At 45.6% G+C, this 277,233-nt stretch overlaps 3 protein-coding genes across 9 annotated transcripts; 1 reads left to right on the top strand and 2 right to left on the bottom strand.

Moving 5' to 3' along the window:
* Window positions 1–3,279: 3,279 nt before the first annotated feature.
* Window positions 3,280–28,974, bottom strand: WHAMM (WASP homolog associated with actin, golgi membranes and microtubules). Its single transcript, XM_079954248.1, has 11 exons — window positions 28,203–28,974; window positions 22,592–22,765; window positions 21,138–21,288; window positions 16,057–16,226; window positions 14,963–15,128; window positions 13,946–14,133; window positions 13,129–13,215; window positions 11,513–11,608; window positions 9,740–10,202; window positions 3,730–6,558; window positions 3,280–3,441 (listed from the first exon to the last, which is right to left on the bottom strand). The coding sequence occupies exons 1-10, from the start codon at window positions 28,782–28,784 to the stop codon at window positions 6,260–6,262; spliced, it is 2,376 nt and encodes a 791-aa protein (XP_079810374.1). The 5' UTR covers window positions 28,785–28,974; the 3' UTR covers window positions 3,280–3,441; window positions 3,730–6,259.
* A 4,152-nt stretch (window positions 28,975–33,126) lies between these two features.
* FSD2 (fibronectin type III and SPRY domain containing 2) lies at window positions 33,127–61,538 on the top strand. 3 transcript variants are annotated; one of them, XM_079954269.1, is made up of 14 exons: window positions 33,127–33,371; window positions 33,535–33,577; window positions 36,836–37,186; window positions 37,548–37,643; window positions 39,329–39,562; window positions 47,440–47,462; window positions 49,457–49,578; window positions 50,221–50,385; window positions 51,639–51,773; window positions 53,283–53,436; window positions 54,716–54,849; window positions 55,508–55,640; window positions 59,260–59,436; window positions 60,678–61,538. In XM_079954269.1, the coding sequence occupies exons 3-14, from the start codon at window positions 36,869–36,871 to the stop codon at window positions 60,925–60,927; spliced, it is 1,941 nt and encodes a 646-aa protein (XP_079810395.1). In that variant the 5' UTR covers window positions 33,127–33,371; window positions 33,535–33,577; window positions 36,836–36,868; the 3' UTR covers window positions 60,928–61,538. The 3 variants fall into 3 exon arrangements, with proteins under 3 accessions (XP_079810395.1, XP_079810394.1, XP_079810396.1); XM_079954268.1 differs by lacking the exon at window positions 33,535–33,577; XM_079954270.1 differs by lacking the exons at window positions 33,127–33,371; window positions 33,535–33,577 and having other exon boundaries at window positions 36,822–37,186.
* A 13,070-nt stretch (window positions 61,539–74,608) lies between these two features.
* PDE8A (phosphodiesterase 8A) lies at window positions 74,609–265,949 on the bottom strand. Of its 5 annotated transcripts, XR_013833214.1 has the most exons (25): window positions 231,077–231,924; window positions 126,375–126,431; window positions 122,372–122,562; window positions 119,885–119,941; window positions 117,085–117,142; window positions 114,988–115,076; window positions 110,650–110,728; window positions 109,951–110,088; window positions 104,845–104,933; window positions 104,101–104,152; window positions 103,553–103,595; window positions 100,506–100,583; window positions 98,635–98,705; window positions 97,114–97,278; window positions 94,450–94,498; window positions 93,028–93,163; window positions 91,262–91,460; window positions 85,495–85,712; window positions 84,225–84,357; window positions 80,534–80,701; window positions 79,642–79,771; window positions 78,903–79,427; window positions 76,538–76,672; window positions 75,540–75,602; window positions 74,609–74,696 (listed from the first exon to the last, which is right to left on the bottom strand). XR_013833214.1 is itself a non-coding variant. In XM_079954241.1 (22 exons), the coding sequence occupies exons 1-22, from the start codon at window positions 265,647–265,649 to the stop codon at window positions 79,321–79,323; spliced, it is 2,373 nt and encodes a 790-aa protein (XP_079810367.1). In that variant the 5' UTR covers window positions 265,650–265,949; the 3' UTR covers window positions 78,361–79,320. The 5 variants fall into 5 exon arrangements, 3 of the variants coding, with proteins under 3 accessions (XP_079810367.1, XP_079810366.1, XP_079810368.1); XR_013833215.1 differs by lacking the exon at window positions 75,540–75,602; XM_079954241.1 differs by lacking the exons at window positions 74,609–74,696; window positions 75,540–75,602; window positions 76,538–76,672; window positions 231,077–231,924 and adding an exon at window positions 265,584–265,949 and having other exon boundaries at window positions 78,361–79,427.
* Window positions 265,950–277,233: the final 11,284 nt, after the last annotated feature.

Genomic DNA, 277,233 nt, shown 5'->3' with positions numbered 1-277,233 from the left:
ATTACCAACTCCTTTCCTAGCAGTGAATTTTAATATGCTGCCTGGTTCTATTTTAATCTCTCAGCTTCTATAAATTCAGCATTATTAATCTTTGCTGCTGTTCTTCTAGGAAATTCTATTAGGCACTCTGTCTTTGCTTTATTTAATTTGCTTTTGTTCGTAAACTCTACCAGAGGAAAGGAGAAATCATGGAAGGCAGTAGCCACAAATTTGTAGGTACAGTGGTACCTCGGGTTACAGACACTTCAGGTTACAGACTCTGCTAACCCAGAAATAGTACCTCGGGTTAAGAACTTTGCTTCAGGATGAGAACAGAAATCGTGCTCTGGAGGTACGGCGGCAGTTTGAGGCCCCATTAGCTAAAGTGGTACCTCAGATTAAGAACAGTTTCTGGTTAAGAACAGACCTCCAGAACGAATTAAGTACTTAACCCGAGGTACCACTGTACAAGGATCGAGATCAGAAGTGGGGATTTTTTCCCCCAGCCTCAAGGGCGCATTCCCTTCTGGGGGCAACAAGTGAATGGTTGGCAGGGGCACAGAAACAAGGAGGCTAGTTTCAACATACACTCAGGGCAGTGCTATTTTTCTAGAAAAAGAAGTGCCAGAACTTTAAATGCCTCCCTTTTTCTGTCATAATGGCAATGTGGCCACCTCATGGGTGCCAGAACAGAGTTTCAGTGAGTTCCGGCTGAAAAAATGCCCTGATTGGACAAAGAGGAACACAAAAAAGGGAGGTGTGAGGAGGTCAAGAAAGTAAGCTTTTGTAAGTGTGAGTTTTGAAAACTGGAGCTTTGTTTTTTTCTTTTTTCCCAACTTTTTTGTTTAGTATCGGTTGTTTTTGTTGTTATGTGTCACTTCGATGTTTTTTTTTTGTTTTTTGGATAATAAATAAATATATTTAAAAAAAGAAAAAGAAAAAATGCCCTGACTCAGGGACACATTTGACACAGGCAGTAGCTGAAGGAAAAGGGTCACTGAGGGGAGATTCTTGAGAGCCAGATAAGTCATGAAGGGCCACATTCTGCCCTGCCTCTGAGCTTCTGTGCCCCTCCCTACTGTACAGGCTCAGAGTTCTTCTTCACAAGACTTTCCCCATTCACTTCAAAGGAGGGATCAGTTCTGTGAAGGAAGTGAACAGGAAGTCTGTACGTATAAAGACAGTGAGCTTGTTTCAGTTAATGGCCATGGGTTAGGAACTTCCTAGTTGTTTCAAGGTCACCTGTGGAATAAGCAGAGACGGTTTCAGGCAAGCCCTTCACACAGGGCCAGATTTAGGTTCGATGAGGACCTAAGCTACTGAAGGTAATGGGGCCCTTTATATGTCCAGCTGTCCTTTCTCAACAACAAATTGTCGCTGGTTTTTTGAGTTGAATGTATGTTATATTAAGGAACGTGGGTGGCGCTGTGGGTTAAACCACAGAGCCTAGGACTTGCCGATCAGAAGGTCAGCGGTTTGAATCCCTGCGACAGGGTGAGCTCCCATTGCTCAGTCCCAGCTCCTGCCAACCTAGCAGTTCGAAAGCACATCATAGTGCAAGTAGATAAATAGGTACTGCTCCAGCGGGAAGGTAAACAGTGTTTCCGTGCGCTGCTCTGGTTTGCCAGCAGCGGCTTAGTCATGCTGGCCACATGGCCCAGAAGCTGTACGCTGGCTTCCTTGGCCAATAAAGCGAGATGAGTGCCGCAACCCCAGAATCAGCCACAACTGGACCTAATGGTCAGAGGTCCCTTTACCTTTTTATATTATATGGTAATTTATGGATCTTATAGGTATCTAAAGCCATCTGCACATAACAAAATATGTATTTTATCGAAGTACATCCAGGTTTTTTTTCCCTTTAATTTTTTTGGGCCCCGCCAAGAGAATGGGGCCCGAAGCTATAGCTTGTTTAGCTTATACATAAATCCGGCACTGCCTTCACAGATATATTCTTCCAGAAAGGAAGAATATATCTGTCAACAGTCAGGAGCAAAGTCATGAGGTTGGAAGCAAGCAGGTACGCCCAAAATGAGGGGAGTGGCTTTTATGTGTACAAGGGCTATGATAGTATATAATAAATTGGTGTGTGTACTCAGTAAGTATCTTGGGAAATGAGATTATTAGGGTTGAGGAGTTGTGGGCTGTGACATTAGGTATCCCTCTACATAGGCACCAATGCTGCTGTATGTGGGAACGGGGCTGAGGGCCCCCACAAAAAAACTTGAGGGGCTGGGCCTCGCCAGGCTTCCCTGTAGTGATGGCGGACACCGCCAGGCCTCCCAGTAGTGGCAGTGGACCTTGGCGGGCACCACGGCTTCCTTTCAATGCCGTGACGAGGCCCCCCAATGTTGGGAGGAACTCGGCACCTCTGCTCTACAGTGATGTTTTAGGAAGAAGGAAAAAGTGAGTCATTTTACCTTTCTTCCCTTCTCAACACACATACAGACAAAAGCTGTGCAGTGGTACCTCAGGTTACATACGCTTCAGGTTACATATGCTTCAGCTTACAGACTCCGCTAACCCAGAAACAGTGCTTCAGGTTAAGAACGTTACCTCAGGATGAGAACAGAAATCGTGCTCCGTCGGCGCAGCAACAGCATGAGGCCCCATTAGCTAAAGTGGTGCTTCAGGTTAAGAACAGTTTCAGGTTAAGTACAGACCACCGGAACGAATTAAGTACTTAACCTGAGGTACCACTGTATAGCTAGAATGTGCCTTAAGTTCAGGCCTAGCAGCCAGTCCCAAACCTCACACGATTTCATTGCTGATTCCACTTTCCTCCTCTCTCAGTGGGCAAAGATCACACTATTTTGAAACGTTCAGCTGGAGTTAAATTGCTAGTTCTATCTACTACTGCTTTTTTGTGATCGCTTCCTCCACTCTTCCCATCCCAACTTCGGTGGAATTGTTGCTTTCTGTTTTCCGTGACTTAATACCAGATGTTGAAAAACAGCTTTAAAATAAAGGCTTATGCTTCAGAGAGGCAAACACACATGCCAAAAACCTACGTGACTCCAGCCCATGAAGCTAACAAGCAAGCGATAAAGCAGAACTGCAAGCCAAGGCTGTCCCCAAGCTGTGTCCATTGTCAACAAGTGGCTGCATTTCCCCCTCAAATTGCAAATGCAGCCAAACTCCAGCGGCTCTCGTCTCTCTTCTGGGAAGGTGTTTGGTCATCTCAGCTGAGAAGTAGAAGACGGATTCCTCCTTCCTCCAACTCTCGCTTGGCAGCAGCCTTGAAGCAGAACCCAACTGAGGCTGGCAAGAAAGGAGGCAGAGACCAAGGTTTCCCCAGGATCCTCCGAAAGCACACTTTATTATGGAGAATGTAAGACAAAACATCAAACGAATCGGGATGCAGCCACATTTTTAAAATATAAAGTGCTCACCTAAATACCATGTTAAGTTCCGAAAGGCGGGTTATTCAGCATTATGTTCTTGAATGGGAGAAATGTTTACCTTGCCTTCTAAAGAAGAAGAGGAGGAAGAGGAAGAGGAAGAGGAAGAGGAAGAAGAGGAGTTTGGATTTGATATCCCGCTTTATCACTACCCTAAGGAGTCTCAAAGCGGCTAACCTTCTCCTTTCCCTTCCTCCCCCACAACAAACACTCTGTGAGGTGAGTGGGGCTGAGAGACTTCAGAGAAGTGTGACTGGCCCAAGGTCACCCAGCAGCTGCATGTGGAGGAGCAGAGATGTGAGCCCGGTTCCCCAGATTACGAGACTACCGCTCTTAACCACTACACTACACTGGCTCTCTAAAAAGAAATGGAAGAATATCCCCCCTCCCTTTCAGGTTCAATGGCCAATATTACTTAATCACACACATTCACACTCATTATGAGGCCATTTAAGATCCCTGAGAAGGATGCATTGAATACTGCAGAGGTAGGGAACCTGCGGCCCTACAGCTGTTCAGGGGGCTCACAAATCCTGTCCATCTCAGCCAGCATGGCCAAGGGTCAGGGATGGGAGCGACAGCCCTGCAGATGTTGGAACTCCCCTCGTCCCTGGGCCACTGACCATGCTATATACTGGGGAAAATGGGAGTTCTAGTCCAAGAACATCTGGAAAGCTGCAGGTTCCCTATTCTTCATCTGTCACTAGCTATGCCAATGATGGAGAACCTGCAGCCCTCCAGATGTTTTTTGTTTTTGTTTTTTTGAGCAGGACTCACATTTATCCCTAACCTGTGATAAGATGATGGAAATGCAGAAGAGAAGATGCTGATGACTTACACATTATAAGATATAGTGATAAAAACAATCCAGGATATTAACAAAATACAGCTTAAATCTTGGCATATTTTAACAAGTGGGTTAGATTACATTAAAAACACTGTTGATTAGAAAGGGTGGTATTCAACTAAGTTATACTCTGCCAGGACCCACTGAAATGAGTCAGGTCTCTTAATTTCATTGGGTCTACCTTGAGTAAAGCTTAGTTGACTTCTACCCGATATGTTTTAAGCCTTCTGGTGACCACTAAAATTGAAAATTGCAAGCAGATGGGAAACTGCAGAGATACAAGAGAAAAACCTGGGTGTGGAGAGTTTGGAACATTTCAGAAAAATGAAGAATATGTGTGTGTGTGGGGGGGGGTTGTTTGTTTTTTTAATAGCAAAATCAATCAGATTTCTCCCTTGCTTGGCACACCAGATATGGCCAGAATACTTTGTTGGAGATCTTATGCTGCTTAGTGCAGAAGTGTGAAATATGGCAACATGCTTTTTATGTAGTTATACAAAGCCCACTTCGTTATAAGCTGAAGTTAATTTGGAAATCTCCAGTTCAGATCTCTGCCCAGCACTGAAAACAATGGCTGTGGGCAAGTCATTTGTCATCTTAACCCATTTTGATATGACATTATGACGGTTACCGAAATAACACTTGTAACTGAAAATTGCAATAAAACATGACACAAATGGGTGCCTGGTTGTCCTCATGGTTTGCGGCGCAAAGCCTCACCCTCTCCTGTAGGAGGACTGGAACCAAAACCAAATGCAAAAATAGGTAAGGAACCTTCAATGATGCATGATTAACTCCCCCTAGTGCATAGTGCAAGGTCCCTGAAGTGTTGGCAGAGTTTGGTAGCAACCCCAAGTACATTGTGGTCCAGATTTCATCTCCTTCCACAGGAGCAGCATCTTTGCCTCCTAGGTCACAAAGTTGCCATGACAACAGAGGAGGCAGTAGCCTAGGCCACGCATAGGCAAACTCGGCCCTCCAGATGTTTTGGGACTACAACTCCCATCATCCCTGACCACTGGTCCTAACCCTGTGATTTAAAGCGTCTCCTGCTCTACCAACTGAGCTATCCCGGGAGTGTATAAGGCAGCATGCACGTTCCAATAAAATGCACCAAACTGATGGGTACTTCTCTCCTAGTTAACTGGTGATGGCACTATTAAAAAGGAACCTTTGCATAAAACTTCACAAACATTAGCAGCATTTTGTCCAAGTGAGGTTCTACTAAATACTGCATGGAATACCCTTTTTAGCAAACAACAGTGGCACCCACATAAAATATTGGTTTAAGTATTAAGTCAAAGAAACCGTTGTGATTTTCACACTCACAAAATAATTATTCTACACTATCAGAATTTCAACGGGAGCCCTTATTGGCTCCCCACAAACACAGCCAATCCTCACAGTCTGTCTACTTCACTGCTGCAAGCCTGATTATTATCATTCTGAGAATTGGATTGTCTGACTGGATGGTTTCTGGCAAACGTACAGAAATGGGTTTGATAAAAGTTTTGCTGATTTCACTACAACAACAAAAATGACTTGGGGAAAAAAACGGGAGGGCAGCTTTTCTTCAAAAACAAACAAACAGACAAACAAACAGTTCTGAAGTGTTATTTTTTTGGTAGGCAAATCACAGGAAACACAGAGTCCTCCGTTTCCTAAAAAGAGGCCAATACATTTCCTTTAAAATGTGCAAAATTCAATAAAAGCATCATGTCCCATGTCAGTAAACTGGTTGACCTGAACAGAGTCAAACATGATGGTTTTTTAAACTTCCTAAATCCAGGGTGTGTGGGACACATTGACACATTACTATATAAACTTATCTGGCCCAGAACTCCAGTGTGCTTGCAAGGGATTCTGGGACAAGTTCCAGGGCGTTAATGCAGGACGCAGGCCAGATCAGGTGGACCTCATTGCTGCGCTGCGTGAACTGAGCTGGTTCACCAGTAGTTACCTTCTTCTCTAAGGGGAACCCTTTGTAACCTTCTGGGGAAACCCCAGAACGCAGTTCGAAAGCGCGCTGCCGTTAACTATTCCATTCGCCGCTGTTGTGGTCGTTTTCGTCGTCTTCCGAATCGGCAGACACTTTCTTGATCCTCTGCATGGCTGCCTTTATGCTCCTCTCCAGTTCGCTGCTGGAGTGCCCTTTCTCTGTGTCCAGCTTGGGCTCCTGCGTCACTTTCCTCAGCTTAACCCCCTGCCGTATGGCCGCGAGGATGCTGTCGTTGAGGGAGGAGTTAGAAGATGGCGCCTGGCGGGGCGGTTCCACTTTGCGGAGAAGGATTTCGCCACGCTTCAGCGATGCCAAAACCTCGTCCATGGATCCTGTGGCAGGAGGGAAAACAAAATTAAGACCATCAGCCGCAGTTCGACAGATCACTCTCCTTCCCCGGCTGAGAGGGGAAATGGCGAAAACAGGTTATTTACTGGGACAGTGTGATTTTTGCAGCTGCTGTTAAAGTTGTAAAACAATGAAGCACGGGACAGAGCAACGGAGGATTTCTGAAACAACAAGGCAATATTAGCTCCAACCAAGGCATAACAGAGAACAGCAACAACCAGAAAAAGATAGACAACACTTTACAAGGACAGGAAGAAACATCTCAGACAGAATAATTGCCACACACAGAAAGAACAAGGATATACCGTATTTTTCGCTCCGTAAAACGCACTTTTTTCCTCCTAAAAAGTAAGGGGAAATGTGTGTGCATCTTATGGAGTGAATGGCGCTGCACAGCTCTCCCTCTCTGCGCAGCACCTCTTCAGCAAAGCGTGAGGAGAAACGGAAGTGGCTCCGTTTCTCCTCCCACTTCGCTGGAGAGGCGCTGCGCAGAGAGGGCCACCTTAACCTCACTGGGTTGTTGTGAGGTTGTTGTGTGATAGCCCTTGTTTACCCCCCTGAGCAAATTGACAAACAGACAAGAGAACATTATTCTTGTTTTCCCTCTTCAGTCAGTTTGGATTCCATCACTGCCCAAACCATGTACCTCTGTCTCTCCAAACAGCCAGATGATCCCATTTTTTTTTCTGTGAGAGAATGAAATCCAAGCACTAATGCCTGTTAAAATGCTTCTCCTGTTCACTTGCAAAATCAAGCTTTTGAAAAGAGGCTCTACAGAAATAAAAGATTCAGAATATTTTTTTTCTTGTTTTCCTCCTCTAAAAACTAGGTGTGTCTTATGGTCGGGTGCGTCTTATAGAGCAAAAAATACTGTAGTTTGAGTGCCTCACCTGTAGCTTTATAAATCCTTTAATGTGTCAATATGAATGGAAGTTGTTAATATTGCAGTTGTTGTATAAGGGATTGTTATTTTGACCGGAGTTTAACTGAAATTTATAAGATTTTGGAAGGGAGAAATAAAGTATATCACCAAACCATTAATTCTAGCACGCGGGGGGCCACCTAAGTTATATAATTTGGTATCTGAATGATTGGTATTAGTAATTGCATTATAATTTGGCATTGTTTATAATGAGGCTATTATTGGAATTGAAAACTAATAAAAATTATTATATATAAAAAAGACCCTCAGCTGCGAGGATTCGGGGGCAGGGGAGAAAGAGAAAAGGGGAGAGGAGGGCAATGAATCTGGTTTCTCCAGACACACCAGGAACTCCGCAGCTACTTCTGCTGAGAATGGAAAACTGGACACGGGAGGAACGTTCGCAACCTGCCGCGCCACATCTGCACCCGTGCGTGACAATATTTGGCAGTTCTGCGCATGCGCAAAGCGAGATTTACTGCTTCTGCGCCAAAACCTGGAAGTACCGCAACGGATCGAATTGAGAAAGTGATTGGGCCAGATCCAGCCCTCGGGCCTTAGTTTGCCTACCCATGATTTAATGGATCTTCTCCAAGCAGGACCAGCACTGGAGACAAACCAGTGTTACATGCAAACTGGGTATACTGCCACCACCTGATTCCTTGCCCCCTGGAAACTGAACCTGGAATCTTCCCTGTACAAAGCAGGCAACCTCCCACTGGACCTATGGCTCCATCTCCAAAAGGAGAAGCCCCCCCTCGCCCACCCACAAAGTTCCTTTTCTGCAGGCTTCTGTTCCCATGCGCCCCCCTATACACCACAAAGCTACCCTTAAGATCTAAGCTTTTCACGTTTAATTAAAAACCACCGCAACCAAGCAAGAGAAGCAGAAAAATTTAGCAATAACTATCGACACGTTTAAAAAGCACATCGTTTTAGAGCTCATTTGTTAAGCTGCCATATGTGCCACCTATAAATTTAGCTGCGGATTGCCTGCTTCTTCCAGCTGATTACAACTCACATGTTTAAGAAGAAGAAGAAGAAGAGTTTGGATTTGATATCCCGCCTTTCACTCCCTTTAAGGACTCTCAAAGCGGCTAACATTCTGCTTTCCCTTCCTCCCCCACAACAAACACTCCGTGAGGTGAGTGGGGCTGAGAGACTTCAAAGTGTGACTAGCCCAAGGTGACCCAGCAGCTGCATGTGGAGGAGCGGAGACGCGAACCCGGTTCCCCAGATTACGAGACTACCGCTCTTAACCACTACACCATACTGGCTCGGACCAGTCCCTGCGCTATGCCAGGAGGGAGTGGGGGGGGGGGGGGAAGAGTTACTTTTGAATTTCAAGGTGGCAGTGAAGTTTCTAAATGTGGAAATGTCTGTTGCTCGATTACAAAGGCAAGGAGAGCCCTTCTGGGTCTGAACAAAAGCCTGTATCAGGGGTCAGCAAACTTTTTCCGTAGGGGACCGGTCCACTGTCCCTCAGATCTTGTGGGGGGCCTATATTTGGGGGGGGTGAACAAATTCCTATGCCCCACAAATAACCCAGAGATGCATTATTTTAAATAAAAGCACACATTCTACTCATGTAAAAACACGCAGATTCCCGGACCATCCGCTGGCCGGATTGAGAAGGCGATTGGCCCGGATCCAGACCCCGGACCTTAGTTTGCCTAGGTAAAGGAAAAGGGACCCCTGACCATTAGGTCCAGTCACAGACGACTCTGGGGTTGCGGCGCTCATCTCACTTTACTGGCCAACGGGGGCCAGCATACAGCTTCCGGGTCATGTGGCCAGCATGACTAAGCCACTTCTGGCGAAGCAGAGCAGTGCACGGAAACACCGTTTACCTTCCCACTGGAGCGGTACCTATTTATCTACTTGCACTCTGACGTGCTTTTGAACTGCTAGGTTGGCAGGAGCAGGGACCGAGCAACGGGAGCTCACCCCGTCGCGGGGATTCGAACCGCCAAACTTCTGATCGGCAAGCCCTAGGCTCTGTGGTTTAACCCACAGCGCCACCTGCGTCCCATGGCCTATATAGTTCAGCATCCTCTTCCCACAAGGACCAACCAGATGCCTGCAGGAAGCCAACCAGGATTGCTCCAGTCTGCAATATTAAGAAGTTCCTTCCTATATTTGATCAAAGGTTCCTCGATTAGCCAGGAACATTGGTGAGCCAGAGGCCACTCTGGGAAGCTACAAAGCAATGCACAGAAAAAGGAAACAACAGCCCTTCCTACCTGCATAATCGTTTGCCGTGCGCCTGGACGTCCCGTCTGCTTTCTCCAGAGAGCCACTTCTCCCAGGAGGGTCTTTGCACAAGAGGGGCAGAGGCTTCTCACCGATTTGCGATCCTGTCCTTAAGCAGAGAGTCTGGTTGTTTGATGGTGGGGGAAGCGGCGGTGGTGGCGGGGGAGGCGGTGGGGGAGGCAACAGTGGCGGCCCCCCGTTGCTCTTCCCTTGCTGCTCAGGGCCGGGTGGCGGAGGGGCAAAAATCTGGACGGGGATATCCTTCGAGGGCTTCTGCCGCAGCGCTTTGAAGCCTTTGGCTTGTGCTGGCCGGGAGGTCTTGGCCGAGGGCGTCTTGCTAGCCGAGGGCGTCTGAGGGGCACCGGCTGGAGTCCGACGGGAGGTGCCCTGGGGCTGCTTGGTGTTCAACGGCTGTGACCGGGAAGTCTTCAGCACAAACTGCGCTGGGCATTTCTGCAAGGGGAATGACGACAGAGCTGTCACGTTTCAGAAAGGTGCAATTCAACTGCCGGAGAGCAACGATGGGGGAAAGAGAGCCAGTGGGTGGTTGGAGGGTCAAACTAGGACCTGGGAAACCAGGGGTTACCGTATTTTTCGCTCTATAAGACGCACCTAGTTTTAGAGAAGGAGAACAAGAATAAAAATTTCTCTCCCTCTCAAGCGGGAGGAGAAATGGAAGGGGCTCCATTTCTCCTCCCATTTCGCTGAAGTGGCGCTGCGCAGAGAGGGAAAGCTGCACAGTGCCTCTCCTGGCTTCAGCAAAAGCTGTGCAGTCTGCATTCCCTCCATAAGACGCACACACATTTCCCCTTACTTTTTAGGAGGGGGAAAGTGCATCTTATAGAGCAAAAATATGGTATATGCCCACTCAAGCATGATCCTTAACCGGTTGGCTTTGGGGCAGTTGCCAGCCTTTAGCCAAACCTATTTCACAGGGTTGTTTGAGCCAGCTTGGTGTAGTGGTTAAGAGCGGTAGACTCGTAATCTGGTGAACCGGGTTCGCGTCCCCGCTCCCCCACATGCAGCTGCTGGGTGACCTTGGGCTAGTCACCCTTGTCTGAAGTCTCTCAGCCCCACTCACCTCACAGAGTGTTTGTTGTGGGGGATGAAGGGAAAGGAGAATGTTAACTGCTTTGAGACTCCTTAGGGTAGTGATAAGGCGAGATATCAAATCCAAACTCTTTTTTGTAGACTCATCCAGTCCAACACTCTGCAATAAAGGAATCTTTTGCCCAACATGGGGCTCGAACCCTCGGCCTTGAGATTAAGAGTCTCCTGCTCTACCGACTGAAGTTGTTTTGAGATTAAAATTGGTAGGGGGAGAGCCACGCCCTGGAGGAAAGGCAGGCTATAAATACAATAAACATATCATTTCCATCAGTGCACTTCAATGCGCTTTCCTTTGCTACTTCGGAAGGAAGGTATTATGATTATAACTGCGGTCGTGATTTCCTACCCAGCCTTCGTCACAGCGTCCAAGGTGAGTTATCGAGCCATTTAAAAATACAATATCAAAATCACTTCAAAGCAAGAGGGTGAGGTCCTACACCACATAAGCCTATGTTTAAGAAACAACAACAACCCATGCCAAACCAATTTATTATAACAATTTCTAAAAAGAACTTGTCTTTGTTGTTTCCTGCTGCCGCTGGCCAGTTGCAGGGGAACGAGGAAACAAGCACACCACCTTCGATTTGTCTTTTCTCCAGAAGGAAGATTTCCCAGTGGCAGGAAGATCGCTGGGAGTTCGAATTGAGACTCACCTCTTTGAACGTCTTGAGCCTCTCCAGGGTTTTCTCTCGCTCCTGCTTTATCCACGCTTTCTTCTTCTTCTCGTCCTCTTTCCTTTTGTCTCTTTTCTAAATTTGGACACCGGAAAAAAGTTAACACCCGCATATAGTGGTACCTTGGGTTGAGTACTTAATTTGTTCCGGAGGTCCATTCTTAACCTGAAACTCTTCTTAACCTGAAGCACCACTTTAGCTAATGGGGCCTCCCGCTGCTGCCGCGACACAATTTCTGTTCTCATCCTCAAGCAAAGTTCTTAACCCGAGGTAATATTTCTGGGTTAGTGGAGTCTGTAACCTGAAGTGTATGTAACCTGAGGTACCACTGTATAGAGATCTGCTACAATGACTGGGATAAATATACAGAAGATGGTGCAGTAAAAAAAAACAAAAAAAGGTTGAGTCCAGTCAAAGGTGACTATGGGGTAGTGGAGCCCATCTTGCTTTTAGTCCGAGGGAGCCCGTGTTTGTCCACGGACAGTTTTCCGGGTCATGTGGCCAGCATGACTAAACCAATTCTGGCGCAACGGAACACTGTGACGGAAACCAGGGCACACAGAAACGCCGTTTAGCTTCCCACTGCAGTGGTACCTATTTATCTGCTTGCACTGGTGCGTTTTCGAACTGCTAGGTTGGCAGGAGCTGGGGCAGAGCAACGGGAGCTCACCCAGTTGCAGGGATTCAAACCGCTGACCTTCTAATCGGCAAGCCCAAGAGGCTCAGTGGTTTAGACCATAGCACCACCCGTGTCCCTAGATAGTGCAGAAAAGTTACATGCACAGGGAATCCAAATCCTATAGCCCCCCAAAGTAGGATTCTTAGTCGCGAATATGTTACGCAAGTTGAGCAAGTTTGCATCCATCTCATTTCCCCACCACCACCATTAAAAAACTATTTTGCATGCTTTATTCTGGTTTCGCAATCCTCAGGTCAGCGAGGGCAGGGAAATATGTACACAGGACTCAGAATCATAGAGTTGGAAGGGAAACCAAGGGTCATCTAGTCCAACCCCCAATAGCATGTCCCTGGTTTCCGAGTTACCAGCAAGCACCGCCCATTCTGCTTCCAAGTGTACCTTCCCAACCACAAGGCCTAGAAACCTGGTATAAAGGCAAGAGTTCCCAGCACACAGAATGTTACTTTATTTCCCTGCGTTCCTGTGAATCGCTGCATGATGAAGCACTAACTACAGCTCAGCCAGAGTACCTTTGAAGTCGAACAGAATCCGTTCCGGAAGTCCGTTCCACTTCCAAAAAGTTCGGAAACCAAAGCACGGCTTCTGATTGGCTGAAGGAAGTTCCTGCAGCCAATCAGAAGCTGCGGAATCCCCGTTGGACGTTTGGGTTCTGAATCATGTTCGCAAACCGGAACACGCACTTCCGGGTTTGCAGCGTTCGGGAGCCAAAACAATCGACTCCCAGGGCGCTCGGGATCCAGGTTACGACTGTAATTCCATAAAGGAGAAGCGAGAACTTCACATCTCACCACTGGCCGTGCTGGCTGAGGCTTGGAACCCAATAACATTTGCTCATGGGGCCACACACTCCCCACCCCTGCCTTAGAGATTTCTCCCCCAATTCCTTGCTACTCACAATCTGGATGCTGTGATGTTGCTGGAAATGCCGTGAGCTCTCCTGAGCCTGCTGGAGCCGGGCGTGGCGGCTCTCTTCACATTGATCCTAATGGAAAAGAAACCAAACAGAAGCATGCCGGTCAGCTGTAAGTGCCGCCTGAGGTCCCCATTTTATTTTAAAATGCAACGTGTGTGTGTGTATCATGTTTATTAGAACAAGTGTCTCCGCCCAATGTCAACAGTGCAGAATTCAGCGACCAGGTTGCTCACCGGGACAAGATGGTTTGAGCATATTGCACCGATCCTGGTCCGACTGCACTGGCTACCAATTAGTTTCCGGGCCCAATTCAAAGGGCTGGTTTTGACCAGTAAAGCCTTAAGTGGCTCAGGACCTCAATACTTCAAGGACTGCCTCTTCCCATATGAACCCACCTGTACCCTGAGATCATCTTCTGAGGCCCTTCTTTGTGTGCCTCCTCCTTGAGAGGTGCAGAGGGTGGCAACACAAGAACGGGGCCTTCTCTGCAGTGGCCCCCGTCTGTGGAATGCTCTCCCCAGGGAAGTTCACCTGGCGCCTCCATTAGACACCTTTAGGCGCTAGGCAAAAACGTTCCTTTTCAACCAGGCCTTTGGGTGACTTGACATTCAATGCCCTTTCAAAATGTGTGGGTTTTTTTTGGGGGGGGGTATTGGGTTCTTCTTTTTATTTTATGTATGTTGTGTTTTTATACTGTGATTTTATCCTACGAACAGCCCCGAGACCTGCGGGTATAAGGCGATATACCAATTTAATAAACAAGAATAATAGGGCACCCAAACTTTTCTGGACCACTTGCCTTTTTGTTTCTGAGGTAAGCTCTCCTTGAGCAGATAATCCCACGCTTCGTCTCCAGCTGCTGGGTCTTCTGCCTCAGTTGAGCTATTTCAGAGGAAGGCACACGGGTTTCTTCCAGGACTTGCTCAGTGGCTTCTAACTCATCAGGATTTTCACATGTGTCATAATAAACTACTTCATCCTGGATCTCTAAAGGAAAGAGAAAATGTTTACTTATGTGAAATATGCAAATCTATCTATCTATCTATCTATCTATCTATCTATCTATCTATACCTATACAGTCGTACCTCAGAAGCCGAACGGAATCCATTCCGGATGTCCGTTCGACTTCCAAAACGTTTGGAAACCAAAATGAAACTCCTGCAGCCAATCAGAAGCTGCGAAGCCATGTCAGATGTTCGGCTTCCAAAAGAACATTCAAAAACCAGAACACTCCCAGGTTTTGATTGTTCGGGAGCCAAAACGTTCAAGACCAAGGCTGTTCGACTTCCAAGGTATGACTGTACACACACGTATATTAAATAAGCTCATGATAATAATATTTTTCAAGTTCCCCAAATTTCCAAAAGTTGGCTATCTGCTGCATCTCTGCATGATGCCCTGCTCTCTATACTTTCCTTCTTCCAGCCTCCATAAGGGGCATAGGCAAACTCGTTCAATCCAGCACCATGGCATAATTACAAGTTCTCAGAAAGGAGGCTGCCCGCTGCATCTCTGTGTGACTAACTGTTCTGGCCTTGCCCCTGGAGCGGCGATGTAAAAACAATGCTTTATTGTGGAGGCCGAAAACTTGGGAGGCCGGCGTGTAGAGTGGGAAAACTGACGAGTGTCAGAGGTGTCAGCCAATGGCCCATCATTCTGCTCCCCACACTACCCAAGCAGGACACAGAACACAATATCCTTTCCCCTGTTGCTGCTCTCTGACTGGAGGCTCCAAACTGCTGGCCCGGCTACTGCAGGAGAGCAGAGAAACAGCCGCCCAGTCCCTGACAGGTGTGGCTCATTTTGCTTGCTTACCTTTCATCCGCCTCCTTAAAGTCTCCAACTGTGTAATAAGCAGCATTTCTTCATTCTTCAGGATCTCAAACTGCACCTCGTACAGCTCCAGCTGAGTTTCATAATATTCTATTTCCAGCTCCTCGACTCGAGCCATGTCATTTTCTTCCTCGTGGAGGGTCTCCATCTGCAGGAAGCGTCATTAAGCCCACAAACTATTAGAAGCAAAACGACGTCACTCGGCCCTTTTCCCTTCCCTCATCATGCTTCCCTCCCATCAGAGGGGCATTTTCCGTGTGTGTGTGTGTGTGTACACACACACACACACACACACACACACACACACACACACGAGTGGTACCTCGGGTTCAGACTTAATTCGTTCCAGAGGTCCGTTCTTAACCTGAAACTGTTCTTAACCTGAAGCACCACTTTAGCTAATGGGGCCTCCCGCTGCCACCACACGATTTCTGTTCTCATCCTGAAGCAAAGTTCTTAACCTGAGGTAATATTTCTGGGATAGCGGAGTCTGTAACCTGAAACGTCTGTGACCTGAAGCATCTGTAACCCGAGGTATCACTGTATACGTATGTGGGTGGGTGGGTGGGTGTGTTGTAGAACATGCAAGTAAAAATAAAACACACATTTCCAGGGCATCTGTAAACAATGAAATAGACTAAGAACCTGTATATATTCACTCTCTTCCCCTCCATAAATCTCTGCTTGTCAATGGTGGCTGGAACAGGTGACCCAATCTGCTGTTGTACATGATGGAACAATGCAAACCTGTATCGAAACCATCCTTTCTGCCTTCTGCTTCCTTTAAGCATAGGCAAACCCGGCCCTCCCGATGTTTTGGGACTACAACTCCCATCATCCCTAGCTAACAGGACCAGTGGTCAGGGATGATGGGATACTGGCTCCCTCGGCCAGTAAAGCGAGATGAGCGCCGCAACCCCAGAGTCAGTCACGACTGGTCCTAATGGTCAGGGGTCCCTTTACCTTTTCCTTTAAGGCTGTTTCCTAGCTGCAATGTTCACTCTCCATCTCATGACTCCCACATCTGGGAGGCTCCTCTAGCGAGACGAGAGGAGAATGGGGGGCGATGCCCTTACCTGCTTCCGGATATCCGCTCTCTTGTGGTTCAGGCACAGCTCTTTGGCTCTCATGTGCTGCAGAGTCTCCTTCGCCAACAGGTACTTCAAGTTTTCTAACCTGGGAGAAGCCCTGGCCCAGGCAGCTTGGCCAAAGCGCTTCCGATCCTGCTCCATTTGCTTCTGCATTGCTGTCAAGAGGAGGGTCATGCTAATTAAATTGTCAAAGATGTATAAAACAGGAAATAAAAAATGTTGGAAGTGTGGGGTGAAAGAAGGCAGTTTCTGCCACATGTGGTGGACTTGTGACATAGTGAAAACGTATTGGGAAAATATATATAACGAATTAAAGAAGATTTTTAAGTATACGTTTTTGAAAAAACCAGAGTCATTCCTGTTAGGAATGGTGGGAGAAGACATTGACAAGAATGACCAGAAACTGTTCTTATACACAACAACAGCGGCGAGGTTATTGCTGCTCAGGTATGGAAACAGCAAAAATTGCCTACAATAGAAGAATGGCAGTACAAGGTTATGGAGCACGCAGAAATAGCCAAATTAACAGCAAAAAATTGACATCAGGGGGATGAAACATATCAAAAAGAATGAGAAAAATTTATGTTATATATAGAGAAGATGATGTGAAATAGGGAAGCCAGTAGAATTAAAATAATATCTCATAACGGGAAAATACAAGAAATTTACTGGATAATAATATCAAAATGAATTAAAAATGTATATTAGGATTATTATTGAACAATATTTGTAAATGAATATAGACAGCAAGAATTTGTACCTATAGAAAGATTTATTTGTTTACGGACATTTAATGGAAAAAATGAAGAAGAACAATCTTGTGGAAAATGGACAAAGACAATGCAAAAAGTCAAAGAGGACACAAAAAAGCCAGAAGAAGGAAGGAGGGAAGTCAGCTCAGGAGAGCAAGAACAAATGTGAAATATAATGTATGTGTATGTACAGTATGTAACTAAAAATTCAATTAAGATCATCTGAAAAAAACAAATCAAAATAAAAGTCCGTGCTTTTAGCATACATTTAGAGCGTGCAGCTTCCCCCCAAAGAATCCTGGGAACTGCAATTTACCTCTCACAGAGAGCTACAGTTCCTTGCACCCTTAACAAACTACAATTCCCAGGAATGCTTAGGGTGTCGTGTGCTTTAGATGTTTATGCAGGCTAAGAACAACCTCGAGCCTTTTCTCTGTCCCCCACACAAAGATGTAGGAACATATTAAAGCCAAGTGAAACTTTTTGCTATGACCTCATACAGCCAAGGGGTCTTGGGTTCGGATCTTACTCAATCCACTGAGTGGCCTTCAGCCAGACCGCTTTCTCTCAAGCCCAAACAGCCATAATGGTATCCCCCCAGTATAGGCTGGGCAAGGAATTGTGATGTGAGACAGACAAATCTGCGTGAAACCCTTTGAAATGCACTATTACATACTAAGAACGTTGACACTTGAAACAAATTGAGTCACTGAAGAACTAAAAATCTTGCTTATGACTATCACCTATTATTACTACTACTACTACTACTACTGTGGTACCTCTGGTTACATACTTGATTTGTTCCAGAGGTCCGTTCTTAACCTGAAACTGTTCTTAACCTGAAGCACCACTTTAGCTAATGGGGCCTCCTGCTGCTGCCGCGCCATCGGAGCACGATTTCTGTTCTCATCCTGAAGCAAAGTTCTTAACCCGAGGTACTATTTCTGGGTTAGCGGAGTCTGTAACCTGAAGCGTATGTAACCCAAGGTACCACTGTATTATTATTAATTTATTTACACCCTATCTTTTCCTCTTACGGGACTCAAGGCAACTTACAGATACAGTCAAACCTCAGAATTTGAACAACTCCATTGCCAAATGTTTTAACTCCTGAACGCCGAAAACCCGGAAGTGTGTGTTCCAGTTTTCAAACGTTTTTCGGAAGCCGAATGTCCAACACAGCTTCAGCTTGAGTGAGGGAAGCTGCGCCTCGGAATTCAAGCGTTTGGGAAGTTGAACAGTCTTCTGGAACGGATTACGTTCGAGTTTCAAAGTTCGACTGTAAAAACAAGTATTGCCAAAAACATTTTTTTTAATTATCCCCAAAACACTAACAGAATTAAAACTATATACAGTTGTACCTCCAGTTGCGGACGGGATCTGTTCCGGAGCTCTGGTTGGATCCCGAGGTTTCCGCAACCGGAGGGACCGCTTCTGCACATGCGCGTGACGCAGTAGAGCGCTTCTGTGCATGCGGCAAAACCTGGAAAAATACTTCTAGGTTTGCCGCATACGTATCCTGAAAGATACGTAACAGGAGCTGAATGTAAGTAGGGGTACCACCAGTGGCGTAGCGTGGGGGTGCAGGGGGGGCCGGCTGCACCGGGCGCAACATCTGGGGGTTAGGGGGCGCAAATCCATGGGTTAGGGGGCGCAAATTACTTGCCTTGCCCCGGGTGCTGACAACCCACGCTAAGCCACTGGGTACCACTGTACATGTATGAAATCTGTTTAAAACATACAAATAATTACAATAAAAACAGCATGGCACAAGCCCTTTCATTAAAAGCCGTCAATTCGCTAAAGTCTGTTGGGACAAAGAGGTCTTCAAGGACAACCAAGAGGGAGCCAGTCTAGTTTCTCTGGGAGGGGAGTTCCAGAGTCTGGGAGCAGCCACCGAGAAGGCACTGAAGGTCACCCCCAGGGATGGCCCAAGATATTTTGATGGAATCTCCCACTCAGCACAGACCCTCCCTCTCTAATTAAGATGGACCTCAATCTACTGGGAAACTCAAGATGGCCTGCCCAGGGGAACTCGTTGGAAGATTGCGCCTCACTCATGCCTGAGAAAGAAGGTATATTTTATCATATGTGGTGGTTGTGTGCAAGACAGTAAAAGCTTTCTGGGAAATGATTTATAATGAGTTGGGGGAAAAATGTCGAAAATAACCTTTGTTAAAAGACCAGAAGCTTTTCTTTTAGGTAGAATGGGATAAGAGGTACCCAAAGATCAGGGAAAAAACTATTTATGTACGCTACCACACAGTGGCGTAGCGTGGGGGTGCAGGGGGGCCCGGCCGCACCGGGCGCAACATCGGGGGGGGGGCGCTCGCCACCTCCGGAGTCGCCGAAGAGCCTCGGGCGCAGGCTGTAGCAGAGCCCCGTGTCTTGTGGAACCAACGAGCTGTGCGCGCGTCCGGGCTGAAGGCGTCCGGCAGGCAGCGGCTCTCTGCGCTCGCCGCGGAGGGCGCGCCAGGCAGCCCCTCCTCACAGCCCCGCCGCCGCCGCTGCTGCAGCTGCTGGGCCATGTTGCATTTTCCTCGCCTCTCTGCCCTCCTCCTCCTCCGGGCAAGCGGCGTCGTTTGGGCGGCAGCGCCAGCGGCAACTCGCCTCAGATCACCTGACATGGACCCGCCGCCGCCACTGTGGCTACCTTACCGTAAATACCCCAGCCCAGGCAGCAGCAAGAAGAAGCTGGCAGCGGCGGCAGGTTAGGGGTGCAAATTACTTGCCTTGGGTTAGAGGGCGCAAATTACTTGCCTTGCCCTGGTTTAGGGGGCGCAAATTACTTGCCTTACCCCGGGTGCTGACAACCCACGCTACGCCGCTGCTACCACAGCCGCCCAAATGATATACGCCCAAGGATGGAAAGAAGAAGCAGTTCCAACAAAAGAGGAGCGGCAACTAAAATTGATGGACTACGCAGAGATGGGGCGAAAGTTACCGGAAGAATATCAAGATGAGAGAGGGTTTTTTAAACAGAATAATAATAATAAAATTTTATATATATCCCGCCCTTCCCGGTTCAGAAAACCGGGCTCAGGGCGGCTAACAACAAATTTAAAACACTTAATTGAAGCCACAAAAAAACAGCATAAAATACAGTATAAAACGTGAATAACAATAAATTTAGAATTCAAAAATCAATTTAGGGGGAAAATCCATCCAATAAACATTAGATGATCACCAGGGCTAGGTGGCTAAGTTACTCCTATTTGGGCCAGCAAGGAGACCAGGGGAGAATTAGCTGTGAGATCCCAGCGCGGGTAATCTTCATAAAAAGGGGAGGGGGAGGGAAGGAAGGGGAATAAAAGATCAGGCTAAGTTCAAATTGAAAGCCAGGCAGAATAGCTCTGTCTTACAGGCCCTGCGGAAGGAAGTTAAATCCTCCAGGGCCCTAGTCTCATGGGATAGAGCATTCCACCAGGTCGGAGCCATCACTGAGAAGGCCCTGGCCCTGGTGGAGGATAATCTGACTTCCTTAGGGCCCGGGACCTCTAAACTATGATTATTCATGGACCTTAAGGTCCTCTGTGGGGCATACCAGGAGAGGCGGTCCCATAAATACAAGGGAACATTTGTTGAATATGTGAAGACAAATTGTAAACAATTAAAAACATTAGCAGGGTTGACATAAACATGAGCGGTGAGAAATAGCTTAAAAGAAGTAAAAAGGTTAGATTTGTAAATAGGTTTGAATTGGTTATGCAGTAAGAATACGGAATAAAATAAGAAACCACAGAGGGAAGTCACAGAAAAGGCAGGTGGAATTTGTTTAGACCTGTGGTCCCCACCGGGGGGCCATTTGATTTCTAAGGGGGCAATTTGAGAAGGAGTTATTAACAGTGAATGGCCTTTTAGGCTTCTTCCATGTGAATAGGAGTTCACTTTTTGAATAATAAGAATTATGTGTCATGGGGGGGGCGGGGCAGCAGGATTTTAGAGATGCTACTGGTTTAGACTTACAGTGGTACCTAGGGTTAAGTACTTAATTCGTTCCGGAGGTCCGTTCTTAACCTGAAACCGTTCTTAACCTGAAACACCACTTTAGCTAATGGGGCCTCCTGCTGCCGCCACGCCACCGGAGCACGATTTCTGTTCTTATCCTGAAGCAAAGTTCTTAACTTGAAGCACTATTTCTGGGTTAGTGGAGTCTTTAACCTGAAGCGTATGTAACCTGAAGCGTATGTAACCTGAAGCGTATGTAACCTGAGGTACCACTGCAATTTTTATTGCTGAAACATTGTAAAACGCAAAAATGGAAAATAATTTTAAAAGAAAGGGAAGGTTGCCCCTGCCTCCCTCTCTGCTCACCTGCTAGTGCCATCACTGTCTCCTTGAAGTAACCAACCATGATGTCTTGGATGGAGCAAACAGCTTCTTCAGCCTGATCCGTCCACTCCTCCGCCTCCTTCTTCAGGGCCTCAACCCTTTTCGGACCCAGCCTGTCAGCTTGCAAGGATTTCTGCAAAAAAAAAGGAGTATATTTTTAGAGTCAAAATGGACAAAAAGTGTTCTGTCTATATCAGAGTTCCATTTCTGAGCTAGTAGAATCCTAGCTGCCGTTGTAGCATACGTGAATAACTTCTTCCACTCTTTTGGCAATTCCTGTCCTATAAAGGTAAGGTAAAGGGACCCCCTGACCATTAGGTCCAGTCGTGACCGACTCTGGGGTTGCGGCGCTCATCTCGCTTTACTGGCCTAGGGAGCCGGCGTACAGCTTCCGGGACATGTGTGCAGCATGACTAAGCCACTTCTGGCAAACCAGAGCAGCACATGGAAACGGCGTTTACCTTCCCACCAGAGCGGTACCTATTTATCTACTTGCACTTTGACGTGCTTTCAAACTGCTAGGTTGGCAGGAGCTGGGACCGAGCAACGGGAGCTCACCCCGTCGTGGGGATTCGAACCGCCGACCTTCTGATCAGCAAGTCCTAGGCTGAACCAGAGCCAGGGCCTTTTTAACACTGGCTCCGGCCTGGTGGGACACTGTCTCATGAGACCAGGGCCCTGCAGGATCTGATTTCTTTCCGCAGGGCCTGTAAGACAGAGTTATTCTGCCTGGCCTTTGGCTTAGAATCAACTTGATCTCCTCCCCCTCTTTCCTTCTGTGATGGAACTCCTATTTGGGGACTTCCCTGGCTTTTTTCTGGCCCACCAGTCTGGATAGTTGGCCTTGGTGAAGATTTGACGTTTTCATCCCCAAAAAGTTTTTGATTTGAGTTTCTACTGAAATGAGGTTGCATTTTAATGTTTTATTTTAATCTTGTTTTTAAGTTGTATTTAAACTGTTTTTATACCTGATGTTAGCCGCCCTGAGCCTAGTCTTGGCTGGGTAGGGTGGGGTATAAATAAAATTTATTATTATTATTATTATTATTATTATTATTATTATTATTGACAGCTGCATATTCCTGCCTTGCAGGGGGCTGGACTAGATGATCCTCAGGTTCCCTTCCACCTCTATTATTCTAAGTTTGCCTGGTTTTTGACCTGCTTTAGTTGCACTGCAGCACAAGAGCGCCGACTGCAATAATGCAGTAACATTAGGGAAGAGCCCTGCGAAACAACGAATAAAGCAAAATAATGCCTGGATGTTTCAAAATAAATCCATCACAATGTGCTATGGTTGTGTCAACGACACCTACAACACAAAACAGCAGTCTGGAGCCAACAGATCCCATCTTTCTGACTCCACAGGGAGAAAGCATTCATCATACAGGATCTTATTTTACAGAGACTTTGAAACACTGGAAAGAGGAACCTACCAGGATCTCCAGTCTGTATAAAGTTGCCAGCTCACGCATATCCCTAAACGGCTGCAGCAAATATTGATAGAATTCGGTCGCCACGGTAACCAGCTCCCAATAAGCATCATCTTCCTCCTTGTAGAGCTCCATCAAAGCGACCAGCTTCTCAGCATCCTTGTGTTGGTAGAGAACCTACGGGGAAAAGAAGACTCCAAAATTAGCAGTGGAATCGTACCCTTTGCAAACAATTGAGCCATCCAGGGTGGTGGTGGGTGGACAGCAACCGTTTAAGAGCGCCGCAAATTTACGTAGATGTGGGTCCTACGGAGGCGCCGCACAAACCTCGCAAGACAAACACACCTGTTGTGTTTATATATTGTGATTTTATCCTGTGGACTGCCCTGAGAGCAGCAGGCATACGGCCGTGTACAAATTTAATAAATAATAACAATAACAGTGCTGCACCTATCAGGGCACATCCAGAACCTGCAGAACTGTCCGCCACAAGACATAGTCACAGCCGCTAGCTTAAATGGCTCTAAACAGGAGTGGGGAATGTTGCTGAACTACAACTCCCTCTTGCCTTAGAAAGCATGGCCAATGGCCAGAGAATAAGGGAGTTGCAGTTCAGAACATTTGGGGGGCTAAGGATTCCCCAAAATGGCTCTACAACTAGGATTAGACAAATTCGAACCCACAACAAAGGTTCGAATTCCAGTCACTCCATTTCCTCTTCCAACTTTCTCCCCCCGCACCCCACAACAGTCAGTGAGGGTTCTGCACCCCCCCTAAGCACGCTCAGTCCACCCTAGGGAGTTTTCAGGGGAGTCTTCCTTGTTTTACGACCCCTCCCCAATCCCCTTCCTGCAGCCAATCAGAAGCTGCGCTTTGGTTTCCGAATGTTTTGGAAGTCGAACGGACTTCCGGAACGGATTCTGTTCGACTTCCAAGGTACGACTGTACAGGAGGAAAGTCAAGGTTGCAGAGCAATGGAAAATGCTTAAGCAATTTATGTTAAGTAGGGGGGAAGTATTGCTATTGGTAGTGGCGCAGCAATAAAACTGCTAGCACATTAGCAAAGCTAAGCAGCGCCCAGTATGGTTTCAAATTGCATGGACTAGATGACCCCGCAGGGTTCCCTTTCAACTCTACAATTCTATGAGCTACACCTCCGGGTGCTAATTGCTTTATATCACAGTAGAATGGAACACAGCAGCAGCTAAATCATTACATATGGTGGTCCTAATAGATGTATAATGCTCACTATGTCATCAATTAAATAAGTTTGATTTTCTTACAAACAGGGAGCCACTCACGGGAATAAAGGCTGCACAGCAGGGTGGTAGATTGAACTGCATGGAAAACACAACAAAAGTGTTCCAGAATCCAAGAGCTCATCTCAGCTCAGACCAGTGTTAGCCAATTCCTACACCCACAGAGGCGAGTCAAGAGCCAGAGAATTTGCCTTTCCCCCTTAGCATCTGACAACACCTCTCTGTTTTGAGTTACTTGTGAATTGCTGCCGACACATCGCACTCTCTCTCCCAAGAGCTGTGCCAGCCAAACACACAAATCCCAGAGTCCCATGTTTCTAGAGGACTTTGCCAATGTACAGTGAAGCCAGAAGTATGTCTAAATGCTCCTCCAAGTTTTAAAAATTACCGTATTTTTCGCTCTATAGGACACACTTTTCCCCCTCCAAAAATTAAGGGGAAATGTGTGTGCGTCCTATGGAGCGAATGCAGGCTCCTTGGCTTCAGCGATAGCAACACGAAGCCTCCGAAGTGCAGAGGGAGCACTCCCTCCACGCTCCAGAGGCTTTGCGTTGCTTTCGCTGAAGCCTGGAGAGCGAGAGGGATCGGTGCGCACCGACCCCTCTTGCTCTCCAGGCTTTAGGGATAGCTGCCTGAAGCCTTTGGAGCGCAGCGGCAACTCACGCTGCGCTCCGCAGGCTTCAGGTTCCTTTTACTGAAGCCGGGAGAGCAAGACTCTCCTGGCTTCAGCAGAGAGGGAGAGCTGCACAGCGCCCCTTCAGTGAAGCAGGAGGAGAAATGGAAGGGGCTCTGTTTCTCCTGCCGCTTTGCTAAAGGGGTGCTGAGCAGAGAGGGGAAGATTTTTTTTTCTTGTACTCCCCCTCTAAAACAAGGTGCATCCTATGGTCGGGTGCGTCCTATAGAGCGAAAAACACAGTACTATCTCCGCACACAGCAAACTAGCACCTTTGGGAGAAAGCGAGCTTACAAGGGTGTTCCTGACATGCTAGCTTTCCACAGGCAGGAAGATCCTGAGGCAACATGGCAGGAACTACAACTCCCAGCAGCCCCAGCAAGCAAGGCCAATGGCCAGGGATGATGGGAGTCGTCGTTCAGTAACTTCCGGAGGGCCAAAGGGCCTGTAGTATACAGCCCTCCCCTTGCAACTCGGAAGTCTCAGAAACCAGGTCACAGGATTCAGCTGAATGTGTACATTAGCCCAGAACATGGTGGAAATGAGGCCTAGTCAGCAACAGGTTGAGAGGGTGGCTGACTTAGGCCTTACAGAAGGCAGAAAATTAAGATGCTGGATAGATGCATGCACACGAAAGCTCATACCAATAACTAACTTAGTTGGTCTCTAAGGTGCTACTGGAAGGAATTATTTTATTTATTTTGTTTCGGCCTTGTTACTGCCATTGTTTAGATGCAAGACCTTCTGCAGTGATCCCCAGCTTCAATCACTAACCTACCTCGCAAGTTTGTTGGGAGGATAAACTGTTTTAATGTAGATCATTTTCCTTTTTTAAAAAATAGAAAATACTTTGAAAGCCTCCTAGGGGAACAGTACAGTCGTATCTTGCATCCCGAACGCCTTGGTACTCGGACGTTTTGGCTCCTTAACGCCGCAAACCCGAAAGTGAGTATTCCGACTTGCACACGTTCTTTGGAACCCGAATGTCCGACGGGGCTTCCGATTGGCTGCAGGAGCCAATCAGAAGCTGCGCTTTGGTTTCCAAACGTTTTGGAAGTCGAACGGACTTCTGGAACGGATTCCGTTCGACTTCCAAGGTATGACTGTATATATTTTCAAAGAGGGGAGGGGCAACTCCCCAACTGGGGAGGCAGAGCATAGAAAATACTGGGTATAAATAATAAATTATTATTATAAAATTATTATAAAACCAGGGATCCCCTGCTTTATAGTGATCTGGAAACCCAGGACAGCTGTTATAAAAGAGAAACTCGCTCAGATTTCTGAGAAGGCATTTTTTGCAGGTCAAGGGGAATTTCCAGTTCGTTTAATGACTGCAATCAGATACCCTATCCAGTGCAACACTGCCTGCTCCTATAAACACAGGCCTCTCCCCTACACTTAAGCCTAAATATGCAGAAGACTTGTGAGGATTTTGACAGCCGATTTGTCATCCAAACAGCGTCTTCAACACACAGCTGGTGGGCCAGGGGGGTGTTTGGATTTTGGAGAGTTGCACGCAGCACCTTATAATAGACAGCACAAGGAAGGCTTTACAGTGGTACCTCGGTTTAAGAACGTAATTCATTCTGGAGGTCTGTTCTTAACCTGAAACTGTTCTTAACCTGAAGCATCACTTTAGCTAATGGGGCCGCTGTGCCGCCATAGCACGATTTCTCTTCTCATCCTGAAGCAAAGTTCTTAACCCGAGGTACTATTTCTGGGTTTGCGGAATCTGTAACCGGAAGCATCTGTAACCTGAAGCGTCTGTAACCCAAGGTACCACTGTATTTAGCTAAGCATCAACCTTCACAAAATCTGCGGCTCCTTGGCCTCGGGTTCCCATGGGGCTTTGAAAACTGGGGTGGAATTAAACAGCTCCAGCTCACTGCTGTGTGTCCATTGCATAGAGCTCAAAAATGCAGGGCACTCTTCCTTATGCCAAATCAGCCCATTAACCTCAATAGTGTCTACACTGACTGGCAGCGACCCTCCAGGGTTCCAGGCAAGAATCAGTGTTAGAAACTGAGATATCAAACAGCTCCTTAAACCAAGGTTGCAGTCGCCAATGTATGGAATGTCTAGTTGCCATTTGGGGGCAAGGCGACTCTGAAGTCTTATTTTTCGAACAATGGACTGACTTTGTGCAGCCGGTAAGCGGTCTACAAATGTAAGAAATGAAGACACACATATATCAAAGCAGCCTTGCCTGACCTAATGTTCCCAGGCATTGTTGTAACTACAGTTCCCACCCACTGGGCCATGCTGTGTGGGGCTGATGGGAGTAGTGGTCCAACAACATGTGGGGAACCCGAAACTTGCAAAAGCCTGGATTATTTGCTTATTTCTTGCATTTATATCCACACCTTTTTCTGCGAGAAACTCAAGGGGGCGTATACAGATGATTTGATCTCGCCTGGCACAACAGCCCTGTGAGCTAGGGGAGGCCCCGAGGCAGGTGGCTTGGAGAAAGGTCCCCTCTCCAAGCCACCTGCCTCGGCTTCACAGCCAAGTGGGGTACAGTGGTACCTCGGGTTAAGAACTTAATTTGCTAGACTGGTGACTGGGAGCAGCTGCCGAGACCATATAACACCGGTCTTGAAAGACCTACACTGGCTCTCAGTACGTTTCCGAGCACAATTAAAAGTGTTGGTGCTGACCTTTAAAGCCCTAAATGGCCTTGGTCCAGTATACATGAAGGAGCTTCTCCACCCCCATCGTTCAGCCTGGACACTGAGGTCCAAGGGCCTTCTGGCAGTTCCCTCATTGCAAGAAGTGAGGTTACAGGGAACCAGGCAGAGGGCCTTCTCAGTAGTGGCACCCGCCCTGTGGAACGCCCTCCCACCAGATGTCAAAGAGAACAACAACTACCAGATTTTAGGAGACATCTGAAGGCAGCCCTGTTTAGGGAAGCTTTTAATGTTTGATGTATTACGGTATCTTAATACAGTGGAACTTGGGGTTAAGTACTTAATTCGCTCTGGAGGTCCTTTCTTAACCTGAAACTGTTCTTAACCTGAGGTACCACTTTAGCTGCAAGGGACATGGGTGGCGCTGTGGGTTAAACCACTGAGCTTAGGGCCTGCCGATCAGAAGGTCGGCGGTTCGAATCTCCGCAACAGGGTGAGCTCCCGTTGTTCAGTCCCAGCTCCTGCCAACCTAGCAGTTTGAAAGCACCTCAAACTGCAAGTAGATAAATACTCCGGCGGGAAGGTAAACGGCGTTTCCGCGCGCTGCTCTGGTTCTCCAGAAGCTGCTTAGTCATGCTGGTCACATGACCCGGAAGCTGTACGCCGGCTCCCTCGGCCAATAAAGTGAGATGAGCGCCGCAACCCCAGAGTCGGCCATGCCTGGGACCTAATGGTTAGGGGGTCCTTACCAATTTAGCTAATGGGGCCTCCTGCTGCCGCGCAATTTCTGTTCTCATCCTGAAGCACAGTTCTTAACCCAAGGTACTATTTCTGGGTTAGCGGAGTCTGTAACCTGAAGCGTCCGTAACCCGAGGTACCACTGTATTCGAACCTGGATTCCCCCAGGTCCTCGTCCGACGCGCTAACCACTGCGCCGCACTGCCTCTCCTTAGGGAATCTGAACCCACTCCTCCCCGGTCCCTCTCTCGGGGTTTACCTGCCAGCGCCCCCCAGGCCCCCTTCCTTCCCCCCCCCCCGACGGCGCCCCGTACCCTCCGCAAGGCCTCCTTGGCGCCGCTGAGCCGCCCCTTGAGCGCTTTCCTGCGGAACTCCTGCAAGTTCTCGAAGTACTCGTCCTCCTCGTCCTGGTCGTGGGCGAAGAGCGAGTCGAGTAGCGCCTTGCGGCCGCACGCCTCCAAAGCCCAGCCCAGGTACCTCTCCAGGCGGCGACACAGCGCCTCCAGCTCGGCCTCGGCCAGCACCGGGCAGCCGGGGAAGAGCAGCGCCCACAGGCCGCTCTGGCCGGACAGCGCCGCGGGCAGCGCGGGCAGGCAGGGCTCCAGCTGCGGGGCCAAGGCCGACAGCTGGCGGTGGACGCCCTGCAGGGCCTGCGGGGAGAAGAGGCCGGCCCAGCTCATCTGCTGCGGGCCGCCAACGCCGCCGCCTCCGGCCTCGGCCGCCTGCTCCTGCAAGGTCCGGTTGTGGCAGGTCACCGCGAACTTGCTCTCGATGCCGTTCCAGGCCACCAGGAAGCGCAGCTTCTGCGGCGGCTCGGGCTGCCCGAAGGCGTCCTCCTTGATGGCCACCCAGCCGTCCAGGCTGTCCGGCTGCGGCTGCTCCTCTGCTTCGTCCATGGGGGCAGAGAGGAAGCCGGGCGCCCGCAGCCTCCCAGCCGCTTCCTTTCCAGCGGCGGCGGCGGCGGCGCCCCTTTGAACTTCAAAGGCTTGCCAACGTTCTAGAACCCCGATAAACTTTCTTTCCCCCCCCTCCTTTTAGTGAAAGTAGCAAAGCGGCCCGGGAGGACTTGTTGTGCCTCTTTCTGTGACGTCGCGAGTGGCGTCCCCGCTTCTGGTTGGCTGGTTGGCTCTCAAGTGGGAGGAGACTGAGCGTCTTCCCCCACCCCTTTTTTTGGTCCCAGGAAGTGGACTTCATAAAAGCAAACACGCTCCTTTAAAAAGAAAGGAGGGACTTTTTTTTTGCACCGTGGGAAGTGCGATCCCCTCCTAATCTGGAAGTTGTAAGCATCCGATGCCCGCGTTAGAAGCAGCTGCCAAGGGTCCAGAGGCGGCTCAAGGGTCACCCACCCTTCCGCTTTTCCCGCGCCAGAGAGGTTTTTGTTTCGTTCTGCCGCTTTCCCCGGAAAACACGCCGTTTTGGGAAAACACACTGTTTACCTCTGAATTGACGTTGGGGATTATCCACACTCGGATTCCCAGGCACGTCTGCGCTTTAAAGCTCTGTGTTTGAACGCTCTTTTTCTTCTCCGCGAAAAACCGCTCTTTGCCACTGAATCCAGATTATAATAAATAATAATAATAATTTTTTATTATTTATACCCCACCCTTCCCGTTTCAGAAAACCGGGCTCAGGGCGGCTAACAATAATTTAAAACACTTAATTGATGCAACAAAAAAACAGCATAAAATACCGTATAAAATGTGAATAACAATAAATTCAGAATTCAAAAATCAATTTAGGGGGGAAATCCATCCGATAAACATTAGATGATGCACCTGGACTTTAAAGCTTTCCAATTCAACAAAACTCAGGGGGAAAGAAAAACATTTTGGGCGTGTGCTTAGAAATCACGCGACAAAGGGAAGTGTGGAGATTCCCTCATTTCCAGGAGGAGGCAGGGGTAAAGATCTGCAGGAGTTTGGGAAAAAGCCAGAATGTTTTGCTTCAGGTCTTGAAATATACTCAGAGTTGAGAGTGGATTTCATGCTCTTTATTCAGCTCATAGTGGTGAGGAGGAATGAAAGTTTCCCCAAAGTATCTGCTTTATATACATTATTTACACAATGGGCTGCACGTGATTGGCTAATTCCGGGATTCTCCTGTAGGCCAATCAGGTTGTGGATTCACTTCCATCTGGAGCTGGAATGGGTGGCTCCTGCAGACCAATCATACTGCTGCATTGTTCTAGGACCAATCAGACTGCTGCATTCTGGATCCTATTGTTCTAGGACCAATCAGACTGAGGCATTTTGGATCCTTTTCAACTCAGTACATAACAGGTCTCTTTTCAAGCGCCCCAGATTTGTCCAGGTTCCTGCTGTACCACTGGGTGTTGCTGGGGACTCCGGCCCTGGAGAGAGTGCCTGCAGTGATCGAGACCTGCACTAGGAACTCTGAGGTCGTTTGAACTGTGGGATCTACAAATTGTTTTGGTTCTCCTTTTGTTGAGTGCAGTCTCAAGGCAGCTGAAGATGCTGTACACAGCAGTTGCTGCACATGGTGACGTGAGCAAAGATGTTGATCCAACCACAACACACTTACACACCGCAACAGAGTTGTAAGAGAAAGGGGGAGGCGCAAATCAAAACAGCCAGTGGTTCTGAGCCTACGTTATCTACATTAATAACAAAAATGTTTTGAATGCATTATGAACATGCAACACCAGATGGCACTGGCGAGCAAAATAAATTTCCATGCAATTTTTACATAGCGTTTTTTTTCTTTTGTTATAATGCTTTAATTTCTGACTCATTTATAGCAGGTTTTTCCCCCTGTGTGTAGATGCACCCCTAGACTGGCCAGGAAACCTAGCACTTCTGTAGACCTCACCCTCTACTTTTCCCTTCCCCAGGATCCTTTTCCTTTCCTCCAACCTTCCCAGCCCAATGGATCCTTCCATGGGGCAATCTGTCTGCCACTGCTCTGGCCTGGCCCAGTCATTCAGAGCCCATGATTGCTGCCCTCACCAGGGATACCACCTGCAGTCGCTTCCACATGCCCATAGTTTCAGCAGCCACACTGATGCCCTCCATTGGCTGGTGCTTCCTGGTGGATGACTCTCCTGCTTCCTTAACTCCTCTAATTGCATCAATCAAGGTTAAGGACCGCTCTGCCTAAGTCTTGTTTATGTAGGTTAGTGATGGCCAAACTCAGCCTTCCAGCTGTTTGGGGACTACAGTTCCCATCATCCCTGACCACTGGTCCTGTTAGCTAGGGATGATGGGAGTTGTAGTCCCAAAACAGAAGGCAGGCCAAGTTTGGTCATCACTGATATAAGTTCATAACAGATAGGATTTGGTAGCAGATGGCTCGTTTTATTTTAAGACTACTAAACACGGTTTTATCCTTTAAAATGAATTCAAGCACAAGTTTTGTTTTTTTGCAAGGATCTTTCCACATAAAAACTCTGCATATGTATTACTATAACGTTCCAATTATTTCACTAATAATATTTGTTCTTCCAGTATAAGACAAACATCAACCCTCGTCAGTGCAGTCCTATGTATTTGTTATTCACCAGGACATTTCTTTGAATTCAACAGAGCTTACTGTGTGTGTACAGGAATGCAGCCCAAAGTCTATATTTATTCTGTGCCTGCTTCTCTTCTCAGGTGTGTATAATAAGTTATTTTTGCCATAAAGGCAACAGATTCTAAAGAATCAGTCGTAACAACCACCATAAGATAATATGGATATTATTGCCGCTATAAATAATAGGTTGGTAACAATTTTGATGCTCACCTTGTCCACATATCCTTTTAAATAATTTAACACAACTACCGTTGGATCTGTTTTGGCCCTTTATACCTTGTCCTCTGATCTACTTCTGATAAAATTGTCTTCCAGACTAATTGATAGCACTACCAGTGAGGCTGACAACAGAATGCTGCAGTGTTCTTGTTCACTGCGCCAGCCAGCCAGCCAGCCAGCCATGCCTTCCTACACGGCATTTCCCCTCCGACTCAGTTTCCTTTCTGCCGGCTCCGTCCCTCCACAAACAACCAGCCAACAATCTGTGACCGCTGCACACACTCAGTAGAGGAACATCCCACACCCTGAGATTTCAGGGCCCAAATCTGAGGTTTAAGGGTGGTCCCTGGTGATGTCACAGAGGGGGCCAGGCCAGGGTGATGTCATTAAGCATGACTGAGCCCTGGAGATGGAGGTTAATTGGGAAAGGGGAGGAGGGGAGGAGAGCCACCGCCCCAGAGAGTCTGTGCTAGAATTTGAAACTGGCTACTGCAGGAGCCTGCAAGCTGCATGCGCAGTTCTCGTGATAATTTTGCCTTTTGTCAAAGGTACTCTCACCCACCTGGCGATTTGAGTTCTCCCCCTGCCACCTGAGGGACGTGGGTGGCGCTGTAGGTTAAAACACAAAGCCTAGGACTTGCCGATCAGAAGGTCGGCGGTTCGAATCCCCGCAACGGGGTGAGCTCCCGTTGCTCGGTCCCTGCTCCTGCCAACCTAGCAGTTTGAAAGCACCTCAAAGTGCAAGTAGATAAATAGGAACCGCTCTGGCGGGAAGGTAAACGGCGTTTCCGTGCGCTGCTCTGGTTCACCAGAAGCGGCTTAGTCATGCTGGCCACATGACCTGGAAGCTGTCCGCTGGCTCCCTCGGCCAATAAAGCGAGATGAGCGCTGCAACCCCAGAGTCTGCCACGACTGGACCTAATGGTCAGGGGTCCCTTTACCTTTACCTGCCACCTGGAGGGGCCATTGCCCTCACTACTGCCGCTGCATCCTCAGTGCTGATGTTCCCTTGTGGCAGCAACACAGGTGCAGCCACAGGTGAGGGTGCAGTTGTGATGGCAGGGCCAGGTATGGTGCTGGGGGCAGGGAGGGGGAGAGTGTATAGGTTGGGGGTGGGGGGAGCTTTTGTGGCAGCAAAATGTCTCAGCCTGGCTCTGATTCCACCATTGCCTCTTTCCTGGCTTATGCGCAAACATCAAAGGTTATTCTATTTTCATTGACTTCCGTCTTTGAATTAAACTCAGTTTTGGGTAATGTTATGGGGCCTCTTAAATCTGCCATAACTTAGGCTCTGAGCATGTCTTCATCGGGTCCTGGCTGAAACTTTCCTGATGTGCAAATGTGATGGCATTTTGACTCGCTGAGCAACAGTATTCATGCCTGAAAACTGGGAAAACAGGGAATTCAACGGTGGAGGGATGTTGTGAATGGGTTCCAAGGGGGTTTCAAACTTTTCCCGGCAGCTTCTGACATTCTCCTCCGTGACAGTTTAGGATCTTCCCCTGCAACGAGAGCTGGTGGTGGTCTATATTTGTCGCTTTTGCTCATCGCTGCTGACATCCCTCACAGAAAGAAGCAGCTGTCTCATGTTACAGCAAAAAGTCCGCAGTCGCCCGTCTAGAACCTGGCAGAGAATTGCCTTTGTATGAAAATCAAGGTTTGTCAGGAGAGACAAATGTGAAGTTTACTGCTATCTGGGCACCAGAAGAAATTGTGGAATCTTTACACAGAAGGCAAGTTTCAGAACAGCAAGATTCTCCTTTTTTAATTATGGTAGATTGAACTGGCACAGCTGTTCAATATAGGAGCGATTGTTTAAAAATGGATGCCTGAGTCTTGATTCTTATTTTCCATTTTCCTCCCTGTGCCCTTTCCCTTGTGCGTCTTTTCTTTAAGACTGTAAACCTGCACGGACGGACTTGTTTTGCTTTGATTCCAGGTAAGCTGCTCCATGACCCTTTTTGTTCCAGCTTAAAAAATGCTGCTCAATAAACTTAGACAAATGTGAGCAATTGGATTGCGGCATAAAAATATAATGAGAGCATATTTCTGCATGCAGTAGTTTTGAAAGGGCATTCATGCTTTGTAAATTGAAATTATATGTTTGTTAAAAAAAACAAACCACGAAACAAAATGTATGGCTTTGTAGTGTAAAGTTTATACTATCGTGAAATTCTCTTAATGACCTGAATTGGATCCTTGGTCAGCAAGGCCACTGGAAGGCCACTTGTGCTAGAGGGTGAAAAGGCAGAGCGACAAAACCCAGAGTTGGCACCTTGTTGGGGGACAGAGGTCCATGCTAGTCCTGGAGTCTTGAGGCTCTGTTGCTCATAAAGGTAAAGGTAAAGGTACCCCTGCCCGTACGGGCCAATCATGACCGACTCTAGGGTTGCGCGTCCATCTCGCTTAAGAGGCCGGGGGCCAGCGCTGTTCGCAGACACTTCCGGGTCACGTGGCCAGCGTGACGAAGCTGCTCTGGCGAGCTGGCACCAGCTCCGCACACGGAAACACCGTTTACCTTCCCGCTATAAAGCGGTACCTATTTATCTACTTGCACTTAAGTGTGCTTTCGAACTGCTAGGTGGGCAGGAGCTGGGACTGAACGACGGGAGCTCACCCCGCCGCGGGGATTCGAACCGCCGACCATACGATCGGCAAGTCCCTAGGCGCTGAGGTTTTACCCACAGCGCCACCCGCATCCCAACTGTTGCTCATACAGGCCTCTTTATAAGGTAATTGGGACTTTCCTCAGGCCAAACACCCTTTTGTTGTTTAGTCGTTTAGTCGTGTTGGACTCTTCATGACCACGTGAACCAGAGCACACCAGGCACTCCTGTTTTCCACTGCCTCCCGCAGTTCGGTCAAACTCATGCTAGTAGCTTTGAGAACACTGTCCAGCCATCTCGTCCTCTTTCGTCTCCTTCTCCTTGTGCCCTCAGTCTTTCCCAACATCAGGGTCTTTTCCAGGGAGTCTTCTCTTCTCATGAGGTGGCCAAAGTACTGGAGCCTCAGATTCACGATCTGTCCTTCTAGTGAGCACTCAGGGCTGATTTCCTTCAGAATGGACAGGTTTGATCTTCTTGCAGTCCATGGGACTCTCAAGAGTTTCCTCCAGCACCATAATTCAAAAGCATCAATTCTTCGGCGATCAGCCTTCTTTATGGTCCAGCTCTCACTTCCATACATCACTACTGGGAAAACCATAGCTTTAACGCCAAACACCCTACTGAGCCACATTTTCCATCAGTCCTGCTTCACTTCCTCTTTGAGTGTTCTTGTGTGGCTACTTGCATGATAGCGGTGGCATAGAAAAGGGGGTGCGGTGGGTGGGGGACGCCCTGGGTGTCATCACTGAAGGGGATGAAGGTGGGCCTAGCCTGCAGTGCGCCCGAGCCACACGCCTCTCCTGGGGAGTGACGCAGTGGCTCAGGCACCTGCAGGCTCCATGCTGCCCGAAACAGCAACGTGGGGCTTGCGGACTCTGTGGAAGTTCCGTGCAGCGTGTTCTGCCCCGGCTTGCCCCGCCCCATGGGCTTCTTGCCCCGCCCCCGGGTGCAAGGCATTTGTGCCACCACGGGCGCCCAAGCAACTAGCTACGCCACTGCATGATAGACAAGAATGTGTTCAAATGAGGAAACAAGCCCATTGCGTGCCAAGGCCCTGTGCCCTGTAGTTCCGCACTGCTTAATAAACACACCATCAGTGTTTTGGATTATGAACTTAAACAGGCCACGACTGTACATTGGTACCTCTGGTTACGTACTTAATTCATTCCAGAGGTCTGTTCTTAACCTGAAACTGTTCTTAACCTGAAGCACCACTTTAGCTAACAGGGCCTCTTGCTGCCGCCGCGCAATTTCTGTTCTCATCCTGAAGCAAAGTTCTTAACCCAAGGTAATATTTCTGGGGTAGTGGAGTCTGTAACCTGAAGTGTATGTAACCTGAAGCATATGTAACCCAAGGTACCACTGTATTGGTTACAGATGTGAGCGGTTTGGCTTAGGCATTGGGTGAAACCAGGCTATATCTTGACAGCCGCCCGTCTGCAGGGAGTCGAATTAAGGGCAAACCATCAGAAGGGGGAACCCTAAGACTTACATAAAATAGGGGCATCCGAGGGGGTCCCTGTTGAGGTAGTGGCATGGCCCTAGCCCACACCTGGGCTTCGGACAGACTCCACACCCCTGGATCCCTTTAACAGGATGCCCTTATCAAAACAGGATGCCCTTAAACAAAGGCTTACCCAATGCCTAACCTTGCAAAGTTGTGACGATGACTACAAGGCAGTCGAGAGCCAAATGGCTGGTGCCAATTCGCCAAGTGGAAAAATTCCTACCAACAACAAGGCGGCCGACATTTGTCCATAGCAAGGTCATGCCAAACCAAAACTTAAAAAGAGGGTGGATGGGTAAGGAGATCTGGCGTGGAGACTAGTGGGAAGCCCCCAGCCACACCGCGGTTTAAATTACCTGTGGCCACGCCCCCTGCCGGCATGGATTGGCCGGGGAGGGGTGACGTGGAGGGGGTTGGTGTGGAGGGGGCGTCAATCTCCCGCCCCCCAGCCGGGTCACTATGAGGGCACGGATGCTGGGCTGCAACACCACCTACCCCGGAAGGTGAGCGGACCTGTACAAAGGCAAGGTTTTGTTGTTGTTGCTCCGCCTATGTTTTCTTCTGGCCCCCCTGCCCACCACTGGTCATTAGGCCCCCGAAAAATTTCACAGAATGTCATGTGGCCCCCAGGCTAAGAACAACAACCAAAAAACCCCTGATTTAAATCTTTAAGATACGCCAGGGCTTTGGCTTTTTCACTACACAAAAGTAACTCCTCCTGCTTATTAAAAGTGCCAATACAGTGGTACCTCAGGTTACAGATGCTTCAGGTTACAGACTCTGCTAACCCAGAAATAGTACCTCGGGTTAAGAACTTTGCTTCAGATGAGAACAGAAATCGTGCTCTGGCGGTGCGGCAGCAGCAGGAGGCCCCATTAGCTAAAGTGGTGCCACAGGTTAAGAACAGTTTCAGGTTAAGAATGGACCGACCTCCAGAACGAATTAAGTTCTTAACCAGAGGTACCAATGTATTTTGTTCTTCCTTCGTGCCATTGTGGCCATGCAGCTCTCCCTCTGCCTGGTCTGAACATCTTGTGGCATTTTGTTCCTCAGCTGCTCATAACCCAAACAACTCTCTCTGCAGGATAGATTGGCATCCCGTCTTTCTGTTCCTGCAATGGACACGCGATCCGAAGAGAATGAGGCAGAACCCCCCAGATTCTACCACTTGGAGCTTTATGACTCAGCTGAAGATCTGGAGCTCTTTTCGGAAGAGCCCTTCCGGAGGCGAGATCTGGGCTTGTGCGAAACCAGTAAGACTCAAGGCGCAGAGGAGCAAAGGTTGCCTTCCGTGGACAACACGAGAGAGAGCGACAAAATGGAAGATACATACTGCATTACGTGCTGTGTCCCGATCAGAGCTGTTGGTCAGCAGAGTGGCGACCACAGCGAGCACGAGGTCATTCCTCTTAGCAGCGTGGTGGAAATTGCAAAGGTGAGTGTTATGTACTGAAGTTCTCACCCTGGGCCAGCAGGAGAATACTGTAGATAGTTCAGGTCCACATATGCAAATAAGGGATTGAAAGTGATGTTCAGTGATTGGATAGTTACAGAAAGTTGTTACAGTTATGTTGTACTGGAGCTCTATATAAGCAGGATGGCTGAACCCTTCAGTCCAGTTCTGTTCTGGCCTGTGAATAAACAAGAGCTGTTTGAAGAATCGCTGTGTCGTCTGATATGTTCACCCACAACTTAACAGTGAGGACAATGGAAAACCAGCCAATCCAGTCTGTAAGGAGGGGGGTTTCTCTTTCCACAACAATCCAGTATGCTAAACGCTGTCATTTCTTGAATAGGATGAGTTTCGGAAAAACGTATGCAGACTGGAAGATCAGATCACTCACCTGGAGAGCTTTTCTAGCCACTTGGAGGAAATTTTTATCACCATCGAGGTGAGACATCTTCATGCATTGGAAACCTCAAGAATGGGACCTCAATATTTGATTGTGGGGCTACCTTTGGGTTTTCCAAATGTTGCAGTTGGACGGTTGATTATTGCCAGCGCATAATTCTAGTGCTCAAAGGTCGGCACTGGCTGCTCACATGCTACAAGACCAGGTTCAAGGTTCTTGTATTAAGTTAGTAATTTGGACCCAAGATACCTCAAGGATGACCTGATCCCTTACATCCCTGCTCAGTCACAGAGGTCTTCAGGGGAGTCACTGTTAGAAGTCCCCCATGGTGCGTATCCACTAAAAACCACAGGTTGAGGATTGTGGGCCGAATTTTATGGGACTTCCTACCGTTGAGATCAGACAAGCCCCATCCATACTGAACTCCTCCCTAAACTGCCAAACCATGTTAAAATACCTTCTTCTTTGGGGCTGAAATCTGCTCTCCTCCTTCATCTTCAGGCAAGTAATGTTTGGGTTGTCTTTGTAAATACCCTTGAAGTTTTGCACCTCTGTTGGTTACTGAATTAATCTACAAAAATGCAAAAGCAACACGCTGGCTAATAACTTAATATATAATCAGTATGATGTCATTCAAAATATACGAATAAGCCACTTCAAAATAATATGTATATCATACAACACATCTCACAAAATATACAAGTAACTGCAAGTTGTTATATGTACAGTGGCGTAGTGTGGGGGTGCAGGGGGGGCCGGCCACACTGGGCGCAACATCGGGGGGGGGGCGCTCGCACTTGCAGCTCTCTGCCCCTACTAAAATCCACGGGTTAGGGGGCGCAAATTACTTGCCTTGCCCCGGGTGCTGACAACCCACGCTACGCCACTGTACAGTGGTGCCCCGCAAGACGAACGCCTTGCAAGACGGAAAACCCACTAGACGAAAGGGTTTTCCGTTTTGGAGGCGCTTCGCAAAACGAATTTCCCTATGGGCTTGCTTCGCAAGACAAAAATGTCTTGCGAGTTCCTGCGGGTTTTCCCCCCCCTTTTCCCCCTTTTCCTAAGCCCTAAGCCGCTTATCAGCTGATCCGCTGATAACAACCAATGAACACCAAACCATCTCTCAACAGAAGGCGTCTCACACAAGTCTCAAAGGAAAACATCTCTAAGCTATTCATTGGTTGTTTGAACCTTTATTATTTGACTCTGATACATATAACAACTTGCAATTACTTGTATTTTTTGTGAGATGTGTTGTATGATATATATATTATTTTGAAGTGGCTTATTCGTATATTTTGAATGACATCATACCGATTATATATTTACTAAGTTATTAGCCAGCGTGTTGTGTTTGCCTTTTTGTAGATTGTCCCATTTTGCAATGCAGGGGTTTATGTTTGTTCAGCTTACTGAATTAAGACAGACCCATAAATGAACCGTTGCTGCGTAGTAGATAACAACAACCGGCTCCTATAGAGAAACTGCCATTGATGCCAAGAGCAAAGCGCGCTTTGTGTTAACTCAGATTTCTCTCTTTTTAGTGTGGGGTGTCTGGCAGGAAATTTGTGCAGCTGGAAAATCTGCTTCTTTTAAAAAAAAACTATTATGGCTGAACCGGTATTATAAAACCAGGGCAGGTTTGTCGTGTAGGTCCTTTCGTGGATCTTTTGGGTGGCAACTGCTCAGCAAACCCATTCCAACCCTGAAATGCTTCCTTCCAGGAGAATTTTGCTAGGCAGGAGCAGAACTTGGAGAGGGGCTACAATGATCTCATGCTGACCCTCGAGCAAAGGTATGAGGAAGTCATGCAGGCTTTGGGGGAAGAAAAGAAGGAGAAGCTAGAAGGATTGTATGAGCAGCTGGTCAGCTGTGGAGGCAACCTGGACACATGTAAAGACCTGATGGAAACCATTGAGGATCTCAGCCAAGGTGAAAATAAAGTGAATGCGCTCAAGGTAAGGAGATGTATGTGATGGAAATAACCAGTGATGAAATACCGTATTTTTCGCTCTATAGGACGCACCTTTTCCCCTCCAAAATTAAGGGGAAATGTGTGTGCATCCTATGGAGCGAATGCAGGCTCCTTGGCTTCAGCGATAGCAACGCGAAGCCTCCGATGCGCAGAGGGAGCACTCCATGCTCCGGAGGCTTCGCATTGCTTTCGCTGAAGCCTGGAGAGCGAGAGGGGTCAGTGCGCACTGACCCCTCTCGCTCTCCAGGCTTCAGGGATAGCCGCCTGAAGCCTTTGGAGCGCAGCGCGAGTTCCCGCTGTGCTCCGCAAGCTTCAGGTTCCTTTCGCTGAAGCCAGGAGAGCAAGACTCTCCTGGCTTCAGCAGAGAGGGAGAGCTGCGCAGCGCCCCTTCAGCCAAGCGGGAGGAGAAATAGAAGGGGCTCCGTTTCTCCTGCCGCTTCGCTGAAGGGGCGCTGAGCAGAGAGGGGCAATTTTTTTTTTCTTGTTCTCCCCCTCTAAAACAAGGTGCGTCCTATGGTCAGGTGCGTCCTATAGAGTGAAAAATACGGTACTTATTTAGTCTTTAACCTCAAATCTGTTTTGTTTTGTTTTAAGAGTCAGTTGATAAATGCAAATGAGACAGTCTGTAAGCAAATAAAAATTAAATGAGATTTATTATTTTTATCCCACTTTCCTTAAAGAGTCCTGGAGACTGTAGTTTGTTAAGAGTGCTGGGAATTGTAGCTCTGTGAGGGGTCACCTAACAATCAGTACCCTTAAAAAATAGCAGTTCCCAGAATTCTTTAGAGGGAACTGTGATCATAGGTGCCAGGTCTAGGGGGCCCTGGGTGCCAGGGCACCCACCCCAAATTGTGGGTGCTTAGCACCCACAACATGGGGTTCTGATGTGATTTCTGGTTTCCACCGGAAGTTGTGTCGGAGCCCCAACGCAACGTCCCAGAGGACCTTCGGAGGTCTTGTGAAGACTCGGATATGACCTTCAAGACCCTGCAAGGTCTCAGAAGTGACGTCCGAGGCCCTGCCAGACCTCTGAATGTGACTTCTGGTAGAAACTGAGGTTCTGGCATAATCTCCGAGACCATGTTGTGGGAATGTTCAGGGATGCAGGAGAGGATATATTGTGTGATTATATCCTTATCCAACTTGTGTTAACAAGTTCCCAATATCAGCAGAGTAAAACATTCCCCTTTATTTTAAGTTTGCAACGGTAGCGTCTGCTCAGGTTCGTTAGAACCTCTATAATAATTACTCTGGTAGTTTCTGCTTTAGGTAAAGGTAAAGGTACCCCTGCCCGTACGGGCCAGTCTTGACAGACTCTGGGGTTGTGCGCCCATCTCAAGAGGCCAGGGGCCAGCGCTGTCCGGAGACACTTCCGGGTCACGTGGCCAGCGTGACATCGCTGCTCTGGCGAGCCAGAGCCGCACACGGAAACGCCGTTTACCTTCCCGCTGGTAAGCGGTCCCTATTTATCTACTTGCACCCGGAGGTGCTTTTGAACTGCTAGGTTGGCAGTTTCTGCTTTATTTCCTCTTAAAATAGAAGACATGACACAGTCCTTTACAAAAGTATAAAAAGAGTTTACTCACATTCTGTTCACAATTGGATCCCAGAAGGCAGACAGCTTAATAAAGTAATATACATTTGGATTCTATCTTATAAGAAGATAGTCCCTTTGTCCTCTCTTGGCTCGGAGCCAAGAGGGCATCTTTAGCTTAGCAGATGTTGCTTCTTCGAAGGAAGAGAAGAGAGAGAGATGGCTGCCCCTGCCCTGTGCTTTTGTCGTTACCTGCACAGGTGAGGCCACACCGACCTCTAGTCACATGGGGAGGAAGTCTGTCCCAGCCCAGAGGGAAACAGGAAGTTTACCTGCTGGCTGGACAAACATCCCTCCCCATGTCTAAACATGTACACTCTAGGAATGTTATAATTGACTGTTCCTGTGTTTCACATCCCATACCTGTGAGGCCTCGGAAGCGGCGCCACACAACTGACGCAACGTGACGTCATGATGTCATCATGTTACGTCACAGGCATCATTGGGCACCCATAAGCTGGGGCTCAAGTCAGCACCCTAGACTGTGTTGGTTAAATTGGTATGAGTGCTTTAAATGTGTGGTATGGATGCGACCCACATTTCTGAGGGAGTGTCTGTAAGGAACAAAAGAACTGCCACAGCAGAGTTGCGAAACTCCAAGCGATATTATGAGGATTATACAAATGGCCTACCTGACACATTTTATTCAGCAGTTACTAAAAAGCCTACTGCTTTTTGGTTCTTGAGTGTGTATTTTTTTTAATAGATGTACCGTATTTTTCCGTGTATAAGACTAGGTTGTTAGGTTTAAAATTGGGGCTCGTCTTATACACGGGTAGTGCTGAGGGGTGTTTTCTTAATTTGGAGTCCCCAAAAATTAGGGGGCGTCTTATACATGGGGGCGTCTTATACACGGAAAAATACGGTACTTGTTAATTGCCCTGGGAACACTGTAACATTTTATACATACAGATGCCAGAATTCTTTGGCGGAAGCCATGTGCTTTCAATATAGGGTACGTATTCGCAAGCCTCTGTCCCAAAGACCGGACCCACAAAGCGGCTTAAGAGAAACTGAAAGGGAAAAAAGCAGCTCTTCTGTAACAAGGACAATCAGAACTATTGTGAGACTGAACACTGACATTCTCTTAAATGCTGAATTAAAGGAGACACAACCGTTGGTTCAAAAACTGGTGAAGGCCAGGCTATTGCAGGGTAAATGAATTTCTCCAACACCGAATATTTTGAGGGTGGGGAGAGCTAAGCCCAGGGCTTTTTTTCAGCTGGAATTCAGCAGAACCCGGTCCTGGCACCCCTTAGGTGGGTGCCATTATAAGAGAGCAAGGAAAACATTCATGGTGAGGTCCAGCACCTGTTTCTCTAGAAAAACATCACTGGCTAAGCTCCATTGAATTTGATGGGGTGCTTCTGATTGAAGATAGGCACAATGCTTTTACTTGGCATTGTAGTGGAGGACATTAACAGACAGGACTGTAAATTATTTTTATGTGCAATAATGGCAGCAAGAATATTTTTGGCACAAAAATGGAAGCAAGAAGAATTACCGACGAAAGAAGAGCGGCAAATGAAATTAATGGACTATGCAGAATGAGGTAAATTAACAGGAAGGAGTCGAAACCTGCGGGACCAGAGATTCTTAGAAGACTGGAGTAAATATTTGAACTATTTGAAAAGCAATTGTAATAAACAGATCACGCTAGTAGGATTGCAAGAAGTTCTGTAAGGAGGATTAGGTGAAATATTGCAAGGAAGACTATGAAGAGAACTATTAGTTAACAATAATTAAAAGTAATAGAGAAATTAAGAAATGCGGAATAAGTGATAAAGAATGGGAAATCTTCAGAGGTTGTTGACGGAAGTCCAAAATATTGTATAAGACCAGAAATTATGCTAAATGACTGTTGGAAATGAAATGTTAAAATTAATAAAAATGTATAATAATTAAAAGAAGAAGATAGGCACGATGGGGTTGAATCCCTGCTTCCAGTCAGATCAGAGCAGCACAAAGTGTCACAAATTATACTGATGATAAACGTAGCACAACCGAAATGCATCAGCAAGTGGTTGTTGACACACACACACACAAACAGAGTGAATTGATTTGATGAATGGGTTTAATATTGACTTGCTGAAAGGTGACAGAAATCTCCTGCATTTTGATTCATGAATCCAGCCAGCAGACCACGTTTTGAGAAAAGCCCTTTTATAGACAGGTGCTTCAGTTGAGAACATAGCAGGGGATTTGCAATTCCTGTGAGTGATCACCGTAATTTTGCTCTGTCGTGTAGCCGGAGTGCAAGGGGGGGGGGGGGGGAGAGGGCTTTTCATAGAACAATTGCAGCAATCTTTGAGAAGGAGATAAAAGAAGAAATTGCATTTTTCCTAAGAGTCCTTCACAAGGGCTTTCTGTGCTATTTTTAGCAACAGCTTTATTCTTTTTAAATTTGAATTGGAGGGGAGGAAGGCAGTCTTCCAAATAATAACCCCCCCCCCAATAAATCTTTCCAAACTGTGCCAGGCCAGAAGAGAACCCCAAACATTATATCTAAATTTAGTCCCCCTTCTGCACTATACCTTTAAATCACTTTAAACTATTATGGCTTCCCCCAAAGAATGCTGGGAACTGCTGTTTCTTAAGTGTGCTGAGAGGTGTTAGAAGATGATGATGATGATGATGATGATGATGATGATGACGACGACGATGATAATAATAATAATAATAATAATAATAATAATAATAGGCAACCTCGGCCCTCCCGATGTTTTGGGACTACAACTCCCATCACCCCTGGCTAACAAGACCAGTGGTCAGGGATGATGGGAGTTGTAGTCCTAAAAACATCAGGAGGGCTGAGTTTGCCTATGCCTGCCATAGGTTAATAATAATAATAATAAATTATTATTTATACCCCGCCCATCTGGCTGGGTTTCCCCAGCCACTATGGGCGGCTTCCAACAAAAGAATAAAAATGCATTAAAACATCAGTCATTAAAAACTTCCCTAAACAGGGCTGCCTTCAGGTGTCTTCTAAAAGAAGAAGAAGAAGAAGAGTTTGGATTTGATATCCCGCCTTTCACTCCCCTTCAGGGGTCTCAAAGCGGCTAACATTCTCCTTTCCCTTCCTCCCCCACAACAAACACTCTGTGAGATGAGTGGGGCTGAGAGACTTCAAAGAAGTGTGACTGGCCCAAGGTCACCCAGCAGCTGCCTGTGGAGGAGCGGAGACGTGAACCCGGTTCCCCAGATTATGGGACTACTGCTCTTAACCACTACACCACACTGGCTCTCCAGTGTGCCAGATAGTTGTTTATTTCCTTGACATCTGGTGGGAGGGAGTTCCACAGGGCAGGCGCCACTACCAAGAAGGCCTTCTGCCTATTCCCCGCACGGCGCTACAAATCCCAGAGTTTCACAAGAAGAGGCATCGGTAGTTAAACCGCTCTGAGATTCATATCCTGTGAGGGGAATAAGCATCTCCTAACGACTCTCAGCACCCTTAACAAATGACATTCCCAGCATTCCTTGCAGGGAGCCAGGATTGTTTGAAATGGTATGATACTGCAGGGGGGTGTTGCCCACAGCAGTTCCTCAGGTTTCCAAATGTGTTCGAGGGCCCAAAAGGGTTGGCAGCTCCTGAACCACAGCTCAACATTGGCCGTAAGGTGGTGTTGTTGTTTAGTTGTTTAGTCATGACTGACTCTTCGTGACCCCATGGACCAGAGCACGCCAGGCACTCCTGTCTTCCACTGCCTCCCGCAGTTTGGTCAAACTCATGCTGGTAGCTTTGAGAACACTGTCCAACCATCTCGTCCTCTGTTGTCCCCTTCTCCTTGTGCCCTCCATCTTTCCCCACATCAGGGTCCTTTCCAGGGAGTCTTCTCTTCTCATGAGGTGGCCAAAGTATTGGAGCCTCAGCTTCAGGATCTGTCCTTCCAGAGAGCACTCAGGGCTGATTTCCTCAAGAATGGAGAGGTTTGATCTTCTTGCAGTCCATGGGACTCTCAAGAGTCTCCTCCAGCACCATAATTCAAAAGCATCAATTCTTCGGCGATCAGCCTTCTTTATGGTCCAGCTCTCACTTCCATACATCACTACTGGGGAAACCAGAGCTTGAAGTATACGAACCTTTGTTGGCAAGGTGATGTCTCTGCTTTTTAAGATGCTGTCTAGGTTTGTCATTGCTTTTCTGCCAAGGAGCAGGCGTCTTTTAATTTCGTGGCTGCTGTCACCATCTGTGGTGATCATGGAGCCCAAGAAAGTAAAATCTCTCACTGCCTCCATTTCTTCCCCTTCTATTTGCCAGGAGATGATGGGCCCAGTGGCCTTGATCTTTGGTTTTTTGATGTTGAGCTTCAGACCATATTTTGCGCTCTCCTCTTTCACCCTCATTAAAGGTTCTTTAATTCCTCTTCACTTTCTGCCATCAAGGTTGTGTCATCTGCATATCTGAGGTTTTTGATATTTCTTCCAGCAATATTAATTCCGGCTAGGGATTCATCCAGCCCAGCCATAAGGTGGTATATAAATGCAATTCTTGATGGCTACGATGATCCATAACTAAAGGAATAGGTATGGCACATGACATCCACTAGATGACTCCCTCTGCCAACATTGGCACACTGGCAGAATTCTCTCTGCAGTAGCAAACTGTGTATGCCCTGCATTAATTTGGATTGGATCGCTTTGATCAGTGGAATTGCCATTACTGCATTCCGCATCTGTAACAATCCAATTGTTTACTGTGGCAGCGCCTACACTTTGGAACTCCCTGCTGATTGATATTTAGCAGGAATCTTCACTGTACTCTTTCTGGCACCTGCTAAAAACATTCCTGTTTAGTTTTCTGGGAAAAAGACTTCTGGGAAAAAATTTATAATGTATTTTAAAAAATGATGAAATATACACTTATGAAGAAACCAGAAGCCTTTCTCCTTGGAATAACAGGTTCTGAACTGCCCCCAAAAGATGTAAAAGTATTTTTGTACGCCACAGCTGCTGCACGGATTTTACTAGCCAAAAAATGGAAATCACAAGAGCTACCAATGGTAGAAGAATGGCAGATGAAGATGATGGAGTTTATGGAGCTGGCTGATCTCACCGGGAGAATCCACGACCAGAAAGAAGGAACACCAAGAAGACTGGAAGAAATTCAAAGACTATTTGAATAAATATTGTAAGATATATAACCACTTGAAAGAATTAATTAGGCCTAGGCCTAAATTAGGATTAAATAAATAAATAAGAAAATGTACGATAAGAAAAGCTAGGAAATATGATTATGACTGTGATATGGTTTTAAGAAATAATGATATTGGAAACTGCTATATATAATTACTAAGAAATTCAGAGGGAAGAGATTAGAGGAAGTCAAGTAATATGTTTATGAAGATGAATTTTAATTAATTAACTAAGTTTTAGTTTATGCGGTGATTTGGTGTATTTTATGTTTCATATTCTTTTTTCTTTTTTTCTTTTTCTTTCCCCCCTTTTATTATTGTTTACTCTCTCTTTTGTTATGTTTTTTGTATGAAAAATAATAAATATTATTGTGTGTGGGGGGGGAACCATTCCTGTTTAGATCCAGACACTTAGAAAATTAAGGTAATTTTAATCTGTTTTAGTGTTTTAACTTTTGTATGTTTCTAAGTATGGTTGCAACAAACTCTTGATTTTATCGCTTTGCTTTTTTTGTTAACCACTTTGAGCGTGTGTGTTTTTTTTAAAACAAGCAGCATATAATTCCTTTATGAAATAAATAATAAATAAATTGTTTTGCCAGCAGTTGCTGCCATTTGCTTTAATGGCTCAGGAAAACCTTAAGAACAGTTGAACGGCTGCTCAGAACTCCAAAATTCCAAAATTCCAAAACTCCAAAATCCATGGAAGCATGCCTTCCTTGACAAGCCAAAATAAAGTACGGTAGTAGTTTTCACCAAGATTGGAAATAAATATATGATAAGTGGATTAGAAAGGAGAAATGTGTCACTTTTCAGCACTTTTTAACCTGCTGAACTTGTGGTAATTTTATTATATCTGTTTGAAATTCGGCATATCATAGACCTCTTCAGGTAAATCATGTATGTCAAGTTCCAAGTTACTAGATCAATAGGTGCCATTTTTATGAACAATAGTATTTTGTGGTTAAATGGCAAAACCTTTGTTGTTGCTGTTGCATACCTTAGCATTCCTGTGCCCCTTTAATTTTGATTATAATGTGTTCCTATCATTAAACCACCTTCTTTTCCTCTCTCTCTCTCTCTCTCTCTCTCTCTCTCTCTCTCTCTCTCTGCCTTTCTTGTCTACAGGCTGCAGTAGCTACAAGCCACAGGTAATATTAAGCCCTGAATTCGTAGTTCCTTACCCTCCTGCATACTTAAGATACTGAATATCTTTCTTATGCTTCAGAGCCTGTGTCCATCCCTCATGTTTATTACAAATGGATCAGGGTGAAAGACATGGTTTTCTCCCAGCTTTTATCCATGCAACAAGTTGTGAGATAGGTTGGGTTGAGAGTGGTCGTCACCATCCCATGGTCAAAAGTGAACTTGTAATGATTGTGTTTGCATGTCCTAACAACATTTCCCCGATGAAAATAGGGATGTCCCATTCCATAATGATAATTTTACTATTTATACCCCACACATCTTACTGGGTTGCCCCAGCCACTCTGGGCAGCTTCCAACACATATTAAAACAAACAACTTCCCTATAGAGGGTTGTCATCAGACGGCTCGGGGGTTGGATAACTCCATACCCTCTAACATTTCTCTGATGAAAATAGGGACTTCCTAAGGAAAAGTGAGGGACGCAGGTGGCGCTGTGGGTTAAAGCCTCAGCGCCTAGGACTTGCCGATCGAAAGGTCGGCGGTTCGAATCCCTGCGGCGGGGTGCGCTCCCGCTGCTCGGTCCCAGCGCCTGCCAACCTAGCAGTTCGAAAGCACCTCCGGGTGCAAGTAGATAAATAGGGACCGCTTACCAGCGGGAAGGTAAACGGCGTTTCCGTGTGCGGCTCTGGCTCGCCAGAGCAGCGATGTCACGCTGGCCACGTGACCCGGAAGTGTCTGCGGACAGCGCTGGCCCCTGGCCTCTTAAGTGAGATGGGCGCACAACCCCAGAGTCTGTCCTTACCTTTAAGGAAAAGTGACACGGGTGGCGCTGTGGGTTAAACCACAGAGCCTAGGACTTGCCGATCAGAAGGTCGGCGGTTTGAATCCCCGTGACGGGGTGAGCTCCCGTTGCTCGGTCCCTGCTCCTGCCAACCTAGCAGTTCGAAAGCACGTCCAAGTGCAAGTAGATAAATAGGTACCGCTCCAGCGGGTAGGTAAACGGCGTTTCTGTGCACTGCTCTGGTTCGCCAGAAGCGGTTTAGTCATGCTGGTCACATGACCCAGAAGCTGTATACTGGCTCCCTCGGCCAATAAAGCGAGATGAGCGACGCAACCCCAGAGTCGGCCACGACTGAACCTAATGGTCAGGGGTCCCTTTACCTTTACCTTTAAGGAAAAGTGGGGCATTCCGGGATCAAATCAGAAGCTGGGATGACTTCTCTAAATCAGGGATGTCCCTGAAAATAGGGACGCTTGGAGGGTCTGTGTTTGATTTGTGGCTCCAATATTGTCCAACTGCAGCCTTCTTCAACCTCCTGGTACCCTCCAGATGTTTTGAACTACAGTTCCCATCATCCCTGGCCATTGGCCATGCTGGGGCTAGCAGGAGGTGTAGGCCAAAATATCCGGAGGGCACCAAGTTTGGGGATACCATATTGTATTGCTCTTTCTTCTGTAATTTAAGTATTCATCTGACAGAAGAATGGGACAGAAGCATTAAATAGTAACTAAGAAACTCAACTTTCCAAATGTTGGTCCTTATGTAGCTTAGATTGCCACCATTCATGGGCATATCACCAGGTGTGAATAGCAGAAGTACAAAAATTATTTAGGAATAAAAATTACTAAAGGTGGCCGGGCGTGTGTGTGTGTGTGTGTGTGTGTGTGGAATGCCTCCCAGTAGTACCATGGGGACTGAGCATGCTCAGTGGACACAGAATGCTAACAGATCGCTGAGTGGAGAAGAGAAAACCATGTGAGATGGGGGGAAAGGAATGGAGTATTCTGAACAAGGGCAGTCCACGCTGCAACATTTTGTTGCAGATCCCACTTGTATACTGTACATAATAATAATGATGAGGATGATTTTGACGTAATGGATATATATATATATCTATATCTATCTAACACACACAAATGAGAAAATATGAGACATTAATATATAGCCAAGCTCTTAGAGTTGCTGTCTTACTCTCCATTTCTCTGGCACTTGCAGATTGGTCGACTTCTTGAAAAAGGACGTGGATATAGATCTTTCAGTGCCGACAAATTTTGAAGCCCGGGTCATAGATTTCTCAGACATTCAGCAACTAATGGACTCCATTAATTCAGTCCCTGGTATTTTCATTGTATTTATTTCTGGTTTCTATCTGACCCTCAGAATTGTCCCCCGTCCACACTCCTTACTGACTTTGCTTGTGCCCCAAAGATTTTTGCCTGGCTGAAAAGTGTCTTTAAACCTCAATGTTTAGGAAAGTTTTTAATGTCTGCTGTTTTATTGTGCTTTAAATTCTATTGGGAGCCACCCAGAGTGGCTGGGGAAACCCAGCCAGATGGGCGGGGTATAAATATATTATTATTATTATTATTATTATTATTATTATTATTATTATTATTATATCAATAATGCCTCTTTCTTGTCTGAATGGAAGAAATAGCTGGGGTTGGTGGGTACGTAGAAACTAATCTATTAAACAAAGCGAAAATTTACATATGTTGCTCTACCCACTTTTGTCTCTAGCCACCCCCACCACTATTATGTGGCCCTCGGGAGATTGCCCAGAAAGAAGTGTGGCCCTTGGTGGTTCTCCCCACCATCAGCTTGGTGTAGACTAAATACTAAACCAGGCAGACAACAAGCAAACAAGCATAAAATATAAAGCAATTTCTTCTGTTATGTGGCGTTGCTGATCTTTGAAATTCACCATGTGAATTCTGTTTAACAGATTATTTTTCCCCCTTCCGCCCTCCTTGTTCCAGCTCCTTTGCCTCCTTGTGCACCAGTAATGAACACCCAGGATCCCAATTCTGCTACTGGTACGTCCGTGAAAGTCTGCTGGAGCTTCTTTTCAGAAGATATTGTCGAAAGCTACCAGCTGTACTACAAACGAGTGAGCAATGAGACGTCGAAAGAGGAGCAGGACGGTAAGGCATAGCTGTCAAGCGTCCCTTATTTGGAGGGACAGTCCCTTATCCCAGCACCGTGTCCCGCTGCTGTTCCTTATTGATGGATGTCCCTTAAATTTCCCGGGTTTCAAAGGAAGCAGCTCCTCTCCCTCCCTCCCTGCCGGCCAGGGAGGAGGGAGGCTCCAACTGTGTTGCTTGGCTGCCCAGCCCGCCCCCCTCCGGCCTCCTCTCACCAGCCTCGGCCCCCGGGAGCCCCTCCCTGCCGGGACCGGCGGGAGCCTCAGGCCCTTCCGCCACCATCCTCCTTGTGGCCGCTGAACTGGGCGTCTCTGCCTGGGGCCTCCCCTCTGCCCGTCACCGCCGCTCCTGCTAGGCCATACTGCAGCTGTGCCGCCAAAGGACCCGAATGAGATGGGCAGCCTGGCATGGTCTATGAATTGATGAGGAGCCTTGAGAGGAGAGCGAGGGCAACCATTGAGAAAGCAGTTTAGAGAGAGGAGGAAGAGGAGGAGGCGGAGGCGCCGGCAGATGTTCCAAGGGCTACAAGGGAAGGACCGCAAGCGCTTCTCCCATAGATTTGCAGTGGTAGACTAGCATAGATGGTCTGATCTGCGGGTTTACTTCGGGCGCTATTTCCCCCCCCTCCCGCCCCACCTGATGGAATTGAGAGCTGCAGATGGAGCACGAGAGAAAAGATACAGAACTGCAGCAGCATCTTCATAGCTTGGACTTCGTTTTGCGAGAAAAGTGGTTGCTGCTTGTTGTTATTTAATTGCAGTGTTTCATCAGCTGGTGTCTTGAGCAGCAACCTCTGGAAACGAAGGGCTAAAAACCGGCGCTGCTCTCCAAAATTATCTGGTACCTTTTAACTGGTTGACTAAAATCCCTTATTTTGGCTGCTGGTCCCTTATTTTCAAATCTGTAAGTTGACAGCTATGTGGTAAGGCTATCTATACACCATGACTGCCCTCAAAGAATTCTGGGAACTGTAGTACCCCCCCCCCACAGAGCTATAATTTCAAGTACCTGTCAAGTAGGTTGTCTGGGGTCCTGAAACAACAGTCCTGAAACCTTTTTAAAAACTGGCGAGCCAGTAGGAAAATACAAAGCATTATCTTTGTTTTTATTTGAAAATTAAATCTGGCTGAGAGGCTCCCGCCACTGAACTATGAAATGGCGCAGCAGATTTTGAAAGGGTTCCTGCTTAGAAGCGTGTTTCGGAAAATGCCATTTAAAAATAACCTCCTAAATCTTCCGCTTTCTCACTGCAGCGTTTATGCTAAACGTGAAAGAAACATATTGCAGAGTTACTAACCTGGCGCCAAACGCGCAGTATGAGTTTTGGGTGAAAGCCCTCAACAGAGCTGGGGTCGGTTCAGCGAGTGAACGAGCTGTTTACATCACAGGTAAATGCATTTCAGATTTCGAATGGCTTTTGACATTCGCCTTTTCCTGAGTTTTGAACGAAGCAAAGTCTACAGAAGTGGGGCGTGAACCAGCTAAAGTTTGTTGAACTCTGCAAGTTTTTTTTTTATTTATCTCAAATACTTACATCCCAGCAGAGCTGCTTACAAAGACAAAACAACACTATAAAAGCCTTTTCTAGTAGATAATTTGGCAGGCAATCACACTGTTAACTTTCAAGGATCTGTTCAAGATCCTTTTATGCCAACAGGCCTAAAGGTAAAGGTAAAGGGACCCCTGACCATTAGGTCCAGTCGCAGACGACTCTGGGGTTGCGGCGCTCATCTCGCTTTACTGGCCGAGGGAGCCGGCGTACAGCTTCCGGGTCATGTGGCCAGCATGACTAAGCCGCTTCTAGCGAACCAGAGCAGCGCACGAAAACGATGTTTACCTTCCCGCCGGAGTGCAAGTTTGATGTGATCTACTTGCACTTTTGATGTGGTTTTGAACTGCTAGGTTGGCAGGAGCAGGGACCGAGCAACGGGAGCTCACCCCATTGTGGGGATTCGAACCGCCAACCTTCTAATCAGGAAGTCCTCGGCTCTGTGGTTTAACCCACAGCGGCACCTGCATCCCACAGGCCTACTCAGCTTAAATTTTCTCAAGATTAGCCAGACATTTTAATGATAATTTTGTACTGCAGGTATAGTATTTTATTTTTGTTTGTTTATATATTTATGTATATTAATAATTATATTATTTATTGGTTTGTTTTTGTTTTTATTATGTATTTTCTGGGGGGGGGTTATATTGTGATTTTATGTTGTGAGATCTACAGGTATAGGGCGGGCGGTATACAAATTTCATAAAGAAATAAAAATAAGAAATTCATAGATATTTTTAAAGATTATATCCTGCTTTTTAATCATCTGTGTCTCAAAGCAGCTTACGAAGATAAAATAAATATACAAAATGTAAAACATCAATTAAACTTCAAGCACTTTAAACCTGAGAAATTTAAAATCTCAAAAATGGAAACAAAAACATGAGGAGAGGAAATTTTAAAACATTAAATAGGAATTCATGGTGCAAAGACCATCTGAAACGATATTGTTTTAACCAGGAGCCTGAACTTTAGCAAGGATGGTGCCTGCCTGATTTCAAGTGGGAGGGAGTTCCAAATACTTCATCATATTTGCATAAATTGCTGAATACCGCCTTGATATTTTACATGAGATGGTGGAATATAAAAACTGCGATGAAATAAAGGAATAAATTAATGTAAATATTCAGCAGGGGAGGGGGGCAGGAAGAACTGATCATCTGAGTGGATGCTGAAAGCCCAACCACTGTGGAGGGGCTGATCTGTGTGTGTGTCTTTGATCTTTGTTTTCAAGTTAATCAATGAAAACCTTAATACTGTAATACTTTTAAAAGACAAACCTTCATAGTATATCTCATAACCAAATGGCTCAGGGGAAAAAATATTTATCTGCTTCTTTTTTTTAAAGCTCCTTTAGCACCTGTCCTCAAAAGGAAGGAGATCCAGAGTTGTGAACATGCAGCACTGGTGCGCTGGGAATCTGGGAACACAAATCCTGTTGACTCCTACACAGCTGAATTGTCCAAGCTGACAGATGGAGAGGACGGGAACATCATTACCGAGTGAGTTGCATAGTATTAGATGCATGCAATGCTCGGGCCATGTTTTTCAAAACACCCAAAGAGCCAAGCGGAAAGAGGGAGGCAGAAAGGGGAAGGTTGGCATTCTGAGCTAAGGGTTAGCAAACTTCATTCCCGATAAGGCCTGGGAGGCTGCATACAAGGCAAGAAGCTTCTCTATAGCAGGTCTCCTGGGTCATAGCTATTTCTCTTAAAAAGGCCACGTGCCTTTTTTATGGTATTTAGTTGATAATACATACATTACAGTAGATGCACAGGGATGTGGGTGGCGCTGTGGTCTAAACCATTGAGCCTCTTGGGCTTGCCAGTCAGAAGGTCGGCGGTTCGAATCCCCATGACGGTATGAGCTCCTGTTGCTCAGTTCTTGCCAACCTAGCAGTTTGAAAGCAAACCAGTGCAAGTAGATAAATTGGTACCGCTGCGGCAGGAAGGTACACAGCGTTTTCATGCGCTCTGGCTTCCATCACAGTGCCCCGTTGCACCAGAAGCGGTTTAGTCCTGCTGGCCACACCACCCGGAAAGCTGTCTGTGGACAAATGCCAGCTTCCTCGGCCTGAAAGCGAGATGAGCGCCACAACCCCATAGTCACCTTTGACTGGACTTAACCATCCAGGGGTCCTTTACCTTTACAGTGGTAACTCTGGATACAAATGGGATCCATTCTGGAGCCCCATTTGCATCCTGGGTAGAACATAACATGCGACTGTGCATGCACGGGTTGTGTTTCGCATGCGCGTGACGTCATTTTGAGAGTCTGCGCATGCATGAGCGGTGAAACCCAGAAGTAACGCGCTCCGTTACTTCCGGGTCACCGCAGAGCGCAACCTGAAGCTCAACCTGAAGCTACTTCAGCCCGAGGTATGACTGTACCCTTCTTTTACAGTAGGCACACCTGACCCACACTGAGACCATTGGGCCTTGGGGATTGCAAGGGGTGAAAGACCCTTTGCTATTTCTGCAGTAGGGATCCAGTCTCCACCCAAGAGCCACCAATCAGCATGAAAAGGGAGCTTTTAGCTACTCAGACGTCTGTCTTCTCGCTCTTTGTGCTGATTGGAGCTTCTGGTTCCTAGCTTACCTCAGACTGCTGCCTTTGTCCCGCCCCCAAGATTTTGATTTTGATCCCAATATCAAAACAGATGTGGAGGGGGGTGAGGGATGACTCTTTCTGCCTCATTTCTCCACTCTTCCTCAGATGCCTTTTGTGCTCCCTTGACAACAGTGATCCGTTAGGCTTCCTTCTGTTTTTCTCTCTCTCCAGGTCCATTGTTGGCATTCCAAATTGTGAAGCGCTGATTCAGCTGGAGCCAGGACACAACTACTTGCTCTCTGTGAAAGCCGTCAACATGGGAGGTTTCAGTGAGCGGAGCGAGCCTGTCTCCATCCTAAGCACAGGTATAATAATAATAATAATAATAATAATAATAATAATAATAATTTATTATTTAAACCCTGCCCATCTGGCTGGGTTTCCCCAGCCACTCTGGGCGGCTTCCAACACAACATTAAAATACAATAACCAATTAAACATTTAAATCTTCCCTAAATAGGGCTGCCTTCAGATGTCTTCTAAAAGTTTGTTAGTTGTTTTTCTCTTTGATATCTGGTGGGAGGGTGTTCCACAGGGCGGGTGCCACTACCGAGTAGGCTCTCTGCCTGGTTCCCTGTAACTTGGCTTCTCACAGCAAGGGAACCGCCAGAAGGCCCTTGGCACTGGACCTCAGTGTCTGGGCTGGACGATGGAGGTGGATACGCTCCTTCAGGCATACAGGACCGAGGCCGTTTAGGGCTTTAAAGGTCAGCACCAACACTTTGAGTTGTGCTCGGAAACGTACTGGGTAGTAATTACAAGAACAATTCTTCACACCTGTATGGGAAGAATGGTTGCTTACCTAGACCTGGGAAGGGGTGAGTGGGTTGTGGCGTGGCACGGTAGGCCCCAATTCCAGGGGAGAAACACTGGGCATGTGCCAATGGGGCCATCATACAGGAGTTGTTTGCATTTGCAAGATTCTGCAGTCCCTGCTGGCTACAATCTTCCATCCTTTCACAGGAACTTCCTTTACTCTGAATGAGGAGACGGCCCACCCCTCGCTGTCTGTGCTAGAAGACGGATTGACAATTGCATGTTGCAAAACTGAGAGTCCCAAATGTGACTGGCCCTTCCGTGAAAACAGCTTTACAAGGTATGGAATCTATAGGCCTGTTTCATAGGCTTACAAGCATACAATTTTACAGTATTTCACCGTTTCTTCTTTGGCAGGGATCAGCACTGAAATATACTCGGAGTTCTGTAGTGATTTCATGCTCTTTATTGCAGCTTGTGAAACAGTGATTCAATTGCCCCCCAAACCTTTTATATACATTATTTACACAATGAGTCCCGTCTAATTGGCTGATTCTGTTTCCCTCCTGGAGCCTGATTGGTCTTTTCCTGCAGGTTAATCAGTTGTTGCATCCTACCAGCCTAATTGGCTGATTAACTTCCTCCTGGAGCCTGATTGGTCTTTTCCTGCAGGCCAATCAGTTGTTGGATTCTAGGATCCTACTTGCCTATTGTTCTAGGATCCAAGCTTAGTACATAACATGCACCTTTCAAAAATGCCTTCTCAAAGGGTTAATATAATAGTAAAGGATGGTTTTCAGACACACTTTCGGGGCAAGCCAGCCATGAAGTGTGCTCAAATTCCGCTGGAAAACCGGTTATGTCCCTGTTGAGATGGCAGTACTGTATTGAGTCTGTGGCTCATGTACTTCCGGCTTACACTCTTTATAAAGATTTGAGGAGTGAGCTTTTCACCCCTCTATTATTGTCCATGCCGGGCCGCTCAAACATTGCTACTGAGCCCTATTTTCTAGCAGATCAAGATAATCAGGTGACAGCAAAAACTGCAAAATCTTTAGCAGGGGCAATTAGAATAAGATCTATTTTTTGATTATTGGTGTAAACCTCCAAAATGTATTTTGTATAGTTAAGTTTTTACCTCTATCTTCAGTACATTTTATTTTATTGCTATGGCTAGTGGCTGATGCAAAGATTCTTCCGATCAGTGCTCAAGCGCAGTAAAAAAAGGAAAAAAAATCAACAGGGAATGTCTGCCTCCTCTCTCAGACATTGGGACTGGTGGGGTAGAGATCAGGGAGCGTGAATGAAAAGTAGGTGGAGTCAGAACACGTGAGAGGCGGAGCCAACGCATTCTGGTTTTTCTGACAGGACAGTTTACACTGCAGGGAAACTTGTATTCCCTCAGCCATTTTATCACATTTATGTTGTGAATGAATTTCCTCTCCCCTCTGGCGTTCCTCTGGGGTTCCATAAAAGATGGGGGAAACCTGTAATTTTAGCAGCGTTTGTGCATGCTGGTCTGATGTTGCCTGCGAGCCCCGTTTGCCCCTCATCTTGGCTTCCAGACAGCCCAAAATGCAAAAAGAAAAGGACGAGCGCCTCTGGATTCCATCACAAATCTGTGCTCTTAATCGCACAGCTGTGAGGGTTTTAAAGTCATCCTAATTACATGATGCGGTCCTTGTAGCAATCTCTTGCTTTTTTGCACATTAATAGATTCTACAGGAAGCAGACAAGTGTCTTCCCTCCCACTTAATTCCAAAAGTTGCTGTGATTGCCATGGCAACGCTAGCTTATACACAAACTGATATGCAGATATCACACACACCCCCTCCCAAAAGATTCCTCCTTACAACACACAGCTGACAATTCTGGGTGATGTTTACCAGAGAGTAAATGAATGAATTCCACTTAAAACGAGGAGAAAGAGGGGTAAGGCTAGACCTCTACCCTGTTTGGTTGCTGTCCCTATGGGAGAACCCCATTAAACACTGGGTGGTATTCAAGGTTAGTCCTACTCAGAGTAGACCCAGTGAAGTTAATAAGCATGTCTAACTTAGGTTCATTAATTTCAGAGGGTCTGTTCTGAGTATGGCCAAGGTCACATTCATACCATACATTTAAAGCACTATGGTACCACAGAGTTATAATTTTCAGAGTGGCTGAACAGTCAATTGCTCTTCACAGGGAGCTCTGAAAATTGCAGCTCTGTGAGGGGAAAACTGGGTCTCCAAACAACTCTCAGCACACTTAACAAACTACAGCTCCCATAATCCTTTGGGGGAAGCCATGACTGTTTGAAGCGGTATGATACTGTTTTAAATATATGCCGTGAATGTGGCCTTAAGCGGGACTTAGTTCTGGGTAAGCATGCCTAGAATTGCACTGTAAGATTTCTTGTTATGATAAAAATGGCAATGTATTAAGTTTTGTATATATAATTCTCTTAATTTCTTTTTACGTTATGCGGATAAATTATAATCTTTGTGACGGAATTTTGTGCACTGCTAATCAGGTGCCTTATTGATCTAAGTCCTGTATTTGCTACGACAGTAAACTGCAACAGATGGACGCCGCAATCGTATGCTTATATACTTGGGAGAGAGTCCCATTAAACGCAGCAGGACTAATCTTTATTATTATTATTATTATTATTATTATTATTATTAATTAATTTAATCATTTTTTCAATACAAGCAGCAAACACAAAAAACACATACAACAAAAACCACAACAACACTAATAACACAATTTAACAATTCAGATTTGAGTACCTATAACTACACCTTTTAAACAATATTTCCCCACCTCTCCTCCCCCTACTTCCCACCATTTTCCACTCTATCGCTTAAGTATTCCTTCCAGATTTCTTCATATTTAGCCATTCTTAATTTGCATTGGTATGCAATTCATTTGTATGTAACTAGTCTGTCCATACTCTCAATCCATGTGCTCAGTGGGATCTTTTTGCAGCTCTTCCAATTCATCAAAACAAGTTTTTTTTTGCTTCTAATATGGCACGGTACATCCATTAATTTTTTTTTACCCCTTGCAGCAGGATTAATCTTCCAACAAGAATGCACATGAATTGCACTTTTTGCCTTCACCACTAGGATATTGTAGTCCCGTGTCCTCAGATTGTTGCAAATAGGCTCCCCACCAAACGTCATCACTTGCATCATTCAATGCAGCATTGTCCAAACAGCACCATTTTGCATTCTCTGTTCCAGTTAAAATGCAGCACGACTTCCAGCCAAGGATTCCAAATTCCTGGGCTTGTGAGCGTCATTATACTATGGAACGGGCATGCCACCAGGCAAATGGGCGCTGAAGAACTTTAAGCCACTGATTTCCTAGCAAACAAAATTGGTCTATAAACATGGTAGTAGTCAGGGTCACGTTGAATCAGATCTATGCTCCCTCATAAATCCAGTGGTCTTGTGATAAGGTTCAACAGCTGTCAACAGGACACATGGTGTTCTCCTGGTGCCAGTAAAGACTCTGAGAGCTCATCCATTCACTTGGGGTGAGGTGGTGAGAGCGGTTGCCCTTTCCTCCCTTGAAAAGTACACGGAGTTGAAGGAGGAAGTTGGAACGGTGCCACTCTTTCCCACTTCCTCTTTCAGCTCTATGTGTTTTTCAGGCTCAGGTTAACCCACCTGTACCTGACTCTTACCCTGATCCCTTGGAAAAGCAAAGTGTGTGTACACGCCCGTCTTTCTTTCTTTCTTTCTTTCTTTCTTTCTTTCTTTCTTTCTTTCTTTCTTTCTTTCTCTCAAGGAGGGAACTGATCCAGGGAGGGAGGAGGGGTGTGGCCACAAATGGTGTGCTCACAACACACCTTCAAATAGCCAAATATACTCACTAAAGGTTGGGAACCCTGTCACAGATGTTGGCTACCTTCAGATATTCTCTATAGCAAGGGAATATACAGTATTTCCCACATTTCCTTTTGCCAGATCCATCGCTATCTTGGGAAACCCAATACCGTTCCAAGGCAAACATTACTGGGAGGTGGACGTCAATGAAAATATGGAGTACCGTGTTGGTGTGGCTTTTGAAAATGTTTCTCGAGACAGCTACTTGGGAACAAGCCATGCCTCCTGGTGTATGAGGCACACAGTCAACTCTTCCAGGTACAAACGCTTCCAGGCCATAGAGGTAAAAGGTAAAGGTAAAGGACCCCTGGACGGTTAAGTCCAGTCAAAGGCGACTATGGGGTTGCGGTGCTCATCTCACTTTCAGGCCGAGGGAGCTGGCGTTTGTCCACAGACAGCTCTCCAGGTCATGTGGCCAGCAGGACTAAACCACTTCTGGCTCAACGGGACACTGTGACAAGTGTCAGATCGCACGGAAACACCATTAACCTTCCCACCACAGTGGTACCTGTTTATCTACTTGCACTGGCGTGCTTTCGGACTGCTAGGTTGGCAGGAGCTGGGACAGAGTGACAGGAGCTCACTCCATTGTGGGGATTCAAACTGCCGACCTTCTGATTGGCAAGCCCAAGAGGCTCAGTGGTTTAGACCAAAGCAATCATAGCGTTGGAAGGAACCCCATGGATCATCTAGTCCAACCCCTTGCAGTGCAGGAATATGCACCCATACAGGGCTCAGACCCATGACCCTGGCACTTTCAGCACCGTGATCTTCTGGTGCAACTGCCCAGTTGTAAACGATCTTGCTTTCAATACCGTCTGCACCTGCAAAAGCTTAGAGCTGGATGCGCTGCTTAATTTCCAATATATGCATGTTCTCATGCCTTCCTGCTGAAACTCTTGTCACTTTTTATATCACAAAAGTTCTGGTTAATTTTTTTCCCTCCTGCACTTTTTTTTAAAAAAAGAACATTTATAAAGCACTTGCTCAAACAAACAGACAAACAAACCAGGCCGGGGGCCTTCTCGGTAGTGGCGCCTGCCCTGTGGAACGCTCTCCCATCAGATGTCAAGGAAATAAACAACTATCTGATTTTTAGAAGACATCTGAAGGCAGCCCTGTTTAAGGAAGTTTTTAATGTTTGATGTTTTATCGTGTTTTTAATACTCTGTTGGGAGCCGCCCAGAGCAGCTGGGGAAACCCAGCCAGATAGGCGGGATATAAATAAATAAATTATTATTATTATTATTATTATTATTATTATTATTATTTGCATTAACAGTGCATGGGTGCCGCTCCAGGTGGCAAAAATGAAATAACAGTGGAGAAGCATAGGAAAACAGCTAATAGAACTAGAATAATGTCCAGTAAAAATCTACCACTAATGCACTATTATCGCATCAATGACACTTTGCAGAACACAGCCCCTACTAAAAAAACAAAATTCAGTCTGCTCTAAGAGCTTCTAATGGCATGCATTTTCTTTCTCTCTTGCACAGACATACCTACGAGTTTCTGAACAATGGGATGACTCCAGACATTACGATTACTCTCCCTCCCCGGAGGATTGGACTTTTGCTTGATTACGACAAAGGGAGCCTGTCGTTTTTTAACACGGATATTATGCAACACCTGTACACCTTCCACAACCACTTTCAGGACTTTGTGTGTCCTTGTTTTGCTCTAGAGGAGCCCGGCACACTCCGGATTCTGAATGGCGTTGCGATGCCCACCTACGCGATTTCGTGATTTGGGGGCAGCTGTTTGGCATGCATGCAATACCTGACTTGCATAACTATTAAAACCTACAGCTTCACAGTGTCACAACCATACTCTCTCCCTTAAAACACCATCTGCTTTATTCTTTTTAAAAATACACACACATTTATATCCCATTTTTCTTTGAAAGCAAAGCAGTTTTCATAGAAAATTTTAAGCAAAGCTGCCACATCAGATTACACAGCTGCAAAACTCAAAATGACAGAAAATAATAACTTGAAATATATGTTAACTTTTACTTACATTATAAGCTTGTTATGCTATGTATCTTTGGGTCATGATGAGCTGTCAGTGGTCCTTATTGCTGCAGCTTCCACGGAACATCTGCAAAGAGCAATTACGATTCCATGTAAGCGTCATTTGGATAAAGCTTTCTTTTCTTTTCTTTCTTTCTTTCTTTCTTTCTTTCTTTCTTTCTTTCTTTCTTTCTTTCTGCTTAGCCATCTCTGCACCAGTTTTCTAAAGAAGCAGTTTGGGAGGCAAGTCAAAGTTTGTGATATTGCTTGTGAATATCGATAGTACGAGGTGGGAGGCACTGAGCCACCTGCAGTAAAAACTGAAGAAATAATATAAAACCCAGATGCTTCTGTGTGTACTCTTTAAAGATGCTCCCTCCAGTTGCATTCTGCAGGGGTGAGAAATCTGTGGCTCGCCAGAGGCTGTTGGACTCCAACTCCCATAAGCGCCAGGCAGCATAGCAACTGGCCAGAGATGATGGGATTTGGAATACTGGCAACACCTGGAGGGCCACAGGTTGCCCAGCCTAGCATTATAGAGCGTGTTCTTTAAGCACCCCAAAGCTCCTCTAAGAAGTATTTCTCCAAATACTCAATCCTTCCTTTGTTTGAATTTTGCTAGCCTTGCCCCACCAGCCTTGATGTGTGCCATGCTTTACAGAAGGCAAAGTTTATAAATTGCAGCAGAGACTCTTTCTGTGTTTGCTTGCCGGTGGATATTGATGGCTGGTGGGGATTTCCAGAAGTAGGTGAAGAAGCTTATTCAATGGCTATTGATGGATGAATGATTCTTCATTGATCACAGGTGAGTGGTTAGGACACACCCCATAAGTAAAAGGATAAAAGGTAAGGAAAAGGACCCCTGGACTATGGGGTTGTGGCTCTCATCTCACTTTCAGGCCGAGGGAGCCGGTGTTTGTCCACTGGGGTGAGCTCCCGTTGCTCGGTCCCAGCTCCTGCCAACCTAGCAGTTCGAAAGCACGCCAGTGCAAGTAGATAAATAGGTACCACTGTGGCAGCAAGGTAAATGGTGTTTCCTTGTGCTCTGGTTTCCATCACGGTGTCCCGTTCCACCAGAAGTAGTTTAGTCATGCATGAAGTAGTTTAGTCATACATGACCCGGAAAGCTATTTGTGGACAAACACCGGCTCCCTTGGCCTGAAAGCGAGATGAGCGCTGCAACCCCATAGTCGCCTTTGGCTGGACTTAACCATCCAGGGGTCCTTTTTTTTTTACCCATGATACCTAAGAAAAAGGCTTCAGGTCTTTTGACTTGAGTCTTGTACTTTGGTGCAATCTGAATTTTGCCAAGCTTACTCAAGCCAACCGAACGAACAATGACATTTCATTGCCTCAGAGTTATCCAATATTTTGCAGGATTTGTTATTTAGCTTGTTTTCCAGCTTTTATTTGTAGTTTAAAGTGCCAAGGCTAAAATTCACCACTAGAGGGTAGTAGCGGAAGTGACATGAAAAGATTGCATCTTGTTGCTGTTGAACAAATTCAACACTAATAAAGCTGGCAGGCCTCAAAGAATGACCAAACTGTTGTGTAATTCTTCCCTTCTCCCCCAGATATGCTAGCTGCAGTCTAAAGCACTTGGAAGACTCCAGGTTGATGAAGCTTGTTCTAAGATTGATTTAAGGCCAAACTTGATGTTCACTAGGTACATAGTTTAATTGATTTATGGTCCTCCAGATGTTGCTTTATTTAGGCATGGGGAAAGAATCTATTAATTTTACGATTCAAGCTGAACCTACATAATTTGCACTTGGCAAAACAATTTGTGAACAGATGTACATCAAACTCCACACACCTCCGAATTTTGCAATGCAGGTCTCCAACCAAGTGTCATGAACAAAATTCCATATAAAGTGCGCATAAAAACCCATCTAGTCGTGAAAATAATGTACAGAAAAGCATCGTGTTAGGGAATGTTGCTTTGCAAAAATGAGCATATTATGCAGAAATATGTGCATTGGAGGAAAATCAGATGAACCTTCATGCTGTCTTAAAAATAATAATAAACTGATGTGGCCATGTGGAGAACTGAATTTAAGATTGGAAATGGGGAGAAATTGAAATTGATGGATGCTCCCCTTCCTAGCTGTACTACAGCACCCATTATCCCTGACTGTCAGGGAACTGCCATCGGCAAGAGGGGAAAGGCTGGGTGGATTACAGAGAGCCCCCAAAGATCGTGGGAAGCAGCACCTCCTCAGCGGAGGAAGGTAGCCACGCCTCCAGTGGAGAGGAGATGCATGGCTCGGAGGAGGTGAGGCGGTGCCAGGAGGAGAGAGGTCCTCCGTTACCCACGCCTTCCTTGCGCAGTAGGCTTCCACGCAGAGAGGGGAGGCGCAGACTGGGCATCAAGAAACGACTCTGCTGGGGAAGGTTTAAGGACCGCCCACTCTCAGATTGTGCCAGTGAATGAGCAAGACACGGAATAGAGGCGCTCTGCATTCCAAAGGTTTTATCACGAATAAGAAAGCCTTAGAAACACGCTTTGGAGGCATATTGCCTGATTGCTCTCGAGCAACCAACAAACCAATACTTCTAACACTGACCATTGGCTATGCTGGCGGGAGCTGATGGAGTTGGAGTCCCATGGCATCTGGAGGCCCAGGAGTCCCTCAGCATTATTTATTTCATATGTCATAAGAAAGAAAGAAAGAAAGAAAGAAAGAAAGAAAGAAAGAAAGAAAGAAAGAAAGAAAGAAAGAACCCAGAGCGGCTTACACAACAGAACATTAAAATGCAGGAAAAACAGCAAATTAACTGAAACGCACCAATATAATAGTTTGAAGGAGTAAAAAAGTTGAAGCGGTCAAATTAATCATCAGAAACTGATTTTACAATGACTCGGGGCAGGGGTTTCAATGCAGCTGCCCTCGTTCCTGTTGAGATACAATTGTCAACCACAATCTTCACTTTCCAGAGACAACTGGAGACCGTTTTGTTCAACGAGATCTTCCAGGTCTCTTCCTGAGGTGTTTGTTCTGTATTATTTTTAAACCCATCTTGGACTGATATTTTTGGTACCATTTGTAAACCTGTCTCTAGTTGTTTTTATGTATATTGCCCTGAGGCTGATGTGGAAGGTGGTTCGTCAATTAAGAAAACAACAGGGTCCTCCTAAATTAAATGGTAGAGGAACAGGGTCGTTCAGAGGTTATAGGCCAAGTGATGCCCTCAATATGGTGGACTACCATTAGCTCCAGCCAGCATGGCTGAAAGGGATGATGGGAGCTGTAGTCCAACAACATCAGGACGGCACCATGTTAGTACCCCTGTTCTAGGAGAGTTGGATCCTACTTAATTTGCCAAAAGGATCCTATTTTGGAAGGTCAGAACTGGGGCTTTAATCCTTTGTCCTCTACTGTTGTCCTAATCCAGATATTTTTGGGAGGCATATGTGCATTGCAATTAATAATAATAATAATAATAATAATAATAATAATAATAGTTTCCATTGGTTCAAATGGGAACTTTTATTGCAATAGTAGGATGTAGGAACCTTGAACTGGACTGAGATCCTCATTATTGTTATTATTGAGGGGGAGGGAGACGTCACTGCCTAGGCATATTTTTCCTTCTTCTGCATTTTTTTTTCTACTTCTACTGCAAAACCTGGGGTTCTCCATCAGATTTCATGGACTGAACTTCAAGTGAAGAGATGGCTGAACTTTTGCACCTTGATCCTGCCACAACTTGAACTTTGTTCTTGGAAAACACTCCATCCCTTCCATGCAGGAAAAGGTGGCAGCTCTCCCGTATCCATACACGGAAGTGTCCACCGCTTAAGAGAAACACCTTGGTGCTAGCCAATTCCACTAAGCCTCAAGCAATCCTTTGAGTATTCTCAGAAACAACCCTTCGGATGGGAAAAAGCTCTTGCAAGAAGCAGAGCTTAAATGCCTTCTTAGCTCATCTGTGACTTACAATCAACAGCACATGTTGTGCCCGCTCTTAGAGCACAGCCGACACCTACCAGATTTGACACTTATAACCTGTTGTCTGGGTTGGGAGTCATTTATTTAGCCTTAAACCTGAACCTTAAAGCTGGGCAGTGTATGAATGTAATTTGTTGTTGTTTAGTCATTTAGTCATGTCCGACTCTTTGTGACCCCATGGACCAGAGCACACCAGGCACTCCTGTCTTCCACTGCCTCCCGCAGTTTGGTCAAACTCATGCTGGTGGCTTTCAAGAACACTGTCCAACCATCTCGTCCTCTGTCGTCCCCTTCTCCTTGTGCCCTCCATCTTTCCCAACATCAGGGTCTTTTCCAGGGAGTCTTCTCTTCTAATGAGGTGGCCAAAGTATTGGAGCCTCAGCTGCATGATCTGTCCTTCCAGTGAGCACTCAGGGCTGATTTCCTTAAGAATGGATAGGTTTGATCTTCTTGCAGTCCATGGGACTCTCAAGAGTCTCCTCCATCACCATAATTCAAAAGCATCAATTCTTCAATTATGAATGTAATAAAAGTCAATAAATAAATAAAATAAGGCTAAATGATATGCAAGTAGTCAGATACATGTTTGAAATGTGTGTCGGTCATTGCAAGGCCAAGCCAAGCAAGTTAAAAAAAAAAAAGGAATACTCAGGCTCTTCTAGTCCAGCATTCTGTTCTCATAGTGGCCAACCTTATAGTGGCAAGCCATGGGCATCTGATTGGGCACCTGAGTGCAACAGAGCTCTTCCTGCTTGCAGTTCCCAGCAAATGGTATTCAAAGGTGCACTGCCTTCAATGCCACCCATTCAATTCTCCCTCCAGACAAGCAAGAGGAACTATCAGAGCTCAAGGTCACATACCAGCCAGGCAAAGGGTGGTGCTGTGCTCTAAACCACTGAGCCTCTTGGGCTTGCCGATCAGAAGGTCAGCGGTTCGAATCCCCGCAACGGGTTGAGCTCCCATTGCTCTGTCCCAGCCTCTGCCAACCTAGCAGTTTGAAAGCACACCAGTGCAAGTAGAGGAATAGGTATCACCAGTGCTTTTTTTCCTAAAAAAAAATGTTTAGGGGTACAGTGGTACCTCAGGTTACAGATGCTTCAGCTTACAGACGCTTCAGGTTACAGACTCCGCTAACCCAGAAATAGTACCTCGGGTTAAGAACTGTGCTTCAGGATGAGAACAAAAATCGCGTGGCGGCAGTAAGAGGCCCCATTAGCTAAAGTGGTGCCTCAGGTTAAGAACAGTTTCAGGTTAGGAATGGACCTCCAGAACAAATTAAGCTCTTAACCTGAGGTACCACTGTACTCTCATTTTCCTACTCATATTAAAATAACGCCCCTCAATGAGACCAAACTTACATTCACAGGATGTTTAGGGGTATGCGTACCCCTGCGTCCCCCCAAAAGGCAAACAGCGTTTCCATGCACTCTGGTTTCGATCACTGTGTCCCGTTGCACCAGAAGCAATTTAGTCTTGCTGGTCACATGACCTAGAAAGCTGTCTGTGGTCAAACGTCGGTTCCCTCGTCCTGAAAGCAAGATAAGTGGTGCAACCCCATAGTCGCCTTTGACTGGATTTAACCCTCCAGGGGTCCTTTACCTTTACCAGCCAGGCAAACACACTTGGGGTTCATAGGAAGGCCAGTGAGGAGTGTGGCCTGGAAAGTGTTCCAAGGGCCAGGTAGTAAGGCTCTGAGGGCCACATTTGGGCTTTGGGCCTGAGGTTTTTCCACCTGTGAGTTAAGCCATTGCAGTTTTTAATAAATCAAGAGTAGGTTTTTGGACTTTATTGAAAAGTTCACTCACATACCCGACAATATTTCTCCAATGAAAATAGGGATGTCCTAAAGAAAAGCAGGAGGAACGCAGGTGGCACTGTGGGTTAAACCATAGAGCCTAGGACTTGCCGATCAGAAGGTCGGCGGTTCGAATCCCTGCGACAGGGTGAGCTCCCGTTGCTCAGTCCCTGCTCCTGCTGACCTAGCAGTTCGAAAGCACGTCAAAGTGCAAGTAGATAAATAAGTACCGCTCCAGCGGGAAGGTAAACGGCGTTTCCGTGCACTGCTCTAGTTCGCCAGAAGTGGCTTAGTCATGCTAGTCACATGACCTGGAAGCTCCCTTGGCCAATAAAGCGAGCTGAGCGCTGCAACCCCAGAGTCGGCCATGATGGGACCTAATGGTCAGGGGTCCCTTTACCTTTAAAGCAGGGCATTCTGGGATCAGTTCAGAAACTGGAATGGCTTCTTTAAATCCAGGACTGTGTCTGGAAAACAAGGACACTTGGAGGGTCTGTGCTCAAGTTTCCTCACTTCCTATCTCCAAATTGAAATGTGACAGGGCATCTCTGTTTATGACGCTGCACTGATACTAGCCTGTCACCTCGTAAGTGCAGGGAATGCCATTTCAAGGGGTGTTTCCTCCCCTTCTGGGCATATTAATCAGATATTACTTACAAATGTCATGTAATAACCTGGCTAAGTGAACATCTGACACAGAACTGATAGCTTTATTATCACATGAATGCACGCCTCTTGTTAATGTGTGGCTCTGAAGGTTTTATGCCTGTCGTTTTGAAGCGACCCTTTTGTCTCGCTGGCTTTGTGAATCAGTCCTTGGGGTAATCAAAATACAAGCGTTAATTCAGTTTTGACATTTGCAAGCTCAGAACATCAGGAGGTAAATGCCAAGCACTGTATGTCTCTCTTCAGAGACCAACAGCAGGTGGAGAACCAGACCCATTGGACAAGCTTGCCCTCCACTAACTTGAGAAAATTAAAGCACAGCTTTGATCCAGAGCTTATCTGCCTGTATAAAAGAAAAGAAGTGTGAAACAACATTTTGCCCAGTGTGCCCAGTGATCTTAAATCAGACTTGGGGATCCCTTTGGGATGGAAAGGCAGAATATAAATTTAATAAATAAGACAATAAAATAAGGTTCCACACCATACCCGTCAACCGTCCCTTATTTGGCAGGAAAGTCCCTTATCCCAGCACCGTGTCCCGCTGCTGTCCCTTATTGATGATGTCCCTTAAATTTCCCGGGTTTCAAGGAAGCAGCTCTTCTCCCTCCCTGCCTGCCGGCCAGGGAGGAGGGAGGCTCCAACTGTGTTGCTTGGCTGTGTTGCTCACCCAATAAGGAGTCTAAGAATGACTGGGGGGTGGAGCTTGCATGCCTTGTGCCGATCAAGTCAGCCGCGTTGCCTGGGGACTGGACTTTGCTCAGCGCTTCCCAGTGGAGAGGTGACGGTGGTTTTCCTTGCTGCATCCCCTTTGCCAGGTTGCTGCGCTGTGGGAACCACCACTTGAGGCTTCATTTGGCTGCTGGCTGGGCTTTCTGCCTTTGGCTCGGGGGGGCTCAGAAGTTGAACATACCTGTGCTTGGAAAATCCCTTATTTTGGCTGCTGGTCCCTTATTTTCAAAACTGTAAGTTGACAGCTATGTTGCGCGCGCGCACACACACACACACACACACACACACTGTATCTCTCAAGCACTGGGCTCACCACCAAGAATCCTGGGAACTGCAGTTTACAAAGCTACAGTTCCCATGATTCTTTGGGATCACTTTTTCTAAATTTGCCCTTCTTTGAAGTTTGCAATGCTCCAGCCAAGTTATGTGTACAAAAATGCATATAAAGTTACAAAGATGAGTAAAAAATAAGTCTCAAAAATGCATTATGTTCGGGGGGTTCGTGTGTGTAAAAAATGTGCACATCAGTCAAAACTGCATATAAAAATTATCTGTGAAGAGGGATTGATAGTTAAGCCACTCTGGGAATTGCAGTTTGGTAAAAGGAACGGGGGGGGGGGGGTTCCTATTAACAACTATCAGCACCCATAACAAGCTACAGTTCCCAGGGTTTTTGGAGGAAGCTATCAACATGTAAATGTATAGGGCAAATGGGGCCAGTGTGCTTGTGTTGCAAGTGCTTAATGCACAGTGCTTGACCTTTCTGCTGTCTAAGCGGTACTGCAAAGTCTCATGAATACACTCCACACTGTCAATGTTTACTGAGTCGGTATTAAATATGTCACAGATGTTTAATTAGCTTAGGCTTGGACTCAGATGTGGTTCAAAGTATATATTTTTTTATCAAACAGTTTAGTTTGGACTGTATTCCTCTTTGCTCTCCTGTTTTCTCCCACCCACCCAAGATGATGAATCAGCTGGGATTATTTCATATTTGCTTGGAGATGCTCTCCAGTACAGTCCACAACTTGCGGCCTCCAATTCCCTGGGCTTTCCAAGTCCTTTTTTTCCGCTCATGCAAAAGTTCTTGTAAAAGTTCGACTCTGTGGTGTGGAAGGAATGTGCTTTTATTTCACAGGCAGCGAGATAGGAACTCACATGCAAACACTGTGAGCCTTTAGGAACATAAAAAGAGCATTCCTGGATCAGGCCAGTGACCCATCTAGCCTAGGATCCTGTTCACACAATGGCCAACCAGATGCCTACAGGAAGCCTGAAAGTTTAAACATGGGAACACAAGAAGCTGACTTATACCAAGTTGGACCAATTGCGCATCATCTGGGGCCTTACTTCCTGTGCCTCCTTCACTAGATGTCTGGATGGTGGCAACATGAAAATAGGCCTTTTCCGCAGTAGCTCTCCATTTGTGGAATGGCATCTGCAGAGAGAGGAGAGTGCAAAATATGGTCTGAAGCTCAACATAAAAAAAAAATGAAGATCATGGCCACTGGTCCCATCACCTCCTGGCAAATAGAAGGGGAAGAAATGGAGGCAGTGAGAGACTTTACTTTCTTGGGCTCCATGATCACTGCAGATGGTGACAGCAGTCATGAAATTAAAAGACGCCTGCTTCTTGGGAGAAAAGCAATGACAAACCTAGTCAGCATCTTAAAAAGCAGAGACATCCGTATAGTTAAAGCTATGGTTTTCCCAGTAGTGATGTATGGAAGTGAGAGCTGGACCATCAAGAAGGCTGATCGCCGAAGAATTGATGCTTTTGAATTATGGTGATGGAGGAGACTCTTGAGAGTCCCATGGACTGCAAGAAGATCAAACCTGTCCATTGTGAAGGAAATCAGCCCTGAGTGCTCACTGGAAGTACAGATCCTGAAGCTGAGGCTCCAATATTTTGGCCACCTCATGAGAAGAGAAGACACCCTGGAAAAGACCCTGATGTTGGGAAAGATGGAGGTCACAAGGAGAAGGGGACAACAGATGACGAGATGAGGTGGTTGGACAGTGTTCTCAAAGCTACCAGCATGAGTTTGGCCAAACTGCGGGAGGCAGTGGAAGACAGGAGTGCCTGGTGTGCTCTGGTCCATGGGGTCACGAGGAGTCGGACACGACTAAGCGACTAAACAACAACAATCCACAGAGAGGTTTGGCTGGCACCTTCATTATACAACTTTAGACATCAGGAGAGAATGTTCTTCTTCAACCAAGCCTTTGGCTGATTGACATCTGATGCCCTTTTAAATGTGTTGTGGGAGGCGAGTTCATTGGTTTGCTATTGTTCTTATTTTGTAGTTTTTATATTGCATTTTTATATTGTGAACTGCCTTGAGATCTATGGATGGAGGGCAGTATACAAATTTAAATCACTATCATCTGTTTAGGCTCAGTGTTGCCCGCACTAACTGACAGTAGCTCTCCAAGATATCCATCTCTGCGACCACAATGTCAGGGTGAATTCTCCTTGTACGTATAGTGCTTCCTACTTAACACACTTTTACAAGGAGTGTCTGCATTTCTCATCTGAATCAACTCTGCATTCATTATAAGCATAAGTTAAAGTTGCTCATTATATTTCCCCAGGCTACCTAAGCACTGTTTCCATCCCAGCTGGTTAAGAACTGGCTTCTGAGTTTGCGTTTCCCCTCCTTCCTCCCTGTCTGATCCTAAACTTCCACTGCCTCGCAGGACATCTTCGGGTGGCGCTGTGGTCTAAACCACTGAGCCTCTTGGGCTTGCCGATCGGAAGGTCGGTGGTTCGAATCCCCACAACTGGGTGAGCTCCCATTGCTCTGTCCCAGCTCCTGCCAACCTAGCAGTTCAAAAGCATGCCAGTGCAAGTAGATAAATAGGTACCACTGTGGTGGGAAGGCAAATGGCGTTTCCGTGCGCTCTGGCTTCTGTCACAGTGTTCTGTTGCGTCAGAAGCAGTTTAGTCCTGCTAGCCACATGACCCGGAAAGCTGTCTGTGGACTAACGCCGGCTCCCTCGGCCTGAAAGCGAGATGAGCGTCGCAACCATAATAAAGCAACCATAATAAAGCAACCATCCAGGGGTCCTTTACCTTACCTTCAGGAGAAGAAAAACCTAAGGAGCAAGACTCAAATAAATCCAGAGCAGAGCCCCTAAGATGGCTGGGTGGCTCCTTGTACGCCTCCTTCTAGCAACTCCTGCAGACAAGTTGGTCTTGCTTTGTTTTCTTTTGGACCACATCAGCGAGGCCTAGTCTGGGCAGCAGAGGACCTCCATACCGTCTGCCCAAACTTGTGTCCCAGTGAGGTCACTTCAGTGCTGCTAATGTAGCAGTTTGACTTCACCTCTAGAGATGCACCCCAGTGTCTCTCAAGACAGATGGGTGCCAATAACCCCTGCTATAAAAAGCTTCTCGCTTGCGTGTCACCATTAGGCTATTGGTGGTAGAGCACATGCTTTGCAAACAGAAAGTCACAGGTGTTATGTACTGAAGTTCTCACCCTGGGCCAGCAGGGGGATACTGTAGATAGTTTTCACTCAGGTCCACATATGCAAATAAGGGATTGAAAGTGACGTTCAGTGATTGGATAGTTACAGAAAGTGGTTACTGTTGCATTGGAGTGGAGCTCTATATAAGCAGGCTGGCTGAACCCTTCAGTTCAGTTCTGTTCTGCCCTGTGAATAAACAAGAACTGTTTGAAGAATCGCTGTGTCTTCTGATATGTTCACCCACAACTGAACAACAGGTTCAGTCCTCAGGCATCTCAGGTTAAAAGAATCTCAGGAATAAGAGTATGAAGAGATCCCATGCCTGATACTCTGCAGAACTCCTGCTAGAGAAGACACCAGTGTAAAAAGAAGGCACTTTTCATCATATGTGGTGGACGTGTAAGGTAATCAAAGCATTCTGGGAAATGATATATAATGAATTGAAAAAAAATGCTTAAAATAACTTTTATTAAAAAAAACAACCTCAGAGGCTTTTCTGTTAGGAGTTGTAGGTGCTGATATTCCAAGGGAGCAGAAAAGACTTTTTATGTATGCGACGAGAACTGCGCGGATGTTGTTAGCCCAGAGATGGAAAGAAGTTAATGTCCAGAGAAGAATGGCAAATTAAATTATTGGACTATGCTGAAATGGCAAAACTGACTGGAAAGCTCAGGAACCTGGAAACCAAAACTTAAATAAGGAATGGGGGAAATGTATAATTTACCTTGGAGACCACTGTAAGCAATTGAAAACATTAACAGGATTGCAATAACGCTTGTAATGTAGCGAGAGCTATGGATATAATGGAGTTATAAAAAAAACTTGGATTATTGAAAAAAGATGTCGTAGAGAAAGTTTAACAACAGTACTCATGGAAGAGAAGGTGGGAAGTCCAGAGATTCGGAAGAATCTTCTAATTGTGGATGTGTTGTGGTATTATTATAATTTTAAATTTGTAAAACCCAATAAAAATTATTTTTTTTGGGGGGGGGGAGAGAAGACACCAGTGGGTTAGACAAGCCAAGTTATATTCAAGGCTGTTTAAGCCCATTGATTCCAATGTATTTATAATCCTTTTAATGGATTTATAACTCTCTTGACTTTAAGCTAAAATAGGGAGTCTGTATAACTGTGATGGAGTACTCAAAGTTATAACAAAATGACTGCACATCAGTGTTGTTGAAAACCACACTGGTCACATGAGCTGGTCATCATTCAAATAAGGTAACAACAGTAAAGACGCAGTGAAAATATGAGGGAATTCAGTATATATCAGACCTACCTTTCCTATATCACAATATCATGAAAGTTGCATGCTTGCAACTAAGCCCCTTAGGGATTTGTACAAAGAAATAAACTTTTGATCCTTCAATATTAAAATATTAGCTATCTCTCCAATGACACACACACCCCGCCACCACCCAAAAAACCTGGGCTACCTTTAAATATACTTTTCTGAAGAAACCAGAGGCCTTTCTCCTGGGCATGGTCGGCCAATTGGTGTCAAAGAAGGATGGAACTTTCTTTATGTATGCTACAACAGCAGCAAGAATACTTATTGCAAAGTACTGGAAGACACAAGATCTACCCACCCGGGAAGAATGGCAGATGAAGGTGATGGACTTCATGGAACTGGCGGAAATGACTGGCAGAATCCGAGACCAGGGAGAAGAGTCGGTGGAAGAAGACTGGAAGAAATTTAAAGTTTATTTACAGAAACATTGTAAAATTAAGGAATGTTAGGAGGAGGCTGGAATGAAGTTATGTGGCTTTAGCGGAAATTTTATAAAGGATTAAGTAAAAATAGATTGTTAATGGATGAAAGGAGGAAAGGTAAAGTTACATTATATTAAGATAAATTATAGGATAAAAATTGGGAAAGATGGAAAGGATTTGCTGAAATAGCTAACCGAACTAGAATACAAAAAAAGGGAGGTGCGAGGAGGTCAAGGAAACAAGTAAATGAAAGATAAGTTATGGGAAGGTTCGTTGTGTTTTTTAATTGTTTCTATTTTTCTATTTTTCTGTTTTTTATTATTATTATTTTCTATTCTCTTCTTTTTTTATTGTGATGTGTTGTTATGTTTTTGTTTAATTTGGAATTATCTCTTTCTCTTTTTGTAACATTTAAAACTTTAATAAATATTATTTAAAAAAAAACAAAAACCTGTGCTACTTGTTCTTCTCCATGTTTTTCAATCCCATCTCATACTTTTTGATGTCAGGAGGGGGAGGACCAACAAGCAATCATTTGGCTAATGTAGAAATGACAGGATCCTTTCATTCCGTCGCCCAAATGAGCTCATGTGTCACAAAAAGGCTCTAACAGATTAATTTGCTCAGGGAAATGATGTCACATTGCCTGGAAAACAAATCATTTGCAAGCTTTATATAGCCACCTCACTGTCTCCAGGGGCAGATCAAGAAGACGGGGAGGTCATGCAGTTTCTAGTTTTCTCGGGGCTTTAGTCTCACACTGCACAGTCCAGGAAAGTCTGAGACAGAGCTCAGGAATGCCCAGTCTGCACACACTGCTTTTTCCAGGTTAAAGGGGGCCTGAGGTCCCTTAGCTTTTGGGGATGGGAAAATGTGTCAATTTCAGTTTGTCTCCCATTTTTATTTTTCCCGTCTTAAGTTCAGTCCTCATGTCCAAGAGTTTGTGATCTCTTTGTTTTAAAAAACGCCCTCGTTAAAATCCATCAGCATTTAAGCACTAATTTCTCCTAGCGTGCACGTTTTTGTATGAAATTTTGCATTTTTATTTTTTTTGCAAAGTCATTTTCCTTAATGTAATGCAGTTTTGCCTGTTGATTTCACTCATCCTTTAATGCACACTTTACCCTAGTTGATGCATGGTTGTGCCCATTACTTGGCTGGAGAATGGCACTGCAAAAACAACAACAACAATATTATTTATTTATTTATTTATTTATTTATTTATTTATTTATATATTTATTATTATTATTATTATTATTATTATTATTATTATTAGTGGTAATAGTAGTACCCTGTGTTGCCCCAGCCACTCCCAAAAGGTGGCTCAGTTTCCAGAGAGGGAGTTGCTCTCATGGGAACCTGTGTTGACCAATTTATAAGGTTAGATCAAAACAGTTAGATTTTTATATATCCATAAAAAAACAAACCCGTGGATTGTATAAGAAGATGCTCTGAATAATCAGGGTTATTAATTTTTTTAAAAATCAATTTAAAGGTGCAACATTTGGTTAATATAACCAATAAATTGGTTAAAATCTGTTTTAGCATCTCCCAAGCTAAAATATAGCCGTGGGGGAAGGGAAATAATGAGGAATGGAAATATATTCCCCCCAAAACCCCCTTCTATTTGGGTATCCATAAAACCCAGAGCTCCCTTTGCATTTGGGTGCTATTAATATACATTAACTTCTAGAGAGATGGGAAGTTTTTGGCTTTCTCACCACATTGGGCGCCTTGACGTAATCAAGCTGCATTTCCTGTATATTTTTCACCCAAGGAACGGAGATTAAGAATAAACAAACATTAGCAAAAAGTCAGGCTGGGTCAGAAGACACTTTGACATTTTGAGAACAAAGAAACAAGCATCTCCATGGTGTATTTTAACCCCCCCACCCAAAGAAAGGATTTAATTTCAGAGGTCTATGGAATGGCATAAAAATAAATAAAAGAAAATGTTTCAGAGGAATAGGCTAAAATGTTTGACACTCTGCAAGATATACGTTTAAACATACTTCTTCTGCCATCTTCCAGAATGCTTCCTCCAAATGTCAAAGGGATGGAAAGTTTACAAACCACTGGGGAATTAAAACATTTTTTTTTTAAATCGCTATTTTAGTTTTCTTCTCCAGCACAGTGGGTGGGAAAAAGACATACTGAAGCACATTCCACCTGGGAACGTTTTCCCTGCACCAGTGGCACCCAAATTATGGAGAATTGTGCTGAGTGCACCGGGATGTCCCGTTTATTCTTCTCAAATGAAACTTGGACAGGAAAAGTTATGGCAGATTGAAACTATATCTACTATACAGTTTGGAAAGTCTATCATCTGTTCACTGTGCATTTTATATACCTCTGAAGGTATTGATGGCAAATTTTACAGTCCTGGTCTCCTGCAAAAGGTATTTGCCATCACTGTGTCCATTTACCTGGCTTCACGAACTGGCAGGATAACAGGGAGGAAGAGGAATAAGATCCTGGCGAGGGGTGTAACTGGGACTGGGACACTGGAGCAAGCTGGGGTTTGGGAGAGGTTGGCGTCGGAGGTATTTACAGGGTGACGGAGGGTGACGAGGGGCTGGGGGCCAGGACACAGGAACCAGAGCACCAGGCCCCATCACCAGAGGGGTCCCTGTCTTCATGATCATGACAGGCTCTGAGGCAAAGGGAGCAGCAGGTGACGCAATCCAGAAGGCTGAAGCAGCCAAGGGCCTACAACCCAGTTCCTTAGCTGGCCAGGTGGGTCTCACTAGCTCTGTGATTCCTCAGCTGGAATAGGTTCAAAACAGGAGAAGGTGGTCAGATGTCTCCTCAACAACAGTTTAACAAGAAGGTACAGCAACTCGGGCTGTCAGTGGAACCTTTGCAGTCAATGTCCCTACCATCTGTCAAGGCTATAATAAAAACTAGGTTGTGGGATATTGAACGCCAAGCACTAACAGTAGCAGCAGAGAAAACATGTTCCCCTCTTTATTTCCAACTTTCCTGGGCACATGAAACTAACCACAATTACCTTGAATTTCTGCTTAACCCTCAAGAAAAAAGGGCATTTTCGCTGGCCAGGTTTAATTCAAATCCATCAAACCTCCTTTGGGGAAGGTTCTCAGGCAGGATGGAAGGAGAAAGAAGTTGCCCATGTGAAAACCACCTGGTGGAAACCCTTACACATATGGTTCTCAATTGTAAACTATATGCTGATCTCCGTCAGCAATTTCTAGATCAACTCTGTATCCCCAAATGGAAACCAGAGTCAGAAGTCATACATTTTCTATTACCGGGGAATGATCAGGAGCTCACCAAGTTAGTGGCTAAATATCTCTATTTGGTTTTTTGTCGTCAAAATACACTGCAGACGTCTGATCTCCCTGGAGACCTAGAGATGTGACGATAGACTGCTCTGCCTCCTTTCTTTTAGCAAATGTTTTGTGCCACTGGGGAAGTGGAAATTCTGTACTGATTTGTTTTGGATGTTTGTATGACAGGCCTAGACAGCATCTTGAGAAGTAGAGACATCACCTTGCCAACAAAGGTCCGTATAGTTAAAGCTATGGTTTTCCCAGTAGTGATGTATGGAAGTGAGAGCTGGACCATAAAGAAGGCTGATCGCCGAAGAATTGATGCTTTTGAATTATGGTGCTGGAGGAGACTCTTGAGAGTCCCATGGACTGCAAGAAGATCAAACCTCTCCATTCTGAAGGAAATCAGCCCTGAGTGCTCACTGGAAGGACAGATTGTGAAGCTGAGGCTCCAGTACTTTGGCCACCTCATGAGAAGAGAAGACTCCCTGGAGAAGACCCTGATGTTGGGAAAGATGGAGGGCACAAGGAGAAGGGGGCGACAGAGGACGAGATGGTTGGATAGTGTTTTCGAGGTTACCAGCATGAGTCTGACCAAGCTGCGGGGGGCAGTGGAGGACAGGAGTGCCTGGCGTTCTCTGGTCCATGGGGTCACGAAGAGTCGGACATGACTAAACGACTAAACAACAACAACATGCAATGCCAATAAAAGATTTGATGATGGTGATGTCTCCTTAAGCCCAGATGCTGCAATCATTCTGCAAAGTAGAAAAGGCAGCAGAGCTGAGGAGCTGTGTCTGCTCAACGGCCCATGTTGATAGGCCTTGACTTGGACGTTCCTGGACCGCCACAGGGCTGTGCTTTGGGTTTGACTTTGGATTGTATCCTGACTGCTGGACTTTGCTACTTGGATTGACCCTGAACCTCCTTTCCTGACCCAGACGTTGGGTTTTGGACTTCACTTGTGCGGATCAACCCTCGAACTTTGAACTTTGGACCTGGCCTACTGACTTGCTGCCAGGTAGACCAGGGGTTCCGAACACCTGGAGATAAGAGGGTTTGACCTATAATAATAATAATAATTATTTATACCTCGCCCATCTGGCTGGGTTCCCCCAGCCACTCTTGGCGGCTCCCAACAGAATATAAAAAACACGATGTCTGGGTGTTAAAACATTAAAAACTTCCCTAAACAGGGCTGCCTTCAGATGTCTTCTAAAAGTCAGATAATTGTTTATTTACTTGACATTTGGTGGGAGGACGTTCCACAGGGCAGGTGCCACCACCGAGAAGGCCCTTTGCCTGGTTCCCTGTAACCTCACTTCTTGCAGGGAGGAAACCACCAGAAGGCCCTTGGAGCTGGATCTCAGTGTCTGGGCTGAACGATGGGGGCGCTTTGAGACTGTTGCCCTTGGTTTTACTACTAAACCAGGGCTCTGAGGATCACTGTCCCAACTCCAGTGTTGGGGAGTTCCAGCTACGGTCACAGTACAAGTTATATGACCCACGTCATTTCGCTTGATGGCTCTCCAATGAGACCTTTGATAAAAACGTATTTTAATTAACATAAAATTGAACAATATTTCAACATACACATCTATCCTTACAGTGCAATAAAAATGTATCCTCATTGTACGGCGTTTTGCATTATGAAAATAAAATGCGTAACGAGTATGAATCATGTAAATCTGTAATGCATCTAAAGTTGGCTTTGGCTTTTAAAGTCTTTATAAATTCATAGAAAATATTGAACATCTAACAAAATAAATAAAACATATTTTAATCAAAGATGTCTAACGATCAGCTTCAAAAGATTTGCAGGTTGGGTGGGTGGGTTCGTTTGTTTACATTTGCTACTAAACTCATTTTAAAGATACCTGGCTCTCAGTAGTGCTCAGAAGTGAATGATTGCGCCTTCTGCAATGCGAAAAAATAGAGCTATGTCCATTTTTCAGAAGATTCCCCCCCTCCCAAAATCCTTCATAAAGGGTTTGCATGTCAAATATTGTTCAATGTAACTGGGGGTTTTTTCTTCCTTTAAGTGCTCATTAAAAAGTATCCTCATAACTGTTGAGACATTACCACCGATGGAGATGTCCGCCTTCACTTGTAGATCCGATTAATGTGTTAAAATTGTCTCTTTTATAAGGAGGCTATCTTCAAGCTTTGGAAATCTGGCATGAAGAGAATGCCAAAAATGTGAGACAAAACCAAAAAAAGGTTCGCTTTCAAACCCTCTTCAGTACAGACATCGCAGCAGTCCAGTGTAATTCAACTTGAAAGGCTCACTCAACACAGAGTCCCCAGGTGGGAGGTTGCCAAGAGTCCACTGCTGACCTCAAGACATTCTTAGAATGCTCAAGTTCTCCGAAGCTGTGTACAGGAAGGCCTTGCTGTAATACTGAAGAGACCAAAACAAATCTGAAAATGCATTCTCAAATGCAAGTTTGTAGGAACGCCTCCAGATGGGCAATGTTCACACCACCAAGAGGCCCAGTTGCTATTCGGGGGGAGGTCGGAGGGTCCGTAGCTTCCTGTCATCCAGCCCCTTCCAGTATTTGAAGTTGTTGTCTAGATGCTGCATCAGATTTGGAAGATCTGCAAAGGCTGGAAAAGAAAGGAAACAAAGTGCTTACGTTCCTGCGGAATAAGACAAGATGGGGAAGGTGCCTAATGGCTCTGAACACTGCATGCTAGAGGCCTGTTCTTTGGGTTCAATTAATTCGCAGATTTTCAACACAGTCTTGTTATTCTAAGAAAATCTTAACAATATTCTGGATTGCCTACTGAGCAGCTGTCAAGGGGATAAGAGGTTACTTACCATCCCAAGCGTCAAACATGTCGGTGATGAAATAATCAATGAAGGATATTTGAGATTTGGGGATGCTACAAGTATTCCGGTCAAAAACAGGCATCACAACAGGCAATCCTTGCCTTTTCTCGTCATCTGTCTGAAAAACATCCCCCCGCCCAAAAGAAACCCATTGTTACGACTGTTTTGTCTGTTATTGTTAATGAGCTCTCAACTTTTGATTATTTATTTATTTATTTGAGCATTTATAAGATGTTCTCTTGGCTAAAGAAATCAGTACGAGAAGCAGTATACCGAAGCATATGAAAAATCAAGATTATTGCATAATCTTAGAAAGTTGCAGAATCTTAAGATGGGTTGTGGTTGTGACCTGGTCTGAGAGCACACATAGGTTGACTGCTTTCATTTGGGGGTGATTTCAGAAGAAGGAGGATATTATACTGAGCTAGGGTCAGAAATGAAGGGGGAGAAAGACACACCCACCTCCACATACCCTTGTCCTCCTATGAAAATCATGTATCGTATATCAACATTCATTCATTCATTCAGTTTCTATGCCATTCACATGTGTCACAAAGAGGCTTTCATACAATAAATAATAACAGAGTAGAACATCACAATTGCAACACAAATTATATAAAACAATTAACAACTCATCCATAAAACAACCACCTTCTATAAAACACTATTAACCAAACAAATTAAAAATAGATTAAACAGCACAGCCACAAGAAAAGCGGTGATATAAAGTTGTTATAAAATTCACAAAGCATTACAGCACTCCTAATCCACAAAACGATATTAAAATTAACAAACTAACAACCCAAAACGAACTATGCACTGTTGATTTCTCTCTCTCTTTCTCAGCTGAAATTTCTCCAGCTGGCCGTATCTCACCCACCTGTGCAAAATATTCCTCAGAGATGCGGCCTGCCCACTCGACACACTGCTCCAGGGGCCGACATGGGTTGGAAACATCAGCACACTTAATTAGCATGCGCTTGATCAGGATCCGGTTTTCGGGAGACGTGAGGACGGTTTTGATGGAATCGCTGTCTCCGTTTGCACCCTTATCGAAAAGTTGACAAAAATGTACCATCAGCATCTGTGCAGGAACTTCAAAGGCATCACGTATAAACAAAGAATCTTGTGGGAACCTTAAACATGAACAGATTCATAGCGGCTTTAAAGGATCAAAGTCTGCTTCGGATGCATGAACACACTTTCACACACATGGGTATTGAGGGATGGGGAGAGGAACCTGCATGAACAGTAGGCTCAAGAAACTTTCAGGGAAGTTTTCAATGTTTGATGTATTGTGTTTTAATTTGTTGGACACCACCCAGAGCGGCTGGGGCAACCCAGTCTGATGGGTGGCATATAAATAAACTATTATTATTATTAGTTTTGATTTATTTATTTCACAAGCCTGATATACTGCTTGATTGTAATTAAGGTAAAGGACCCCTGGTTAAGTCCAGTCAAAGGCGACTATGGAGCTGTGGTGCTCATCTCGCTTTCAGGCTGAGGTAGCCGGCATTTGTCCACAGACAGCTTTCTGGGTCATGTGGCCAGCATGACTGAACCACTTCTGGTGCAAGAGAACACTGTGACAGAAACCAGAGTGCATGGAAACGCCATTTACCTTCCCCCTGCTGCGGTACCTATTTATCTACTTGCACTGGTGTGCTTTCAAACTGCTAGCTTGGCAGGAGCTGGGACAGAGAAACGGGAGCTCACCCTGTTGTGGGGATTCGGACTGCCAACCTTCTGACCAGCAAGCCCAAGAGGCTGAGTGGTTTAGACCACAGCGCCACCTGCATCCTTTGACTGTAATAAAACTCAAAGTGGCTTACATAATAAAATAGTCAGTAGAAAACAACTATCTGAAACATTAAAAAAGTAAAAACATATGTTAAGAGTTATGTCAATCACTATCTATCAAACACCTACTCCCCCCCAATCATCCAAACTTCATTCATCAACTACTCCCTCCCCCCCCCCCATATTTTCCCTCCCCTCTCATAAATTCAAATGCTTAAAGGATGGCTTTCACCCCTACTCTTATCCATGAAAGCTTATGGGGGGAAAGTGTGATTTCAAATGAAGCCAATGAGTATGGAATTAGGAAAGGCAGCTGTTTTTGGACAATTTAGCCACCGAAAAAGGCTTTGATCCTGCGTGGAAGAGCCCAGAGTCTGGCCCTCTGCGCGGCATTGCCATTTGATCAAGTTTCCAAATGGCGCTTCAATGGGACCCCCATTGTTCATCAAGGACCAACTGCTGAGATGACCAAAGGAACTGGGGCTTCAGTTCTCGTTGCGCTGACTTCAAAATACTTGGGCCTGATCCAACTTCTCGCTGAATGAATGGAAAGATTTCAAGGGAAGCTCAAAGGAGCCCTTTGTGAAGAAGCTAAAAACAGCCACCTCCTGCACAGTTGTGTACAAAGGGCAGCAGACTCGGAGGAAGCCTCCAACCCACAATGTAAAAGTAAACACATTAAGGGACGAGCAGAGTAGCCGGGGACCTCAGTTTCCAGCTTTTTCGTCCTTCAGCAGCATAGATGTCCTTTTTAACTGCAAGGGGAAAGTGCTTTCCTTGGGAGGGGGGGGTGCAAGGTGTTTGTGTGTGTGGGTTGTCAAACCACAACAAAACCAGCCCATCGGAACTGGCAAGTTATTTGTTGGGAGATGCCAAATCTCTGCTCTCAAAATCCCGAAACTGTTCCTCTCAGCCGCTTTGCAAGGAAGACAGGTCGAGGTGTGAATAAATGAAAAGGGCAAGCCAACTGCAACTAAAAAGCGAGGAGAGACCTAAAACGGCACTTATAAGAGAATGTGGTACAGAAAAGAAAATAAGACTTTTTTTTTTAAAAAAAAAGGCATGAAAAACCCAGCAGCAAATGTGATCTATTTGCCCTTATCCAACGGCTGCTTTGTACCCTTACCCTTTTAAAATGTGTGCATACAAAAAAAGTATTATATATGGAGGAAAGGTGAAACTTACAGCTCTCTCTAAAGGACAAGAGGCAACATGATGGAAGTGTGCAAAAATTATTCATGGCCCTGGAGGAAGAGAAATTTTTCTCCCTCTCCCGTGATACTAGAATTCAGGGATGTCCACCGAAGCTGAATATTGGAAAATTCAGGAGACATAAAATAAAGCACTTCTTTATAGGGTGCATAGCTAAAACGATGGAATTACTGTTAGCCACCAACTTGGATGGCTTTAAAAGAAGGTTAGGCAGATTCATGGAGGAAAAAGGCCATTGCTGGAGCTGTGGACTAAACCTCTAAGCCTCTTGGGCTTGCCGTTCGGAAGGTCGGCGGCTCGAATTCCCGCAACAGGGTGAGCTCCCGTTGCTCTGTCCCAGCTCCTGCCGACCTAGCGGTTTGAAGTCACACCAGTGCAAGTAGATAAATAGGTACCACTGCGGAGGGAAGGTAAACGGCGTTTCTGTGCGCTCTGGCTTCCGTCATGGTGTCCTGTTGTGCCAGAAGCGGTTTAATCCTGCTGGCCACATGACCCAGAAAGCTGTCTATGAACAAATGCCAGTTCCCTCGGCCTGAAAGCGAGATGAGTGCCGCAACCCCATAGTCGCCTTTGACTGGACTTAACCATCCTTGGGTCCTTTACCTTTACCTACTAACCACAATGGCTATATTCATCTCCACTGGCAGAGTATGCCTCTGAATCCCAGTTCTTGGGAATCTCAAGAAGAGGAAAAGCTGTTGCACTCAAGTCGTGCATCTTAGGCATCTGCTTGGCCACTGGGAGTAGAGGACGCCAGACCAGATGGGCCACCCAGCAGCCCCTTCTTTCTTAGGGAAAAGATCTCTGCTTACCAACAGGCTAGCTTTCCACAAGCTAATACATGGCCATTTAGATAAGGGCCATTCACAAACCTCCTTCCAGGATGCTGGACTAGATGGGTTGTTCAGCGGCAGTGTCCTTTTGCTCTCATGCCAAGAAGGATGGGACAGGGGCGAAGCAATGGTGGGGGCATAGCCCCAGGGGCATGGTATTGAGTGGGGCGCAAACCACCTTCATTCTAGGATGCAGTAAAGTCCCCTGGAAACTGTACCACATACCTCTCTCTCTCTCTCTTAAAAAACAACATTTGTTTTGCATCATAATAAGTGGTACCTCGGGTTAAGTACTTAATTCGTTCCGGAGGTCCGTTCTTAACCTGAAACTGTCCTTAACCTGAAGCACCACTTTAGCTAATGGGGCCTCCTGCTGCTACCATGCCGCCGGAGCACGATTTCTGTTCTCATCCTGAAGCAAAGTTCTTAACCCGAGGCACTATTTCTGGGTTAGCGGAGTCTGTAACCTGAAGCGTAACCCGAGGTACCACCATAATAATAATAATAATAATAATAATAATAATAATAATAATACACTGGCTCTTGGGCTAGAAATAGGGAAAATCCTGAAAGATGTATAGGAGAAAGGATTTGCCTAGATGTCATTCTGCTCCTCAGGAAGCAGCGTGAAATTTGCAGGCCAATTAGCTCCCAAATTAAGTAATAAATTAACATGCACTTGAAGCTTTCGCATCTCCTTGCCTTCCCCGGAGAGCCTCTTACCCCATTCTCTTCAAGCGCTGCCAGCGGCTTGTTGATGCTGTTGACAAACTTGTTGACATGCTCAAAGTGCTTGGTCATTTCTGTGGCCAGGACCATGTCGATAATGGCCTGTCGGAGGGTTCGGTATTCATTCCTGCGTAAAGAAGGGATGTGTGGGATATGCATGGGCTCAAGGCCATCTTGTTTAGATTCTGACTGAAAAGGTTTCTGATTGAAAACTTGGGAACAATCCGAACAACACGCAGAGCTTTATAGTTTACTAGAGCTGTCAGCCAATTAAAAAAATTTCAGTCTGTTAATCCTTTGCATTTTGAACCACTTAACCAACTGATTTGACTTTAAAAGGAACTGCATTCTAACTAATTCTCTGGATAGTTTTTTTTTTAAAAAAACCCTATTTCAACAACAGAACCAGAACAACAGCACCCGTAATTCAAATTTAAATGCTCCTGAAATTGACCCCTTTTGATCCATCCACTAGAATTTTAGTGGATGACTCGAAAACTATAAAGTAAGTTGATAAATCTAAAACTAAATTTTGCTGCTTAAATGTGCAGGCTATCAATGAAGGAGACTTCTCAAGGCTATAGTACAGTGGTACCTCGGGTTAAATACTTAATTTGTTCCGGGGGTCCGTACTTAACCTGAAACTGTTCTTAACCTGAAGCATCACTTTAGCTAATGGGGCCTCCTGCTGCTGCCACGCCACTGGAGCACAATTTCTGTTCTCATCCTGAAGCAAAGTTCTCAACCTGAAGCACTATTTCTGGGTTAGTGGAGTCTGTAACCTGAAGCGTCTGTAACCTGAAGCGTATGTCACCCGAGGTACCACTGTACTCCAGAATGCAGGTGGGGAATATGTGTGAATGCCTCTCTCGCCATATCAAAATTTCCTTGCATGTGGAAAGTTAGCACATGGGGAGAACCCTTTTCCTGAAGTTCTAGCTTTCCACATGCAGGGAAGGGTGGAAGTGTTTTTCACTGGGAGGCAGTTCAATATGTGGTCCTTAACTTCATTAGGGAGTGGCATAGTCCCTAAAAGTCTGTACCCAAGTGCTTTTTCCTGACCATCTGAATCAGCCCTTAGGTTTATGAGATCTTAGGGAGCTGTTTCGCAACCCTTCCTACCAGACCTCCAATATGTATATCACCCTCCAATGCCATTTTTTGCCTGGTGCGTTTCCTTGCCGTTTCCTTTTCGAAAACATCACTTCAAGGTATGTAGGGACTATGGCCTAAGCATGGCAGATCCCCCGTTTTGAAAACTCACCTCTCCATGTTTTTAAAAATATTGCATTTATCGTCCCGTGTGGTGATCTGGAAGGCCAAGGCGGCATGATGGCTCTCCAACACTGCTGTGTCGTTGTACAAAATGGCCAGCTCACTTCCTGCATTGCACAGGAAGGAATTTGTTCGGCCTGGATGATCCACGTCATGAACAGTGGCAGCAATCAGAGCAGCAACTTCATCAATGGGATCCAAGGTTTGCTGTGGGGGGGGGGGGGAGAGAACGATGAGAAGGATGCTTAGTAAGGTTCCCAAGACACCACTGGGCTTATCCTGCATCTAGAATGAATGTTTCTACTTTGAGGTCAAACTCTCCCAGCTTGCAGAAAGCTAAGTCGTAGGGGAAATGCTTGCTTCTAACCAACTTAGCCTCTCCACACAAGGCTGTTTAGAAGAAATTTAGTCATTGCTTCCCCCACAAAATCCTAGAAACTTTAGTTTGCTAAGGGTGCTGAGAGTTATCAGGAGACCGCTTTCCCCCCTCACAGAGCTAGAGTTCCCTGGGAAGAGGGGCTGATTGCTAAACCACTCTGAGAAATGTAGCTCTCAGATCTTCCACCTGTCCCTATTTTCCAGGGACAGTCCAGGATTTACAGAAGCTGTCCCAGTTTCTGATATGATCCCAGAATGTCCCATTTTTCTTTAGGATGTCCTATTTTCATCGGAGAAATGTTGGAAGGTATGGAGCTATGTGACCCCGAGCCAAGGAAATAACTAACTATACAACCTTTGGAAGACATCTGAAGGCAACCCTATATAGGGAAGATTTAAAACATTTCATGTTTTTATTATGCTTTTATATACAGCAAAACGAATGCCTCGCAAGACGGAAAACCCGCTAGACGAAAGGGTTTTCCGTTTTGGAGGTGCTTCGCAAAACGAATTTCCTATGGGCTTGCTTCGCAAGACGAAAATGTCTTGCGAGTTCCTGCGGGTTTTTTCCCCTCCCCCCTTTTTTCTAAGCCGCTAAGCCGCTTATCAGCTGATCCGCTAAGCCGCTTATCAGCTGATCCGCTAAGCCGCTAAGCCGCTTATCAGCTGATCCGCTAAGCCGATAATAGCGCTAATCCGCTAAGCCGCTAATGGGCTTGCTTCGCAAGATGAAAAAACCGCAAGATGAAGAGACTTGCTGAACGGATTCTTTTTGTCTTGTGAGGCACCACTGTATGTTGGAAGCCACCCAGTGTGGTTGGGGCTACCCAGTTAGATGGGCAGTGTATAAATAATAAAATTGTTATTATTTACTGTTGTTGTTGAATGAGATGTCCCTATTGGTCTCAACTAGGGCCAGGGCCTTTTCAGTACTGGCCCCAACTTGGTGGAACGCTCTGTCACAAGAGACCAGGGCCCTGTGGGACTTGAGATCTTTCTGCAGGGCCTGCAAGACAGAGCTGTTCCGCCTGGCCTTTGGCTTGGACTCAGTCTGACCCTTATGTTTCCCTCCCCTTATGGTTTTGGTTTTGATTTATGGGCTACTCTTAAAATGAGGCTGCATTTTAACCTGCATTTTAAATTGTTTTTTTCTTTTCCTATTATGTTTTTACTGTAATTTTACTGGTGTTAGCCGCCTTGAGCCCGGTTCTGGCCGGGGTATAAATATTTTTTTTAAAAAAAATTATTATTATTATTATTATTATTATTATTATTATTATTATTACTATTATTTTCATTGGAGAAATGCTGGAGGGTATGAGCTCTGTGAGGAGAATGGGGGTCTCCTAACAACTCTCAGCTCCCTTAACAAACTACAGCTCCCAGGATTCTTTGGGGGAAGCCATAACTGCTTGAAGCAGTATGATACTGCTTTAAATATATAATGAAGATGGGGCCTTAGATGAGGGGGCATTTTCAAACCAGTCCAGGATGAAATAAAATCCTCAGAAAACATTTCTAGCACATGCCCGCTTGCCTGCCTATCTAGATGATTTACTGAAAATATTTATTCCCCCTTCACAATGATTGAGGCAGCTTAACTGTCAGGAACCTTGAGCTCCATGGAAAAAGAGGAGGGATATAAATGCAACAAACAAAGAAATAAAAACATAAAAAATACAGGAATATAATATTGAAAGTGGCAACAGGAGGGAGGGAGGGAAGGAGGGGCCCCAAGTGGCTGCTGGAGTAGTTGTTAATGGTCCCCTCTAGCACATGGGGCCATTTGCATTCACTACCCTGGAGGAAGTATCCTGAAAAAGGCAGGCAGGCAGGCAGGCAAGCAGGCAAGATGACCATAGGCAACTTCTGGTTTGTCTCTTTCTTCGCCACAGGGAGGCAGGCGAATATGACCCTAGCAGGGGTTGGCAAACTTTTTCAGCAGGGGGCCGGTCCACTGTCCCTCAGACCTTGTGGGGGATCGGACTATATTTTGGGAAAAAACCACATGAACTAATTCCTATGCCCCAAAAATAACCCAGAGATGCATTTGAAATAAAAGCACACATTCTACTCATGTAAAAACACGCTGATTCCTGGACCGACTGCGGGCTGGATTGAGAAGGCGATTGGGCCGCATCCGGCCCCTGGGCCTTAGTTTGCCGACTTAGTTTGCCTAGACACTTGCTTCTGTCTGCACTGCCCTCTTCCCAACACAGGGGCGCCTACAAACAACTGCCTTGCAGGGAGGATTTCAAGAAAGTGGAACAAGCTAGCACCTGCTCCTGTTCCATCTGAGCTGCCCCGTGATTTATCTTCTCAAGAATAAACTAATCAGCTCCCCCCTCCAAGCTCAGTGCTTCTGATAAATGCAGTTACGAAATGGGAGGAAAACTTTTGTTTCTTATGATCTCACGCTTTCAGGGTGTGTCAAGAATCACTTGCCCTTTAAGGTAGCCCAAGCCCTGAGTTTCTACGTGAAGCAGCCAAATCAGAAGCAAAAGGGAAATGTTTTGTGCAGAGCTGCAACAGGCAGTCCCTGCACTGCCTCTCTGCATGGGGAGCCCCAGAGCAACCTAACCGAGTTCGGTGCAGAATTGTGGTTTGCAAGAATCACAACCCTGAGAAGAGGCTTCTTGGGAGGTGGCAAGGCCGGAAGTGCAACGAGTGGCCTCCTCCGTGACTACTTTCTGCTTCCTTGCAATGCACCAGCAGCTCCCTTGTGGTATGCAGTTCAGAGGGACCTTGTATCCCTGGCGCCCAGGAGACAGACTTCTTGCAGTCCATAGTTAAACTATGGAACTCCCTCCCACAGGAGGCAGTGATGCCCATGAGCTAAAGTTAAAGGTAAAGGGACCCCTGACCATTAGGTCCAGCCGTGGCCGACTCTGGGGTTGTGGCGCTCATCTTGCTTTATTGGCCGAGGGAGCCGGCGTACAGCTTCTGGGTCAAGTGGCCAGCATGACTAAGCTGCTTCTGGCGAACCAGAGCAGCACACGGAAATGCCGTTTACCTTCCCGCCGGAGTGGTACCTATTTATCTACTTGCACTTTGGCGTGCTTTCGAACTGCTAGGTTGGCAGGAGCAGGGACCGAGCAATGGGAGCTCACCCCGTCGCAGGGATTCGAACCGCCGAACTTCTGATTGGCAAGTCCTGGGATCTGTGGTTTAACCCACAGTGCCACCCGCATCCCTGCCCATGAGCTAGAATGGCATTAAAAGAGATTTGGACAAATTCATGGAAGATAGGGCTGTCTGTGGCTCCTATCTGCATAGCTATGCTCTTCCTCCACTGTCAGAGGCAGTATCCTTCTGTCTGCCTGTTGATGGAAACCACAAGAGGGGAGAGTTCTCATGTGCCCAGTTCCTGCTTGCAGGTTTCCCACAGGCATCCTGGTGGTTGCTGTGAGCACAGATTGCTGGATTAGATGGGCCAATGGCCTCCGCCAACATGCTGCTCTGTGTTCTTACAGTGTCGAAACCATGTCAAAAGCTATAACAAAGGCAGCATTTTTTCATCTCCGCCAAGCTAAGCAGTTGGCTCCTTACTTCTCTTGCCCTGACCTAGCCACTGTAATCCATGAGACTGTCACCTCCAGACTGGATTATTGTAACTCACTCTATGTGGGGCTGCCCTTGAGACTGACCCAGAAACTCCAGCGGGTGCAAAATGCCGCAGCGAGACTCCTTACGGGGTCCTCGCCACGGGATCACATTCACCCAGTGCTATACCAGCTGCACTGGCTCCTGGTGGAGTACAGGATCAGGTTTAAGATGCTGGTTTTAACCTTTAAAGCCCTATACGGCCTAGGACCCCCGTACCTACAGGACTGCCTCTCCTGGTATGCCCCACGGAGGACCTTATGGTCTTCAAATAAAAATATTTTGGAGGTCCCGGGCCACAGAGAGGTTAGGCTAGCCTCAACCAGAGCCAGGGCTTTTTCGGCTGTGGCTCCGATCTGGTGAAACGGTCTGTCACAAGAGACTAGGGCCCTGCGGGACTTGACATCTTTCCGCAGGGCCTGCAAGACAGAGCTCGTCCACCAGGCCTTTGGCCAAGGCACAGTCTGACCCCCTCCTTTGGTGATCCTCATAGAACTCTGGCCCAGTGACTGCCATTTGATTTTGAACTGGAATTTTAGAATATTGATTTTAGAATGCTGTGTTACTTTTATTGCTGTTAGCTGCTCTGAGCTTGGCTTTGGCTGGGGAGGGCGGAATATAAATAAATATTATTATTATTATTATTATTATTATTATTATTAATGCAAGCTGTCTAGTGTGCATGTGTGCATACGTATGTGAATTATGCAACACTGGGGCTTTGCATGTCAAAGTTGGTATCTCCAATCAGAAGAACCAAATAACAGGTGATGAGGAGGCCACTTCTCAGCCCGAGACCCTAGAGAGTCACTACGTCAATTCTGAGCTAGGTGGACAAACTGGTCTGGTCTGTTCTTGTAATGGACTGGCTGGGTGCAGAGCTGTGGAAGAAGGCACTAGCTGGGGAATCCCCAAGGGAAGAAGGCTTCGGGGACTGGTGGTAGGACCACAATGCGTGGTCCAAGGGAGAAGAGGGAGCAGTCTGGAAAGAGGAGGCGTCGGAAGCTGAAGATGCAACAGGGTTTAGTGAGCAGGAAGAGGCTGTGGCAGAGGGCAGCCCAGACTCAGAGGCAGGAGAGGAGCGGGGCTAGGAGACAGAGATAAGACAGGCCGCTGAAGAGTCCAGGGAGTCTTCCCCTCTTGCTGCAACCAACTCCCCTCCCTGCTGGTCTCCTAGAACATGCAGAGCAGAGAAAACGAAGAGAGCAGAGCAACAAGATACAAGACAAAGGAGCCTCAGGTTGCTGAGGAAGGACCTGGGAAAGGAGGAGTCTTACAAGAGCAGTGGGAAGGCAGTTCTCGCAACTGCCTCATTGGGGCAAGACCCACTGGGAAGGGTTGTTGTGACCAACAGGACTGAGCTGTTTTGTTTCTTTGAATAAGGAGTTAACTTTGCTGATATTGGATGCTTTATTGTTGACCTACCCCAGACTCCAGCTTCTGATGGTTTCCTATCAGTAAAGGCTGGCACATCAGGGCAAGTGGGGTGCTGCCCCACCAACCTCAATCTGCTAACCCACACCTGCTTGTCTTCTGACTTACATCCAGCCCAGGGGGGGGGGGTGCCACTGCCTGTCAGCTGCCTTCTCCCTAAGTCTTCCTTGTGGAAGTCAGAATGGAGGGGAAACTGGAATTAGATAGCTCTGCCTCTGTCTGCCGTTAGCTCTGGCTCCGCCTATGGGTGGGTTGCCTGCCTTCCGCCCCACGAGCCCCATGGGCACCAGCCACCACTGGTCCCCCTTCCTTCCACCTCTCTCCTGCGAAGCTGTCCTTACTTTAACCCTTTCCTTGGAAAGGAAATAGGCCGTGGCGTGCAGCACATCAGCAGAGTGAGTCGAGTTGTGGTAGGAGTTGGACGAATGATAGTTGGCTTCGATGACTTGCAGCCATGATCGCAGGGTCGACTCTGAGCAATTGAGGAACTCGCAGATCCGAAAGCGGGCAAACATTTTGAGACCAAGGTAAACTAAAGGCCTGAAGGGGTGGGGAGAGAAACAGAAAGAAAGAAGTTTAACGAAATTGCCCTGAAAGGAGAATCGCCGTCGGCATTATCAGAATGGTAAAAGCTTGTGGATGGTAACATAAAGAGTACCCTGCAGGATCAGGCTGATGGCCTGTCTACTCTCAAGGATCCTGTTCCCAAAGGGGCCAATGAGACACCTTAAAGCAGGATCTGAGCAAAAGAGCATTCTTCCGACTTGTGATTCCCCAACAGCTGGTATTCAGGCTGTGAGAAGTGAAATCAGAACACGAAACCAGCCTCTGTCCAGCTGTTGTCTAAAGGCAGAAACAGCCAGAGAAATATTGCTGTTCACGCACGATTTATTCAGACGTGGGGAATACTGTCTTAGTTTTCCTGACTGTAATATTAGGGCTTCTGTCTTGTTTTCTCACATTCCTTTCCCATTGCAGTATCTGTTCTGTTGTGGAACTGCAGCTTTTTGAATGAGATACCAGCATGATGTACTAAATTTCACTGATAGCAGTGGGTGCGCTGCAAAACAGCAATGGATGTCATTGGACAATGTCACTATTCTCCAGCGCTTTCTGCACATGTGTGTTTCTGTTCCTCCATGAAAACAGCAGGAAAAAACTACATGCTGGTATAATGCCCCAAATTTCATCACTTTACTCCTGTGATTTTCCAGGTTGAGAGGGCTACAAATGGATTGTGTTTTTTTCTGGAATCCAGTGATATGGAAATGAGCGCTAAACACGCACTACATTTCACAAGTTTTCCAGAAGTGGCTTTTACATCATGTGAAAACTGAAATATAATGCAGACATGAACAGTTAGGGAGGTGTTGGAGAAATGGAACAAGTTGCTGCATGAATACAGTCTTGGTCTCAAAAATAATGCAACAATCTTGAAATAAAACTCCCATTGCGCTACGACTGGCAAAGAGCTCATAAGTGAAACTTTAGGGTAGGCACTAACTACCAAGGTCCTGCAGGCTAAATCTGGCCTATAGGATGCTATCAGATAGCCCTGGGTCAAGGGCTGAGCTCCCATTAAGCAGAGTGAGATTGCCTGCCTCAAGTGGAAAATCTTAAACACTGTAAAAAAGTTTATTGTTGTATTCCTGCCACCAGGGTGAACTAGGGAGATGCCAGCTTGGATTTCTGCCCCAAGCGCCAAAGCATCGTGGGCAGCCTCAGCCTTTGACAACATGTCTCTAGCACATTAAATTAAGCCAAGGCAGGAAGTGTCTATTCTGGATGGAAAACAGAGGAAAAACAGGGTCTCAGCACAGCAAATGTCCCCCCCCCTTACTTCTTTGGGACTAGGTTGGCCAAGGTTTTAAAAGTCACATCGAGCATCACTTTTTTATGTTCCAGATTACTTATTTTCAGACTGCAACACAGTTTAGAACAGCGTTTCCCACACTTGGGTCCCCAGCTGTTTTTGGACTACAATACCCATCAATCCATGACCACTGGTCCTGCCAGCTAGGGATGATGGAAGTTGTAGTCCAAAAACAGCTGGAGACCCAAGTTTGGGAAACACTGTTCTTTTTGTTTTACTTGCTTGACAACAAACCTTTTATGGGTTGCTGCTTCCAATTCAAAGATGTTGAAGTCCCAGTATTCCTCGTTTTCCATCGCTTCTGCTATCCGTGGTGGTATGTCATTAAGGGAGATGGGCGAGATTAAACTACCTGGGACCTGATGAGTTTCTACGGGAGAAAATAGACAGTGGGAGGAAATTATAAAGCATGACCTGGCCTCTGGCATCAGCCTGGGGATCAAAGGCTGCACCTCCTACTTCCTATAAATAAATAAAAAAACCCTGAGAGAAAGAGGAAGGCAAACCTAACCCCATCCATCAAACAGAGAAGGCACATCTGCAGGGAACTATGCTCCCTCTACCCTCCAACTGCTGGCTGTCTTCAGACCACAGAGTTGACAGGAAGCAACCTCTGTATCTTTCTGTCAGCCAGAAGAACTCAGGACTGCAAGGTTTTCAGGGGCTGCCAACTATTTCTGGACCTCTGAGCACAATTGGTTTTTTGGAGTGAGTGTTGTGGGCTCCACCCCCTCTGAGAATTTCCCTCTGTGTTTCCCTAGATCAGCTCCCCGCAACCCCACCCTGCCAAGAGACAGAAACAGATAGTGCGCACAAACCCCACTTTTCCAAGGGGTCTGGGTAAAAATCACATAAGAGTTGAAAGAGGAAGTGGGAAAGAGGGTCCCTCTTGCAACTTCCTTCTTCATCTCTATGTATTTTTCAAGGGAGAGGGGGGAAGGGAGTGGAGAGCCCATAGCCCATGTGGGCAGCAGGGGAAGATTACAAGGCAGCCACAACATTCAGGGGCACCACGTTGGCAGCCCCTGGGGTATACTTTGCAAACGGCTGAGATTATGCAACCCTCAAAAATGGGTGCCTTTTAAGTTTTGTGTCCTATCTACAGATTGTGAGCCTGCAAATCACTTTTAATCTCAGCACAGGTGCTTCAGAAGTAATGAATGAATGAATAAAACCAATACAGATTTAACTGATAAAGCGTCCATAGGCTTTCTGGAATAAGCTCATTGTGTGCAACCACTTCCCTAATTGTTAGTTATAGCAGTAATTGCACAGTCATACCTCGAGTTGAATGTGCTTCAGGTTGAGCGCTTTTGGGTTGCGCTCTGCGGCAACCCGGAAATAACGGAGCGCGTTACTTCCGGGTTTCGCCGCTCGCGCAGACACTCAAAATGACGTCACGCGCATGCACAGAAGCGGCAAAACGCGACCGCGCACATGCTGTCGCGACTTACATTCCATTTAGGATGCAAACGGGGCTCTGGAACGGATCCCGTTTGCATCCCGAGGTACCACTGTACAATAAACTGTACACAAATTCTTTGTTTAAAATAATATTGGGTTGTATTTTACAAAAGTTTATAAAATGCATTTTATAAAAGTCACCAATTCTAAAACAGATAAAGAAAATGTATACTTTGCGATGAGAAGACTTACGTTTTGCTGATAATATATACTCATTCCCTGATAATCTTCGTAGGCCATCCTATTTAAGAAAGAGTTGAAAATAACAAATGGGGGGGGATTATTATATATAAATTTACTGTTCCAGATGCACATGGGGAAGAAAGTGCTTGGAGTACTAGGTTGTATTCCATCTTAGCCCTACTCAGAGTAGATCCAATGAAATTAGTAGACATGACCTCAAATTTAATGGAGCTACTTTGAGTAAACCTTTGTCGGATGCAACCCATGCAGTGGAGCAGTCATTCTGGCTGAATTGGTCATATTTCACTGGTCCTAAAAGAGGTATGCTCGTCATCAGTTGATTTATGGGTACAATATAAGATGCTGGGGAGGGAGGGGGGAGGAATTAAATATAGCTGGCATTTAAAGCTGAATTTATGAGATCTGCAATTTCTGAAACAATATGAGAGCCGAACTACAGCCATCTTTTGAAATTCAGACTTATCCAGATTTTGCAAGGAAGTTCTCCAACCAAACAATGTTTAGAAAAATGCATGTATTAGGGGAAAGTGTGCATAAAAAACGAACGTATTAGTGAAAATGATATACAAAAATGCTTTACATTAGGAGAAATTGCTTGCAAAGATGCAAAACTGCATACAAGAATGTGTCCATTAGGAGAAATTTGTGCTAAAATGCTGAAGGCATGAGGATTTTTTTTCCAAAAAGTGGCTGCGGAAATGTAGAGAACTAAATTGAAGACAGGGGAAAATGAGGAACCAAGAGAACCCAAATGGTCAGATCCTTCCATCCCTAATGTTGAATTTAACCTTTAAAGCTGCAAACGGACTTAGCCATGCTTAGGTAAAGGACCCAAGGATGGCGACTATGGGGTTGCAGCGCTCATTTCGCTTTCAGGCCGAGGGAGCCGGTGTTTGTCCACAGACAACTTTCCGTGTCATCTGGCCAGCAGGACTAAACCACTTCTGGCGCAACGGAACACCGTGACGGAAACTAGAGTGCACGCAAATGCCATTTTACCTTCCTGCCACAGTGGTACCTATTTATCTACTTGTACTGGTGTATTTTTGAACTGCTAGGTTGGCAGGAGCTGGGACAGACCAATGGGAGTTCACCCTGTGGTGGGGATTCAAACCGCCGACCTTCTGATCAGCAAGGCCAAGAGTGGTTTAGACCACAGTGCTGCCATGCTTACTGAAACGACACCTTCTCCCCAGAGTCACACTGTGGCTCAAGGAGCTCGTCCCTTGTGTGAGATTCTTGACAGCGGGACTGGGCAAGGGATGAGGCAGCCTAGAAACTAGCACTGTGGTTTGAACCCCACCAGGTGAGTTGCTTCTGCACTCCAGGCCCACTGAAATCACTGGGGCTTAGATGAGTCGTGACTACCACAAGCTAAGGGACCTTAACGACAAGTGCGCCCAACCTTCAGACTTCAAGCCGAGTGCAAAGGTAATACACTCAAGCTGCAGCTGGTCTGTGTCTGCATCTGGCTTCTATTTTAAGAACAATAATCAATTAGTCTGGAGCTTTGTGACTTAAGAGGGGACAGCTGCCTGGCTCTTAACAGCTGCTTGACACTTCCTCCAAAAGCACATAACTGCAAAACAAAGCTCTTGTGCACCTTCCAGAATCAACAAGAGGGGTAGACTTGATCCACCACCATGAAAAACAGTTTCTTGAGCACTTTTTATCCATTAACATGCTTAACATGAATGCACTCCTCACTGAAAGCCAGTCCTCTCTCGTATGAAGCCCTTGTTTCACTAGAGAAGCTTGCAAAATTCAATCTTAGCGTATTCTGGTGTGAGCTGACCTAATTCTTCACACACACCCCAAACACCCCAAGACAGTGCAGGTTGGAACCAAAGCTGCAAACGCAGCCACACTTGCTTGGGAGAAAGCCCCACTGAATTCAGTAGGTTTTACTTCTGAGTAGACATGCTTGACATTGTTACCCACCAGCTTTCACACTTCCCTAATCTTTGGACACAGTCCTCAGCTCAAATAACGTATCAAAACACATTTTAAAATGAATTTTTCCAGAGAAAATTCATTAAGAAATGTGTATTTTATGAGATGTGTTCAAAAACAAATCTTCAAATGCAACTTTACATGCATGTTGTTGTCTTTTTTATTAAAAAAATCAAAAATATCATGGATTAATGCAGAAATGGGACCCCATCAACTTACATGTGAACACATTTGAAAAGAACCCATGCTAAAAAAAGATTTATTCATTCCTACTAGAAACCCACACAATAAAGGATGCATCTGCCTTAGAAACTGAAACCCCATTTCACACCAGCTTAACTATCATTACCTCCCCCAGAGAATCCTGGGTACTGTAGTTTTGTGAGGTTGCTGGGTAATCTCCCCTAACTACGACCCGCTGAGCCACCTCCCCAAGGTTTCCTTGTGAGAAAGCCATGACAGTTAACCTGGTTAGGCTCTTCAGGCTTGTTGGGCCTCACTGTCATGTGATTTTTATCTGCCACAAATTTTATCTGTCATGACTGAGCGTCTTTGTTGAAGAAGTTCCAAAGGATTTCTGAGGCACCCCAGGGTTCCCCATAATATAGTGTGTTTTTTAAAATAAAAAAATACCATTTCTCACCACACTGGCTCACTTAAGGTTCAGACAACATTAATCAAGAAGCAGATTCTACTTACTGTCATCAAACCTCCAACAAGGTCACTCGTATGTGGGTCTTCATCTTTCGTCCCAAGTTGTGGAGAATACAATTCAGTGGTCCTCAAGATTTCAAGAACTCGATCTAAGGCTTCAGCAACCGGCATGGGACTACTTTCTTGTGCAGCATTGATAATATTTATTACCTAGGTTGAAGGAAAGATTCCAACAAGCAATTCAAGAAGTCAGGTTTGACTGTCAAAAGCACAGGAACATAGGAAGCTGTGTTAGAGTCAGAGACGATTGGTCATCTAGCTCCATATTGGCTATAGTGACCTCATTCAGACGTAATGCTAAACTATGGTTTAGACAAGCAGCTCTTCCCTCCAAAATGGAACCCTCTAGATGTTTTGGACTACAACTCCCATCAGCCCCAGTCAATATGGAAAATGGGCAGGGTTTATGAGAGTGGTAGTCCAAAATATATTGAGGTCATCACATTGGGGCATGCTGGTTTAGTTATTTGAATCAATCTCAGTGTTTTCCGCTCTCCTCTGATTCACCCACAAGATCAGAAGCTTTCCCTTCCATTTTTAAATAACAGCACTTTAGCGTTATGCCAAAACTCAGACAAAGTGTGTTTCATCTTAACGATTGTTTGTCGTAACTTTGAACTTTGGTTTTTGAAACTGACTTGTCTCATTAAACCAGTTAACCACATTGATCCCTGTTTGTATAAATATTACAGCCAAAGTCCTTGCTTGTGGTCAGAAAATATTAGCGGTCAGCACAACAGAAAATTGAGTTCTTACTAACTTGTGGTAACAAAAATATAACTGCAAAAGTAGTTCATTTTGCACTTGTAATAGAAGACATGACTGTGTGGCTCATGCAGGCTTGCTCTTGTCTGTAGCAAGAAACCATGTGTCCTGGTCCTGGTCTTGGAGCTGGAGGAGGAGGAGGAGGAGTTCCAAGGCCTTCCTTTGAATATCTGGATGAGGTACTTGGCTCTGAGGCTGGTGCTGATTATCAGGGTTCACTGAAGGCTGACCATGGCCCACAACCCCCTTCCCCAGAGTCTAAGGAACTGTGTGTCTCCTACGTTATGGCACTGGTCCAATGGTGAGGCAACACACCAGGCTAGAGAGTAAAGGAGAAATGTCCACTTTCAGGCCAAAGGGTTGGCCTGAGCCTGTAGTTCTCCAAGAGCACAGAGCATAAGAGAGATGGTTTGGAGACAGAGGCTCAAAAGGCCTTAGTTCGCCTCCAGCCCTCAGAGCACGTTGCTCATTTGGAGCTGTCCTTGGTGCTGCAACTACAGACCTGTCTTGCTCCATCATGCTACATGGGTTCATTGTCCGGACCAGGACAGGACACCATGGTTTCCTATTACTTCTATGTGGCCTTTGGCTGCATATAGCAGAACATTTCCCCCATGTAAACCCATGCTAATATGTGGGGGGCCTGTGTAGGAGCATGGTAGTTTTGTAAGGGGAAAAGGCAAATTCCTAGGGGAAAATGAAGCCATTGGATCTCAATGAACTCAAACGGTAGTGTCTCACCTTGGTAATGGGTGCTTCAATAGTCATGGAATGTATTCTGGCCATAGAGGAATGCCTTCTCTGTGAACTGCCTATGCAGAATAAAGTGGAATAAAATTAGTGGCCAATGTTAACCTATCACAAGCTGCTTCTTTTTTGAACCAGAAGGACTCCAAAGCAGCTTACATTTTAAACATGCAATAGAAATAATATTAACATTTAGCATCAAAGGCACATAAAGTACATAACACACACACACACACATCCAGCAACCTACAGCATAAAAGCTTGTATGTTTTACTGCCTTCCTCAAAGAGGCTGCATTGAGATTTCATGATAACCCAATTTTTCCATTTTCTTCAACACATATATATTATTATTTTTTCAAAATTAGACGATCATGTTTCACATGAGCTAAACAAATGAGGTTAGAGGGGGGAAATGAGAGAACTTGAAGCTCACAAACAGAATGTTTGTTTTGGGTATAAAGGTGCCAAATTCATAAAGCAATTAAAAATATTTTAAATATTTTAAATATCTGAAGGATAATATTCTGCCCAGACCCTTCTCTCTCTTTTTTTGTGATGGTTAAAACTTTATTTTTTAAAAAATAGTATTTATTCAAATTTTAAAGATTACAAAGAGAAACAATAAAAAACAAAAAATAAAGAAAAATAAAAAAGACATAACACAAACAAACAATTAAAAAAAACAGATCAGACCTTTACATAGCTTTCTTTCCTTTACTTATTTCCTTGACCACCTCACACCTCCCTTTTTTGTATTCTAGTTCAGTTAGATGTTTCAGCAAATCCTTTCCAGCTTTGTTTTTATCCTAATAATTTATCTTAATATACTGTAATTCTCTTCTTTCACCAATTAACTATCCATTTTTACTCAATCCTTTATATCATTTCTGCTAAAACCACATAACTTCATTCCAACATCCTTCTAACATTCCTTAATTTTACAATGTTTCTGTAAATAAACTTTAAATTTCTTCCAATCTTCTTCCACCAACTCTTCTCCTTGGTCTCGGATTCTGCCACCAGACCCTTCTCTCTTCCCAGGCACCTTTAAGGGGAATGGGGGAGAGGGCCTTCTCAGTGGCTCCTCCCAGATTTCGGAACTCCCTTCTCAGAGAGGCCAGACTGGCTCCCTCCTTGTTGTCCTTCCACCAAGAGGTGGAAGACTGCTTTATTCTGGCAGGCTTTGGGGGAACTGACTGCTTTTAAAGAAAGGGCTCTTTACTGTATTTTTTCTGCATGTTAACAGATATGGTCTTATGTTGTTTTCATTCCATAAACAGTTTAATCCCTTTAAAATATTTTTATAAGTTTTTTTTAAAGCTATGTCTGTTTTCTCTGTATTTGCTTCAATTTTTCTGAGCTGTCATGAATCCTGGTTTTGGGGTGGTTTGAGCATGGTGCTGGTAACGGCAAGGTTGCAGGTTCAATCCCCGTATGGGAAATCTGCGTATTCCTGCATTGCAAGGGGGTTGGACTAGATGATCCTCAGGGTCCCTTCGAACTCTACAATTCTATGATATAGTGGGATATAAACAAATAAAATGATATTAATACTAATAATGACAAATTGGACCTGCGATAAAAGGTTGCATTCGGTTCCACTTGCTCCATTCCATTTTGTGCCCCCCCCCCTGTTGTATTTCTTCCTGCAAGCAGCCAGGAAGCAGACTGAATTGGGCTGTTGTTGGGGTTTCTCTTACCCGAAAGATCCCCTCCCCAGATGTTACTGTACTTCTGAAAACCTTGGGGTTCTCCCAAGCTTGTTGAGACTCCTCTTTTCTACAGGGGTGGTTCAGTTTTGGCTACATAAGCAACGGCACAATCCTCCCGCACATTGGAAACAGATGGACTCATGTAACATACCATCACTGCCCCGAGAAGTGGTCGACCTGACATCTAAAGAGCCTTTCCGCCTGTCTTTGTGCCTGCAGCTCTGGATATCTGTAGAGGCAAGAAATTGCTGCTGTGAAAAAGGACATCCCCATTTAGGAAGGTGAGAGAGCCTTCTCAGATGATGATGATGATGATGATGATAATAATAATAATAATAATAATAATAATAATAATAATAATAATATTTATACCCTCCCCATCTGGCAGGGTTTCCCCAGCCACTCTGGGCGGCTTCCAACAGAATATTTAAAATACATTAAAACATCAGTCATTAAAAACTTCCCTAAACAGGGCTGCCTTGGGAAGGAGTTCCAGAGCCTCAGAGCAGTTCAAAGCACAATTCAAAGTGTTGGTGCTGACCTTTAAAGCCCTAAACGGCCTCAGCCCGGTATACCTGAAGGAGCGTCTCCACCCCCGTTGTTCTGTCCTAGACAAGTAAGATAGTTGTTTATTTCCTTGGCATCTGCTGGGGAAGGCGTTCCACAGGGCGGGCGCCACTACCAAGAAGGCCCTCTGCCTGGTTCCCTGCAACCTCACTTCTCACAGGGAGGGAACCGCCAAAAGGCCCTCGGCGCTGGACCTCAGTGTCTGGGCTGAACAATGGGGGTGGAGATGCTCCTTCAGGTATACTGGACCGAGGCTGTATAGGGCTTTAAAGGTCAGCACCAACACTTTGAATTGTGCTCGGAAATGTACTGCTCTCAGGCTCTGGAACTCCTTGCCAAGGAAGAACTGCCTAACCCCTACTTCAAACCATATTCTGGGATGCCTCAATGTTACTCCCAACAACGGTTAATGATAAATCAATAAATCCAATTGTTGACAACCAGCTGAACTTTGACAGGGAGCAAAATCTGCTGTTTTGTTCTACCTCAACGCTACAGCAAGTTGTGCCTTGTGGATTCCCAACACCTGTGGCCATTGAAGAGGAACCCATGTAAACATGTCCTTGGGAGATTTCCATCCCAGCCACGACAACACTCAAGACTCCGTCCTTGACACATTCAAATCTAGATTTAGGAAGCTGTATCAGCTACTGTTCCCAAGGAGTAGGAAATGAACTTGGAAACTCCTTCTCCTACAAGCCCACTAAACATTCAAGGTTGCCTTGATTCCTTGTTCGCTTTGAAACACAGCTGCCTGGCGCAGATTCCTTGTTCACTTTGAAACACAGCTGCCTGGCGCAGATAGTTGGCCTGTTATTTAGTCTCCTTCCCAGAGAACTGTTTCATTGCTCTGCAAATAATATGGATTGCCTAGTGTGGTGTACTCTGTGCTTGAGCTTGCCTAGCAGAGATGCTCAGTGCCCCCTTCACATGTGAAATACTAACCTCTGGGGAAGGACTCGCAGTTCAATGGCTTCTAATCTGCTTTGCTTGCAGATAGTCCCAGGTTCAATCCCTGCCATCTCCAAGCATTGCGCGGGGTTGGACTAGATGACTCTCAGGGTCCCTTCCAACTCTACAATTGTGTGATTCTAAGTAGGGCTTGGGGACGCGGGTGGTGCTGTGGGTAAAACCTCAGCGCCTAGGACTTGCCGATCGTCAGGTCGGCGGTTCGAATCCCCGTGGCGGGGTGCGTTCCTGTTGCTCGGTCCCAGCGCCTGCCCACCTCGCAGTTCGAAAGCACCCCGGGTGCAAGTAGATAAATAGGGACCGCTTACTAGCAGGAAGGTAAACGGCGTTTCTGTGTGCTGTGCTGGCTCGCCAGATGCAGCTTGTCACGCTGGCCACGTGACCCGGAAGTGCCTCTGGACAGCACTGGCCCCCGGCCTCTTAAGCGAGATGGGCGCGCAACCCCAGAGTGGGACACGACTGGCCCGTACGGGCAGGGGTACCTTTACCTTACGTAGGGCTTAGAAGTCTTTTAGAAAACATCTGAAGGCAGTCCTTTTTAGGAAAGCTTTTATTGATTAATAGATTATTATATTTTATCCTGGCTTTTCACACAAGGTGTTTATTTTTAGGACCCACCTTTTTCCTATTATTTCAAGTTATAATAATAATAAAATTTATTATTTATACCCTGCCCATCTGGCTGGGTCTCCCCAGCAACTCTGGGTGGCTCCCAACAGAATATTAAAAACATGATAAAACATCAAACATTAAAAACTTCCCTAAGCAGGGCAGCCTTCAGATGTCTTCTAAAAGTCAGATAGTTGTTTATTTCCTTGACATCGGGTGGGAGGGTGTTCCACAGGGTGGGCACCACCTCTGCCTGGTTCCCTGTAATCTCGCTTCTTGCAGGGAGGGAACTGCCAGAAGGCCCTTGGAGCTGGACCTCTGAGTTGTTTTAAACTGTTTTTATATTTTGTTTTGATGTTGGAACATGCCCTGGGGCCTTGAGGTGAGATTAGGTAAATAACAACAACAACAACAACAACAACAACACCAACATGGTAGCACATGGCCTTCTAGAGTAGGGGTAGAGCACCTCAGGCCTGGGAGCCAAATGTGGCCCCCAGAAGCCCCTATATGGCCCTTGGGAATCTCCCCAGGCCACGCCTCTCACCTCCACACCTGACTCAGCTGCTTTTGTCCTCTTACTTTTGCTCAGTTGAAGTGTAGGCAACTGTACACATCTGGGTCACATCTGTTGCTACATCTGCACTGCCCCCCCCAACCCCCACAGTGGGCTGATAGGAGAAAGAAGGGTCGCTCTGGTCAGACGTCTGAACTGATCACTTGTGGGAATTTTTGAAATTAGGTCTAGGGATGACGGTTGCCAATCCTGACACTATACAACTGCTAAGCCCTTACTTGTTTCAACAAGCATTTGACCTATGTTGGTGTCCTCACCAGCGCTGTGCAAATGTCTTAGGAGTTTTAGATCAGACAGTGTATTTTCTTTCTGTTTTTAATCATTCCTCTTAACCGCCTCAAGTAAACGCATTTCTAAAATGCATTTCAGGTTATGACTTTTTATTATGAAGAAATGTCTTGGTGGATAGCAATAGGCTGAGCTGTTGTTATTAAAATGCAAGAGATTTTCTCGTAACAAAACTTGCAGTGCCGTACCTGTCTGGGACTCAGCTTGGACACGTTCACAGACCCTTTCAGCCTGCAAGTAAAAAAAAAAAAAAAGGGGGGGGGGGAGAAATTAGCCAGAACAATAGGATCAACCTTTGGTGCAGGCGTTAGGAACCTCGAGCCTCTGGGCCAAATCTGGCCTGCCAAGGGTTCCCAGTTGGCTCATGGCTCCAGTTCAATCCTGTGAAGCAGACCCCTGCACCCAGCAGGATTGAACCCTTCGCTTATCAGCTGGTGAGAGGAGGGTTCAATCCTAGAGGGTGCTGCTTCACCTGTGGGGAACACACTGGAGACACAGACCCCCTCCCTCTGCCCCACAGATCACCTTTGACAGATGGGTGAGATTGCCCACCTCTAAGTCCCCAGTCATCATCATGAAATCAGAGGTGGGTGACTTTATACACCTGTTGAAGTTGGCCTGCAGGGATGGAGGAAGATAAAGAACTGGCCCACAGAGGGCTGAAACATTTCCTCACCCCTCCTATCACGCATCCCCTCCCCGCTTCTAGTTAAGCTGGAATACCTGTTCTGCTTACCTTACTGTTGTCATTGCATGGTCTACTAAGTGACACATAGTGTCTAATTTTTCTGGAAAAGAAAGACAAGCAACGGGACAAATTATATATTTTGGCTTCTAAGATTTCGATTCTCTTAAGAGCTGATTATTTATTTATTTTTAAAAATACATTTTAGCCTAAAATGTCTATCCTAGTTTGGTGGGTTGTAGCAGAGGTGGCTAGCCTGTGTTAAGCCAGATGTTGTTGGCCTCCAACTCCTATTAGCCCCAGCTGGAGTGGTCAAGGGTCAGGGATGATGGGAGGCGGAGTCTATGAAGCACCTGGAGAATTCCAGGTGAGCCACCCCAGGTTACAGGAACACTGCAGGAGCCTTGGGGAAGGACCATAGCTCAGTAGCAAAGTATTTGCCTCGGCTACACAAGGTCCCAGGTTCAAGTCCTGGTTTTTCCAAGTAGGGATGGGAAAAGACTGAGAGCCTGGAGAGTCGCTGCCAATCCAAGTGGACAAAACTGAGCCAGATGGACCAGTGGTCTGACTCTGCTTTTTGCGTTGGGAGAGAGATGAGAAACCTGACCAGAGGAAGTCTCATTCTATTGTCTGAGCCTTCACCATGAGGACTACAAACTTTATTTTAAAAAATGGCTAAAGTCCTCGGGATTCCTGATCATGCACTTCATAGCAAGCCATTCCCCACAATTATGAGTAGTTCGTTTTAAGACAACAACGACAATATCAATATTCAGTTTTGATTTTGAGGCTTACCCTCCCTGTCCAATGACAGGTATGATCTTCACATTTTGTTGTATACTCTCTCCATTTTTCTTCTTAGTGTAGTAGGTTCCTTGCCATTCCTGCAGATGGGAATCAAAGTCAAGTAAAGACGACATTTGACTTAGGAGCTCACGGACAAATCCCCCCAGCTTTCTCTCTCTTTCTCATTAAAACTATTTTCACATAAGACTTCAGATTTGTGCCTTTAGGCCCCATCTGCACAATACATTTAAAGCAGCTCTATACCACTTAAAAAGAATCTGGGAAGCTGTAGGCTGTTAGAGGTGCTGAGAGATGTTAGTAGAGCCCTGTTCCCCTCATGGAGCTATGATTCCGAGTTCCCTGAGAAGGGGGGTTGATTGTTTATCAACTCAACATCCTTATCAAACCACAGTTCCCATGATTTTGGGGGGAGGCCATGACGGTTTAAAGTGGTATGATACTGTTTTAAATGTACAGGGCAGATGGGTTATTATTTTTAATGCCTCTAAAAGGCAACTGTGCCTCCACCCCCATCGCTCAGCCCGGACACTGATGTCCAGCTCCAAGGGCCTTCTGGCAGTTCCCTCACTGCAAGAAGTGAGGTTACAGGGAACCAGGCAGAAGGCCTTCTCAGTAGTGGCACCCACCCTGTGGAACGCCCTCCCAGCAGATGACAAACAGATAAACAGCTATGTGATTTTTAAAAGACATCAGGGAAGTTTTTAGGGTTTGATGTTGGGTTGTGCTTTTGCTATTTCTTTGTTGGGAGTTACCTAGAGTGCCTGGGGCAAGCCAGTCAGATGGGCGGCGAGCAAATCAAGCAACAAATAACTAGCTCCACAGTGAGCAGCTCTTATGGGATGGGATAATCTGTAATTTTCAGTTCCTCTCCGTTTTCCATTCTGAAGTTCAGTTCCCCACATTTCCATCCCAGTTTGTCAGGAGATCAAGGGTTCTGAAGCAAGAGGGGAAGGAAGGCTTTTCTTGCCTTAAAGGTAAAGGTAAAGGGACCCCTGACCATTAGGTCCAGTCGTGGCCGACTCTGGGGTTGTGGCTCTCATCTCGCTTTATTGGCCGAAGGAGCCGGCGTACAGCTTCCAGGTCATGTGGCCAGCATGACTAAGCCGCTTCTGGCAACCAAAGCAGCGCACGGAAACGCCATTTACCTTCCCTATTTATCTACTTGCACTTTGGTTGCAACTGCTAGGTGGGCAGGAGCAGGGACCGAGCAACGGGAGCTCACCCCGTCGCGGGGATTCGAACCGCCGACCTTCTGATCAGCAAGTCCTAGGCTCTGTGGTTTAACCCACAGTGCCACCCGCGTCCTTTTCTTGCCTGCTGATATCAGACAAACCCACAGAGGCCTCCAGCCTGAGGATGTGGCACTGTCTTCCTTGGACTCGGAGAACTCCATTGCAGAAGGCCCACCGTGCAAGTCCAGTGGCTCCACAGGGCTAGTAATTCAGCTGATGTGACTTCTTGTGTATTGGGCTCAGTCTCTTTTCCTTGCTGAAGCAACGTCAGAGTTATGTGTTACTCTTCTAACACATCTTGAGCCCTGAACCCAGTCTGAGCTCTGCTGTACTTTGAATCTGCCACAACCAGCCTGAATCTCTTATTGCCTCACCTCACAAAGAGAATTTTTTTGTCTGAGACCCAGTCTGAGCCTCACAGCATGACGGAGGCGGGGGATGAGGAAAGGGTTAGCGTTAGGGTTGTCTCCCTGCCTGTCCTAGCTATTCCTTTTTTAAAAAAGCAAAGGAAGACTGCTAAAACACCAAGTGGCATGCTTAATTTGGCCCTAAGTCTGAATCGTGGCCCCACGAAAAAAGGTCCACATATATTTAAAGAAAGCTTGAACTCCTCATTTTATGACCAAGGAGAGGTCGCTACCATGACCCAATCTGAGCACGTCAAACAGCCATGCTCACCGATTTCGCATGCAGATTTGCCAATTTCACCCCAGATAATCGCATCCGAGCTTCGTGACAGGAGGCACAGGCAAAACAGCTGCCTGTGGAAGGATTCCGTGGGCAACCCGCCACATCAAAAAAGGCATTAATCATGAGTGCCACAATCCTACTAAGCATTCATAGACCTCTTTAGAGGGTTCTGGCCCCTTTATGTCCATAGAAGCACAACCACTCAAGCCCTTATTACAGTGGTGCCTCGCAAGACGAAAAGAATCCGTTCCGCGAGTGTCTTCGTCTAGCGGTTTTTTCGTCTTGCGAAGCAAGCACATTGACGGCTTAGCGGATTAGCGCTATTAGCGGTTTAGCGGCTTTTAGCAGCTTATCGGATAAGCGGCTTAGCGGCTTAGAAAAAGGGGGGGAAAGGGGGGAAAACCCGCAGGAACTCGCAAGACATTTTCGTCTTGCGAAGCAAGCCCATAGGAAATTCGTTTTGCGAAGCACCTCCAAAACGGAAAACCCTTTTGTCTAGCGAGTTTTCCGTCTTGCGAGGCATTCGTCTTGCGGGGCACCACTGTACTGGTGCGCTTTCGCAACAAGCACAAGGCCTGGCATGCATATTTATACCAGTCAGGCTACGCATCAGCAGTTGGAAACCTCCAGCCCTCCAGATGTTATTTAACTCCTACTCACATTGGCTCCTGTCAGCACAGCCAATGGTCAGGGCGTATGGATGTTGTAGTGCCAACTAATATTTGGAGTCCACAGGTGTGAATGTTCTTTTGCACCAGGCCAAGCCTCCCTCGGCCTTCGTCTGGGCCTTTTAAACTCAGCTTTTTGGCCTGCTTTAGCTTTCATGAGTTTTATTCTCTGCTTCCTCTACTTGGTTGGAGTTTTATTTCTCTCTCTGCTTGGTGTTTACCTGTGACAGGGCCTTTTCAGTGGCAGTTCCCCATTTGTGGAACTGGTGGTGTCTGCCTGCCTCCCTCATTATTGACTTTCAGGATAAATTTAAAAATACAGTCAAACCTCAGTTCCCAAACAGCTCCGTTTTGGAACGTTTCGACTCCTGAATGCCAAAAACTCGGAAGTAAATGTTCCGGCTTTCAAAAGTTTTTTGGAAGTTGAACATCCAACGCGGCTTCCACTTGAGTGCAGGAAGCTCTTGCAACTGAGCAGAAGCTGCACCTCAGTTGTTGAACGTTTCGGAAGCCAAACGGGCTTCTGGAACAGATTACATTCAATAACTGAGGTTTGACTGTATTCTTGCTTTATACAGGCATTTGATACCTGAAAAACATTGTTCATGGCACTTCTGAGATCACTTTTTAGAATGTATAAAACTGTTTTTATTTTTTAAAAACCCTCTACTGTTGATGTATTTGCCACGAGCGGTAGACTCGTAATCTGGTGAAGTGGGTTCGCTTCCCCGCTCCTCCACATGCAGCTGCTGGGTGACCTTGGGCTAGTCACACTTCTCTGAAGTCTCTCAGCCCCACTCACCTCACAGAGTGTTTGTTGTGGGGGAGGAAGGGAAAGGAGGTTAGCCGCTTTGAGACTCCTTCGGGTAGTGATAAAGCGGGATATCAAATCCAAACTCTTCTTCTTCTTCCTTCTCCCCTCACAGAGCTACAATTCCCAGGGTTCCCGGGGAAGACGGGTTGATTCTGAAAGCACTCTGGAAATGTTGCTTTGTGAGGAGAAAATGGGTGACCTGACAATTCTCAGCACCATGAACGAAAGACAGCTCCCAGGATTCTATGGGGGGGGGCAGCCATGACTGATTAAAGTGGTATGCTACTGCTTTAAAGAAATAACGCAGATGGGGCCTAACGTAAGCTGAACAAACAAAGTTGCTTTAAGATCATGCTATATTTTTTCCTTGTTAGTTATTGTAACCTGAAAAGATAATTTCCTTTTTTTCTGGAGGCGGTGTATTAACAATGTAAACAAATAAAACGAGTTGTAATCAAATGCAATTTCAGTTGGTGCAAAAAACACCTGCCATTTTAGTTCTTCCCCCCCCACTTGACATATTTGAAAGTACTCCTGGGAACGCTGTGGCACACGTTCACGGCCAGATGCAAACGGCAACCACAGCATTTCCTTTCCAGATTGGGCTTTTGATGCAGGCGCACCATGACTCATTTCTCTCTTCCTTCCACTCCTGCATGCATTAATGTCCGTAGGGCCTCTGATTCACTGCAGCATCTTCATCGAATGCAACGTCAACGGCTTGGGACTTCTGAACGTGGCACCCACCGCCGCCCATTCATCTCACCTGACTCACACAGGGCAGCATGTAAGCTGTGACGTACGCATGTCTTTGAAGCGGCAACCCATCTGCCAGCCTTTCGTGCCCACACAGCAATGGCTTATCTTCCTCCTCCGTGGCTACTTAAACCTTGTTTGCTGCCCTAGGAGGGGCAAGGCTGTCTCTAAGGGAACGTGCCACATACCTATCTTTTCAGAGGATTCTGGCATGAATGCTCTGTTCGCATGTTGGAAGGCGCAGGAGAGGCCGGCGCAATCATTTGCACTTGGTTGAACCTGTTGAGTTGTCTAGGGCGCAATCTGTACCATGCATTTACAGCAACAATATACCACTTCAGTGTACCTGAAGGAGTGTCTCCACCCCCATCGTCCAGCTGAGGTCCAGCTCCAAGGGCCTTCTGGCAGTTCCCTCCCTGAGAGAAGTGATGTTAAAGGGAACCAGGAAGAGGAGGGCCTTCTCGGCAGTGGTGCCTGCCCTGTGGAATGCCCTCCCACCAGATATCAAGGAAATAAGCAACTATCCTACTTTTAAAAGACACCTGAAGGCAGCCCTGTTTAGGGAAGTTTTTAATGTTTAATGCTGTATTGGGTTTTTAATATTCAATTTGGAGCCGCCCAGAGTGGCTAGAGAAACCCAACCAGATGGGTGGGGTATAAATAATAGAGTATTATTATTATTATTATTATTATTACTTCAACAGGCATGTATGCTCATCCTATCTTATTTATTTATTGCATTTGCATGCGGTGCAGATCAGTTTCTGTGGGGCCATTGCATTTTATGTTCGGAGCAGCCTTGCCAAATAGATGGGGCTGAGAGACTGTGACATCCCAAAGGCCTCAGAGTTAGCTCCGTGACTGAGCAGCCCAGTCCTAAAACACCACCCCATCAGGTTCACCGCTCAGGTGCCAAACCAAGGCATGCGCTTACCTTTTCTATCTTGATGCAAGAATTAATAGTGTCAAGGAAATCAGCTTTTTTTTCATTTGTAGGCACTTCTGTTAGTTCCTTTCCTATTAATTCGCCTTTCTGATAGCCCATCACGGTTTCAAATGCAGGATTTACGTACTGCGAGATTTAAATAAAGCACTCCAGTCAAACCAAAAGGAAAGGCATGGTCATCGGCCTGCAGATTTTAAATTTTGCTGTGCATTTCTAAAGCAGTACTTCCTCTATACAAGGGGGGCCATATCAACCCAGCCTACTGCATCTGGTATCATATGCAATGTCAGGTCTACAGGGTGGGTACAGGCATGGCTTCAAAGGAACAATAAAAAAACAACCCTAAAGCAGGTCCATTAACTTAAATGGGTCTAATTAGCACTGGATACCAACCCCTGTCCAGTAGCTCTGCAACTTACGCACATTTAACTTGTGCACATTCAGTTTTATAACAAATTAAAAAGAGGTGGAAATGGCATTGACAATCCCATCCACCACTGAACCCAATGGGTTTTGAGTATACACTATTTTGGCTTTGGGCTCAATCTCCGAAATGTAACCCCCACATAAATGGTGAGTTTATCATATTTACAATACAATAACATGGCTATAACACCGTGAACCGGAACTGAGTCATATAAGGCAATGGAACAGCATTTGACACTTGTAAAAGTACCCAGAACAAACCTGTATTACATGGTCTTCACTTGTAATCTCAATGGCTTCTTGACTTTTCTCTAACGCTGTAAAGATTGAATTACAAGCCCTGCAAAGGAAAGAAAGGAGTGGACTCATTAGATTCGAATTTCACGGCTTGCAATTTTGAGGGCTATAAATGACCCAAAAAAACCCCACCACCACCTCAGAGCAATACATTCAAGAGAGATGATTCTGCTTTGAAGAACAGTAGTAGGAAGTTAGACAGGCCGCTTGGCCTTTTGCCTAGCCCAGCAAAAAGAGAAAGTTGGCCTGTGTAGAGGCTAACTTATTTATACAGAAAGACAGTGTGTGTAAACTCACTGCATTTCAAACTACCAGAGAGCAGGTCTTTGTCCCCAGGGGCTTACACTTTAAAATGTGACATCTGAGAGACAACAGGAAAAAGGGGAAGGAAACAGAGAGAGGGTAAAAGCCTGATGAGAACCATTCCCAAACTTTGCCCCTCACTGACCACTCGGAAACTGCTGAGGGTCTTGGCAGACCACGTCATGATCTTTTCTGCCTGCTGTAACAACCGTAACATGCTGTGCCAGCTGCTGTACGATTCCTAACTGAATCAAGATGGAACTTCTTAATTCTAGGCTCCCACTAACTTCGCTACGAATCCTGTCCTCCCAAGTGCCTTCTCCCCAACATCATTTCCGACCCATCCCGCTCGCCTTCCGAATGGACCTCGAGGTTCTAATACGGCAGGGCAGCAGATGCTGTGGCTGCTCCTGACATACCGTATTTTTCGCTCTATAAGACGCACTTCCCCCTCCTAAAATGTAAGGGGAAATGTGTGTGCGTCTTATGGAGCAAATGCAGGCTGCGCAGCTATCCCAGAAGCCAGAACAGCGAGAGAGATCACTGCGCAGAGCTCCCTCTTGCTGTTCTAGCTTCTGGCTTAGCCGCGCACAGCCTCTTCAGGGCATGGGGAGCCTTCATCCCACTGCCCTGAGGAGGCTTCGCATGGTGAAGCCAGAAGCCACAACAGCGAGAGGGGTCGCTGTGCAGTGCTCCCTCTTGCGGTTCTAGCTTCTGGCTTAGCTCCTCTGTCCCTTCCCCCACCTCCCGGAAAAGCCCACAAGAGCCGCGCTTCCTTTAAAGAGCCGTGCAGCGTGTGTGCAGCTCTTAGGGAAAAGCCCGCAAGCGCCACACACACGCTCCTTGCGACTCCTGAAAGGGAGCACTGAGCAGAGCCTGGGTTGCATACAGGCTCTGCTCAGCACTCCCTTTAAAGAATTTTTTTTTCTTGCATTCCCCCTCTAAAAACTAGGTGCGCCTTATGGTCAGGTGCGTCTTATGGAGTGAAAAATACGGCACTTCACAAACACCTTGTAGACTAACGCCACTTCTCCCACCCTAGAAGTCTCCAGAGGAGAGATCTCAGCAATAGCAGTTCTTCCTCTGTTGATGGGAATCGTAGATGGGAATCCACAGCCCTCCTGTGCTACTCAAAACTCTCACAAGACCCCGCCATGACACCTACAGTCCACCTCCTCTGTTGGAGGCAGTGAACCTCTGAACGCCAGTCGCTGGGAATCACAAGTGGGGTGACTGTTCTTACACTCCTGGCCTGCTTGTGGGCTTCCCATAAACATCTGCTTGGACATCATGAATACAGGATGCTAAGTAAAGGTAAAGAACCCTAGACCGTTAAGTCTAGTCAAAGGCGACTATGGGGTTGTGGCACTCATCTCGCTTTCAGGCCAAGGGAGCCAGCATTTGTCCACAGACAGCTTTCCAGGTCATGTGCCCAGCAGGACTAAACCACTTCTGGCGCAACGGGACACCGTGATGGAAATCAGAGCGCACAGATGCTAGACAACTTGGGTCACTGGCTGGACCCAAAAGCCTCTTCTTTCTTAGGGAAATTATCTCTTCTTACCAACAGGTTAGCTTCCACACACAAGGGTTTTTTTATTTTCGTTTTAATTATTGAATTTATATACAGCCCTATACCTGGAGGTCTCAGGGCGGTTCACAGAACAAAATCAAGGACCCTCAGAAACCGCAGGCGCTGAAGCCTGCGGACTTGGTGACTCGGCGGGCACCTGAAGCGCCCCCCCCCCGACCCACGAAGAGCCTTTTTAAAGGCTGCGGAGAGGGTACGGGGAGCGGCGTGGTGCTGTGAGTGGACCGCTACTGCAGTGGAGCGAAGCCGCGAGCCATGGCCGGAGACCGCTGACTTTCTTCCCTGAAATTCGGACTTTAATTAATCCGTGAGTAAAATGGAATTTGGACTTTAAAATTTCTACCTTTGAATTTGGTACGATCGGGGGATGTGCTAAAGGGAAGTCCGCACCCCCCTGCTTACAGAAGATTTAAAGCAAGGATCGGAGAACTAAGGTGGAGAGTTTTTTCTTTTTGGTGTTTTTTAAAGGATAATATTTTCATGAATTTGACAGAAGAAGATTTGTGCTGGAGAGTAAGAGTGGAATTTTAGAAGTCTTTGTCTAAACGCCCCCCAGACCCAGGAGTGTCCTGTATGTGAGCTGGAGAAAAAGGAACAAGGAGTTTGACAGCTGTCAAAGGAGCTGTCAAACGGGCAGTGAAAGTTAAAAATCTTATTATTTAACACCTTTCTGGACTAAATTTGTTATATTTGAATTAAACTGGTTGGGAACAAAGTAGTGAAATAACAAAGTAACGGACTGTTGGGGAAAAAACTATTAAGTAACCAGAATCCCCCTAGGGGAAACATTGAAACACCACAATGGCTGCAGATGGAAAACTACAGGCAGAGATAGAAAGAATGTTTTTTCTCGTGGGAAAGTTGCAGGAGCAGACTACGGCTATGAGTAAACAACTTATAACCTTGAACTCTAAAATAAGTGACTCTGCTGAATGCACAATGGATTTGACCGGGGAAAAATCTACAGCTGAATTAGAAGAGATAACTTCGGAACAGGAGGAGAGGGAACAAGGGCCAGTACAGATGGAGAGTACCAACCAGAAGCCTACATTGTCAGAACATAAAGAAGAAGACCTTTGGATTACAAATTTGCGAAAGATGCGAAAGAGGAGGGAGGAAGCCCCTGGAACACTTGGAATATTTGAATTTAAAAGAAGCAAGAAATATGATTGGGGCTTCCTCTTTGAGTATGGAAGATTAGCTGACCTTTCGCAGCAGCTGGTACCAAGCACTTTGGATGGAAGAAAATCTGACGAGACTGAGCTAGAACTCCTTCGAGACCCGATGACCAACAAAGAGGGCTACCAACAAAATCGGCAGAGAGAGACTGACAGAGATTTAAAGGCCTCAGATGTGAGGAATCCAGGCTAAAAACTGTTTTTGTGGACATGGGGACATTGGGAAGGGACAGAAACCGGGGTGGGGGGGGGAAAGAATTTTTCAAAAAAAAATAATGTTTATGACCTTTGTGTTTGATTATTATGACCTATTTTTAAGATAAAAGGGAAATTCGTGGAAGGAATTTGAGTCGACCTTAGAAAAGGATTTAATATTTATAAGAAAATTGGATAAGTAAAATTTGGCCAAGTAATAAGAATTAAGTATTTCTTTAAAAATATATATATATAATAATAATATGTAAAGGATGAGAGATATGAACTTGCTGAGCTAATTTAATTGAATTAGGATGTATGAAGGGGGGGTGGGGGGAGGTCAAGAACTGGGGTTAGGAAAGTAAGGATATGAAACTTTATATGTGTTGTCTTTGTCTGTGTGTGTGTGTTTGTGTTTATAAAATGTGAAAACTCAATAAAAAATTTTTTAAAAAAAACACAGAACAAAATCAAAATATAAAATCACAGAATATAATAAATAAAAAGAACAACCCAATAATGCCCCCCCCCCATTTTAAAAGGGCATAGGATGTCGGTCAAATCAACAAAAGGCTTGGTTAAAAAGGAATGTTTCTGCCTGGCGCCTAAAGGTGTATAATGAAGGCACCCGGCAAACTTCCCTGGGGAGAGCATTCCACACTGCAGAGAAGGCCCATTCTCATGTTGCCACCCTCCGGACCTCAGGTGGAGGAGGCACATGAAGAAGGGCCTCAGAAGATGATCTCAGGGTCCGGGTAGGTTCATATGGAAATAGGCAGTCCTTGAGGTATTGCGGTCCTGAGCCGTTTAAGCCTTTATAGGTCAAAACCAGCACTTTGAATTGGGCTTGGAAGCTAATTGGTAGCCAGCGCAGTTGGACTAGGATTGGGTTAATATGCTCAAATCATCTTTTCACTGGCTTTTTCCTGAGTTTGATCTTCTTTTCTCATGCCAAGAAGAATGGGACTTAGGAGTCTGGCAACATCTGGAATGACACCACTGTATGCTAATGATGTTTAGCTTAGGTAAAATTACCTTAGTTTGAATTGTGCCCGCACCTCTCCAAATTCCAGCTGAATGAGTTCGTTGTAACAGGCCATGATGTTGGGATTTTCTACATATCTCTGTTTAAAAAGAAAAAAGTGCAATGTCTGCATTGATTATTTATCTCTAAATAGAGATGTGATTTAGGTAGCAAATTACTTACAAATAGCAAATTATTTCCTGAGGAAAGACATTCTGCACCCCACACCTGCCCAGATGTCTGCTCAACTATGAACAGGTTCCTGACAAGGGCAGATATACAACACTTACTGGATATGGGATAGAATGTCATTGGGCACATGCGCACACTTGTCATGCTTGTTAATATATTTAGTGGTGCATCAGTCAATGCTGCCAGCAGTTACCTAACAAGGCAAGCGCGTCTACAGAGGAATAGGTCCCATTGATCCCAATGAGACTTCCACTTAGGTTCAATGAGCCTATATAGCAGCCGGGGGATAGAGAAATCTGCCAATTTTGGTTCCCAAAATTTCTCATTTTTCCAGTCTTAAATTCAGTTCTCCACATTTCTGCATAAATTTGTGCTTTAGGGGGAAAAAATTATCCCAATTAAAATCCAGAAGCATTTTAGTGCATATTTCTCCTAATAAACCTATTTTTGTTTGCAGCTCTGACTAACAGACACGCTTTTGCAAAGCAACCCCCTCCAATATATTGCATTTTTGTATGCAGCTTTTATGCATGCTGGCTGGAGCTCTAAGAGGAAGAACCACTTTTATGGGGAGGCGAATACACTGCAACTTTTTGCCGCATGCCCTACTTGTTATTTACTTGGCATATAGGACGGCATGGAAAAGTTGTCAGCATTCATTTGCTCCAGGTGTCAGCAAACTTTTTCAGCAAGGGGCCAGTCCACTGTCCCACAGACCTTGTGGGGGGCCGGACTATCTTTTGAAAAAAATAAAATAAAAAATGAATGAATTCCAATGCCCCACAAATAACCCAGAGATGAATTTTAAACAAAAGCACACATTCTACTCATGTAAAAACACGCTGATTCCCAGACCATCCGCGAGCCGGATTGAGAAGGCGATTGGACCGGATCCAGACGGTCTGGGAATCAGTGTGTTTTTACATGAGTAGAATGTGTGTTTTTATTTAAAATGCATCTCTGGGTTATTTGTGGGGCATAGGAATTCATTATCCCCCCCAAAAAATAATATAGCCCAGCCCCCCACAAGGTCTGGCCCCCTGCTGGAAAAGTTTGCTGACCTCTGTTTACTGCCTCACCTCACACAGACACTTCCTTTGTCCAAGACTAAGATTACCAGATTTTTTTCAATGAATCCGGCGACATTTTTTAACTTTAGTCGGAATGAGCTATCCAGGCATGACAAGGACTTTCTTATTCCAGCGGACATCTAGGGTGGCTTTTATTGTTTTACTCTCTGCATGGTTTGTTTTTATGTACACCACTTCGAAAGGTTAATGATAAAGCAGTATATAAGTGCCCTCAATAAGTGTGTGTGTGTGTGTGAGTGTGTGTGAGTGTGTACACACACACACACACCGTACTTTTCCGTGTATAAGACGAGGATTTTTTTACTGTAAAATAATGTTTTAAAAGGCAGGGGTGTCTTATACACGGACAGTGCGTTGTGGAAGATGGGTGATTGGTTGCAGCTCGAGCAGGAGCTTGTCAGTGGCGATTTCGTTGGTGATTGGTGATTGGTGGCTGTGTGAAGCGCTTGATTAGATTGGCTGCTGCTGCATTGGGTGGGTGGGTGATTGGTCACCGCGGCAATTGTTGCTTTGGAACGGCTGCAGCTTCTGCAATGTGAGCAATAGTCAGCGTTTGTCAGTCTGGTAAGTGATTTTATGACAACTCCCCCCCCCCCCCCGTAAAAAAGCTCAACAACTCTGGGCCCTCTCCCCCCATTTTCTTAAACTGGAGTCCCCAAAATTAGGGGGAGTGTTAGTACACGGAAAAGTATGGTTTGCCCCCAAAGTAGGAGCAAACAGGTATCTATTCCTGGGCGTTCGCAAAATGAATCTGAGACTATCGGTATTCAGAGGTGAACTAAATATAGATGGGCTACAAATATCAACTTCAAATGCCATACTTACCCTCGTGAAGCCAGCAGAAATGAAGGGTAATATTGAGGATTCTTCACGATCTGCATGCCTTAAAAGGAGAGGAAGAATGGACAGATGTTAGACTTTTATTTTTCTCCCAGACAAAAATGTTCGCATCTGCAGTCTGCTGTCAAAGGACACTTTGCAAATAAGGTGCATGAGATGTCTGTCACAGCCGTACTCCAGCAAAGGTCACATAGGCATAACTCCTACTGGATTCCATGGGAACTTCATGTTTTTTAAATCTACATATATATCTAAAAATGCACAACCTGCTTCCCAGTTATAGCTCCCTCCTGCAAGTCTGAAAGAACATTATTACAACCATAGCTGTAAAAAAACACATGTTACAAACAGTAAGTGTGATGCAACACCAGTGAAATCAGCCTCCATCTACTTTAAAACTTCCTCCATTCCATATAGAAAGGTCCGAACCAGGGCTGAGGAACTTGTGGCTCTTCAGATGTTGCTGGACTCAAACTCCCATCAGCCCCAGTCAGCATGGCCAGTGATCAAGGATGATGGGAGTTGTAGTCCACCAACATCCAGACGGCCATAAGTTCCCCATCCCTAGTTTGTATGTTTTAGTTACAGCTAGGAATGTAAGTAGGAATATTTTCTGGTTCCATTCTATATTAATCGCATGCGACATTGTTTCTCTTCTGCTGCGGCGTGTCTTCCGCCAAAAACTACATTATTCATCTTGCTGTCCGCTGTGGTGAAACTATGTAACTGTTGTTCTTTATGTAATTAACTACATAAATTATGTTGTCATTACATTAGCCGACTCCGTTATTCCAGTGCAAAAGAAATACAATGCAAACTTTGGGGCGGAGGGATGTAATTGATTACTTATCGTTTGCAGGTGGAAAGCAAAGACAGCAGCAAATACTAATTGTATTTTCTGGATTGATTTCTGTTCCGGACATGTGAGGCACAAGTCACACTGGCAATTTCCTCTCCTCTTTCCATCAGGAAACAGCCAAAATGAAGCTGCCTATTCCTTTTTTCCCTTAAGAAGTGTCGAATACCGTGTGTTCTTGTTTATTTATTTCAATTCGGGTTATTTAAAAGCAAATATAAACGATTTAATATTTGTAAAAGTGGTTTGCGTCAGTGACGGTTCCGGGTTTTTTAGGTGGGTCGGGGGTCAGTAGACTAAGGCATCTTCAACTGACCGCCAGGAATCTATCCCATCTCACTGCCATTGTTGCCAACTGCAGATGCTCCATCCCACTATGGCCAACCACATGCCCACAGGAAAGCTACAAGTAAGACATGGTGCCACAGTGCTCTCCCTGCTTGAGATTCCCAGTACTAAGGTAAAGGGACCCCTGACTGTTAGGTCCAGTCGTGGCCGACTCTGGGGTCGCAGCACTCATCTCGCTTTATTGGCTGAGGGAGCCAGCGTACAGCTTCCGGGTCATGTGGCCAGCATGACTAAGCCGCTTCTGGCGAACCAGAGCAGCACACGGAAACGCTGTTTACCTTCCCGCCGGAGTGGTACCTATTTATCTACTTGCACTTTGACGTGCTTTCGAACTGCTAGGTTGGCAGGAGCAGGGACCAAGCAACGGGAGCTCACCCTGTCGCGGGGATTCGAACCGCCGACCTTCTGATCGGCAAGTCCTAGGTTCTGTGGTTTAACCCACAGCGCCACCCGCGTCCCATTCCCAGTACTGCTTCCATTCATTTATTCACTGGCTTGTGGGACGAGGTCACCAGCATTACTCAAGCCAATGTTGAAGCCTAGAGGGCGCCCTTGGCCAAAACAGTGTTGCCTCCCTGTGGGACCAGAATCCTAGTGGTAAGGAACCAAGGGAGAGTTGCAGGCCCTTATTCAAAGGCCCCTCCCCCAGACTTTCAAGATTTTGAGGTACAGTGTTCAACCTCCCTCCCCAGTTAAAGAGGTGGCTCTGGTGCCATTATGTGTGGTTTTACACATGGCAGAATGGGCCGTTTTCTTGAAATCTCCTTTTTTGTGGGGCATCATTTGCCACAGAAATAACTACCTGCCCCCAAGTCCATGTTTAGTAGCTGCACAGCCAACTAACATCGCAAGGTAAGGTGGGAATGTGATAAGAGGTGCTCAAGGTTATGCAGTGTGGAGAAAGTGAATAGAGAGAGGAGCACATGGGTGCTCAACGGAGTTGGGAATGAGGCAGATGTAGAACTTACAATGGCATTATTCATAGCAGCAAGGCTAGTAACAGTCGGACATTGGAAATCCCCAGAGACACCAGATATCATGCAATGGTAAATGAAATTCTGGAATACAGGTAGGGTATTCTAGGCAGGGATACAACAGTCTCCTCGTGAAGCATGAGGACTCCTCACTTACATAAGGGTGCTACCCACTCATGCGCATTTCACTTACATGCGGGGGGGGGGGGCTGAACATAACCCCCACATAAGTGAGGAGTCCCCCATACAGCTTTTTGACAAAGTCAATATATTATAAGAGGTGCAAAGAAGATTGAGCTGGTCACAGATTAATTGAGAGATGGTGCTTGTTTATTAATTTCTGGAGCTGGAAATGTCATGACAACCTTCAACAGCCATGTTCAATTGAATTTAAAGTGATCTGAAGTGTCAATAACTTTGCGGTGCAATCCTAGCCACCCAAAAGTAGGTCCTATTGAATTCAATGGGGCTTACTCCCAGGTAAGTGAAATTAGGGTTGTAGGCCACACTGGTTTTCAGAACTATAGGCTTACAACCACAACCTTTCCATTCAAGTATTATTTTACATGTGAACAAAAAAACCCACATAATGGGAATTCTCATTTACCTCCTCACTACACCAATGATAACAGTGTTTTCGGACGGCTTTCTTGTTCTAATGGACCTTTAAAAACAAGGAGGGAAATCAGAACAATAAATTGCACAATACATCTTGAAGTAAGCACGGCAGTGTTTATTTTGTTTCCATGAACAGATGTTTAAATACCCCCCCCCCCGGAACTGAATCTTAACTATTGATTGGAAAAGCTTTCCTCAACTTGGTTTCCTCCAGATAACTTGGAAAGCAATTCCAATCAGCCCCAATTAGCACTGCTATCATAAAAGCCACTAATTCATAATAAAAAGATCAAATATCATCAAAACATAATCACATATTTGAAAATGAAGATTGCTAATTTAAATTTATTTCAACAACAGTTTTAGACTGCTTAACATTAATATACCCAAACAGCATAGGCAGAAAAAAAATCATAATATAAATATACATTATACTAAGGTAAAGGCAAAGGTAAAGTCTACATCCCAATCCCAAAGAAGGGAAGTGCCAAAGAATGCTCCAACTACCGCACAATTGCACTCATTTCACACACTAGCATGGTTATGCTTAAAATTCTACAAGGCGGGCTTAAGTAGTATGTGGACCGAGAACTCCCAGAAGTGCAAGCTGGATTTAGAAGAGGCAGAGGAACCAGAGACCAAATTGCAAACATGCGCTGGATTATGGAGAAAGCTAGAGAGTTCCAGAAAGACATCTACTTCTGCTTCATTGACTATGCAAAAGCCTTTGACTGTGTCGACCACAGCAAACTATGGCAAGTTCTTAAAGAAATGGGAGTGCCTGATCACCTCATCTGTCTCCTGAGAAATCTCTATGTGGGACAAGAAACTACAGTTAGAACTGGATATGGAACAACTGATTGGTTCAAAATTGGGAAAGGAGTACGACAAGGCTGTATATTGTCCCCCTGCTTATTTAACTTATGTGCAGAATTCATCATGCGAAAGGCTGGGCTGGATGAATCCCAAGCCGGAATTAAGATTGCTGGAAGAAATATCAACAACATCAGATATGCAGATGACACAACCTTGATGGCAGAAAGTGAGGAGGAATTAAAGAACCTTTTAATGAGGGTGAAAGAGGAGAGCGCAAAATATGGTCTGAAGCGCAACATCAAAAAAACGAAGATCATGGCCACTGGTCCCATCACCTCCTGGCAAATAGAAGGGGAAGAAATGGAGGCAGTGAGAGATTTTACTTTCTTGGGCTCCATGATCACTGCAGATGTTGACAGCAGCCACGAAATTAAAAGACGCCTGCTCCTTGGGAGAAAGGCGATGGCAAACCTAGACAGCATCTTAAAAAGCAGAGACATCACCTTACCAACAAAGGTCCGTATAATTAAAGCCATGGTTTTTCCAGTAGTGATGTATGGAAGTGAGAGCTGGACCATCAAGAAGGCTGATCGCCGAAGAATTGATGCTTTTGAATTATGGTGCTGGAGGAGACTCTTGAGAGTCCCATGGACTGCAAGAAGATCAAACGTATCCATTCTTAAGGAAATCGGCCCTGAGTGCTCACTGGAAGGACAGATCGTGAAGCTGAGGCTCCAGTACTTTGGCCACCTCATGAGAAGAGAAGACTCCCTGGAAAAGACCCTGATGCTGGGAAAGATGGAGGGCACAAGGAGAAGGGGACGACAGAGGACGAGATGGTTGGACAGTGTTCTCGAAGCTACAAACATGAGTCTGACCAAACTGCGGGAGGCAGTGGAAGACAGGAGTGCCTGGCGTGCTCTGGTCCATGGGGTCACGAAGAGTCGGACACGACTAAACGACTAAACAACAACAACAAAAGGCAAAGGACCACTGGATGGTTAAGTCCAGTCAAAGGCGACTATGGGGTTGCGGTGCTCATCTTGCTTTCTGCCCGAGGTAGCTGGCGTTTGTCCACAGACAGCTTTCCGGGTCATGTGGCCAGCAGGACTAAACCGCTTTTGGCACAACGGAACACTGTGATGGAAACCAGAGTGCATGGAAATGCCGTTTACCTTCCCGCCACAGAAGTACCTATTTATCTACTTGCACTGGTGTGCTTTCAAACTGCTAGGTTGGCAGGAGATGGGACAGAGCAATGGGAGCTCACTTGTCGCAGGGATTCGAACTGCTGACCTTCTGATTGGCAAGCCCAAGAGGCTCAGTGGTTTTGACCACAGCGCCACCCGTGTCCCTTATACTATACTATACTATACTATACTATACTATACTATACTATACTAGTAGTAACACCTCAAATTTAGACCAGTAGCAAATTGGCAACCATCGCAGATCTCTGAGCAGAGGTGTTACTATATGCTGACAAGGTCTCAGTCCTGTCAGGAATCATGTTGCAGCTTCTGGATCAAGCCCAAGGTAAGCCCCAAATAGAGTGCATTGCAGTAGTCCAGTCTTGAAGGTTATTAAACTTGGAGTTGAAATGTATCAATATATTCCCCCCCCCCACACACACACCAAGCGCCTAGGACAGAGCACTCACCTGCATAGAGCTTCTGCATCAAAATATCTTGAATGCCTATGATCAATAATGATGATTTCATGGTGTTTCTCCAGAAAGCACTCGAGGGCAGATTCCGGCGTCCTGGCAATGTTACACCGAAATCCAGCTTTCTCACATGCCCAGCAGAATCCATTACTCTGGTTGTCTTCTTTGGCAAACACTAGAAGTACCTAGGCTCAAGGAAAAGAGAAGGGGAGTGAGCGTTTTTCATTTCACACACACAAACACATATATACAGTCGTAACTTGGAAGTCGAATGGAATCCGTTCCGGAAGTCCGTTCGGCTTCGAAAATGTCCAAATACCAAAGCGTGGCTTCTGATTGGCTGCAGGAAGTTCCAGTAGCCAGTCAGAAGCTGCAGAAGCCCCATCGGATGTTTGGCTTCCAAAAATAGTTTGCAATCTGGAATAGTCACTTCCGGGTTTTCGACTTTCGGGAGCCAAAACCTTCGAGAACTAAGCTGTTTGACTTCCAAGGTATGGCTGTATATCACATCACACACACACACAGAGAGAGAGAGAGAGAGAGAGAGAGAGAGAGACAGAGAGAGAGAGAGAGAGAGAGAGAGAGAGAGAGAGAGAGAGAGAGAAGAAAAGAAAAGAGAGAGGAAAAGAGAGAGTTTAAGCAATTGGAAGAAAAAAGGTGCACAGGTTTAACTGACTCATTCACTGCTCCAGCATTTCATTGTAAAGTGAGCTACATTTCTTTCCCATCTTTCCTCCAAGGAGCTCAAGCTGGCAGAAATACCGTATTTTTTGCTCTATAAGACTCACTTTTTCCCTCCTAAAAAGTAAGGGGAAATGTGTGTGCATCTTATGGAGCGAATGCAGGCTGCGCAGCTATCCCAGAAGCCAGAACAGCAAGAGGGATTGCTGCTTTCACTGCGCAGCGATCCCTCTTGCTGTTCTGGCTTCTGGGATTCAGAATTTTTTTTTTCTTGTTTTATCCTCCAAAAACTAGGTGCGTCTTGTGGTCTGGTGCATCTTATAGAGCGAAAAATACGGTAGTTCTCTTCCCCATTTTATCTTCACAGCAACCCTGTGAAGTAGGTTGGGAAGACAGTGACTGGCCAAGGCTTCGTGGCTCAGTGGGGCCTTGAACCCTGGCCTTCCGGGTCTTAGTTTTTTCTTGTCTTTCCTTTTACAGTGGTGCCTCGCAAGACAAAATTAATCCGTTCCACGAGTCTCTTCGTCTAGCGGTTTTTTTTGTCTTGCGAAGCACGGCTATTAGCGGCTTAGCGGCTTAGCAGCTATTAACGGCTAATAGCGGCTTTAAGAAAAAGGAAAAAAAACTTGCAAGAACTTGCAAGCCCATAGGGAAATTCATCTTGCGGAATGACTCAAAAGACGGAAAACTCTTTCGTCTAGCGAGTTTTTCGTCTTGTGAGGCATTCGTCTTGCGGGGCACCACTGTATATATCATTTTGTTTCGTTTTATAAAGGTAAAGGGACCCCTGAACATTAGGTCCAGTCGTTGCCGACTCTGGGGTTGCGGCACTCATCTCGATTTATTGGCCGAGGGAGCCGGCGTACAGCTTCCGGGTCATGTGGCCAGCATGACTAAGCCACTTCTGGCGAACCAGAGCAGCGCACAGAAACACCGTTTACCTTCCCGCCAGAGTGGTACCTATTTATCTACTTGCACTTTGACATGCTTTCGAACTGCTAGGTTGGCAGGAGCAGGGACCGAGCAACAGGAGCTCACCCCCGTTGCGGGGATTCGAACCACCGACCTTCTGATCGGCAAGTCCTAGGCTCTGTGGTTTAACCCACAGCACCACCCGTGTCCCTTGTTTCATTTTATATATCGCCCTTTATCATAAGATCTCAGGGCAGTTCACAGAATAAAATACAGGATAAAAACAAGTAAATAATTAAAAACAAAACACTAACACACACACACCCTCCTCACAGACACATTGTAAAGGCTGTAGAATATTAATCAGCCATAGACCTGGTTTTTGCCTGGTACTTAAAAATATATAATGAAGGCAGTTGGCAAACCTCCCTGGAAAGAGCATTGTACAAACAGGGAGCCACTACAGAGAAGGCCCTGTTCTCATGTTTCCGCCCTCCAGACCTCACGTGGAGGAGGCACACGAAGAAGGGCCTCAGATGATGAAAGCAGAGTCCAGGATGGTTTATATAGTCCAACTGAGCTGCAAAATTCAGAGAAATGCAAATTCCGAAGGATGGCAGTGTTTTGGTTTGTGGGCTTTTTCTGAAAGTGCAGATGGGGAAGGTTCACCTTTAAATGTTAACTGAGCCGACCTTCTCCTGTGCCTATGGCTGCTCTCCACTTTCCCCATTATAAACCTTCGACATCTAGCAATTGTAATTAAATACGGTCCCTTGTAGCACTTCGGTTTACCCTTCTGAGCAATTCCAGGCATTCCAATGGCGCTTACCCTTTTGGATTAGGTTCAGAGGAATGCCTTTCACTAAATCTCTCCTTTTGTATTTAATGCATAATTTTATAAGAGAAAGACAGAGGGACTTCAAATTTATTTAAAGCCCGGCTTCCATTTATAGCTTCTGTGGGCAATTGGGGGGGGGGGACTCTTTGTTGAAAGAAAACCCCACCCGGAATCATGCTGCACTTTAAGCTATATTTAGTGAAGCAAATTTAGGACAAATCGGATGAAGGAAGAGCATTTTGGTACCCAACCAAATCCCTGCCGCCAAGCAGAAACATGGAAGTCTGGGGAGCGCTGCTCTGCAGCAGACTTTTGGCAAAGTTTCTGAATGAACATGCACAGCTCCAGAGCAGGTAACTTGGTAAAGGTAAAGGGTAAAGGGACCCCTGACTGTTAGGTCCAGTCATGGCCGACTCTGGGGTTGTGGCGCTCATCTCGCTTTATTGGCCGAGGGAGCCAGCGTACAGCTTCCGGGTCAGGTGGCCAGCATGACTAAGCCGCTTCTGGCGAACCAGAGAAGCACGGAAACACCGTTTACCTTCCTGCCGGAGTGGTACCTATTTATCTACTTGCACTTTGACGTGCTTTTGAACTGCTAGGTTGGCAGGAGCAGGGACCGAGCAACGGGAGCTCACCCCATCGCAGGGATTCGAACCGCCGACCTTCTGATCAGCAAGACCTAGGCTCTGTGGTTTAACCCACAGCACCACCCGCGTCCCAGGTAACTTGAGAGACTGCCTTATCCCTTTTCTTTGAGAGAGCTTCTCCTGAAAGTTTCAAAGATCTCAGAAGCTCACTCTGCAGTAACTCAGAGCAGGGGCTTTGCTATGGCTGCCCCTGTTTTGCAAAAAAGCATCCCTGTTGAAATATGGCAGGCAGCCATGACCGGCACTCACCAGAAACAATTCAAAACATTTTTGTTGTTTGTGTAACAACAACAGCTAGGATTCCCTACACACAAAAATGGAAGGAAGAAGTTCACACGAAAGAAGAATGGATAAATTGATGGATTATGCAGAACTGACAAAGTTCATAGTCAGAATAAGAGAATCCAACAAGGACTGTTCTGTGGAGGAATGGAAGCCCTTTTTGAACTATTTAAGGAAATATAGTCAAATGAATTCGCAAGGAGGATTTGAATTATAAGCAACAGAAGGAATTAGAGAATGCAGTATTGATGTGTTATACCAAGAAACAGAATGCCATGTACAGAAGAGGGGGAGAAATTAAAATACCATGAAAATGGGGCAGGAAATTGAGAAAATACAAATCTGAATCGTACTGAAGTCTATATGTTAAATTTTTGAGCAAGTGGTGAAGGGTAGTGTGTGGGAAATTGGAACCAAGGTCTCCTCAGTTTTAGTCTGCTGCTCTAACCACTAGCTGCTCTGACCACCTGGCCACAATAGCTCAACGTTTGGATAGTTTTCTGTTTTACTGTTCCATGCATTGCTATTTGGCCTTGGCCTGTTTGTTGTCATTGGGCCCTGCTATGAGCGCCCTTGGGCAGCATTTGCAGTTTATATATGTGGGAAATAAACAAGATTTTTGGTTGGCACGTCTTACCTGAAGTTGATCTTGGTGGAGTCTCATAGGCCCAAACTGCACATCTGTTCCCACTGCCTAGAAACAAGAAGATGGGCACTTTAAACAATTCTATACTGCATGCGGGCAGAGAAGAAAAATTTCCATATTTTCCTGGCAGGAAAAGGGGGGGGGGAACGCCCCCCATTTCAGAGAAACAGTGTAGGCATTATATGTCAGACTGCATATGGGAATTCACCACCAGCGTAGAAATGACAAGGTGACAAATGAACTGATGGATCTCCAAGGCATTTTTATTTGCCATTTCTTGTGGAAAGCTCATGCAAACGTGCTCTGCACTCTCAGCAACACCACTCGACTGTTTGGATAAGAGCTTTCTGAATACAGTGGTACCTCAGGTTAAGAACTTAATTCGTTCTGGAGGTCCGTTCTTAACCTGAAACTGTTCTTAACCTGAAGCACCACTTTAGCTAATGGGGCCTCCCGCTGCCTCCGTGCCGCCACCGCGTGATTTTTGTTCTCATCCTGAAGCAAAGTTCTTAACCCGAGGTACTATTTCTGGGTTAGCAAAGTCTGTAACCTGAAGCGTCTGTAACCTGAAGCGTCTGTAACCCGAGGTACCACTGTATAGTAAGAATTGTGCATGCAAAGGCATGCAAATTTTCATTCAGACTTAAAAACACACACCCCAGTTGCAAGCTGAAGCAGAAATAGTCTGTAACCCGAAGCGTCTGTAACCTGAAGCGTATGTAGCCTGAGGTACTACTGTAGTGACTTCTTTAAAAAAAAAAAAAAGTAAAGGATACACAACCACTTCCAAACAGAGCAAACAAAGGGTTTGATTTACAATTTGGATTTGCTCTTTGATGCTCTGGAGCAGGGCATTTTTTCAGGAGGGAACACGCTGGGGTTCAGTTCAGGCACCTCTCAGGTGGGTGCCATCGCCGTTCTAGGAGAAAGCCACTTCCGCCTTAGGAGGAGGTGGAGCTGCGGGCACTCACGACCCCTTCACGTGCGCAGGGGTGTGGTCAGCCCTGCACGATTGGGGGGGGGGATTCCCGGCTGCATCACTGCCCAGGCAACCAAGCCGATTGCTCTGGGGGTGTGGCCTGCTTGATTTAAGCAGGATGCAGCGGGAGAAGAGAGGAGGGGAGGTAGCGCCATCACCACCCCTGCACATTGAAGGGTATTCCGTTAAAGCAGCCTTTCTCAACCTGTGGGTTCCTAGATGTTGTTGAACTACAACTCCCATCACCCCTAGCTAGCAAGGCCAGAGCTCAGGGATGATGGGAGTTGTAGTCCAACAACATCTAGGAACCCACAGGTTGAGAACCACTGTGTTAAAGGATTCCGGGGGTGTGGCCCTGTCCGAAGCCTGGGGAGGCTAGGGCCTAAGGCACGACCCCTATCAGTGGCCCTGGGGGAGCTCCTAGTTAATGTGCATCAGCAGGACGCCCCCTACTGGTGGTTAACCCTTCCCGGACTCCGCGCAGACGGGTGGGAGTCAGATATAGTCGGATAGGACCAATGCCTAAGCCAATACCGCTCACAATCTGCAACCAATAAAGTTGTGGCCTTTTTTAGCCCATTAACCTAAAATACTGTTGTCAAGTGTCTTACTCTTTTTTAAAGATTTTTTAAATTAGGAATTTAGACAGAACATATTATCTTAAACCATATCATTCTTAATCCCCCCCCAATTTTCCCCCTCCCATAAAACAACCCCCCCTCCTCATCCTCATCTCCTCCGACTTCCCTCAGTTCCAATCTCTGGTTTCACTATAAATGCTATTCTCTGCATGTTACAAAATTGTATAAATCCTTAATTTGTCTAACTGGTTATTATCAATAAAAAGTTTGTGAGTGTTTATTCAAAGCATCAAGTGTCTTATTCAACCTCGTGGGGGGGGGGGTCGGGACCTTGCCACGCAAAGAAGGAGGCATTCATGGTGAGTTCCAGCACCTCTTTTTCTAGAAAAAGAGCACTGCTCTGAAGGGTACCACAATGGCCAACAGTGGACAACTTCAAGCCACTGCTCTCCCCACTCTCCCTTCTTTCCCTTTAAACCAGTGTCCCATCCCATTTTGCCGCCTGAGGGAAAACGGGAAAGTGCCACTCCCACACTGCCTTGCCTATCAGGGTCATGTGGCGGCAGTGATCATGGCTTCTTCTGGTGAGACATTATGGAGCGCCATGAGATCTCACAAGAGTTCTGCAAGATCTCGCCGGAAGAAAAAGCCACCACACAATCCCAGTGGTGGCCGAAGGTACGAGTGGAGTGCCAACCCACAGAATTACACTGCCTGAGGCAGCTGCTTCAGCTTGCCTCACAGGTGGGCCGGCCCTGCAGAAAGGTTACTCCTGTGCTTTTGACAGTCCTTCAAGAAGAGCCTGCTTAACCTGGGCAGGTTAAGAACTTTGCTTCAGGATGAGAACAGAAATCACACGGTGGCGGCACGGAGGCAGCAGGAGGCCCCATTAGCTAAAGTGCTGCTTCAGGTTAAGAACAGTTTCAGGTTAAGTACAGACCTCCGGAACGAATTAAGTACTTAACCCGAGGTACCACTGTATTTTCTTCCGACTCAAAACAATAATACAGTCATATCTCGGGTTGAAGTGGCTTCGGGTTGAGCGTTTTCGGGTTACGCTCTGCGGCGACCCGGAAGTAATGGAATGCGTTACTTCCGGGTTTTGCCACTCACACATGCGCAGACGCTCAAAATGACGTCACATGCATGCGCGGAAGCAGCGAATCTCAAGCCGCACATGCGCAGACGCGGGTTGCATTCGCTTCAGGATGTGAACGGGGCTCCGGAACGGTTCCCGTTCGCATCCAGAGATACCACTGTAGTTCAAAAGAAAAAGAAAAACTATTTGCAAGAGCTCCGTTAAAGTCTTGGCCCTTGGTAAACATTTTGCACCAAGATGGGATTCATGCTAAGAAAAGTTGGCTGCTAATAACATCACGGCTATAAATGGGTTTGTGGGGAAGGAAGGGCTGACAGAATATATGCAAAATGGTTTTATCAGGTAATGAGAACCTTTGGTGGCTTATCCCATGATGGGGTTCGAAAAAATAGCACAGTGTGATTTCCCCCCCCCCCCTAATAAATCATTCCATTCTGTTAAAAGAAAAAGAAAAAAGAGCCTGCTGGATCAGACCAGTGGCCCATCTAGTCCATTATCCTGTTCTCACAGTGGCCAACCAGATGACCGAGGAAACCTGCAAGCCGTACTTGATCACAGGAACATTTTCTTCTCCTGTGGTTTCTAGCAACTTGTATTCAGGAGCATTACTGCCTCTGACCATAGAGGCAGAACATAGCTATGAGGGTTAGCAGCCCCTGATCATCCACAAATCTGTCAAATTCTCTTTTTAAAGTCAGCCAAGTTGGTGACTATAGCTGCCTCCTGCGGGAGTTCCATAGTTTAACTGCCCTTTCTTTTATCTGCCCTGAATCTTTCAATGTTTCAACTTTGTTGGGTGTCCACAAGTTATAGCATTATAAGAGGGAGGGGAAAAAAACATTTTTTCGATCCAATTTCTTCACGCCACGGTTAATATTTTTTTTATTTTCGCGCACGATTTTATAAACTTCTTTCGTATCATGTCAATTCTTGCCTTTTCTCTAAACTAAAAAGTCACAACCATTGCAACCAGAGGACTGCTCTGTGTAAGAAAGGCAACATGCGGTGGATCTGCCCATCGGGGGCGGGCACGGACGGACGACCCTATAAATAAGTCAAAAATTAAATTGTTATAACGAAAGGGAGGGGGGAACCCGCTATGGAAAATCACATTGAATTTTCTTTTACTCTCCAGCGCCATCTGGTGTTGCATGTTTATAACACATTCAAAATGTTGCCTTTTGACTAAGGTAGCTGAGTCTATGGTCACCCTGAGGGAGCGCAATCTACCTCAGGCAGCAAACTGTCTTTTGCCTGGCCTAGGCTAGGAATATTTGCCTTTTAGCTCTGTTTGAAAACGAAACCGTAGAAAAGTATTTTGGCCTGGCTGTTAACAGATGTCTTTACACACACACACACACACACACACACACATACATAATGAACAGATTCTGATGACTATGAAAGTGGCATTTTTACAATGTTATTCTTCACAGTAAAACCACACTTTATGATCAGATTTAATCCTCAGCCATCCAGAATTTCTTCCAGTGAGTAATTTTAAAGAGCCAGCAGCCTATCCCACACGCCACATAAAGGCCTTTGAAAATTACATGGTTTCTCCATGGCTCTATTGCTTCGAAGCTCAGTCCTTAAGACTCCTCAGATGCCCTTTAATTTATTACTTTGGATATCACCCATTTAATTTTAAATTTAAACCAAAGCTCCAAAAGAGAAAGGGGAGTGGTAAGATGGGTAGAGAAGTCAGCAAAAGTAATGGGGAAGGAAAAAGGAGAATAGCATTCACGGGACTGTGCGTACTTCATATTTAAAATAAAAATCTGCACAAAGGTGACCTCAATTCTGTGGCAAAAGGAAAAAGCATGGATTCTGTTCCTTGTCTAAATTAAGGAAACTAAGCTATTTCTCCTGTTTGGGTGTAATTTACTTTCTTTCATGTGTAAAGCACAAAGTGGTTTGAAGGATGGTCAGGGCTAAGGACAGTGGAGAAATTAGATTCAAGTAGCACTGAAGGGAAATTCACAATTTCCGAAACAATATGAGAACCAAAAATTGGTTTGCACTTCTTTCACATTTACAATGCAATTCCTAGCCAAGTAACGTTTATGAGAATACATATGCAGGATTTCCATAGGTTTTTTCCCCCCATGAAAAATGTGGAGTGTCGAGAATTGACTTTAAGAGTGGAAAAATTAGTGAAACCGATACTGACATGTTCACTCATTCCTAGTCAGGATCAACCCTGCAGAATGATGCAGCCTATAGTTGTTGGTTTTTTTAAGGTGCTGGAAACTGTAGATTTGTGAGAGGGTGAACTATAGTTCCCAAGATCCTTTGGGGGAAGCTATGTGCTTTAAATGTAATTTAAATGTATGGTGTATGTACAGTGAGAGCTTCTTTAAGTGCCATGGTTGACAGATGTGGCGTCAGATATGTTGCCAACTGGACAATATAGCCGTGAACTGTAAGAGAAACGCAAAGATATAAAGAGAGACTATTACAGTTGTACCTTGGAAGTTGAACGGAATCCGTTCTGGAATTCTGTTCAACTTCCAAAACGTTCAGAAACCAAAGCACGGCTTCCAATTGGCTGTTGGAAACTCCTGCAGCCAATCGGAAGCCGCGGAGGCCCTGTTGGATGTTCGGGTTCCAAAAGAACGTTCGAATACCAGAACACTCACTTCTGGGTTTCGATCGTTCGGCAGTCGATTTGTTCAGGAGTCAGGGTGTTTGAGATCCAAGGTACGACTGTATTTGTGGCACGGAATCCCTTTTGCTTCTATTTATTTTTTATTCAGATTTGTCATGGCCAATGGCTAGCACAATAAAGTTATTTGGATTGAACTTAACTCTTTAATGAATTTCCTCTCAGTACTCTGACAAACCTTTTCTAGCTGCTACCTTTAAAATCGCAGTAATTGTCACCAGTTATGCTTAAAAAGTTATGCTTAAAAAGCTGGCTTCCAAACCCCTTGCTCCTCTACTCACACAACTATTGCTGAATTCACAGCAAGGCTTTGCAGGGTAACAAAAATCCCCAAAGCAGTTTTTGTTTAGACGACAACAAAACTCTCTATTTCTTTTATTCCTGCAGGAAGATGAGTTTGCTGCTGATCTAAAGGTTGTGAAATAAATGTTTTATTACCCCTGCCTAACACAAAGGGGGGCTGAGTTAGCCAATCACTTCCTGTGAAAGAGACCCGGAAACAGGTCAGAAGGTCAGCCGTTCGAATCCCCGTGACGGGGTGAGCTCTCGTTGCTCAGTCCCTGTTCCTGCCAACCTAGCAGTTCAAAAGCACGTCAAAGTGCAAGTAAATAGGTACCGCTCCAGCAGGAAGGTAAACAGAGTTTCCGTGTGCTGCTCTGGTTCGCCAGAAGCGGCTTAGCCATGCTGGCCACATGACCCGGAAGCTGTACGCCAGCTCCCTCGGCCAATAAAGTGAGATGAGTGCCACTACCCCAGAGTCGGCCATGACTGGACCTAATGGTCAGGGGTCCCTTTACCTTTACCTTATGTGATGCTTTAAAACAAAAACAAAAAAACCCCCAGCACAACTTGCGTTACCAAATTGGCAAAGTCAGCCAATTTGGCATAAGGATGCGCTTTTGATGCAACGTCCTTTCTGACCAGTGATTTTTTTTGAAATCTTTGTTGCTCTACAATATCAGCCCCCTATCTACAGCAGAACCTCCCCAAAATACTTACGTATCCGAGCTTATATTAGGTCTGTCTGACATTTAAATTCAACAGTGACTGGTTTTGCAGGCTTGCTCTGATTTTGCCTTGTTGCTAATTCTTTTCTAAGTTGCCAAGCTGAGCTGGCCTGGTCAATGGGTGCGCTTAGCCTGTTGTCTTGAGTCATCTCCAGACTGCCAGCATTATGTGGTAGGAATGCAATTGCATACCGGAAATTTTGGTTTGTGCAATCAAAGCGGATTAAAGCATTCTGGTGCAACAAATCTACTTTTATTTTTATTTTTAAAAACATGGTTTGTTTGTCTTTTGGGTTTTTTTAAAGTTAGGGAAAATGATGTGTAAACACACTAAACAGTGTGGGATAAATGGCTCATGGCAATACATGTAACCGTCCACCACACAAACAAATCAGATGAAATCAGGTTGAATGTTCATTGTTATATAACCTCCTCACAGGCAGATCAGAATGAATGGTCCATAAAGTCTGTGTATGCACCATACCAGGCGCCAGCAAACTTTTTCAGCAGGGGGCCAGTCCACTGTCCCTCAGACCTTGTGGGGGGCCGGACTATATTTTGAAGGGAAAAAATGAACGAATTCCTATGCCCCACAAATAACCCAGATGCATTTTAAATAAAAGGACACATTCTATTCATGTAAAAACGTGCTGATTCCTGGACCGGCTGCGGGCCGGATTGAGAAGGCGATTGGGCCGGATCTGGTCCACGGGCCTTAGTTTGCCTACCCATGCACCATACATTTAAAGCACATGGCTTCCTGTATAGAATCCTGGTAGCTGTAGTTTAACCCTCACACAGAGCGACAATTCCCAGCACCCTGAACAAAATACAGTTCCTAGGCTTCCTTGGGGGAAACAATATGCTTTAAAGGTGTATTAAATGTATGGTGTGTATGCAAAGGCTGGACACGGTCTAATTTCTGCATAAGCTTTGTGCAAGCAGAGGATGAATGGTCAATAAATCTGGAGGAGCCCTAGGATGCTCCTTGGCAGCTCATGCACCCAAGAGGAGCAACACAAGAAGATACAGAGTTCTGCCGCCCATAGAAGGGATCCCCAGCCCCATGCCAGCTCTAGTTCCTAGAGAAGAGGTGCCTTTGCGTTTCCAAAACTCAACAGTGCACCTTCCGACTTGTCCATGTTGCCAGTGGCCATTTTGAAATCCTCAGAATCACTCTACGTGGCACATTGTAGGGAATTCAAAATGGTGCCTCAGCAAACCAGTTTGGGGAAGAGACCAGTGAGCTGTTGTCAGCGTCGTCCCATCTCCCCAGCCCCCAGTTTTCAAAATTTGCCCCATGCAATGAGTGGAGTTTATTTTGCTCCTTACTTTAAAAGAGAACTTACTTTGGGGAACTTTTAGCCAGACCTAAACTGAGGAATATACCTTCTGCGTCTGAAGGTCCAGGTTTGATTCTTGGAATCTTCACCTAAAGGATTTCTGGTCTGGGAGGAGACTTTTCCAGAAGTGCTAGTAACATCAACCCTTTTGGTCTGTTCCCACTTCCTTACCATGTCACGTATTTTCCCCACAACAACGTTGACTTTTCCATCCTTCATGCACTCCCCCCCCCCCCATACTTATTAAGGATCCTGTGAGCAAGCTTGTTGAAGGCTTTTATTCTGTGGAAAGAGAAACCATTAGCTGAATTTTTCCTCCTCCAGGAGCTTGCACTCTGACTGAGTGACACGGAATGACTCATGGCACAGAGGAGAAACCTGAAGTGCTTTTGTGGGTTATGCCAGGTCAGTGTCTAGTTTGTTTGCCCTTTGATTCCGATCAGTCACACTCCTTTGGCCCTGTCTATTTTAGGATTCTTTCCAATGTGTGTGTGTTTTTAAACTTAGCAAATAACATATCTCCTGGTATTTGAAACTGTTGGAGGGGATATGGAATTCTGCAAATGTGATATATAAGCATGGATACGTTACAGAGAATACCTAGTGGAGTCCGCTGTTATACAAATATAGACCAAAGCTGCCTCCTCCAACTCAGAAACCATAACACCAAATGGTGTGACAATATCTTTTGAGGTGTTCCAGTCAGTAAACTCTGGAATGATTCAGTCTGCCATCTTGACTGAGGGGAAGTTTAGATTTTTTTGGAGCACGGGGGGGGGGGGAGATACAGAAGTCGACTTTTGATGGGACCCCCACGTATATTCATGTGCCCCAGGGGGCAGTGCTGGGGAACAACAAAGCTGCTGAGTTGGGACACCACCATTTACATTTCCCATAATGCCCCAAGACAGAGTCGCTCCAAGACACTGTGGGAGAGTAAAATGTCAGCCACTGCTCTCCTCCTTTCTTATGGTTCTTTATCTTTAAACCATCTTTAAACCAGGTAACCTTTCAAAGAGAGAACTGTCCTCTTACAACTGTCCCCTTCAAAGAATAGCAAGAATGGGGGATCAATGTCCCTCAAGATGTTGATGGACTCCCACTCCCAGCCACCCAAGCCAATATGGCCAAGTGGTCAGAGATGATGGGTGTTGAAGTTCAGCAACATCAGGCTCTCCATCCCTGAGACAGAGGGCTATCTTCTGTTAAGAGGAACATATGAGACCATACTACCTGGAGAAGCCATGGACCTTCTGCCTGCCTGCAATATATTTGCTCTAACAATGAACTATGAAGGAATGCTTAAAAGATACTGAAATCTGGGTTGTTATTTTTGTCATCGCAAACATTTAACAGAACCACCACCAAGCTCACAGGATAATCCTTGAGAGTATCTTATTTCATTATGGGTTTGTGTGTGTTTTTTATAGCCATACACAAAGCATCAGTCAAAGTAATACACTGTTTCTGGCTTGTTTTCAAATACTACTGCTGCTATACACTGAGCACTTTACAGTTCCTGATCTGGCTTCTCACCTCATTTACAACAGCGGGTAAACCACAGCAACGCAATTAACACTGATGGGTTTACAGCTTTCTGTTGATATAGTGTAGTGTAAAGAAGAGTACAAACCAGCTCCTTGCTCATACTCCTGCGGCAATTTGGAGCCAAGGGTAATCAGAAGTTGGAACAGCCAAGGAACAAAGAGTCCCTAAGATGTTTTGACTTTTACTCTCCAGATTAAAAAGGGACAAAGGTAAGAGCTCTCGAATAAATCATACTGAATGCTGTCGGTTATTTGTTAAAGACGGGTCTCTGAAAATCCAGCTCAGATTAACAGATCAATCCTAACTATAGAAAGCTGGTGCAATGTAGGCTGGCATAATTCATGCCAATCAAAATTACACCTATCCCAAACTCCATTTAGGAGCCTCTCGTGTGGCAGGTGAGTGTGGGCCCACCCTTTAATGACTGGGCCCAAGGTCACGTGCCCAAGATGAACAGGGTTTGGTTACAGGTGTCTCTCCTTTCCCCATCCCAACCTTTTTGGTGACTTACGCCAGCTTAAATTACACAAATTTAAATTTTGCTGGCTGAGCCCAGAATAAACCAGCAGTGTTCCAGATGAGCCAGGGTGCAGGATCAGAGTGCTGGTCCTCACCGAACCACAATTCTTAGAGAGTTTTAAGAATCACTCCTTCTCCCCAAGAAGCTCCAAGAATTGTAGCTCCATGAGAGGAATTGGGGTCTCATAGCAACCCGAAGAAGAAGAAGAGGAGGAGGAGGAGGAGTTTGGACTTGATATCTCGCCTTTCATTCCCCTTAAGGAGTCGCAAAGCGGCTAAGAGTCTCAGCACCCTTAATCTACAGTTTCCAGAAGGGAACTGTCCTGCCCATGAGGCGGACTATGGCAGCCGCTTTGGAAAGTGAAATATCAAGGGGTGGCACCCCCACCAACAGAGAATTGAGAAGTGGTGGCTTCTGGTGAGATCCTCTGTGGCAGGATTGCACCCCATAAGATCTCCCCAGAACCTGGAACTCACAGCTGCATGACCCAGGTAAGCAAAGCTTCTTTTGAGATGGTGGCAGCAGCAGCACATTCCAGTTTCATCTCAGGTAGTGAAGCAAGACAGGCTGCCCCGGTTCCCAGGACTGTTTGGGGGAAGCCATGACTGTTTAAAGTGGTATCGTAGTACTTTAAATGTACAGTTGCACCTTGAAAGCCAAACGCCTTGCGAGTCAAACGTTTTGGCTCCCGAACGCTGCAAACCCGGAAGTGAGTGTTCCGGTTTGCGAACGTTTTTTCTGGAAGCCAAACATCTGACGTGCTTCTGCGACTTCCGATTAGCTGCAGGAGCTGCCTACAGCTAATTGGAAGCCGCATCTTGGTTTCCAAACATTTTTGAAGTCAAACAGACATACGGAATGGGTTCTGTTTGACTTCCGAGGTACCATTGTACAGCCGTACCTCCGCTTACGTATCCCTCCGGTTACGTAAACTTCGGGATACATAAGCAGCAAACCCAGAAGTACCGGTATATTTCCGGGTTTTTACCACACGCGCATGCGCAGAAATGGTTCCTCCAGTTGTGGAAACCTCAGGATCCGACCAGAGCTCCGGAGTGGATCCCGTCCGCAACCGGAGGTACCACTGTACTGTGAAAACGAGGCTTTCTTAGGCTAAATACACACCATACGTTTACAGCAATATTATACCACTTGAACAGTCATGGGTTTCCCCAGATAATCGGCAAACTGTAGCTTGTTATGGGTGCTGTCCGGAGATCCCCATTGCCCCCGCTACAGAGGTACAATACCCAGAGTTCCCTGAGAAGAAGACTGACCGTTATGTAACTTTGCAAACTGTTAACTCTGCAAAGGGAATAACTGCAACACTCAGCATCCTTAAACTACACTTCCCAGGGTTCTTTGAGGGGGGGAGCCATGGCTGAAGAACAGCGCTTTCAATGTGGCCCTGCCACTACGTCAACAGGTTCTTTCTGACTACTAAGCTCTTTTCAGGAAAACTTCCAGCACCACCGATTCCTTTATAATGTAGTTATGCAAATGGTTCTTGCATCACCCAATCCATTTCTGCAGCAAGCAGGAAGGGGTGGGGTGGGAGAGAGCGAGCAAAACAGGAGACCTGGCACACAAACGGACGCACTGCAGCAGGCCAAGAGTTGCCAGCGAGCCAGACAAATACGTGTAGTCTTTGTTCTATATTAGAAAGCTGTCCTTGTCTCGAAAGGCAGGCAGCGACTCTCATGTCCAAATGTGCCTGCACACACACACACACAGGGCCAGGATTTCAAGGCCTGCTGCATCATTGCAACACTTCCAGAAGTCAGCAGTGGTGACGCAGGCGGATAATCATGTGTGACAGTCACCAGGCAGCATGCAGAAGGGAGAATTTGGATTATAATATTCTTGCCTGTATTGTGAAGTGAGAGCAAAAAGGAGACAGCAATCTGGCTGGGGCGGTCTCACCTTCACAATACACATTGAAAGAACTACAATACTGTTTTAAATAGTCACAGCTTCCCCCTAAAGAACCCAGGAGTTTGCTAACGGTGCTTAAAGTTGTGAGGAGACCCCTATTCCTCTTAAAGGTAAAGGTACCCCTGACCGTTAGGTCCAGTCGCAGACGACTCTGGGGTTGCGCACTCATCTCGCTCTATAGGCCAAGGGAGCCAGCGTTTGTCCGCAGACAGCTTCTGGGTCATGTGACCAGCATGACTTAAGCCGCTTCTGGCGAACCAGAGCAGCACATGGAAACGCCGTTTACCTTCCCCACCAGAGCGGTACCTATTTACCCACTTGAACTCTGACGTGCTTTCAAACTGCTAGGTGGGCAGGAGTTGGGACCGAGCAATGGGAGCTCACCCCGTCACGGGGATTTGAACCGCCGACCTTCCGATCAGCAAGCCCTAGGCTCTGTGGTTTAGACCACAGCGCCACCCTCTTACAGAGTTACAATTCCCCGAGTGGTTTAACGGTCAGTCCCTCTTCCCTGGGAACTTGGGGAACAGGAATCTCCTAACAAGCCTCAGCACCCTTAACAGCTAGCCAGATCCTTTGGTGGAAGGTTAAAGTGGTATCAAAGTGATTTAAATATCTGGTGTGGATGTGGCCTTAATCTTCCAGGAGATCTGGAATCTCCCCCACCTCTGCAAGGTTGAATGGGGGGGGGGAAGCCTTGCCTTTGGTTTAGACCAGTGGTGGCCAAACTCGGCCCTCCAGATGTTTTGAGACTACAACTCCCATTATCCCTAGCTAATAGGACCAGTGGTCAGGGATGATAGGAATTGTAGTCCCAAAACATATGGAGGGCTGAGTTTGGCCACCACTGGTTTAGACCCAACAGTTTTAGGGCCAATTAGTTTACAATCCCAAGCAGCTGGCAAACTCTCCTTCAAGAGAGGTATCTAAGCAGAGTCATAATGGCCAACTAGCAGAGATGTTGTAAAAGTGGGCTTTCTGCATCAGCTGGGGGAGGGGGTGGCTAGGTTATTTTTGAAGCCTATTGATTCCAGATTATGAAGACCAAGGTTGTGTACACTTTAAAGCACATCCAAAGCACATTCTTTCCCTCAAAGAATTCTGGGCGTGGTAGTTTATCCCTCAGAGAGTTCAAATTCCCAGCAGCCCTTAACAAGCTACAGAGCGCAGAATTCTTTGAGGAAAACCATGTACTTCAAATGTGCTTTAACGGCATAGTATCTATGCAGCACAACTATGATTCTAGATTATAAAGACATAAAGAAGGTGATTCTATCAGTCTTCCCCCTTTGACAGCGATATGGTCTTTCTGAAAGCCAAAAAAATATTATCTGGAATAATATAATTTTAAACAGCCACAAACACTGTTTATTGTGTTCTCAGAAACTTGCTCTTTTCAAATTCAATTTATGCATTATTTTAATTCATTGCTGAAGGAACAATTGCTCTCGCACACCTGTTATTTGACAGGTTGACCCTGAGGCTACGGTAGAGCAGAGTTGATAATCTTAAACCAATTTACCAGGGCTGCAGGTTTTAACTGATTTACATTTGACAAGTTACTTAAATAACACTGTAATTGACTAATCTGTTATTGTTCACCTGCTGTACTGTACTCTACAGTCGTACTTTGGAATTTGAACGGAATCCGTTACAGAAGTCTGTTCGACTTCCAAAACATTTGAAAACCAAATCGCGGCTTCTGATTGGCTGAAGGAAACTCCTGCAGCCAATCAGAAGCCGCAGAACCCCCATCAGACATTAGGGTTCCAAAAGAACATTAGGGTTCCAAAAGAACGTTCGCAAACCAAAACAACCACTTCTGGGTTTGCAGCGTTCAGGAGCCAAAACGTCTGAGTTCTTGGGCGTTCAGGATCCAAGGTACGACTATACAATGTTTTACAATGTTTTTAAGAAAAGTTATCATTTTTAAAGTGTATACTTTTGTGGGTAAAACTGTTCTGGGATAATATATGATGAAGTGTGGTTTAGAAATTGAATAAATAAATAGGCAGAGTCCATTTCAGTTAGCGAGGCCAGATTTGAATCAGCCAATCCGAATGTTAAGGGCACATTGGTTCATTTTTAAAAAACCTCTTTTGGTTCTTGTGCTTTATTATCCTAGGGAAGGACGGCAAAAAGATTAAAGGCGCAATTTTAACAAATAATGGCAAGGTTGGTTGGTTGGTTGATTAAATTGTAAATGATCTCAAGAAGAGAGCTAATGTCTCTTTAAAAGCAAAATAAGCAGAAATATATCCATAGCCTATACGCTGTCATCCTTATGAAGAAACTGCATCACAGAAGGAGCAGCATCTATGGCAACTGAGCTCTCGGAAGATCTGTATCCTCCTGGGAGTTCTCGTTTTGAGTAAACAAACCATGAGCAAGGAAAACATGTCATACAACAACCCCGCTGGCAGCAATCGTGCTTAATAAATAAACTCCGCTAAAGACCAAGAGTCCTCTAATGCGCTCCACTCCATGCTAAAGGTCCTTTTCCTTCAGGGATGGTCTTCCCAAGATGTTGCAGGGTTGCACCGCCCATCATCCCTAACCGCTAACCATGCTTAGCTGGGGCTGATGGTCTCCAGCAACATTGGAGAGCCACACATTTCTCTACGTCTTAAACTTAGATCATGTGGAAATGTTTCCATGTGGTAGCACACTTCAGCAGTGCGTTCTGCAGGGTCAGTGAATGTGTCCCCCGTCCTCGTCCGGGGGGATGGCTGCTTCTTAGCATCAGTTCCCACTGGCCACATGCGTCACTGGAATGGAAACTTCCCTATATATACATGAGGATATGTTTACCAGCACCACGTGCTCATGCTAGTGAGATGAAGGCCACACCGCAAGTAAAATGCATGAGAAAGGTCAGACTCCTATTTAAAACTTCATGCGCACTTAAAGCAGTCTCTCCTCACTTGGTGACTTCCAGATGTTACCAGTCCAATCGGTCCTAACCAGAAGGTCGTTCGTTGGGTCACAGATAATGGGGGTTGTGATCCCAAAAATACCCAGTTGGGTACCAGGTACCGAAGGCCCAATTTTTAAAATTTGAGGGTGCACAATTAAAAAAAACCGAGCGGCCACATTTACACTACACGACTTTAAAGAGCTGTGGCTTCCCAGAAATACCGTATTTTTCGCTCTATAAGATGCACCAGACCACAAGACGCACCTAGTTTTTGGAGGAGGAAAACCATATATATATATATATATATATATATATATATATATATATATTCTGAATCTCAGAAGCCAGAACAGCAAGAGGGATCGCTGCACAGTGAAAGCAGCAATCCCTCTTCTGTTCTGGCTTCTGGGATAGCTGCGCAGCCTGCATTCGCTCCATAAGACGCACACACATTTCCCCTTACTTTTTAGGAGGGAAAAAGTGAGTCTTATAGAGCAAAAAATACGGTTATTATGGGAACTGCAGCTTGTTAAGGGTTGCTGAGAGTTGCGAGGAGGTCCCATTCCCCTCCCAGAACTACGGTTCCCAGAGTGGTTGAACAGCCAGTCCCTTTTCACAAGGATGTCTGCAAATTGTAACTCTGGGAGGGGAAGAAAAAGGTAAAAGGTAACGGACCCCTGGACAGTTAAGTCCAGTCAAAGGCGACTATGGGGTTGCTCATCTCGCTTTCAAGATGAGGGAGCCGGCGTTTGTCCACAGACAGCTTGACTAAACTGCTTGTGGTGCAACAGAACACTGTGATGGAAGCCAGAGAGCATGGAAATGCCATTTACCTTCCTGCCGGAGCGGTACCTATTTATCTACTTGCACTGGTGTGCTTTCAAACTGCTAGGTTGGCAGGAGATGGGACAGAGCAATGGGAGCTCACCCCATTGTGGAGATTCGAACCACCAACATTCTGATCGGCAAGCCCAAGAGGCTCAGTGGTTTAGACCACAGTGCCACCCACATCCCTGGGAAGGGAACAGTGGTCTCCTCGCAACTCTCAGGACTTGTAATAAAGTATAGCTCCCTGAATCCTTTGGGGGAAGCCATGGCTGTTTAAAGTAGTAAAGGTAAAGATAAAGAGACCCCTGACCATTAGGTCCAGTTGTGGCCGACTCGGGGGTTGTGGCGCTCAACTCGCTTTATTGGCCGAGGGAGCCGGCGTACAGCTTCCGGGTCATGTGGCCAGCATGACTAAGCCACTTCTGGCAAACCAGAGCAGCACATGGAAACGCCATTTACCTTCCTGCCGGAGCAGTACCTATTTATCTACTTGCACTTTGACATGCTTTCGAACTGCTAGGTTGGCAGGAGCAGGGACCGAGCAACGGGAGCTCACCCCATCGCGGGGATTCGGACCACCTACCTTCTGATTGGCAAGTCCTAGGCTCTGTGGTTTAACCCACAGCGCCACCCGTGTCCCTGTTTAAAGCAGTACCATAGTGCTTTAAATTTATGGTCTGAATGTGGCTAGAGTCCAGTTGCTGTTATACTCTCCCAGTCTTGTCTACTCTGGCTGGTGCCCACTGGAAATGGAAGATGGCAGGGAGACTGACAGTAGGCGGAGCCAGAGCCAATGATAGGCAGCGTCAGAGCCAATGACAAACGGAGCCAACTAACTTCCGTCCTCTCACATCCTCCTCCTTGCTGAGTTGCACAAGGAGCAAAGGAGGACAAAAGCTGGCTGGCAGTTCTAGCCCAGAACATGTTGCAAGAAAGAATGTAGGCAGGTGGTAGCTGGCTGAGGGCAGGCTGAAGTCAGAGGGACATTGTCCTGTCTGCTCGAATAGACCAGCCTCCACTGGCTGGCAGGAAGTGGCTGTCCGGTGTCTTAAGCAGAGAAGGGTTTTCCTCCAGATTCTTTTACCTGGAGATCCCAGCGACTGATGCCAGGGGCCTTCTACATCCAAGTATATCCTGTGCTGCAGAGCCATGGTTCCCCCTCTCTACAAGGCATCTGAGGAGGAAAACCACAAGCTTCCGACACATTCAACACAGTACGCCAACCAAACAAGAGGTTGTTTCCTCCCTCAAACTACTATCTGATCCTCGCAGAGCATAATCAGTATGGCAGAAGAACCGTTTCCTTGTAGGAACTCATTCTGGTCTGTATCCAGGGAACAGCCGAATCGCAAGATGAGGGATGGAGCTGGACCCCAGAGGCTCACTGTGCAGTTGGCTCATCTCTGAGGAAGCTCCCCTCAGGGAAGAAGAGAAGCCTGAAAACAAGAGAGTTGTTCCATCTCCCTGATACGATCAACACAAACACACTCTTTTTAAAAAAAAAAGAAAGAAAGATACTACTGCCAGAATACCTTAAAGCACAACCCAACAGTCTGATTTTATTTATTTATTTGTGCATTCTGACATCGCATATATTGCAGAATTGCAATCATCTCTAAGTTGCATGGGAGAAGCTCAATACAACGCAATTAAAACTCAGTTAAAATTATAAAATCAGAATTCATCTACAGTGCCCGCTGGAAGAAAACAATTCTTTAGTAAGTACCTAAGTACCTAAGGGGACGCAGGTGGCGCTGTGGGTTAAAGCCTCAGTGCCTAGGGCTTGCCGATCGAAAGGTCGGCGGTTCGAATCCCTGCGGCGGGGTGCGCTCCCGCTGCTCGGTCCCAGCGCCTGCCAACCTAGCAGTTCGAAAGCACCTCCGGGTGCAAGTAGATAAATAGGGACCGCTTACCAGCGGGAAGGTAAACGGCGTTTCCGTGTGCGGCTCTGGCTCGCCAGAGCAGCGATGTCACGCTGGCCACGTGACCCGGAAGTGTCTCCGGACAGCGCTGGCCCCTGGCCTCTTAAGTGAGATGGGCGCACAACCCCAGAGTCTGTCAAGACTGGCCCGTACGGGCAGGGGTATCTTTACCTTTACCTTTAAGGTGACCTCAGCTGGAAGGGAGTTTCACAAAATTGGGCCTACAGTACTGAACACACAGCTCCTGTTGGATATCAGCCACGCATCTGAGCCATGGGAGACCACTAACAGCAACTTTCTCCAGTATTTCAGTGACTAGGCAGGGATGTAAAGGATCAGGTGGATTTGAAGGGCATTCTTACCCAACTGACAGCCTTCATCCTATACAAACAGCAGTGTAACAGCTACAGTAAGCAGGTGAACTTCAAAGCAAGTTCAAATCTTAACCAATGGGAGTTGTACTCTTAATGCATCTGCAAGGCACCAGGTCGTGGGCAGCATGGTGTAAATGCTAAGCAAAAAATAGCAAATTCAGGTGGCCAAGAGCCTGTCAGTTCAGAAGGAAAATGGGAACACCCAAAATTAAAAATAATGTTCAGATACTGAGGGACTTCCCCAGTACATACAGTGGTGCCTCGCAAGACGAAATTAATTCGTTCCGCGAGTTTTTTCGTCTTGCGATTTTTTCGTCTTGCGAAACACACACTTTGGGAAAGCTTCAAAAATCACCAAAGTCTTCAAAAACCTCAAAAAAGGCTACCACACCGCGTGCTATGAGTTGCTCCTCAAAGTGAATGCACGGTTTTAAGAAAAAGGAAACAAATTTGCAAGACAAAGGAAACAAACTTGCAAGACGTTTTCGTCTTGCGAAGCAAGCCCATAGGGAAATCCGTCTTGCGAAGCAACTCAAAAAACGAAAAACTCTTTCGTTTTGTGAGTTTTTCGTCTTTCGAGGCATTCGTCTTGCGAGGTACCACTGTATATGTTTCGGAGATAAAATTAATTGCCTCCCCACAACTGCCAAGCCCAGCCTTGTGATTAGTACCTACACAAAGGCAGTATTATTAGGAACTTCACAAAAATGCTAGAATGAACTCAGCTGCCATTTCATTGGAGAAGCAATTCAGACATCCATAGAAGAGCCATGGGACTTTATCGAGAAGTGAACGGTCTTGCTACCCAGGGAAGAAGTCCTTCTATTTTCTCCAGCATGCTTTCTGATCAAACACAGTCCTCCTATCACTTTGACAGATGGAATATCACACACCTCTTTTTAGTATTAAGAGATACTCGGCATGGGGGGAGGGGGAGGGAATTGAATACGTTTCCTTTTAAAGGCAAACGTACCTAATTTAAACTTTCCAAAATAAAATGCAAAACAAAAGCTGTCCTTTGAAACGTGCACTTCTCCAAATTTTGCAGTGCAGTTCTGCAGCCAAGTACAAAAATGCACGTACTAGGGTAAAAAAAAAAGAGTTAAAATGCATATAATACTGGAAATAACACAGAGCCTAGGGCTTGCCAATCAGAAGGTCGGTGGTTCGGATCCCCGTGATGGGGTGAGCTCCCGTTGCTCGGTCCCTGCTCCTGCCAACCTAGCAGTTCGAAAGCACGTCAAAGTGCAAGTAGATAAATAGGTACCGCTCCGGCGGGAAGGTAAACACCGTTCTGGCGCTGCTCTGGTTCGCCAGAAGCGGCTTAGTCATGCTGGTTACATGACCCGGAAGCTGTACGCCGGCTCCCTCGGCCAGCAAAGCAAGATGAATGCCGCAACCCCAGAGTCGGCCATGACTGGACCTAACGGTCAGGGGTCCTTTTACCTTTACCTTAAAAAATAAACATAAGTATTTTCACTGTACATTGCCCTGAGATGACTGTGTAGTAAAAGAAGACGAATTATTGGTAAGGCTGATAACATTATGCAATGTTTTCGGGGGCAAATCACTTCGTAAAAATGTATAGAATAGGCAAAAACGCATGCAAATGTGAATATCCAGAGAAACTCACTGAGGAATTTTCACAAGGATTTAAGAGAACCTGAGAGAAATAAAAATTGACATGTATGCCCATCCCTGGAGAGCACTGCATAGGATGTTACCATAACTACCCCAGAATTCTGTTTTCTTTTTTTAATCAATCACCTGCGAAATGTCTATTGTTCTGTTTCATTGGTCTGTACAACTTGCTCACCCAAGAGAAATGTTCTTCCCACATTCACAACGATGTGATTAGCTGTTCTGCTCTGCTCATTCTGTCCTCTGTTTCGGAGACCAAACAAACAGTGGAGCATTTTCGTTTCTTTTCCCAGGCTTTTATTGCTACAACAACAATAATATATTTTGGCTAAGTATTCAAATAAGCCGCTTGTATGGTCTACATCTGTTCTGGAAGAGCAGATGTGTCCGGCGGGGATCAAAGGTTTGAGATTAAGCCATTCTCTGCACCAAACTTCCATGTATACTGCATCTCTCTCTCAGGATTTTACTTACGATCAAATCTTGGCTTAATAAGACAAGACAGAAACAAGCCTTTTACCCATACATGGACCCCAGTGTTTATTCCTTTTTTTTGTGACCCAGCAAAGAATTCAGTTAAGTATTGATCAAACCAGGAAACCATGGTTACTAGCTTCAGTATAAGTCAGAATATTAAACCTTCAAGGCATGATTTAAGATGGTGGAATGTTCTGTAAAAGGTAAAGGTAAAGGGACCCCTGACCATTAGGTCCAGTCGTGCGGCGCTCATCTCACTTTATTGGCCGAGGGAGCCAGCATACAGCTTCCGGGTCATGTGGCCAGCATGACTAAGCCACTTCTGGCGAATCAGAGCAGCACACGGAAACGCCGTTTACCTTCCTGCCAGAGCAGTACCTATTTATCTACTTGCACTTTGATGTGCTTTCGAACTGCTAGGTGGGCAGGAGCAGGGATTGAGCAACGGGAGTTCACTCCATCGCGGGGATTCGAACCGCTGACCTTCTGATTGGCAAGTCCTAGGCTTTGTGGTTTAACCCACAGCACCACCCGTGTCCCTTGGAATGTTCTGAAGCAACTACGGTTTCCTGATTCAGCCAAAATGGGAAGCTATAGTTGATGGAAGGCTACCTGGTTTCTTCATCAGCACATGCAAAAAGACTACGTACATGGGCAAAATCAGCACGGCCGCTATGGAAGAGTTCAGGACGACATGATGTATGTATCTGAATATTGATATACTACATGGATAAGGCAGAAAAGTTGCATAATAGGGATGGGAAAACTGTAACCCTCCAGATGTATTTGATTTTATGTATACTTTCAAATTTTAAATATTACAATCTACTAATATAGAATATGAAACAAAATCTAAAAAGTGAAAAAGGAGAATGAGAAAAATTGAGAAACGAGACTCTCCATAATGATAGTGTGTCAAATTAATAAGCTATTTTATCTGTGTAACTCTGAATTGAACGAAAAAGGCTCCTCTTTCACATTAACGTTGGTTTGCTAGTTATATTTAATGGTGTGACAGATGTATGTCTGTTTTACCACCATAACATTCCCTAAAGTTTTCCTCAGCCATTCTGTAATTGTTGGGGGATCTTTACTTTTCCATTGCTGAACTATACAAACTTTTGCTGTTGTCAGGAGTTGCTAACCTTTGAAGACTGAACATTTAAAACTTCAGATTGAAGCACACAGAGAAGAATTGTTTTGGGGTTTCTGGATAATGTGCAACCTGTCATTTTCTGCATTTCATTCAAAACTGCAGCCCAGAAATGTTTTATTTTTATTTATTTATTTTTATGCAGTTCCATTATATATGCATAAAACCTGCTTTTACATCTCCAGAAATGCATATTTTGGCTGTTAATTTTGCTCAACCTATGAAGTGTTAGATAACACTCCAAGGTTACTTTAAAGACATTTTCTTTCTTAAAAATCTCTTTTTTTTAATGGAGCACATAAAATAGCAAAGCTATAATTGCAAAAGTATCATTGCAAAGGAACTATTTTGAGAATACTTTCCGCATGTTCAAAATCGGAGGAGGAAAAGGAAATCTCAGTGCCCTGTGTGTGTTTTTTTTCTATGAAAGAGAAACAGAAGAAAAAAAGGACAAGATTTTGTGTTTAAAAACAAAGCCAAACAACACAAGTGTGGATCTTTCTTTAAAAAAGAAAAAAAAACCTAACAGAAAAAGAAATGACTCCATTCAACATTTAAAGCTGTCAGTTTTCCCATGGTGAGCAGAGATTTAACCGTTCACCGCTGAACACCTACTTTATTTACTTAGCTATGCTGCATTTAACCACATGTTCTAATTTCTGAATGTATCTTGTTTTGAGCGCAGCTCCCTGAAACACTGCCCTAGCAGAAGATGGGGGACGCCCCCTCAAAAACAGGAAATTTGATGACATCGTAGGGTGAGCAGACGTCAGCATGATATAAACAGCTTCCTAAGAGCAACAGACTCGAGGAACCAGCATGGTTACTGTGGGGCATTTGCTGGGTTTGGTGTGAAAGTCAACTTCTGTCGCGGAGTGGGGCAACTTAGGTCCAGACAGCAAATGCAGCCATCTAGAGCTCTCTAGATGGGAATTTTCCCCACGTTACACACTCCTCATTAGTACCATATTTTTCGCTCTATAAGACGCACCAGACCATAAGACGCACCTAGTTTATGGAGGAGGAAAACAAGAAAAAAAATATTCTGAATCTCAGAAGCCAGAACAACAAGAGGGATCGCTGCGCAGCGAAAGCAGCGATCTCTCTTGCTGTTCTGGCTTCTGGGATAGCTGCGCAGCCTGCATTCGCTCCATAAGATGCACACACATTTCCCCTTACTTAAAAAGGAGGGGGAAAGTGAGTCTTATAGAGCAAAAAATACAGTATTTCAAAAAGTGAAAACCCGGACACAAAAGTTGCTGTCACAAAATCTCCCAAAAATGAAGTTTTTGAGCTAAATTCACCAAAAAATCAACAGTTCCGAAATGGGTTGCCATTGCCCGGGTTTCCCCAGACATTTTTGGAAATTCCAGCTGGGCGCTATTTCCGATGAACGAATCCTGGATATGTCCAAAAAATCAAGGAGGTATGGCAGCCCTACTCATTAGTCTTCTTTTGGAACACTTTGAATGCTTTCACATGGCTGGAATTGGTCCTCCAACTCCGATAGCACTGCTTGCCAGTGGCGGACCTACATTTTTGAGGCTCTGATGAAGCCTGAACTGCCATGGGAGGCCCTTCACAATCAGCAATGAGGTTTGCGTAACCATTGTTATCTTCTTCAGTAGTGTTGTTTACAACAGCCTTTACAACATCTGTGCTACTGAATCTCAAACTTTGGGAATGTTGAAATATATAGGGGGGAAATTAATCAATTTAAGACGTAATTGGATCTACTACAGGCACACCCCCCAAAAACCTGGCCCTCCAGATGTTTTGGGACTACAACCCCTGACCACTGGTTCTGTTAGCTAGGGATGATGGGAGTTGTAGTCCCAAAACATCTGGAGGGCTCAGCTTGAGGGTGCCTGGTCTACTAGATTCAAATTTTCAAAGCAATGTGGTCTAAAGTTGCTTCTGAAGCCCCTCCTGGATCTGGGAACCAGAAGCCAAACCTTCATTAGTTTCATAGTAGATCCACCTTCTTGCTGGCCTTGGATGGAGAAGGAAGAGGGATTCCTGAGTGTGGAAAAAAAGTCACCAACTATGCAAAAATGACCTCCAATGCTCTGCTCATCTTTGATTCTGGCTCTGCCCAACCCTGGCAGTGGTGAGACAACAGTGGTGAGTCCCTGAGCAAATGTGAGGAAGATCAGACTGCATATTTTCAACTCAACACTCAACCTTATGAGGTACAGTGGTACCTCAGGTTAAGTACTTGATTCGTTCCGGAGGTCCGTTCTTAACCTGAAACTGTTCTTAACCTGAAGCACCCCTTTAGCTAATGGGGCCTCCTGCTGATGCCGCGCCGCCAGAGCATGATTTCTGTTCTCATCTTGAAGCAAAGTTCTTAACCCGAGGTACTATTTCTGGGTTAGCAGAGTCTGTAACCTGAAGCGTATGTAACCTGAATAATAATAATAATAATAATAATAACAAATTTATTTATATCCCGCCCTCCCCAGCCGAAGCCGGGCTCAGGGCAGCTAACAACAATAAAATAGTACAGCATACCAAAACCATTCATTATAAAATTAACTCAAATCAAACTGATAGCAACCACTGGGCCAGAGCTCTGCGAAGATTGCCAAAGGAGGGCATCAGGCTGTGCCCTGACCAAAGGCCTGGTGGAACAGCTCTGTCTTGCAGGCACTGCGGAAAGATGTCAAGTCCCGCAGGGCCCTAGTCTCTTGTGACAGAGCGTTCCACAGCTGAAAAAGCCCTGGCTCTAGTTGAGGCCAGCCTAACCTCTCTGTGGCCTGGGACCTCCAAGATGTTTTTATTTGAAGACCGTAAGTTCCTCTGTGGGACATACCAGGAGAGGCGGTCCCGTAGGTACGAGGGTCCTAGGCCGTATAGGGCTTTAAAGGTATGTGAGCGTATGTAACCCGAGGTGCCACTGTAGAATATTATGCAGACATCTAAATGGAAAGAAAAACACTCAGAGAGAGGGCAAATACTTTCCCCAATGCTTCTACAATATGAGTTAGAGCTTTTGTGAGCTCTTCTGAGATCTGCTTATTCTCCACCATCACCACTAAAAACCCAAGGTCTACTCGCATTGCATGGAGTTGAACAAGATGACGCGTGGCGTCCCTTTCAACTCTATAATTCTGTGATTCTATGAACTCCAGCCAAGTTCATAATAGTGGTCCAGGAAGTGGGACCAATTAAGTATTGCATCCTTTGATGCACGTACAGTGGGATAACCTGCACATACCAATCTACAGTGGTACCTTGGGTTAAGTACTTAGTTCGTTCTGGAGGTCCGTACTTAACCTGAAACTGTTCTTAACCTGAAGCACCACTTTAGCTAATGGGGACTCCTGCTGCCGCTGTGCCACTGGAGCACGATTTCTGTTCTCATCCTGAAGCAAAGTTCTTAATCCGAAGCACTATTTCTAGACTAGTGGAGTGTGTAACCTGAAGCGTATGTAACCTGAGGTACCACTGTACATTTGAGTTTTTACAGGTTGAGGATTCTTTTCATGACTGCTGTTGCAAAACACTTGCCATCCTTGCTAATTTACTGCAAATTCAAGATTCAGATTCTAGACCCGAACATAAGAAGCTGCCTTATGCTGTCAGAAATGTGGTCCATCCACCTCAGTATTGTTTCCAAAACAAATTGCAGATGGCTGCAGAAATGTGGAGAACTGAATTTAAGAATGGAAAAACGAGAAATGGCGGGAAACCGAAACTGACAGGTTTGATCATCTTTACGGCCAGCCGCACAACCCATCAGCTGAAGTCCAACCTTTTAGAGCATGCTCCAAAATTTCCACTTCAGAAGCAAATGCATGTTGCAAAGAAATATTTTTCCAATGTGAAAAGAACGAGGGGTGGGAGAGAGCTCAGCCTGCTAGGATTAGCTGCACCTACCATATGTTTCCCCACAAAGAGGAGTGTGTTGCTCGTGCAATTTCATCACAGTGGCCATCTTTGTTTCCACAGAGATTGTGACATATGGCTGTAGACTCTTAAATTAGAAGACCTTTAAAAAACAACAACCCCAGCACTGATCTTTTTGTAGAAATGAATAGTGTATTCAAAGTGAATAAAGCTCCTGTTATGGACCTACCCATTTTTTATCTATATATGTCATTTCCTTTTATTGCTTTTGTATAATTTTAAAGAGGGTCATCCAGCGAGAATGTGTGTCTAAAATAGCTGAGGAATGATTTCCTTTTTTACAAAAAGGGATAGATCTTTCTATTAGATGATGTTGTTGTTGTTATTTATGATTATTATGGTAATATTAGCAATATGGTAGAATACATTAGTATTATTATTATTAATGGATGTCCAAATAAGCCACAGAGTGGACCCACTGTCTCTGATTGCAGCAAGTCTACTCTGAGGAAGATGAATATGGGATATCACCTAATTGACACATTTGCTGGAGTATTTCAGTGATTATGAAGTGTAAACTATTTCCTAGAGTGGTTTCCTTTTGTGACTCTGAGGATGATGAATATGGGATAGCACCTAATAACATAAACCAGTAATTCCCAGAAGTACTGGGAATTCTAGGGATAGAGCTACCCAAGTTGTATAGAAATTTATTTATGTACGCAACTACAGCGACAAGAATGTTACTTGCCCCATGTTACTACAGCGGCCGCGGGAGGCCCCATTAGCTAAAGTGGTGCTTCAGGTTAAGAACAGTTTCAGGTTAAGAATGGACCTCCGGAACAAATTAAGTACTTAACCCAAGGTACCACTGTATATATATTTGACTAAATCCCATGGAAAGCGATGAAGAGATTAAGTAGCAACCGCAAACTTCAGCCCATTGTTTTCAAAGGGACTAAATTCAGATTGATTAGATTAGATGGGGCAGAGGATGCGTGCAAAAAAAAGAAATGCTACTTATAACTGCAGGATTTGTTTTTAATCCACCTGGCAGATGTGCAAATGTAGGGTATTGTATAATCAATCAAGATAATAATGTATTTATTTAGGAACCCAGTTTTCCAGTACAGCAAGGAACATCTTCAATTTAATGAGAGTTTTTTAGATAATGTCATGGTCCTAGCCAGGATTTTTGTTAAGGGAGGGCAGGCTTTTGTTAGGGGGGCAGAACCTCAGATTTGTATTGATTTGAGGGGGGGGGCAGCTGCCCCTTCCTGCCCCCCCCCAGCTATGCCCATGTGTTGATTATAGTTTCCAAAGCGACTTAAAGTAGTATCGTAAACCTTGACTTAATAAAAGTAACAACACCACAACATTTTTTGCAGCTCAAAACCCAATCCTTTCCTAGCCCCCATGTATCTGTGTATTTTGACAGAAAACGTTGTGATTTATGCACAAAGGCATGCTCCTTGATAGACACCTGTTCCCCTCTCAGAGCTACAATTCCCAGAGTTCCCTGTAAAGAGCAAATGATTGTTAAAACCATTCAGGGAATTGTAGCTCTGTGAAGGGGACAAAGGTGTCCCAAAAGCTCTCAGCACCCTTAACAAACTACAGCTCCCAGAATTCTTTGGGGAAAGCCGTGGCTTTTAAAGTGGTCTCATGCAGTGACTGTGGCCTGGGAGTGGGGAGAAGAAACAAGAGATGTGAATTACATTGGCAGGGAAGGCAACACCAGGCGGAAGAAAGGGAGCACCCTGAAAAGGGAGCTCTGAAGGAGACGAAAAGGCAAGCAAGTGACAGTGTGGTGCAGTGGTTAGAGTGTCTGACCAGGACTTTGGAGACCTGGGTTCAAATCTCCACTCGGTCATGAAGCTCACTGGGTGACCTTGGACCAGTCGCTGCCTCTCAGCCTAACCTACCTCACAGGGTTGTCGCGGGGATTAAATGAGAAGGGGGAGAACCCCATAAGCTATGGAGAAAAAGGATAGGATATACAGTGGTGCCTCGGTTTACGGACTTAATCCGTTCCGGAAGTCCGTTCTTAAAACAAAACTGTTCTTAAACCGAGGCATGCTTTCCCTCATGAGGCTTCCCACCATTCGGCTTCCGTTCGTAGACCAAGGTAAGGTTCTCAAACCGGGACATTATTTCCGGTTTTGCAGAGTTTGTAAATTGAATCATTAAACTGGACTGTTCTTAAACCGAGGTACCACTGTAAATGCAACAATAAATAAATAAATATTACCAGCTGAAAGGAGGGAGAATAGAAATATTTGAGAACTTAAAGTACCAGGGAACAAATGGTAAGGTGTCATGCCAAGAGTGGAGGAGGAGTGTGGTTTGAAAAGGAAAGGGAAGGGGACAAAGGTAAAAGGCAAAGGACTCCTAGATGGTTAAGTCCAGTCAAAGACGACTATGGGGTTGCAGCACTCATCTCGCTTTCAGGCAGAGGGAGCTGGCGTTTGTCCACGGACAGCTTTCCGGGTCATGTGGCCAGCAGGACTAAACCACTTCTGGCGCAACAGAGCACCATGACGGAAACCAGAGCGCACAGAAACACCATTTACCTTCCCTCCACAGCAGTACCTATTTATCTATTTGCACTGGTGTGCTTTTGAATTGCTAGGTTGGCAGGCGCTGGGACAGAGCAACGGGAGCTCACCCCGTCGCAGGGATTCGAACCGCCGACCTTCTGATCGGCAAGCCCCAGCGTCACCGTGTCCCTTGGAAAGGGGGCAAAGGGGCCCACTGGCCCCTTGTGCCCAAGTGCTTCCTGAAACCAGAAGTCAGCCCTCCTACTTCTGTGCAATTCGTTCTCAGGAATTTAATCTGAGGTACAAAAATTGTGACCCGAGGTGGCAGACAAAGCTGTGCGCTTGTAGAATGCACCTCACCCCAAAATTAAAAAATTCTGGAAACCAAGGGTCCTTTCATCAAAAAGGCAGCAATCCTGCGTCAATCACCTTGAAGATCCATGATGACGCAAATTAAGCCTCAGCAGTGCTGAAAGTGCGCCTAAAATTAACACATCTAAATTAAGATAATACATTTCACTTTTGAAAAATGGATTGTCAAGGCTTTTGTATCACTCTTTGCTTGCATTCACCCCCCAATTCTACCCCTCCTTACACACACATACACCCAAAGGTTTATTATGGATCTATTCACATAATCTTTTTACAGCAGATTTGGAGGCTAATATATTTTTTCTACATTGACGTCATCTTGTGATAAAAGCTCTTATACCAAATGTGCTGGAATTCTCTTTTGTGAAGCAGACAAATCTCAAGGACACGGTAGAACTGAATGGGAACAGCTAAATGTAGCTTTTAGCCAGGCAAATCAGTTCCCAAAATAAAAATGCCTTTATTTTGGGAGTGTGGGGGGCGTGGACCTGTGGCCTTCATGTGACCTGTGGACTAACTCCATGTGGCCCTAACTCCGTACAGCCTGCAGGGATGGGGGGACAGAAAGAGAGAGAGATACAATCCTGCAGAACTGTAAAGTCCACCCATCACTGACAATGCCCCGAGGTTGACTTTCCCAATGGGTCAACAGCTCTCCACAGGCAAAAGTTTTCCTACACTGACTTTAGCCATTACAGTCATACCTTGGGTTGAAGTAGCTTCGGGATGAATATTTTCGGGTTGAGCTCCGCAGCGACCCGGAAGTAACGGAGCACGTTACTTCTGGGTTTTGTCGCATGCGCAGATGCTCAAAATGATGTAACATGCATGCGCGGAAGTGGCGAAACACGACCCGTGCACGCGCAGTCGCATTTTGCCTTTACTTCAGGATGCGAACGGGGCTCCGGAACGGATCCTGTTCGTATCCAGAGGTACCACTGTACTCATAAGGAAGATATCCTTTGGGGTAAATGTGAGAGACCCAAGCCTAATCTTCACCACATACAGTCGTACCTTGATTCTTAAACAGCTTAGTTGTCGAACAAATCGGCTCCCGAATGCCACAAACCCGGAAGTAAGTGTTCTGGTTTTTTAACGTTTTTCGGAAGCCAAACATCTGACATGGCTTCTGATTGAGTGCAGGAAGCTCCTGCAGCTAATCAGAAGCTGTGTCTTGGTTTCTGAACAGTTTCAGGAGTCGAACGGACTCCCGGAACGGATTAAGTTTGAGAACCAAGGTACCACTGTACAGTGAAACACAAATGGCAACGGCCAATCAACCAAGTGGGGAAAATTCCTGCCATGCCCCTGTCCCAACGACAGACTACACACGACGGCATAGCAAGGTCAAGCACACAGCCCTAAAAATAGGGAGAGGTGGACGGGTGTTCCGAATGCACGCGCCAAAAGAGGAAGCTCTGGGTCACGTGCATGGGTATAAATAGGTCCCTCGAACCGTTTGGACTGCGTCCCATTGGCCAGAATGTTCTCAGCTTCGAGAGCCCTACCAATTAGGTGTTGTGGCTGACCAATTGTACCCACCCACAACGTTCTCCAGGTCTCACAGCCCTCTTTAAGGAAGGACCCAATACAATACAATACAATACAATACAATACAATACAATACAATACAATACAATACAATACAATACACACAATGCTTTATCGACAGTGTTATATAAAAGTATAAAAGCAGGCCTCTCCCTCAAGGGTGGTAATGGATGAACGCGGAAGTATATTTAGGCATTTAGTATCTGCCATGCCTTGCTGTGGGACAATGTTCTGGCAGAGATGCGGCAGGCACCCTCACTTTTGACATCCACGTGTCTCTTGAAGACATTTTTTATGTTGACACGCCTTGGCAGCTGTTTAACTAGCCAGACACTTTAATGATCATTTGTATTGTATTTATGGTGTACACCGCCCCAATATTTGATGATATAAAAGACTTTTATAAATAGGTAAAAATAAATTTCAGTTGGCGAGGAGGATTAAGGGGGTTGTGACAAGAGGTTTCACAGAAAATGTCCGTTCTGGAGATGGATTTAAAGGAAGCACTTTTCCTTCCTTATTTATCTGCAAACATAAATCTTTTGAAAGCGTGAAACACATCTTTTTTTCTGAGGCCATTTCACAATTCCTTATCGCCATTACTCATCGCTCGCACTGTTTGTATTTTGTAATTGCCATAGTAACGAGACAGACGCTGAAAAAAGTAGTATGACAAAAACAATGCCATGAAACTGTATAGACCTAATTTGAAGCTAAGGATGGAAGGAAAACAGAGCAATAGAAAATGTATTTAGAAGTAGCAACTGTAAAGAGAGATGTCTGCCATGATGCATAAAAAAAAAACCCCTGAAATGTATGGAATAACCTGAACCAAGGAGGTTATTGGAAAATATTAATGTACTAAATATTAATTATGCAAAGTCCAGAAAAAGTAAAATTTTCAAGATGAGAACTCTCTCAGCGATCAAACTGCTCTAGTGTTTTTCAAACTTGTGACAGAAGACACCGGGGGTGTTCACATGATACAATCAATGTGTGTACAGCCCATGTACACACTAATTGAGCTATATAACCAAACATATGTACATTCTTTCCAATGAACACTTGTGTTCAGTGTGAGCAAGCTAAAGAGTTGAGCTGTACACTTGTACAGTTGTTCACATATGATCATCAACAAGTGTACACTCTGTGTACCTGGGCACACAAATAGTGGATCAGAACGAATCAACAGGTATACACTCTTTCACACAAAACCAGGGTGGATAAAAATCAATGATTTAAAAATAAATAAAAATTGGATTTTTTATATTTAAAACAATTTTTTTAAATTTAAATTGGATTTTTAAAATAAAATGCTTTTGGAGGGAAAATCTTTCTAAAGATAGTTTTCTATTTAAGTTACATTATAGTCCAAAGGCTACTCATCAGGAAATAAGGATTTGTTTTAAATTTTCCATGTATCCTAAAATTCAGTCTAAGGTTGTTGTTTTTTTAAAAAATTGTTTAACCACACCATTTAACAAACATGGATACATATGCTACAATGTTATTGTTTCAGTTAAATAAATTGTTTAAATTGTTATTAAGGAAATGATTGTTTTTCTCCTTCCAATAAAGCATAGCAGAAACGTTGTCCAAATATAAACAGTTAACTTATTAAACTTCACAATAATTTCATAATTATCTGTCAATGTATTTCTAATAGTATAACCAAATCAGCAATTTTTGATATAACTGTAAAAACTACTCTGAAAATGTATTATTCCAAAAACGAAACCTTCCTCTGGTTGTAAATATTAAGATTCTACCAGGAAGAATGAGTCTTTCTGTAAAAAAATAAAAATGATTTAAATCAAGTCTTACTAACTAGTGATTTAAATTGTGATTTAAATCAAATCCACCCTGCACAAAATCCCTTGTACATGTGTAGAGAACTTCTTGTACCTGTGTTCACTATGAAGACACTTGCCTTGTGAGCTGAAAGAGAAGTGCTTCCTTTTCTAAGAGTATGAAAGAGTAAGGATTGTCCTTACACCGTTTGTGCTTCTACCAGCCTAGCACTGACAGGCAGCCTCTCTAGGCAGCTGCTACAGTCTCAGTACCCCAGGAGGGTCCTACTCCCCATTTTCACCAATGCTCTGATCTGAGCAGCAGGCAGCTGTGCTAGGAAGCCATCACTGCAATTCCCAGAATGCCCTGCAGCATTTTGGTTTCCCACGATGCCCCAGAGTTTGCGCCACTGTGGTAAACTAAAACGCTGCTTCCGTAAGAGCTCTGCAGCCCACCTCTTCAGCCACAAGGGGGAGACACTGAAGGACCCTTTGCTGAGGTTCCCCCAGACCTAAAGCCAGCCCCATGTATCTTCACAAATCAGGCAGTGTTTCCTGAATTACTGCTCTGGGCTCTCATGCAGAGAGGCAACGGAAGCAGCCTCAGAAGGCAGGAGGCTGCCATTCTGCATTGTGAGCAATCCGTTCAGAGCCATGTGCAAAGATGTGCCAGGAAAAATACATGTGCACAAGCACCTCCTCCCAGGAGACAAGCAAAGGGGAGCAAGGCCAGAACACTCAATCATGCAGAGAGGCAGCGAGCACCCTCTTTTACGAATAAGACTCCCGGGATCCTGTGGTTATTTAATGAGTTTATCTTCACACAGTATATAATAATATAATAATAAAAAGTAAAGAGTAAAGGGAACACTGACCATTAGGTCCAATCATGACCGACTCTGGCGCTCATCACGCTCTAGCGCTCATCTAGCGCTCATCTCACTTTATTGGCTGAGGGAGCTGGCGTACAGCTTCCGGGTCATGTGGCCAGCATGACTAAGCCGCTTCTGGAAAACCAGAGCAGCGCATGGAAACGCCGTTTACCTTCCCACCAGAGCGGTACCTATTTATCTACTTGCAATTTGACGTGCTTTTAACTGCTAGGTTGGCAGGAGCAGGGACCAAGCAACGGGAGCTCACCCCGTCATGGGGATTCGAACCGCCGACCTTCTGATCGGCAAGTCCTAGGCTCTGTGGTTTAACCCACAGGCCACCCGCGTCCCTTAATATAATAAAATAATAATAATAATAATAATAATAATAATAATAATAATATAATTTATTATTTATACCCCACCCATCTGGCTGAGTCTCCCCAGCCACTCTGGGCGGCTCCCAATCAAATGTTAAAAACAGTACAGCATTTAAATATTAAAAACTTCCCTAAACTAGCAGCCATCACTCATTTTTGGCTTGAACAGGCTTGTTGGCTGCTGAAATATGCACAAAAATCAAACCGACATAAAATATTCACTTCCTGTTAAAAGAAACCCCGCTTTAATATATGCATAGAGCTTATTGGTTTGTCACAATTATCAGAAATAATAAGCCTTAGAAGACTTCACGGTGGAGGGGAAGGGGAATCTAATCTAGAAGGAGCAATGTGCCAAACCATACAGAGCAAGGCCTTATACTTTACCCTGGAGTAAAATTCGGTGAACTCAGCTGCTCGGAGCAAGACATGCATTGCCTTACAGTGCAGATGTGGTATACTGCGAGCAGCGCGGTCTTAATCTAAACCTCTGACTTGGAAGGAAATATGGAGCAGGGTTGGGGGATCAGGCCTCCTGGGCTGATGTTTGGCATTAAACAGGTCATAAAAAATATTGACTTTGGCTCTCGTCTTCCTTTTAGTACAGTTAGAAAATAAAAGACAGACACCCTGCAACTCGGCGCTGGCTTAACAAGGCAATTTGGAAAGTCAGCCTGTGAGTTTTGAGGGGAAAAAGAAAAAAACGGGGGGGGGGGTATTGTAGAGCTGGAAAAGGTCCAGAAACAGGGAACCAAAAAGGAGGGGGGCTGCAGCTGCTCCCTTGTGAGGAAAGATTACAACATTTGGAGATCTTTTGCTTAGAGGGGAAAAAACAAGTAAACAATGGCATGACAGAAGTATAAAAATTATGCATGGCATGAAGACCGTGGCTAGAGAGAAGTCCCCCCTCCTCAATGGTAAAAGGGGTGGATGCAGGTGACACTGTGGTCTAAACAACTGAGCCTCTTGAGCTTGCCGATCAGAAGGTCAGCGGTTTGAATCACTGCGACAGGGTGAGCTCCCATTCCTCTGTCCCAGCTCCTGCCAACCTAGCAGTTCGAAAGCACACCAGTGCAAGTAGATTAATAGGTACCACTGTGGCAGGAAGGTTAATGGTGTTTCCATGCGCTCTGATTTCCGTCACAGAAATCTGTTTGCATGCTTCTGTTGCACCAGAAGCGGTTTAGTCCTGTTGGCCACATGACCTGGAAAGCTGTCTGTGGACAAACGCCGGCTCCCTCGGCCTGAAAGCGAGATGAGCGCCGCAACTCCATAGTCGCCTTTCACTGGACTTAACCGTCCAGGGGTCCTTTACCTTTTCCTTTCTATCTCAACAGTAGAACGTGGAGCCATCCAAAGAGGCTGGATGTTGGAAGATTCAGACAAGATGAAAGAAAGTACTTATTCACACAGGGCATAACTAAGGAATTTAGCAGAAACAGGTGGCAAGGTAGAATTAAAGCACTTAAGGCAGAGCTTTCCAAACTTTTCATGTCGTCAACACACTTTTTAGATATGTATCACTTCGCGACACAGTAATTCAGTTCTACAGTGGTAATTCGTTCTGGAGGTCCGTTCTTAACCTGAAACTGTTCTTAACCTGAAGCACCACTTTAGCTAATGGGGCCTCCCGCTGCTGCTGCGCCGCCGCTGCACGATTTCTGTTGTCATCCTGAAGCAAAATTGTTAACCCGAGGTAATATTTCTGGGTTAGCGGAGTCTGTAACCTGAAGCCTCTGTAACCTGAAGCATATGTAACCCAAGGTACCACTGTACTAGCAAGCTGGTGGTTAAACTAACCCCTTTCCAGCCCCAGGAGGAGCACGGGGAGCGTTCGCGTGACACACTGCAACTGACACACAGTTTGGAAAGCTCTGACTTAAGGCAACAGCTGGGAGATACGATGTTTTAATATTCCGCCAGAGTGGCATAGTTCCTTGAAAGGAGAAAGCTAGCAGAACTCCCTGTTGTGCTAGTGTTCTCCTTGCAGGAAGGTGTTTGGTTTGATTTCCATGTTGCGGAGCATTCAAAAATGTGGTTCCACGCTGCCAGAATCTGAAGCAGTCCAGTCCGTTCTACAACTCTGCAGCGTGCCCAGATCCACCCCAACTTGCATTCTCTGTGCAAGAGCGCAATTAAACAGTTGTTGCATTTCTACTTCTGCCACTGCTCCTGACCTGATACATCTGCGATGCCACAACCACCAACACAAGCTTTCCAGTGTGGGTAAGGGAATTATGTAACACTGGAAGGTTTTTTTTTAACTCCAGGGATGATGATGATGAACTCACTGAACCCACCCTCACCACCCTCACCTGATCAAGATCTGCAAGATCCTAGATCAACACAACCAGCTCTGTGTTAAATGCTTCAGTTGGTGGAGGGGAGTGAGGAAGGATTCCTAGTTGAGCAGCCAAAAAACAAAAGAGCAAATTTTAACAGATTGCCAATGAATCTAATGCCCCAAAGCCTTTTTAATGTGTACCCTGCATTGGTTTTTTTAGGCAACGGCTTAAGTTGCTGATTTACCCTGGTTATACAAACGCGGCTGCCGTTCCCCTTTAACATAATTTGCTTGTTATTAAGGTGGCTCATTATCCCGATTATAAAATGCCAGAGAAAATGAAGCAATCGGCTTGGCAAGCGGGCTCAGTTCTCTGCAGAGTTATAAATGCAGCCCTTGCAAGACCTTTTTTTTTTTATTGCAGAATAGCTGCCCAATTGAAGCAATTTGTTTATCGAAAAGATTGAACCTGACCAAGCAGAGATGTAATCAGCCGCATCCTGATCAAGGCACTAAGGAGGCGGCTTTTGTTTTGCAGGATTGTTTGGTGGCCATCCAAAGAAGATGAAGGAGCCAGATTTTCCTGCACAGCTTTCTGATGCAAAATGGGGTGGGGGGTGGGGGGAGGCTGTGGATGCTGTTTCCAACACCTGTCCTCAGCTCTAGAAAATGCTGGAACCAACCCCAACAGAACTGACTTTTATCAAGTCTGCAGATCCTCTGACATTTCATGCACGTCCTCCACTTCCAACATCCCAATCTCATACGGAGAATCACTTAATGAGCCCCCAACACAAACACACACACCATATTGCTGAACTGCCTGGTCATCTGAAGTGCGATCTCAGAGGTCGGCAAGGCTTACTGGGCATGGGCTAGATCAGTGTTTCCCAACCTTGGGCCTCCAGCTGTTTTCGAACTACAACTCCCATCATCCCTGACTAGCAAGACCAGTGGCAAGGGATGATGGGAATTGTAGTCCAAAAACAGCTGGAGGCCCAAGGTTGGGAAACACTGGGCTAGATTACTCCCGCAGAGATCCTCCGTAGGCCGGGCCGGCGCAGCGTGACACCAGAAATCACGTCTGTGCATGTCCGTGGTGCCGGAAATTGCTTCTGCGCATGCCCAGATGCCAGAAATCGCGCCTGCACAGGTGCGATTTCCGGCGTCTGGGAATGCGCAGAAACAATTTCCGGCACCACGGACATGTGCAGCCACGATTTTGTGCCTTTGGGCATGTGCAGAAGCCATTTCCGGAGCCACGGAAGAGAGCCCCCATGAAGCGCTGCACTGGTTTAGCACAGTGCGCAGGGACTCGCTGAGCAGGCAGCTCAGTTCAGTGGCGGCTCATGGGCCAGTTAAGCGATCCTCATGGGCCACTTCCGGCCCATGGGCCTTAGGTTGCCGACCTCTGTGCTATCTGAATGTAGCACTTCCCACGGGGCCGTAGAATACAGTGGTACCTCGGGTTACATACGCTTCAGGTTAGACTTCGCTAACCCAGAAATTGTAGCTTGGGTTAAGAACTTTGCTTCAGGATGAAGCAAAGAAATCGTGCTCCGGCAGCGCGGCGGCAGCGGGAGACCCCATTGGCTAAAGTGGTGCTTCAGGTTAAAAACAGTTTCAGGTTAAGAACAGAACGAATTAAGTACTTAACCCGAGGTACCACTGTATAGCAGACCTCCATCTTCATAGGCAGACGTCCAGCACTGCTCATCCAGAGTCAGTGCTCCAACAGTGGGAAGTGCAAAAACGGTGTAGGAGCGGCGGAAATGTCAGATTCACCAGATCAAAAACCCATCTTCTTCGCTTAGCATGACCCCATAATTTTTGGAGGGCAGGCAAGCAATACACCATCATTGAAGCTAGCCTAGGGGTTTGTCCTCCTTATTGAAACTAATGGGAGGGAATACACATACACAAACACACAGGTGCCTATACATATTATGGGGCAGTAAAGGACTGCTAAAAATAAAAAAGTAAATAAGCAGGGGTGCAGCCTGAGATAAACCAGTCCATCCATCAAGGAGATGGAGAGGTCAGCTCAAGAATTTAAAGATACAGCAACAGCCTTGGAGTCTGGAGGTTCCCAATTCTATCTTTCTTAACCCATGAAGAACCCCTCTTAATAATAATAATAATAATAATAATAATAATAATTTATTATGTATACCCCGCCCACCTGGCTGGGTTTCCCCAGCCACTTTGAGCAGCTCCCAATAGAATATTAAAAACACCATAAAACATCAAACATTAAAAACTTCCCTAAACAAGGCTGCCTTCAGATACCTTCTAAAAGTCAGATAGTTGTTTATTTCCTTGACATCTGACAGGAGGGCGTTCCACAGGCGGGTGCCACTACCGAGAAGGCCCTCTGCCTGGTTCCCTGTAACCTCACTTCTCACAGGGAGGGAACCACCAGAAGGCCGTCGGCGCTTGACCTCAGTGTCCGGGCTGGATGATGGGGGTGGAGATGCTCCTTCAGGTATACTGTGCCAAGGCTGTTTAGGGCTTTAAAGGTCAGCACCAACACTTTGAATTGTGCTCGGACAGGTACTTCTGCGAGCGAGCTGCCCCCAAACTTCCAACAGCCCCTCCCAATTGTGTCAGTCTTAGGGCTATGGAATTCCCTTCCATTACCTCAAATTCTACATTGCAGACTTGTCAAAAGTCACTGAATACCTGTTTAAAGTGGTACCTCGGGTTACATACGCTTCAGGTTACAGACTCTGCTAACCCAGAAATAGTGCTTCAGGTTAAGAACTTTGCTTCAGGATAAGAACAGAAATCGTGCTCTGGCGGCGCGGTGGCAGCAGCAGGCCCATTAGCTAAAGTGGTGCTTCAGGTTAAGAACAGTTTCAGGTTAAGAACAGACCTCCGGAACGAATTAAGTACATAACCAGAGGTACCACTGTATATATATATTTTTAAAATGGCTTTCTAGGCATGACACTTTTTAGCTGGGCAGTGGTTTGACTGAAGCTGTACATGCACTCTGTATTTAAAGAATATTTCACACACACGGTAAAGAATCGTGGGAGCTGTTGTTTGGTAAGGGTGTTGGGAGGGCAAACTGTGGTTCCCAGGATATTTTTGGAGAAGAATGTGCTTTAAAGGTAAGAGGCTAGATTAATCAGCTATTTTTTTAAAAAAAATGTTGAGTGGTAGGTTTAAGTTTTAATTGTTTGCATTCTTTCTTTTCGCTGTTGTTGATCATAAACAGCTTTGTAGTATCCTAAAACGTTTCCATAATAATAAAAATACTCTGCAACCAACTTAAGCACAAATCCAGTTCTATAGTAGTCTCTGTTTTGTTTTTTAAAAGTATGCATTACGTTGGGGTGTTGGGGGCGTGGCTGAATTTGTAGCTGATTTTTTGTTTTGCTTCATTTGCTTAAAGGTAAAGGGACCCCTGACCATTAGGTCCAGTCGTGGCCGATTCTGAGGTTGTGGCGCTCATCTCGCTTTATTGGCAGAGGGAGCCGGCGTACAGCTTCCGGGTCATGTGGGCAGCATGACTAAGCCGCTTCTGGTGAACCAGAGCAGTGCACGGAAATGCCGTTTACCTTCCCACCAGAGAGGTACCTATTTATCTACTTGCACTTTGACGTGCTTTCGAACTGCTAGGTTGGCAGGAGCAGGGACCGAGCAACGGGAGCTCACCCCGTCATGGGGATTCAAACCGCTGACCTCCTGATCAGCAAGTCCTAGGCTCTGTGGTTTAACCCACAGCGCCACCCGTGTCCCTTCATTTGCTTAAGTGGATCCAATCTAAGGTCGGTTAAATAACATCAGAACATGGAGCAAGAGAAAAGTCGGGACTGAAAAAAAGGAAAGTACTTCGAAGTGGACATTTGTCTGAGATTTAAAGAGCTGGAGTTGCTTTTTCAAGCCTAACCACAGCTCCAGCAAACTTAGGCTGCCAGATACAATTGCATGTGCAAAGCAAACAGGCAGGAGAGGACCCAGATATAAATACACACAGATATAAGAAAGGGCTTCTGACTGCCCCACGATCTGGGCTAAGAAAGAAAATAAATTCCAGTCTGGCTGAACAGAGCTCTCCAGATCTCCACAAGTTCGGCGCTTGTTCCGGTAACCACCAGGCAGAGCAAAACAAAGGGAGCCTTGGATTGCAGCATAATGACAGCCTATACCCTGCAATGAACACAGCACACTAGCCCAAATCTTCAGCTCGTGGTGTATTTTGAAGGCCTGCACTGCAAAAGAAGGTATTGCTCACTCGTCGGTGCAAGGAATTTGTGAATACAATGCCCATGTATTGTCAGTACTAGAGCCCAGACTGGATCTTGAACCTGGGTGGGGTTTTGACCTGTGCGCTACTTTCCACATCTGGTCAAAGACGGGAACGGTAAGGATATCAGCCACACCTACAGAGGAAGCCTCTGAGCCAAAAGAGTTGACGTGATAACCAAGAGCTCTACATAGCAGTGGCAGAAAACCTACGACTCTTCTGATGTTGTTGGGTCAGACTCCAGCTCCCATCAGCTCCAGCCAGTGTGGCCCATAGCTGTCAACTTACAGATTTGAAAATAAGGGATCAGCAGCCAAAATAAGGGATTTTAGTCAACCACCTGAAATACGGAGTTAAAAGGGACCAGATAATTTTGGAGAGCAGCACCGGCTTTTAGCCCTTCGTTTCCAGAAGTTGCTGCTCAAGCTGATGAAATACTGCAATTAAATAACTACAAGCAGCAACCACTTTTCGCGCAAAACGAAGTCCAAGCTACGAAGATGCTACCCCAGGCAGAGACGCTCAGTTTGGCAGCCGCGAGGAGGATGGTGGCGGAAGGGCCCGAGGCTCCCACCAGTCCCGGCAGGGAGGGGCTCCCAGGGGCCGAGGCTGGTGAGAGGCAGCCGGAGGGGGGCGGGCCGGGCAACCAAGCAACACAGTTGGAGCCTCCCTCCTCCCTGGCCAGCAGGGAGGGAAGGAGAGGAGCTGCTTCCTTTGAAACCCGGGAAATTTAAGGGACATAATCAATAAGGGACAGCAGCGGGACACGGCACTGGGATAAGGGAGTTTCCCACCAAATTAGGGACGGTTGACAGCTATAGCATGGCCATTAGCCATAGGTTAGGCTAATTCATGGAGGAGGCAGAGGCTATCCATGGTTCCCTCTGCTGCTTGACCTCCACAGCTGGAAGCAGTAGGTCCCCGAATGCTGCTTGCTAGGAATCACTAGTAGGGCTTGCTAGGAATCACTAGTAGGGCATGTATGGTTGTGATCAAGTCCTGTTTGCAGACTTCCCATAGGTATGGGGTTGGTTACTATGAGAAACTGATGCTCTGGCTAGGTCACTGTCTCCCATACTTGGGTCTCTAGCTGTGGTTGGACTACAACTCCCATCATCCTTGACCACTGGTCCTGCTAGCTAGGGATGATGGGAGTTGTAGTCCAACAACAGCTGCAGATCTAGGTTTGGGAAACACAGAGCTAGATGGGTCATTAGACTGATCCAGCAGGAGTCTTATGATGTTCTTATAAGGGTTTCCAGGTTAAGCTTACTGCTTGTTTGAGCAACTAGGCCACTTTTGGAGCTTACAAACTGCCTTCTCCTCCCTGCCTTCTCACATTTAATTGCACCCAAGCCTAAGAAATGAATTAAGATGCTATAACGTCTATAGCCTTGGTCAGCAACTGGTTTTACAGAAGGTGCACTAGAGGTCTTAAGCATCTTCCATTCATTTCCCCATCATTCTCAGGGTAGACCCTACCATTAGGAGGCTGATTTGGGTGTCATAAAAGGGCAAGCAAATGATTATCTATTTGATTTATTATTGTTGCATAAATTTATGGCTTGGGAGGAGTTGCACAAATCCCTACCTGTGGGATGCTCAGCATGAGGTATCAAAATAACTTGGCTGGCCTTCGGGGCTTTTTTTTGGGGGGTGCTATTTGTCGCCCCACTTCAGACAGCAAAGTGGACCAGCCCAAACCTTTCCACAAAACATCTCTCCCTTCTTCTATCAACCACTGGAAGGAAAACTAGTGAATGCTCAGGGAACCAAGTTTGCCCCATGAGCCTTCAGTTGCTGATTCTCCCCCTATAGGCTCTCAACCGGGGGGGAAAACCATATTATTTTCCAGATGAGTGTTCCATTGATATCTTCTTCCATGGATATCTTTCACTGTTCTCTTGAAACCTGCAAGTCTGACTAGTGGAAATCTGGTTGCGTCTCTCCTGTTACCAATAACACAAGTGGGCCCTGGAGAGATTTTGTATCTAGAAGATGCTCTTTGGGTACCATTTCAACTGTCCTCCAATGGCCTACAGCATCAGCTGGAGCCCTGGGATGCATCCGCCCCAGAGACTCTCTGTTCTCCTCACTGCAATAAACACTGTTAACTCCTCGTTGGAAGGAAATAATGTAATTAATGAGAAGAGCAGCAGCAGCTTTAACAGGAAGAAAGCTAGTGTTCATTATGGCTGGACAGTCTAACACAATATTTTATGGACCACCCAGCTACTATCTATCCTACAGGTGGTAGACTCTCCTTCCTTGGAGGTTCTTAAGTAGAGGTTAGATGATGTCATATATGATATAGTTGAGATTTCTGCATTGCTGGGGGTTGGAATAGAAGACCCTTGAGGACCCTTCCAACCATGAAGGCAGGTATCTAAGTACAGATGATTTTATAATTAGGAAGTTAAGAAGCAAATCAATAAGGTCTAATGGTAATTAATTGCCCCTGATTATCCTACATAGCAGGGACGCGGGTGGCACTGTGGGTTAAACCACAGAGCCTAGGACTTGCCGATCAGAAGGTCAGCAGTTCGAATCCCCGCAACGGAGTAAGCTCCCGTTGCTCGGTCCCTGCTCCTGCCAACCTAGCAGTTTGAAAGTACATCAAAGTGCAAGTAGATAAACAGGTACCGCTCCAGCGGGAAGGTAAACGGCCTTTCTGTGCACTGCTCTGGTTCGCCAGAAGCGGCTTAGTCATGCTGGCCACATGACCCGGAAGCTGTACGCCGGCTCCCTTGGCCAATAAAACGAGATGAATGTGCAACCCCAGAGTCAGCCATGACTGGACCTAACAGTCAGGGGTCCCTTTACCTTTAAGCAAATGAAGTAAAACAAACAAACAAACAAAAACAGCTACAAATTCAGCCACGCCACCAACACCCCACCATAATGCATACTTTTAAAAGATGGTCAGGGGTCCCTTTACCCTTACCTTTTTATCCTACATAGCAGTTTAAGAGTGGGCCAAAATAAGGTTGCTCTGCATTATATTTATAAAAATGAGTTTACTCATTTGTGTGTGTGTGGTGGGGTAACATTGTAAAGGTTCATACTTCCTAGCAAATGTTTTTTTAAAAAACAAACACATGTATTCAAAGATTATGGTACAATCAAAATATCCCCTCCACAGACCCCTGTGTGATGACGGTGGCAGGATATTATAAAGACATAAAGCAGATGTAAGTTTATTTGGTGAGACGGTCCTCGTTTAGTGCAGATGTCCTAGCTGTGAGCTGGACAGCAAAACCTTCTCCCTACAAAAACAAACCCAAAACAGAACAAAACACCCTACCATGGATGTATACAAGCCAGGGAAACCTTTTCACCCACTTTCCAAATCATCACAAATTTGGTAATTGGGTGGGGGAGAAAAAACAGCGATTTAAAGAGAATTTTGGAATAACTGCTAATGAAACCCAAAATGTAAAGAAACCCAAAACATCAGGCTATGTACACACCATGCCTTTAACGTGCATCTAAAGTGAATGATTATTCCCCCAAAGAATCCTGGGGGCTGTAGCTTGGTAAAGGTGCTGCGAATTGTATCTCTGCAATGGATATAGTTCCCAGAATTCTTGGGAGAAAGCCATGTGCTTCAGGACTTCAGTACCTCAAGGACCACCTCTCCCCATCTGAACCGATCTGGATCCTGTAATCATCACCTGACACCCTTCTTGGTCCAGAGGGTGGCAAGACAAGAAAGGGCCTTTTCTGTGGTGGCTCCCCATTTCTGGAATGCTCTCCCCAGGGAAGCTCACCTGGTGCCTTCATTACCTGTATTTCAGCACCAGGCGAGAGCATTCCTCTTCTCCCAGGCCTTTGGCTAAGAAAGCAATCTAAAGCCTTTTAAGCTGTGGAGGGTATTACTGTTTTGTTTGCTACTACATTATGCATTTTTCCGTTTTTACACTGTAAATCACCCTGTGATCCTTGGATGAAGGACGGTATAGAAATTTAATAAACAAAGAAACAAATATAATTGGCTTTAAATCTGCTTTTAAATATATGGTGCATAAACAGCCTATGTCACTGGAGATGACTGTGTGTTATTCTTTGCCGGTTTTTTTTTAGAGAATACTGCGGGTTCTGTGCTTCTGGTGATATTTCCAGAGGACACAGCTCTTCCTGTGGTAATTCAGCTGGCATTGCCACAAGAACATTGCCCAATTGTTTTGACGAAAACATCATCCGTTAAAATTTTTGAAAGAAAGAAAGAAAAAAAAGGAAGAAAGAGGAATCCTTTCTATGATGTACGGAAAAACAATTCTCAGTGTTAAAGAGCAGGAGGTGGCATTAAACACTGAAGCGTCTAAAATGCATGCAAGAATACGGAGGGTGGTTTGTTAATTTGAAAATTACTTTCCTGTTCAGCTCCGAATTCTTATTCCTCTTTTTAGCTAGCGGCTTTGTGGCAAATACACAAGAGCTGTAAACTTTTATTGCAAGACTGATCAAGGGAAGTACAGTTGGGAGCCTGCCTCAAATGGATAAGCAGCTGCCACAATCTTCTTTCCTTTCTTGGCTCATGATTGTCTGAGGAGACCCCTATTCCCCTCACAGAGCTACAATTCTCAGTTAATCCCTCTTCCCAGGGAACCCTGGAATTGTAGCTCTGCGAGGGGAATAGGGACGTCCTAACCATAGGGACAGGAGACGCAGGTGGCGCTGTGGGTTAAAGCCTCAGCGCCTAGGGCTTGCCGATCGAAAGGTCGGCGGTTCGAATCCCTGCGGCGGGGTGCGCTCCCGCTGCTCGGTCCCAGCGCCTGCCAACCTAGCAGTTCGAAAGCACCTCCGGGTGCAAGTAGATAAATAGGGACCGCTTACCAGCGGGAAGGTAAATGGCGTTTCCGTGTGCGGCTCTGGCTCTGGCTCTGGCCAGAGCAGCGATGTCACGCTGGCCACGTGACCCGGAAGTGTCTCCGGACAGCGCTGGCCCCTGGCCTCTTAAGTGAGATGGGCGCACAACCCCAGAGTCTGTCAAGACTGGCCCGTACGGGCAGGGGTACCTTTACCTTTACCTTTAACCACAGCGGGTGGCGCTGTGGGTTAAACCAAAGAGCCTAGGACTTGCCAATCAGAAGGTTGGCGGTTCGAATCCCCACGACGGGGTGAGCTCCTGTTGCTTGGTCCCTGCTCCTGTCAACCTAGCAGTTCGAAAGCATGTCAAAGTGCAAGTAGATAAATAGGTACCACTCCGGCGGAAAGGTAAATGGTGTTTCCATGTGCTGCTCTGGTTCGCCAGAAGCGGCTTAGTCATGCTGGCCACATGACCCTGAAGCTGTACGCCGGCTCCCTCGGCCAATAAAGTGAGATGAGTGCCGCAACCCGAGTCGGTCACGACTGGACCTAATGGTGAGGGGTCCCTTTACCTTTACAACCATTCTTATTGACCTGGCAGGTCAGATCTCCCCACTCCATCCCCTGTGGGCCTACTGTGACAGGCAGGCCAAACCAACCACCTGCCGAAATTGGTCCCTGGTGAGGGCAGAGATGGTGACCAAGCAGGACTGAACACTCTTTCCCATCATCAAAGTAGGCTGTTAAATCCTACTTTCTAAAATTATCCACTGCGTATGCCAGTTCCCTGAGAGGAACTGACACAAGCGGCCAAACTGAGCAGGATCGAATTCCCTCACCCTTGCAGAAAGCTTTAGGTGGGAACCCTTGTTTGGCTCCAGAGGTGACTAACTTTCACAGGTGGGCGGGTCAAGCCAGACTATTGCATGATGTCATTAAGACATCACGTGACTGGCAGGTGGGCTGTCCTGCTTATCCGTCAAAATCTTTTGAGAGGAGTTTCCCAAGCTTGGGAACCTCAGTACAAGGGGGATTGGCAGCCCTATGCTTTGCTATTTCATTTTGCTATTTCTATTTCACTTTGCTATTTCTATTTCTTAGAATCGTAAAAGGTAAAGGTAGAGGTAAAGGCAAAGGACCCCTGGACAGTTAAGTCCAGTCAAAGGCGACTATGGGGTTGGGGCACTCATCTTGCTTTCAGACCGAGGAAGCCGACGTTTTTCGACAGACAGCTTTATGGGTCATGTGGCCAGCAGGACTAAACTGCTACTGGTGCATTGAGGACTGAGACAGAAGCCAGAGCGCACGGAAACGCCATTTACCTTCCCGTCGGAGTGGTACCTATTTATCTACTTGCACTGGTGTGCTTTCGAACTGCTAGGTTGGCAGGAGCTGGGACAGAGCAACAGGAGCTCACCCCGTCGTGGGGATTTGAACCGCTGACCTTCCGATCGGCAAGCCCAAGAGGCTCAGTGGTTTAGACCACAGCGCCACCTGCTTCCTGCGTAGAATCGTAGAACTTTAGAGGGACAACGAGGGTCATCTAATCCAACCATCGGCAATGCTGGAATCTTTTCACATGCAAGCTAGAGGTTCCCTACCCCGGTTTAAAGTTTAGGCAGATGGGTTCCGATTTATCAATTCACAAGCAAAAGCAATGCAGAAAAGTGGTATTTCTCTCTCTCTCTCTCTCTCTCTCTCTCTCTCTCTCTCTTTAAAATTCATTCTACAGTCTATTTCCAAAGTGGCAGCTAGAGAGGCAAATGCCAAATGAACAATGGTGATACACGTTCCCTGGTGCTGCCTTGACAACACGTTTATTCCTGTTCCAGGGAGATTCACCTACAGCAGGGGTCTGCAACCCACGGCTCCGGAGCCGCATGTGGCTCTTTTACACCTTTGCTGCGGCTCCGGGGCGGATACTAGCGAGGGGAGGAGGCGCATTGTGCGCCCCGACACTCCCCACTGTGGCGGGCACTGTACTGGCTGTGACGTCGCATGGGAGCGGTGCGTGCGTTAGTCGCGCACCGTCCCGACGTCACCTTCCCGCCCGCCCGCCACATTGTAAGGGGCATGTACGCTGGTCACTGCATTGAAAGGGGGCATGTACGCTGGTCACTGTTTTGAAGGGGAGTGAAGAACACACACACACAAAAAGGTAACTTGTTAATTTAACGTTTATTTCTATCAGGAGGAGTAATTCTGAGGGGTCAAACAAAGAAATAATTAAAAAGTGACAAAAGTTATTTTTATAATGACGAGTTTTGCGGCTCCCAGTTCCCCCCCCCCCCCTTCGGAAACGGGTCCAAGTGGCTCTTTTTGTCTTAAAGGTTGCAGACCCCTGACCTACAGGAATGCATATCAGCACCTAGAAACCAGGGTCCCTCAATGGTAGAGAAACCAGCTATGAATGGTTAGAGGTGGCTGAATGGTTTCATGGAAAATTAGCCTGGAAAATTAGCCAGATGTGAGCCACATAACCCACCAGTGAGCATCTCTATTCCATGAAGCCTATAGAAGCAGCAGAGATGTGCAGTGGTACCTTGGTTCTCAAACGCTGAAAACCTGGAAGTAAGTGTTCCAGTTTTAGAACGTTTTTCGGAAGCCGAATATCCGACGCGGCTGTTGGCTATTGTTTCAAGGGCGCCTGCACCAATCAGAAGCTGCTCCTTGGTTTTTGAACATTTTGGAAGTCTAACGGACTTCCGGAACAGATTGAGTTTGGCACTTTTGCTATTTATTTTGCATTTTTGAGGCTTTTTTGGTTAATTTGTTTTTGTGACTGTGTGGAACCCAGTTCAGCTACTGATTGATTGATTGATTGATTGATTGATTGATGGTGTGGCTGCGGAAATGGATAAAAGCCCCCCATCCAAACAATCATCAGTGCAGGTAAGAAAAAGAACCAATTTTGATTTTTATCATCTACAAAACTGTCTTATTTCTTTTATAGTACAGTGCATTGATTATTGCTTTCATTTTATGGATCAATGGTCTCGTTAGATAGTAAAATTCATGTTAAATTGCTGTTTTAGGGGTTGCTTTTAAAAGTCTGGAATGGATTAATCCGTTTTGCATTACTTTCTATGGGAAAGTGCGTTTTGTTTTTGGAACACTTTGGCTTTGGAACGGACTTTCAGATGGGATTAAGTTTGAGAACCAAAGTACCTCTGTACAGTATTGCTCAAACAGGCCTTTGGAATGTGAATTTTGTACCAAGCAACCTGTAGCCGTGTTATGTAATATTAGGTTTTTATGATGCGCCTTGGTCATACATATGTATGAAAGTGTGGTTTATAAATATTTAAAATAAATAGAAAGGGCACCATTAATGTGCAAGAGTAGAACTGGGGGAACCCCTATGTTTGCAGAAGTAACAAAATAGTCTTTATAACTAAAATCCTATAAGTGCGGAGGGGAGGCCTGAAAAAATAGTCCCACAGGAACTGTGCAGTTTGAGTGAGCATAGAATGCCGCCTGACTGTTAGTTGGGGGGGGGGGCAAGGTGGAAAACCAGAGAGGGAGAATGGAATGGAGTCTCCTGTGAGAGGGCAGAGCTGGCCGGCTGGCAACCTGAAAAAGGAGTGTTCTGTACCGCAGCATTCTGTTGCCCAGCTTAGCGCTATTGAAAAAGCTGAGTCATCCCTGGCAGAAAACATAATGCAATACTTGCCTTAAGCAGCAGGCAAAAATTCTCTCATCATTTAAAAAAAGGGGGGGGTTGAGAGTTTTGTGGTTTTTGCAGTTTGTTCATCTGCCAGTGAAACAAACCATAGTTTATTGCTGCTTAATTTGAATTTGCTAACCTAGCTAGCAAATCAAGATGCCTCAGATATCTGAAGGCTTTAATTCACTGTTTACTTCTGGTCATCCACATATCATAAGATAAGCTGTTAAATACAACAAGATAGGTTCCAAATAAGCACTTTGGCCAACATCATATGATATATGGAAATGTGGGACAACTATTTTTAAAAAGCCAAAACCCAACAGTATTTTTATATGGAGGTTGTTGTTGTCTCTGTTTCTCATTTTTCCAATCTTAAATTCAGACCCCACTATTTCTCCTTCAGCTTGCAACTGGTTTTGGGGTGTGTTTTTGAAGTCTGAATGAAAATTTGCACGTCTTTGCATGCACAGTTCTTACTATACAGTGGTACCTCGGGTTACATACGCTTCAGGTTACAGACGCTTCAGGTTACAGACTCCGCTAACGCAGAAATAGTACCTCAGGTTAAGAACTTTGCTTCAGGATAAGAACAGAAATTGTGCTCTGGCATCGCGGCGGCTGTGGGAGGCCCCTTTAGCTAAAGTGGTGCTTCAGGTTAAGAACAGTTTCAGGTTAAGAACGGACCTCCGGAACGAATTAAGTTCTTAACCCGTGGTACCACTGTATTAATATTTTTGTAATGCCTTCAATATAATGCATTTTTGTTTGTTAATTTCACTAATTTACACATTTTTTGTCCATACTTTCCTCTAATATCACCATTTTGATTGGAAAACCACATTGCAAAATCATTAACCTTGAAGGGTAGTTGAATTTCAGTTCACGTTTTGTTTCGAATAGAGTGAATTAAATAGGTTTACACTGAAGTGAGAACTGGGTGCGGTGAGGAAGGATAGTTCAGCAAATATGTGCAGTATTGGTAGCAAGTACTGCCATCATCCGTATATTAAGGTAAAGGTAAAGGTACCCCTGCCCGTACGGGCCAGTCTTGACAGACTCTGGGGTTGTGCGCCCATCTCACTTAAGAGGCCAGGGGCCAGCGCTGTCCGGAGACACTTCCGGGTCACGTGGCCAGCGTGACATCGCTGCTCTGGCGAGCCAGAGCCGCACACGGAAACGCCGTTTACCTTCCCGCTGGTAAGCGGTCCCTATTTATCTACTTGCACCCGGAGGTGCTTTCGAACTGCTAGGTTGGCAGGCGCTGGGACCGAGCAGCGGGAGCGCACCCCGCCGCAGGGATTCGAACCGCCGACCTTTCGATCGGCAAGCCCTAGGCGCTGAGGCTTTAACCCACAGTGCCACCTGCGTCCGTATATTACATTGGTTCAAAAAAACCTAAACATTTTATTATTCCCTAAATCAAGTTGAAGGAATACTCTTCAGGAAGATGATTTAGCATTGCAGTTCTTCAGTTAAGTTATGTATTATATTATACAAAATTGGTTTGCAAAAAAAGTGTACATTAGTCAAAATGGCCTTCATAAATGTGTCTATTAGGAGAAATTTGCGCTAAGGATGCTGAAAAATTTTCATCATTAAGTGATGCACAGGTATGGAGAACTTGCAGGGAGTACCCAGTGCTGCCTGGAAATTTGTAGAAACCATGAAATATTGTAATTTTTAAATGGATAGTGTAATTTGTGAGTTTGGGCCCATCACACCAAAATCAGGTGATGTCACACCAAATTCACATTTCGGTCCACCATCTTGGTGTCTGGTGTGCAAACATCAATGAAGGCTGCTGCCCCAACCTTGGGATGCTCAATGCCAATTTAGGCAACAATATCTCAAGAGGTGGCTGAACCTATGCCAAAAAATAAAAAATGGGCAAAGGCATGGCAAAGTGAAATATTGGTCCACCATCTCAATTCAGAATGTCAGTCTGTGTCCAAATATCAACGACAACCACCTAGGCAGCTGAACCTGCAGAGGACAGATGAACAGACAAACCACTTTCCAAAATATATAGCAGACTGAAGATTAGAAAAATGAGAAACTGGGAGATTCGCTCTTCCCTATCCTCAGCTCATGTGCACAGTGAAATCTCATGGAAAACTGAGGCAATGTGTTATTGGTCTAAGTACTAAGTTGCAGACGTGTGTGAAACTTCACTGTGAAATCAAGACAAAATCTTATTCACAAGCAAACCAGACTGCAAATGTTCTTTTTGGCGACTGACAAGCAATACTAATTATTCCGAGGTCAAGTTCACTCTACATTTGGAAGGAAATAATTTTATACAGCTTTCTCCTCTGTAAGAGAGAAGCTATTACAGATTATAACATCTCTCAGCGAGTTCTTTAAATAAGTCAGTCAAATATGAAATAAAGTCTGAAACAATTTGTTACATAATTACATTTTAAATTTCCAGCGCAGCTCTTCGCTGCAGTCAAGACAGACTAACTCTGCACAGTGACATTGTCCCTTCAAAAACTGAGTAAAAGGGCCAAATGGCAGCAAAAGCTGTTGAAATCCCATCTTCCACCAAACTATTAAATGGTCTGTCCTCTTCTGCATTTAGACACCCCAATTCAAGACAATGTGAGGGGTGATGTGCACAAGATCCAGTACATAAAGTCTGATCTCATTTCCAATTGCTGTCATTTATTAGACTCGTTAGTCACTTGTTTCATTAAGAACTCCAAGTGACTTACACATTGAAAATATAAATACCGTATTTTTCGCTCCATAAAGGCGCACCTGACCATAAGACGCACCTAGTTTTCAGAGGGAGAATGCAAGGGGAAAAAAATATTTAAAGGGAGCGCTGAGCAGAACCTGTATGCATCCCAGGCTCTGCTCAGCGCTCCCTTTCACGAGCCGCGCAGAGCATGTGTGTGGCACTTGCGGGCTTTTCCCCGAGGAGGGAGAAGGGCAGCCCATCACTGACATTTGCTCCGCACGGCTCGTGCAAGGGAGCGTGACTCTTGGGGGCTTTTCCAGGAGGAGGGGGAAGGGACAGAGGGGCTAAGCCAGAAGCTAGAACAGCATGAGGGAGTGCTGCGCAGTGATCCCTCTCGCTGTTCTGGCTTAGCCGTGCAGCCTGCATTCGCTCCAGAAGACGTACACACATTTCCCCTTACTTTTTAGGGGGGGAAAGGTGTGTCTTATAGAGTAAAAAATACAAATACTGTATCTGCAAAGCATTCATTTCTTCCATGGGCCTTAAGAGTTCTGGAAACACATCCAATCTGCATTCATCACTGTCTGATCTCATTCACTAACTCTTTTATAAAGAGAAACCAGACTCGAGCCAAGAAGCAGAAAATTCTTGGAAACAGTAGCGGCACAGATTGGACATGCATAATGCCACTTAGCAGAGGCTCACGCATTACGAACAAAGGCGTGAGAAATCCATTACTGTATCAATCTTCTCCTGCTAATATTAATAATTTACTATCGGATCTTTCAAAGCTCCTGCTCATCTCCAAATAACAGATTCTGCATCTTCAGACATTTTCCTCTCACTCTTTATGTGTGGGCTACAGCCGATCCCTTTACAGCACTCAAGAAAAAATGAATGGGAATGAAAATTCAAAACAATACAGAACTGTAGTAAAGGAAATGAGAACTATACTGAAATTTATGCGAACTCTCAGGAAATTAAGCCAAGAAGGACAAAGGAATATATAGCTGTTATGTCCATCTCTACCAGCTTGGTACACTTCCAGATGTTTTGGGACTCAGCCTCTGCCAGCAAAGCCATGGCAGCTGATGGGACCTGATGTTCAAGAACATCTAGATGGTTACAGGTTCCTCATCTCTGCCCGGGAGAGGGCAGGTTCAAGGAGACCATGGTCAGACAGAAACATTCATCTGGGATAGGGAAAGAAAGATCTTTCTATTTCCGTTCTGTTAGTTTCTCATTTTCCAACCTGAAATTCAGTTCTCCACGTTTTGCAGCAGTTTGTGGATTTTTAAAAATACACATTTGCATACTTTTTTTTTAACAAAGTGCAAACTTGTTCAGTTTGGCTTCAAACACACACAGAACCAAAGTTATCTTCCATCCCTAGTCTGGGAAGATGTAGTCCTTTAAATCTAAGGGTGAACCAACCTGATTGTTGTTTCCAAAAACAATACATGGGCAAAACATAAGGCATCCTTCAAAATTCAGACTTCTCCAAAGTTTGCAGTGCAGTTCTCCAGGCAAATAATAAGTAAAAAGATGCATATACTTGGGTAAATTATGTACAAAATGCATCTTTAAGTGGAGGACATATAAGGCAAAATTACATACAAAAATGTGTATATTAGGAGAAATTCCTATGAAACTTCTGATGAATTTTTGTGAGGACTTAAAAAAATAAATCCAAACTAATGTGGAAGTGTGGAGGACTGAAGAATGGGAAAATGAGGAACTGAGAAGAACTGAAATTGACAGATTTGCCCTTTTCTACTCTGAGGGCAACCATATCTCAGTTTAATAAACTTACTAAGGCATTTGCCTGAGTCTGCAGCCCCTACAGTCTGTCTTCTTGTGAGTCAGCGAACAAAATTGCAGGAAGTCCTCCATTAACTACAGCTTCCCATTGTGTCCAAACTGGGAAACTCCAGCTAAGAGCTTCAGGACAAGCCAGGATCGTAAAGCAACTTCAAACAGCAGGAAGACATAATGGGAAGGAAATTATATTAATGGAAGATTTCCCAGATTATTTCAGACTCACACAAAGAGGTTGTGAACGCAGCAAAAGAAGGGTTTTTCATGTCTCAGTTTATGCAGCTGGGGTAGAAATGCAGCAGAGTCTAAAGTACACCCCTCCCCGCAAAAAATAATCCTAGAAAATGCAAGATTCTAATACAGTCAGCAGATCCTTAAAGCACATTCAACACAATGAAGAATGGAAACTTTGGTTTCCCTAGCATCCATAACAAACTACAATTCCCATTTTCCCACTGTCCATGTTTCCAAACTGATAGAGTTTGGCGAGGGGTGAATTTTGTTGTTTCATTTTCCACAAAATAACGATTCAAGTCATTCCATGGTGAAGCACGATTCGAGTTTCGCTAGCCCTTTGACAGCTCTTGGCTGATGGGTAAACTTCTCAGCTGCTGCTATCTCCCACAGCTTAACGTACCAATAATTTATGGGTGGCGCTGTAGAGCTTTTTCAATTTTGCGAAGCCGCAGGAATACAAAGGAACACAGTCAGAACATTGATGCATCAAGCTCAGTATTGGCCACACTGGCTGGCAGTGATTTTCCAGAGTCATGGAGGTACCACTTTGATCAGTTATTCTTCCACACAAACCCAACAGGGGCTTCACAAACTGCTGCAGGCCAGCTTGAGAGTCTTGCCGCCTGGGCGCAGGACACAGGAGGCTGCCTTATACTGAATGGGTCAATTGGTCCATCTAGCTCAGTATTAGTTAGAACTGGATATGGAACAACTGACTGGTTCAAAATTGGGAAAGGAGTACGACAAGGCTGTATATTGTCTCCCTGCTTATTTAACTTATGTGCAGAATTCATCATGCGAAAGGCTGGGCTGGATGAATCCCTAGCCGGAATTAAGATTGCTGGAAGAAATATCAACATCCTCAGATATGCAGATGACACAACCTTGATGGCAGAAAGAGAGGAGGAATTAAAGAACCTTTTAATGAGGGTGAAAGAGGAGAGCGCAAAATATGGTCTGAAGCGCAACATCAAGAAAACTAAGATCATGGCCACTGGGCCCATCACCTCCTGGCAAACAGAAGGGGAAGAAATGGAGGCAGTGAGAGATTTTACTTTCTTGGGCTCCATGATCACTGCAGATGTTGACAGCAGCCACGAAATTAAAAGACGCCTGCTCCTTGGGAGAAAGGCGATGGCAAACCTAGACAGCATCTTAAAAAGCAGAGACATCACCTTGCCAACAAAGGTCCATATAGTCAAAGCTATGGTTTTCCCAGTAGTGATGTATGAAATGAGAGCTGGACCATAAAGAAGGCTGATCACCGAAGAATTGATGCTTCTGAATTATGATTCTGGAGGAAACTCTTGAGAGTCCCATGGACTGCAAGAAGATCAAACCTATCCATTCTTAAGGAAATCAGCCCTGAGTGCTCACTGGAAGTACAGATCCTGAAGCTGAGGCTCCAATACTTTGGCCACCTCATGAGAAGAGAAGACTCCCTGGAAAAGCCCCTGATGTTGGGAAAGATGGAGGGCACAAGGAGAAGGGGACATCAGAGGACGAGATGATTGGACAGTGTTCACGAAGCTACCAGCATGAGTTTGACCAAACTGTGGGAGGCAGTGGAAGACAGGAGTGCCTGGCGTGCTCTGGTCCATGGGGTCACGAAGAGTCGGACACGACTAAACAACTAAACAACAACAGTTCAGTGTCGCCTGCACTGACTGGAAGCAGCTCTGCTGGATATCAGACAGGAAGTCTCTCCCAGTCTCACCTAGAGATGCCAGGGACTGAACTCGCGACCTGCATGCAGATCAGATGCTCAGCCTTCCAACCCCAAATTATCTTGGACAGGATCTCAAACCAGTACACAGCCTCATTTTTTTCACCTCATTAACTTTTTGTTCTCATTCTTTCAGATTTCCAGCTAGATCATGCTAGTTTATCCAATGGACACAAATCCCTTTCCAGGAACCGAACATGAAGCATACATAATTTCCCCTTCGTATGAAAAGAAAACCTGGGAAGGGAAGGGGACGGACGGACAGGATCCCATTCTTGCATTTTACAGCTCCTTCTTGGATGCACAGAGCTAGTCTGGCAAAATCTGGGGTGAGGTGGGGTAGAGAATCAAAAGAACAGTTTGCCTTCCTTGTTTGCTCAAAGCCCGCTGAAGAAAATAAGAGAAAATGGAACTCTGACGCCAGCATTCGTTCTGACGTTGTCAGAGTTCATTGCACACTTAGAACTGCTTAACCCAATGCAGCGTGCGAAACTTTGAGACTAATTCTTTTAATTATTTCAATTACCACTGACTATTTTGCGGGGGAGGGATGCAGGTGGCGCTGTGGGTTAAAGCACAGAGCCTAGGACTTGCCGATCAGGAGGTTGGCAGTTCGAATCCCCGCAACGGGGTAAGCTCCAATTGCTCGGTCCCAGCTCCTGCCCACCTAGCAGTTTGAAAGCACGTCAAAGTGCAAGTAGATAAATAGGTACCGCTCCGGCGGAAAGGTAAACGGTGTTTGCATGCGCTGCTCTGGTTCACCGGAAGCGGCTTAGTCATGCTGGCCACATGACCCAGAAGCTGTACGCTGGCTCCCTCAGCCAATAAAGCGAGATGAGCACCGCAACCCCAGAGTCATCCATGACTGGACCTAATGGTCAGGGGTCCCTTTGCCTTTTACTAGAATTAAGAAGTTCCATCTTGATTCAGTTAGGAATTGTACAGCAGCTGGCACAGCATGTTACGGTTGTTACAGCAGGCGGAAAAGATCACGATGTGGTCCCTTTACCTTTACCTATTTTGTGGGGGAGGATGACTGCAACAGAATTCAGAACAGCATCATCAAGAAAACACACTTAGAACCTTGACCTGCACATGGGTCTGAGGAAGGACAACACAGAGGGGACCTGAGGGGACCGGCAGTTGACTTCCTGTGGGTTTGGCAGGTCACTGGCTGAACCTGTTCCTGAGGGTCTTGGAGAGACCCCAAGTGGGTTGGATTTCCCTCAAGCTGCTCTCATGCCCCACCAGTCACTGCAGTGAGAGCTCTGAGCCCCACAGATTTTATATGCAGAAGTGACCAAAGTGTGCTTGGAAACGCATGCTTAAATACAACTTAGATGCGCATCTCTATAGTTCTCGGCTTATTATGCAGAAACGAGATGGGGCAGATTTATGGGCGAACACACGCATGGGTGATCAAGGCTGGAGATAGACAGATTTATCTTCCCCATAGTGGAGAGAGCCTGAATTTGCACTCTTGCTCTGTACATCCAATTCACATCAGTAGACCACAGGAATCCTAGTAAAAATACAAACATGTCAGACTGCAGCCAATCCACCTCTGCCCTAGAGTCTACCAAAAGCCCTCCCCTAGCATTGCACATTGGAGAAGAACATTGGCAGCAATGTGACAGCTCAGACATGTCGCTCAGAGAAATTTGTCCAGCGTTACTGGTCTTCCAACCCACAAGGATCTCAAAGCCTTTTCTTCTTCACACTCATCTGGGTTAAGGCAACCTCAGCACACATTTGAACCCAAACCCATGTTTTGTTAAACTTACTTCTGTCTTCTACAGTTGCTCTGAGTGTTTTATTGGTCTAATATCCAACTGTCTGGACTGTTCTCGAGGTTCCAGGATAAAAGCTGAGGAATGCCATTCCGCTTATGAATTCCCTCCCATACAACATCTCAAAGTGATTACACAGTAAGAACAACAACTCGACAATAAGAGCAACTAAAAACAACCCCATTCGCAAGAACAACTAAAGATAATTCCATGTGTAACACAGACAAATATTTTTTTAAAAATCCATAGATAAAAGAGCACACCCCAGCGCCATGATAAATAGCAAGGGGTGATGGGAGTTGTAGTCCAACAACATTTGGAAGGCCACAGGTTCCCCAACCCTGCTCTAAAACTGCATGGATAACAGAATGGAAACAAGCATCTAAAAGACTGTTTTCCCCAATACAGTCATACCTTGGTTCTCGAACACCTTGCGACTCAAACATTTTGACTCCCCAACACTGCAAACCCGGAAATGAGTGTTCCAATTTGCGAACGTTTTTTGGAAGCCGAACATCCGACGCATCTTCCGACTGAGTGCAGGAAGCTCCTGCAGCCAATTGGAAGCCACGCCTTGGTTTTCAAACGTTTTTGGAAGCCCAACGGATTCCATTCGAGAACCAAGGTACGACTGTATAAACTATCTTGGCTGTCATGGAATGGTTGGAAGCAGAGGAATGGTGGGAGGAACCAGCTGGTGAACCACCAAGTGAAGAAGGCTCAGAGCCTGGGGATTGGTGGTGGGACAACGATGAGTGGTCAGAGGGAGAAGAGGGGGAAGAGGAGGTGTCAAAAGCTGAAGAGGGAACAGGGCTTAGTGAGCTGGGAGAGTCGGTGGCAGAGAGAAGTCCAGAATCAAAGACAGAAGCTGAAGCAGGAGGGGAGTGAGGTCAAGAGGCAGAATGGAGTCTCGCTAGTCAAGAGTCATGGGTGTCTCCTGCTTCTCCTGCTATAACAAGCTCCCCTATTCGCTGGTCTCCCAGAACCAGAAGAGGGCTGAAAAGGGCAGAGCAGGATCAAGCTGCACACAGAGGTTGTCTGAGGTTGCTTGGAAAAATCCCAGGAGAGGAAGGGACCAGTGGTGCCTCAAGTTAAGAACTTAATTCGTTCTGGAGGTCCGTTCTTAACCTGAAACTGTTCTTAACCTGAAGCACCACTTTAGCTAACGGGGCCTCCTGCTGCCGCCCTGCCGCCGCCACGCAATTTCTGTTCTCATCCTGAAGCAAAGTTCTTAACCCGAGGTACTATTTCTGGGTTAGTGGAGTCTGTAACCTGAAGGGTCTGTAACCCGAGGTACCACTGTACTCACACCAGAACATGGTTAACAGAAATAATGGTCATGATTGGGAAGAAATTAGCCTACCTAATTTTGCTTTCTGAAACACAACTATCCTTCTGAATCTTGTGATGGAGTTCTCCAACCTAAGAGCATGTACAAATATGTGTATATTATGGGATAGCATGCACAAAAGGCATATATTAGTAAAAACAACATATAGAATTATTACTATTATTTATTAAATGTCTGTACAGTGGTACCTCGGGTTAAGAACTTAATTTGTTCTAGAGGTCCATTCTTAACCTGAAACTGTTCTTAACCTGATGCACCACTTTAGCTAAAGGGGCCTCCCGCTGCCACCGTCACGCAATTTTTGTTCTCATCCTGAAGCAACGTTCTTAACCTGAGGTACTATTTCTGGGTTAGCGGAGTCTGTAACGTGAAGCATCTGTAACCTGAAGCGTCTGTAACCCAAGGTAACACTGTACCGCCCTTCATCCGAGGATCACGGGGTGGTTTACAAAAACCCACAAAACATCCCATAATAGCAAACAAAAACCCCACAAACACAGTTTAAAGGGTCAGTTGGTATAACTATCACCTTACTACGTGACAGTATCCATGCCACTATTAAACAGCTACAAACTCCCCGATTATAACTTGCTCATATTTAGAGCTTTAAGTAAACATCTCCTAAGATTTCAAAAATATTTTCCCCGAAGCATAGATCTTCTGGTTGGGCCAGTTCCAAGGTGGCATTTTTGCATTCATGGAACTGCTTCTGAAACTATTTGCTTGAATGCATACACATGCAAACACATGGCCTTGCCCAAAGGGGTCCTTTGCCTAATTTGTTCATAGAAAAATCCCATGATTTGGGGCAGATGCCATTCATGTGGCTGCCTGGAAAGAAGTTGCCCGCACTGAACTCTTAGAAGCCAAGAAACAAGCGTCCATGTCTGCAGAAATCCACAAACATCAGCCCATTTTGAGAGGGCCCACAGCTCAGTGGCAAAAGAAATGCAGGTGGTGTCCAGTTCAATTCCCAAAATGTCTACTTTTGGTGAGAAAGACTTTTACCTGAGACCACAGAGTGCCTCCATCAGGCACACAGAAGACAAGCCTGCGCTAGATGGACCAAAAGCCTGATCTGATATAAACAGCTTCATATTTTCCTTCTAGATTGGAGTGAGAATAGCCATCCAGATGTTGTTGAACTACAATTTTCACCATTCTAACCATTGCTCAACAATATCTGGAGGTTCAAAATATTATGTCAGAACTAGGTCTTCTCCAAATATCCCCAGGGCTGAATATATGCCTGTATACCTGAAGGAGCATCTCCACCTCTATCGTCCAGCTCAGACACTGAGGTCCAGCTCCCAGGGCCTTTTGGCGGTTCCCTCACTGCGAGATGTGACGCTACAGGGAACCAGGCCGAGGGCCTTCCCTGCCCTGTGAAATGCCCTCCCATCAGATGTCAAACAGATAAACAACTTTTTGACTTTCAGAAGACATCTGAAGGCAGCCCTGTTCAGGGAGTTTTTAACAGTTGATGTTTTATTGCGTTTTTAGCATTTTGTTGGGAGCCACCCAGAGTGGCTAAGGCAACCCCAGTCAGACGGGTAGCATATTAAATCAATCAATCAATCAATCAATCAATCAATCAATCAATCCAAGATTTCATGCAAGCACAGGTGGAAAAAAATACAGACTGTGGTACTTCAGGTTAAGAACTTAATTCATTCCGGAGGTCCGTTCTTAACCTGAAACTGTTTTTAACCTGAAGCACCACTTTAGCTAATGGGGCCTCCCACTGCCGCCACGCCGCCAGAGCACGATTTATGTTCTCATCCTGAAGCAAAGTTCTTAATCCGAGGTACCATTTCTGCGTTAGCAGAGTCTGTAACCTGAAGCATATGTAACCTGAAGCATATGTAACTCGAGGTACCACTGTATTGGGCATAGAATTCTGTTTCAGACAATGGTTCAGATGTTGGGGCAAACTATGGCTTGCCATAATGTGTACAAGCAGCAGTGTATACGCTCCCTTCTCCCCCTTCCTCTGTGCATGATGGGAGGAGATTAAAAACTTCTGCTGTGCTCAGGAGTTCTGGGTTGTAGGCAATTCCAAACTATGGTTTCTCAGGAATGAACCAGAAGCTTCTGTTCTCCTCTTGTGTCCCGGGGGAAAACAAGAGTCCGAGGCCTGCTCCTCCTCCTCCTCCTCCTCCTCCTGCTACTGCACGTAACACTAAATTGTGGTTTGCCATTACGTCTGAATGCAGCCAGTATCTGCTTACATAGTTTGTAGGGATTTCCCTCCCCAAGCAAGTTTCCAGGGCTTCATGAAGGTATGCTTGAAAGTGTGACAGCAATGCCTATGGAAACCACAGCAACCCAAGAGACTGCTAAATAAGATTTTCAGAAGGCAGGGCAATTCCCTCACTCCCCAGTGGCTAACAAAATCAGAATAAATTGTATCAAAAATTCTCATATAAAGTCATGCAAAATAATCAGGTTAAGCCAATGTGCATAAATGCACAGGGGTTGTGGAGTTCCATTCTGCTTGAATTTCCAAACACAACAGAACCGTTTTAGAGAAAGTACATTGCTGACGAAACTAAAATTTAAAAGCACCAAGATTAAAATGCAAGGAGACAGAAGTGCTGGGTCATACTATGCCCCATCCCCACCTCCCCTCCCAGTATAAGTCAGCCTGCCAGTGAACTAAGATAAAAAACCCTTCCAGGACTTGGACAGCTTTCAAAACCTCAAATATTTCCAACTGGACCTCACCCAGAGCATGGACTCTATTCATCAGCCAGTTGACACGATGTGCATCCACAGCTTGGCATCTGCAGGGAGGAATCCTCGATAAAAAAAGGCCTGTGTTTATCTAGCTAGCCTCCTTCCCAATTATTAAAATGTTGCAGTCAACATTTTAAAAGAATACTGGGAGTTTCAAATTAAAATATAAACAAACAAGCTTGGGAATAAACTCTGAACATGCTACTGCTATGTTTCCCTTTAAAGAACTAGCCTGCATTTGACACCACGGCTGCACGCCTTGATTATTGTAAGTTTCACATCCGTGTGACTGAGAATTAAGTGTGCATTTGTCCATTAAAAATAATAATAACGCTGTTTTGGTTATAGTATGTTACAGATTCCCCAGCCTTGCAGTGGGCCATTTTCTGGTAGGAACCACCGTGAACTGAGTCAGGCCCTCCCTCGGAGCATAGCTGTCAACCTTTCCCTTTTCTTGCGAGGAATCCTATTCGGAATAGGGGGATTTCCCTTTAAAAAGGGGAAGTTGACAGCTATGCCTCTGAGTTTTACCTTTCTTATAAAGCTCCATAATGAGGCCACATTGGGCAAAGCAAAAATGAGCATCCCCCACATCAAATGGGGGTGTTTTTTGTGTGGTCACACACAGCCCCCCCATATCCTATGCGGCTCCCTAAAATACAACCTGGCTTTGCCCAATCCCATGCCAAACCTCAGTTAACCAATCCCAGCGGAGGGGCGGCATTGCCAGGGGAGTTGGCCAACACAATAGAGGGTGGAACTTTCCTAGGAGTCCTCAGTCAGCTCCAGAGCTTCTCCCACCCTCCCCTCCCTCAGTTATGCCTTCCTTTGCAGGTTAACCTCTTCTCCACAGGTACGTGGGCACTGCTACGTCAAGGTCGCTGTTGAAGGGCAGGGAAGGAATTCTCCTGCATTGGCAGGTTTGCCTTCCCCGTAGCAAAACGTCACAACTTTGGCAGTTTCAGGCCTTGGGCAGAATCCTTTAGTCTATCTTCCCTAAATGGGGGAGGGGCTGTGAAGCGGTGACCCAGGCCCCCCCTGTGGCGGCGATCCCAGGGTTCCCCGTTAAAGGGGTTGTTTGAGGGGAGTCATTGGACATGCGCCGATAGCTTGTCAGTGGTCTCCCCTGCGTTGCAGCGAAATGGGGGGCGGTCTCTCTGCTTAAACATACATTTTTCAAAGTCAGCCCAATCCCCACACATTTTGGATAACCCTGATGTCCCCCAGATCCCTGGCTGGGGACTGGGAGGGATAAACACCCAATGCCTGAGCCAAGGTCTCCCTACATCTGAAACTTAATAAAGTTGTGGCCAATTTTAATCCCATAGCACGTTGTCTTGAGTCATTATTCCGCTTGGGGGTCGCCAGGGGCTGGGGGGGGGGGGCTCCGCCTGTCCACGTAATGTATGTTACAGATTCCCCAGCCTTGCAGTGGGCCCTTTTCTGGTAGGAACCACCGTGAATTGAGTCAGGCCCTGTTGTGCCTCCCTCTGAGTTTTACCTTTCTTAAAATGCTCCATGATGAGGCCACATTGGGCACAGCAGCCAAGTTAAGATGGCGGTTGGCTTCACTGTCCAAACAGGTGCTGGATGCTGATACTCGCTGATGCTTCTACACTCCACAAACCCACTCACCTTTTCATGTGCGGCGGCACTGTGGGACAGAGGCAGCTTTCCTGGGGCCCTGACAGGGGAATTCAACCTGGCTGAGCCCTCCCTGATGGGCGAAGGGGGCATTAGCAGGCCGGAAGTATTTAGATTGCCCCATGCCCAAGCCAAACCTCTTTCATCGGTATCCAATAAAGTTATGGCCTGTTTTGACCCAAAACCAGCCTCCTTGGTCTCTCAATACGGGTTGGGGCATGGGTCCTGCAAGTCACTGGTCCATATTAATCATAAATAATAAATTTTTATTTATACCCTGCCCTTCCCAGTTCAGAAAACCGTGCTCAGGGTGGCTAACAACAAATTTAAACACTTACTTGATGCAACAAAAAACAGCATAAAATACAGTATAAAACGTTAATAACTATAAATTCAGAAGTCAAAAATCAATTTAGGGGGGAAATCCATCCAATAAACATTAGATGATCACCAGGGCTAGCTGGCTAAGTTAGTCCTATTTGGGCAAGCGAGGAGACTAGGGGAGAATTAGCTGTGGGGTCCCAGAGCGGGTAATCTTCATAAAAACGGGAGGGGGAGGGAAGGAGGGGAGGGGAATAAAAGATCAGGCTAAGTTCAGATTGAAAGCCAGGCGAAATAGCTCTGTCTTACAGGCCCTGTGGAAGTAAGTTAAATCCTGCAGGGCCCTGGTCTCATGGGACAGAGCATTCCACCAGGTCGGAGCCATCTTCTCAAGTCTATAGGCACCAGGTTATTGTTCTTGCCAACATCTGATCCTTCCAACGGGTTCCCACATGCTCAGTGCTTCTCAAACGTGGGTCCTTGGTTGTTGTTGGACTACAACTCCCATCATCCCTAGATAGCAGGACCAGGCTGAAGCTAATGGGAGTTGGCGTCCCACCACAAGTTTTTCAGCACTCAACCCAGGAGGAGGGAGGCTTCCCGCCTTAGAATATATTGGACTGGGTTGTCAAAAAATGGTTTCGGACACTTTTCACCTTCCAGAAATTCCTAACTTAAGGAGGCCGCCTTCTCAATGAAAAAGAACCTTTCAAAGTAGGACGTATTTTCTTTTTTCATATATATATATATATATATATATATATATATATATATATATATATAAATTTTTAAACATAATTGCAGAAATAAAAAACAATGAAACATTTATCATAACATATTTTCTTAGCTTCATTGGACTCCCTCACGTCTCCCGCTCCCACTTGCATCATTGTCAATTCTTACCCGCAATTTATCATCTTGTTTACATTCTTGTGTCCCATTCATTTAAAATATAATCTAATAATTCTCCCAAAGGTTTATATTTTTTCCTCAATCTCACTTGTCATCCTAATTCCATCTAGTTTAGTGGTGCTCAATTATTTATGATCTAGCATCCTTCTTAACATTTAACCAAATTACAATGCTTTTTTAAATAAATCTTAAATTTCTTCCAGTCTTCTTCAACTTTCTCTTCTCCCAGGTCTCGGATTCTGCCGGTCATCTCGGCTAGTTCCATATAGTCTATCAGCTGCATCTGCCACTCTTCCAGTGTGGGTAGATCTTGGGTTTTCCAGTGCTTAGCGATAAGTATCCTTGCTGCTGTTGTTGCATACATAAAAAATGTTCGGTCCTTCCTTAACACCTTCTGGCCGACAATACCCAAAAGGAAGGCCTCTGGTTTCTTAGTGAAGGTATACTTAAATACCTTTTTCAGCTCATTATATATCATTTCCCAGAAAGCCTTCACTCTAGGGCAAGTCCACCAGAGGTGAAAGAATGTTCCTTCATTTTCTTTACATTTCCAACATTTATTATCAGACAAATGGTATATTTTGGCAAGTTTAACTGGGGTCATGTACCATCTATATATCATTTTCATTACATTTTCCTTCAAAGCATTACATGCAGTGAAGTTCAACCCAATGGTCCACAACCTTTCCCAGTCCTCAAACATAATGTTGTGCCCAATGTCTTGTGCCCACTTTATCATAGCCGATTTAACCATTTCATCTTGTGTATTCCATTTTAACAGCAAGTTATACATTCTTGAAAGTACCTTAATCTTAGGCTCTAACAGTTCTGTTTCCAACTTCGATTTCTCCACCTGGAACCCTAACTTTTTGTCATTTTTAAAGACTTCTTTAATCTGAGCGTAGTGTAACCAGTCTCGCACTTTATCCTAAAGTAAAATAATGTCACTGCTGTAAATCCCGAATCCTCTAGGGGGAGCTTAAAATGTCTTTAGGGAAGAGATCAATTCTGGTAAAATTGCTAAAATCAAGTTTAAAGTCCAGGAACCTTCAATAGCAGGTTTTAAGCAGAGTTAGTATTAACAGCCACATTGTTTCAAACAGTGCAAACTGGTATTTCAAATGATGCTTCAAAGTAGCAAGTCCAAACTCCCTCAGATTGTTGCAATTTTTAATTCAAAGTAACCAAATCTGCAGACTGACAGCTCAGTTACTCAGGCAGCTCCAGAACCTGGGTTTCTTACTCAAATTATATTTCCAATAGAAGAAAGGTATCACGATGCAAGTAAAGAACATAAAATCAAGTGCTTAAAGTCCTTGTTTTGCTTACAAGAAAGTTCAGCGGTTGCTCAGATCGATTAGGTTAAAAAATTCTTTCTTTGCCTCCACTCCTCCAGCTCTTTGCTTTGAAGTTCAGTGACAGCGGAAGACGGACTTCCTGTTTTACGTCGCTCCGCTTTCAGCCAAATTCAATAATTTTTAGTCTCAAATTTTGTAAAGTCCTCTTTACTCATGGATTGTTGCTTTTCCAAATCAGAAGTTTCAGGAAAAGAGGTCAGTGCTCACCGGCAGCAGCAGCGCGGCTTCACTCCGTAGCTTGCGAAACGACCCACAGCGCCGCTACCCCCTCCCCGCTCTGGAGCCCCTTACGGGTTTCCTTCAACGTTTCAGGGGTTGCTTCTGGCGCCCGCCGGGTCCCGAGACCACAGGCTTTTGCTGCCTGTGGGTTTCCGACGTGGGTCTCCGCTTCGCCGTAGCGGACGACCCGTTTCCCACGGAGCTTCCTCTTCACAGAAGGAAGAGGACCGCCATTGCCGTTCGCGCCGCCTCCGGAAGTAGGACGTATTTTCTCTCATGCTGCAGCTTTGAAGAATAATGACTGACTTATTGAGGTATCTCATTGGCATGGGCCTTACTCTATTTAAGGCCAAGGAAAGTCAAGGATTGCACCGTATATTTACAAAGGCTCCCAAATTGCAACACTTACTGTACATTGAGGGAAAGGTCCCTCCTCTTCTGCCACAAAATATCTGTGGCTTTTCATGTCGCTGAAGGGTACATATCTTGGCTTTCCACTCAGCCAAGTGACTCATCAGAAACCCGGGTCTGGCTACAGAATGCCATTTTTTGTTAGATGTGTGCGAGATTGACACAGAACACACAGTCTTGAGGTACACAGGCTCATACTAAAACCAGCCACATACACAAACAAGAGCATTCAGCTTGCAGCCATTTTATACATTTCACAAGGGACAGAAAACCTTGCATTTCTTGTCAGGATGGCTGACTTTCGAGGAGTAGCAGCTATTTCATCTTTGGGAGCCTGTCTGAAATCCCTACCTCCACGAAGGAAGCTTTCCGTTAACACAAACCAGCTTCTTCAAATGCCAAGAAGCCTCTGTTTGAGCCTGGGAAAACTTCAAACCTCTGGGGCAACTTGAATTTCAGATGAAACCTTTAAAAACCTTTAAGCTGCTGTCATTGAGTTGGATGGTGAACTGCTTGTAGGTTCGTAGGTGGAGACAGGGGAAGAAATTCTATTCAGTTTGCATTTATAGGTCAACCTACCAAACGCACACTTTCTGAAACAATACGCAAAACGAAACACGGTTGTCATTCAGCATTGACAGTTCTCTGAATTTTGCAGTGTGCTTTGCAGGTACAGTCATACCTTGTGTTACATTTGCTTCACGTTGCAGTTTTTCAGGTTACGAACGTGGTTCGCCGCGCATGCACACACAGATGCGATCTGAGCACTTTGCGCATGCTCCATCATGCTTCGTGCACGCGAATTAGCGGCACTCAACTTACAGACTTTTTGGGGTGCAAACAGCACCCCGAAATGGATCGCGTTCGTAAGTAGAGGTACCACTGTATATACCACAGTAAAGGATGCATTAAAATGCACACAGTGAAACTAACATACACAAATGCATTATGTTACGGGAAATGGCTTTGTAAAAATGTGTATGTTAGGAGAAATTCGCATAAGGTCTTTTATTTTATTTTTTAGGGATTTGGAAATGTGGAAAACAGGATTTGTAAAATGGGAAACAACAGAGAAACTGAGACTGACAGATTCACCCAGAGGCATGGGTCACCTTATCAATACCTAAAACTTCCTGAGCCAAGACTAGATCGTATTATACTCGATGTTGTGCTTAGTTCTCTTTCCTGCTTTCACCCTGCAGCCAGGAAGAATAACCTGTGGTCCTTTAGATATTGTTGGGCAACACTGATCTCTTCCTGACCATCAGCCATGGTGGCTGAGACAGTCACATTTCATTACAGGTCCAAAATGGAAATATATTCAGTGAATACAATGGATATTCACTTACAACGTTCTTGTTTTTTAAAAAATTTAAATTAATGTTTTCCCCCCTCCATTGGGTTGAGATTTCCTTTACGTTGAAATGAGTAGCATGGAAATAGTTACGTCATTAATTGCATTAAATTCACAACTCACATAAATTGCACATATAATTACATAAATTACACCATTAATAACATCAACGATTACATTAAATTTCTAACCTAACATCAGTTACAGAAATAATTGGATAGATTAAGTTAAATGCCAGACAGCAAGGTAAATTAGGTAGTACTGGATGTAGACTGAACTGCAGCAGAATGAAAACAGCGCTTATTCTGACAAAAGCAAATTGGAACAGAAACCACTGCCTTCTCACCTTCCTAATCCACAACCAAATAACTTTATTGTACCAGTCATTGGCCATGACAAAACCTCCCTTATCAGGAACCTAAATGGGGCAACAGATGCAACACTAAGCAAGATGGGAAGAAAAAGTGAGAGTGAAGATCACAAATCCACAATGGAGAACCCGTAAGTGCACTGGGATCTTAAGTGATGCTGGTTATATATGTTATGATTTAAACTATGATACATATTTTTATTTTGACATTGTTTTAATACCATTTTAGCTAACTTCATTACACATGTATATAAAACAACATGTTTTTAAACCATCCTGACCATTTTTTACCTTTTAAATGCGGTATAAAAATATATTAAATAACCAATTAATAGTAGAGCAATAGCTTTACTGGTAGCGCATGAGACTCTTAATCTCAAGGCCTGCCAAGGCTTTGGGAAGGCTATTCCTCCCCCGGTTGCAGCAAGAGCAGAGAAAACAAGGTAGAGTCCTTTCTCATGAGTTTATTCAATCATAATAGCGAGAGATAAAAGAACACAGCAAGCCCTAACAATGGCGTTCCTCCAAACTGGGCTCCTCCTCCCTCCTTTCGAGCAACAGAATCTCCCTTTACGGTAGCCACTTGTGGTCAAATGTCTCTGAGTCCGTTATTCCTGCACTCTTAACAAATGCTGAGTTCTGGGAGAAGGGGGATTAGAAAGACTCTCCAGATGATTGAATTTTTGGAGCTGGCAGACCTAACCGGAAGAATCCGCAATCAGAGGGAGGAGGAATATCAAGATGAATGGAAGAAATTTAAGGACTATTTAAATAAATATGTTAAGTTAATATAAGTAGAACTATTTGTGAGTAACTGAGTGGCCTAGGAGATTACTATGTTAAATGACATAATATTATGCATTGAAGTCAATATGAAAAGGAAGAAAGATGTTAAATGCCTAAGTAATTTACAGATAGGTAGCCGTGTTGGTCTGCCATAGTCAAAACAAAAAAAAATTCCTTCCAGTAGCACCTTAAAGACCAACTAAGTTAGTTCTTGGTATGAGCTTTCGTGTGCATGCACACTTCTTCAGATACAGTGTGTATCTGAAGAAGTGTGCATGCACACGAAAGCTCATACCAAGAACTAACTTAGTTGGTCTTTAAGGTGCTACTGGAAGGAATTTTTTTTGTTTTGCCTAAGTAATTATTATTGGAAAATAGTGTTGGAAAACTGCTACAATGAATAACTTGGAAAATCAGCTAGGGGGATTTGAGGAAGTCATATAACAATGGTAACAAAAATGGATACTTAACAGTTAGGATAAACGTTTGTTTGTTTGTCTGTTTTCTTGTTAATGTAATGTTTTCTTTTCTTATTTTTTTCTTTATTGTTGTTATATAAAATTGGAAACTCAATAAAATTTATGAAAAAAATAATAATAGAAAGACTCTCCAGTGACAACATGTCAGCTGGCTGCCCTGCCGCAGTCCCCCCCCCCCACTTCTAACAATTATCAACTCTTCTGTTCATCTATCTCTGAGCTGTGACTTTCCTCAAACCCCTGTTGTAATTCAATGTTGCATCCCTCTTTTCTTGCAGGGTCAGGAGAAGGGGGGTGATCTCCTGAAGGAGCGTCTCCACCCCATTGTTCAACTCAGAAACTGAGGTCCAGCTCTGAGGGCCTTCTGGTGGTTCCCTCACTGCGAGAAGCAAAGTTACAGGGAAGAGGCGCCCATCCTGTGGAACATCCTCCCACCAGATGTCAAGGAAATAAACAACTACAGTGGTACCTCGGAATGCGAACGGGATCCGTTCTGGAGCCCCGTTCGTGTCCTGAACAGAACGCAAGACACGTCTGTGCATCTGCCGTGTCGCGTTTCACTGCTTCCGCGCATGCACGTGACATCATTTTGACTGTCTCCACATGCGCGAGCGGCGCAACCCTAATGTAACGCGCTCCATTACTTCCGGGTCCCCGCGGAGCACAACCCGAAAATACTTATCCTGAAGCGTATTTACCCCGAGGTATGACTGTATCAGACTTTTAGAAGACATCTGAAGACAGCCCTGTTTAGGGAAGTTTTTAATGACTGATGTTTTAATGTATTTTTAATCTTTTGTTGGAAGCCACCCAGAGTGGCTGGGGAAACCCAGCAAGATGGGCGGGGTAGAAATAATAAGTTGTTGTTGTTGTTGTTGTTGTTGTCATCTCCACCATTCCGCCTCCTCCATCCCACCTTCTTGAGTCCAATCCCTGACAAGGCTGTGGGTTCGAGTCTACATTGGGCAAAGTGCTTCCAGCATTGCATAGGATTGGGCCTAATGACCTTCATGCTCCCTTCCAACTCTACAATTCTATGAAATATATAATTCCTTGCTGTATGAATGGAGCCAGCGCCTACCAGATAAAATCCCTCGAATCTGGCGTTAAGCAGATTAGAAAAAGGAAGCCGTTTCGCTGCAAAAAGCAAAACACAAAAGCTGGACTGTATGACTTCTTTATTCGTTAAGGAATATTGTTGTCAACCTATCCACTTGTAAAACTTCAAAACCTGTTATTTGAACAGAGCTGACCCCAAAAGCAGAATTTTCTCGAATTCTCTGCTTCTAAAAATTAAGAAACTCAAATGGGGGGGAAGAGGGAAACTGGAACTGTTGAACAGCTTCCATGATCTTTCTGCTTTGACCAAGTTTGTAGAAACTGCCAAATAAAGGAGGAGTCGCACGTTTATGATTGGCTAGACTCTGCTGCGACAACAGACTGTCCCCATTTACAGTTTGAGCCCAGGAGCCACAAAGGCTCCTAGAGAGTCGTGGGGAGGAGGCCTCAAACTCCCAGTATCTTATTTGAATATTATTTTGCTTACTCTTCTGTTCTCTCACGATTCCCACAGGGCTTCACAATCGGAGGCAAAGGCCGAGACGTCATGCAGTTCTTTTCCAAACAGGCACCTGGGCCAAAACTTAATCCCAGAGGGCAACACTGCCTTGCTCCAGAGAGAAAGTAGGAATAAAAGCTCTGCAGCTGGAAGCAGATTCCAAAGTCCATTCAGAACAAGTATCGGGCAGACAACTTGCTTGGTTTGATTCTTCCTTCAGAAAGACGAAAACATAACGGGGGGGGGGGGGGAATGTGGAAGCCAGTGAGGTGTGATCTTAAGTTTGCCGTTAAACCTGAATCAAACCATGTCTTAAGTTAAGGGGGGGTAACTTCCTGTTGGTCTCCCTGCCCTCCACCCTGCAAACAGTAGCAGCAGTGATGCAATTGGCCTGCCATTTTAATTACTCACAAGCGCCCTGGATCAACACTAGACCCATCCAGTCAGGGCTACTCCAGACAACACGTTTATCAAGCAATTGTCTTGATCTAGTTACCCCAAACGTACGCCAAGATTACACTATGCCGGGTCTTTTCTGAGCATATTTTCTAATTTGCTTGCAGGGAGGTTACACAGCACTGAGCATTCTTCCTGATTTGCTGATACGGTGTTTATGCATCTTCTTGTTAACCATTCATTCACTCGCTCCACATTTTTCTGGGCGTTTCCCCTCACTTTCCTAACCGCAAAACTTCTCTGTTGGTTGGTTGGTTGGTTGGTTTTTAAAGGCGATATATTGATGCGGGAGTTGCTGTGGGTTAAACCACAGAGCCTAGGACTTGCTGATCAGAAGGTTGGCGGTTCGAATCCCCGCGACGGGGTGAGCTCCCATTGCTCAGTCCCTGCTCCTGCCAACCTAACAGTTCGAAAGCACATCAAAGTGCAAGTAGATAAATAGGTACCACTCCAGCGGGAAGGTAAACGGCATTTCCGTGCGCTGCTCTGGTTTGCCAGAAGCGGATTAGTCATTCTAGCCACATGACCCGGAAGCTGTACGTCGGCTCCCTCGGCCAATAAAGCGAGATGAGCGCCGCAACACCAGAGTTGGTCACGACTGGACATAATGGTCAAGGGTCCCTTTAACTTTACCTATTGATCTCGGGCAACGAAGCGCTTTAATCCACTTTAATTGCGCAAACCTGCATTTCCAGTATGTACTGGAATCTCTCCTGCAAAATGCTGACAGCCTTGAAGTGGCCTCATTCTGACCTTATTTATTTCATAAATAAAATTTATACATTTCATACAATTTATACATTTGCTTGATTGCAAATTCTCCTTGTAAACCGCTTTGAGGGTTTATTTACAAAGACCTTCTAAATTGAACAGAAAGCTTCCATCTATCCCCCGTGCTTCCCACCCCAGACCAGGGAATGGGGGCCTGAGAGAGGGTGGAGAACCAGGAAATGCATCCCTGCTCTCCCTCTCTTCTGAACACTTGCGTACAACTACTACATGGCAGCCATCCTGAGAAATGAAAATTGCAAGCAGCTTACAGTCCTAGCCATTCATAATGATTTATAAGACTGTGGCAGTTCCAAGTAAAACGATAGGGGGCAAGCAGACAATACAGTGGTACCTCAGGTTACATACGCTTCAGGTTACATACGCTTCAGGTTACAGACTCCGCTAACCCAGAAATATTACCTCGGGTTAAGTGCTTCAGGATGAGAACAGAAATCGTGCTCTGGCGGCATGGCAGCAGCGGGAGGCCCCATTAGCTAAAGTGGTACTTCAGGTTAAGAACAGTTTCAGGTTAAGTATGGTCCTCCGGAACAAATTAAGTGCTTAACCTGAGGTACCACTGTACAAAAAGACAGCCCAGGCATGCTGTGATTCATGCTAGTATTAGACTTATAAAGGTAAAGGACCCCTGGACGGTTAAGTCCAGTCAAAGATGACTTTGGGGTTATGGTGATCATCTCGCTTTCAGGCCGAGGCAGCCAGCGTTTGTCCACAGACAGCTTTCCGGGACATGTGGCCAGCAGGACTAAACCACTTCTGGCACAACAGAACACTGTGACGGAAACCAGAGCGCACGCAAACGCCATTTACCTTCCCACCACAGCGGTACCTATTTATCTACTTGAACTGGTGTGCTTTCGAACTGCTAGGTTGGCAGGAGCTGGGACAGAGCAACGGGAGCTCACCCCACCGCGGGGATTCGAACCGCCGACCTTCTGATTGCCAAGCCCAAGAGGCTCAGTGGTTTAGACCACAGCGCCACCCGCGCTGCAGGTGAGGGTGGCTGAGGCTGAATGGAAGCTCCTTGCCTAAGAACATTGAGCAGATTCATGGTTAAGGCAGGATTGGAACCCAAAATGCCTCATGCGCCAGTAGCGCCTTAGCCACGATGCTATACCAGTTCAGTAAGCATCCAAGATGACTTTAAATTTAGTCTAAATGTGCTGTGGTTTTGCAACAAATCCATGGAGTCCTTGCACCGAAGCCTGTTATCGTTTACTAGGCAGACAACCCCCCAAGTGGCCTTGACTATTTTAGCATCATTCAAAAGTTAAACATTCTTGTAGTTTGTTATGTTTGTTTCTCTGAGCAGTGCTGGAGCACAAAAATCCAGTAAGGAGAGCACCACCACCGCTAGAGACAAAATGTTTCTACAGTCCTAAAATGCAGTTACCTGAGTTACTTTGAAATGAATATAATGCCCTAGGGGGTGGAGGAGAGCAAAGTCCACCTAAATCAGTCTTCTCCAATCTAGTGACCTCTAGATGTTGTTGGACTTCATCTTCTATCCCATTCAGCATGGCCAACGGTCAGGGTAGAATATCTCCAGCGCTCTTTTCCCTGTTAGGAAGCAGGCCCTATCCATGTACACAGCAACTTGGCCTGAAACTTCTCAACACCTTGGGAAGCTGGGAGAGCCTAACAGGTGTGACACATTCAGCCACAGTTGATGGAACATGATTCAGAAGGGACAATAGAGTTGCTGGAGAATTCCAGTGGAAAAGGAAACAGGGCAAAAATTGCCAATGTTCATTCATTCATCCTATGTCCACAATGGGAATCAATCCAGTGAACACAATCCGTATTCATGGTAGTTCCTTTCAGTTCACAAATGTTAGACAATTGATTACAATTGATTTGCAAAAAATATATATTATTTGATAGATATAATGTCATATAAAACTTTGGTCTTTTTTAAAAAATAATTTTTTTGTCTTTGTTTGAAAATTTTCCTTTCCCCCCCTTTCTTTTCTTTTCTTTTGTATTTAAATCTGGAATACTTACTTTTGTTATATGTTTGTATGCCTGTCTCTTTGTATTTTAAACCAATAAAGATTTAAGTTTACAAATGTTAGACAACTGATCACACACACCCCACATTACACAGTGCTTCATTTGCACTGAATGAAAGGGGTGGAATAACATGAGGATTTATGCAATAATTTTTGCCGCAGCAGACAGCAAGATGAATGAAGTCAGTTTTGGTGGAAGGTGAGCTGCAGGGAAATGGAAACAGGGCCACATGCAACAGAAAAAATGTTTGCTTACATCCCTAGGGATGAATCACAGTATTCTCAACAGAAAGAACATGCTGAATTGTCTTATATCAGGGATTTCCAAACTTCTCGTGTTGGTGACACACTTTTTAGACATGCATCATTTCACGACACAGTAATTCAGTTTTACTAGCAAACTGGAGGTTAAACTAACCCCTTTCCAGGCCCAGGAAGATCGTGGGGAGAGTTCACATGACACACCTACACAGCTGACACACTAACGTGTCGCAACACAGAGTTTGGAAAGATCTGGTCTGTATTCAACAACCCTAAAAATCAGAATTGTTGCAGGGGGGGGGGTGTGCAACACTACAGACTGTCCATTTCCACATCTATCAACAGATATTGGTAGAAATCAATAGTCAGAATAGCAGGCATTCATTCTACATTATTGTTACTAATGTGGCTGTTAAAAAATGTTTTGAAAAGCAAGCGTTACAAACACTCATTAAGAGATCCCTATGGAATCTGTCAAAAGCAGTTGTCTAAAAGAAAACAAGTGTCATGTTTGATGGCACTTATCTCAGCCTACATCTAAGGAAAGGCAGGCACAGGTGAGACACAAACGAAACACAATTCTAACCAGCAGTCTGAGTTTCATTCGAAGGAAGGAAGGAAGGAAGGAAGGAAGGAAGGAAGGAAGGAAGGAAGGAAGGAAGATGTCCTGTTTTAAGTCAGTGCCACAAGAAATGAGTAAAGGTAAAGGTAAAGGTACCCCTGCCCGTACGGGCCAGTCTTGACAGACTCTGGGGTTGTGCGCCCATCTCACTTAAGAGGCCAGGGGCCAGCGCTGGCCGGAGACACTTCCGGGTCACGTGGCCAGCGTGACATCGCTGCTCTGGTGAGCCAGAGCCGCACACGGAAACGCCGTTTACCTTCCCGCTGGTAAGCGGTCCCTATTTATCTACTTGCACCCGGAGGTGCTTTCGAGCTGCTAGGTTGGCAGGCGCTGGGACCGAGCAGCGGGAGCGCACCCCGCCGCAGGGATTCGAACCGCCGACCTTTCGATCGGCAAGCCCTAGGCGCTGAGGCTTTAACCCACAGCGCCACCTGCGTCCCGATGGTCTGAAGCTTAGGTAGCTTTAAAATGGGGAGGCTACAAATATGAAGAGGAGAAATATTATCCATGACACTCTCTCACCGACCTTAAGGCGGCCATTCTCAAATATAGGAATTTCAATGCAAGGAGCTTATCCAAGCGAGGATGTTTGTGTTATCCACTACTGTTATTTTTATGATATTATGGTAATCATCACTGTCTGAACTTTTCTGCATTTCCTTTCCTTTTGACCTCTTTTTTTTTTTTTACCATTCCTCTACACCCCATCACCTTAATTCAGCATGTATGCACCTGCAGTGCAGGATAACAGTTTGTGCATTTGATTAAGTGGACTGCAATCAGCCTTCGCCAACCTTGTGCCCTCCAGATGTTTTGGACAAGGCTTCTTCCTTGTGGTCCAGCAAATTGCATGATACACCACTGCTGCTGCAGGTCAACTTGGATGACTTAAAAAGAGGATTAGACAGAGGCATGGAGGATGAGGGTATATCCATGGCTTTCAATTCAGAACCAGTGAAGGCGGTGAAGGTCCTGTGTGAGTGCCTAGAGGCAGTTGGAGGATGGATGGCGGCTAATGGATTGAGGTTGAATCCTGACAAGACAGAAGTACTGTTTTGGGGGGACAGGGGGCGGGCAGGTGTGGAGGATTCCCTGGTCCTGAATGGGGTAACTGTGCCCCTGAAGGACCAGGTGCGCAGACTGGGAGTTATTTTGGACTCACAGCTGTCCATGGAGGCGCAGGTCAATTCTGTGTCCAGGGCAGCTGTCTACCATCTCCATCTGGTACGCAGGCTGAGACCCTACCTGCCCGCAGACTGCCTCGCCAGAGTGGTGCATGCTCTAGTTATCTCCCGCTTGGACTACTGCAATGTGCTCTACATGGGGCTACCTTTGAAGGTGACCCAGAAACTACAACGAATCCAGAATGCGGCATCTAGACTGGTGACTGGGGGCGGCTGCCGAGACCATATAACACCGGTCTTGAAAGACCTACATTGGCTCCCAGTACGTTTCTGAGCACAATTCAAAGTGTTGGTGTTGACCTTTAAAGCCCTAAACGGCCTCGGCCCAGTATACCTGAAGGAGCTTCTCCACCCCCATCGTTCTGCCCAGACGCTGAGGTCCAGCACCGAGGGCCTTCTGGCGGTTCCCACATTGCGAGAAGAAAAGCTACAGGGAACCAGGCAGAGGGCCTTCTTGGTAGTGGCACCCGCCCTGTGGAACGCCCTCCCATCAGATATCAAAGAGATAAACAACTACCTGACATTCAGAAGACATCTGAAGGCAGCCCTGTTCAGGGAAGTTTTTTATGTGTTACATCTTAGTGTATTTTTGGTCTTTGTGGAAGCTGCCCAGAGTGGCTGGGGAAACCCAGCCAGATGGGCGGGGTACAAATAATAAATTATTATTATTATTATTATTAGCCATGACTACCGTACTCTTCCTCCACAATCAGAGGGAGCAACGCTCCCAAACGCTGCTGTTGCTGAAAACAGCAGGAGGAAAGATCACTGTTGCACTTGAGTCCTGTTTGTGGGCTTCCCATAGTTGGCCACTCTGGGCATAGGATGCTGGACCTACGATGAGCTCTGGCACCTCTCAGGTGGGTGCCATTGTCATTCTAAGAGTGGTTCATGGTGAGCTTCGACACCTCTTTTTCTAGAAAAACAGCACTGACCACTGTGATGGTGTTTCGGGCATCACCTCAGGTTCAACATTGGAGCTGCTGCCGAAGATCTTGGTGGCTTCTTCCAGAATCTCCTGGTGTCAATATTTTGCAGAAATTCTTCCAAGTTTCTTCTTGGCATGCTGTTCCAGCATCATGGGATTCACATGGCTTAGCTCAACTCGGTGCCGTTCGCTTCTCTGCAGTTCCCTGCAGCCTGTTTGTCCGAACGCCACACCATAACAAGGGCACCTCACGTTGAAGAACTGAAACGTCCAGTCAAGTATCGCTATTGCTACTGTTAACCACTGGAAGTCAAAAATCCTCGCCTCAATCTGCTTCAAGTCACTCAGAGCTTTACCGTTAGATCTGCCCAATCTATTTGCTGTCCTCCCCTGAGATACGCCATTTGGATAAGGCTTGTGAAATGGGCACCAGCAACTTCAGAAGAGTAAACACACAACTCTGTTGAATGCACGGATGCTGTAAGGATTCCTGCATTCAATTAAATTTCACCACATATATCATATGTAGGGTATTAGTGCATGCGGTGTATTTTGGGGGAGGAAATCGATCTTGAAAAAAGCTAGGCTCTGAATAATACTGCATTCTTAATGAAAGAAAGAGGTAAGCTCCTGATATTTAATTATTCTTCTTATTGCTTCTTATTGCTTTTTAACACGTTCTAAAAATGACAGGAAAATGCAAGATTTTAAAACCTTCTGGCACAATGACATTTCTTAAAATGTTCTTTTTGTCTCTTTTGTGCCTCGTTTCGCATATCTGAGGAGACATTGTCATGAATTATCACTAGGGATGAAGGAGGGATCCATTTTAAATGGATTTATACATAGAATTTGGTGGTTCTACCCTGCTCAACCTTTGCTTGCATTAGGCTACCTTTTGCTTCTTGCCTCAAACATCCGTTTATGCCTAAGTTACTAATTTCTCGCATTTTTTTTAAAAAAAGCCTCACAAATAATGTGCAAAATTACATGTATAAAATACATATACAGTGGTACCACAGGTTACATACGCTTCAGGTTACAGACCCTGCTAACCCAGAAATAGTGCTTCAGGTTAAGAACTTTGCTTCAGGATGAGAACAGAAATCGTGTTCCGGCGGCGCAGCAGCAGCAGGAGGCCCCATTAGCTATAGTGGTGCTTCAGGTTAAGAACAGTTTCAGGTTAAGAACAGACCTCCGGAACGAATTAAGTACTTAACCTGAGGTACCACTGTAATACAAATATAAAAGATTCAAGCCCCATGTGGTCCTATATTTCAGCTGCATAATTTTGTAAGTGTTAATGCACAAGTATTTTTACACTGCCATATGCATTATATCTGTGAAACTGCTTCTGTACTGTTTACTTTTGGAAACCTAGAATATATGTGTGCATAATATGGGTCTAATATTATACATGCAATAATGCATGTAATATGATAGAATGGTCCTTCTAGCAGAACCAGTTATAGAAAGGAAGAAAAACTCGCTTCTTGTTGAGATCAAAGAGCAGGAAAGACATGAGAAAACATCTGTGCAGATCATCTCGACACAGACATTTTCAGAAAACTCCATCTCTAATTATCACCGGCACAAAGGAATGAGACAGAAAGCTGTACAAAATGCACAAGAGAGGGAAAGGCCATCTCTGGAGCAAGAACAATGGAGCCTCACGTTGGTTCTATTGCATCCCAGGAGGGAGTGAAAGGTCAATATTAAAGTGGGTGTAAAAGCAAAACAAAAAAAACGAACAGGATGTCATCTGTGTTTTCCTTGCCCAGAGTGGTTTCGGAAACTGCAATAACTAATTTCAAAATTAAGTGATGTCAAGGTTGAGACACTGCGTGCTCTTTCAACATGAGATGCTTGCCTGTTATTCTTTCATTACGTTACAGTATTTCACCAGCGTAAACATGCCCTTCTGTTATGGTTATTGGCTCAGCAGTATCACTCTGTCGTTGCAGCCAGGACAGGACCGTGGGTAGCTACAGCTGAATCTCACCGGAGAGGATGAATTCCTCAGCTCAGAATCTCCGCAAAGACAGTGGTTTGGACTGCAAACAGAAGTCTGAGGGGCAACAGGTAAAAAGACCCTGCTCTGTTGGACCGGGCAAATGTCAGGCCTCAGCCCTGTCCAGTCCTAGAATATGTGGTCTCTTCAAAGGAAGAGCAGGGGAAACCAGCAGATCACCACCTTCAGCAGATCAACAAAACTCTTGAATTCACCCTCACCTCCCACCACATCCAGGGTCACAAGCACAGAGATGTTGAGCCAGGCAAGAGCTTTACAGTAACCAACAAAATGCTTGGCTTGCCGCATGAGGAGAAAGCACATGTGAGCCTCTGCCTGGATCAGGGCCCGACGGAGAGCCAGGAAGGAGCGGATGAGGTGGAACTTCCAGCTCTCCTATGAACTTTCCTGACTCATGAAGTAACAACTTCCCTAGAGCTCCTGGCCTTCTTGAATCTGAGAAATGGACGCAGGAGCCAAAGGCCCACCTCCTATTTCTCCCAACAGGTCTGGCCAATCCAGAGGCGTTTTACTGCTTGTCAGGGGCGCTGGGTATAGGGGGCAAAAGGAGCTTCAGCCCCCTCAATATTTTGGCCCAGGGGGCTCAGGCCCCCCCCCCCAATATTGAGGGAGCCAACATCCCTTTGCATGCCCCGACCTCTGCCCAGGAGGGGGCTGGGACGAGCGAGGGTGAAGATTGCCCTCCGCACGCTGGGCAGTATCACGTGATGTGTCATGTGACACATCACATGGCCGGGGGGGCGTCAATGTGGGTGCCCCTGCTGCTTGCCCAGTGCAGGGGGCAATGTTGCCCATTTCTTTCATTCCAAATCAAAAGAACAATCCAAGATCAAAGCACACAGAGAGTTCTAACTCGGCTACGTCTTGATCTCAGATCATGACATTTCTGGTTTAGGGAGCAGACTCCACAATATAATATATCTGGTCTACTTCAGGGGAATAGTGAACACCCACTCCCTGGCCCATCATATCTTAAACAGGTTATATGAAGGACTGCCTTATTCCATATACAGTACTTCTGTCTGGCAATTGTGTCCCTCTGATGGGACATTGAGAAATATGCCCCAGAGGGATGTCTGACAAGCTAGAAAGTGCAATCCCAGCTCTAAGGAATAAGCTTCCAGGTGAAATTAGTGATGGGCTTATATTTTTTTAATGGCTTTGCCTGAAGAGTGACTCTGCCATTTTATATTGTACATTGTATGGAACCTTATAATTTCATTATCTGTTTATTTGTTTTTTACACCATTATAAATACCTTTTTTTAACTTTATATGTTGTTTTTATATTTGTATACACTGCTTCAGAAACATTTGTTGAGAAGTGGTTTGTAAATTCTGAAGTTAGCTATTTTTACACCTTCGGGGTGGAGGGAATAATGTTTACTAAGTTCAGCAGCTTTCAGTGTGCCTAAAATTGTGCTTACGGAGATAATATTTAAACCCCACTTTCAATACTTGTTCTCTGCTTTGAAACTCAAGAAAATACACCACTACCTGTCAGAAGAGACAGGGGGCCAGTTTGAATGTCACAATAAACCACGGTGTGCTGCTCTGGTTCGCCAGAAGCGGCTTAGTCATGCTGGCCACATGACCCAGAAGCTGTACGCCGGCTCCCTCGGCCAATAAAGCAAGATGAGTGCCACAACCCCAGAGTCGGCCACGACTGGACCTAATGGTCCACTTTACCCTTTACCTTTTATTGTGATGGGCACCATGGTCTATTGTGCAGTGAGCCTTCAACTTGCACACTGCCCCTCCCCTCTCTTCTTCCTGGCACAGCCAAATAATTAAAAGAAGACATTTAGTTCAGGTTTATTAAATAACCATTCACCTATGCTGAGCAAAGAATTGTATTCTGGCAACCAAGACAGGAAGTTTGATAAAAGTTGGCTCACTCATTCTCAGGCCACAAAGTAACTACATATGGGATGTTAGGCAGACAAGCTGCTGTTGTTTTCTAAAGGAGGCTAAAAAAAGTTTGCAAACTTATTTGCAAGGCAGATTTAGTTGTCAAAAGACTAAAATAAAACTCACATCCATCGATGAACTCAAATAAGAAGCAATGTTGTTAAACAGGTTTTTCCTTTTTTTTTCATTAGAAACAGAAGGGGCACATGCAAAAGCCAAAAATGTCTCATTTATAATAAAAAAACAACAACACAAAGCTTTCATATAACAGAGAGTGACACAGCTATGCAGATTTTTCCAAGGGAAAAAGAAAGGGGGGTGAGGAGAAGCCTGGGAGTTTTAATTTGAGACCAAAAGTTCAGCCCACAGCAGAGAAGGAAGATCTGGAAGAATGCACGCTTCAGATTTTGCTATTTAACTACGTCCTCTTCAGCAAATGTTCCCATCAGCCAGAATTTATGATGCGCCAAGGCTGCTTATTTCCCCAAAACTGAACAAGGAAAAGAGAGTCATAATAAATCAGTCAATTCCAGCCGCAACTGTCCAGGCAGCCTCACTCTCAACTGACACAGGAGAATACTGTGCCCTGCCCGTACCAGTTGCCAAGAATGTACATGATACATTGACCAAATCGCCATGTGTTCTCCCTTGGCAACTCGCCGCCTCCCCAACCCACACGGCAAATGACTACTGCTGGTTTCACCGGGGCACTCCTTCCAGTTATGCAGAGTTTCCACACCTGCATTGGAGTGCTGTGGTCAGGTAAAGGTAAAAAGGTAAAGGACCCCTGGACGGATACGTCCAGTCAAAGGCGACTATGGGGTTGCGGTGATCATCTCGCTTTCAGGCTGAGGGAGCCGGCGTTTGTCCACAGACAGCTTTCCGGATCATGTGGCGAGCAGGACTAAACCACTTCTGGCGCAACGGAACACCATGACGGAAACCAGAGCGCACGGAAACGCCATTTACTTTCCTGCCGCAGTGGTACCTTTTTATCTACTTGCACCGGTGTGCTTTCAAACTGCTAGGTTGGCAGGAGCTGGGACAGAGCAACGGGAGCTCACTCCATCGTGGGGATTCAAACCGCCGACCTTCCGATCGTCAAGCCCAAGAGGCGCCACCCGCATCCCATTACCTTGTTGTGGTCAAGGAAAGGTGCACACAACAAAGCTGTCCAGGCAGAAACGGCCACACAGCTCAGTGGCAGCGAAAGTCAGCTCCCAGATTAAATCCCTGCCCTCTCCAGTTTAAAATAAATATTCATATTTCAGAATTAACACAATGAGATGCACATAAAACACTCTGTTCCTATCTATCTCTATCTCTATGCAAGCAAAGAAAAGTTAAGAACTGTTATTAGCTCGCTGTCTTCGTTTCCTTTCTTCAAAATGGAATCTCCTCATAGCTGTCAAGTGTCCCTTATTTGAAGGGACAGTCCCTTATTCCAGCGCCATGTCCCACTGCTGTCCCTTATTGATGGATGTCCCTTAAATGTCCCTTAAATTTCAAAGGAAGCAGCTCCTCTCCCTCCCTCCCTGCCGGCCAGGGAGGAGGGAGGCTCCAACTGTGTTGCCTGGCTGTGTTGCTCACGCAATAAGAAGTCTAAGAACGACTGGGGGGTGGAACTTGCATGCCTTGTGTGTGGCTAGTTAATGCAAGCTGAGGGATTTTTTGAATGCTGGATGCCATTTTTTTGCACGTGCTGCTGAAAACTTTGCAGTGCAAAGCCAGGCCGGGGAGCCATCTTAAGTTGAGGCTGCATAGGCCTTGTGGTGCATGTGATTCAGATTCTATTCAATTGAACCTCTGGTTACAAAGCTGGTTGGACAGTGTTCTCGAAGCTACCAGCATGAGTTTGACCAGACTGCAGGAGGACAGGAAGACTGGAGTGCCTGGAACAGGTGAGGCTGCAGGTCCCTTATTTTGGCTGCTGGTCCCTTATTTTCAAGGCTGCTGGTCCCTTATTTTCAAGGCTGCTGGTCCCTTATTTTCAAGGCTGCTGGTCCCTTATTTTCAAATCTGTAAGTTGACAGCTATGAATCTCCTCTGTGGTGGCTTCCGGGTTATGGAATGAGTGTTCTACACAGTCATTATATGTTTTCTGACAACTGGTCAAAACTACACTTTTTTACCCAGGGCTCTGGCTGAGTGGATGTCTTCTCTTCTCCTGCACTGCTGTTCTGTGCTGTTGTTTTGTTACTTTCTGCCCGTGGGAGGTTTGTGGTTTTATCTTACGAATTTACTGTATACTGTACTTATTTCAATGGCGACGTTTCTGTAACCCACCCTGGGAATATTTGGTGAAGAAAGAAAGAAAGAGCATAAATAAATACCACCCATCACCAGAATTGGTTCCAGGACAGTTTGCACGATAATATACAGTCATACCTCATGTTACGTCCGCTTCATGTTACGTTCTTTCAGGTTACGTGCTGCGGCGACCCGGAAGTACCGGAAAGGGTTACTTCCGGGTTTCGCTGCTTGCGCATGCGCAGAAGTGCAAAATAACATCATGTGTGTGCGCAGAAGCAGTGAATCGCAACCCGCGCATGCGCAGACACACCACTGTGGGTTGCGTTCTTTTCATGTTGCGAACGGGCCTCCAGAACGGATCCTGTTCGCAACCAGAGGTACCACTGTATGCAAATAATTAACTATATAATAATCAGGGCTTTTTTCAGCTGTAACTCACTGGAACTCAGTTCCAGCACCTCTCAGGTGGGCACCATTGCCATTATAAGGGAGACGTTCATGGTGAGTTCCGGCACCTCTTTTTCTAGAAAAACAGCACTGAGAAGGATTATCAGGTGACAGGTGATGAAAGACCTCTGGGCAGCACCTGGAGAACTGCTGCCAGTCAGATGAGATAGGACAAGGATAGATGGACCAATAGCCTAGCCTGGTTTAGGGATGCTGGTGGAACCCACTGAAAATGGACTATCACACAGATTTCCTTTTGTCCAACCGTTTGACCCCCATCATGGCACAGGCTCCTATTATGAATGCTTTCCACATTAGTTCTCTACAATGCAAGAGCACGCTCTATATAAATAGATATGCAAATTGCTTTATGATGCACCTTATTTACATAACTTGCTCATTGTTAGAGCTTGCCTACATGCACTCAGACTAAGAAGCCCCACTGAATTCAAGTGGGGTTAGAAGACAAACAGAATGCATCCTTCAATATGCTCCTCCTCACATGGAAATAAGTGACCCAATAGTGAAGGGAGGGTATTTTCGTGTGTAAAATGAATAAAAGCTGCATTCATTCCTTCTAGTTACAGGAGCATCAGGGAATGCAAAAAAATCAACTTGCTGCTCATTTTCTTAATTTGAAGCGTGGCTGAGGCAAAAACATGTACAGGAGGCCTGTACAACCTGTTGGTCTGAAATTTGCCAGATCTGATGCCCTGAAGTAATCAAAGAATGAAAACCCTATTTTCCAGGGACAGTCCTGGATTTACAGAAGCCATCCCAGTTTCTGATTTGATCCCAGAATGTCCCGCTTTTCCTTAGGACAGGCATAGGCAAACTCGGCCCTCCATATGTTTTGGGCCTACAACTCCCATCATCCCTAGCTAACAGGACCAGTTGTCAGGGATGATGGGAACTGTAGTCCCAAAACATCTGGAGGGCCGAGTTTGCCTATGCCTGCCTTAAAGGTAAAGGTAAAGGGACCCCTGACCATTAGGTGCAGTCGTGGCCAACTCTGGGGTTGCGGTGCTCATCTCGCTTTACTGGCCAAGGGAGCCGGCATACAGCTTCCGGGTCATGTGGCCAGCATGACTAAGCCGCTTCTGGCGAACCAGAGCAGCGCATGGAAACACCGTTTACCTTCTCGCCAGAACGGTACCTATTTATCTACTTGCACTTTGACGTGCTTTCGAACTGCTAGGTTGGCAGGAGCAGGGACCGAGCAACGGGAGCTCACCCTGTCGCGGGGATTCAAACCGCTGACCTACTGATCAGCAAGTCCTAGGCTCTGTGGTTTAACCCACAGCGCCACCCGCGTCCTACTATGCCTGCCTTAGGACATCCCTATTTCCATTGGAGAAATGTTGCAGGGGATGGAGTTTGCGACCCTCGAGCCAAGGAGATAAGTAACTAGACAACCTTTATAAGAGATCTGAAAGCATCCTGGTATAGGGTAGTTTTTAAACTATGGCCCTTCCCCTCAAACAATCCTGGAGGAAGTTGTTGGCAAAGGAAAGGAAAGTAGCCTAAGCACAGCAACAAAGAAAAGACGGTAAGACTCGCAGCCACCCATCCACCAGACCAGGCCCATATTTACAACCACATTTCTATAGGTGCTGCCAACCACCTGGAAACCCATTAGGATAGGAGCAGTTGTTCTTTCCCATTAAAACTGAATCAATCCATATTAAATTAAATAATAAGCCGTTTTTTGCTTGACTTGGTTTTCCTTTGCAAAAAAGCAGCAAATCAAAGATACGTTTAACAATTCTTCACCAAGTACGTTTTATTACACCATATCACACAAACACACACACACACACAGAGAGAGAGAGAGAGAGAGAGAAGATATCACAGAGCAAAGTCTTTTCTGGCAGAAGTTCAACAAAGTTAATGGATAGTTTAGGCCTTGCAAGAACTGAAGGAAATACCTTCGGGAAGCGGTAACATGCGATCATAACTGGCAGATTTTCTACACAGCTTTGGAGAGAGTGGGGCAGAAATCACAGCTTGCTACAATATGTGTCTGTCCACACACAGAAGCAGCACTGGTCTCCAAACCAATACTTTTTTATAATAATAATAAAAACACTTTCGAATATTCTGATTGTCTATTATATTTTCATTCCACAAAAGACAGGAAACCTAAGGCAAACTTTCCCCCCCCAATAACTTTTTTCTTCTCCACAGCTATTCGCTTTTTTTCTAGAGAGCCAATCTCAATGTTAGTGGCAGGATTTGGGGTGTGTAAGTGAAAGGAAGATACAGCCCTTTTGGTTGTGTTGGGTATTGAGGGAAGTGGATTCAATCCTGTAGTGTTTACTTGTTACAAGTACCCTTAGCTCGTTAGGACAAAGTACAGCCAATTGCTTCATCGAAATAACTGCAGCTTAGATGAGGCTGAGAAATCAGCATTTAAAATGAACTTGGGAAGAAGTGGTTTCAAAGGAGCAAAACATTTAGCCCAATCAGATATGCTCCAAAGTATGCTTTACTAAGCTCAAGAGAAAAATCCCAAGGGAGTGTGCATACAATCCCAGCCTCATTTATTCGTTTTATTCATTCATTTATTAAATTTATAAGCCGCTCTCCATCAGAGAGTCACAAGGCAGTTTACAATATAAAAACATAAAAATACATACCACAGTAACAAGCAAACACACACACACACAGTTAAAAGGCCATAAAGGTAAAGGTAAAGGTACCCCTGCCCGTACGGGCCAGTCTTGACAGACTCTGGGGCTGTGCGCCCATCTCACTTAAGAGGCCAGGGGCCAGCGCTATCCGGAGACACTTCCGGGTCACGTGGCCAGCGTGACAAAGCTGCATCTGGCGAGCCAGAGCCGCACACGGAAACGCCGTTTACCTTCCCGCTGGTAAGCGGTCCCTATTTATCTACTTGCACCCGGAGGTGCTTTCGAACTGCTAGGTTGGCAGGCGCTGGGACCGAGCAGCGGGAGCGCACCCCGCCGCAGGGATTCGAACCGCCGACCTTTCGATCGGCAAGCCCTAGGCGCTGAGGCTTTAACCCACAGCGCCACCTGCGTCCCCTTAAAAGGCCATAGATTGTTTAATTAGCCAATGGCCTAGAAGAAGAGGAATGGTTTTGCTTGGCACCTAAAGCTCTGTAACGAAGGTGTCAGGCAAGCCTCCCCAGGGCGAGCATTCCACAAATCGGGAGCCACCACAGAAAAGGCCCTGCTCCTCTCTTTCTCTTATTTATGTCTCACAATGCTTAGTGCACATATACCGTATTTTTCGCCCTATAGGACGCACTTTTCCCCCTCCAAAAATGAAGGGGAAATGTGTGTGCGTCCTATGGGGCGAATGCAGGCTCTCGCTCTCCAGGCTTCAGGAGAGCCGCAGCGCCAGCCCCACAAGGTCGGGGGACAGCGGGGAGGTGGAACGCCGCCATCCCGCTGTCTTCCGATGTGGTTTGGAGGCTGACGGCGGGGAGATGCGTGCTTCTCCCCGCCGCCAGCCCCGCAAGCTCCGGGGACAGCAGGAAGGCGCAGCGCGTCTTCCCGCTGTCCCCGGACCTGGTCTGCCAGGACCTGGTCTGCGCGTCTTCCCGCTGTCCCCGGACCTGCGCTGCCGGCCCCACAAGCACTTGGGGGGGGGAAATAATTTTTTTTTCTTTATTTCCCCCCAAAAAAAACTTGGTGTGTCCTATGGGCCGGTGCATCCTATGGGGCGAAAAATACGGTAATTATGTACTTTTTGGAAAAAGAAAAGAAAAGGCCCGTTCTCATGTTGCCAGCCTCCAGACCTCTTGTGGAGAAGACACACGAAGAAGGGTCTCAGATGCTGATCTCAGGGTCTGTAACAATCATTTTATTACAATTTTATGATTGGAGCTAGAGGTGGGCGATTCTGTGCATTTTGGTTTGTCGTGTCTCCTTATTTTTCAAATCATGCCATTGCTATGACTTGGCTTCTTCTTTTTTACAGTCCTTGTAAAATTCAACATCATTTTAGTGCAATGCTCCTAATACGCACCTTTTTTTTTTTGCACAGCAATTTTCTACTTTTCAATTCATTTTTGTACAATAAGCAAACAACTGACATGGGGGTTACGTTTCTGAGGATAGCACCTAAAGCCTAAATCGTATATAGTCATTGGGGTTCAACGGCAGGTGGGATTGTCAAAATCTTTTTATCCCTGACAACCCCCCCCCCCCGAATGTGCAGAACTTCGATATGCATAAGTTGTGGGCTTGCTATACATTCTTTTCTCTAGCATAAACGTTTTTATGGACGTTTTACCCTCGTACACCTATTTCGGGGCATGTTACATTACTAGAGAAATACTGGCCTCGGTCCAGTATACCTGAAGGAGCGTCTCCACCCCCATCATTCTGCCCGGACGCTGAGGTCCAGTGCCGAGGGCCTTCTGGTGGTTCCCTCATTGCGAGAAGCAAAGCTACAGGGAACCAGGCAGAGGGCCTTCTCGGTAGTGGCGCCCGCCCTGTGGAATGCCCTTCCAGCAGATGTCAAAGCGATAAACAACTACCTGACATTCAGAAGACATCTGAAGGCAGCCCTGTTCAGGGAAGTTTTTAACATGTGATATTTTACTGTATTTTTGGTTTCTATGGAAGCCGCCCAGAGTGGCTGGGGAGGCCCAGCCAGATGGGCGGGGTATAAATAAATTATTATTATTATTATTATTATTATTATTATTATTATTGCAAAAGCACAAATTGTGAAGGATGGCTGTGTTTCTCATATTGTTTCAGAAAGTACAAATTAGGCAGGTTCACCTTGGAATAACTGAGTCAAAATTCTCCCCTATCACTAACTAGTTTAGAGCCATGAAATTAATTGCCTGACATTCAGTGTCAGGCAATACAGTCATACCTTGGTTCCCAAAGCTTAATCTGTTCCGGGGGTCTGTTAGACTCCTGAAACTGTTTGAAAACCAAGGCGCAGCTTCCGATTGGCTGCAAGAGCTTCCTGCACTCAAGCGGAAGCCGCGTCGGATGTTCAGCTTCCAAAAAAAGTTTGCAAACCGGAGACTTCCGGGTTAGCGCGATCCGGTTAATGGCGGATTCCCTCCGAGCTCCGGAGGGAATCGGCTCCATTGCAGACGGGTCTCACCGCGACGGCGACGCGGGGACCCTTACAAACCGCAGGCGCGGAAGCCTGCGGACCTGGTGACTCGGCGGGCACCTAAAGCGCCCCCCCCGACCCACGAAGAGCCTTTTTAAAGGCTTCGGAGAGGGTACGGGGAGTGGCGTGGTGCTGTGAGTAGACCGCTACTTCAGTGGAGCGAAGCCGCGAGCCATGGCCGGAGACCGCTGACTTTCTTCCCTGAAATTTGGACTTTAATTAATCCGTGAGTAGATTGGAATTTGGACTTTAAAAATTTTATCCTCGAATTCGGCACGATCGGGGGATGTGCTAAAGGGAAGTCCGCACCCCCCTGCCTACAGAAAATTTAAAGCAAAGATCGGAGAACTAAGGTGGAGAGTTCTTTCTTTGGTGTTTTGTAAAAGATAATATTTGCACGAATTTGACAGAAGAAGATTTGTGCTGGAGAGTAAGAGTGGAATTTTAGAAGTTTTCGTCTAAACCTCCCCAGACCCGGGGGCGTCCTCTATGTGAGCTGGAGAAAAAGGAACGAGGAGTTTGACAGCTGTCAAAGGAGCTGTCAAACGGGCAGTGAAAGTTAAAAACTTTATTATTTAACACTTTTTTGGACTTAATTGGTTACATTTGAACTAAAGTGGTTGGAAACAAAGTAGGGAAATAACAAGGGAAAGGACTATTGGGAAAAGACTATTAAGTAACCAGAATCCCCCTAGGGGAAACATTGAAACATTACAATGGCTGCAGATGGAAAATTACAGGCAGAGTTAGAAAGAATGTTTTTTCTTGTGGGAAAACTGCAGGAGCAGACTATGGTGATGAGTAAACAACTTATAACCTTGAACTCTAAAATAAGTGACTCTGCTGAAGGCACAATGGACTTGACTGGGGAAAAATCTGCAGCTGAATCAGAAGAGATAACTTTGGAACAGGGGGAGAGTGAGCAAGGGCTAGTACAGATGGAGACTACCAACCACAAGCCTACATTGTTAGAATATAAAGAAGAAGACCCTTGGATTACAAATCTGCGAAAGATGCGAAAGAGGAGGGAGGAAGCCCCTGGAACTTTTGGAATATTTGAATTTAAAAGAAACAAGAAATATGACTGGGGCTTCCTCTTCGAGTATGGATTGGTTGACTTTCTGCAGCAGCTGGTGTCAAGTACTTTGGATGGAAGAAATTCTGATGAGACCGAGCTGGAACTTCCTCGAAACCCGAGGATCAATGAGGAGGGCTACCAACAAGATTGGCAAAGAGAGACTGACAGGGACTTAAAGGCCTCAGATGTGAGGAATCCAGGCTAAAAACTATTTTTGTGGACGTGGGGACATTTGGAAGGGACAGAAACCGGGGCTGGGGGGGGGGAGGAGAATTTTTTTTTAAAAAAAAAATCTTTATGACTTTTGTGTTTGATTATTATGATTTATTTTTAAGATAAAAGGGAAATTCGTGGAAGGAATTCGAGTCGACCTTAGAAAAGGTTTTAATATTTATAAGAAAATTGTATAAGTAAAATCTGGCCAAGTAAAAGGTTTTTTTAAAATATATATATATATATATACAATAATAATATGTAAAGGATGAGAGATATGAATTTGCTGAGTTAATTTAATTGAACTAGGATGTATGAAGGGGGGGTGGGGGGAGGTCAAGAACTGGGGTTAGGAAAGTAAGGTTATGAAACTTCATACGTGTTGTCTTTGTTTATGTGTGTGTCTGTTTGTCTTGATAAAATGTGAAAATTTAATAAAAAAAATTATTAAAAAAAAAAAATACAAAAAAAGTTTGCAAACCGGAACACTTACTTCCGGGTTTGCGACATTCAGGAGCCAATTTGTTCGACAACTAAGCCGCTAAAGAACCAAGGTACTACTGTATGGTTATTCAGAAACAAGACCCATTAAGTTAAATGGGACTTAGTCTCTAAAAGTGTGTTCAGGCTTCTTCTACAATACTTCCTGGGGGGGGGGGGTTGTTATTTTTCAGACCTGAGGTTTCACATAAAATGAATATTTTCCCATCATAATATTTCCCTGAGCACGAAGCATAACATGCTGATTTTACATTTTAACGCTGCATGCAACAGAAGTAAGAAAGCACAGTTAGTAGCATAGTTTCTCGGTTGCTTCTCAGTTGTAAGAAGCGTTCCTGGCCTAATCACAAATTGCGCAAAGGGCTTGTGTGAGCAAGCTATCTCAGCTGACTTGATAGTCCAAGCCAGCCACTCTCTCTGGAATGGGGTAGTGATTCGGTGATTCCATCACACTCGGTACAACAAACGTAAAACTATGCACCACCAGCCCTCTGCCCTGTAATGTAGGCTTTCTGGAAACATTCCTTTAAAGTTATCCACTGACCTAAATCAACAGAGGGCAGATTTATCACCTTAGACTTACACGAAGCAAACAAAACTTCAAAAAGTATGTCGTGTTCATTTGACACACTGCATCAACATCTGGAACTGTTTCAATAGCCTAAAATTGTTGAAGTGACATTTGTGATTACCCCAAAAGCAATGAAGGGCACTTCCTGCGGTTTACATGTTCTACTCAAAACTAATTCAACTTTTTTTTTCAAGGATGAGAGACCCATGGTCCTCCAGATGTTGTTGAATTACAGTTCCCATCATCCCTAACCATAGTTCATGCTATCTGCTGCTGGAGCCTGGAGCCTGGAGTCCAGCAACATCTACAGCATCTGTTTCCCAAATTGGGTCTCCACCTGTTTTTGGACTACAATTCCCATCATCCCTGACCACTGGCCCTGCTAGCTAGGGATGATGGGAGTTGTAGTCCAAAAACAGCTGGAGGCCCAAGTTTGGGAAACACTGATTGGGAGGTTCACACACTCCTCATCCCTGTTTTATTGGAAATCAGTTTTATGGGAACACTCTTAAATATTATTGCATGTCACCCCAATTTCCAAGCAGTGCAAGATTCCAGGGGTTCCAGACACTTACCCAGAGTTTGGTTTGCTAAGACAGCGGAGACTGTGAGTTTTTAACAGTTGATGTTTTATTGTGTTTTTAATATTTTGTTGGGAGCCACGCAGAATGGCTGGGGCAACCCAGTCAGACAGGTGGCATATTAAATCCATCAGTCAATCAATCCAAGATTTCACGCAAGCACAGGTGGAAAAAAATACAGAGTGCAGTACAGTGGTATCTCCGGTTAAGTACTTAATTCGTTCCGGAGGTCCATTCTTAACCTGAAACTGTTCTTAACCTGAAGCACCACTTTAGCCAATGGGGCCTCCCGCTGCTGCCGCGCCACTAGAGCACAATTTCTATTCTTATCCTGAAGCAAAGTTCTTAACCTGAAGCACGATTTCTGGGTTAGTGGAGCGTGTAACCTGAAGTGTATGTAACTTGAAGCGTATGTAACCCGAGGTACCACTGTATATGGTTTATTTACTCATAAATCCAGAGGAGAGCAACCAAAATGGTCAAAGGCCTGGAAACGATGCCTTATGAAGAACGGCTAAGGGAGCTGGGCATGTTTAGCCTGGAGAAGAGGAGGTTAAGGGGTGATATGATAGCCATGTTCAAATATATAAAAGGATGTTACATAGAGGAGGGAGAAAGGTTGTTTTCTGCTGCTCCAGAGAAACGGACATGGAGCAATGGTTCCAAACTACAAGAAGGAAGATTCCACCTAAACATTAGGAAGAACTTCCTGACAGTAAGAGCTGTTCGACTGTGGAATTTGCTGCCAAGGAGTGTGGTGGAGTCTCCTTCTTTGGAGGTCTTTAAGTAGAGGCTTGACAACCATATGTCAGGAGTGCTCTGATGGTGTTTCCTGCTTGGCAGGGGGTTGGACTCGATGGCCCTTGTGCTCTCTTCCAACTCTGATTCTATATACAACCTGAGCCTACGATGGAAGAGCTCACAGCATTAACACCCCAGAAGAGGTCTTGACTCTCCCATAGCCACAGCCTTGGATTGAAACAGAAATCAAGCATTTTTCTCACTCTCGGGCTTCTGCCAGCTTCCAGCCCAGCTCACAGACTCTCAACTCAAGTACTCAGCCTCCATTCAGTCCAGAATAAAATGCTGTGTGTACACAACCTCAGCCATCCTTTAGATTTGGGGAGGGGAGAAATGAGGAAACTACGTACTTCGTCACAGTGAGCCTGAAGAGCCAGGCTCATAAATATACGCACTTGTTAAACAGCTAATTACAAAGTTGATTTTTAGATTTCGCCGCTGCCGCATTCATCCCGGTTTCCCAACTTGAATTATATTGTGCTCAATATAATGTTAATGTTTTTATTAAACAACGCATTTCTAAAAGCGGCACATTTTCCACATAAAAACACAGTAGTGGGGAAATGTTCCATTCCACAACACTTTTCCCAAACAGAGGGAGACAGGAAAGTCCAAATAGCCAAGACCGGTAGGAATAAATTTCGTCAACCTCAATGTTAGGCTTTTACTACGCGTCATCCGCAGTGTAATCTTATGCATACTTCCTTGGATGTAAGCCCCACAGATTTAAACGGGGCTTACTTGGATTGTAGCTACAGAGGTTTAAGGGAAGCCTTCTTAGCGGGAGAGTCCTATGGGTTCAAGAGGAGCTCTTCTATATTACAGGGATGGGAGACTGGTGGCCCTGCAGACGTTGCAATGGCTGTCTTGCCAGAGTGGTGCATGCTCTAGTTATCTCCCGCTTGGACTACTGCAATGCACTCTACATGGGGCTACCTTTGAAGGTGACCCGGAAACTGCAACTAATCCAGAATGTGGCAGCTAGACTGGTGAGTGGGAGCTGCCGCTGCGACCATATAACACCGGTCCTGAAAGACCTACATTGGCTCCTGGTATGTTTCTGAGCACAATTCAAAGTGTTGGTGCTGACCTTTAAAGCCCTAAACCAGAAGGAGTGTCTACACCCCATCATTCAGCCTGGACACTGAGGTTCAGCTCCGAAGGCCTTCTGGCGGTTCCCTCCCTGCGAGAAGTGAAGCTACAGGGAACCAGGCAGAGGGCCTTCTCGATGGTGGCGCCTGCCCTGTGGAACACCCTCCCATCAGATGTCAAGGAAATAAACAACTACCTGACTTTTAGAAGACATCTGAAGGCAGCTCTGTTTCGGGAAGTTTTTAATGTTTGATGTTTTATCGTGTTTTTAAAATTCTGTTAGGAGCCGCCCAGAGTGGCTGGGGAAACCCAGCCAGATGAGTGGGGTATAAATATTATTATTATTATTATTATTATTATTATTATTATTATTATTATTAGCAGCCACCAGGCTAAGTTCAACATGTAGGCACCTAAGGACAAAACCTTATAGGGCTTGGACCAGAATATCTAAATGATCATAACACCTCTTATACAGTGGTACCTCGGGTTAAGTACTTAATTCGTTCTGGAGGTCCGTTCTTAACCTGAAACTGTTCTTAACCTGAAGCACCACTTTAACTAATGGGGCCTCCTGCTGCCGCCACACCACTGGAGCACGATTTCTGTTCTCATCCTGAAGCAAAGTTCTTAACCTGAAGGACTATTTCTGGGTTAGTGGAGTCTGTAACCTGAAGCGTATGTAACCTGAGGTACCACTGTATATCCATCCAATCACTACACTCTGCAGGAGAGAGTGTCTAGCACATACCATCACATCTAGACATCCTGTACAAAGTAGGAATGGGGTCATTAGTGTGGCAGCCCCTAAGCTTTGAAACGCCTTCTCATTACTAGGCAGAAAAAAACTATCACTATCATCTTTTCTGGAACCTACTGAAAACCTTCCTTCTTCAACGCGCCCTTTGTCATGGACTGCATGGACGCAGAGGAATGGTAGGAGGAACCAGCAGGGGAATCACCAAAGGAGGAAAGCTCAGAGACAATGATTAGTGGTCAGAGGCAGAAGAGGGAGAAAACTGGGGGAAAGAGGTAACAGGGCTTAGTGAGCGGGGAGAGTCTAAGGCAGAGAGAAGTGCAGGATCAGAGGCAGAAGCTGAAGCAGGTGAAGGAGGAGGGAGGTCAAAAGGCAGAGATGAGTCAGGCTGATGAAGAGTCATGGGTGTCTCCTCCTCCTGCTACGACAAGCTCCCCTCCCCACTGGTCTCTCGGAACTAGAAGAGGCATGAAGAGGGCAGAGGAGAGGTTGGCTGCACACAGGTTCCAATTGTGTGGGGAGAGCCCTGGAGAGGGGGGGACTTAGACAGCTGTGGGTAAGTGTCTCAGGCTCTGGAACTGATGTTAATAATAATACAGTGGTACCTCGGGTTAAGTACTTAATTCGTTCCGGAGGTCCGTTCTTAACCTGAAACTGTTCTTAACCTGAAGCACCACTTTAGTTAATGGGGCCTCCTGCTGCTGCTGCGTCGTCGGAGCACGATTTCTGTTCTCATCCTGAAGCAAAGTTCTTAACCTGAAGCACTATTTCTGGGTTAGCGGAGTGTGTAACCTGAAGCGTCTGTAACCTGAGGTACCACTGTATCAGAAAGACACAACAGTCTCCGCTGTCTTAGCAAACCAAACTCTGTGTAAGTGTCTGGAACCCCTGAAATCTTGCCTGAAGCACTATTACTGGGTTAGCGGAGTCTGGAACCCAAAGCATATGTAACCTGAGGTAACACTGTAATAATAATTTATTATTTATACCACGCCCATCTGGCTGAGTTTGCCCAGCCACTCTGGGCAGCTCCCAATTGAGTGTTAAAAACAATACAGCATTAAATATGAAAAACTTCCCTAAACAGGGCTGCCTTCAGATGTCTTTTAAAAATAAGATAGCTGCTTATTTCCTTCACATCTGACAGGAGTGCGTTCCACAGGGCGGGTGCCACTACCGAGAAGGCCCTCTGTCTGGTTCCCTGTAACCTCACTTCTCGCAGTGAGGGAACCACCAGAAGGCCCTTGGCGCTGGACCTCAGTCTGGGCTGAACGATGAAGGAAGACCACTGGGAATGATCTGCTCCACTCCTTAGGCCTGACACTCGAGTCTTTGGAGCAGGAGTTGGCAACGTTTTTTGAGGCCGGTCCAGTCCAATCCTCGGCAGATCCCTTGATGGGCCAGAGCGTGTGCGCGCTCTCAAGCTATGCATGCGCGCATGTGCACAGGCACTTCTCCATCCTGGAAGTGAGCTGGAAGTAGCGTGAACGCATGCGTATGGGTGCTACTCTGGGTGAGGAGCGCCCATGCATATGCACACACGCTATTTCCAGCACTCTTCCGACCCAGAAGTCGGTCCCCGCAGTGAGAGAAAAAATGGCACCGCGGGGGGGGGGGGGAGCACAGAATCCCCACGCCAATCCACAGAACAGCTGTGGGGCGGTTCCAGGAAGCTTATGGGCCAGAACTGACCCATGGGCCTTAGGTTGACGACCTCTGCTTTGGAACTCATGTTTTTGCTAATAACTCCACCTTTGAACTGCGTGGTTATTGACCGGCGTGTTCCTGTGACACCTGTGGAGTCTCGTGGCCTGCACCTTTATCAGATTTGAAATACACATGCTTTTAATTGTTTTATTGTTGATCACTTTGGGACATTTCATGGGAAGCGATTCACAAATGAAACAAATGCTACTGAACTAAAACTCCCAGCATCCCTGGCTATTGGCAAATGCTCGCTGGGGCTGATGGGAGTTGGAGTCTAACAACATCTGGAAGGCCATGGGCAAAGACATACCACATATGAAAAAAACAATCTTTTTATATGCAACAACAGCTGCCAGGGTAGTGATTGCTACTAAATGGAAATCTCAGGACATACCAACAAAGGAAGAGTGGATTTGTAAATTAAGTGAGTATATAGAATTGGCAAAATTAACTTCACTTATAAGATATCAATCAAATCAAAAGTTAAGAATGGAGTGGAAGTATTTCGAAGATTGTATGTCAAAATCTTGTTCTAAAAATGACATGTTAATAGGCTTAAATAAAAAATGTAAGCAATAACAAAACAAATAAAGAAAAAGTAAAATCAGAATTTAACAAAAATAATGTATTATAGAATGCAAGGGGGGAAAGGTAGAAAGAAATATAAAGAAGCTGAATTGCTGTGTAGGAAAGTAGAGCGTGGGTGATGGGTTTTATAATTAGGTGTATAATTATGCAACTGTTGTAATTTCGATATTATATTTTATGTGAGGGAATCATTCGGAATTTTGGTTATTATGTATATATGTTAAGTTTCAATAAAGATATTTGGGAGGGAAACATCTGGAAGGCTGTGGGTTCCCCACCCTGATTTTCAGACATGGGTATTGTTATGTTAGTTTTCCTGGTTACACTCGCACTTCTGTCCTGGCTTCCAGCGTTCCTTTTACACTGCATTGCACTATGTTGCACTATGGTCAATATATCACCATGTCAAGCTAAATTTAATTCACACCAGTGGATGGGGTGTGACACAGCAGCTGATGCCATCGGACATGTCGCCCGCCCTTTATGCACCTGCGTGCTTCTGTTCCCCTCTGATTTACTCATGAAAAAGGCAGAATAGGACTGTATGAAGAATATCACCCCAGATTTCATCACATGGCACGATCCACGAAAACCATGGGGAAATCACAGCACAAAATCACCACCATTTCCCAGGTTAACATGGTTGTAAATGGATTTTCCCCAGAAGCAATCAACATGGACATGAGTGCTAAATTTCCAGAAGAGGGTTTTATATCCCATGAAAAATCACAGGTAACATTGAAATTATCAGGTAAGGAAAAGTCAGGGACAAGTGATGAAGTGTTATCTAAATGCAGCCCCTCGTCTAAAGCAACATCTCTGCCTTATAGCGTCGCATATTTCTTCGGTTAAATTTTAAAAAAATAAAATGTTTACTTCAGGTCAATATAAGTGGGGGGCGGGGAACTCTCTCTGCACTATGGTCAACCAAAAACGCAATAAAAAAAGCCGTCATCTCTCATAGCAAAACATTTTGGCCTTAGAGACAGGCAGCAGGAGCACTGGGGAAAATTTAGAATGTCTCATTGTGGGAAGCCAAATCTTTGTGCAAGATGATTGACGTCAATGGAAATGGGAGGGAAAGGCTGAGGAGGGTTCAGAGCAATGACATCGGCTGCAAGGACAAAACAACCACAGTCAAGAAAAGGGAGGGTGGCTGATGTGGAAATAGAAAGAGTCGAGTGTGTCATAGATTCTCCCGCCCCAAAGTGAACAGAAGGAGAGCCCCTTTTGGATCAGGCCAGTGGGCCCTCTAGCCCACCATGCTGTGGGAGGTCTGTGAGAAGCCTGCAATCAGGATTCGAACTCATGATCAACTCTCCTGTGGTTTCCTGCAACTGCCTCTCAGCTGTGCAGGCGGAGCCTAGCCATTGTTTATAGTGTCAGCTGAGAATTTCAAAGGAAGGACCTTATCAGTTCAAAGGACGGAATCTAGAGGTTCTACCCATCGCCAGAACCACCTGTTTGCAGTGTTAGAAACTGATATGAAAGCTAGGAGCTAAATGGCACCTTAAATCTAGGTGATGGGTGCAACAATGGAATGTCTAGGCGCTTTTTTTAAATAAGAAGAATACAAAGCTGAAAATGAATGGACTATAGGTAAAATATTATGTTCATTTTTTCATAGTCCTTCCCCTGCCCACCCCCCTAATATTCTTAAGAGGGTCTCTTCTCCAGTCTTCAGAGAGTACAGTGGTACCTCGGGTTACGTGCGCTTCAGGTTACATATGCTTCAGGTTACACACTCTGCTAACCCAGAAATAGTGCTTCTGGTTAAGAACTTTGCTTCAGGATAAGAACAGAATTCAGGCTCCAGCGGCCCAGCGGCAGCAGCAGGAGGCCCCTTTAGCTAAAGTGGTGCTTCAGGTTAAGAACAGTTTCAGGTTAAGTACAGACCTCCAGAACAAATTAAGTACTTAACACGAGGTACCACTGTAGCTGGAAGTGGGGAGGCAGAAAAAGGTCCTCCTTTCCTTCCACTCTGCAGTTTTAATCTGAAATCTTAGATGCAGCACTGCGCCCAGAGATTAGAAACGGCTCGTGCTAATGAAATTCCCTGTTGCAAAATCCACCTAGAACAATGGGAGTTTTGAACACTGCCTGTTTGATCCATTTTTCAAATAAGAGTGGCATATTTTGTGTGTAGGTGGGGGGTTTAATCTGAATGCTGCAAACCAGGCTTTGCCTTCCAGATGTTACTGGACTACAACTCCCATCAGCCCCCCAAAAAAACACCTGGAAGGCAACAGGTTGGCAAAAATTGGCCCTGGTTCATATCCTTGCTATGGACCGCTTCCATCAGCTGATGCTGACCTGGCAACCTCTAGATACTTTGACCTGCAAGTCCCATCCATCCCTGCCACAGCATTTCAGCCGACAAGGAAGGAATTTCAGCTAAGCATTAAGAGGAACTTTCTGATAGTATGAGCAGTTCAGTGAAAGAGCAGAGAGCCTCCAAAGGTTTTTAAACAGAGGCTGAACCGTCAACAATTATGTCCCATTGTCAGGAGGCGGAGCTAGATGAACACAGGGTTTAAAGGGATTTTAGAGTCTAACACTGAATCTCAGCAAAGTTTGCTACACTTTCATTGGTGCTAAATAAGGACAAGCACACCAATCCTTTTCATGTATCACCTTCACACTTGCAGTTCTGGAGACACTGGGATTTATTTTATTAGCGAAGCTGCCACCCATTTTTGTCACTTTTGTTGTCATGCCCAAGTAATTAACTCTGTGCCTGCCATGGCCAAAATCCCACAGTTTGAATTAAAATACAGTGGTACCTCAGGTTAAGTACTTAATTCGTTCCGGAGGTCCGTTCTTACCCTGAAACTGTTCTTAACCTGAAGCACCACTTTAGCTAATGGGGCCTCCTGCTGCTGCCGCACTGCTGGAGCCCGATTTCTGTTCTTATCCTGAAGCAAAGTTCTTAACCTGAAGCACTATTTCTGGGTTAGCGGAGTCTGTAACCTGAAACGTCTGCAACCTGAAGCGTATGTAACCCGAGGTACCACTGTAATCTGAAAGCAGCTTCCTCACATCTTTGCTAGATAGCTGTTCTTTGGTTTTACCACACTAGAGAGCCAGTAGCAGGACTGTTGGACTAGGAAACCAAATCCCCACTTGGCCACGAAGGTCACAGGGTGACTTTGGGCCAGCCGTTGCCTCTCAGCCTAACCTACTTCGCAGGCTTGTTGTGGGGATGAAACGAGGAGGGACAGAACCCAATCTGCCCCCTTGAGCTCCTTGGAGCAAAATGTGGGGAAAAGGTAAAGGGTAAAGGGACCCCTGACCGTTAGGTCCAATTTCGGCAGGTGGTTGGTTTGGCCTGCCTGTCACAGTAGGCCCATAGGAGATGGAGTGGGGAGATCTGACCTGCCAGGTCAATAAGAATGGTTGTAAAGGTAAAGGGACCCCTCAACATTAGGTCCAGTCGTGACCGACTCGGGTTGCGGCACTCATCTCACTTTATTGGCTGAGGGAGCCGGCATACAGGTTCCAGGTCATGTGGCCAGCATGCCTAAGCCACTTCTGGCGAACCAGAGCTGTGCACGGAAACGCGGTTTACCTTCCCGCCAGAGTGGTACCTATTTATCTACTTGCACTTTGACATGCTTTCAAACTGTCAGGTGGGCAGGAGCAGGGACCGAGCAATGGGAGCTCACCCCATTGCAGGGTTTCGAACTGCCAACTTTCTGAGTGGCAAGCGCTAGGCTCTGTGGTTTTGACCACAGCGCCACCCGCGTCCCTAAAATGTGGGATAGAAATGCAGTAATAATTCAATTCAATCTTTATAGGCAGCGCAAAGGTAAAATAAAAGTCTGCACTTTAGTGGGGAAATATATATTTGACTGGGGAGCCAGATCACATCGATCCAGTCTAACCTGGCTTTCACGATGCCAAGAACGACAGTGCCAAAGACATTTATACACCTGGCAGTCTAATGTGTGCCATTTGGATTTCACCATGTGTCAAAAGCACAGACGATTGCAGCAGGAAGGCTGCCGAAGTGGCAGAGTGCCTGCTTTATATATGCACAAGGTCCCAGGTTCAGTCCTTGACGCGAGTCAGGTAGCAAGTGAAAGGGGAAAAAGATGCAGCTTGAGACTCTTTTCTGTGTAATAAAATACAGTGGTACCTCGGGTTAAGAACTTAATTCGTTCCGGAAGTCTGTTCTTAACCTGAAACTATTCTTAACCTGAAGCACCACTTAAGCTAATAGGGCCTCCTGCTGCTACTGCGCCGCCAGAGCACGATTTCTGTTCTCATCCTAAAGCAAAGTTCTTAACCTGAAGCACTATTTCTGGGTTAGCGGAGGCTGCAACCTGAAGTGTATGTAACCTGAAGCGTATGTAACCTGAGTTACCAATGTAGCAACTTGACTGATGCATGGACCAAACCCAAATAAGCTGTTCCTTGCTAACCTTGAATGATTTTTTTTAAAAAAATTAAATAGGTTTGATATGGTCATGTTGGGGAGGGCCCTCCGCAGGCAGGTCTACGGACGAGCACTCAGACAGAGCGGACGCCTTCCTGACCCCACACTTGACATTTTGGTTCCCGACCGTTCACGGCGAAATAGTAATAATAGGCCTTGCTATTAGAGTATTAATATTATGAGCTTTTTAAAAATGAAATAAAATAAAGGTTATGAAGTTACATGGAGCAACATTCAGATTACAATGACAATGTGCATTTTAAAAACACAGCCACCCTTCCATCTGGTCTGGGATGGATTATCTGACAACAGACACATCAAATTAATAGATACAGAATAAATCACAATCCCTGGCTCACATATGTTATTTATGCACTCCTTCTATTTTTATGGCTCAAGTTATTGAACGCGTTCTGCCAGGTTTTAAAGCCAAATCATTGTGCTTGTTCCCCACGAAAGCTCATGGCATAATAAATCTGTCCTGTCTTTCAGGTGCCAGAAGACCCTTTGTTCTTTTTTACTTTTCAGCTGTCGATGACATGGCAAACAGCAGGAGATGCGGCTGCAACTCCTTTCACTGATGCACGCATTCAAGTTAGACACCGTCGTGTACATTATATGTCAACTGCAGAGAAAAGGAGCACAACGTGAACGCAGTACAGAATAAAGAGCAAACTCGTTTTATGCACCATTCATAAATAAATAAAGCCCACACTCTCCTATTTAGCTCATGAGTAAAACCCATTCTGTTTAAAGAGAGGAGAGGAAAGGAGTAGAGTATGTAAGCCTTGCTTGCTCTCGTCAAAGAACCGACATGAGGTATCATCTCTGGAGATTCAAGGTTTAATCAATTAACCAACCTTATTTAAAAGGTGCTCCCATCATCAGGCAGCAGATATAGATATAGACATACAGTGGTACCTCGGGTTAAGTACTTAATTTGTTCCGGAGGTCCGTTCTTAACCTGAAACTGTTCTTAACCTGAAGCACCACTTTAGCTAATGGGGCCTCCTGCTGCTGCCAGAGCACGATTTCTGTTCTCATCCTGAAGCAAAGTTCTTAACCCGAGGTAATATTTCTGGGTTAGCGGAGTCCGTAACCTGAAGCGTATGTAACCCAAGGTACCACTGTACCATAATTATTCGAATGTAATGCGCACCTTTTTTGGCCAAATCACGTTGCGAAAATTAGGGTGCGCATTAGATATGATGGCGCATCAGATTCGGTTGCAAACTTGAAAAACACCGCTGGCATGGCAAATACCTTCTTGGTTTCAAGGTTTTGAAAACTGAGGCACACATTAGATTTGATGGCGCATCAGATTCGCGTAAATACGGTAGTCATAGAATTGTAAAATTGCAGAGTGGATCATCTGGTCCAACCCCCTGCAATATAGGAGTATGTACGGTAAATTGTCCCATTCGGGGATCGAACCTGCAACCTCTGGTGAACTACATCCCCCATCATCCCTGACCAGGTTCCCTATCTCTGCCTTAAATCCATTAAGAAGTAGTATCTTGAATTCAGACTGAAATCAACCAGAGAGCCCCTTCTAAATTTTACTGCAAGATCCCGATAGTCTCTGCAAATGCACACCACACATTTAAAGCACATGACCGCCCCCCACCCACCCAAAGAATCATGGAGACTATAGTTTCAGGGAACTACAATTCCCAGTGAGATAGCAAACTACATTTCCCATGATACTTTAGAGGAAAGCCATTTGCTGTGGATGATATGCTTTAAATGTGTGGTCACATCTGCCCTGGTGATCTTTGTAATCTTTAAAATGGTTAAATCCTCAATCCTATACTGAACAGGAGAGATGGGAGTGGGGGTGGGAATTAAACACACATTTCAGAGTTTTGGGGTCGTATCGCTAATTTGAATTCATTTACCACAGTGGTTGCAATTTCACCATTCGACTTAGAAATAGTACAAGAGATAAAGATGTTTTATGCAACGTTTATAATATACCCCACCCCACCCATCGCTCACTCTCCGTCTGTCATATATCAATATTTGCTGTCTTTTCTTCTTTCTTCATATATTTGAAGGCTTCTAGGAAAAGCGAGTAAAAGTGAGACAAAAATACATTTCAAAAGTCACCTACACACAACTATATTACTTCTCCGTTAAGAGCTTCTTGTGATCATTCAGTGAGCATCCATGAAAAGCAAAAATATTAAGAGATGCCACACAAATCCTTAGCGATCTCGCAAGAAGCCTGGGAACTATTTTATCCCCTCAATAAATAAACAAATGAATAAGAAAAAAATATTGACCCTCTCACATGCCAAGATCAGAGTTTGCAACACATGAATCATAGGCTTAAGTTCTGGTCAACCTCATTGGCATAGAGGATTGCCGCTCCTGCCCTACACATTTACTCAGAAGCAAGTACAACTGTGTTTGATGGGGTTTACTCAGATGCAGCGGATCAGAGCCTTGCTTAAAAGTCACAACAAATCCACACTGATTTAATCGGAACTTAATTCCCTGAGACTGGATCACCTAATGTTTTTTGCTTTACATACTTTAAAGCTAGGGACGCAGGTGGCGCTGTGGGTTAAACCACAGAGCCTAGGGCTTGCCGATCAGAAGGTCGGCGGTTCGAATCCCCGCAACGGGGTGAGCTCCCGTTGCTCGGTCCCTGCTCCTGCCAACCTAGCAGTTCGAAAACACGCCCGTGCAAGTAGATAAATAGGTATCACTCCGGCGAGAAGGTAAACGGCGTTTCCGTGTGCTGCTCTGGTTCACCAGAAGCGGCTTAGTCATGCTGGCCCCATGACCTGGAAGCTATACACTGGCTCCCTCGGCCAATAAAGCAAGATGAGCGCCGCATCCCCAGAGTTGGCCACGACTAGACCTAACGGTCAGGGGTCCCTTTACCTTTACCGTAAAGCTGGTTTTGGCGGTGGAGGGGTGGGGCTTCAGTTTTGATTACGTACAGCAGAGCAGTCTTAGAAACTCAAGTTATATAAGCTAGGTGCCAAATAGCACCTTAAACCTAGGTTGCAAGAGCTGCAACGGAATGTCTACTCGCCAGGCGATTGGACTAGATGACAATATGTCCTTTCCAAGGCTACAGTTCTATGATCTCAACAACATTGCCTGACTGTGGCCAACAATCCACTTGGCCCGGTATGCAAGAGGGAGAAAAACACACAGTGGAAATCGAAAGGCAGAGGGTTTAAAACTGTGGTTGCCATAGGAGCCAACTCCTAGGGGCCTAGGTCCTTTAGTCCGTCCCCCCAATAAAATATTTGAGGGAGCTGTCTCTCCCACCCAGTTGATGAGCATTGCCGTTTAAATTGTGTCTTGTGATCGATTATGCACGGCGGGGCTTACCTAGGACATACACACACCTGTTTTATTCAAGTTGGCACCCCTAATGACCGCCAACTAAGTACCCAGAAATCTCCATGTAGTCACAACTAGACCCACACCAGTAGCAAAATGCACCTGGTGCCTGGGAAATTTTGAACACTGCAGGAGAGGAGCTGGGCGTGAGGATTTTAGCCATTCCACACACACACACACACACACACACACACACACACACTTTGCTCAACGTAAAACCAGCCACCTGGCTCTTCCTACATGGGAAAAGCAACAGGCATTACTTTTAGACGATGCTTTTTTTCCTGGGGGGACGCATACCCCTAAACATTTTGTGAATCTAAGTTTTGGCCTCATTGATGGGCAGTATTTCAATATGAGTAGGAAAATGAGAGCACCCCTTAAAAAAAAGAAAAAGAAAAAAAGCACTGCGTTTAGGTTTCATAATCTAATCTTACCACCTTCTTCCTCCCTTCCTAGTAAGCACACCTAGAATTAAAATCAGGACGTAATTTCATGGACATCTCTAGCTCTTGTTTGTTTTATTGCAACTGATCATTGCAACAGAATGCCCTAAAGTATGAAAACACACAAGGGGATGTTGACAGCAAATGGTCCCTACTGAATTGCCTGGTAAACAAACCACCTAGACTTCAGCCAACTGCTTGAAGCAGTTGAAATTAAGACAGTTTGCATCTTCGTTCACACGTTAAATCCAGTTCAATGCAGCACCCAGGCTGCTCAGTTTAGACCAAATACAACCAAGTTCAAATATCTGCTTAGTTTAGATCACCATTTCCCTTAGGCCTGAGTTTAGAACAGTTTCCTTACCTGATCTACCTGTCAGGGCTGTTGCAGGTATAAAAATGGGACAGAGCAGTATACACTACCCTGAGCACTTTGGCGAAAAGGTGAGATATGTATTAAATAAGCTTTTAAAAAGTGAATAATGAGGTTTCACTGAAATCAAGTACTCACTGAAATCAATATTTTCAAGCTATAGTATAATTCATTTTATTATTTTGAGCATAGCAGTTTAACTGGGTTGTAAACCTTGAACAGGGCAGGCATTAGTACGTCTATTTTGATCCTTAAAAATATTTATTTTCTTAGTTGAGTCAATATTCCTAGTGCCTTTTTGTCTTTCGGTTCTTGTGGGATGACCTTTGTGGTTTTGATTACCCTAATCCTAAACAAACTTGCTTGTAAATTCTACATAGTGAATTCACCTGGAACCTCTTACAATAGGCAACCACACATTTATTGCAAAAATCCAACTGGGTTTTTACATGTTTCCCCTTCTGACCACCTTTATCGTTAACCTTGATGAATTTTGTTCCTGGTCTGCACATGGACGCTCACAAATCCTTGCAAAAGTTCAGAAGGCCAGCGTCCTCTGTGTTCGTTTGCGTGTGAAAAAATCAGTGCCTTAAATCAACAGTTCTAATCCATTATGTTTCAGGTCGGGGAGGGGGGGGGGTTAAAACAAACTTTTGCTTAAATCCACAAAAACTTGGTAACTTAAAAGGGGCCAGGGGGCGGCAGGGGTAAAATAATAATTGCTTTGCTACTGTGACATTCTTACACTACTAGACACATGCAGGCCCAAGAAAGTTCAAACAATATGAAACTGGCACATATATAGATAGATAGATTTTCTGCACCTCTTGCTACAGGACATACAGTGGTACCTTTAAAACTTAATTCTGTTTGCAAAAGGATGAATGGGGGGGGGGATAAATAACTCCGCTGAAGTTGCCATTTTCAGATAAACAGGTCCCCAACCAACCTAAAACCAACTCAACAGACAGGGGCCAATATCCTGTTCGGTATATCTGTCAATAAGAGAAAAGTACAGGCGCCCCCCTTCAACCAAACGACTCGACTTTTTCCATTACCTTAACACTGGATCTGCTGGTGCGAGAGTCCCCCTCCATGTTGTCCTGTTTGTCTTTCTTGGAAGGATTAGTCCTCACCTTGTACGTGGAGGTGTTGGAAGATTTAATGAATAATCCAGAGACAGGGTTGCCTTGCTGCTGTTGCTGCTGCTGTTGCGACGACGAGTTCGAGTCCTCCGTCTCTTTGCTACTGTGATAAACCACCCTGCTGTCTGAGATGTGGATGCTGGGAGCGCAGCCCATGGTGGCGGTTTCAAGCCGCTAGTGCTCAAGATTACCTCGTCTCCTTTTTTTTTTTTCTTTCCCCCCTTTCCTCTTGGGAAAACGGGCTCCTTGGTGACTCCTTTCTCTTAATAGTTCGTATCTGGTTCCTGATCCACGGCTTCACTCCACATCGTCAGCTGTTCCTTAGGCAGAAACCCCAAACCCAAAGGCGCATGGCTGGTGGCGGGTGAGAAATTGGGGTGGGGGGGCGCGCGGAGGGGCTTTGTCCCCCCCCCCTCTTCCTTTTGACCCTACAAAACTGATTGTCTTGATGATCTCAACCTCAGAAAGTGGGTTAAAAAGAAGGACTGGAGGGAGCTGCGTTTAACTGGCAAACCCCACCACCACCACCACCACAAAAAAGTCAGTTGAAAGAGGGGGGCAGAGAGGAATAAAATTGGGGAAAATCCCCAGCCGCCCTCCTCAGTCTTCCTGTTTAATTAGAAGCCAGATCCATGCCAGAATGTACTTATTCTCGGCCCCCTCCTTAGCACCTCCAAAAAAAAAGTATTTCCCCCCACGTTTGTATTCCTAGTTTATTGCAAATTACATCGAAGTAGGTGGGGGCTCTCCCCCCCCCAGCCCTACCCTTTCACAGCCCAAGCCCCCCGCCTCCAAGCCCCCCACAAGTGGGTCGGATATTGCCAAAAGATTAAAATAAATCAGTTCCCAAGTGGGGCTTCCTGGACTGGGGGTGGGGGCGAATAAAGCCCCCTCTGGTGTTATCGTGGGAACCTCATGAAGCGCCCATCATATTTATATTCCTAGCCAAACGCTTCCCCCCTCCTCTTCCTCCACACCTCTTTCGCAACAGCTGCGCTTGAAAACCTGGAAACGCGTTACGGACATTCACACGTTACTTCCTCTCTTTTCTTCGAAAAGGGCTTCTCTTCCGGACTAACTCTTCTTCCTGGAAGGTTAGGGTTAAAAAAGGCGCTTCTTTCAAGCCAGCGACGGCCTTCCATTCAAGGGGCACCGAGAACCCCCTTTATCCCAAACACACACACCCCAAAAAGAGGCGAGAGGGAAGCTTGCAAGCGGAGCGCATCAACCCGAGGCACGAGCGCCGATGCAAAAGAAGACCCGTAGAAATAGAGAGCATCTTAATAACTGCACCCTTGGGAGAAGGCACGGGGACGGGGGGGGGGGTGGAGCAGGGGCAGGGTCAAGCCCAGGAGAGGAGCGAGGATTTCTCCGTCTTCCTCTTCTCTTCCCTTCCCCCAGAAGAGCAGCAGGAATTGTAACAAACACAGAGAAGGTTAAGTTTTTCACAAGGAAGAGGGAAAAAACGAGATTCTCCAGCCGGTAGCCGACGTCTCCTCCTCCGTTTCCATTTTGGTTGTGTTTTTTTTGTTTTTTTTTTAAATGTGGCTTTTATTCTGCGCCAAAACGGAGCGCGCGCTCCCCCCCCCCCCTTAAAAAAAAAAGGAGTGAAAAATGAAAGCAGAAAAGGAAGAGCGGGGAGTTCCGATCTGCGTGGAATGAATTAAAATGGCGAGAAAGGGGGGGAGCGGAGGGGGTTCTTTTTCTGATATATATTTTTTAAAAAATCCCAGGCGCGTAGGGGCGGCTCGCCTCTTCTTTTTTCCTCTTCTGCTGCTTCTCTTGGCGGCGCTCGCGGCGAAATCTTTGCAGCTGCCGCCGATTCCGCAGCCCAGCCGCGCACTCGCCTCGCCTTCTCCTCCCCAGTAGCGAGCGAGGCTTCCCGGCTTGCACGATCTCCCCCTTTCCAGCACCCTCCCTCCCGTAAGAACCCAACACCTCCAGGGGAAAAAAGAAGAAGAAGAAAAGGAGGGAGGAAAGAAGAAAAAAAAAGGAAGGGGGAGAAAAAAGAAGAAGATCTGCCCGGGAGTTTGACAGCCCCGGCAGGCTCCGCCGCGTCGCAGCCAATAAAAGCCCCCGCCAGCGCTGACCTCCAGCCTTTACTGGCGTCAATGCAAATGAACGGAGAGGGCCAATGTGGCGCGGCGCGCCCGGCTGGCGGCGAAGGAGCGAACTTCAAACCGGCTCCTTGCGCGGCTCCTCCTTCTGCACTCGCTCCTGCCCGCGCCTCCGCCGTTGCTGCTTCGGATCGGCTGCCCGCCTGCCCGGCCTGGGGGTGGGTGGGTGGGCTGGCTGGACGGCCGGCCCTCTCGCGCGCAAAGCAAGAGCGCAGGAAACGGAGGCGGAGCCGGCCCTGATGGAGAGGTTTTTACGCACGGCCTGTAAGAGGGCGGGGATCGGTTGCCCCCGGGGCAGGGCTGCTGGGGTAAACGCCCGGGGGTCCCCATCCCGACCCCGCTCAGAGGAGGGAGCTGCAGGCCCTGGCTGTTGAAATCCGCGCCTGAAATCAGTGCGGATCAAATGCGTCGCTTCCCAGGAGAGGTGACTGGTTGGCCAGGGGGAGCTCTTAACCCTTCCATACCCTCCAACATTTCTCCCATGAAAATAGGGCCGTCCTATTCCATAATTTTGGGTTCATTTATACCCCACCCATCTGACTGGGCTTCCCCAGCCCTCTGGGCATCTTTTAATATATATAAAAATATTTTTAAAATAACATAAGCATAAACTACTTCCCTATACAGTGGTACCTTGAGTTAAGAACTTAATTCGTTCTGGAGGTCCGTTCTTAACCTGAAACTGTTCTTAACCTGAAGCACCACTTTAGCTAATGGGACCTCCTGCTGCCGCCGTGCAATTTCTGTTCTCATCCTGAAGCAAAGTTCTTGACCCAAGGTACTATTTCTGAGTTAGTGGAGTTTATCCTGAAGCGTATGTAACCCGAGGTACCACTGTACAGTTCTGCCTTCAGATGGCTTCGAAAGGTTGTATACTCCTTCACTCTGGGGTCACATAACTCCATCCCCTCCAACATTTCGCCAGTGAAAATAGGGACGTCCTCAGCATAGCTGTCAACTTTCAGATTTGAAAATAAGGGATCAGCAACCTCGAAAATAAGGGATCAGCAGCCTCACCTGTCCCGGGGATAGTCTACGGGATATCTAACAATCCGGGATAGGAGTAGGAAATGGCGCTGGAATAAGGGAATTTCCCGCAAAAAAGGGAAGGTTGACAGCTATTGTCCTCAGGAAAAGTGGGACATTCCAGGATCAAATCAGGAACCGGGACAGCTTTTGCAAATCCGGGACTGCGCCTAGAAAATATGGACACTTGGAGGGTCTGCCTTTGCCTGACACAGAAAGTGGTGGACCCTCCCAACTCTCACCTGGCAACTTTCCTTTCTTCTCTCAGTCTGCAGACGTCTTTTCCCTTCCCTGCCTCTCACTCAGGGTCCTTCATCAACCATCGCTTTCCTCTGTGGACGCTCAAAATGGCCCAGAGCAAAGGACACCAAAGGAAAACAAAAGTTAAAGAGAGAGAAGAGAAAGAGAAAAAGAAGGAAGGGATAGAAATAAAGAAAATTGAAAGAAGACTGAGCTTGGATAGCTCAGTTGGTTAGAGCATGGTGCTGATAACCCCAAGGTTGCAGGTTCGATCCTGTATGGGAAAACTGCATTGCAGGGGGTTGGACCAGATGATCCTCAGGGTCCCTTCCAATGCTACAATTCTATGATTCTAAGGTTGTATAATTGTTTTAAACAGTTTCTAGTATTGTGCTTGGGTGTTGTAACCTGTCTTGGAGCTTAGGGTGAAGGGTGGGTAATAAAAAAATAAAAGAAACTTTTGTTGCATCGCTATCCTGTTCTTCCTCCCAAATGAGCCCCAGGCAGCGAGTACGTCTGTAATAAAAATACCATTAACAATAAAAACCCATCTGAAACACGTAACCACCATGAAATGCAGGAAAACATAGCCGGTCATAGGCCTGCGGAAGCAGAAATGTTCTTACATCTTAGCAGTTATTGCAGCAGGAGTTGGAGAAATTTATGTCTGTCTGGGGCCACATTCCCTTGAGGGGAACCTTCTGAAGGTTGTATGCCAGTGAGGAGGGGGCAGTGGGTGTCAATTTTGGCTTCTTATAATAGGCTGGTTTTGACACACATTTCCACAACCCTCTGGACACTCCAACCCAGGAAGCAAGAGGCATGATTGGAGTTCAAGGACAAATTCCAGCCAGGCAAAAAACACCCCCATTACAAAGCAAGGAAGGGCTGTGGCCTAGGAAGAGTTTCAAAAGACAGAGAAGTGGCCTTTGGCCCCCAGACCTGAGGTTCCCCACCCCTGATCAAAAGACGCCCCCTCCCCCCCCAAAAAAAAGAAATCCAGAGTTTAGAATTGTCTCGCTGCACTACTGGTTTCAATACTCTGAATACTTGGGAGCAAACCAGGTTAAATTCGCTGCAACTTATGGGATGTTGCTGTTTTGTAGTCTGCAGCAATAATATTTTTTTAAATATAATTTTCAGGGGTGTGGAATAGTATTGCCAGATTTTCATATATATCTACATGTGCTCCCTGGTCTTTTAAAACAGCTTAATTGGCAGAGATTGCTAAGTGTAAAAAGCTTTACTTAGGGATGGGGAACCTGACACCCTCCAAATGTTGTTGGACTCCAGGTCCCATCAATCTCAGCCAACCTGTCCAGTGGTCAGGGATGATGGGAACTGGAGTCCAAAATTGTCTGGAGGTTCCCTACTTGGTTGGTGGCAGTGATGACTACCAACTTGGTTTGGTTTGGGAGAGGATTCGACAAATTCATGTTGGATAAGACTTCTCAGTGGCTGCTAGCCACAGTGGCTGTGTTGTGCCTCCACTGTCAGTGGCACTATACCTCTGAAAACCAATTCCTGGGAATCGCAAGAGGGAAGAGTGCTGCTACACTCAGGGTCCTGTTTATGGGCTTCCCATAGACATCTGATTTGCCACTAGGAGAACACACTGCCTTTACGCTGAGCCAGCAGGCCTCTTACGTTCTGCTTTACTCGCTGATCTCTGCAGTTCAAGTTGCTCCTTAAAAGGCACTTGAGCAGATATGGGCATAGCCAGGGAGGGGAAAATCAATAAAATCAGTAAAAATACATAGCTGACTGAGGTTCTGTCCCCCCTAACAAAAGGCCTGACAAAAATCCTGGCTAGGCCCATGGGAGCAAACCAGGCTAGGTGTTGTTTGTTTGTGTTTCTGGCAAGTTGTCAACCACCATCCACCTCTTGGTCCCTTGATTTTGTAGGCTCTATTCCTTCATTCAACTATTCCAGATTATTTATTATTATTATTATTATTATTATTATTATTATTATTATCTATACCGCCCTTCATCCAAAGATCACAGGGTGATTTACAATATAAAAACACAAAAACGCGTACCATAATAAACAAAATACCACCTCTCCCGGTTTAAAAGGCTGCATATTGTTTAATTGCCCAGAGACCTGGGAGAAGAGGGATGTTTTTGCCTGGCCGTCTATAAAGCTATGTAAAGAAGGCGCCAGAAGAACTTCTTTGGGGAGAGTGTTCCTCAAGAAGGGAGCCACCACAGAAAAGGCCCAGAAAAGTTGTCACCTTCCAGGCCTCTAGTGGAGGAGGCACACAAAGAAGGGCCTCAGATGATGATCACAGGTTCCAGGTTGGTTCATATAGGGCAGTGGTGGCCAAACCTGGCCCTCCAGCTGTTTTGGTACTACAATTCCCATCATCCCTGACCACTGGTCCTGTTAGCTATATTATTATTGTTGTTGTTGTTGTTGTTGTTGTTGTAGTCCCAAAACAGCTGGAGGGCCAAGTTTGGCCACCACTGATATAGGGAGATGCGGTCTGTGAGGTTTTGCAGTCCTGAGCTGTTGAGGGCTTTATTATGTCAAAAGCAGCACTTTGTATTAAAAGCTAATTGGCAGCCAGTGCAGTCAGCCAGGATTGGAGTTATATGCTCAAACCATTTTGCCCCGGTGAGCAACCTGGCCACTAAATTCTGCACCAGCTGAAGTTTCCAAACGGTCTTCAGTGGCAGCCACACGTACGTCACATTGCAGTAATCTAACCTGGAGGTTAAGGTTAAACCACAGAGCCTAGGACTTGCCTATCAGAAGGTCGGTGGTTCGAATCCCCGCGACGGGGTGAGCTCCCATTGCTCGGTCCCTGCTCCTGCCAACCTAGCAGTTCAAAAACACGTCAAAGTGCAAGTAGATAAATAGGTACCACTCCAGAGGGAAGGTAAACAGCATTTCCATTCGCTGCTCTGGTTTGCCAGAAGCGGCTTAGTCATGCTGGCCACATGACCCGGAAGTTGTACGCCGGCTCCCTCGGCCAATAAAGCGAGATGAGCGCTGCAATCCCAGAGTCGGTCACGACTAGACCTAACGGTCAGGGGTCCCTTTACCTTTACCTTTAACCTGGAGGTTACCACAGTGACAGAAGTTAGGCTATCCCTGTCCAGAAAGGGGCCACCAACCAAAGCTGATGGAAGGCACTCCATGCCACTGAGGTCACCTGATCCTCAAGGAAGGGGCAACAAGGGATCCCAAAATAACCCCAAGCTATGGACTTGCTCCTTCAGAGGGAGTGTAAACCAATGAAGAGCAGGCCACCTCCCACCCATCTGGTCTAGGGAACCCCCTACTAACAGTACCTTTGCCTTAATCTGGATTGAGCTTCAGTTTGTTGGCTCTCATCCAGTCCATGACCGAGGCAAGAAAACGGTCCAGCACATCCCATGCCACACCTACAGATGTAAAGGAGAAGTGGAGCTATGTGTCATCACACCCCCATTTAGAAGCTCTCCTCCCTTCCGCACTCATGACTCCTCTTTGAAAGAGGCAGATGTGAAGCAAGATTGTATTAAAAGGGCTGGGTCCTTTTCTCTTAGCCACAGGCCAAAAGAAAACCCGTCATGTGATTAAAAACGAAAACAAGAAAATAAATACATAAGTAGTGGCAGCTAACACAAAGCACAAAGAAGACTCCTTTGGGGATCGGGAAGAAATATGATTCAGTCTGAATATGAATCTATCTAATTTATGCTTTCTGAAACGCTACGTGAACCAAAATACACCCTTCTTTAGAAATCCACGCATCTCTAGATTTTGCAGTGCAGTCCTCCATCCAGGTCATGTGATGTGCAAATGCAAAGGTGATAATGCACTTAATAAGGAGTATATAGAGTATAATACATGTTAAGGAGAATATACCGTAAATTTTAGGGGAGATGTACTTTGCAAATGTGTATATTAGGTGAAATGGCACACAAAAATGTGTAGACTGGGAGAAATCTGCACATCAAACATATATAAAAACCATAGAAATAAATCCAATACATAGACAGTTTGGATCTCTAGTTTAAAGGCTTCAGTTTTGTTTTGTTTTTAAAAGAAATCACTTTGTTTTGTTTTTAAAAGAATCACTTTTCTGACGGTATTCCAGAAGATAGGTGCTGGCACACTAAAGGCCTGATTCCTACACTATATGGAGCAGTTCTCTGCAATTTTGCTTAATATACACATTTTTGCACACACACACACAAACTACCCTAATAGAATGTATTTTTCCACGTTCGTTTCTGTAATATACCCATGCACACTTTTCCCTAGCATACACATTTCGCTTGAGAACTGCATTACAAAATTCAGAGAAGTGCAAATTTCAAGGGATAACTGTTGCGCTAGCTCACGTGCTTCGGGAACTGCGGACTTGGTGAGTTAAAACACAAAGTGAAATGCAAATTGGTCCTCTGCCCCTACCCTCCACACCTGAGGCCAACAGGTCAGCATGGAGAGCTCAGGGCAGGGCAGGCAACACACACTGTTCCGACAGCTCAGCAAGTGCCCAGCAGTCGACAGGAAAGTTGCCAATTTCATCCGGCATCTTCTGAAGTGGTTAGAAACGTCCTCTAAATTTAACCTTGCTGGGTTTACTGTTCTTTTCCCAGGGATAATTGCCACCTACCTGAATGTTTTGATTAGTGATAGCAATAGGTACTTGTGGTTATGTTCCCTGGGAAAGCCTGCATAATTATAGTGTACACAAACGCTGACGAAGTGGTCTTTGGGGCCACTTTGGATCGAAATCCAAAGCTGTAATAGGCTGCATTTAAGGAAAAGGAAGGTGGAACAAACAATGCAGAAAGAAGGGGTATTATCCAGGGCAAAGGAGAAGAGCTGCGCCAATCAGGATAGAGCAACCAGTGAAGAACGTGTGGCTCTCTACTTGCTGCTGGGCTACAGCTCCCATCAGCCCCAACAAAGCATGGCTGATGGCAAAGGATGATGGGCGTAGGAGATGATGGACTTTTCGGAGCTAGTTGACCTGACTGGAAGAATCCACGACCAGAAAGGAGTTTCAAGAGGACTGGAGGAAATTTAAGGACTATTTGAATAAAAATTGTAATATAAAAAATTAGAAATTACTTGAAAGAAACAAATAGGCCTAGGATTAAACTACGTTATAATTAAATAAATGGGATTTAGAATGTTAAGGAAAGTGAATAAGATGGACTATAACTGGAAATTGTTTTAGTTTAAGAATGATATTGGAAAGCTGTTACTTTTAGTTACAAGGAAACTCAGAAGGGAGGGATTTGAGGAAATCAACCAAGATGTTTAAAAGGTTGGATTTGTGAAGAATTAAGTTTGTTGTTATTGTTTATCTGTTTATTGTTCCCTTTTTTCTTCTGTTTTTGTGTATCATTTTGCTTTGTGGTTTGTGTTATCATTGTGGAAAATCTAATAACAAAATTATTATTTTTTAAAAAAGATGATGGGCATTGGAGTCCAACAGCCTCTGCAGAGTCCCAGATTCCCAGCCTCCTTCTGAAAGCATTGGAACCGGATCAGTTTAGATCACAGTTTGAGACGCTACCTCGGACAGGAAACTCATCAGGGTGGCCTTGTGCAAATCACTGTCCCACTGGTTTTCCAACAGAACCAACCCTCCCTCTCCTATGCATTATGTTGTTATACAGAACAGTCAAACTGTGAGCTTCCCAAGTGGTGTTTTTAATACTATAAAGGCAGGGTATGAATTCTTTAATGGGGGCATGGCCAAACTTGGCCCTCCAGCTGTTTTGGGACTACAATTCCCATCATCCCTGACCACTGGTCCTGTTAGCTAGGGATGATGGGAGTTGTTGTCCCAAAACAACTGGAGGGCTAAGTTTGGCCATGCCTGCTTTAATACATGCACACATAATTAATAACTTGAAATTAGGATTGATTCGATTTCCATCCTGCATTTCTTCTGTGGAACTCAAGGGGGCAGAGTTCCCAGGGAGTCTCCCTTCCAGGGCCCAGACCAGAGCCAGGCCTGCTTAGCTTCAACAAGGTTCCTGCGTCATGTGCCTCCATAGCCTGCTTTCTAACCAAATGAACAGGCATCACCTTAGAAAGAAAAGGCAAAAGACAACAGCGTAATATATTTTATTTTTGCACTGTTAAGTGGATTCTGTGTTGCAGGTTGGGGTTCAAGCTGGATCCTGGATCAGAAAAGGCTACCAATATAGTCTAGTTTGAAGGATAGTTGTGAGGATTATCTAAAAATAAAATAAAAAATGGGACAACCACCCTTTGGAATTCCTTTCACATATCAAATAGGAGTTGGCTCTATTATCTTTTGAAGATAATTCCCTTTTCAACAAGACTTTGAAGTGGAGCTTTTTCTCCCAGCCTGTATTGAAATTGTTTTTATATATGTTTTTGTTGTTAACTTGCTTTGGGATTATTTTTTTCTGGCAGCGATTCATTAATATACTGTGGTGCCCCGCAAGACGAATGAATGCCTTGCAAGACGAAAAACCCGCTAGACGAAAGGGTTTTCCGTTTTTCGAGGTGCTTCGCAAGACGAATTTCCCTATGGGCTTGCTTTGCAAGACGAAAACATCTTGCGAGTCTTGCGAGTTTTTTCCCTCCCCCCCCCTTTTCTAAGCCGCTAATAGCGCTAATCCGCTAAGCCGCTAATAGGGATGCTTCGCAAGACGAAAAAACCGCTAGACGAAGAGACTCGCGGAACGGATTATTTTCGTCTTGCGAGGCACCACTGTATAATGTATAATGTATAATGTATAATGTATAATGTATAATATATAATATATAATATATAATATATAATATATAATATATAATATATAATATATAATATATAATATATAAATAGGTATATGTCACCTTGAGCTCCTTAGAGGAGGGGCTAAACAAATAAATAAAAGCTCAAGGTCCCAGGACAGATCACAGCAATTTAAAAATACAATATTAAAAGCAGTTTAAAACAAAAAGCACATGAAGTTTTACGAGGAAATGCAATTCCTTAACATGGTCCTTAGTCACTTTAAGAGACGGGATTCCTGTATATTCCAACTTGCATCATATGAGGCCTGCAACAAAATGTTGCAGCATGGAGAGCTCCAGCAGTGCTTTTTTAAAAAGGAAGGAAGGAAGGAAGGAAGGGAGGAAGGAAGGGAGGAAGGAAGGAAGGAAGGATGGTGCCAGTAATCACCATTAAGTTGTTACCGTAAGTGCCACACTTTTGGGGAGGTGCCGGTACTGGGTACCTTTGAGTATCCCCAGAAAGACAGCAATGGGTACCAGCCCTTTTATTTATGTACACATTATTTATTTTATAGCCTGTGGAGGGTCACGATACTTAAAGCATTTCATCTGTGTGCATTTCCAGTATGGACTGACCTGACCTTCACTTCCTGGACTAACGTGAGGATTAGGATTCAGTTATCCAGCAGTTTTAGCTCTTCCTGAATGTTCTGAGCCAGCTCTTGGCTCTGAAACACTATCAAAATACGTTTTAGGAAAAATCAAGTTTTAAATGCAAAATCCGCTGCTTTAAAAAAAAACAAAACCACAGCTTGATGTTGGAAATAAGATGCAGTGAAATTTATACATACGAAAATGACAAGAATTGGAAATAGACTGATTTACTCATCCCTACAACATAGCAACGTTGTGCTGGGCTCAGCGATAGTTGAAGGCAGTGCTTTTCTTCTAGAAAAAAAGGTGTTGGTACTGTGTAGCCTTGAGAACCCCCAGGAAAAAGCAGTGGTTGAAGACCCCAAATCCTGGACTCACGTCTACAGAAATAATCATTTCTACACAGTTTCAGAAGAATGTATCCCATGCAATTAGTTTATATAAGCCGCATCCTGAAAATATATATTAAAACACACACACATTAATTCACTCTGGAGTCTCATAATTAAAGTATGCCATAAAGCTTTTGATTTCGTTGGTGCAAACTACTTTGTTTACTCCTGTCATCTACTTACTATAAACTCAAGCCGCCTCACTAATCCCCCTGCTTTGCTGCCTTTAATCATATATATAGAATCATATATACAACACATTTCTTTGCATGTTTACTCAGAAGTAAATCCTACTGTGTTCCATGACGCTCACTCCGTAGTAAGTGTGTTTAGGATTGCAGCCTTGGTGTACCCTAAATGCTTGCCAAAATTTCTTTGTTGTCCCTATCCAATAAAGTTGTAAAGGAAAGGGATAATTATTTACCTTCTTTATAGAAGGCAATGAAAATACTGGCATTGTAGGGCATGCAGGGCACCAGAAGATTTTAAGAAGGGGGTGGCAAACTTTTTAGGACTGTAAGCAAATTTGGATTTTTGAGAAAATGCCATGGGTTCTCCTCTGGACACTTTTCTCCCATTGCCCCCAAATTAGCCACACCCAGAGAGAGATAAAACATGCACACATTTTTTATTTCCCAAGGGAGAACGAAGCTGAGCCTTGAAAAGCACATAGAGCTGGGACAGGAAGTAGGAAAGAGTGGCATGCGTCCAACTTCCTCCTTCAGCTCGATGTCTGATTATCTCCTGCTTGGACCACTGCAATGTGGGGCTACCTTTGAAGGTGACTCAGACACTACAACTCACCCAGAATGCAGCAGCTAGACTGGTGACTGGGGGCGGTCGCAAGACCATATAACACCAGTCCCCCAAAAAACTACATCAGCTCCCAGTACGTTTCCGAGCACAATTCAAAGTGTTGGTGCTGACCTTTAAAGCCCTAAACAGCCTCGGCTCAGTATACCCGAAGGAGCATCTCCACCTCCATCATCAAGCTCGGACATTTGAGATCCAGCTCCAAGGATCTTCTGTCGGTTCCCTCATTGTTAGACATAAAACTACAGGGAACCAGGCAGAGGTCCTTCTCGGTAGTGGCACCCGCCCTGTGGAATGCCCTCCCATCAGATGTCAAAAAGATAAACAATGTTTTGATTTTTAGAACTTCAGGGAAGTTTTTGATGGCTGATGTTTTAATGTGGTTTTAATATTTTGTTAGGAGCCACCCAGTGTGGCTAGGGCAGGGGTAGGCACCCTAAGGCCCGGGGGCTGGATGAGGCCCAATCACCTTCTCAATCAGGCCCGCGGATGGTCTGGGAATAGTGTGTTTTACATGAGTAGAATGTGTGCTTTTATTGAATATGCATCTCTGGGTTATTTGTGGGGCATAGGAATTTGTTCATTCCCCCCCTCAAAAAAATATAGTCCAGCCTACCACATGGTCTGAGGGACGGTGGACTGGCCCATAGCTGAAAAAGTTTGCTGACCCCTAGGCTAGGGTAACCTAGTCAGATATTATTATTGATGATGATGGGCAGTATATTATTACTGATGATGATGACGACGACAACAACAACAACAACAACAACTCCTTTTCAAGGGATTAAAAGGTAGCCACCTTCCCCATCTCATGACCAAGGGAGCCGTGAGTGGTGAGGACCAGAGGAAGACCTCAAGAGCACCGCATGTGCTCACAAAAACCACATTGCGTTGAAGGAGGGGCGGAAACAGTTCTACTGCTTTAAACGGCTCCAGAAATGTATTATCATGCATAGACTTTTCCCCCAAGGACAGTAAGGAGGTTGTTTTTCCTACAGAGTTAAGAAGTTCAAAAGAATTCTGCCCGCTTTTGCTGGGGACAAAGTACAGGTATGCAAGAAAACGGGGAGGAGAAGGAGGGAGAAAGGACAGAAAGAGCAGAACATTAGTAAATACAGAGCAAATCAAACTTGTAAACCGAACAGAGGCTCGAGACATTATGTCTGAACTTTGTGCACATTTGAAGCTGAAAGTGGTGTCAATCCAAAGGCAAAGAAAACTCCCAGACTTTGTTAGCCCCATGTGCACTATTCATTTAAAGCAATTCCATACCATTTTAAACAGCTGTGGCTTCCCACAAAGAATCCTGGGAACTGTAGTATGTTAAGGGTTCTGGGAGAAATATTCCCCTCACAGAGGGTTGGTTGTTAAACCACTCTGGGAATTGTAGCTCTGTGAGGGGAACAAGGTCTCCTAACAATACTCCTAACAAGGGAAGCGGGTGGCACTGTGGGTTAAACCACAGAGCCTAGGACTTGCCAATCAGAAGGTCGGCGGTTCGAATCCCCGTGACGGGGTGAGCTCCCATTGCTCGGTCCCTGCTCCTGCCAACCTAGCAGTTCGAAAGCACGTCAAAGTGCAAGTAGATAAATAGGTACCACTCTGGCAGGAAGGTAAACGGCGTTTCCGTGTGCTGCTCTGGTTCACCAGAAGCGGCTTAGTCATGCTGGCCACATGACCTGGAAGCTGTATGCCGGCTCCCTCGGCCAGTAAAGTGAGATGAGCGCCACAACTCCAGAGTCGGCCACGACTGGACCTGATGGTCAGGGGTCCCTTTACCTTTACCTAACAATACTCAACGCCAGTGCTATTTTTCTAGAAAAAGAGGTGCCAGAACTCAGCGAAAAAACCTCCTTCATTCACTTAGAATGGCCATGGCACCCAACTGACAGGTGCCAGAATTGACTTCCAGCAAGTTCCGGCTGAAAAACAGCCCTGCTCAACACAAACTGCAGTCCCCAGGGCATGACTGTCTAAAGTGGTGTGGAACCGCTTTGAATGTGTAGTACAGATGGGGCCTCAGTCTAGAGCAGAAGCTACTGATTTGATTTCTCTCCTGCCTCCCGAAGGGATCACCAAGATAGCTTACCATAGAAATCAATAAAATGTGATCACTGCTTCTACACCTTCTGGAACGTGAGAACTACTTTGCCTTCCAGGCCACAGAGAAAACCCATTTAAGCTTTCATTGCACCCTGGTCACATTTTAAAAAATGCACAGCTTCTTGGGCTACTGATTGCTAGAGCGCCAAGGTCAGACACCTGCATAGCTGGGTGCCCACGTGCCTCAGTTTACAGAGTACAATGCTTTATTTTGAGATAGTCCTCCATCTGAAGGCATCCCCTGTCTGAAGGACTGCTTGGTTCAGAATGCAGTTTAAAGATAAAGAGTTATGAGAAGGGAGAGCCTTGAAGTTGCCCATCAACAGCTGGCATTGTTATCAAAGTCGCTTAAAGAATGCGGAATGAGCCCAGAGAGAAAAGAAATCCCGATAACGCTTGCCTGAGGAAAACTGAACAAAAGCAGTGTCTAGTCTGAGGAGAAAGTAACAAAGGGCTTTTTCTTGCTTGCTTCAGCCTTTGTAAATAGCAGGGAGACATTCAGCCAAACATACATTGGAAAAACTCCCTCATAAATGCACGGCCAATCAGGGTGCGTCCTGCCTCTGTGAAGATCAGGCTACTCTGCCTGGTTTCTGAGCAACATCTCTACTCCATAGCACTCTTGGCTAGCGGACATTAAGGGTAACAGAACTAACCCTTAAGCTATAAACCGAATGATGTCTGCTGTTGCACTTCCAGTAAGCATCTGGGTAAAATGTCTTGTGTTTATCTTTAAATTGAAATAATTATTCCTAAATTTGCATATATATATATATATATATGTGTGTGTGTGTGTAAATTTTATGCAAATCCGGACCTTCTTTTTCGGCGACTCATAAGTGGTCAGCCTACCTCATACGGGCCAGTGAACATAGCAAGTGCCTTGAAATGAGACCAAGCACAGATGGAAGGGTTTTGGAGGCAAGTACTTTCTCTGAGAACCATATAATTAAAGCTTAATTTGAAGGGAAGGGTGGGAGAGGCTGATGTTGCGACATGCGGCATGTTGAGTTAACCCCTTTAAGGCATTTGCTTCCTAGCCTTGAAGATGTTTAGTACAGTGGTACCTCGGGTTACAGACACTTCAGGTTACAGACGCTTCAGGTTACAGGCTCCGCTAATCCAGAAATATTACCTCGGGTTAAGAACTTTGCTTCAGGATGAGAACAGAAATTGTGTGGCGGCGGTGCGGTGGCAGTGGGAGACCCCATTAGCTAAAATGGTACCTCAGGTTAAGAACAGTTTCAGGTTAAGAACGGACCTCTGGAACGAATTAAGTTCTTAACCTGAGGTACCACTGTACTGTGTGTGATGTACTTCTTGGAATTAAAACTGGTGTTTCCTGAAGACAGCACTAGAAACAATGTTTATTTCCTCTTGGGTATCCAAGTTTTTCTCTCATAAGCAATGCAATTCAGCATCCACAACTTGAACGTAATGGCTAAGGGTGATCAAGTCTCTGGCTTAACCCAAGGTAGCACTGTAATGTGAATAGAATGTGGGATGGGCGCTGCTGGCATTACTGAGGACCCGCTGCTGCGTCTTCAAATTACCTTCTTAGGGAATCCTCGAGTCAGCTGTGAATCAGCGTACAAACAAAGGGACATAGAAAGCTGTTCCATCTAGCCCAGTTGTGCTTGCACTGACTGGCAGCAGCTCTCCAGGGTTACAGACAGGGGTCTTCTACAGCCCTGCCTGGAGATACCAGGGATCAAACTGCATGCAGAACAGGTGCTCTACCATGGAACAACCGCCATTCCTCATAAGGGAGAATCGGGCTCTCATTGCACTGTACCAAGGTGCCCTCTATTTCTATACGGTGGTACCTCAGGTTAAGTACTTAATTCGTTCTGGAGGTCTGTACTTAACCTGAAACTGTTCTTAACCTGAAGCACCACTTTAGCTAATGGGGCCTCCTGCTTCTGCCATGCCGCTGGAGCACGATTTCTGTTCTCATCCTGAGGCAAAGTTCTTAACCTGAGGTAATATTTCTGGGTTAGCGGAGTCTGTAACCTGAAGCGTATGTAACCTGAGGTACCACTGTACTTATTTTTTGCGAGGTTCTTTCTTTCTGAACGGCTTCTCCTTGTCATAGAGTATATGCGATGCACATCGGCTTCTGCTTCTGTAGCAAAGCTAAGCTTCTTGGGTTCTAACTATGCCGTTATTGTGATGCATTCATTTAGCACGTTTAAATTTCAGCCAGGGGCTACTGAGATTTACCACCACGGGTGATGTATATGTGTGAGGAGAGGCGAATAAAGTGTGAACTGTATCCACAAGGGTGGTGGGAGTGGAAATTGAGGCATCTAATCAGGTTTTCCCACCACCCTCCAAACACAGGCATGTCTAGTGACATGTCATTATCGAAGGCAGGACATAAAGCAGCTGCATATTTGACAATGTTTTCCGGCAAAGCCTAGAACACACTGAGCCGGTTTTCTTTTCATGGGCAGAAAAGCTGAACCCGTTGAATTCCTGCCAGGCTTTCCCTGACCCAGTGGCAGACTTATATTTTGGGGGACACTGAAGCTTGAACTGTGGTGGGGGCCCCTTCGCAAGTAGCAACAAGGTCTGGGTAAACCACTGTTAACTTCTTTAGTTGGATTGTTCCACAACAGATCACCACACCTTTGCTCTTGTGGTGACCCACCACGGATCAGGCCGCAACTCACTAGTGGATCCTGACCCATCCGTTGAAGACTTGTGGCCTCAAGAAGCAGAGTTCAGCACAGAGCGATCTCTAGGAACTGACACTAACCACCAGTTTTTAAAGAAACATTTGACATCTCCCCAAAAGAAAAAGAAAAAAAAAACTGGGACTAGTAGTGCTTTTTTTCCTAGAAAAAAGGGTTGCCAGTACTCACCATCTTGTAGTAAGAGCCAGACTTTTTAACAACAACAAAAAGAGGTGCTGGTAGTGTGTACCTTTGAGTACCTCTTGAAAAAGTAACCTACAGGGGGTGGAATACCAGAAATCAGGGGCCGTCCCTGCTAAATTGGAGCAAATGGAGCATGCATCTGCCCACTGTTCTTGTAACGGAACAAAGTTTAGTAGAACGGCAATCTTATTTTGTCAGCAAAAGCAAAATGACAGTTTTGGTTATGCCTCCTAAATCCAAAGGGTTATGCAACTAACACACTCGGCTTGCAACATAACCTCCCCAAAAGCCACAGAGCACAGATCTCTGCTGCCTAATAATCTACCAGAGAGAAAATTGCTAGGGGTGAAGCGGTTCATTCTGTTCCCTACTTCAAGGGACTCCTGCAGTGGGGCAAAGGGGTTACTTACACACACACACACACACACACACACAGAGTCATGAAGCACACACAAAACTAACACAGTCTGATGCCACATGGATCTGGAAAAGTTATCTGAATCTAGAGGGCCAAGGAGCGCAGGGAAACATGTTAACATCCACTGTGAAATCTGCCTTAAAAAAAACAAGATTTCTCACTTATTGAGAAACTCAGGTCTGACCTGAGAAAAGCTCCTGGATCTTAAAGGATAAGAACTCAGTGGGCTGTATCCAATGCAGCGCTAACTCACTTAGCGATATACTTGTTGTTGTTGTTGTTGTTGTTGTTGTTGTTGTTGTTGTTGTTGTTATTAGTTGAGTTTATATACCGCCTTATACCCGGAGGTCTCAGGGTGGTTCACAGAAAAGATCACAACATATATAATCAGAATAAAAACAACAACCCAGGAAACCTCCCCCCCCCCAAAAAAAAAACACCAGCCATATTTTAAAAGGTTAGAGGATGTCAAACAGATCAACCAAAGGCCTGGTTAAAAAGGAACATTTTTGCCTGGCGCCTAAAGCTGTATAATGAAGGCGCCAGGCAAACTTCCCTGGGGAGAGCATTCCACAGACGGGGAGCCGCTGCAGAGAAGGCCCGTTCTTGTGCTGCAAACCCGCTGCACCTCTCAAGGAGGGGGCACACAAAGGAAGGCCTCAGAAGATGATCTCAGGGTCCGGGTAGGTTCATATGGAAAGAGGCGGTTTGTTGCACAAGAGGATGCATAAACAGCCTGTTGCTAAGTCTGTGCAAAAAGTTTCTGCCAGCGCAACAGGTATGCTGGGTTCATCGGTTGCACAACACTAAAAGTCACCTGTCCGCTAGCGCACAAGACTTTGCACTAGAGAACATTGCAACGGTGCAAGGCTAACACTGGACACTGGCATCCACAGGCAGCTGCCCAGGCTCGCCACAGATGTCTGCCTTGGGCCTTCTTTCACAGCAGACAGACCCCAAAATAACCAGCCAGCTGCCATCTTTATTTTTGACAATGCCTCTGTCATGGACTGGTTGGAAACAGAGGAATGGTGGGAGGAACCAGCTGGGGAGCCACCAAGAGAAGAAGGCTCAGGACCCAGGGATGAAAGGAGAGAGGGAGAAGACTGGGGAAAGGAGGTGCCAGAAGATGAAGAGGTCACAGGGCTTAGTGAGCTGGGAGAGTCTGTGACAGAGAGAAGTTCAGAATCAGATGCAGAGGCGGAAGCCAAGAAGCAGAGGTGAGTCAGGCTGCTGAAGAGTCGCAGGTGTCTCCCCCTCCTGCTGCAACAATCTCCCCTCCCCTTGTCTCCCAGAACCAGAAGAGGCATGAAAAGGGCGGAGGGGAGATTGGCTTCATGTCAGCGCAGTCTCTGATTGCTCAGAAAAAGCCCTGGAGAAGAGGCAGGGGCTTTCATTCTCGGCAACTGATTATCATGGAGGGGGACGCGGGTAGCGCTGTGGTCTAAACCACTGAGCCCCTTGGGCTTGCCGATCAGAAAGTCGGCGGTTCAAATCCCTGCAACAGAGTGAGCTCCCTTTACTCTGTCCCAGCTCCTGCCAACCTAGCAGTTCGAAAGCACGCCAGTGCAAGTAGATAAACAGGCACCGCTGCAGTGGGAAGGTAAACAGCGTTTCCGTGAGCTCTGGTTTCCGTCACGGTGTTCCGTTCTGCCAGAAGTCCTGCTGGCCACATGACCCAGAAAGCTGTCTGTGGACAAACGCCAGCTCCTTCAGCCTGAAAGCGAGATGAGTGCCGCTACCCCATAGTCGCCATTGAATGGACTTAACTGTCCAGGGGTCCTTTGCCTTTTACCTTTACCTATCATGGAGGAGGGAAGCAGGTGGCTCTGTGGGCTAAACCACAGAGCCTAGGACTTGCTGATCAGAAGGTCGGCAGTTCGAATCCCCGCGATGGGGTGAGCTCCCATTGCTCGGTCCCTGCTCCTGCCAACCTAGCAGTTCGAAAGCACGTCAAAGTGCAAGTAGATAAATAGGTACCGCTCCGGCGGGAAGGTAAACGACGTTTCCGTGCGCTGCTTTGGTTCGCTAGAAGCGGTTTAGTCATGCTGGCCACATGACCCAGAAGCTGTATGCCAGCTCCCTCGGCCAATAAAGCGAGATGAGCGCCGCAACCCCAGAGTCGGTCATGACTGGACCTAACGGTCAGGGGTCCCTTTACCTTTACCTATTATGGAGGAAGACCACCAGGAATGAACTGCTCTGCCTATTAGGCCTGACGCTCAGCCAAGTATGTGAAGGTGGTGTTTCTGCTACTAAAGAGTTCACTCCATCTTTGAACTGCGTGATTACTGACGGGCGCGCTCCTATGACAGACCTGTGACAGCCTCCCAGAAAGTGAATCAATGCACGCAAACTGTGGTGAGTCAAGCATGGCAGCCATCCCATATTCTTTTGACAGCTATGTTTTCCCCACCATGATGACCCAGAACTCACTTCAACTTCTGGGACATTGTAGGGAGGAAATTGTGGTTGTTGCATGCAGGCAAGCTTCACTATGGGCCCTAAGGGAGGGTTGACCATGGTAGGGTCCCATAGGATAGCATTATGCTGTGGGGCAGGGACTGATCCTGCAACAACCTGATGTAGCCAGAGAGACTTCGTGCACTATTCTAAATACAGCAACAGGGAGCATGGGGCACAACTATTTCTGCTGTTGCTTCAGTTTTTAGGAACACATTAGCAAATTGGAAGAACAATTGTTATGTAACTAATAATCTACAAGCATGGGTAGGCTTTAAAAAAAACAAAAAAAGGTTGCCAGTTTTAAACGAGAAAGTGGAAATGCTTTGATGTTCGATCCAAAAAGTGACCCACAATTCCAGACCATTAAAGCTGATTATTCTCCCCTAACAGCTAGATCAGGGGTCAGCAAAGTTTTTCAGCAGGGGGCCGGTTCACTGTTCCTCACACCTTGTGGGGGGCCGGACTATTTTTTTTGGGGGGGAGGAACGAATTCCTATGCCCCACAAATAACCCAGAGATGCATTTTAAATAGAAGGATACATTCTACTCATGTAAAAACACTCCGATTCCTGGACCAGATTTAAAAGGCGATTGGGCCGGATCCGGCCCCTGGGCCTTAGTTTGCCTACCCATGAGCTAGATGATCAAATTTGACAGGCAGTGTGGTGTAGTGGTTAGAGTGTTGGACAAAGGAGGCCTGGGTTCGAGTCACCACTTTAGCCACAACGTTAACTGGGTAACCTGGGGCCAATCATAGTCTCCCTGCCTATCCTACCTCACAGGGCTGTTGTCAGGATAAAATGGGGAGGGGGGAGTCATCCACACCACCTTGAGCTTCTTGGCGGAAAGGTGGAATTACTGGGGGCGGGGGTGAGACTCTATCTCCCATCAGCCCCAGCCAGCATGGCCAATGATCAGAGACGAGGGGAGTTGCAGTCCAACATTTGGACTGCCACAGCTTCCCCATGCCTAGATTATGAATCACCACCAACCAGACAAACTGGAATGGCAGCAAAACCTGGGATTCGCACCATCAATTTTTGCAAGGATTCTGGGTTTACTGCAAGCTCTAAATCTCCCTTATGGATGTGTGTGTGTGTGTGTGTGTGTGTGTCCACTTCTGGTTCCCTGCGCTGACGGTTTCCCTAGACAAATTCCTTTTTCTTTTATTGGAAATTTCCATGCTTGATCTTGAGCCAAATGACATTCCTTGCGCTTTTTGTGTGTGAGAGCCAAATCTGTGCAGCTGATTAATTTTTTTAAACAATTTTTTTAAAGCACCTCAGCATTGTTGTTTTTATTTTAAACATGTTCTCATCAGGAAGAACTTTCTGACAGTAAGAGCTGTTCGACAGTGGAACAGCCTACCGCGGAAGATGATGGACTCTCCTTCGCAGGATTTTTTTAAACAGAGGTTGGATGGTCATCTGTCAAGGATTCTTCAGCTGTGAGTCTGCCTTTTAGGTGGTTGGACTCGATGACCCTTGTGGATCTCTTCCAACCATACAATTCTGTGATTTTATAATTCTAGCGAAGAGCACCCCAGGACATCTTGAGTGCTCTATAATTAGAGCTGAGCTGAAATTTCTTAGATGGCATTTTTCTGAGAGCATTTCTGGTGTTTTTCTTGTTTTCATCCCCTTAAAAAAAGGCCACTTTGAGATGTATAAATCAGAATCAGACGCATGTTGGAAATCTAAAGAGAAGGAAGGTACTTTCTATCATATGTGGTGGAAATGCAAAATGGCTAAGGGCTTCTGGGAGATGATATACAGTGGTACCTCAGGTTACATACGCTTCAGGTTACATACGCTTCAGGTTACAGAAATAGTACCTCGGCTTAAGAACTTTGCTACAGGATGAGAACAGAAATCGTGCTCCGGCAGTGCGGTGGCAGCAGGAGGCCCCATTAGCTAAAGTGGTGCTTCAGGTTAAGAACAGTTTCAGGTTAAGAACAGACCTCCAGAACGAATTAAGTACTTAACCCGAGGTAACGCTGTACAATGAGATGGAAAAAAATGTTCAGAAGGTCCTTTGTTAAAAGACTAGAAGCCTTTCTCATAGGAATATCTAATTTGCAAGTTCCTAGAGACCAGAAAATAGGATATTTAGAATATGCAGCAGTAAAGGATAAACAAACTGAACCATGGAAGGGGAGGGAAGTCGATATTAAATATATTGTTTGTATTTGGGTGACTGCGAAGGCGGAAAACTTGTAAAATTGAAAATCATAAAGGAAATTTGAAAGAAAAGAAAAAGAAGGCCACTTTGCAGGATTTTATTTGCAAAGCTGCAACTTCCTTGCAAATATTTTCCACCATTTTGGAGGGGGGTGACTGCCTCTCTCCCCACTATGCTCCAGAATTATCTTAAGTCCAGGGCATTGGAAAAGATGTAAACTGGTGTCCAGGCTGCCAAGATAGTTGTTGCTACTGCCACTATCAACAGAATTTTAAAGAAGTATAAGACCATTGTTTATGTATGCAATCACGGCAGCTAGAATAATAGTGGAAAACTGGAAAAATGAAACACTACTGTAATGGGATAACGGGTTGCTTGTGCGTAAGCGCCACACCGCTCCAAGCTGAGTAGTTGGCTAAAACTTTCCCTGCCCGGACAGCCCTTACTTAGTGGCTGTCTTAATCGCTGGCAGAATCCGTCAGTGGGCGTTTCCTGAATTTCTTCCAACATAAAAGCTCCTTAACCGAGAGTCTCCGCCTAGCTTCCCTGCGCGACAGCTTTCTGCGCAGAGTGGGCGTTCCAATGGGAGGTCCTGAGCTCTCTCCGCTGCCCTCGCTGGAAGCGTCTCTGAGCCTTCCCTCCGACGCTTCCCCCTCCTCTACTTCCTCAGCGGAAGTTCTCCCCCTGCTGGTTCCCTCTCCAGCATCTGAGAGCCTCACCACCTCCCTGGGCTCCGATGGCAGTTCCCTGACAACTACCAACAATAACAGAGTGGCAGACCCTCATGATAGAGTACCTACAACTAGCAAAACTGACGAGAAGAGTCAGAGGAGTTTCAAACCAGAAAGTATATGGAGAATGGAAAGTATTTAAGGAATATCTAAAATTGTATTGTACAAACAACAATATACTTGCAGAACTAGATTGATACTTGTAAGCAAAAAGTATATTAGATATATTATCAGACTATACAAAAATAATATGAAATAATATAAATGTGCAAGAAAACATAGACAATATAAGCAGTATAATGAGAATGATTGGAAGTTTTACATTCATAACTTTTTATTTAATTGTAATACACTGTATTTTCTTTTCTTTTTTCCCTTTCTTTCTTTGCTTTTGCTTTGTATGACTTGTTATCTATGTATATATGTTTATGTGTTAAACTAATAAAGATTATATTAAAAAAGGAAAAGATGTAAATTGATGTCCAGGCTACCAAGATAGTTGTTACTACTGCCACTTGAAGAAACAGAAAGGGGAAAAGAGAAGGGGGAAAACTTCAGGGAGAAGTGAAAAAATCGTGCCACTGCAAAGAGGCAGTCTGTACCCATCTCCAAGAAATTGTTGGAGAATTTCATCTTCTGGAGAACTTCAGGGATATGTTCCCACCAATTTCTCTGCTCAGGAATAGCTACAAATCCCAAAATTCCCTGGGAAGAGGGATTGACCATTAAGCCACTCTGGAATTGTAGCTCATAATCAACATTTCTCCGATGAAAATAGGGACATCGTGGCGCTGTGGGTTAAAGCCTCAGCGCTTAGGGCTTGCCGATCGAAAGGTCGGTGGTTCGAATCCCTGCGGCGGGGTGCGCTCCCGCTGCTCGGTCCCAGCGCCTGCCAACCTAGCAGTTCGAAAGCACCTCCGGGTGCAAGTAGATAAATAGGGACCGCTTACCAGCGGGAAGGTAAACAGCGTTTCCGTGTGCGGCTCTGGCTCTGGCTCTGGCTCTGGCCAGAGCAGCGATGTCACGCTGGCCACGTGACCCGGAAGTGTCTCCGGACAGCGCTGGCCCCTGGCCTCTTAAGTGAGATGGGCGCACAACCCCAGAGTCTGTCAAGACTGGCCCGTATGGGCAGGGGTACCTTTACCTTTACCTTTATTCTTTCACCATCATTTTACTATTTATACCCCATCCATCTGACCGGGTTGCCCCTGAGACTCTGGGCAGCTTCCAATATATATATATATATTTGCCTAAGGACAAAGTGTTGCCTTTTGGAAATCCCCACCCACCCATCGACGCCAATTCCGCCTTTGAAATCCTGGTAATGTCCGGGAAAATCCGGACGTATGTCAGCCCTAAGATAGCAACCTTACAATGCAAGGATTCATTGTGCATAGGGAATGAGGTAAGGCAATCTATGTGCCTTGGACACACACCCATTCCAAGCTGCCACATGGCTGTGTCCAAACAGATGAGCCATCTGTCTTAACGCTTTCAGAAGCTGCCAAGGCGTTTTGAGATCGGTGACACTCTCAAAAGGGAAAGCCACGCACAATTGCATCAGGACAATACAGTTGATGCAACCATTGCTTCCTGTAATTGTCCCCAGCAGCTTGCAACGGAGACAATCAGTGGACGACCATCAGTGGACGACAATCAGCCGTCGACCATCGTTCCTCTCCAGGCATGTCCAACAGGTAGATCACTGGATGTCTCTGGTAGATCATTGGCTCCCCCCAAAGAAGCTGAACAACTGTGACTCCTCTTAAAAAAAGCTCAACATTTTACCTCCTGCCTGAAAAAAACTCAACAACCTGAACCCCAAAAAAGGGACGCAGGTGGCGCTGTGGTCTAAACCACTGAGCCTTTGGGGCTTGCCGATCAGAAGGTCGGCGGTTCGAATCCCTGCGATGCAGTGAGCTCCCATTGCTCTGTCCCAGCTCCTGCCAACCTAGCATGCCAGTGCAAGTAGATAAATAGGTACCACTATGACGGGAAGGTTTCCGTGTGCTCTGGTTTCCGTCACAGTGTTCCATTGCGCCAAAAGCGATTTAGTCATGTTGGCCCCATGACCCAGAAAGCTGTCTGTGGACAAGCACTGGCTCCCTTGGCCTGAAACCCAGATGAGCGCCACAACCCCATAGTCACCTTTGACTGGACGTAACTATCCAGTTTACCTTTACTGGACGTAACTATCCAGTTTACCTTTACCAGACATCCCACTGCTAAGTTGTGACATGCCACACCATGCATCCCACAATCTAAGCAGCAAACCTGCAATATCTGAATATGCAATTCAGTGATGGCATAGTTTGTTGTCTTATCTGTATTTACTGATTTGTGGATAGTTGATGGATTAGCTATCTCCTCTTTGGGCAGCTGGGGGCGCTAGACTGGATGACGTTTCGTCTATTTATTTCATGCAACACTGAAGTACAATATTAGAAATTGTTTAAAACAACGATGCAACCTTAAAATCACAGAACTGTACAGCTGGAAGGGACCACAAGTGTCATCTAGTCAAACCCCCTGCCAGGCAGGAACAGGATAGCTGTCCCATACAGGGATCCAACCTGCAACCTTGGTGTTATCAGCACCACGCTCTAACCAACCGAGCTATACAGGCTCGGTTTGAGTTATACAGGCTATACAGGCTTTGATTTGAGTTTCTACTGAAATGAGGCTGCATTTTAATGTTGTATTTTAATCTTGTTTTTAAGTTGTATCAATTGTTTTATATCTGGTGTTAGCTGCCCTGAGCCCAGTCTTAGCTAGGGAGGGCGGGGTAAATAAAATGTTGTTGTTATTATTATTATTATTATTATTGGCTAGGGAGGGCGGGGTAAATAAAATGTTGTTGTTGTTGTTGTTGTTGTTATTATTATTATTATTATTATTATTATCATCATCATCATCATCATCATCATCATCATTATTAAAGATTTATACACTGCTTGATTGTACAAAAAAACAATTAAAGCAGTTCACAAAGAAATTGAAATGATACTTTTGTTGGTTTAAAAAAAACACAGTTAAAAACAACTATTTGAAACATTTTTTTTTTTCAAAGGCAGCAAACCAAAACCAGATTAAAACATACACCAGCATTCTACATGTCTGGGTCGCTAAACAGAAATGATTTTAGCAAGTGCTGAAGGTAGGATAGTGAAGACACCTGCCTAGTGTCAATAAGAAGGGACTTCCGAAGTACAGATGCTTTCACACTAAAAGACTGATTTCTTACAATGTGGCACTTGCAACAGTGTCCATTCGACAAATGAAAGCAGTTATGTGGGCGTATATGGGCAAAGGCGATCTCTCAGGTCAACTGGTCCAAAGTTGTTAAGGGCTTTATGTACTAATGGTAATATTTTGAATTTCGGCTGGTGGCAAGTCGGCAGTCAGCGGTGATCTCTGAGCGCAGCTACTGGATTAAGCGCAAGGGAAGCTGCTTTTGGAGCCTTCCTGCTTTGCTCTTAGACTAAATAGGACAAAGTAGCCATAAAAGGAGGAGGAGACTTTTGAGAGTCCCATGGACTGCAAGAAGATCAAACCTCTCCATTCTGAAGGAAATCATCCCTGAGTGCTCAGTGGAAGGACAGATCCTGAAGCTGAGGCTCCAATACTTTGGCCACCTCCTGAGAAGAGAAGACTCCCTGGAAAGGACCCTGATGTTGGGAAAGATGGAGGGCACAAGGAGAAGGGGACGACAGAGGACGAGATGGTGGGACAGTGTTCTTGAAGCTGCCAGCATGAGTCTGACAAACTGCGGGAGGCAGTGGAAGACAGGAGTGCCTGGCGTGCTCTGGTCCATGGGGTCACGAAGAGTTGGACACGACTAAAGAACAACAAGCCATCAAAGGCCCTTTAGGACAACACAGGCATAGTGGGGAAATTCCTTCTGTCATCTGAAGTCTCTGTTCAGGTTCTCCACCTGCCAGTGTAGCCTTGTGTATTCTTGGGTGAGATCACCTTGTTTGCTCTGGGCTCTGTTCTCAAGGGGCCAAGCTACCGCATTCTTCCAAACACAAAAAGCAGACGTTTCAAACAACTGCAGAACAAAACGCTAACATCAATTCAGTTCTTTTCTTTTTTTAAAGGCCCCACTGTGGATATTTTTGTGGGGGTTGGGGCATCATCTTTCAAATGCAAAGAAGATTCAGAGCCGCGAATCCTTGGCCGGCTGGATAGCAAAAGGAATGTGTGTGGAGAACGTTGTGTCAAGGCTATGCAGAGCTTGCATCCACCTGGAGCTGGTACCAGAATCTCTGGGGCACTGCTGGGTCAGACTCGTGGTTGTTACATCAAAGCCCATGGGTTATCAATCAGACCCTTCAGGTGTCCCTATTTTCCTGGGACAGTCCCGGATTTACAGAAACTGTCCTGGTTTCTGATTTGACCCCAGAATGTCCCACTTCTCCTTAGGATGTCCCTATTTCCACCAGAGAAATAGTGGAGGGTATGGAGTTATGCAACCCCCAAACCATCTGAAGGCAGCCCTGTATATGGAAATCTTTTCGATTTTTAATGCTTTATTATGTTTTTATACATGTTGGAAGACATCTAGAGTGGCGTAGTAAAATAAAATAAAGTAGTAGTAGTAGTAGTAGTAATAATAATAATAATAATAATAATGGAATAGTAAAGGTAAAGGGACCTCTGACCATTAGGTCCAGTTGTGGCTGACTCTGGGGTTGCGGTGCTCATCTCACTTTATTGGCCGAGGGAGCCGGCATACAGCTTCTGGGTCATGTGACCAGCATGACTAAGCCACTTCTGGCAAACCAGAGCAGCGCACGGAAACGCCGTTTACCTTCCCGCCGGAGCGGTACCTACCGTATTTTTGGCCCTATCGGAAAATGAAGGGGAAATGTGTGTGCATCCTATGGGGCGAATGCAGGATTTCGCTGAAGCCTGGAGAGTGAGAGGGGTCGGTGCGCACCGACCCCTCTCGCTCTCCAGGCTTCAGGAAGCTCTCTGCAAGCCTTGGGAGCCCGCAGGAGTTCCCATTGGGCTACCTAGGCTTGCGGATAGCAGCCTGCATCTCGAAGCCTGGGGCGCACTGCACAATGCGCCCTGGGCTTCAGTTCCCCGACCTGGTTTGGAGGCTGGTGGCGGGGAGAAATGCACTTCTCTCCGCCGTCAGTCCCACAAGCTCGGGGGACAGCGTGGAGGCAAAACGCCGCCATCCCGCTGTTCCCCGACCTGGTTTGGGCTTCAGGCAGATATCCGCAAGGCGTGGGAGCCCGGCGGGAAGTCGCGCTGGTCTCCCAAGGCTTGCGGAGAGCTGTCTGTTCTGGGGGCTGGGGTCGGGGGGAGCTCAGGCTTCCCCCGCCCCAGCCCCGTGCCTGGGGGGGAAATAAAAAGAAATTCTTTATTTCCCCCCTCCAAAACTAGCTGCCTCCTATGGGCCAGTGCGCCCTATGGGGCGAAAAATACGGTATTTATCTACTTGCACTTTGACGTGCTTTCGAACTGCTAGGTTGGCAGGAGCAGGGACCGAGCATTGGGAGCTCACCCCGTCGCGGGGATTTGAACCGCCGACCTTCTGATCGGCAAGTCCTAGGCTCTGTGGTTTAACCCACAGTACCACCCGCGTCCCCCAATAATGGAATAGGACGTCCCTATTTTCATTGAAGAAATGTTGGAGGGTATGCAACATGGCACGTATGAAGCTACAGAGGCTCACTGGCCCTTTCCCTTCGTGAAATTTGGCTTAAAAGCAACATTCTGTTTTATCCAATAGACTAGATTGCAGTGTGTGCTTGGTTACGGGTATATGCATGGATGGGCGTTCCCACAAAAGGCTTACCTAGTTTGAGAATGTTCCACCAGGCCCCAAAAGGTTGGTGACTTCTGGCATAGCTATTGGCAGAAACCCACCTGGAATTAGGTCACTATTAAGAGAAAATTACATCATCTAGCCAGGACGTATCAGCTGAAAATGTAACAAGTTAATAGATCAGGGTGGGGAGTTTTGTTCAGGTCAAGGGCCACCTTCTCTTGTAGCCCACCTTCCAGGGGTCACATGCCACTGGTAGGGAGGGCCAGAGGAAAAAGTGGGGGGCAGCCAGCAGCTAAAGAGGGCCAATTTATGCCTGGCACTGGTCCCAGTACAGTCATACCTCGGGTTAAAGTAGCTTTGGGATGAGTATTTTTGGGTTGCGCGCTGTGGCGTCCCAGAAGTAACTGAGGGCGTTACTTCCGGGTTTCGCCGTTCGTGCATGCGCAGACGGTCAAAATTACATTATGCGCATGCGCGGAAGCGGTGAATCGCAACCCGCACACGTGCAGACACGGGTTGTATTCGCTTCAGGATGCGAACAGGGCTCCAGAACGGATCCCGTTCGCATCCAGAGGTACCACTGTAGAGCTTGTGAAGACATTTGTCATTGTTATGTCTGACAAGGGCAAAGTGTGGTTCATTTAAACAATGCTCTAATGAAACAAGCCAAGATCAAACCATGGTTTCTGCTTTGGGTTTGTTTCAATAGACTGTAGTTTAGACTAACCACCGTTCTTGTGTTAGACATACTAGAAACTGTGATTAGTCGAAATGAGGAAGTGGATGTTTCCCATCTCCTCCTCGTTTTTGTGTGGGATTAAGGCAGGCATAGGAAACTCGGCCCTCCAGATGTTTTGGGACTACAACTCCCATCATCCCTAGCTAACAGGACCAGTGGTTAGGGATGATGGGAATTGTAGTCCCAAAACATCTGGAGGGCTGAGTTTGCCTATGGCTGGATTAAGGGAAGAGAGCCCTTGCATCTAGGGCTCAAGCAGGTTCGTTCCTGTAATGCTAAATGATGGTTTAACATTTTATCCAAACCAGGCCTAAGACGTTCAAGAGAAAACACGACCCTTACGGAAATGAGCAACGTACACAGCAAGCTATGAAAAGCTCTGTTTTGCAAGCTCTGTTTAATAGGTGCCTGTCAGCATTATCAAATTAAGAACCAAATCAATGAAAAAGATTGAAAACCTTGATAAAAGTACCTGAGGAGGAGTTGGGCATTAACCCGGATGAAAGGTGTTGTGAAACATTGTGGAGGTGAACTGTGTAAAATATTCCATTTTACTGTTGCGTGACCGAGAGAGGCAGAATATTGAATAGGGCTGTACAAAGAGGGATTGGCATTGTTTTCAATATTATTAACTGATTGATTGATTGATTGATAAATTTGTATACTGCCCTATACCCACAGGTCTCGGGGCGGTTCACAACATAAAATCACAATATAAAAACACAAAATGCACAATAAAAAGAAAAACAAGGGCAACCCAATATTCCACCCCACCCCCCAACACATTTGAAAAGGGCACTGGATGTCAATCAGCCACAGGCCTGGTTGAAGAGGAACATTTTTGCCTGGTGTCTAAAGGTGTCTAATGAAGGCGCCAGGCGAACTTCCCTGGGGAGAGCATTCCACAGATGGGGAGCTACTGCTGAGAAGGCCCTGTTCTCGTGTTGCCACCCTCCGGACCTCACATGGAGGAAGAGGTATACGAAGAAGGGCCTCAGAAGATGATCTCAGGGTTTATATGGAAAGAGGAGATCTTTGAGGTATTGCAGTCCCGAACTGTTCAGAACTGTTCAGTAGGCACCATTAAGTTCTAAGGCAGGGATAGCCAAGGGGGTGCTCTCTAGGTATTGTTGACTACAGTTCCCATCATCCCTAGATAGCACGGCCAAGGGTTAGGGATGCTGATAGCGGCAGTCCAGCAATATTGGAGAGCTCCACGTTGACTGTCCCTGTGCCAAGGTCTCAATCATGGGTGGGAGAGGATGTTGGGGGAGGTGTCTGCTTTGAAATCCATATCAAAACGTCGCAGTTTGACATCTAAACCATTAATTCTCCGGCAAGCCATGGAAATGGAACTGCATTTTGTTTATTATTCTTCAGGATCAGATATTTCAGGAGGTTAATCACTAACCCTCTTATCTAAACAATCTACAAGCGCCTTCAGTATTTATGAAGATGAAGTTCTGCTTCCACTAGTTTCAGCCAGCAGGGCAGAATATGTTAACAGCAGGCCTTTGAACCTTGAATTGTGCCTCCCCCAATCTGAAATCTCTCTCTTTCGCACATGTCCAAGCACACATGTGCAAAACCGCACCCTAATTTAAACCTCAATCAGAATCCCATTCACACACATCCCCACTGATATCTAAACTGTTGGCCCTCTATGCAGTAGTAATGGCTAGAAGAACAACGGCTTGTCCGAATCAACCGAGAGCCTATTGACACAGTAGCCCCAATGAATTCAGTGGGGATTATTTGAGACTAGGGGTGAAATTTGATTTGATTCTCATTTTAATGCAAACCAGCCTAACCTACGATTTCCAAAACAATGCAGACACCATCCTCCGAAATTTGCGCTTCTCCAGATTTGTCTCAATTCTCCAACTAAGTAATGGGTACAAAAATGCACAAATCGGGGGAAGCGTGCACTGAAGCGAAAATAGCATACAAAAAAATGGATTATATTTGGGGAAATTGCTTTTGAAAACATGTATGTTAAAGGGGAAATGTGGAATTAAATGCTAAGGAATTTTCCTGAGGACTTGGGGGTGAGGGGAATGCTAACTGATAGAGAGAACCAAACTAAAGATTGTAAAAATATAGAAAATGAGAGAAACTTAAATTATTACTTTAAAACGTATTTATAGCCCACCTTTCTCCCATGCTGGGATTCGAAGCGGCTGACAACATTTAAGAACAACATTATAAAATGCAAGGTAGTGGAAACAAACTAGTTAAAAAAAATAATTAAAATACGTCAAAGCTCATTTCGAAGCAGCAATTAACATAGTTTGGCCCGACAGCAGCCCAGTTGACAGCATCGTCTTCACATTTCATTTTCAAAGGCCAGTCTGAATAGGAAGGTCTTAGGCTGTCAGTGGGAGAACTGACAAATTCACCCTGTTGTCATTGTCCTCCCAGTTTAGGGTTCTTTAATACTTCCATTTGCCCTGCTGCTTTCCCCTGGGCAAGCCTGCAGTTTAGCACTGAATCGGAACAAATAGCAATCGGGTTTTCTGGGGGAAAGCAATGGGCAAAGTCAAAACCGCTCAGACCCATGCCTAGAAAGCATGGGGCAATAAGAAATGTGGAGTCCTAAATGTGCCTATAATTACAGACACTCACCAAGTTCATGGCTGAGGCGTCATCTGAAGCCAGAGATTTGATCACCCTTAGCCATTACGTACAAGTTGTGGATGCTGGATCGCATTGCTTTTGAGAGAAAAACTTGGTTACCCAAGGGGAAATAAACATTGTTTCTAGTGCAGTCTTCAGGAAACACCAGTTTTAATTCCAAGAAGTACAACACACACAGTACAGTGGTACCTCAGGTTAAGAACTTAATTCGTTCCGGAGGTCCGTTCTTAACCTGAAACTGTTCTTAACCTGAGGTACCACTTTAGTTAATGGGGCCTCCTGCTGCCACCACACTGCCGCCATGCAATTTCTGTTCTCATCCTGAAGCAAAGTTCTTAACCCGAGGTACTATTTCTGGGTTAGCGGAGTCCGTAACCTGAAGCGTATGTAACCCGAGGTACCACTGCATTATTGAACTGCTATACCTGGGGGATCAATGCATAACTAGCCCCACATCTTTGCAATTATAGCATTTCATTCAGCAATAAATAATTATTATTATTATTATTATTATTATTATTATTATTTTACAGGGGAACAAGAAATAAAACCCCTGGACAAGGCCATATGTTCTTGCAAGCTCAATCTTTTCAAGTCATGTAACAGGAGGAGATTAACAGAAACACTTTAACCTGTCCCAAACTGGCAATTTGTCAATTGTCTCTCACATAGGAAATAATTCGGGGAGGGGTTCTTTTCACACGCCACCTTTTGGCGTGTTTCTCTTTTTAACTAGCTGTCAAAATTGCCACCTCAGTTAGAGGTGAGCTGAGGACACGGCTGTTATAAGCAGCCGGATTAGATTAGGAGCACAGCCAAGCACAGAAAAAGGATTTGGCAGAAACACAGAACGCCAGGCTGACCATCTCTCCCAAAGGTGCAAGGAGGAGCCGGTCACTAATTCTTTTGAGATCCAACATCGCCGAACTCACATGCACACTTTAAACAACTACTTGCAGTTTTACAACCAGGCAGGTGGCAATTCTAGTTACACAACCCAGGGCGACGCACACACAGGTACAATCCAGCTGCCCTCCTGATGATGGTTCCTTAATCCGGTGTCTTCAAACCCTCTAACTCTGAAGTAGTTTTGCTGACGTCATAGGGATTACCCTCAGAGAAAGAGGTTTGCTAACACAGACTTTCAGGGATGAAATTATACGGAGAGAGAGAGACTCACAGGAAATTGTCGCTTGCACAAGAAGAGTAAACAGTGCCCCTTAGTTTCATCCACTTACACCAGGGGTAGGCAAACTAAGGTCCGTGGGCCGGATGCGGTCCAATCGCCTTCTCAATCCGGCCCGCGGATGGTCCGGGAATCAGCATGTTTTTACATGAATAGAATGTGTCCTTTTATTTAAAATGCATCTCTGGGTTATTTGTGGGGCCTGCCTGGTGTTTTTACATGAGTAGAATGTGTGCTTTTATTTTAAATGCATCTCTGGGTTATTTGTGGGGCATAATAATTTGTTCTCCCCCCCCAAAAAAAAAATGTATAGTCCAGCCCCTCACATGGTCTAAAAAAGGTTGCTGACCCCTGACTTACACAGAAACAAAATGTTCACAAAGAACCTGAGACAACAACAACACCCCAAGAAATCGATTCATTTTTACCACTAGGATGTTTTTTCTAGTCTGAACGAAGGTAAATGAGAGTAAACATGTGGTTATAAGAATTGCCCCATGGATCTGGGGAAGTACATGGTTTTTTTCCTGACACCACACCCTTTATTCGGTTCTTAGACTATTTTACTACCTTGAGATACAGTGGAACAAAGTTCGGGACTAAAGGAAAAACAACACCTAAAAACAGTTTTGTTAAAGTTTTGTTTAAGGTTTGGATTCGGGTGAATATCCCACTTCTCTGTCACAGTCTCCTCGTACAGTCAAACAATGAGATATAAATCTCAGTGTTACTTGAAGCTCCAAGGCATGTATTTGATCCTTAAAATTGACTGTGGGGTTAGAACTTCAGTTTTACATCAAATGATTTGGGGGGTGGTGCTGAAATGCAACAAAATAGTACATAAATTCTGAAGAAAATTCTAAAGAAATCACCCACACCCACAATTACAGAAATATTGCTCCTTCTTCCAAGATAACCCTGCCATAAATGTGACAGCAACTTCAGCATTCACTTTTACCGTTTTCCCTGCCTTCTAAAGTTTTATTACTCTGTGGGTTTATATTTTTATTTAAAATAGCACTGTTTACACCATTTTGTTCAGAGGCTGTATATACGCAGTCAGACTGCCCGGCTCTGATTGAACGGCTTGCTTCCAAAGTGTACGTTTTTTTTAATATATAGTTTAGAGTACAGCAAATAAAACAAAACTCTGCTGTTTACCTCTCTCTAAGTCACAGCATTCCCAACTCAAGATTCCTTGTTCCCCCTCTTTTGTTCCTCACCTCCCTGACTTTGTACACAATCTTGAGCAGGCAGGCTCCAGCCCCCCCCATGCCCCCTCCTGTCCTTATCTGGAGTCTTCTGCTGCCAAATTAAGAGAAATAAATGCATAATTTCCCCCACCTTGTACAGAGGGCCATTGAGAACGTTTCTGTTTTCCATAGCTCCGGTGTCTTCCTTTTCCTCCATGCTCTCTTGATTTTAAAAGCTTGGATTTCCAGTGTAAACATCAAAGTGGGCCCCCCAGGAGACAAAATAAGTGCTTCTCCAGCAGAGTAGGACAGTTGAACTGAGCTACTTCTGTTAAGTAGCTCAGAGGGTTGTTGTGGTGGTTTCTTTCCCTCCTCCTAAAGTCCTCTTGGTCTAATCCTAGATTTTCAAATCACGCTTCATAGGTTTGTTAAGGAGCACGCAACATGTGAGCAGGGGAGAGTATGTATTTCCCACTCAGAGATGGATTGATCTTGTTGCCTGCACAAACCCTCTCTGATCTTATTCTGCAGACTGGCTTTTTAAAAAACAAAACAACAATAAAAATCAGATTGTGTTGTTTTTTTCAACTTCCCAAATCAGAAGTAATTCAACAGGTTAGCTCCTCCTCTCTGCTCTCAGAGCTATTCTAGATTATATAGATATATGTCTAGGATAATAAAAAAAAACCAACTAGATTCAAGGTCACCCGGCAACCGATCCTTTCACGTCACTGAAGGTAATAAAGTCAACTTACATTGAAGCCTTATTATCTGCCTGAGTAAATATTGTTGTTGGGATAAGCAGAACCTTGGAATGGTAAGAGGGAGGAATGAATTACTAAATCTCTCTGTGTCGCTCTCACCATATGCATCTGAGTTATGTTTTAAATATGACTATCAACCGATGGAAATAATTTTTAACACAAGAATCCCCTGCTTTTTGAACTATTGATCAAGTTAGCAGTCACATTTCGGTATTTGCACACACAACCGAAACCTCAACGTGGAGCCGTTGGGTAAGATCTCTTATCTGAGCAAAGGAAGGAAGGAAATCGCTTTGGAGAAGGATTTTCTCTTTAATTTGCTTGCGCTGGTGAGACACTGGAACCAAAATAGTCTAAATAATAAATAATCAAGAGAGCGATCTTCCAGTAATAAAACCCTCCGCTGTTGTTAGGCAAAGTTTATACATCAAGACCAAAAGAAGGGGGGGATGTGCAGCCCATTCCAATAACTGGAGATGAATAATGTATCTAGAGAAACTGCAGTTCTGTTTGGGAGAAGCAAGAAGGGCTGGATGTAGGTACAACCAAAATAACAAGAGTGTTATTATCGCAGTCCCATAGATTAATTCATGGGGACAAGCCACAGTATGGGAGCCTCCCACATGGGCCAAAGCATCTCATAACAGAGCATTTATGTGGCCTGAGAACATAGACAAAATGCTTGCAGTGGTCCAACTGATTACAGCAGTGGTTTTCAACCCCTGTGCCGTGGCTCTCTGGGGTGCCTTGAATGACGGTCAGGGGTGCCATGGGCAACACTGGCCTCTGTCCCTCTTTCCTTCCCTCCCTCCCCTGATGCCCTATCACGTGTCGCCAGTGTTAAGTTGTGGGTGATCATATCAGACGACACAGCGATTCTTCAAACAGCTCTTGTTTATTCACAGGCGAGAACAGAGCTGAACTGAAAGGTTCAGCCAGCCTGTTTATATAGAGCTCCATTACAACGCAACAGTAACCACTTTCTGTAACTATCCAATCACTGAACGTCACTTTCAATTCCTTATTTGCATATGTGGACCTGAGTGAAAACTATCTGCAGTATCCCCCTGCTGGCAACAGGGTGAGAACTTCAGTACATAACAGCGTCTCTGTCTCCCAAAGGCTTGGACAGCTGTTTCTTGCAACAGCCCTGCTTGTTACAGACTCCCCAGGCGAATGCTGCCTCTGGGGCTGGCCAGGGGGTGCTGGTTGCCAGGAGCTGAGGCAGCCTTGGAATAAACAAGCAAGTGGGCAAGGGAGCCCAGCCAGCCAGCCCTTGCTGTTGGGAATGAACAGGCACCTGTGGGGCAGTGTGAGGAGGCACCTCTCTTGGGGGCGGGAGGGCAGACAGCTCAGAGACCAGGGACGGTAGCAGCAGCTGCCCAGAGGACTCCCAAGGAGAGGGGAGAGGAGGCTGAGGGAACACTCCACAAGGGAAGGTGTTTGAAAAAGGGTGAGAAGCTGCCAGCTCTGCAGGCAAGGGGTGACATAACTGGGCTCTGCCTGGTTCCCTGTAGCTTCACTTCTCGCAGGGAGGGAACCGCCAGAAGGCCCTCGGCGCTGGACCTCAGTGTCTGGGCTGAACAATGGGGGTGGAGATGCTCCTTCTGGTTTAGGGCTTCAAATGTCAGCACTAGCACTTTGAATTGTGCTCGGAAACGTACTGGGAGCCAATGTAGGTCTTCCAGGACTGGTGTTATATGGTCTCTGCGGCCACTCCCAGTCACCAGTCTAGCTGCTGCATTCTGGAATAGTTGTAGTTTCTGGGTCACCTTCAAGGGTAGCCCCACGTAGAGAGCATTGCAGTAGTCTAAGTGGGAGATAACTAGAGCATGCACCACTTTGGCGAGACAGTGTGTGGGCAGCTGGGTCTCAGCCTGCGTACCAGATGGAGCTGGTAGACAGCTGCCTTGAACACAGAATTGACCTGCACCTCCATGGACAGCTGTGAGTTCAGAATGATTCCCAGGCTGCCCACCTGGTCCTTCAGGGGCATAGTTCCCCCTTGCAGGACCAGGGAGCCCTGCACACCTGCCTGGCCCCCCAAAACCGTACTTCTGTCTTCTCAGGATTCAATCTCAATCAATTAGTCGCCATCCATCCTCCAGCCACCTCCAGACACTCACACAGGACCTTCACCGCCTTCACTGGTTGTGATTTAAAGGAGAGGTAGAGCTGGGTGTCATCTGCATACTGATGAATACCCAGCCCAAACCCCTTATTATCTCTCCCAGCAGCTTCATATAGATGTTAAAAAGCAAGGGAGAGGACAGAACCCTGAGGCACCCCACAAGTGAGATCCCAGGGGTCTGAACACTCAAGAAGTGATGCTGTTTCCACCCCTGGAAAAAAAGCCTCTCTTTTGATAAATAAGAATACTGTAGTGGTTTGAGAGAGTAATTCAGCCTCAAGCTTCTTGGAGTATACTGACTATCTAGATCCATTTCAGTTAGGGTTCAAACCCCAGTCGTTTTTGCCCCACCTTTACTGAGAGAGAAAGGGACAGGGCTAATACACTCCCTCCTGGTTGCCTAGCTACTATCTCAAAACTGTCCAACTCTTTCCCCGACTATACGGCCTCTGAATCTGCTGGTCTCTCTGCTTCTGGGAACGTTGAAGGAAGGAGGGGGGTCAAATCTTCCCCTTCTTCCTCTGTTAAAGGCTGCTCTGTCTGTGACTACATTCCTCCCTCTTCAGAGTCATACTAGTCTCTGACATCCGATCAGCCCCAGCCAACAATGTCTAGAAGGCCACAGGCCACAGGTCAACTCTGGGACAAACAAGCCATGGCTGCTTTCCCCTTAAAAACATGAGACCATAGAAGTCAAATCCTAGGGACTGAGTTCCCTCCCTCCCATAAAATATTTGAGGGGGCCAGCCCCCCACCCACAAAGCTAATGGGCATTGCCATTCAAATGGTGTATGTGCTCGGTTTTGTGGTGCAGGGCATACCTGGGGCCCCCTAATATTTTATTCAAGTTGGCACCCCCGCGTATGAGTCCACAGTTATCCAGATTTGGCTCTGTTAATTGAATTCTTTAATTTTATCTTCTTCACGGCCCACTAATTTCTGCTGTGAGGCTTAGTACTCGTCGTATCTCAGTTGCAGCTCTTTTATTATGGCTGAGGCAAAGGGACGCTTGCAACCAGGAAAGACAGAATATTATATTATTGCCTGAGTGAACTCCTGCCTTAGGCTATTTCGGGGGCCAACATCATGCCTCCCTCCAAGATCTTCAGGCGGCTGCAGATGAACAATGTCCCCCAAATAGGTGGCATTTTTCTTGGTTGCAAAACTCTCCTGCCCACCCCGGAAAAAGGTCAGGCCCCTTCTTTTGGCAACGGTCTTTGATTTTGAGATCCGTTTCCCCCGGACTGATCCTTTCAAGCTTTTAGGATTAATAAAATGATCAAATAGCTGAAAAGGTCAACCAGGTCTGTGAAGCATGCATTTCAAATCACTTTAATGAAGCAGCGTTTCATAGGGAGAAAGGAATCTTTCGAATTAACTCTCTGCTCCTCTGAGGCCCAGCGGAAGCGAAGAAAGAAAGGGGAAAGATATGGGGGTGTAGCCCGTGCTAGAACTCAGAGTAGACTCATTGAAGTTAACCAACTCAGCTTCATTATTTTCAATGGGTCTACTCTCATTTGGGAGAATCTTGTGACTTTGGACTTCCCACCTTCCCCTCTGTGGGTTCTGTTATTAAACCATTTCTACTGCATCTTTAAAAAAATAATACAGTGGTACCTCGAGTTAGGGGACATGGGTGACGCTGTGGGTTAAACCACAGAGCCTAGGACTTACCGATCAGAAGGTTGGCGGTTCGAATCCCCGCGATGGGGTGAGCTCCCGTTGCTCGTTCCCAGCTCCTGCCAACCTAGCAGTTCAAAAGCACATCAAATGCAAGTAGATAAATAGGAACCGATCCGGCGGGAAGGTAAACAACGTTTCTGTGCGCTGCTCTGGTTCACCAGAAGCAGCTTAGTCATGCTGGCCACATGACCCGGAAGCTGTACGCCAGCTCCCTCGGCCAATAAAGCGATATGAGCACCGCAACCCCAGAGTCGGTCACAACTGGACCTAATGGTCAGGGGTCCCTTTACCTTTACCTCGAGTTACATACGCTTCAGGTTACATACGCTTCAGGTTACAGACTCCGCTAACCCAGAAACAGTGCTTCAGGTTAAGAACTTTGCTTCAGGTCGAGAACAGAAATCGTGCTCCAGTGGCCCGGCGACAGCGGGAGGCCCCATTAGCTAAAGTGGTGCTTCAGGTTAAGAACATTTTCAGGTTAAGTACAGACCTCCGGAACGAATTAAGTACTTAACCCGAGGTACCACTGTAATCCAAGTGTGTGTTTTTTATAACTCCATTGTATCCATAGTTCTCGTTACATTACAGTGTCATTGCAATCACGCTAACGTATTCAACTGCTTACAGTGGTCTTTAAGGAAAATTGTAAATTTCCCCCATTCCTTATTAAAGTTTTGGTCTTTCTGGTTCTTGAGTTTTCCGGCCAGTTTTGCCATTTCGGCGTAGTCCAATAGTTTCATTCGCCATTCTTCTCTGGTAAGGGCCCTCGCTTTTTTCTATCCGGGTGCCCAAAAGACCTCAAAGTTCAAGGCCCATTTGCCTGAGGTGACTACTTCCTTCCACCCAATGGTAGAGCCGGCTTTTTGGAACCACCTCTGCTAACCCTGCCCTGTCTTTGTTCACTCTGACTTCCCTACATCGTCTTTAATAGCTAGATGGCTGAACAGGAAGCATTTCATTCCTTTTATCTTGTCCTTTTTTTCTGGCTCGCGAGAGGCAGTGGAACAAGATCAGAAATTGCTTGGACTAGACTCTACTCCCACCATCGCAACCTGTTTCTAAACCTCAGATGGGGAGTCTGTCGAGCCAATTAGATGACTTCCCTGTACAGTGGTACCTCGGGTTACAGACGCTTTAGGTTACAGACTCCGCCAACCGAGAAATAGTACCTCAGGTTAAGATCTTTGCTTCAGGATGAGAACAGAAATTGTGCAGTGGTGGCACGGTGGCAGCGGGAGGCACCCTTAGCTAAAGTGGTACCTCAGGTTAAGAACAGTTTCAGGTTAAGAACGGACCTCCAGAACGAATTAAGTTCTTAACCCGAGGTACCACTGTTTGTTGCTCCCGTGGGTTACCCGAGAGGCGAGGTCCAAGTCTGGTCCGTGGTCAAAGGTGCACCATGGAGGCAGTCTGTAGTAGCTGAAGGGCAGGGCGGGGAGTCGGGTGAAGTCAGGAACAGGCAAGCAAGCAGGGAGCCAGGGCGGGTCAGGAGCTCTGGCAGAAAAGCAGGACAGGGTTCAGGCAGGAACTAGCAACCAGCAATGTTGCTCCCGCAACCTGGGACTGGGCTGGCTGGCTTTTATCTGCCCCGAGGCATGGGGCGGCCCCGATCCTCTGGTGACTCGTGTCTCCTGGCCTGGAGGCGAGCACTCCTCCTGCGGGAACTTAGTTCCCTCCGCCTCTCTGCCCTGAGCCTCTGCAGCTCAGGAGAGGCTGGAGGGTTACCGGACCCAGAGGCAACCTCAGCTTCCTCTGATGGGGCTGAGGGTGGAGCACCTGCAGGCAATAGGTCCTCTATCGCCTCAGAGCTAGACTCAGCTGATGTCTGCACCTGAGGATCCAGCACAGGTGAGGACCTTTCAGGCTCATGCCCCAGCCCCGGCTCAGCTGGTTCTGGAGGCAGGGAATCCTGTGCAGGCTGGGATCCCTCAGGTTCAGCATCCGAGTCTGAATCCCAGGCCATCACACACTGTACTGTGTGACTGAGAGACTGATGGACTGACTGACGGACTGACAGGCTCTAATCCAAAGGGAAACAGATCGGAATGAGTCTGTCCAGCTCTCTGCTTCTCTTGCTTGTTAAGCAGATTCTCTTGCTTGTTAAGCCCTGCCTCTCTCCCGCCGTGGACTTTCTTTCTGCTCAGATAAGGTACTCGGAATACCAAGCTTGCAAGCAGGGAGGGAGAATGGTACAACGTGTTACCGGGTCCGTTCCACGTCAGCCCAAACAACCCCCCTCTGGAGAAATAAAACTGATAACCGCTCCGAAAGAAAGAGGTTGCGAAGAGATGCGGGCTGCCGCTTAGAAGGGCTGGGTACAAAGGGGGAACAGGATTCCTGCATTTTGAGAAGTGACGTCGAAATATTTGGAGGGTGCTTTCCGAGGGTGTGAAGGTTTATCAAGCCATAATCCTTCCAACCCGAAAGCCACTGGCCTGCTGGACTTTATTGGGCTCACATCCAGAGTCAATACTCAGGTGGTTGTAGGACAGCAGGGGTAGGCCCTGTGGCACTCTCCACATGTTGAGCCAGTGTGGTGTAGTGGTTAGAAGGCTGTTCTCCAACTGTAGCACTCGCAGGCCAGTGTTTCCCAGTTGTCTGTGTTTATACTACCTTTTTTTTAGATTTGCCTTGAGACAGTCTTTAAACCTCTTTTGTTGTCACCAGCATTACGCTTTCCATTTTTAAGTTTGGAATAGAGTACAGTCGTACTTCGGGTTACATACGCTCAGTGGCGTAGCGTGGGTTGTCAGCACCCGGGGCAAGGCAAGTAATTTGCGCCCCCTAACCCGCACGCCTGGCACCCCCCCCTCCACAGTGGGCGGCGACCCAGCGGCTCGGATCGGATTCGCACAGCAGTGAGAGAGAGTGAATGAGCCAGGTAGGGGCAGAGAGCTGAGAATGCGAGCGCGCCCCGCCCCAGATGTTGCGCCCGGTGCGGCCGGCACCCCCTGCACCCCCCATGCTACGCCACTGCATACGCTTCAGGTTACAGACTCGCTAACCCAGAAATAGGACCTCGGGTTAAGAACTTTGCTTCAGGATGAGAACATAAATTGTGCTCCGGCGGCACGGCAGCAGCAGGAGGCCCCATTAGCTAAAGTGGTGCTTCAGGTTAAGAACAGTTTCAGGTTAAGAACGGACCTCCGGAACGAATTAAGTACGTAACCAGAGGTACCACTGTAGTTGCTTTGGAAGATGATAATCAGGCATCCGCACAACATGACCAGTCCAACGAAGTTGACATTGAAGAATCATTGCTTCAACACCGGTGATCTTTGCTTCATCCAGTACACTGGTATTAATTCGCCTGTCTTTCCAAGTGATGTGTAAGATTTTTCGGAGACACCGTTGATGGAATTTTGCAAGAAGTTGGAGATGGCGTTTGTATGTGGTCCGTGTTTCACAAGCACACAGTCAGGTTGGTAGTACAATAGCTTCGTAAACAAGCATTTTGGTTTCCCTGCGAATGTCCCAGACACTTGAACTCAGAACGCAAGGGAGAAAAGTGCTAAGAGGAAGGCACGGTTGGCAAATCCACACCGTGATCAACTCCTGCCTGGAGACCAATGTCCCCACTGTGGAAGGACGTTTGGATCCAGAATTGGCCTCCACAGTCACTTACGGACTCATTGTTAAAGCCGTGCTTATGGAAGACAATCTGACTCGGCTGTGAGTAATCGCCAAAGAAGAAGAAGAAAAAAGTGGTTAGAGAGTCAGACTAAGACCTTGAAGATCTGGATTCAAATCCCTACTCAGCCATGAAGCTCACTGGGTGACTTGGGCCAGTCACTGTCTCTCAGCCTAATCTGCCTCACAGGGTTGTTGTGGGGATTAAATGGGGGGGGGGGACAGAACTATGTGCGGCACCTTGAGCTCTTTGAGAAATAGGTGGGATATCAATGCCATAAAATAAAAATAGATATAGAAGAAGAAGAAGAGTTTGGATTTGATATCCCACTTTATCACTACCCTAAGGAGTCTCAAAGCGGCTAACATTCTGCTTTCCCTTCCTCCCCCACAACAAACACTCTGTGAGGTGAGTGGGGCTGAGAGACTTCAGAGAAGTGTGACTGGCCCAAGGTCACCCAGCAGCTGCATGTGGAGGAGCGGGGAAGCGAACCCAGTTCACCAGATTACGAGTCCACCGCTCTTAACCACTACACCACACTGGCTCTCAGCATGTAGATGCTTTTTTGGACTTGTGCTGCCCATTATAGCCAGCAGTCATGGGAGAAGGCAGCAGTAGACCCCCAACATCTGGAGAAGTATTATGTAGACATAATAATAATAATAATAATAATAATAATAATAATACTAACAACAACAACGATGATGGATTTATTGGGGAAAATTTAGCCTAAAAATACATGTGTTAATGAAAAGAATGTATTAGCTAGTGTGTTGGACTAGGACCTGGGAGATAAAGGTAAAGGGACCCCTGACCATTAGGTCCAGTCGTGGCCGACTCTGGGGTTGCGGCGCTCATCTCGCTTTATTGGCCGAGGGAGCCGGCGTACAGCTTCCAGGTCACGTGGCCAGCATGACTAAGCCACTTCTGGTGAACCAGAGCAGAAACGCCGTTTACCTTCCCGCTGGAGCAGTACCTATTTATCTACTTGCACTTTGATGCGCTTTCGAACTGCTAGGTTGGCAGGAGCAGGGACCGAGCAACAGGAGCTCACCTCGTCACGGGGATTCGAACCACTGACCTTCTGATTGGCAAGCCCTAGGCTCTGTGGTTTAACCCACAGCGCCACCCACATCTCTAGGACCTGGAATCCACCCTAAGCCACATGAAGCTCACCTGGGGCCCCTCACTCACTCTCAGCCAAACCCGCCTTGCAGGGCTGTTGTGAGGATAAAATGGGGAGGAGAGCTACGAGTGCCCCCTTAAGCTCCTTAGAGGAAAGGAGGAATAGAAAACTAATATGTAAATAAAAATAAATAAAATAAACATGCATCTCCTTAGGAAAAAATGCATGCAAAAATCTGGCAGAATTGCACAGAAAATGTGTCTATTTAGGAGAAGCATGCATAAACGCTGATGCGTTTTTCAGGAGCAATTTTTTTAAAATTTAAAAAAATTGAACTCCCCCCCCCCCCCCCCCGCCACATGATGTGGAAAAGTGATGAGCGGAAAGTAAGAGTGGAGAAGAAGGAGAAATCAGAGCAGAGAGATCTACCCATTCCTATGCAGCCTGATGAACAGAGTGGGGGCAACTGGAATAGCAGAACCTTGGTGCTCAGCAGGAGAAAAAACTGCTGAGCGGAGTCCTGTGGTCTGGCCTTAGTGGGAGGGGTCCTTCGATGTCCCAGTCTTGCCAGCTCCCCCAAGCATAGCAGTTTCTATTTTCTTTTCAGCACATGCTGATCTGAGCCCAACCTGCCCATAGCCGAGGACTGTTTTCTTCCACTCCTTATAAAGAGCTTGCGATCTGCTTTTTTAACTCACTTGCAAATTCCCTACTGAGTTCATTCATTCTGGGAAGGAAGGAGGCAGCCAGCCAACCCGAAATTTCAAATTGCTTTGTGTTGTTGATAACCGGTTTATTTTGGTTCTTTGTCAAGGTCAGCGGCAGCTCTTGCGGCTCGCTTTATGTATCAATTTGCCATCTTTCCCCTCAGTGAAAGAAAATGAATCCAGCCGTGATGGGGCTGCAGGATTGGCGTGCGGAGCAAGACTCTCTCGCGAACATCCCTTACTGATTTCAGGCTGCAATCCTGAATATCTTTAAGGCCTATTTTTCATCTGTTTAAAATACTTGTGCTCCATGTTCTCTTTCTCCTCATTTACTTCCAACTTTTCATATATATTTTTAGCCACCCCCTCCCCACTCAAAAATGCATTTGCTATGGTAAAGAGTGTGGGTAATCATATGTATTAGTAAAAACAACATACCAAAAATGCATTGTTATGGGAAAATGTTTTGTAGAGAAATGCACGTTATGGGAAACTGAAATAAAAAATGGTATATTAGCAGGAATTTACACTGAAATGGTGGTGGATTTTCATGAGGACTTTTAAAGGGAAAAAATTGCTTTATTTTCCAACGCTGATGATTTAATCTGAATTTGCACTTCGCATAGTTACTGTTTTTCTTTTTCTGATCTGTACGTTCTCTAGACTTCCTTGAAGCTGTATTTTTGAAAAGTCAATAAATATATATTTAAAAAGAATCGCAAGCTAATGCTGAATTCATGAGAACTGAATTGAAGACTGGAAAAATGAGACATTCTCCCATGTTTTCTGTTGTATGTTGGGTAGTTATTTTGGCCCTGGGACCACGTGGGGAAGGGCTGGCTATCACTGTGAAATATAAAATAAAACTGATTTTCATAAAGCCATTCTACTACTCTAACCATGGGACGCGGGTGGCGCTGTGGGTTAAACCACAGAGCCTAGGACTTGCCGATCAGAAGTTTGGCAGTTCGAATCCCCGCGACGGGGTGAGCTCCTGTTGCTCGGTCCCTGCTCCTGCCAACCTAGCAGTTCAAAAGCACGTCAAAGTGCAAGTAGATAAATAGGTACCACTCCACCGGGAAGGCGTTTCTGTGCGCTGCTCTGGTTCGCCAGAAGCGGCTTAGTCATGCTGGCCACATGACCTGGAAGCTGTATGCCGGCTCCCTTGGCCAGTAAAGTGAGATGAGCGCCGCAACCCCAGAGTCGGCCATGACTGGACCTAATGGTCAGGGGTCCCTTTACCTTTACCTTACTCTAACCACAACGGCACACAGACTTTTCAGTGTAAAGACCCATTGTGGCGAAGTGGTTCGACTAGAAGTGAAGAGATCTGGGTTCGAATTCCTTCTCAACCATGAAGCATACCCCTTTACTTTTATTGAGTGATTGCCACCAGGACTGTACAGTGACTTTGGCCTAAGCCAGAACTGAATCAGGCCAAAGGAGGGTGATCTGGGCCTTGGGCCAAGTTGGGCTGAGACAAAGCCCCAGATCAGCCTGGATTAGATCAGGTTGCCCAGAGTGGTCTGAGGCTGTCGGTCCCTTCCCAGCAAGGAACGCACTTGGGAAGCAGATGCCAGCAGGATTGAATCCTCCACTCTACTAGGATTAATTGACGAGGAAATCCACCCAAAAGATGTAAACTTATTTATGTACACCACAACGGCAGCAAGAATCCTCCTGGCCCAAAGATGGAAACAGCAAGAGCTCCCCACCCTAGACGACTGGCAGATAAAGATGGTAGAGTACGTGGAACTGG

This window comes from Podarcis cretensis (assembly GCF_951804945.1).
Source record: "Podarcis cretensis genome assembly, chromosome: 14".
NCBI lineage: Eukaryota > Metazoa > Chordata > Lepidosauria > Squamata > Lacertidae > Podarcis > Podarcis cretensis.
This window is presented reverse-complemented; position numbering and strand designations above follow the sequence as displayed.

Bases quoted from the DNA above. Each gene is read 5' to 3' on its own strand.
- FSD2 (XM_079954268.1), top strand. From the start codon at position 36,869: ATGGACACGCGATCCGAAGAGAATGAGGCAGAACCCCCCAGATTCTAC. The intron at 39,563-47,439 runs GTAAGGAGATGT...TCTTGTCTACAG, and splicing joins ATAAAGTGAATGCGCTCAAG to GCTGCAGTAGCTACAAGCCA. The intron at 49,579-50,220 runs GTATTTTCATTG...TCCTTGTTCCAG, and splicing joins CTCCATTAATTCAGTCCCTG to CTCCTTTGCCTCCTTGTGCA.
- WHAMM (XM_079954248.1), bottom strand. From the start codon at position 28,784: ATGGACGAAGCAGAGGAGCAGCCGCAGCCGGACAGCCTGGACGGCTGG. The intron at 22,766-28,202 runs GTACGGGGCGCC...TTTTCCCCGTAG, and splicing joins CCAAGGAGGCCTTGCGGAGG to GTTCTCTACCAACACAAGGA. The intron at 21,289-22,591 runs GTAGGTTCCTCT...TTTTTTTTGCAG, and splicing joins TATACAGACTGGAGATCCTG to AAATCCTTGCAAGCTGACAG.
- PDE8A (XM_079954240.1), bottom strand. From the start codon at position 231,319: ATGGGCTGCGCTCCCAGCATCCACATCTCAGACAGCAGGGTGGTTTAT. The intron at 119,942-122,371 runs GTGAGTGCTCTG...TTGTTTTTAAAG, and splicing joins GATGCAGAAGCTCTATGCAG to GTCCATTAGAACAAGAAAGC. The intron at 94,499-97,113 runs GTAAGTAGAATC...TTTCTTAAATAG, and splicing joins TTGTTGGAGGTTTGATGACA to GATGGCCTACGAAGATTATC.